Source organism: Taudactylus pleione, unplaced genomic scaffold, assembly GCF_031769625.1.
Source record: "Taudactylus pleione unplaced genomic scaffold, aTauple2 ptg000017l, whole genome shotgun sequence".
Classification (NCBI taxonomy): domain Eukaryota; kingdom Metazoa; phylum Chordata; class Amphibia; order Anura; family Myobatrachidae; genus Taudactylus; species Taudactylus pleione.
In genome coordinates this window covers 5,886,904-6,175,261 of record NW_028284419.1, presented here as the reverse complement: position 1 = coordinate 6,175,261, position 288,358 = coordinate 5,886,904, and the positions used below count along the sequence as shown (strand labels likewise).

Sequence of the window (288,358 nt, the reverse complement as noted above, 5' to 3'; positions counted from 1 at the left end):
AGTCTCCAACAAAAATAAAAAATTATTTTCTGTGTTTGTGTGCGCCTTAGCAGCAGGTATATATCAATATAACATAAATGGAGGACCAAACTTTCTCCGATAAAAATAAAATAGGGAAAGATCAAGAACCACTTCCTCCTAGTGCTGTTGCTGCTGCTGGTAGTTGTTCATCATCCCAGAGAGGAAGTAGGAACACCACTACTTTTAAACAATTGACCCTCCAACAGTCCTTAGCGAGGAGGATGAAGTACGACAGCAGTCATCCTGAAGCAAAACGTATAACTGAGGCCTTGACTGCTATGTTGGTGTTAGACGTGCATCCGGTATCCGCCATTAGTGCAGTGGGATTTAGACAATTGATGGAGGTAGTGTGTCCCTGGTTCCAAATCCCATCTAGATTCCACTTCATTAGGCAGGCGATACCGAGACTGTACAGAAACGTCAGAAAAAGTGTCCTCAGTGTCCTGAAAAATGCGGTTGTACCCAATGTCCACTTAACCACGGACATGTGGACAAGTGGAACAGGGCAGACTAAGGACTATATGACTGTGACAGCCCACTGGGTTAATGTATCACCTTACGCAGCAACAAAAGCAGCGTCACCAGTAGCAGCATCTCAGAAACGCCAGCTCGTTCCAAGGCAGGCTACACTGTGTATCACCAGTTTCAGTAAGAGGTACACCGCCGACAACCTCTTAGAGAAACTGAGGGAAATCATCGCCCAGTGGCTTACCCCACTTAGACTCTCCTGGGGATTTGTGATATCTGACAACACCACCAATATTGTGCGGGCATTACATCTGGGCAAATTGCAGCATGTCCCATGTTTTGCTCACACAATAAACTTGGTGGTACAGAATTTTCTGTAAAACGACAGGGGCATGCAGGAGACGCTTTGGGTGGCACGAAAAATTTCTGGCCACTTTTGCCATTCAGCGACTGCGTGCGCCTGTGTCATAAGTAAAGGGCCAGCTGGCTTGTCCGTTAAGGGGTGCTGTAACCCCCAAAGTGCACTCCAAACAAAATAAAACATTCTTTTTTTTTCTGTCTTTGTGAATTGTGTGGGCTGTAGCCACACCAGCATCCTCAAAGCAGCAGCGACAAGCGTGCATCTGTCTGTTAAAGGGTGGTGAAACCCTCAAAGTGCGCCCCACAAACAATAAAAAAATTCTTCTTTTTTTTCTGTCTTTGTGAATTGTGTGGGCTGTAGCTGCACCTGCATCCTCTTCACAGCAGCGACAAGTGTGCATCTGTCTGTTAAAGGATTACATCGGTGACAAGTAGGCATGTCAGACAGTCCGTACCTGTACTGGCAGGAAAAAGAGGCAATTTGGAGGCCTCTGTACAAACTGGCTTTATTTTACCTGAGTTGCCCCCCTCCAGTGTGTACTCCGAAAGAGTGTTTAGTGCAGCCGGGAACCTTGTCTGCGAAAGGCGTAGGAGGTTGCTTCCACAAACTGTGGAGAAGATGATGTTCATAAAAATGAATTATCAACTCTTCCAGGGAGACCAGCCTCCAGAACGTACAGAGGGACCTGTGGTGGTGGATTCCAGCGGGGATGAATTAATACTCTGTGAGGATGAGGATGTACACAACACTGAAGAGGGTGAGGAATCGGTGGATGAGGAGGATGAGGACGACATCTTGCCTCCGTAGAGCCAGTTTGTGCAGGGACAGATTAATTTCCAGCTTGTTTTGTGGGGGCCCAAACGAACCAATCATTTCAGCCACAGTCGTGTGGCAGACCCTGGTGCTGAAATGATTGGTTTGTTAAAGTGTGCATGTCCTGTTTATACAACATAAGGGTGGGTGGGAGGGCCCAAGGACAATTCCATTCTTGCACCTCTTTTTTTTCTTTGCATTATGTACTGTTTGGGGCCTAGTTTTTCAAACTGCCATCCTGTCTGCCACTGCAGTGTCACTTCTAGATGGGCCACGTGTTTGTGCCGGCCACTCGTGTCACTTAGCATAGTCATCCAGCTACCTTGGTGCAACCTTTTGGACATAAAAACACTATTGTGAGGTGTGAGGTGTTCAGAATAGACTGGAATTGAGTGGAAATTAAGGTTATTGAGGTTAATAATAGCATAGGAGCAGAAAAACCCACAAATTCTGTGATTTTAGCTGTTTTTATGCTTTTTTTAAAAAAAAAATACAGATTCAAAACACAAAACCCAGAACCCAAAATACCGAAGGGTGGTTTTGGCAAAACCAATCCAGATCCAAAACACGAAGAAAGATCCAGATCCAAAACCAAAACACAAAACACGAAAAGTGGCCGGTGCACACCCCTATATGGAACGCAGCGTCACTCGGCATCGCGTTCCAAGCCTCTATTTCAATATACAACTCCGTCTCACAAAAGAATATAGGTTCGGAGATAGTACCGGGAATATCACGTGATGGACCACATCACGTGTCTCGATCTCCATAAGCTAAGCAATTACATGATGGAAAGCATTTGATTAGCACTGTGTTGCTTAGCAACTAATATACATATAAAGCCTAACTCAATAACCAGAAATAATAATTCATGTTTCAACAAGCAATAATCCATTTTGTAACCTAATTAAAAAGTATACATATAAAGATTATGAGTATAGAATTAGGGATTCCTCATTCTGCCCAATAGTGGCCACATGTGATCGAAAGCATAACTCTAAGGTACATCTCCTACTCAATCTAATAGGGTTCTAGACTATATATTTGAAATCCTTTATACTGTAAAAAATGTAGAAACAAAGGCCCTCATTCAGAGCCACTCGCAAACAGCAGTACGCTCGTTGCGTTCCGATGTTGACTAACCACGCATGCGTCGGTGTTACACTGCGCATGTGCGTACGGCAGATTGCGAGCTTTTTTTCTCTCGTTCCTAAAATAGCGTACAGGAAGTGACATGTCAAATGTGATTGAAAGAACAGGGCGTTTTTGGGTGTTGACGGGGGTGGATATGGAAAAACGCAGGCGTGGCGAGGCGTTTTTGGGGCGTACATACATTAGCAGATGCGAACGTCAAATGTGTTCGGACCGTCACATACGTCACTGGAACATCCTCTTTCCCTTCAAAATGCTCGCACAGTTTAGGGTCTGGATTACTCGACCACATTGGCGATGGCCTTCTCCTCCGTCCCGGGACTCCATGATGTTGCAGCGATTAATCGCGGGTGGTCACAAAAGCAATTAGTGTTGTATTGAAAACCGGCTTGGTATGTGTTTGGAAAGCAGTTTATTGGGATAGCACAAAACCGTACGCAGGTGGAAATCATACCTGCTAATGTCAGGATTACACAATCAATTGGCGTACATTTTTTGGGGGTTTTTTTGGCCTCAATTTGTTGGTATGGCCTATTGTGACAATAATGTCATCATGTTTTAATTAGCTCCCCTTTTTTTTTTTAATGTGCAATTTGCATCGTTTTGTGATTTTTTAAACGTTCCTTCAAGAGGCCTTTTTTTTATACAAATGAAATGGTTTTTTGTGTCCTTTTTTGCCTTTAGGGCCAGGATTAAATGTAACCCATTTGTACAATAATGTCACAATACAATGTCAGATTTTTTTCATAAATTTATTGTTTAAACACAAACCAATTGGCATAATATTTTTTTTTTTTTTTTTCTGCCAAAGATACTTTTTTTCAAAAATAAATAATCAATAACTGATAACATAAACGTACAAAAATAACTTAAAAACATTTCACAAGAAAGGAGAGGGAAGTTTTGACCAGAAAGGAATATGAGCCAAGCACAGAAGGAGTGTGGGAAAAGTCGCCATTGCTGTCACCGTTTTTTCGCCCGTTTGGATGGGGGAGGGTGGGCGCCAGACCGGGTCCGGGATGCCATCGGGCTGGCCTGTCCAGAGGCAGATGTTGTGGCCTCTGGACTAGGCACAGGGCTAGGCACATTTGGAGGATTGGCTGATGTTGTGCCAGAGGTGGAGGATCCTGATGTTCCGGCAGGAAGGGAGGTCGGCTCCACCATGTGCTGGCGAACGAGCTGCTCCAGGGCATCGGCGATGCGGATGTTGGCCCTGGTATTTTCCGCCAGGGCCTGACCAATGGTCACGTTGGCCGCAGCATTTTGCTCCAGGGCCTCAGCCACCCGTATCAGACTGGCGTCCATCCTCTGCAGAATCTCCGTATGGAAATCCGATTTGAAATTGAGTTCTGTGAGGAGGCCGACTGCCTGCGAGGGGGCACGCCCTGGACTGGCTTCTGCAGGGTCCTCAGCCGGATGTACTGGTTCCTCCCCTGCAGAGCCAGCAGAAATTCTGCGGCCAAGGCTTCCCTCTGGAGCAGACTCATCCGCCTGTGTCTCTGTTGGAAAAATGAGAAAAGAGTCACATTAGAATCTACATATTGGCACAATAGCATTTCAGAGTTGGTGACATCACAATACTTACCTGGGCCAACATGAGGAGCCGCAAAGTCTGGCATGTCCGTATCCATGTTGGACACGCCAAACACCTCCACAGGCTGCACACACCCCTGTGCCAGCTCTTCTAAATCCGTCAACTCCAATGACACAGGGGTGGGACCCCCACCTGTCCCCCTTGCATGCCTAGCCCTGTCCGCCAGTTTTTGCTTTAGGCGATATTTGAAGTCGCCCCATCTGTGGGGAAAAATGGAAGCCATTATCCTTTGGTTTAAAATGGGGTTTGTTTTTAGGGGGGGCAAGGGTTTACTTACCGCCGTTTGACATCCCGGGCTAGACGGACATAATCACCCACCCTATTGACAGCAACGGCTACCTCTTCCCACATTCTCCACTTCTGGCTTAGACTCATATTCCTGTCTGCCTGTGGCAGGATGTCCACACACTTCTGGATCAAAACCTCCATCTCCTTTCTTGTGAAATGTGGCTGCCTTTTTTTTTTTGGCCGCTTTGGCCGGAATACTGGGCCCAGCAGCCTCTTCCATGTCATCCTCCTCACCGATTTGTGTAAATTTACAGAATTCACAAAATCACAACTTGCCTAATCTTATGTTTCAAATTATTCGTTGATCGAAAATGCATGAAAGACTTACCGCCTGACTCTTGTGCATTTTTTCCCTGGTCTGTCGCCATGTCTGAGGTCCAAACAAGAAATACACCAGAATTTGAATGTGTTTTCGTGACGTATTTATACATGCGTCCTTATTTTGCGGCCGCATCATTGATTGTGCGGCCCTATGAACCCTCCTTAATTTGTGCGGGAAACGAAACACTATTTATGGCTTGGTGTGTCTCAAGTCGAGGTGGCGTTTTTGGATTGTTGGAGGTTATCTTGGCTGGAGTTTATTGATTGCGTAGAAAGGAGTTGGAGGTTGGAGATTCGTTTGTTGGTTAGATTTGCGTTTTTTTTTCCGTTATCTTTGTTGGTTTATATTTTTGGGACCTCGTTTGTTGATTTGGTAAGTTTTGTGAAGTCTAACTTTTGTTCAATTGTTGTTTCATTGTGTTTCGTATATTTTGTAATTTTTGGATACCTAATTTATTCTATTTTAGATTTTGTTTATTTTCGACCCCAAAGACCTTTTGATTTTGCATCTTAGATATTTGCTCTTGGTAAGTCCATTTTTTATCTTGTATTAGCGAACTAATTAGCGCATTTTTAGTAGTTACTCTTGTGACTTGTATTAGCGAACTAATTAGCGCATTTTTAGTAGTTACTCTTGTGACTTGTATTAGCGAACTAATTAGCGCATTTTTAGTAGTTACTCTTGTGACTTGTATTAGCGAACTAATTAGCGCATTTTAAACAGCTTAATAATCATTCTAACTTTTTGATGGTTTAGCTTTCGCTTTTTGAGCCAACATTTCGACCCGTTTTGATGTACTGTGTTAAATGTCGCTTTGCGGTTTTGCTAAATGGGTGTTTGGCATATTTGAACTTTGGTCTAGCACAAAATGTATCAACAAAAATGCACAGAGTGAAATGTGTCAAGTAATTTTGTTGTTTATTTTCAGTTTGGACGTATCATGACAATACCCCGGCATGTAAGCAGCAATGGATGGTATCATCAAGCTAAGTTCTTTTAATATAGTTTTGGGGTGGGTCAAAAGCCTTACTTTGAAATTTTTGAATTTCAGGTTGATCTGGGGCGGATTGTTCTGGCCATGCTCCCGGAAGCCGACCAACCTCAATCTCATCCCAGGCGTAGGCATCGTAGGCATGCAAGGCCCCAGATATTTCGAACACGTGTCACCCTTTTTGGAATGCCCGATGATGAGGTTTTAAGACGCTACCGTCTACCTCCCAAAATCATCATAGACACTCTCTCATTAATAGAAAGTGATCTTGAGCGGCAAATTGACAGTCCAACAGCAATACCACCACTGACGCAATTTATGGTGGTGTTACATTTCTGTGCCTCAGGATCGTTTCAAACAACGGTGGGAATAGTGGCGGGCATCTCCCAATCCTCCTTTTCCCGGATCCTGAGGGCAGTGATGGAGGCACTTTTCAAGCACCTCCATCATTTTATTCAAATGCCTTTGGATATGGGTGCCCTTAGTGTGGCCAAGGCCAATTTTTACCAAATAGCTGGCTTCCCACACATCATAGGGGTTGTGGATGGTACTCACATACCACTTCAGCCTCCAGCACAGCTGGAGGCAATATTTAGAAACAGGAAACACTATCACTCCCTGAATGTAATGGTGGTATGTGATGCCTCCCTCCAGATCCTGTCCCTGAATGCTAAGTTACCAGGAAGTGCACATGACTCCTTCGTCATCCGGCAATCAGGGATATGGCAGAAATTAAACAACCTACAAGCTGGTGATGCGTGGCTTCTGGGTAAGTGGAGAGCTTTAGTACATAACAATGTTAAGCTTGATACACAGTGTTCCTGATGTTGTCTCTTATTTTTCACAGGAGACAGTGGATACCCTTGCATGTCCTGGCTGCTCACTCCTTATTTGGCTCCCACACCAGGCCCACAAAGTGAGTATAATTCCGCACTTACAGCCACCAGGCAAGTGGTGGAGCGCTGTATCGGCCTTTTAAAAGGCCGATTCAGATGCCTCCACCGCTCTGGTGGCGAGCTCATGTATTTGCCGGATATGGTGTCGAAAATTGTGGTCCTGTGTGGGATATTTCACAACATCGCCATAAGGAGTGGTGTCCCAATGCAGCCAGAGGATGCCTTACCTGAGGATGGCCCCCCCAAGGTTGGTCGGAGGTCAGTATGTGGGGGGGCCATACGCGATGATGTGGTGGCCAGATTTTTTAGGTAAGTTTGACCCAAACTACAGTGTTTATACCTAATGTGTTTGTGTTTGTTTGCGAACATCTAATTTATTTTATTTTTTTCACCATCTTCTGTTTGTTCACATAATCTTTGCCACTCCAACGCTCACTACTTCCTGCTACCCTTACCAAACCTGGATCTGGTGATTTTGTCCATATATTCTGGAACCCATATCGCAACGCCATGTTTGTGGAATCATGTTGGCATGGTCCTTCGTCAACCAGTTCTTGATTGTTTTTTTAAATTAAATATTTTATTTGTATGTGTTGTATTTGAGATTATCACTGTTTTTTTTTTTTGGGACTGACCACTTTGATTTCTCATTTATGTTGTGAATAAATGTTTGGAGAGTGAAATGGTCTTCCTTTTTTTGGACGTTAACAGCAAGTGTAACCAGGTTAACACACCTTACATTTGACTAAGGGGTAATCCAGTACTGACACCAGTTGATGTAAACTGAAATATGTTTGCAGGTTCCCAACCCACACCAAAAGGAAGCCTGTCCAAACCTTTGGATTTTGAAGATTGGCCTAAGCAGCTTGCACACCAACTAGGAACCTGTAAAATGGCGAAAGATCTAATTGACACTACACCCAAAAAGGGAAATGACATTGTTACTGTTATGTGTTTCTTGTGGCTGTTTAACATACAAATACAAAATACAATCTAACTTTTAAAAAAGGGAAATCCTTGCAGGAACAGTCTACTTATGTCAGGGAAAACTATTTTTGTTTTTGAAAAAAAGAATGAGCCAGAACGTATATTAGAACTACAAAATTTATTTACAAAACTAAAATAATAAAAAAAAACTACTGGCGAAGGATGCCAGACAGCCGGTCAAGGGCCACAAGAATGCCAATGACATGTTGGCGCATCTGGCCAACACAATCGTCCACCTCTTGTCGACGCCTCTGTTCCTCTGTGGGTGAGAAAAGTGTGTGGATTAATAAAACAATAGGGAATCCACATTAAAAAAACAAAAACACAACGAAATCACTCCTAAACCGAAAAAAGAAAAACCAAACCAAAAAGGGGGAGCTGCCAAAAATACAAGGCCTATGTACAAATTCACACAGGTGTGATATGTGTATGTTGAAATCAGCAGGATGAGGTAAAGGCAAACTGCTAAATCACCAAAAGTAAACCAAACAAGCACGAATAAAGGCACGACACATGATTACATACAAACAGTTTGTGGTTAAAAAAAATGAGAAAGAAAAACATACCGGGAGCCAAAACGGGAGCTCCGGAAGTCCCTCCATGTTCCTCCTCGGAGGAGCCTTCATTCCCCAAAGAACGGGGAGGGGTAATGATGGACTCCGGGGAGGGGGTAATTGGAAGAGGGGTGGGTGGAGGAGAGGGGGAAGTGGGACGGAGGGGAAGGAGGCCCGACAGTTCCGGGAGAGGGTCTGGGAAGGCTGGGGAGGAGTGGGGTATAGGGGAAATATTTGGGGTGGAGTGTTGGCTGGGGGTTGGGGATAGTGGCCGGGAACGCCGTCTGGCCGGACGGTGACGGCGTAGTCTTGGCTGTCCTCCTAAAATATGTCAAACAAATTGAGGTTAGTTTCTGGGCAAATCCGGGGCCCAAATAAAAAAAAAAAAACCAGCAACAAAAAACATGCAAAAAGGAGTCGAATGAAAAAACAGAAATAGAGGGAAAACAAGCACACGCTGATATGAGGACAAATAATTCATAGGACAGACAGGAAAACATGCACACGCAGATATGAGGACAAATAATTAATAGGACAGACAGGAAAACATGCACACGCAGATATGAGGACAAATAATTAATAGGACAGACAGGAAAACATGCACACGCAGATATGAGGACAAATAATTAATAGGACAGACAGGAAAACATGCACACGCAGTTTGCCCCACAAACACAAACATGAAAACCACTATACATAACACTTACTTTCAAGGATCTGCATGCGAAAGCATGCCAGCAAGCGGGGCGTTCGCCGTTGCAGGTCTGACCACCTGCGCTCAAGCTGCCCGATGTTGCGGCGTGAACCCAACGACCGCAGGCGGGACCGTGCCTCCGCATACGCGGAGCGCTTCTGCCGGTTGGTGATGGGTGGAGGCTGGCTGGTGATCCGCCTATCCATCACCTCCGTAAGCACCAGCAGCTCGCGCCTGGTGAATGCGGAGGCTCTCATGATGGCAATGGAGTTTTTCATACAAAACATTTTTGATAAAGTGTGGCAAAAATTTCTGATTGGCTAATGTATTTTGGAAATTAACAGGAGCAATTTTATTGGTTAGTGTATGAGTCATGTGTTCAACAGGGCCAGAAATCTCTGGAGAGTTATGATAGGCTTGATGCAGTGACATGCGTTTGCAAATTTAAATAAAGAAATGAACCCCGGAAAATATGCGGGGATCCACAGCAATAGAACAATTGTTTAATTGTGGTTCACATGTTTTTTGAACAATAAAAGCGAATGTTCCATCCGTACGTATTCTGCGGGTAAACACAAACACGGACAAGAGTAAAGTTTCTTGCATTGTGTTGAAAAAAAAAAACAATTAAGCTAATTGATACATTGATTGGCATGATACGATTGAGGGAGGTAGGCAGAATAAAGGAGCAGGTAATCGACATCTGACAAGGCCACTTCCGGTTTCACTTGTGCGTGCGTTCCCTTCAAGCCATTTCGGGGATGTACGCTCGCTATTTCGTATGCTCGTTAGTTAGAGGAGGGGTCGCCTGAGTTTAGGGAGGAATTTTAGATGCGAACGAAAATACGAGCGAGCCATTGAATTTAAATAATTTTGTACGTACGCCTAACGTACGTGCGCCCGCTTGCGAGTGGGTCTGAATGAGGGCCAAACTTAGTAATATCCATAATAACAGTTATACCAATAATCGTACAATATGATACTAATGTTTTTTAGGAGAGTTGATAAAAATCCAGGGCTTTAGAGGACTAACATCTATTAAGTTCAACTTTCATCATCTATTTAAAAACATACTAAACTACCCTTATATAGAGAGAATATAATAAGTAGATCATATATTGAGAGAAACCTTTTTCCTCTTTACTATATATGTCAAGGAATGAACTACCTAAATGTATTTATTAAGCATCAATATAAATCTATGATAAAACAATGAAAAAGGAATAATAACTTATAGCGATCCTCTAGTGAAGAACATTGAAATAGAGACTGGTAGAACGTATAATTATCCCTAGAAATGGAATAGGAAGGACACGTATTTGGCTACCTAATAGGATGTAATCCCAATGATTCGTTCAATCCACTAGGGAATTCAGTTGAAATGTCCAATATATCTCTTGTTGGCACAATTTCCTGAATCTGTCCCTCCACGTGGTGTTGGGGGATAAATTCTAGGCCAGTCACCATCAGAGAGCTAGGGTCACCTATATGATCTTCTATGAAATGTTTAGGTATACTATGATTATGGACCTTGTTCAAGATATTTCTATGGTGCTCCATGAACCGCACTTTTAGAGGTCTTGTTGTTCACCCTACATATTTTAGATGGCAACTGCATTGTAATAATCATATTACCCAGCTAGTATTACAAATAATAAAGTTGGACATTTTCTGTACTCTATCTCCCACCATAGTTGGTATCACCAGGGTTTTATTCGTGGCATGTTAGCATGTGGTGCATTTTGCACCGCCACATATATAAAAACCTATCAGTTTAGAGGGTAGAGAAAGAAAAAAAGAGAACTCTCATCTATCTGGGGGCACACTTACACACGTTAGTGAGATATAACTTTTATTAGCACATTAAAATAGTTTTATAAAGATGGATGTGTACTAGTGATATGTCTGTGAACGACGTAATTCGCAGACATATCGCGTCGGCTGTGCAGCACAGCCGATGGCCGAAGTATCTGCAGCAATATCGGTACATTGTGCTGTGAGTACGGGCGCTTTGCCGACCTCCTGTACTCTTGCTACAGAGGCCGCCAGTGACTGACATCACAACTGGGTGGGCACATTTAAATTAGGGGTGTGCACCGGCCCCTTTTCGTGTTTTGTGTTTTGGTTTTGGATCTGGATCTTTCTTCGTGTTTTGGATCTGGATTAGTTTTGCCAAAACCACCCTTCCGTGTTTTGGGTTCTGGGTTTTGTGTTTTGGATCTGTATTTATTTAAAAAAAAGCATAAAAACAGCTAAAATCACAGAATGTGTTGGTTTTTCTGCTCCTATGCTATTATTAACCTCAATAACCTTAATTTCCACTAATTTCCAGTCTATTCTGAACACCTCACACCTCACAATAGTGTTTTTATGTCCAAAAGGTTGCATCGAGGTAGATGGATGACTATACTAAGCGACACGAGTGGGCGGCACAAACACGTGACCCATCTAGGAGTGACACTGCAGTGACAGACAGGATGGCAGTTTGAAAAACTAGGCCCCAAACTGTACGTAATGCAAAGAAAAAAAAGAGGTGCAAGATGGAATTGTCCTTGTTCCCTCCCACCCACCCTTATGTTGTATAAACAGGACATGCACACTTTAACAAACCAATCATTTCAGCACCAGGGTCTGCCACACGACTGTGGCTGAAATGATTGGTTCGTTTGGGCCCCCACAAAACAAGCTGGCAATTAATCTGTCCCTGCACAAACTGGCTCTACGGAGTCATCCTCATCCTCCTCATCCACCGATTCCTCACCCTCTTCAGTGTGGACATCCTCATCCTCACAAAGTATTAACTCGTCCCTACTTGAATCCACCACCACAGGTCCCTCTGTACGTTCTGGAGGCTGGTCTCCCTGGAAGAGCTGATAATTCATTTTGATGAACATCATCTTCTCCACATTCTGTGGAAGCAACCTCCTACGCCTTTCGCTGACAAGGTTCCCGGCTGCACTAAACACTCTTTCGGAGTACACACTGGAGGGGGGGCAAATCAGGTAAAATAGAGCCAGTTTGTACAGGAGCCTCCAAATTGCCTCTTTTTCCTGCCAGTACAGGTATGGACTGTCTGACATGCCTACTTGGATGCTGTCACCGATGTAATCCTCCACCATTCTGTCAATGGTGACAGTATCATATGCAGTGACAGTAGACATGTCAGAAATTGTTGCCAGGTCCTTCAGTCCGGACCAGATGTCCAAACTTGGTCCTGCCTGCCCTGCATCACCGCCAGCGGGTTGCTTAGGATACCTAAGTTTTTTCCTGGCAGCTCCAGTTGCGGGAGAAAATGAAGAAGGAGCTGTTGACATGTCACGTTCCGCTTCAGCTGACAGTGTGTTCACCAGCAGGTCTTTGCACCTCTGCAGGCTTGTGTCGGCCGGATAGAGAGACACCACATAGGCTTTAAACCTAGGATCGAGCACGGTGGCCAAAATGTAGTGGTCTGATTTCAACAGATTGACCACCCTGGAATCCTGGCAAAGCGAATGAAGGGTTCATCCACAAGTCCCACATGCCGAGCGGAATCGCTCCATCTTAGCTCCTCCTTCACTTTCTCCAGCTGCTTCTGCAAAAGCCTGATGAGGGGAATGACCTGACTCAAGCTGGCAGTGTCTGAACTGACTTCATGTGTGGCAAGTTCGAAGGGCTGGAGAACCTTGCACAACACGGAAATCATTCTCCACTGCGCTTGAGTCAGGTGCATACCCCCTCCTTTGCCTATGTCATAGGTGGATGTATAGGCTTGAATGGCCTTTTGCTGCTCCTCCATCCTCTGAAGCATATAGAGGGTTGAGTTCCACTGCGTCACCACCTCTTGCTTCAGGTGATGGCGGGGCAGGTTCAAGAGTGTTTGCTGGCGCTCCAGTCTTCGGCACGCAGTCGCTGAATGGCGAAAGTGGCCAGAAATTTTTCGGGCCACCCAAAGCGTCTCCTGCATGCCCCTGTCGCTTTTCAGAATATTCTGCACCACCAAGTTTATTGTGTGAGCAAAACATGGGACGTGCTGGAATTTGCCCAGATGTAATGCCCGCACAATATTGGTGGCGTTGTCAGATATCACAAATCCCCAGGAGAGTCTAAGTGGGGTAAGCCACTGGGAGATGATTTCCCTCAGTTTCTCTAAGAGGTTGTCGGCGGTGTGCCTCTTACTGAAACCGGTGATACACAGCGTAGCCTGCCTTGGAACGAGCTGGCGTTCCTGAGATGCTGCGACTGGTGACGCTGCTGCTGTTGCTGCGTAAGGTGATACATCTACCCAGTGGGCTGTCACAGTCAAATAGTCCTTAGTCTGCCCTGTTCCACTTGTCATGTCCGTGGTTAAGTGGACATTGGGTACAACGGCATTTTTCAGGACACTGAGGACACTTTTTCTGATGTTTCTGTACAGTCTCGGTATCGCCTGCCTAGTGAAGTGGAATCTAGACGGGATTTGGAACCGGGGACACACTACCTCCATCAATTGTCTAAATCCCACTGCACTAATGGCGGAGACCGGACGCACGTCTAACACCAACATAGCAGTCAAGGCCTCAGTTATACGTTTTGCTTCAGGATGACTGCTGTCGTACTTCATCCTCCTCGCTAAGGACTGTTGGAGGGTCAATTGTTTAGTAAAAGTAGTGGTGTTCCTACTTCCTCTCTGGGATGATGAACGACTCCCAGCAGCAGCAACAGCAGCAGCGGCAGCAGGAGGCATAGCAATGCAGGATCCTCCGGAGGAATCCCCGATAGGAGAGTCAGTCATGCCAGTGACATGGCCTGCAGGACTACTTCCGGTCCTGACTAAGGAGGAAATTGACGAGGAGGGAGTTGACGGTGTGGTTTGCAGGCACTTGGATACAACAGGACAACGGGATTTAGGTGTCCCTGGACTGCTTACGGTCTTAGCCAAAGTTTCTGAACTTGACAGTAACTTATTATGAACGCGCTGCAGGTGCCGTATAAGGGAGGATGTTCCTAGGTGGTTAACGTCCCTACCCCTACTTATTCCACCTTTACATAAGGTACATATGGCAAGACAGTTGTTGTCCGGATTTGGATAGAAATATTGCCAGACCAAAGAGGTGGAATGTTTGGTCTTCTGCCCAGGCATGACCGTGATGGGCTTTTTCATCCCACGGACAACAACTGTCTCCCCCGAAGCCTGATTTAAACAAACCACATCACCATCAGAATCCTCCTCGCCAACTTCCTCCCCAGCGCCAGCTACACCAGTATCCTCATCCTGTTGTACTTCAACAGTGACATCTTCAATTTGCATATCAGCAAGTGGACTGTGGGTGCTCCTTTCAGCACTTGCAGGGGGCGTGCAAATGGTGGAAAGAGCCACCTCTTCCCGTCCAGTGCTGGGAAGGTCAGGCATCGCAACCACCACCACACTTGGACTCTCCTTGGGGATTTGTGATATCTTCTTAGAAAGCACAGTTCTTCGCTGTGCTTTTGCCAGCTTAACTCTTTTGTTTTTTTTAGTGGGAGGAGGGCTTCCATCGTCATGTGAAGCTGAACCACTAGTCATGAACATACTAGGGATCGACCTTAGCCGTTCCTTGCCACTCCGTGTCGTAAATGGCATATTGGCAAGTTTACATTTCTCTTCAGCTGATTTAAATGTTTTTTTCAAGGTCATTTTCCTGAACTTTGTCATTTGGGATTGCATGTGCCCTCTATTATGACATTGGGCATCGGCCTTGGCAGACGACGTTGATGGCATGTTAACGTCTATGTCATGACTTGTGGCAGCAGCTTCAGCACTAGGAGGAAGTGGTTCTTGATCTTTCTCTATTTTATTTTTATCGGAGAAAGTCTGGTCCTCCATTTATGTTATATCGATTTAATATATACGCGCGGCTAAACACAGAAAATATTTTTTTATTTTTGCTGGAGAGTAGTGCACTTTGTGGGTTACACCAGCCTTTAAGAATTGAGCCAGCCGGCTCTTTACTTATGGGACACAGGCGCACGCTTGGCGCTGCTCCTTTGTTGATGCACGTGCGGCTACTGCGCACACAATTCACAAACTCAGAAAATAATTTTTTTTTTGGTTTGGACTGGAGTGTACTTTGGGGGTTACAGCACCCTTTAACGGTCAAGCCAGCCGGCCCTTTACTTATGACACAGGCGCACGCTTGGCACTACTTTGTTGATGCACGTGCGGCTACTGCGCACACAATTCACAAACACAGAAAATTATTTTTTTTTTGGTTTGGACTGGAGTGTACTTTAGGGGTTACAGCACCCTTTAACGGTCAAGCCAGCCGGCCCTTTACTTATGACACAGGTGCACGCTTGGCACTTCCCAAACGCCATCCTCACAGCTCCCCAACAGTTAATATTTGACCACAGGTGACTTAATTAGTACCTCAGTTAATTTGATTTAGCCACCTGTGCTCAACCATAGATCTCTCTAAAACCTGAACTGTTGGGGAGCCTTAAGGACCATATTTGGGTATATCTGTTGATTTCTTAGGCTTTGAGAGCAATTCTACACATTATATTTAAAATAAATATAATATAATATAAAACATTCCCCCCTCCCCATTCATGCTTTACATTGATGAGCAATCAGTTTAAAATTACAGTTGAAAAAAATGAGCCTGTCCTGGAAAATATGAGACATATAGGAACAGTGAATGAAAATAAATAGGTAATACAGATTTTCACCCTCTTCTAAAGCAACAGCCTGGCATGCTGATTGGCCAGATGACATGCAGGAGCATCCGGGCCTGTTAGTGGGAAGATGACAGCGAACACAGACCTATATCGGTTATCTGCATCATTCTCCTCCCTGCATTTATCAGCCTGCCCGATAATCGATTTTGATTGATAATTAGGATTGTAGCCTCATTTGGGCCACACTGCTATAAAATAACCTGCAATATCACAGCAGGGGAAATGTAAGGAAGAGCGATTTGTGAAAACCCCAGATTTTCTGCGATTTTTGCTGTATGATTTAAAGCAGTAATGCTATAAGGTATTATTAATCTTATTATAAAACTAGGTAAGAAAAACTGGAGATAGTACTGTAAATATATATTACTGTATGATTCAGGAAATGTTTACTATAAAGCAGAGAAAATAACCTACTATTTTCTTTGTTCGTTACAAAGGGGTGTATTTACTAAGCAGTGTTAGGAGACAAAGTGAAATGAGATAAGGTGCCAGCTAAGCAGCTCCTAACTGCCATGTCACAGGCTGTATTTGAAAAATTATAGTTGGGAGCTGATTCACTGGTACCTTATCTCTTTTCACTTTGTCTCCTAACACTGCTTAGTAAATAGACCACAAAGTTTGCTGCTTATCTTCTGTAAATCTGTGTATGTAATTATTGCCACTTTGATAAAGGAATAACGAAGCTGCAATGCAATTGCCAACCTGCATAATTTTTATTCTCTACCCTCTTGCAGGTAGGCACGGTTCCAGCAATGGGAGATAGAATATTCCCTGGTGGCGTTACTTATGCTGTTGCCTTTCATCAAGTCATTCCACCAAAACATCCAAAAGGCAGCAAATGTTTGAGCAAAACATCACAACTGCTACAGACATGGTCACTCTCAGCACCTGGGACATCCTTAGGGTGTCTGCCTATATGGTGCCAAAGGGGAATGGATATGGCTGTGCTGCCTGCTGTCAGCAATTCCCTACCCTCCCATCCCTAGTGCAGCACAACCACACTGGCCGTACACAGGGCTACAGCTGCAATCTATTCCACCGAAAGTTTAAGACCTTGTGGGAGAACTCTGAAGAGGTATCCAGCCATGGTACAACTAGGGCACTGGTCAGAGGAGAGAAGAAGCAGCGTGACACAGGAGAAAGCAAGACACCAATGCAGTATACAATACTGACCATAACCATTTATCTCAGTACAGTATACATGGAAAAATAAAATAATTTACTGTTTTTACACAATATTGATCTGGCAGGAGTGGTATATGTATTATACTGTATATAGTATATGATATAGCATATTTTCATAGGTACATTTATATATAACTGGGTGTACAGCATGTATATACCAGCCAAGTGAATGAGAGTAATAAATGTGACAGGTTCAGAAGGAGAGAAGACAAATGGTCTTGTATATATTATAAAAGGGCACTGAAGCTTCAGATCATTGATACCATCTTTATGCTCTCAATCCATGTACATTATTAGTACATATCACAGCTTGTACACTGTCCATACACTGGTATATCTAGTCACTTGGCTTGAGAGCTGAACATAATCAGATTTTTTATTCACACATATACATAAAGTCATTTGGGCCCAGATGACAAAAACTAGCGTGAAGTCTGTTTTTTAAGGAGGAAACTGCTCACTGCCCGTTTTTGTAAACAGACAAATGCGCCCTGCCCTTATTTGGAGCGCCACACTGACCTCCGTACATAAGCCGAAATTGGAGGCGGTCATTTGTATACTGTTTTGAAGAACAGAGCACCAAATTATCTTATTAGAAATTCCAGGAAGGACGTCCGGTTGACGAGGAGAGAGACCATACTTTAATGTGCTGGCCCTGGATAGGGTGAGTGAATCCCCAATTGTATGAAAAGGGGAGAAAGCGCAGATTAAGAACTGGCATTAAAAGAGCAGTGATGAAGGTGTCCTCCTTCATAGGTTTATATAGTAAGTGGTGAAGCAAGCGGATATACCTTAAATAAAAAACAAACTTATATACATCAGAAACAGAAGGAAACAAAGTTGCGGTCACCTTGACATCTACAAATCTGTAAATGCAAATTAAGAATCTTGTGCAATGAAGCAAAACAAAGATGGTGATGCTTTTAAACAGTAGAATAGTTTTCTTATTATAAAGGAAAAGTACATATTTTAAGACATTGGCATCCATCCAAAAAATAACCACTGTTTTTAATAACATATAGGAAATCTATATTTAAATATGGACTTACACAGTCGATTCACATCAGTGATCGCGGTCAGCTAAAAAAAATTGTGGGTTCCAGGGACCTCTCACTTTAAAAAAATTGGGTCCTACTCCACTGTTTCTGGGTCCCATTACATATTATGCTTTTGAGCTCCTCATATAGCATAAGACCACCCCACATGCACTACACGTACACCATGTGACATCACACTCATATATTACAGTATGGAATGCTTATAATTGCTTGTACATTGCTTTGATCTCATGTAGCCAACAGGTGCAGTGCTGGGGGCAGGTAGCAGTTGGGGTAGAGGGGGTTACTTGCAAGAACAGTTGGGGTGGAGCTGGGGCTAGAGGGGGTTAAGGTTAAGGCAGTGCTGGGGTAAAGAGTGGGTAAGTGCAGGCAGCAGTTGGGACAGTGCTAGGAGCAGGTAACATTTGGGGTAGAGGAGTGTAAGGGCAGCAGCAGTTGGGTTAGAGATGGGGGTTGAGGCAGGGAGCAGATGGTGCAGGGATGGGTAGAGGGGTATAAGGGTATGTGGAAGTTGGGATTGGAAGGGGGGATAAGAGTAGGTAGCAGTTGTGACAGTACTGGGGGCAAGGAGGGGGTTAGAGGAAGACAGTGCTGGGGTAGAGAGGGGATAAGGGTAGAAAGCAGCTGGAGCAGTACTGGGGATAGGAAGGAGGGAGTTATGGGCATGCAGTGCTGGGGATAGGGTAGGGATAAGGGTAGATAGTGGCTAGGGCAGTACTGGGGATAGGAAGGAGTGAGTTATGGGCACACAGTGCTGGGGATACAGCGGGGATAAGGGTAGATAGTAGCTGGGGCAGTACTGGATGGCAAGGAGGGGTTAAGGGCAGGTAGCAGTTGGTGTAAAAGGGGATAGGTGCAAGAAGCAGTTGGGGTGGAGTTGGGGCTAGAGGGGGGAAGGGCAGGCAGTGCTGGAGGTAGGGACTGGGTAAGTGCAGACAGCAGTTGGGACAGTGTTAGGAGCAGGTAACAGTTGGCGTAGTAGGGGGTAAGGGCATGCTGCATTTTGGTTAGAGATGGGAGTTGAAGCAGGGAGCAGTTGTTGCAGGGAAGGGGTACAGGGGTATAAGGGCATGTGGAAGTTGGGTTAGGAAGGGGGGATAAGTGGGGATGTAACTATGAGGTCTCAATACCAACATCGGAATCCCGGCAAGGCACTTAAGATAAGTGTTGAAATACTGATGCCTATCTTAATCCCGATGCCAGAATGCAAAGGACACCAGCCCAAATGAGGCAAGTCCAGGGTGCTCTTAGCGTTAGCTGTGGGGATGGGTAGGGTTAGGTTTAGGAAGTCTAGTGGGGTTAAGTTTTGGGGGGGTGGGATTAGGGTTAGGCACCCCTAGAGGGAGGGTTAGGCACCACCAGGGAGAGTTTAATGTTAGGCACCCCCCTGGGAGGGTTAGGTTTAGGGTGCGGAATGTGGGTGGGGTTAGGCACACTTGGGGGAGGGTTAGCCACGAGAAGGAGCAGTTATGGTTAGGCACCACGAAGGGAGGGTTAAGGGGGGGAGAGGCATAGGGACTTCATACCCATTCCAGTACATATAGATAGCATTTGGGACAGTACTGGGGGGCAAAGAGGGGGAAAGTGGTAGGGAGGGAGAGCAGTTGGAGCAGTACTGCGGGGCATGGAGGGGGTTAATGTAGGCAGTGCTGGGTATGGGGATAAGGGTGTCTAGCTAGGGCAGTACTGGGGGCAAGGAGGGGGCTAGAGGCAGGTAAAGCTGGGGGTAGGGCAGGGATAAGGGTAGATAGCACCTAGGGCAGAACTGAGGGGTAAGGAGGGGGTTAGAGGCACGCAGTGCTGGGGATATGGTGGGGATAAGGGTAGGTAGCTGGTGTGTAAGGAGGGGGTTAGAAGCAGGCAACTGCTGAGGGTAGGAAGGAGGTAAGGTACTGAATGATTATGAATGCTAAATGACAGTCCTGTGGGACTACCTTTCCGGACCCCCTGCGTGCCTGCCACACTGATTGCAGTGTTAGCATTCGCAGCCCCCCCAGTCCTTACCCTGTTTGCATTATTAGCTGAACCCGCACCAAAAGACACCCCGCCCGCCTTCCCTCCCGCACACCACCCGCTTATTATACACTTACTTTGCTCCAGGTCAGAGAACGCAGGAATGTGCACCGTCTTCTTCTACACAGCTCCTCATACTGCCGCGCCGCGCCTGTATTATGTCAGAGCCATCTTCATGGCGGGTGCCAGGTCTGCCAGCCTTCTATGCTGCCACGGTGCTTGGGCCAAACTCCGTGCAGGACCGCCTGTCCAGGGTGCGGGGCTGCCTTCCGTGCACTACTCTGAAGCTGCTTGTCCCTGTGTAGCACTAAGTGCGGGAAGGGTCCTGCAGCTGCTGCATTTAGGAAGAGCGCCAAAGGGCTGGCTCCTCCTCCATTTTAATAGTCCTCCCTGACACTGGGCCATTGAGATATCAATAATTTAACAAGCAGCCAATCCCAGCGGAGCGCGTCTCCAGGGACCCACTCATTATGAAAAAGTGAGTCCCCGGTCCTCATTTTCGGGTAAAATACGCGCTATAGCACGTATTTGCAAACACTGCACATTGTTATGACCACCAGCTAATAACCAGAGTAACTGCAGTGTGCAGCACGGACAGGAGCTAGACGGGCTGGGAGTAACTCAATAAAGTGCTTGTGAGGTCGGCAATGGTATCTGGAGCCAAGCTGACTGCAGTGCATCCCACAGCTGCTGGAGGGTGCGTGGTGGAGTAGCCATAGAGCGAACACAACAGTCGAGGTGGTCCCATAGATGCTCAATTGGGTTCAAGTCTGGGGAATTAGACGGCCGGGGAAGTACTTGAAAGTCTTGGTTATGCTCATCCAACCAATGTCAGAGATTTGTAGCTGTGTGAAATGTCTCATTGTCTTGCTGGAAGATCCCATCCGCCAATCACCATGTATGGGTATATGTGTTCTGCAAGGATGGATTCATAACCAAATCAGTTGAGGGTGCCTTCCACATGGATGAGTGGGCCCAGTGAATGCCATGAAAACATTCCCCAGACCATAACGCTGCCACCATTAGCTTGTGTTCTTCCAGCAAAGGTTGCAGGGTGTTTGTTCTCCGCCTGAGACACCAACATCCATCCACTCGATGAAGCAGAAAATGTGACTCATTGGAGAAGGCAACCCTTCACCAGTTAGCTGAGGTCCAATTCCGATACATGCGCGAAAATGTAAGTCTTTTCCGCCGATGCACCTTAGGTGAAGTGATGTTCCATTTGCTTCGATGCCCCATATGCAACAGGGTTCGCTGAACTGTCGTTTTAGACACACATCTAGGTTCATTTTGACAGTGAGCTGCTCCACTGTAGCATGTTGGTCGGCACCTCACGCACCTTCGTAGCCGATGTTCACCTCTCACATCAATGGCATGCGGTGCTCTGCAGTTTCCACGTCGGTCATTCACAATGGTGCCATTTGTCCAGTCTCGACACACCTTCACCACAGCAGGACCCAAACAGACAAACTGCGCTGTTTCAGAAATACTGCCATCCTTGGCCCGAAAGCCAATAATCATCCCTTTTTGCGACTCTGATAAATTGCCCCTTTTACCCATGACATCAATGAGTGATATGTGTGCAGATGGCCTATCGCACACCTTATATACCCACCAAGCCAGCGCATGGCCTATAACGTACTTCATGGGCTACGCGCAGCCGACGTCAAATGTAGAAAGTGGTCATGATAATGTGACTCAACTGTGTATTATTAAGGACAATATTAACAGCCAGAATAGTTAGCATATAAAGTCAGGACTGTGTTATTAAAAAAAATATATAGTATATTGAAATCTCTTCACTTAGTATGTGCCATATTACAGAAAAGGGCAATATAAAAATTAAGGTAAAAGTAAATAATGTATTGAATGAGATCTAATATGGTGAAAAAAATATACCGTATTGTCTGGTGTACATAGAAAAATAGTTCTTGGGAAAAATAAATGAGAATAGAAATCTATATTTGAACACTAGAGAAAGCTATGGTGACGTGGGGAGGTGGTACACCGTGTATCACCTGCACCCTGAGAGACCTCTGCTGTGCACCGGGAACACAGGTAACATTCCACACAAATGATAGAATGTTAATAATTGATGTGATTAAAAGAAAGAAACTAAATGATCTACAGATCAAAATCAACATAAAATATGTTTATTTTTAACTGTCCAGGTTTTAAGGATATCTATGCTTGACCACAGGTGATGTAATTAGTATCTCTGTCAATTTAATTTAACCACCTGTGCTCAACCATGGATATCTCTAAAACCTGTTCTGTTGGGGAGCCTTGAGCACATTGTTTGAAACCTCGGTCTTAAGTGCATTTCTTTGATGCTCCAGAAACCTATCCTTTAGTCTACGTGTGGTGCGACCAGTGTATTGGACACCACACTTATATTGCAGCATGATATTCCTGGTCTGAGTGAGCCGCCATGTCCCGTGCAACACTGCTTGTGTCGGGCAGCTTTTTTGGTGAATATGCAACTAGGAGGTAGCAGAAGACTGTCCTGATTAATTTGATATGTGACACTTGTATATCTGTGTGCGACTGAGTCTGTAAGCGGAACTTGGCGTGGAAAAAAGCTGTGGCCACTGTATCATTGCAATGTGCATGCTGATTCAGAGACTCATCTACAAGTGTTGCACATCAAATTAATCAGCACATCCTCCTGGTGCATCCTAGTCACATCGCGACTTAGACGCATTTTCAGCATTAAAAGACAGAGAAAAAGATGCCTGGCGCAAGGTTTCTGGGTGCCATAGGCAATATTTTGACCACCGCCCCTGCTTCCACAAATTCATAATATGCTACACATTAGTGACTCCAATTTATAATATGCCACACAGCAGTTTCCCAAATTCATAATATGCTACACATTAGTGACTCCAATTTATAATATGCCACACAGCAGTTTCAAAAATTCATAATATACTATATAGAAATGTCCCAAATAATATGCAACACCGCAGATTCCCCAAATCATACTGGGCCTCATAAAACAGCCCCCAAATCATAATATACCACACATCTGTGCCACAAATCATTATATGCCACACAGCTGTATCCCCACTTCATAATTGTGCTACACATCAATGGGCCACTGCTGCTATCTCTACCGTACAACAAGTGAGAGTGCAGTTTCGGGGGCTGGGGGAATTCCTACGTCAGCCTTGGTCATCAGTAGTTCCACCAAGTACTGATAGAGACAACCTTCATTTTTTTTGTGGACTCGAAGGCTGGTGCCCCTCGGCAACTGCCTAAAGCCGCCTAACGGCCATGACGGCGCTGCAAGGGTCTCACAGGACCAGACACACCGAAAGGTGCTGTTTGGCATGACTGCAGCAAAGATGAGTGTGGACACATCTGTACTTGTACAACAGCATATCCACAGTGGCGTAACTTCATCCCAGGTGCCCGGAGGCAAGATAAATTTTGGTACCCCCCCAAATTAAAATGTACCACCCCTCCAGCACCTATGCCAGCCCCATCTGCTGCCCCCCTATGCAGTTCCCCCAGTAGTGGTCTCCCTGTGCAGTGCCAACTATGTAGAGCCCCCCAGTAATGGTCCGCCTATGCAGTACCCCCAGGAATGGTCCCCCTATGCAGTACCTAGAGTAGTGGTCCCCCTTTGCAGTGCCTCAGTAGTAAGCCACCTGTAGTGATCCCAGTAGTAAGCCCCCTGTAGTAAGCCCCCAGTAGTAAACTACCTGTAGTGCCCCCAGTAGTAAGCCCCCAGTACTGCCCCCTGTAGAAATCCCCCAGTAATGCCCCCAGCTAGATCCCCTTCCGTAGATTGATCATAACGCCATCAGCAGTGTCCAACGCCATTCCCTACAATCCAAGTGGCCATAGAGGGGGAATATAACCATGTGGCAAGCGGTTAACTTTCTTTTTTTGGTGCACTGTGTGGGCAGGAAACTACACTTCCGCCCTCAGTGCATGTCACTTACAGATACAATAACTGAAGTGGAACTAGTGTTTACCCTTTCCATCCCCGGCGCCCGATCCTCGGAACAATGGGAGTGATGTCATGACGTCACTTCCATAGGGCATTGCGGGACCCGGAAGCGGAGCTCAGGAGTGAGCTCCATTCCTCCAGCTACCACCAGGGGGAAAGCAGAAGCCGGGCGTCCGCTGGTAACACACTCAGTGGGCGCCCAGCAAATAGGGGGTGCGACCGCACCCCCCGTATTGACACCGCTGGAGGTGGAGCGCCGATCAGCGGCGCTCCATCTCCATAGCAGTGCCCGGAACGGCCCGGTGGACAATGGACCCAGGTGCCCCCTTAAGGACTGGAGCCCAGCGGCAAATGACTCCATTGTCTCTGGAAGTTCCGCCACTGCATCTCCATCTTTGGCATGCACAGTATATCATTAGGTTTGAACTGAATTGTGTACACAGCATTACATGTTACTCAGTATTCAAAAGCTTATCAATAATGATATTGATTGAAGTAGTGTAAGGCCTTGTGAGATAGGGAAGACTTTGGTGCAGCTGATCGTGTATTGCACCATATGGAACTAATTTATGTGCTTTCAAGATTAAATGCATAGCTCAACATGTCTTATTACATATATTGCTAAAGGTTATTGCAAAAGGGATGGATTTGCTCCAGTCACAATAACGGCCCGTAATACTAAAATGTCAACTTGAACTGATTCAGTTACATTTTCTACACTACAAAATCCAAGCAGATATCTGAAATAAACAAAATCACCAAGTTTATTTATATATCTTTATATTTTTCAGTTTATATATAAGATTATACAGTAAAACCATACTATAAAATAAAAATAGAGCATGTACGAGGGGGCGTGGCCTGGAGGGCAAGCAGAGTGGACGTGCCAACACGCAGCTCCTGTGATTCTACGGAAAAAAGGCTTATATTTGCCGTTTTTACGGTAACCCTGAGGGTGAATTCGCGGTGGGAGACAGCCGGTGACTCGGTGGTCCCCTTGCCTGGCTTCCCGGGAGAGGATCGGAGAAGAGAATCTACTGAGGCCTTCTTGACTGCTGACATCCCCGACCTCGGGTGCTGCACCTGGCCTGGAGAGACGCTGAGCACTGCTGGATCACGGCGCGTCCTCGCCACGCTACATAGATATCGCCTACCTTGCGGGGTCTCTGGAGCTGGTGATCCCTGAAGTTGTGGCTCATACTGACCGCTCCCAGCTATGCGGCGTCCACAGATTTCCGCGCGAGTCCTGGAGTCGATGAGGCGGCCAGGCCTCCTACACATCACTGGAGCTGCGAACTTTATCTGCAGGCGTGGGGCCGAATAACCCTGCACCCTGACTAGTGGTGTGTGGATCTCCGGCTGCGCGGCTTAACAGCAAGCTGACTTCTAATAGCTCCGGAGTAATTGCCCCTTCTGCAGTGTGTGTCACTGCCTGGTGGCTCTGAAAAGGCACATAACATCTGAAGCGTGCTTGCCTGCACTCTCTGCCACAGGTACTGACATCACCCAGCCCCCATAAGCCAAGTTTTCTGGCCCTTGTTGATAGGTGAGGCTCTGCAGGTCAGGCCTCCTTATATAAGGGCTCATTCTACATTTGGCTGTAATTACATATTTTTTAATTTTGCTTTTTCTTTTTTCCTTTTTCATTTGTAATTTTCTCATTCACCACTAGATGGTGGTATAACCCACCTCTTTGAAAAGTTGCTGAATATCATTATGTGAACCTTCGTGACGAGCGTTGTCACAGCCATCCTACTACGATATTGACTACCAAACACGTGTCATTTTAGCTCTTTCTACCCATAACATTCCAACTGCATTATGGATAAATTTGTAGCTCCAAATACCCCTAAAACACAAAGAGCTAGGGGCGGTGGCAGAAAGGGTGATCAAGCTATGGAATCCATAGATGACTCATCTATCTCCTCAATTAACACTACCGACCGTAATGCCAGTTCTACCTTCGTGACTCCTTCACTATCCTATGCTGAGATTGTCAGAGCTATAAAGGAGACAGTGGAACCTTTACTTCAAAAACAGGCAGACAAATTCATGGGAGCTATAGCCGATCTAAAATCACAATTATCCTCAATAACACATCAAGTATCTGTGAATGAAAATAGAATCGGGACTAATTTCCATGAGATTTCTGAACTAAAGCAACAGGTCTCGTCCCTGACGTCTAATCAAACTCATTTATTAGCCAAGGTCGACGACCTAGAAAATAGATCTCGTCGCAGTAATCTTAGACTCGTAGGCCTGAAGGAGTCTGTAAAGGGTCCGGACCTTACCAAATTTTTGATGTCAGACCTCCCTGGTTTGCTGGGCCTGTCCTCGGAATTGTGCTCATTGGAGATTGAGAGGGCCCACCGTCTGGGACCTTTCAGAGACTCTAATAACTCCAGACCCAGAGCTGTAATCTTTAAATGCCTAAACTTCAAACATAAGGAACTTATCTGGATGTCGGCAAAACAGAAGGGTCCTTTGCAATATGAGGGCCAACGTCTCTTGATCTTTCAGGACTACTCAGCCGAGGTCTCAAGGGCATGTAGAAGTATGTCACCTATATGTTCCCAACTGATCAAAACGGGAATTAAATTTACTCTTATGTACCCAGCCAGGCTTCGTATTTTTGCACCCGAAGGCATAAAAGACTTTACGGCGGTATCGGATGCTCAAGCCTACCTAAGGGAAATGGAACAGGAAACCGGCTCGCCTAGCATGGATCAAGCTGACTGATAGGACTCTGGCCCTTCAAGATTCAGATTGACCCTAAGCACAATTTCACTTAAGTAATCATTTAATGTCGACATTTGTTTAACTAATTTTCTCCTGCTTACAGATAATTTGAGGTTTATTCTTATAACTGTTACATATGGCTCTTTTGATCTATTTGAAGGGGCCTGTTGGTAGATAATTCCCAGTATTAGATAATTCCTAGTACTCTTTGGTTATTCTGATGGGAACTCTCTTATTTAGTTAGTTCCTCTACACTGGTTTTGATCTAGTAAATTTTAACTTTTTGATAGTTATTATGTTTGGCTGTGACTGTGCTGTTATGGCAAATTCACCCTCTCTCTACCATGTTTCTACTTTATTTTGGTGTTATTTTTATTTTAGTTTCTGTGTTTTTCTGAATGCGATATTTTTAAATGTGTTTTCCAGCAGTGGTAAATTAATAGAGCTTGTGAGACTTGAGAGGATTATTTTCCGAAGTTTTGAGTTCCTTTGCTACCCATGTCATTCCTGCTGTTTATGCTGCCTCCCTGGTAACCCCCAAAACTTAAATCTCTCTCATAGGAGGTTATATAGAAAAGGGTATATGATCCGATTTTGCTTACTGAACCATAGATTAATCCATGCTCGTGTTTCACTATGACTTCCAAACTTAGATTCTGCACTTGGAACGTCAGGGAGATTCATTCCCCGGTGAAGCGGAAGCGAATACTAACCTATTTAAATAAATTGAAAGCGGATATCACATACCTCCAAGAAACCCACCTCTCCCCCTCTGAGCATGACAAGTTAAACATGTTACATCAAAAAGTACTGGCTTCTTCCTCATACTCTTCCAAGGCACGTGGTGTGGCTATATTAATTAGAAAAGGGATTTCTCATACTATACATTCGACTATCATAGACCCCAATGGTCGATATATCATAGCAGATGCCACCTTAGATGGCACAAGATACACATTGTGCAATGTTTATGGTCCTAATAGTTATGACAAGAAATTTGTTTTGAATTTAATAAATATCTTGTACCCTTTCGCTGATACCCAAATTATATTGGGCGGGGATTTCAATTTAGTTGTTTCTCCAATTCTGGATAGAAAATTTACGTTGGGGGATGCTTGGACTGAGTATGAGATTAATAATCAAGGCCACAAAAATGATACTAGTCTTTTTTGGCAAACTGTTAAGGCAGTTCTACGTGGTGATATTGTATCTTTTATGAAAAAATATAGAATTGACCAGGAAGCCATGTACAAATCTGCTCAATCTTCCCTGACTAAAGCGTTCCAAACATTTAAAGCGTCTCCCTCTTCGGCTAATAAAACAGCTTATTATGAATGCAGGCAACATTTTAGCCAAGTTCTTACCCAGATTGATGACCGTTACCATCGGTCTGGTAAATCTATTTTTTTTCAACATGGAAACAGGTCTAGCCGCTTACTATCGAATATGTTAAAAGGAGAAAGGGGTCATACTAATATAGCAGCACTTAGAGATGAACACTCAATTCAAGGGAGATAAAATAGCAGATATCTTTTTTCAATATTATCAGAAGCTATACTCTCAGGAACCTATATATCTTCCGCAATTATCACGAACACAAATGGAGCATTTAACTAATAATTTCACTACTGATGAAGTCGATCAAGCTATAAAAATGCTTAAACCCATGAAGTCACCGGGCCCGGACGGTTTGAGTGGGGAGTTTTACAAAATACTCCGTCCGCATATCGTACAACCGTTAACTGACTTTTAGAATTCTTTACTAGCCGGGGACCCCCTTCCGCAACACTTTAATTCAGCTACAGTGAAAGTGCTACCAAAACCTGGTAGAGACTTACTCCTCCCTTCATCCTATAGGCCCATATCTCTACTTAATGTAGATTACAAAATCTTTACTAAACTATTGGCAGATAGACTAAAAATTATACTCCCCTCTATTATACACCCGGATCAGACCGGTTTCATATGGGGCCGTAGCTCAGCTACTAATATCAGGAAAGTTCTTGCTGTTTTGCAGTTCCTTCGCGACTCTCCGACGGATGATCCCAGATTTCTTCTCTCATTAGACGCTGAAAAAGCTTTTGACTTGGTGACGTGGGATCATCTGTTCGAGACTCTTAAGAGGTTCGGCATGCCCCCCGCTTTTATCCACTTAATTTCCTCTCTATACTCATCCCCTAGAACGCAAATCTTAACCAATAAATATCTATCCCCTTCCTTTGTCATACAAAGAGGTACGAGACAGGGGTGTCCCCTTTCCCCTCTTTCATTTGCAGCTGCCCTCGAGCCATTGGCCATAGCATTGCGACAAAGTCAAGACTTCACCGGCATAAGAATTAGACACCAGGAATGCAAGTTGTCCTTATTTGCGGACGATATGTTGCTTTTTATTTCAAGACCATTACATTCTATCCCAGCCATACTAAAAATTGTTGATATGTTTGGTTCCTTTGCAGGCTACCGTATTAACATAGATAAGTCAGAACTGCTTCCAATTAGTGCACCCTCCTTCTTGATTTCTCATCCTCATGTTGCTTCATTATTTGCAGTTGTACCGCATAAACTTAAATATTTGGGTATCTTTATACCAACAACACTTTCATCATTATATAGTTTTAATTTCTCACTTGTTATTCAAAAAATCCGGTCCCAATTACTACACTGGAAAGACCTTAAATTATCCTTATTAGGCCGAGTAGTAGTTGTTAAAAATATAATATTTCCCAAGTTGGCGTATCTGCTACAAATGCTACCTATTATGATCACGAAGGCTGATGCTCTATTATGCACGCAGGTCTTTTCTAAATTTATTTGGCACTATCGTAAATCTAGGATGTGTCGATCCCGCACTTATCTACACAAAACTAGAGGTGGACTCGGTGTGCCACATATTGAGGGGTTTGCCAGATCTGCCCTCTTTCGTTATATAACAGATTGGCTGTTACACACTAGTAACTTCACTGACCCTGGTCTAGAAGAAGCCCTTTTCCATCCGTATGCACCAGCAGCTCTACTTCACACCCCTATTACACAAATTCCCTCAGGGTTTAAATCTAATATATTGTTTTGGGACACCTATAGAGCATGGATTAACATAAATAAAAGCCTAAAGAGGTGCCCTTTCTCATCTCCCTATATACCCTTCTGGGGTAACCCATCTTTCACCTCCTCCCTCGCTAACTTGAATTTTCGAATCTGGTATCAGAAGGGCATAATGTCTATTAAAGAAGTATTTGACCCAGGTGCTCATCTCCTTTCTTTTTCAGATTTGCGGAAAAAATATGATATTCCCCAAACGCACTTTTTCATGTTTTTACAAATTCGCCATTACATTCAATCCTTGGATCCTCCTCTGATTACCTTCGGCTCCCCAGATGTATTGTTATCAATATTATCTTAATGTAAACTAATTAAATTTCGTATTAGACACCTGTACTCCCATCTGGTTGAAGCATCTCCTCATACGTGGTCGTCCACCATCCAGGCATGGCAATTAGAATTGACCGATTTATCAGATTTCGAATCCATTCTCAATTGTTTAGACAAGATTTTACCAGCCCTTAAATCTGCTCGTTTACAGGAAGTGCACATCCGTACTTTAAACCGTACTTATATAGCTCCTATCCAAAGAAAGTATTTTGTTCCCTCTGATTCGGGCAATTGCATTAAATGTGGTCAGTCTGAAGCTTCGCTAACGCACAATTTCTGGCAATGTGGTAAAGTCGCTAAATTTTGGAACAAACTATTAGAATACATAAATTCCATGTTACATGCACGATTACCCAAAACAGCTGCGCCATTCATATTCACGGAATTCTCCTCTTGGGAGAATATCCATTCTTTGCAACCTTGGAAACCCCTGTTGACTGTTGTGGTCACAGTGGCTAAACATTTGATCCTCAAACATTGGATCTCCAGTTCGGCACCTACATTAGCTGAGTGGAAGTCTGCTATGCTGGAAGTGTTATATCACGAGAGGCGGATGGCCACGTATGATATAGAAAGAGGTGTTCTGATCTTCTCCAAAAAGTGGGAAATATATATTGCCTAGTTACCTGATCATTTACAAGATAACATCTGGAAGGTATTCGAACATGCGGAATGGTTCTTACAAAGACAAATTGTTTAGATACCTCTTTAATTACACTTTCATCACTTCTTCCTCTCTACCTCTTATATGATTAGGTGCCTGGTTTAGGAGTTTGGGTGCTTAGACTTGTAAATGTACTTTCTGATATTATAACTTTTGATCCGAGTATGGCATGGGAATTTTTCGGGAAACCCTGCTGAAAACACTTAACTCTCACAGGAATGTATACCTTGTTGTATCAACTGACATACCATTGTGTGATGCACATGTCGTTTTATTATATTTTATTGATTTTATTTTACTTTATTTTTCTTTTATTTTATTATCTTATTTTCTGGTTACTTTTATGTTTTTTTTTTTCTTATCTCTATTTCCATTCCATTGTAAAAAAAAAAAAAAAAGGGGGACAGTAATCATTGTATTTGTCTTTTAAACTAACATTGTTTGTATGTGTTTATGTAAAATTTCGATTGATTGAAATGTACATTCATACGCTATGTGACATTTCTCTTTTGCTGTCCAATAAACAGTTTTCAAAAAAAAAAATAGAGCATGTACATTTCTAGTTACAAATCAGTAGATACATATTATAATGTAAGTTTGATAAACATGACAAAATACATTTGTAAAAATTAAAACCCTTCATTTTTCACAGTATTCCACAAATATATTTCTTGTCACATGGTCCTGCCAATGTGCCACGTGTCCAGTGCTAGGTATCACCTTGCCCAACTGCAGGGTAGAATTCTAAAAAAAAAAAAATAGGACGTTTTTTAGGGAAGGTGATGAGGAAGAGTTCCTGCCATAATCAGGAATGAACTAAAGGGCATTGGATCATATTTTAGCACTTGCAAGTCTACACAGTAATAAAAATGTGAAATTGCTTGGTTATAGTTCAGGACACAAAATGATACAAAGCACAGTGTTTATGCACATACATTTACTGCAAGTAGGTATCAGTACGGTGTGAAATGCATACACAACTGATCTCCGCTACCAGATTACTGCACCAGGGATAAAAAATGGTGCAATAAAGGTTGCAGACACAATTTAGCAATGGAGGTCAGAGACAATTAAAACCCTATGGGGCACCCTAGGCAAGATACTAGTATGCCCCCATGCCAAAATTACTTTCCAAGGCATTCTCTGGAGGCTTTATTTACATACAGCCACATTTTCCTCCTCATAGCCAACATTATGACTCATATACACCTATACACGTATAGTCCTCCAGACAGCCGGCACTGAGCACAATCATGTCTCTCCGCATATACATAATCAAACAACTCTGTTACTCTTAACAAACCCACACACACACACACACACGCACACAAAATTCCTCCCACAGACAAATCAGAAATGGCCCCATAACTAACATTCCGACATTAGATTTAAAAGGGGAAAGCACCTTGCCCAGTACGCACTAGCAGCAGGAGAACTAGAAGCCCTGGAATACTAGGCTTGCAGCAGCTTGTAGTTTCACATCAAATTGAGGGAATCAGATTTCATAATACTGACAGACTACAAATTACTTCACTATGAATGGCAGGGAAGGAATGGATGCATGCAATGCCCCCTTCACAAGCAGTGCAGCATGAGGTGTGACATACCGCCTAACTGTTTGCAGACTGTCCTGCTCTCTACCACCTGTTCTTGCAGCTTTGACTACTGTACCTGTTGCTGCTGTGTCTTATGTTCAGTAGCTGCTTATCTGGATCCTGGAATGTTTGGTCCCTGTTTGAAATGTGATAGGCACTATTCACCACCTGGGATCTAAGCAATGAGTTACCACTCTAGTCCACCCTCTTCCAAACCAGACTTGACATTTAACCAATCGCACCCACATTTAATAGTTATGTCTTTCCTTCTAACAAGAACAAGCCCTGACATTGTCGATCTAATAATCAGGCTCAGCCTCTATGTCATACTTGCCTATATTTGAAAAAGCTTTTCAGGGAGATTGTGAAAGCAACACCTACTGTAAGAGCGTGGTGGTAAAGTGGGCATGTATTGCTACATCTGAGAGGCGTGCCATAATAATGACTTACATGCAAATGTAAATGAGCCCTGTAAGCAGTTAATTAGATCTACTTGTTGGTAAAAATACACTGATACTTTTCAGAAAATGCAAGTAGCCATAGGGATCATTGTGCCTTATAGTCAATGCAGGGAAATGATCCCATTTCAATGTATTTATCTCTGGGTTTTTTATATAACCACTTCATAATGGGGGTAAAGTGCAATAAGGGAGATTTGGCAAGTATGCTCTATGTCATGTAGTTCTTTCTATATAGAAAGACACAAATTAAGAACAAAATCAATTACAGGTCGAGTCTCCCATATCTAAAATGCTTGGGACCAAGGGTATTTTGGATATCGGAATATTCTGTATTTTGGAATATTTGCATATCATAATGAATGTTTTAGGAATATGGCCCAAATCTAAACACAGAATGCATTTATGTTCTATATACACTAGGGGTGTGCACCGGCCACTTTTCGTGTTTTGTGTTTTGGATCTGGATCTTTCTTCGTGTTTTGGATCTGGATTGGTTTTGCCAAAACCACCCTTCCGTGTTTTGGGTTCTGGGTTTTGTGTTTTGGATCTGTATTTTTTTTTAAAAAAGCATAAAAACAGCTAAAATCACAGAATTTGTAGGTTTTTCTGCTCCTATGCTATTATTAACCTCAATAACCTTAATTTCCACTCATTTCCAGTCTATTCTGAACACCTCACAACTCACAATAGTGTTTTTATGTCCAAAAGGTTGCACCGAGCTAGCTGGATGACTATGCTAAGCGACACGAGTGGGCGGCACAAACACGTGACCCATCTAGGCGTGAAACTGCAGTGGCAGACAGGATGGCAGTTTGAAAAACTAGGCCCCAAACTGTACATAATGCAAAGAAAAAAAAGAGGTGCAAGATGGAATTGTCCTTGGGCCCTCCCACGCACCCTTATGTTGTATAAACAGGACATGCACACTTTAACAAACCAATCATTTCAGCGCCAGGGTCTGCCACACAACTGTGGCTGAAATGATTGGTTCGTTTGGGCCCCCACAAAACAAGCTGGCAATTAATCTGTCCCTGCACAAACTGGCTCTACGGAGGCAAGATGTCATCCTCATCCTCCTCATCCACCGATTCCTCACCCTCTTCAGTGTGTACATCCTCATCCTCACAGAGTATTAATTCATCCCTGCTGGAACCACAGGTCCCTCTGTACGTTCTGGAGGCTGGTCTCCCTGGAAGAGTTGATAATTCATTTTATGAACATCATCTTCTCCACATTTTGTGGAAGCAACCTCCTATGCCTTTCGCTGACAAGGTTCCCGGCTGCACTAAACACTCTTTCGGAGTACACACTGGAGGGGGGGCAACTCAGGTAAAATAGAGCCAGTTTGTACAGGGACCTCCAAATTGCTTCTTTTTCCTGCCAGTACAGGTACGGACTGTCTGACATGCCTACTTGGATGCTGTCACCGATGTAATCCTTTAACAGACAGACGCACGCTTGGCGCTGCTGCTTTGAGGATGCAAGTGCGGCTACAGCCCACACAATTCACAAAGACAGAAAAAAGAAGAATATGTTTATTGTTTGTGTAGCACACTTTGAGGGTGTCACCACCCTTTAACAGACAGACGCACGCTTGTCGCTGCTGCTTTAAGGATGCAGGTGCGGCTACAGCCCACACATTTCACAAAGACCGAAAAAAAAAGAACAATATTTTAATTGTTTGTGTAGCACACTTTGAGGGTGTCACCACCCTTTAACAGACAGACGCACGCTTGTTGCTGCTGCTTTAAGGATGCAGGTGCGGCTACAGCCCACACAATTCACAAAGACAGAAAAAAGAAGAATATTTTTATTGTTTGTGTAGCACACTTTGAGGGTGTCACCACCCTTTAACAGACAGACGCACGCTTGTTGCTGCTGCTTTGAGGATGCAAGTGCGGCTACATCGCACACAAGTCACAAACACATTAAAAAAATAGTTTTTTATTTTTTGGAGCACTTTGAGAGTTACACCACCCTTTAACAGACAGACGCACGCTTGTCGCTGCTGCTTTGAGGATGCAGGTGGAATCTAGACGGGATTTGGAACCGAGGACACACTACCTCCATCAATTGTCTAAATCCCACTGCACTAATGGCGGATACCGGACGCACGTCTAACACCAACATAGCAGTCAAGGCCTCAGTTATACGTTTTGCTTCAGGATGACTGCTGTCGTACTTCATCCTCATCGCTAGGGACTGTTGGAGGGTCAATTGTTTAGTAAAAGTAGTGATGTTCCTACTTCCTCTCTGGGATGATGAACAACTCCCAGCAGCAGCAACAGTACTAGGAGGAAGTGGTTCTTGATCTTTCCCTATTTTATTTTTATCGGAGAAAGTTTGGTCCTCCATTTATGTTATATTGATATATACGTGCGGCTAAAGCGCACACAAACACAGAAAATATATATTTTTTTGGTTTGGAGTGTACTTTGGGGGTTACAGAACCCTTTAACGGTCAAGCCAGCCGGCCCTTTACTTATGACACAGGCGCACGCTTGGCACTACTTTGTTGATGCACGTGCGGCTACTGCGCACACAATTCACAAACACAGAAAATAATTTTTTTTTTGGTTTGGACTGGAGTGTACTTTCGGGGGTTACAGCACCCTTTAACGGTCAAGCCAGCCGGGCCTTTACTTATGACACAGGCGCACGCTTGGCACTACTTTGCTGATGCACGTGCGTCTACTGCGCACACAATTCACAAACACAGAAAATTATTTTTTTTTTGGTTTGGACTGGAGTGTACTTTCGGGGGTTACAGCACCCTTTAACGGTCAAGCCAGCCGGCCCTTTACTTATGACACAGGCGCACGCTTGGCCCTACTTTGTTGATGCACGTGCGGCTACTGCGCACACAATTCACAAACACAGAAAATTATTTTTTTTTTGGTTTGGACTGGAGTGTACTTTCGGGGGTTACAGCACCCTTTAACGGTCAAGCCAGCCGGCCCTTTACTTATGACACAGGCGCACGCTTGGCACTACTTTGTTGATGCACGTGCGGCTACTGCGCACACAATTCACAAACACAGAAAATAATTTTTTTTTTGGTTTGGACTGGAGTGTACTTTCGGGGGTTACAGCACCCTTTAACGGTCAAGCCAGCCAGCCCTTTACTTATGACACAGGCGCACGCTTGGCACTACTTTGTTGATGCACGTGCGGCTACTGCGCACACAATTCACAAACACAGAAAATAATTTTCTTTTTGGTTTGGACTGGAGTGTACTTTCGGGGGTTACAGCACCCTTTAACGGTCAAGCCAGCCGGCCCTTTACTTATGACACAGGCGCACGCTTGGCACTACTTTGTTGATGCACGTGCGGCTACTGCGCACACAATTCACAAACACAGAAAATATATTATTTTTTTAGCACTTGGGGGGAGCACCCCTGATGGACAGAGCACCCCCTGGACAACACTACGGCACCCCTTTAGGACTGGGACACTGCACAGGACTTTGGAGTGGACACAGCCCCTATGGAGAACTGACTGCACAACACAGTCCAGCCAGCCCCTATGGACTTTGAAGTAGTGGACACAGCCCCTATTAACAACAGCAGCACAGCACAACACAGCCAGCCCCTATGGACTTTGAAGTAGTGGACAACAGCAGCACTACGCTACACTACACTACACAGCCCTAACTCCCACCCTCCCTCTTCACTGTCCACAGCCGAGTGAGAAAATGGCGCCGACGCGAGTACCTTATATAGGATCCAAAACCCACGAGACTCGGAAGGCGGGATGATGACGTTTTGCCTCGATTTCAGATCCGAGTCAGGCGGGAAAAGTCGAGCCTGACTCGGATCGGACTCGGATCGGGGGGGCTCGGGGGGGTTCGGATTTCAGAAATCCGAACCCGCTCACCCCTAATATACACCTAATACACACAGCCTGCAGGTCATTTTGTACAATATTTTCAGTAATGTTGTGGGTCAAACAAAGATTGTGTACATATATGAAATTTATTAGTTTCATATACACCTTATACATACAGCCTATAGGTCATTTTATACTTTATTTTTTAATAATTTGAGCCTTAAATGTATATTGAACCATCAAAAATCAAAGGTTTCACTATCTCAGTAATGCTAAAAATATTCCGTATTTTTCGGAATATTTGGATATGGGAGACTCAAGCTGTACCTGCAAAATAAAAAGGAAATCAGAAAAAAAAAAAATACTATTTTCCCAAGGTGTATTAAAAAGTAGTACACACATACTGGGCAGTTTTATTTTTACACTGCAATTTAGAGTAGGACTAACACATGTACTTTTCCCTATTTTAATAATTTCATTATGGGTACACACTAAATGATGTGTACCCAGCCCGACATCGACAGCAACGGGACTCAGCGGGGGAGCCGGCATTGGCAAGTGCATATGCAGGGAGCGACGGCGGGGGCCATTCTGCATGTAGGGCTGGCAGAGATTGTCGCTGACGACCAGAGTGAGCGCACATAGGCCCTGATTCAGAGCCGCTCGCAAGCGGCCCGATGTTTCTGCACTACGCTTGCACCACATCCGGCGTGCCCCGCTGAGCGAATGAAGTTTAGTCGCTACGGGGCTCGCAACAATACGGGGTGGCTGTCGATGGTGAGTGACAGCTCGCCCCGTTTTGTGGACGGTCGGAGGGGTGGCTGGACAAATGCGGGTGTTCCCTTAGGAACGCCCGGCGTTTGTAAGGATGTCAGTAGTAGACTTCCTGCTCCATTAGAGCAGGTAGTCCACTCGGCCTTGCGGCAGCCTAGACCCTTCTGTAAGGTCTCGTCTCAAGGCTGATGGTCGCAATTATTGCGATGGTCTCCTTGGCCGCTCGCACAAGCTGTGGGTGGTCTCCCACAGCTTTGCGAGCAGCCGGAGACCAAAAAAAAACCGCCCACAATCCCTGCAAGCGGGCAGCGACAGCGAGCGGCTCTGAATCAGGGCCATAGTCAGTGACATAGTGGGTACACATTAGTTGATTGGACGATATTTTGTCTAGTGTGTACCCAGACTTATTCTGTCTACACAATTTCAATTTGCTTCTCCTGCAGCTCAACACAGTTTTCCCAAGGTGTAAAACTTCACCTTCTAGCTGGATTTACTCACCTCTCTAACAGGACCCCAAATGTCCACTTGTTGCTTTTCAGAAGAGAACTGCTAAAATAATTTAGGACACCAAGAACCGCACTTTTAGAGGTCTTGTTGTTCACCCTACATATTTTAGACGGCAACTGCATTGTAATAAACATATTACCTAGCTAGTATTACAATTAATAAAGTTGGTACATTTTCTGTACTCTATCTCCCACCATAGTTGGTATTACCAGGGTTTTATTCGTGGCATGTTAGCATGTGGTGCATTTTGCGCCGCCACATTTATAAAAACCTATCAGTTTAGAGGGTAGAGAAAGAAAAAAAAGAGAACTCTCATCTTTCTGGGGGCACACTTACACACGTTAGTGAGATATAACTTTTATTAGTACATTAAAATAGTTTTAGAAAGATGGGTGTCTACCAGCGATATGTCTGTGAATGACGTCATTCACAGACATAACGCATCGGCTGTGCAGCACAGCCGATGGCCAAAGTATCTGCAGATATATCGGTACATTGTGCTGTGAGTACGGGGACTTTGCCAACCACCTGTACTCTTGCTACAGAGGCCGCCAGTGACTGACATCACAACTGGGTGGGCACATGTAAATACCTGCCCAGTTGTGACATTGGTAAGTGTGTATGCACTAACCAATCATCCTAGTGTGTACCCAGCTTAAGTATGAGGATTGGGAAATGGAAAAAGTGACCTGTCAATGGCTCTCTTAAGAAATAAACTTTCCAAATTTTATACAGAGCCTATTATACAGTACTTCTGCATATCTTATTATTACTGATGTAAATGCCTTTTATTTCAGTGGTTGTGATTTAGTTACAGATTTTACACACATCACGGTTCTGACCTAAACTCTTCTCATTTGCCAGGCTGCACCTCTAACTCATTTAACTCCTTGAGTGCAGATGATGAGTGGGATTCGTCCTCCAAAAATGGGGCCTCCTCATTTGATGTGGTAGGTCTTATTTTGTTTTGTATTCTTGTTGTGTTATAATATCATTCCTACACATTGGGGGTAAGTTACTAAACTGCGGGTTATTAGAAGTGGAGATGTTGCATATAGCTACTTTACATTTACCTGGCACATTCTAGAAGATAATAGTTAGAATCTGATTGATTGCTATGGGAAACATCTCCACATCTAAAAACCCACACTTTTATAAACATACCCCATTGTATGCGTTTATAGTTTAAGATGGCTAAAACTATCAAACAAATGTAAGTGATCATCAATTTCAAGTGCAGATTTTATGAACACCTACATGTAGAATCCTGCTCTTTGCTGTTTTGGAAAGTAGATTAAGGTCAAAGCAACAACCACAAAGAATATTGCTGTGTGTTTAGTTTTTTATTTAAAAAAAAAAAAAAAGATAAAAAATGTTTATATATATATAGAAAATAAAATCTAAATAAAACAAAACGCTATTGCTAATTAACACTTTTGTCATAACAATCTTGCCACTAGATGGTAGGGCCCTGTATAGTATGGATGGAGTGATGATGACACAATGCAATTGGTGATGTCATAGTGCTGTATGACTAAGGAAAACAACAATCCGTGTAGTGCTCAGTCACAGAAAGTTTATCGGCTGATAAGCAGTGACACAAAGCGATGGACAAATTTACTTTGTTTTCCAAAGCGTTCCCTCGGACTCCGAGGACTGTCACCCCAAAGCAAGGAACTGGCGCTCTGCCTGTGGTGCCAGCACCTACTGACCAGCTCAAAGGTAAACTATGCAACCATCCATTATATATATATATATATATATAGCGGTTATTTGCTTCATTCTTCACCCTGCATTTTCTAGCCTGCCGATTTTGATAGATAATTCGGATTGTAGCCTCATTTGGGCCACACTGCTATAAAATAACCTGCAATATTACAGTAGGGGAAATGTAATGAGTAGTGATTTGTGAAAACCCCAGATTTTCTGCGATTATTGCTGTATGATTTAAAGCAGCAATGCTATAAGGTATTATTATTCTTAATATAAAACCAGATAAGCAAAACTGGAGATAGAACTGTAAATATATATTACTGTATGATTCAGGAAATGTTTACGATAAAGCAGAGAAAATAACCTACTATTTTCTTTGTTAGTTACAAAGGGGTCTATTTACTAAGCAGTGTTAGGAGACAAAGTGAAATAAGATAAGGTGCCAGCCAATCAGCTCCTAACTGCCATGTCAAAAGCTGTTTGAAAAATGACAGTTAGGAGCTGATTCACTGGTACCTTATCTCTTTTCATTTTGTCTCCTAACAGCTTAGTAAATAGACCACAAAGTTTGCTGCTTATGTTCTGTAAATCTGTGTATGTAATTATTGCCACTTTGATAAAGGAATAATGAAGCTGCAATGCAATTGCCAACCTGCATAATATTTATTCTCTACCCTCTTACAGGTAGGCACGGATCCAGCAATGGGAGACAGAATATTCCCTGGTGGCGTTACTTATGCTGTTGCCTTTCTTCAAGTCATTCCACCAAATCAGGCTCCAGCATAGAGACTCTGTCTAATAATACAAAGAACAAGAAGAGTTCTTGGTCTGACAGACAGTTAGTGATAAAAAGACTATTAGAGGAGGAAACATCCAAAAGGCAGCAAATGTTTGAACAAAACATCACAACTGCTACAGACATGGTCACTCTCAGCACCTGGGACATCCTTAGGGTGTCTGCCTATATGGTGCCAAAGGGGAATGGATATGGCTGTGCTGCCTGCTGTCAGCAATTCCCTACCCTCCCATCCCTAGTGCAGCACATCCACACTGGCCGTACACAGGGCTACAGCTGCAATCTATTCCACCGAAAGTTTAAGACCTTCTGGAAGAACTCTGAAGAGGTATCCAGCCATGGTACAACTAGGGCACTGGTCAGAGGAGAGAAGAAGCAGCGTGACACAGGAGAAAGCAAGACACCAATGCAGTATACAATACTGACCATAACCATTTATCTCAGTACAGTATAAATGGGAAAATAAAATAATTTACTGTATTTATACAATATTGATCTGGCAGGAGTGGTATATGTATTATACTGTATATAGTATATGATATAGCATATTTTCACAGGTACATTTATATATAACTGGGTGTACAGCATGTATATACCAGCCAAGTGAATGAAAGTAACAAATGTGACAGGTTCAGAAGGAAAGAAGACAAATGGTCTTGTATATATTATAAAAGGGCACTGAGGCTTCAGATCATTGATACCATCTTTATGCTCTCAATCCATGTACATTATTATTACATATCACAGCTTGTACACTGTCCATACACTGGTATATCTAGTCACTTGGCTTGAGAGCTGAACATAATCAGATTTTTTATTCACACATATACACAAAGTCATTTGGGGCCAGATGACAGAAAGGTTAGCGTGAAGTCTGTTTTTTAAAGCAGGGAACTGCGCACTGCCCTTATTTGGAGCACCACACTGACCTCCGGACCTAAGCCAAAATTGGAGGCGGCCATTTGTATACTGTCTTGAAGAACAGAGAACCAGATTATCCGATTAGAAATTCCAAGAAGGACGTCCGGTTGGCGAGGAGAGAGACCATACTTTAATGTGCTGGCCCTGGATAGGGTGAGTGAATCCCCCATTGTATGAAAAGGGGAGAAAGCGCAGATTAAGAACTGGCATTAAAAGAGCAGTGTGAAGGTGTCCTCCTTCATAGGTTTATATAGTAAGTGGTGAAGCAGGCGGATATACCTTAAATAAAAAACAAACTTATATGTATGAGAAACAGAAGGAAACAAAGTTGCTGTCACCTTGACATTATCTACAAATCTGTAAAAGCAAATTAAGAATCTTGTGCAATGAAGCAAAGCAAAGATGGTGATGCTTTTAAACATTAGAATAGTTTTCTTATTATAAAGGAAAAGTACATATTTTAAGACATTGCCATCCATCCAATAAATAACCACTATTTTTAATAACACATAGGAAATCTATATTTAAATATGGACTTATTAAGGATAATATTAACAGCCAGAATAATTAGCATATAAAGTCAGTACTATATTATAAGAAATATATAGTATTTTGAAACCTCTTCACTTAGTATGTGCCATATTACATGTAAAGGGCAATATAAAAATTAAGATAAAAGTAAATAATATATTGAATGAGACTTAATATGGTGAAAAAAAATATACAATATTGTCTGGTGTACAAAGAAACTTAGTTTTTTGGGGGAAAAAAGCTGAGAATACTTTATCTTGAAATCTATATCTGAACACTAGAGAAAGCTATTGTGACGTGGGGAGGTGGTACACCCTGAGAGACCTCTACTGTGCATCGGGAACACAGGTAAATTTCCACACAAATAAATGATCGATTATTAACATTCTATGTGATTTACAAGAAAAATGAACTAAATGATAAACATATCAAAATTAACATAAAAGATTTAAATAAGACACTCTGGTTTTAACATCTGCAACTTGTGGATCCAAAAGGATTATCAGGCATGGTTTATTGTATCCCCCCCCATTTGTTTTGTAACAGTCCAGGTTTTAAATGATATCTATGCTTGACCACAGGTAACTTAATTAGTACCTCTGTCAATTTAATCATCTGTGCGCATCCATAGATATCTCGAAGACCTGAACTGTTGGGGAGCCTTGAGGACCACATTTGAGAACCTCTGTCTTAAGGGCATTTCTTAGATGTTCCAGAAACCTATCTTTTAGTCTACGTGTGGTGTGACCAGTGTGTTGGACACCACACTTACATTCCAGCACAATATGCCTGGTGTGAGTGAGCTGCCTGGTGCTGCGCGGCTTTGTTTGCCTTATATGCATCTAAGTCACAACGTAATGCGACTAGGATGCACCAGGAGACTGGATTAATATGATATGTGACACTTGTATATCTGTGTGCAACTGAATCTGTAAATGGAACTTGGCGTAGAAAAAAAGCTGTGGCCGCTGCATCGTTGCACTGTGCATGCTGATTCCGAGACTCATCTACAAGTGTCACATATCACATTAATCAACACATCCTCCTGGTGCATCCTAGTTACATCGCTTTGCGACTTAGATTAATTTTCGACATTAAAAGACCCAGAAAAAGATGCCCGCGCTAGAAGAGTCTCACGGAACCAGGGGCGGTGAAAGGGGCTGTTTGGCATGACTGCAGCAAAGATGTGTGGACACATCTGTACTTGTACAACAGCATCTCCATCTTTGGCATGTACAGTATATCACTGGGTTTGAGCTGAATTGTGTACACAGCAGTATACGTTACACTAACTCAATCAGAACCAGCCAACATCATTAGTGATAAGCTGTTGAATACTGAGTAAGGCCTGGTCAGATAGGGAAGAGTTTGGGGCAGCTTAACATGTATTGCCCCACATGGAACTAATATTTCCTGTTTTTATGCGCTTTCAAGATAAGCTGCATAGCCTAAAATGTCTTATTTAATATATTGCTAAAGGTTATTGCAAAAGGGATGGATTTGCTCCCAGTCACAATAACGGCCCTTAATCTGTATTTAAATATGAACTTATTATTAAGGACAATATTAACCGCCAGAATAATTAGCATATAAAGTCAGGACTGTATTATAAGAAATATATAGTAAATTGAAACCTCTTCACTTAGTATGTGCCATATTACATGTAAAGGGCAATATAAAAATTAAGATAAAAGTAAATAATATATTGAATGAGACTTAATATGATAAAAAAAAATATACAATATTGTCTGGTGTACATAAAATATTCTCAGCTTCTTTTTTCCAAGAACTAATTTTCTATCTAGAAATCTATATCTGAACACTAGAAAAAGCTATAGTGACGTGGGGAGGTGGTACACCATGTACCACCTGCACCCTGAGACCTCTACTGTGCATCGGGTACACAGGTAAAATTCCACACAAATAAATGATTGATTATTAACATTCTATGTGATTTACAAGAAAGATGAAATAAATGATCTAAATTTCAAAATTAACATAAAATATCTCATTAAGACACTCTGGTTTTAACATCTGCAACTTGTGGATCCAAAAGGATGATCTCAGGCACGGTTTATTGTATCTATCGCCCCCCCCCCCCCCCGTTTGTTTTTAACAGTCCAGGTTTTAAGGATATCTATGCTTGACCACAGGTAACTTAATTAGTACCTCTGTAAATTTCATTTAACTATTTGTGCTCATCCATGGATAGCTCTCTAAGACCTGAACTGTTGGGGAGCCTTGAGGACCACATTTGAGAACCTCTGTCTTAAGGGCATTTCTTAGATGTTCCAGAAACCTATATTTTAGTCTACAGTACATGTGGTGTGACTAGTGTGTTGGACACCACACTTACATTCCAGCACAATATGCCTGGTGTGAGTGAGCTGCCAGGTCCTGTGCAAATCTGCTGGTGCCGGGCATTTTTTGCCTTATATGCATCTAAGTCTCAACGCGATGCGACTAGGATGCACCAGGAGACTGGATTAATTTGATATGTGACACTTCTATATATCTGTGGGCAACTGAATCTGTAAACGGAACTTGGCGTAGAAAAAAGCTGTGGCTGCTGCATCGTTGCACTGTGCATGCTGATTCCGAGACTCATCTACAAGTGTCACATAGAAAGTTAATCAACACATCCTCCTGGTGCATCCTAGTTACATCGCATTGCGACTTAGATTAATTTTCGACATTAAAAGACCCAAAAAAGATGCCCGCGCTAGAAGAGTCTCACAGAGCCAGGAGCTGTGAAAGGGGCTGTTTAGCACGACTGCAGCATAGTTGTGTGTGGACACATCTGTACTTGTACAACAGCATTTCCATCTTTGGCATGCACAGTATATCACTGGGTTTGAGCTGAATTGTGTACACAGCAGTATACGTTACACTAACTCAATCAGAACCAGCCAACATCATTAGTGATAAGCTGTTGAATACTGAGTAAGGCCTGGTCAGATAGGGAAGAGTTTGGGGCAGCTTAACATGTATTGCCCCACATGGAACTAATATTTCCTGTTTTTATGCGCTTTCAAGATTAGCTGCATAGCCTAAAATGTCTTATTAATATATTGCTAAAGGTTATTGCAAAAGGGATGGATTTGCTCCAAGTCACAATAACGGCCCTTAATACTGAAATAGAGATGTGTATGACTAGCGCCAAATTCCCTGTAAGATCCAATAGATCCAGACGTGCAGCTGGGAACAACAAGGGCCTTTCAACAGTGTCCCCACAGAGTAATTGTGAAGAAATGGAATGGTTCCAGCACTATCTTGAGATCTGTGTTGTAGATAGATTTCATTTTGTTCCCGGTGTATTCCGAAATATGTAAAAAAAAAAAATGTAAAACTAATATTGTGTGATATTGTTAAATGGAATATATTATATTCAATGAAACTGAAAATGTACTCACCATTTGTAGGTGGTATACGAGCATTGGACCAATTTCCACCGTGGTCCTGCGGTGGTTGCAAGATACAACGTTGATCCAATGTGTTCTTGGATCACTCAGGAACAGTGTCAGTCATTCGGAATAAACAAACCACCTGAGGAAGCAGACAGAGGCTCTGTGAAATGCGTTGCTAGGTTACCATTCATTGGTTCTCCTCACTCCTTCATTAATTCTTTTAGTACATTTTTTCTTTTTGAATTTTTTTTTTTTTAATATATAATTTTTTATCGTGTATCTTATATGTCTTTTTAGATTATTGATGTCAATTAGGTTTCACCAATTATGGACCAATAAAAGTATTTTGAATTAAAAGTACAGCAATTTGATTTTTCATAAATCAGTCTTTTGGACCCAAGAACCATAAATCTCATATAACTGACGGACATCGATTGTTAAAAATAAATGTCCAAGGCTTATATCATACACCACAGAAGGTGAGTACACTATCGAATTTTGTAGGAGTTCTTTTGAGTTTACTGATTTGCACTATGGAGGCATGTTACATTTGTTTCTTCCTAATGACTGACACCGTTCCTGAGTGATCCAAGAACACATCAAATCAACGTTGTATCTCGCAACCACAGTAGGACCACGGTGGAAATTGGTCCAACGCTCATATACCACCTACAAATGGTGAGTGCATTTTCAATTTAATTGAATATAAAATATTCCATTTAAAAATATCACACGATAATTGTTTTATATATATTTTTTTACATATTTCGGAATACACCGGGAACAAGTTAAAATCTATCCACAACACAGATCTCAAGATAGCGCTGGAACCATTCCATTTCTTCTTAATACTAAAATGTCAACTTGAACTGATTCAGTTACATTTTCTACACTACAAAATCCAAGCAGATATCTGAAATAAACACAATCACCAAGTTTATTTATATATCTTTATATTTTTCAGTTTATATATGAAAGATTTTACAGTAAAGCCTTATTATAAAATAAAAATAGAGCATGTACATTTCTAGTTACATATCAGTAGATACATATTATAGTGTAAGTTTGATAAACATGACAAAATACATTTGTAAAAATGAAAACCCTTTATTTTTCACAGTATTCCACAAATATATTTCTTGTCACATGGTCCTGCCAATGTGCCACGTGTCCAGTGCTAGGTATCACCCTGCCCAACTGCAAGGTACAATTCTAAAATAAATAGGATGCCTTTTAGGTAAGGTGATGAGGAAGAGTTCCTGGCATAATCAGGAATGAACTAAAGGGCATTGGATGATATTTTAGCACTTGCAAGCCTACACAGTAATAAAAATGTGAAATTGCTTGGTTATAGGTAAGGACACAAAATGATACAAGCTCCATGTTTATGCAAACACATTTACTGCAAGTAGGTATCAGTACGGTGTGAAATGCATACACAACTGATCTCCGCCCAGTGGCGGGCTGGGCCGGGGGGCAGAGTGCCATGTGCTCCCCGGACCACAGCATCATGCAGGCCACGGGCCGTCTGTGCCATTGTGACACAGACGGCACCGCCTGTGTAGCGCTGACTGGACGGAGTTCGGTCAGCGCTGCACAAGTGACAAACTCACAGCCGCCGGCACCGGCAGCTGTGTGTTTGTTTTGATCAGCAGCCAATGAGAGTCTGACAGACTCTCATTAGCTGCTGCTGTGCCCACTGCAGGAGCCGCTCCATCTTCCGGCTCCCGCAGTGGGCAATAGGAGAGGCGTCATGATGTCATGACGCCTCTTCCATAAAGCAGAGCGGCCCGGCCTGGGCAGGACAGTCGGCGGGAGCGGGGATTGAGGTAAGTGGTTTTTTTTTGTAATACTTGTGTCTACTGGGGGGGGCTGGCACTACAAGGGGGGAACCACTACTGGGGGCTCTACAAGGGGGGAACTACTACTACTGGGGGCACTACAAGGGGAAAACTACTACTACTGGGGGCAATATAAGGGGGGACTCCTACTACTGGGGGCACTACAAGGATGGGGACTCCTACTACTGGGGGCACTACAAAGGGGGAACCACTACTGGGGGCACTACAAGAGGGAGGGACTACTACTGGGGGCACTACAAGAGGGAGACCACTACTGGGGGCACTACAAGGGGAGACCACTACTGGGGGCACTACAAGGGGGAGATCACTACTGGGGGCACTACAAGGGGGAGAACACAACTGGGGGCACTACAAGGGGGGACCACTACTGTGGATTGTTACTGGGGTACTTCAAGAGGGGGACTACTACTGGGGGCTCTACAAGGGGGGACTACTACTGGGGGCACTACAAGGGGGGACTACTACTACTAGGGGCTCTACAAGGGGGGACTACTACTACTAGGGGCACTACAAGGGGAGGGGACAACTACTAGAGGCACTGCATAGGGGGAGGAAACTACTACTAGGGGCACTACATAGGGGGAGGGGACTACCACTGGGGGCACTGCATCAAGGAACCACTGCTGGGGGCTCTATAAAAAGGGAAATACTGGGGGTACTGCATAGGGGGAGACTACAACTGGTGCCACTATTTAATGGGCACAAGGGTTACCACTATTGGGGGCACTGCATGAGGGGTGGACTGCTACTGGGGCACTATATAAGGGGCACTGCATAGGGGTACCACCACTGGGGGCACTATATAAGGGGCTTACTACTGGGGGCACAAGGGGCACTGCACAGGGGGGACCACTACTGGGGGCACTACTGGAGGCTTGCATAAGGGGGTCCTCTCCTGGGGAACAGGGGGGCACTGCATATGGGCACGACGGGGCTGCCCCATATCTTTATTTTTACTTTACATTAATTCCATATGGACCTGCCTCCTCCCTGGAACACTTGAGGGGGGGTGCTGTAGCATGCACGTTCGGGCACCCTGGCTACACGCTACTCCTTTGCCAGGGCCGCCTGCATGCATTTGCCCCCCAGGCTAAAAGTTTTCAGCCAGCCCCTGTCTCCACCACCAGATTACTGCACCAGGGATAAAAAATGGTGCAGACACAATTTAGCAATGGAGGTCAGAGACGATTAATACCCTATGGTGTGCCCTAGGCAAGATACTATGCCCCCCCATGCCAAAATTACATTCCATGGCATTCTATTGAGGCTTTATTACATAGTCACATTTTCCTCCTCATAGCCAACATTATGACTCATATACACCTATACACGTATAGTCCTCCATACAGCCAGCACTGCGCACAATCATGTCTCTCCACATATACATAATCATACAACTCTGTTACTCTTAACAGCTCACACACACACACACAATTCCTCCCACAGACAACTCAGAAATGGCCCCATAACTAACAGTCCAACATTAGATATAAAGGGGAGAAAACACCCTTCCCAGCATGCACTAGCAGCAGGAACACTAGAAGCCCTGGAATACCAGGCATGCAGAAGCTTGTAGTTTCACATCAAATGGAGAGAATCAGATTTCATAATACTGACAGACTACAAATTGCTTCCTTATGAATCGCAGGGAATGAATGAATGCATGCAATGCCCCCTTCACAAGCAGTGCAGCATGAGGTGTGACATACCGCCTAACTGTTTGCAGACTGTCCTGCTCTCTACCACCTGTTCTTGCAGCTTTGACCTGTTGCTGTTGTGTCTTATGTTCAGTAGCTACTTATCTGCTGTACCTGTTGCTGCTGTGTCTTATGTTCAGTAGCTACTTATCTGGATCCTGGAATGTTGGGTCCGTTTGAAATGTGATAGGCACTATTCACCACATGGTATCTAAGCAACGAGTTAACACTCTAGTCAGGGCTGGCGCTAGGGTTTGAAGCGCCCAGTGCCGTTCCGTGTTGCCGCCCCTTCCCTCCTCCACTCCCTCCCACTGTGCGTATATCATCAACCTAGCACCAACATAGTCCACTCGGCCTTGCGGAAGCCTAGACCCTACCGTAGGGTCTTGTTGCAAGGCTGATGGTCGCGATTATCGCAATGGTGTGTGGTCTCCCACAGCTTTGCGAGCGGCCGGAGGCCAAAAAAAGACCGCCCAAATCCCTGCGAGTGGCTCTGAATCAGGGCCATAGTCAGTGACATAGTGGGTACACATTAGATGATCGGACGATATATTGTCTAGTGTGTACTCAGCCTTATTCTGTCTGCACAATTTCAATTTGCTTCTCCTGCAGCTCAACACAGTTTTCCCAAGGTGTAAAACTTCACCTTCTAGCTGGATTTACTCACCTCTCTAACAGGATATCCACTTGTTGCTTTTCAGAAGAGAACTGCTAAAATAATTTAGGACCCCATGAACCGCACTTTTAGAGGTCTTGTTGTTCACCCTACATATTTTAGATGTCAACTGCAGTGTAATAATCATATTACCCAGCTAGTATTACAAATAATAAAGTTGGACATTTTCTGTACTCTATCTCCCACCATAGTTGGTATTACCAGGGTTTTATTCGTGGCATGTTAGCATGTGGTGCATTTTGCACCGCCACATTTATAAAAACCTATCAGTTTAGAGGGTAGAGAAAGAAAAAAAAAGAGAACTCTCATCTTTCTGGGGGCACACTTACACACATTAGTGAGATATAACTTTTATTAGTACATTAAAATAGTTTTAGAAAGATTGGTGTCTACAACATCATTCACAGACATATCGTGTCGGCTGTGCAGCACAGCCGATGGCCGAAGTATCTGCAGATATATCGGTACATTGTGCTGTGAGTACGGGCGCTTTGTCGACCACCTGTACTCTTACTACAGAGGCCGCCGGTGACTGACATCACAACTGGGTGGGCACATGTAAATACCTGCCCAGTTGTGACATTGGTAAGTGTGTATGCACTAACCAATCATCCTAGTGTGTACCCAGCTTAAGTATGAGGTTTGGGAAATGGAAAAAGTGACCTGTCAATGGCTCTCTTAAGAAATAAACTTTCCAAATTGTACACAGAGCCTATTATACAGTACTTCTGCATATCTTATTATTAACCTGATGTAAATGCCTTTTATTTCAGTGGTTGTTATTTAGTTACAGATTTTACATACATATCATGGTTGTGACCTAAACTCTTCCCATTTGCCAGGCTGCACCTCTGACTCATTTAACTCCTTTACTAAGTTTACTAAAGTGCGGGTTATTAGAAGTGGAGATGTTGCCTATAACTACTTTACATTTACCTGGCACCTTCTAGAAGATAATAGTTAGAATCTGATTGATTGCTATGGGCAACACCTCCACTTCTAAAAACCCACACTATTATAAATATACCCCATTGTATGTGTTTATAGTTTAAGATGGCTAAAACTATCAAACAAATGTAAGTGATCATCAATTTCAAGTGCAGATTTTTTGAACACCTACATGTAGAATTTTGCTCTTTGCTGTTTTGGAAAGTAGATTAAGGTCAAAGCAAAAACCACAAAGAATATTGCTGTGTTTTTTTTTTTAAATAAAAAACTAAACAAAGATAAAAAATGTTTGTATATAGAAAATAAAATCTAAATAAAACAAAACGTTATTGCTAATTAATACTTTTGTCATAACAATCTTGCCACTAGATGGTAGGGCCCTGTATAGTATGGATGGAGCGATGATGACACAATGCAATTGGTGATGTCATAGTGCTGTATGACTAAGGAAAACAACAACCCATGTAGTGCTCAGTCACAGAAAGTTTATCGGCTGATAAGCAGTGACACAAAGCGATGGACAAATTTACTTTGTTTTCCAAAGCGTTCCCTCGGACTCCGAGGACTATCACCCCAAAGCAAGGAACTGGCGCTCTGCCTGTGGTGCTACCACCCACTGACCAGCTCAAAGGTAAGCTATGCTGCCATCCATGATTATTATTTATATATATATATATATATATTATATATACACACACACATATACATACATACACACTTTATCTAAAATCTGTCTTCAAAGGGTTCAAAAAGATTAAGCAGAGGTTCCCAAACGTGGTCCTTAAAGCTCCCCAACAGTTAATGTTTGACCACAGTTGACTTAATTAGTACCTCAGTTAATTTGATTTAGCCACCTGTGCTCAACCATGGATCTCTCTAAAACCTAAACTGTTGGGGAGCCTTGAGGACCACATTTGGGTACCTCTGGATTAAAGGATAAGGATGGGTCTTCTGTTGTTTTTGGGGAGAACAAAACAAAAAAAAGAAAATCTGTTGATTTCTTAGGCATTGAGAGCAATACTGCACTTTATATTAAATTATATTTTATTTTAAATATAAAACATTCCCCCCCTCCCCATTCATACATTACATTGGTGAGCAATCAGTTCAAAATTACGGTTAAAAAAAATTAGCCAGTCTCCTAACACTGCTTAGTAAATAGACCACAAAGTTTGCTGCTTATGTTCTGTAAATCTGTGTATGTAATTATTGCCACTTTGATAAAGGAATAACGAAGCTGCAATGCAATTGCCATCCTACATAATTTTTATTCTTTACCCTCTTACAGGTAGCCACGGTTCCAGCAATGGGAGACAGAATATTCCATGGTGGCATTACTTATGCTGTTGCCTTTCTTCAAGTCATTCCACCAAATCAGGCTCCAGCATAGAGACTCTGTCTAATAATACAAAGAACAAGAAACGTTCTCGGTCTGACAGACAGTTGGTGATAAAAAGACTATTAGAGGAGGAAACATCCAAAAGGCAGCAAATGTTTGAGCAAAACATCACAACTGCTACAGACATGGTCACTCTCAGCACCTGGGACATCCTTAGGGTGTCTGCCTATATGGTGCCAAAGGGGAATGGATATGGCTGTGCTGCCTGCTGTCAGCAATTCCCTACCCTCCCATCCCTAGTGCAGCACATCCACACTGGCCGTACACAGGGCTACAGCTGCAATCTATTCCACCGAAAGTTTAAGACCTTCTGGGAGAACTCTGAAGAGGTATCCAGCCATGGTACATCTAGGGCACTGGTCAGAGGAGAGAAGAAGCAGCGTGACACAGGAGAAAGCAAGACGCCAATGCAGTATACAATACTGACCATAACCATTTATCTCAGTACAGTATACATGGGAAAATAATATATAATTTACTGTATTTACACAATATTGATCTGGCAGGAGTGGTATATGTATTATACTGTATATAGTATAGGATATAGCATATTTTCACAGGTACATTTATATATAACTGGGTGTACAGCATGTATATACCAGCCAAGTGAATGAAAGTAACAAATGTGACAGGTTCAGAAGGAATAAAGACAAATGGTCTTGTATACATTATAAAAGGGCACTGAGGCTTCAGATCATTGATACCATCTTTATGCTCTCAATCCATGTACATTATTATTACATATCACAGCTTGTACACTGTCCATACACTGGTATATCTAGTCACTTGGCTTGAGAGCTGAACATAATCAGATTTTTTATTCACACATATACACAAAGTCATTTGGGGCCAGATGACAGAAAGTCTAGCATGAAATCTGTTTTAAGCAGGGAACTGCCCATTTTTTAAACAGACAAATGTGCCCTGCCCTTATTTGGAGCGCCACACTGACCTCTGGACATAAACCAAAATTGGAGGCGGCCATTTGTATAATGTCTTGAAGAACAGAGAACCAGATTATCCTATTAGAAATTCCAGGAAGGACGTCCGGTTGGCGAGGAGAGAGACCATACTTTAATGTGCTGGCCCTGGATAGGGTGAGTGAATCCCCAATTGTATGAAAAGGGGAGAAAGTGCAGATTAAGAACTGGCATTAAAAGAGCAGTGATGAAGGTGTCCTCCTTCATAGGTTTATATAGTAAGTGGTGAAGCTGGCGGATATACCTTAAATAAAAAACAAACTTATATGTATCAGAAACAGAAGGAAACAAAGTTGCTGTCACCTTGACATTATCTACAAATCTGTAAACGCAAATTAAGAATCTTGTGCAATGAAGCAAAGCAAAGATGGTGATGCTTTTAAACATTAGAATAGTTTTCTTATTATAAAGGAAAAGTACATATTTTAAGACATTGCCATCCATACAATAAATAACCATTGTTTTTAATAACACATAGGAAATCTGTATTTAAATATGAACTTATTATTAAGGACAATATTAACAGCCAGAATAATTAGCATATAAAGTCAGGACTGTATTATAAGAAATATATAGTAAATTGAAACCTCTTCACTTAGTATGTGCCATATTACATGTAAAGGGCAATATAAAAATTAAGATAAAAGTAAATAATATATTGAATGAGACTTAATATGGTCAAAAAAATATACAATATTGTCTGGTGTACATAGAAAATTAGTTCTTGGAAAAAAGAAGCTGAGAATATTTTATCTAGAAATCTATATCTGAACACTAGAAAAAGCTATAGTGACGTGGGGAGGTGGTACACCATGTACCACCTGCACCCTGAGACCTCTACTGTGCATCGGGTACACAGGTAAAATTCCACACAAATAAATGATTGATTATTAACATTCTATGTGATTTACAAGAAAGATGAACTAAATGATCTAAATTTCAAAATTAATATAAAATACTTCATTAAGACACTCTGGTTTTAACATCTGCAACTTGTGGATCCAAAAGGATAATCTCAGGCACGGTTTATTGTATCTATCGCCCCCCCCCCGTTTGTTTTTAACAGTCCAGGTCTTAAGGATATCTATGCTTGACCACAGGTAACTTAATTAGTACCTCTGTAAATTTAATTTAACCATTTGTGCTCATCCATGGATATCTCTCTAAGACCTGACCTGTTGGGGAGCCTTGAGGACCACATTTGAGAACCTCTGTCTTAAGGGCATTTCTTAGATGTTCCAGAAACCTATATTTTAGTCTACAGTACGTGTGGTGTGACTAGTGTGTTGGACACCACACTTACATTCCAGCACAATATGCCTGTGTGAGTGAGCTGCCAGGTCCTGTGCAAATCTGCTGGTGCCGGGCATTTTTTGCCTTATATGCATCTAAGTCTCAACGTGATGCGACTAGGATGCACCAGGAGACTGGATTAATTTGATATGTGACCTGAATCTGTTAACGGAACTAGGCGTGGAAAAAAGCTGTGGCTGCTGCATCGTTGCACTGTGCATGCTGATTCCGAGACTCATCTACAAGTGTCACATATCAAGGTAATCAACACATCCTCCTGGAGCATCCTAGTTACATCGCATTGCGACTTAGATTCATTTTCGACATTAAAAGACCCAGATAAAGATGCCCACGCTAGAAGAGTCTCACAGAACCAGGAGCTGTGAAAGGGGCTGTTTGGCGCGACTGCAGCAAAGTTGTGTGTGGACACATCTGTACTTGTACAAAAGCATATCCATCTTTGGCATGCACAATATATCACTGGGTTTGAGCTGAATTGTGTACACAGCAGTATACGTTACACTAACTCAATCAGAACCAGCCAACATCATTAGTGATAAGCTGTTGAATACTGAGTAAGGCCTGGTCAGATAGGGAAGAGTTTGGGGCAGCTTAACATGTATTGCCCCACATGGAACTAATAATTCCTGTTTTTATGCACTTTCAAGATTAGCTGTATAGCCTAAAATGTCTTATTTAATATATTGCTAAAGGTTATTGCAAAAGGGATGGATTTGCTCCAAGTCACAATAACGGCCCTTAATACTAAAATAGAGATGTGTATGACTAGCGCCAAATTCCCTGTAAGATCCAATAGATCAAGATGTGCAGCTGGGAACGACAGGGACCTTTCAACAGTGCCCCCAGAGAGTAATTGTGAAGAAATTGAATGGTTCCAGCACTATCTTGAGATCTGTGTTGTAGATGGATTTTAACTTGTTCCCGAAATATGTAAAAAAAAAAAAATATGAAACTAATATTGTGTGATATTGTTAAATGGAATATTTTATATTCAATGAAATTGAAAATGTACTCACCATTTGTAGGTGGTATATGAGCATTGGACCAATTTCCACAGTGATCCTACAGTGGTTGCAAAATACAACGTTGATCAAATGTGTTCTTGGATCACTCAGGAACAGTGTCAGTCATTCGGAATAAACAAACCATCTGAGGAAGCAGACAAAGGCTCTGTGAAACGCGTTGCTAGGTAACCATTCATTGGTTCTCTTCACTCCTTCATTAATTCTTTTAGTATATTTTATTTATTTTTATTTTTTTAATATAGAATTTTTAATTATGTATCTTATATGTCCTTTTAGATCTTTGATGTAAATTAGGTTACACCAATTATGGACCAATAAAAGTTTTTTTTATAAAAAGTACAGCAATTTGATTTTTCATAAATCAGTCTTTTGGATCCAAGGACCATAAATCTCATATAACCGACGGACATCCGTTGTTAAAAATAAATGTCCAAGACTTATATCATACCCCACTGAAAGTGAGTACACTACAGAATTTTGGAGGACTTCTTTTGCGTTTACTGATTTGCACTATAGAGGCATGTTACGTTTTTTTTCTTCCTAATGACTGACACCGTTCCTGAGTGATCCAAGAACACATCGAATCAATGTATATCGCAACTACCGTAGTACCATGGTGGAAATTGGTCCAACGCTCACATACCACCTACAAATGGTGAGTGCATTTTCAATTTCATTGAATACAAAATATTCCATTGAAAAATATCACACAATATTAATTTTATATTTTTTTACATATTTCGGAATACACCGGGAACAAGATAAAATCTATCCACAACACAGATCTCAAGATAGCGCTGGAACCATTCCATTTCTTCTTAATATTAAAATGTCAACTTGAACTGATTCAGTTACATTTTCTACACTACAAAATCTAAGCAGATATCTGAAAAAAAACACATCACCAAGTTTATTTATATATCTTTATATTTTTCAGTTTATATATGAAAGATTATACAGTAAAACCTTACTATACAATAAAAATAGAGCATGTACATTTCTAGTTACAAATCAGTAGATACATTTTATATTGTTTGATAAACATGACAAAATACATTTGTAAAAATTAAAACCCTTCATTTTTCACAGTATTCCACAAATATATTTCTTGTCACATGGTCCTGCCAATGTGCCACGTGTCCAGTGCTAGGCATCACCCTGCCCAACTGCAAGGTACAATTCTAAAAAAATAGGACGTCTTTTAGGGAAGGTGATGAGGAAGAGTTCCTGGCATAATCAGGAATGAACTAAAGGGCATTGGATCATATTTTAGCACTTGCAAGTCTACACAGTAATAAAAATGTGAAATTGCTTGGTTATAGTCCAGGACACAAAATGATACAAAGCACCGTGTTTATGCACACACATTTACTGCAAGTAGGTATCAGTACGGTGTGAAATGCATACACAACTGATCTCCGCCACTAGATTACTGCACCAGGGATACAAAATGGTGCAATAAAGGTTGCCGACACAATTTAGCAATGGAGGTCAGAGACTATTAATACCCTATTGGGGCCCTAGGCAAGATACTATGTCCCCCCATGCCAAAATTACTTTCCATTGCATTCTCTGGAGGCTTTATTTACATACAGTCACATTTTCCTCCTCATAGCCAACATTATGACTCATATACACCTATACACGTATAGTCCTCCAGACAGCCGGCACTGCGCACAATCATGTCTCTCCACATACACATAATCATACAATTCTGTTACTCTTAACAGCCCACACACACACAATTCCTCCCACAGACAAATCAGAAATGGCCCCATAACTAATATTCCGACATTAGATATAAAGGGGAGAACACCCTTCCCAGCATGCACTAGCAGCAGAAGAACTAAAAGCCCTGGAATACCAGGCATGCAGAAGCTTGTAGTTTCACATCATATTGAGGGAACCAGATTTCATAATACTGACAAACTACTAATTGTTTCCCTATGAATGGCAGGGAAGGAATGGATGCATGCAATGCCCCCTTCACAAGCAGTGCAGTATGAGGTGGGACATACCGCCTAAGTGTTTGCAGACTGTCCTGCTCTCTACCACCTGTTCTTGCAGCTTTGACTACTGTACCTGTTGCTGCTGTGTCTTATGTTCAGTAGCTACTTATCTGGATCCTGGAATGTTGGGTCCTTGTTTGAAATGTGATAGGCACTATTCACCACTAGGGATCTATGCAACAAGCTACCACTCTAGTGCACCCTCTTCCAAACCAGACTTGACATTAAACCAATAGCACACACTTTTAATAATTATGTATGTTCTCCTAACAAGAACAAACCTTGACATGGTCAATGTAATAACCAGGCTCAGCCTCTATGTCATGTAGTACTTCCGATATAGCAAGACACAAAGCAAGAACAAATCAATTACCTGCAAAAAAATGAAATCATGCACAAAATGTATTTTAAAACAAATAATCAATTAACATATAGCTACTGCGTATGTGTAAGGATCTACTAATCCACAAATAAAACAGATAAACCTGAGAAAGAGAATACGATGGCTCTGGCTATATGTGTTACCTTTAAGGAAAAAATAAATACTCTTTTCCCAAAGAGTTTTAAAAATGAGTGCACACATACTGGGCTGTTTTATTTTTATACTGTAATTTAGAGCAGGATAAGCACATGCTCTCCTCCCAATTTTAGTCTGTCTGCACAATTTCAATTTGCTTCCCCTGCAACATAACAGTTTTTCCACCTTCCAGCTGGGATTTACTCACCTCTCTAAACAGGACCCCAAATGCCCACTTGTGGCTTTTCTGCAGAGAACTGCAAGAAAAAGACAATTTAGGACCCCTCACCAAATGACACTGTGCTAGTTTTCTCTAGTGCTGCACTAATTCCTCTATTCCTGGCTGGCTGAATACAGAAAGGCCAACAGGAACCTATTAGTCAGGGTCATGTCACCCCAAGCATAGCTGGTGCAGCTTTCATACGCCTAAGCACTTCAGCATTTTCAGATTAAGGGGTCTATTTACTAAGCAGTGTTAGGAGACAGAGTGAAAAGTGATAAGGTGCCAGCCAATCAGCTCCTAACTGTCATTTTTCAAACACAGTCTGTGAGATGGCAGTTAGGAGCTGATTGGCTGGTACCTTATCACTCTGTCTCCTAACACTGCTTAATAAATAGACCCCTCAATCCTGTGACATCACCAAGGTCCTTCTTGTTTGCCAGTACTAATACAGGGGCTATGGCCCTGATGCAGAGTTGTGCACTATGTCGGTGTTTTCGCAGATGAGCAATTATCGTCCGCATGGGTCAAGGTACATTACTGTAGTCACTGGCAGCGAATATTTGTAGTGTGACTGACAGGGAGCAATTGGGGGAGATAACAGGGCGTGTCAGCTAAAAATGTGGGCGTATTGTAACAGTCTCGCAGTAAACAAGGCTTGGGCGACTCAGTTCCCTCCGCCATTCTGCACGAACATACAGTTACGCAGGACGATAACATCAAATGATCTGCAACCGATGCTGCGTCTTTGTTCGCAGATGCTTGGATTTGCAAAGATGCCAGTGGGCGTATCAATATATATCCTGCTGGCTGCGACATTGGCATATTTTCACACAGCAGCTGCGTACAGGATCTCAGCTGCGGTAGCAGTAGCGTACAACTCTGAATCAGGCCATATAACAAGTATGCACCACTCCTTTGGCACTGACCCACAAAAATACTCTGTAATAAAATAAAAGGACTAAAACCACTCTAAAAGCATTTTCTTAATTACACATATACAGACAATAATGGATTAATTCCCCTTTTACTTAAATAACCTAAATAAATTGATGTGAAATTGGCTATCTCCAAAGCTGAAGTGACATTCACTCATTTATAATTAAATGCTTTCAGGTCATTTCACAATACATACACCTGTTTGTAAGAGGTCCCACGGTTGGTTAGTGCATTAAGAAACAAAAGCTTCATCATGAAGCTCAAAGAAAAAACGTTAAAAGGAAATCCAAGAGAAGAGATAATTGACAAAAAACGAAACTAGAGGAAGGATATAAAAACATTTCAGAGGCTTTGTATCCCCTGGAGAATGGCTAATGCCGCGCATCCACTACCCGACCCAGGCAAGACAGTACGATTACGACATCGTAATCGTACAGTTGTTCCCCATCCTACACTGAACGATCAGTCGTTCAGTGTAGGCACCCTCCATCATCCCCGAACATGGTCAATCTGTCGTTATCGGCAGACTGACCAGCATGTTCAGGCGATGATTGATGAGCACGCATCGCTGGTCGTTTACAACATTTGCATGCCCGATTAACGAGCGATTGAACGATAATGATGTCGTTATCGTTAAATCGCTCTGTTTAATCGGGTAGTGGAAACCCGCCTTAAGTCTATCATAAAGAAACAGTTTATTGCATGACTGCAAATTTGAATGGGAGAAACTGTACAATGGTCAGCAAAACGGCCAAACACCTGACAAATCTGTGATATGTGCGACTGGTGCAAAGCAAAAAGCATTCATACTTCTTATATTGCCAAACTCATAGCTAGGAAATGTATTTGGTGCAAGCCTAACGCTGCAAATCACCCATGCATGATGCATTGTGGCAGGAGCATAATACTATGGGGACTCTTCGTCACTATAGAGAGCAAAATGGATGGAGCAAGATGAGGACAAATGTTGAGGGGAAAACCTGCTGCAGCCTGCATTGCATCTAAGCCTTGGGAGAAGACCTAAACCCCCACAGGACAATAACTGGGACCATACAGCAAAAGCCGCAGGAGTACCGTGCACACCCCATTGAGAATCTGTGGAAGAACAGCTAAAAGTGCTTTTAGCAAGTATTACAATAAAGGGCGCTAATAGAAGAAAAAGATTTAGAGCTTTGTTTTATATTCCAGGGTATTTTGTGTCATCATCGGTCAGAAGTCCAGAACAACTCCATTTGGATTCTATAATGTAAGTGAATAAAATGTGCAAACTGCCAAAGGGGATAAATACTTTTTTCTTACAGTCACATTAGGTCATATGAACTGAGGGCCTGATTCAGAGCCGGACGCTCTGACAAGAGAGCTCGCTCTGAATCAGGGCCCTCCTACCTCTTATTGGAGCGGCCTCCTGGCCACTCGTATAGCTGTGGGTGACCACCCACAGCTTATGCGAGCGGCCAAAAAGATGGTCGCGAGTAGATAGAGCCAAAATCACTCCCACTGACATCACTAGTGATGTCAGTGGGGCCGGACCCAGACGGTAGGCGTTCCAATGGGAACGCCTCCGTCTGGGCAGCAATGCCCCCGGCACGCCCACCAAAGGGGGCGTGCTGTCTCTCACCATCGACAGCACGCCCCCTTTGGTGCGAGACCCATATTCGGATCGCATCCGTCGTGCGCATGCGCACTAGGGCACCATCGACCCCCTTGCAAGCGCTCAGCGCTCGCGAGCTTGTCTAAATCAGGCCCTGAGTCTAACAGAAGCAGCTCTTTTAGATCCAGTTTACTCTGAATCAATTATACCCTTTTCAGACTTAAGATCTGGGTATTATACTATATATATATATATATATATATATATCCAGTATCATGGCCAGCGCTCCAAAACAATAGGCATACAGCCAGGGTGCACTTCCAGAGGCCCTCTGCAGACTCCTCTCCTCCAATGTATACAAAGGAATGGCAGCTCTCCGTGTTACCAGACGATGTGCTGTGATCTTTTCTAAGTCCACAGAGTGCTGCCATTCTTTTGTGTATATATAGTGCAGATAGGCTGGCACTCCACATCAATGCAGTAAATTGCTTGCCTTTTGCCCTCCTACATGTTTACTCGGAACATCCATACATATAGCACAGAAAAAGAGAGGCGGCACTCACAGGTCTTGTAGATAAAAGAATCAGGGGTCTATGTACTAAGCAGTGATAAGTGACAGAGTGAAAAGTGATAAGTCTGTGATAAGGTGCCGGCCAATCAGCTCCCAACTGTCATTTTTCAAACACAGCTTGTGAGATGACAGTTGGGAGCTGATTGGCTGGCACTTATCACAGACATCACTTTTCACTGCTTAGTACATAGACCCGAGTCTGAAACGTTGAACAAGGCAGACAAAGTTGTCAGACTGATTCTTTCATCTACAAGACCTGTGAGTGCCGGCTCTCTTTTTCTGTGATTATATATAAACTACTCACAGCACTATCACTCCTTAATATAAAAAAAAGTACACATATTTAGCATTTCTGTAATCAGAAGCTAGCCAATCACATTTTGGGGGTCACATAGGGCCGAATTCAATTACCTGCTGTACTTAAAGCGGGCTTGTAGCTCGTGGGTTGAGTGACCAAGGCTATTCAATTACAGCCTGTGGTAAATAGGACTTTCGGGTCTTAACGCGGCTGCTTGCGAGCCGTTAACCCACAATTCTTAGCACTTAACCAGGAATCTATGGGTTACCGCTCAAGAAACAAGGCTGCTGAATGAATAGCTCTGGGCTGCAACTGTGCAGCAAGTCCCGTGGCTAATTGGTAACTTACCCCTTAGAGATAACATGTACTAAGCCTTGGAAAGAGAAAAGGTAGAGAGAGAGAGATAAAGTACCAACCAATCAGCTCATGTCATTTCTCAAACACAGCCTGTAAACTGACAGTTAGGAGCTGATTGGTTGGTACTTCATTTCTCTACACTTAATATGACTCCAAGGCTTAGTACATCTACCCAATTTGTAATGATACTACTACAGTAATTGAATACAAATTTAGCAGAATTAGAATAAACACAAAAGTGCTATTTTTCTCTATTTATCCTCTTTACCGGACTTAGGGCCATATTCAATTTGAGACGAAAAGTCAGAGGTCAGACTTTTCGCCATCATCACCGTTTTAGGGCGTGTGCCCGCTTATCCCCGTATTCAATTAGGAATCAGCGAAAACGGGACCAGGTGGAAAGGTAAGTATCGAAAAGTCCTGTCAGTTTTTGGGGAAATCATGCCGTCACCCCCAAAAGATGATCTGACATTGGGGATCACTATGGATACCCCCGATTTGGCCTGCTGAAGGTAGTCAGGGTTTTTAAATAGCCCAATGTAGAAAGAAATGAGGCCTTCAGTCTCACCAGAGAGCACTGTTCGATTGATTGAGATTCAATTAATATATTAACAATTTTATTAAAAATAATTCATATATCCACATCCAAAAATTGCCGGCAATAATATATACAAACAGTAAAAACAATATGGTATCTATCCCACATTTAAAACCTACATTGATCTGTGTGATTGAATATACTCTATTCCAATAATAGACATTTACAGAAACCTTAGTTTTTCAACAACGACCTGGAACAAATAGTATCCCAATAAGCGCCTAGATAGCCTGCAGTTTAGTAGGCAAGATTTGTTAGAGCCAACAGCTGACAATATTCCTTTTGGAGCTGATTAGTATCCACAACACAGAATAACCAAGTGGCTTTTAATATATAGACAATTAATTGGTTTAAATAGTCCAAACACAAAAAAATTATATATCATGCAGTTCAACTTCTCTTATTGGTTAGTGTGGTTAGTAAGCGCTTATGAAGTAATATTAGTATTCAAGTTCATGCATGCTATAATAAGCAGCTATTTGCAATCTCATGCAGTTCACCATATGCCTGGTTAAAATCCCCTCCGATTTCACTTCACAAACAATATAACCGGTTATATCTCATGCTAACTAACCGCATGAGATATATGTATTATTGCCGGCAATTTTTGGATGTGGATATATGAATTATTTTTAATAAAATTTAATATATTAATTGAATCTATTAATTGAATCTCAATCAATCGAACAGCACTCTCTGGTGAGGCTGAAGGCCTCATTTCTTTCTACATTGTGTTATTAAAGGGCACAACACTCTTTTGAGAGCGGAAGTTCTATTGTAGTTATACTGTCACCTAGTAGATTAGCGCCCTTAGTTCTCTTTTTTCTTTTTAAATAGCCGCGGCAGGTGCATAAATGCGCCTGTGAAGAAGTGGGGAAGAATAGCATTTATCTTTTTTTTTTTTTTAAATAACTAGTCCACTCAAATTTGGGGTACATGAAAATGGGTGCAAGCATATTTTTAAGTCCCTTAATTGATTTTTTAAAAAAATTCTTCAAAAATCGACCTGCCGCAACCACCCGCATTCTAGAAAACACCTTCCGCATACTTGGGGACCCCCACTGAGGCTATTTCACCAGTTTTTAAGTTTGTTCCCCAACATTTTTTTTTTTTTACCCCAAAATTAAAGTACCTTTTTTGGGGTGTCGTAATGAATATTTTTACACAGATTACATTAAGGGGACATTCAAAGGCTGCAGGCTATTTTTTTTATTCTGCACCCCAAAACCCCAATTCTGCACTTTTTTTTGCCACCTAAACAGTGGTGAAAACTTATCCCCGTTTTTTTACAAAGACTTTTCGCAACTGTGAAAAGTCTTTGAAATTGAATATGGGGATAAGTGAAAATGGCGAAAATTACATTATCGCCGATAACGCACTTTTCGCTCCAAATTGAATATGGCCCTTAAATAGAAAACTAGGTGTTTCAATATGCCATGAATGGAAGCCATATTTGTTTCTTTGCCTCAATTGTGTTTTCAATTTACTAAAACAGGGTGGGGAATTGTTTCAGCTGGGGGTCCACTTAGTAGGTTGTGATAATCTGTAAAGTGCTCCACAGGCAGTATTCTGCCCACCTCACTTTTAGTACCGGTTCTCACTGTCCAGCCAGATCTCTTCCACTTCCATGTAATTAACACTAATCTCTACAATTCAAGACCAAGCTGTATGCACTTAAATTCCTTTCACATCAGCCATTATAATGACAGGACAGTTGTTTCAACCCCTTTATCCCCCAACAGACACACACCAGTAATTGTCCCTTTATAACGGGAAACTCAAACGTTCTCCCACATTGCTGTACAAGTCGCTGCACCTCTCAATCCCATTACCCCACTCATTTATGCACTAGTTACTGTGCTAACTCAGAAAAGCTCATCAAAATCCTAAAGCAGTAGGACAAAACACTACAAATATGGTCAACAGAACTAAGCTTATTGGCTCTATTGTACCTACAGTACATTTTCCACATTGGGGGCTATTGCCGAGAACACACCACTATTACTTGATTCCCGTTTGGTGGATTGCATGGGTAGAAAAATGAGGAAAGAGAAGGAGCTTTCATTTATGCCACTTACAACTATTGCCAGAAGGGGATAAGAACTGAATGTATTTGATTGGTGCATTTCCCAGCTCATCTTCCCAAACTTGCCATTCCGGGGCAGTGCATGGAGGAGGAGTCTGGAGCTCGCAGCTCAGTTGTGGTGGGGGAGTTCTGTGGCGGTGAAGTCTTGGGCGGCCCTTTCCATCCAATTGTTGGTGCCCACCACTGTACTAAAGCAATTTATTTCAAGGTGTCAAACAAATACAACCCAAACCTGAAAATTGGCCAAATGAGGTAAGAATGAAAGAAGATTTGAAGTAATGTTAACATGAATTACACTAGTGAAAGGGTAGTAGGTGCTTTGACTGTATGTAGAGTCACAGAAAATAATTTAAACATTTTTGACATAAGGCAATATTAAAAGGCAATTATAATAATCAAGAACATTAAATGGGCAAACCAAATGGACCTGATAGTACGTCTATTTTTGAACTTCATTCCACTAAGAGTGTAAGCTGTATTACTGCTTGCAGTAACTAGATAAGATGAAATATCTGTAGATTAAAATGAAAAAAAAAAAAGTGTCCTGTAACCAAGTTATTATAAAATGGCAGAATATTTGCTTAATGTAACCAAAAACAAACTTTTAAATAAAACACGTTTCAGTCATTCAGAATGTATAAATGCAGTGGAATATATACACATTAGACACATGAAAGTCCCCAAATGACTAACATTATATTCTGCATTTACTTTACTCTGTGTATAATATATACATGTTCTTGCATAGCTTGTTTCTTCATAAAGGACCATACAAAAAAATTATACAAGCCGATACAGCACGAAAAGGAGCAGAAGTCTATGTTTGAATCTATGATATGTAAAATTGTATGTGTCTGTAACATAGCAAAACATTTTTCTCAGTTAACCACCATGTTCGGCTCTAAAAGACCAGACTGTATATTTCATTAATGGCACTCAAACACTTGTTTGCCTTTGTGAAATATAAATAATAAAGGGATGAATGTATAAAGATGTTCTAACTACCGGACTGTACTGTATGGTATGTTCTGCAACCTTGCTAGAGTCATCACAGAAATAACACGGAGGTTTTTCCATATAACCCCTCTATAATACACAAATTATACATGTGTAAGCAGTGAGTTCTGATGTCATTGCTTATAATTGGGAAGTTCTGATGTCATCACTACTACTCATGTTCACCAGGAAGGAAAGATGCATCCCATGTAATCTTGCGAGCAGGTCCCTCTTACCATTTTATCGGTCTGTCTTGTTATATTACAATGCTTGTCCCCAGTTGTAAAGAGCTACGGCGTATGCTAGTGCTATATAAATAAATAATCACCAGTGTACTATTAGAAATCACATTAAATGTCCATGACATTTGTAAATACTCGGCCCACGAGTAGCTCTATGGTCATAGCATGCTAATCACAACTATGCCAAAGTGGGTGACATGACGGACAATCATTGTAGTAGAAAAATACAAATTTACTTAAACCGGTCAACTGTAGAAAGACACACTTGGTTTTTGGACCTGAAATGTTTGGTGTTTTACATCCTTTCCAACAATCTACATGTCCTATTTGTTCCTCTAAGAGATGGGAAACGGTCATGGACAAAGGGTTGGCTGTGAGCGATGATTGAGGTGTTGCCCATCACTGGTGTAACACATGGATAGACTGATGTATTGCCCATCACTGTAACACATGGATAAGGGTAATACAATGCAAGGCTACAAGGAGATGCTAGTGATGTGGTTGAACAACAAAACATATATAGCCCATGTTGACATAATTACTTACATTCTCTATACAACATTTTGGACAGTGCAGATCACACAGACCAGCTTTAATTACATGTTCCAGTGATGAGACAATGTTTATTTTACCAAGTATGAGTTCTATTCGAAGGATAAAAGGTCAGGATGGGGACCCTCATTATCGAAGGTAGAGTTTTTTGGCCAAGAACTCCAGTCAGCATTATTAGCATCCCCTTCTATTAGGTCTTCCTGGCTGAGGCAGGCCCTCCCCACCCTTTTATCAGGATAGTGAGAAGGTTCTCTGAGGTTTGTGTCTGACATCTCCTTGTGGATAAGGTCAGGGACAGAGAGAGAAAGCTCAGAAAAGACCTCGGTTTGGTTCTCGGCATGTTCAGAAACGTGAGCCTCTGCTTTCCCATTGGGTAATGAATCTGCAGGATTTTGGAAAGTATTTTCTTCAACAGCAATTTCAGCAGCGGTATCGTTTGCCCGATCTAAGCCAGCTTCGGTGGAAATGGCTTGCTTTTCTGGACTACTCAATACAGGGTTGGGAGAGATCATCATATCTTGGGTGGTGGTAAGAGCTCGGGAGATGCGTTTTTTCACCACTGGTGGAGGAGGTTCAATACGGGGGAAACTCTCAAACTTTGATCTACAATAAATAATACAAAATCATTTATTATAGAGACTCGTAAAATTCCACTTAAATAGCCAACAATCAATCTGGTACTAAAGCATTCCCATTACAGTTACAATGTTTACCAACAGTTAGACCTCCCATGTAAAATAGCTTATTTGTCTTCCAGGCAATTTAAGAAAGCCAAGTCTGCTGAGCAGCTTGCGTATAATTGCTACTGGTTTCAACTAATATACTGATTTGATTTCATATGCTTGGCTCTAGTATGCTGCAGAAGGTTACAGGTCACTTAGCTATACTGGGCTTGTAACCCAGGAAACCAATGAGGATTTCAAAACATTAATTAGATGATATATCTTTAAGATTTAGCAGTGAGTAGGGTGTAGCAGTGAGTAAGATGTAGCAATAATATATAGCATTGAGTAAAGTGTAGCAGTAAGATGTAGCAGTGAGTAAGGTGTACTAGTAATGTGTAGCAGTTAGATGCAGCAGTGAGTAAGATGTAGCAGTGAGTAAGGTGCAGAAGTGAGGTGTACTAGTAAGATATAGCAATGAGTAAGGTGTAGTAGTGAATAAGGTGTAGTAGTAAGGTGTAGGTAGTCAGTAAAGTGTAGCAGTAAGCTGTAGTAGTGAGTAAGATGTAGCAGTGAGTAAGGTAAAGCAGGAAGATGTAGCAGTGAGTAATGTGTACTAGTAAGATATAGCAATGAGTAAGGAGTAGAAGATGTAGCAGTGAGTAAGATGTAGCAGTGAGTAAGGGGTAGAAGTAAGATGTAGCAGTAATAAGGTGTAGCAGTAAGATACAGTAGTCAGTAAATAAACAGATAACACATGTTAAATGGTGTAACCAGATGCTACAAAGGCCTTCCACTCTGTTGAGTGGAATTATCTTTGGGAGATCCTGGTGAGATTTGGCATATTCATATAATTGCAAAAATGCAAAGAAGAAAAAAGGGGAATCAGTTTTAAATGGTTGCACTCATGTCCCCAATAGAGATTAATAATTATTTTAAAATCACTTTTTTATTATTAGGTATACATTAAAAATATGAGATATGGTAAGAACTTACCCTTGTTATCTCTATTTCTACGAAGTCCATAGGGTTCCACAGGATACCTTGGGGTATAGGTGTGACGTCAGTCGCAGGGCACCAAAGAGTTAAGCTTTCAGCCTCCCAGGATGCACTAGGTCCCCCTCCTATACCCCGCCCCCGGGCCAAGGCACCTCAGTTAGTTACCAAGCCATAGGCCGGAGGAGGAGAAGGAAGAGAGAGAACAAAGATCTGGACACATACAAGAATCACATTCTCACCAGAGGGAGACGGAAAACCGGTGACCAGAGCAAAGCCCATCTGCAGCACAGGTGCGACAGGGCGGGAGTCCTGTGGAACCCTATGGACTTCGTAGAAATAGAGATAACAAGGGTAAGTTCTTACCATATCTCATATTTTCTACTTCAGGGTCCATAGGGTATCCACAGGATACCTTGGGGATGTCCCAAAGGAGTATCCTTTAAGGGTGGGGACGCTCCTGTGCAGAAAGGAGAATCCGCCGCCCAAAGGAAGCATCCTGAGAGGCGAAGGTGTCAAACCTGTAATACCTCACGAAGGTATGGACAGAAGACCACGTAGCAGCCTTGCAGATCTGAACTGCCGAGGCACCACGTCGAGCTGCCCACGAAGGACCCACAGACCTAGTGGAATGAGCCTTCAGAGAAGGAGGGACCGGTAGGCCTTCATGAAGATAAGCTTCAGAAATAGCCATACGGATCCAGGCTGCCAAAGTTTGCTTTGAAGCAGGCCAACCCTTTTTACAGAAGCCATAGAGGACAACAAAGCGTCCGACTTCCTAAACGAAGAAGTGCGGTCAACATAAGTCCTTAAGGCCCGCACAACATCCAAAGAGGCCTCACCCACGGAAAGACCCGGTGAGTTAAAGGCCGGAACAACTATTTCCTCGTTAACATGAAACTGGGAAACAACTTTGGGAAGAAACTCGGGCCGAGTGCGGAGCACTGCCCTGTTCCCATGAAAAACCAAGAAAGGGGGTCTACAAGAAAGAGCCCCTAACTCAGAAACACGTCTGGCCGAAGCAACGGCCAGAAGGAAAACAGTCTTAGCTGTTAGCCATTTAATATCCACTGAGCCCAGTGGTGCAAACGGCGGTCCTTGGAGAGCCCTCAGGACCACAGCCAAATCCCAAGGCGCCACAGGTGGAACAAAGGGCGGCTGAATACGGAGAACACCTTGCATAAAGGTGCGCACATCCGGGATTGTAGCAATCCTACGGTGAAACCAGACAGATAGGGCCGAAACCTGTACCTTCAAAGAAGCAAGGCGAAGCCCATGATCTAGTCCCGCTTGCAGGAAGGAGACAGACGAAACTCCCGAGGTGCATAACCTCTCGGTCGACACCACTGGAAGAACGTATGCCACACGCGATGGTATATCCTCGCGGAAGACGGTTTCCGAGCTCGTAACATGGTACGCACCACAGAGCTGGAAAACCCCCGGGACCTCAGCATGGCCGTCTCAACAGCCACGCCGCCAAAGACAGCTGAGTCAGGTCCGGGTGAAGACAAGGACCCTGAGACAGAAGGTCCGGTCGTAGCGGCAACCGCAGAGGACTGTCCATGGACAGACCCTGAAGGTCTGAGAACCAGTGCCGTCTGGGCCAAGCGGGAGCTATCAACAGGAGCGTCCCTCCTTCCTGTTTGAATTTCCGGATTACCCGTGGAAGAAGGGAGACCGGAGGGAACAGGTATGCGAACCTGAACGTCCACCGGACGGACAGAGCATCCACCAGAGACGCCCCTTCGTCTCTTGTGCGAGACCCGTACACCGGCAACTTGTTGTTATGCCGGGACGCCATGAGGTCGATTTCTGGAAGACCCCACCTGTCCACCAGTAGTTGAAAAACGTCCGGGTGCAGGGACCATTCCCCTGGATGAACGTCCTGGCGACTTAGAAAGTCCGCCTCCCAATTTAGCACTCCCGGGATGAAGACCGCTGATATGGCCGGAAGATTGCGCTCCGCCCAAACCAGGATCTGAGAGACCTCTACAAGAGCCGCCCGACTGCGAGTTCCTCCTTGCCTGTTTATGTAGGCCATGGTGGTAGCATGGTCCGACTGGACCTGCACCGGGTGACCCTGGAGAAACCGCTGTGCCTGCAGGAGAGCATTGAAGACCGCACGGAGTTCCAAGATATTTATTGGAAGCTCCGCTTCTGTCGGCGTCCACCTGCCCTGGAACAAGTGTGGACCCGAAACTGCTCCCCAGCCCCGAAGACTGGCGTCCGTTGTCAACAGGACCCAATTTGGAACCCAGAACGGACGTCCCTTGTTGAGGTGGGTCGTCTTTAACCACCACGCAAGGGACAGGTGAACCTCCGGGGTGAGCACAATCGTCTGGAACTTCAGAGACTGAGGCAGCCCGTTCCACTTGGGACAGGATCAGGTGCTGCAGAGGTCTGGAGTGAAACAGGGCGTATTCCACCCTGTCGAACACCGACACCATGGAGCCCAGTAACCTCATCGCCGAGTGTAAGGACACCCGGCGGCTGTGCAGACAACTGCGCAACCTTGACTGTAAAGCAGAGATCTTGTCCTCCGTCACGAAGATCCTTTGCTGTCCCGAGTCCAATAAGGCTCCAAGATGCAGAATCCTCCGAGACGGGATTAGAGTGGACTTCTGCCAGTTGATTAGCCAGCCGTGCCGTTGCAGCAGTGCAATGGTCAGGTCCAAGTGGTGTAGCAGGAGCTCTGGAGATCCTGCCACCAATAACAGGTCGTCCAAGTACGGCAACATGCGGACTCCTTGCAGCCGCAGAGAAGCCGCCATGACCGCCATCACCTTGGTGAAAACACGTGGTGCTGTCGCCAGGCCAAAAGGTAACGCCCAAACTGGAAGTGGTCGCTGCGGATTGCAAACCGAAGGAACTCTTGATGGCGCAAAAGAATAGGGACATGCAGGTAAGCGTCCTGTATGTCCAATGACACCATGTAGTCCCCAGGTTCCAGCGCCAGAATGATGGACCGTAGGGTCTCCATCCGAAACTTCGGGACCCGCAAAGACTTGTTGAGTGCTTTGAGGTTGAGAATCGGACGATATGACCCATTGGGTTTCTGTACCAAAAATAGATTTGAATAGAAACCCTGGCCCCTCTGGGAGAATGGAACAGGCACTATAACTCCAGCCTGGAGCATAGTGTGCAATACCTTCCGCAGCTCCGTAGCCTTGTTCCGGTCTGATGGTAGACCCGTGGTGAAGAATCGAGCCGGGGGTCTGTGCCGGAAGGAGAGGGCATACCCGTGGGAGACCACCTCCAGAACCCAAGTGTCTGTCGTAGTGAACGACCAACACCGGGAGAACTGCAGCAGGCGGCCTCCCACCCTGGGATCCCCCAAGGGGAGACCCGGACCGTCAGGCCGCAGGCTTGTCATCTGGCTTGGGGGCCGGACGTCTGGTACTCCATGCCTGTTTCCGGGGCTTGACCGATTTCTTAGGGCCAGCCTGTCGAGGAAACGACTGTGGTTTGGTCCTGCCCTGGGCCCTAGATGACCGAAAGGACGATGGTCCAGAACCAGAAGGAGCAGCGGCCGACGGGAGACAAGCAGATTTGGCTGCCGCCAGCGTGGCCACAATCTTATCCAGATCCGGACCGAAGAGAACTTCTCCGGTAAACGGCAACGCTTCCAGACCTTTCTTGGAATCTGCGTCCGCCTTCCAGGATCGCAGCCACAAGGTGCGACGAGCAGCTACCGCTGCTGAAGAAATTCTAGACACCAGAGTACTAATGTCTAGAGCCGCCTCGTTGATGTAGGGGGCCGAATCACGGAGATTGCCAATCAACTCCGCCTGTTCGGCCGGACAGTCGGATTCAAAAGAAGCCTCTAATGAATCCGCCCAGCGCTCCATCGCTCTGGCAACCCAGCAAATGGCCATAGCCGGCCGTGCTGCCCCCCCTGCAAGGGAATAAGCGGACTTCAGGCAGATTTCTACCTTGCGGTCCGTAGCATCCTTAAGGGAGGACATGGATGGCATCGGCAATATGGCACTACGGACAAGACGGGTCACGTGAGAATCCACCTGTGGAGGGGATTCCCACTTAGCAAAATAATTATCCGCGAACGGATAAGCCACCGCCAGGCGTCTCTGCGGCTGGTATCTTTTGCCAGGTTGTTTCCACGCCTCCTCTAAATGGTCCACCAACTGACCCGAAAGAGGAAAGACTGTGGCATCGCCCTTCACATCTTTGAAAAAGGCATACTTAGATTTAGCCGCTGGGGGAACTTCGTCCTCAATCACCAAGGCTGTGCGGACCGCCCGAATAAGTCCAGGAATATATACTTTGGACTTAGCATCAGCGTCCTTAGTATGGAGAGGTTCCTGATCGTAAGGATCCAGAATCTCCCCATCATCAGACGTCCCTTCGTCATCCTCATAAGGAGCGGACAGAGACGCCACCGGCCTTTTATGAGGCCGCATCACAGACTCCCCTTGCAACACATCCGACAAGTGCTGTACAGAACTCGTCAGGGAGTTAACCCACGCTGGCTCCTGAGAACCCGGGAGCGGGGAAATAGGGAGAGTGTGGGGTACCACCAATTGTCGTGGGAACCCCTGCATGGGTGACGACACCACAGACTGCTGGGACAAACCCATCGGAGTAAACGCGGGCTGCGGAGCTAACTGGCCCACTAAAGCTGTTAACGCCTGAGCGAAACAAGCCCAGGGCGGCTCCTGTACCGGTGCTGTAACCGTAATAGGCCGCGCCATGTACAAACACTGCCGGCAAAGGCCCTCCGCGCTACCCTCCCCCTCCGCTAACGGTACTTTGCACGTGGTACACTGTAGCCGGAGGGGAAAATCACTTTCAGACATGATGGCACCACGTATGTGACATCTCTCACCAATTAAGTATTAAATAGGCGAGAGACCACCCTGCAGCACCGCACCGCAAGGGCTTTAGCAGAAAGAACAGGGACAGTAATAAAGCTGACAGTTTAGAGAAGAAAAGTTACAGGCAGCGCTAGCACAGTCACATACAATGCAGAGAAATAACAATTCCTGCACTAACAGCGCTGATCACTCAACTACACAGACACAGGGCCTGGTAGGACACAGCGCTGCATACACAGACCTGAGCCACAGCGGAGGAGAGGTATGCGGGGGGACCCAGACCACGATGCTTCCTTCCAGACTTCCAGCAGCGTTCACCATGCGTTGCAGAGAAGATGGCCGCCGAGGAGCAGAGAGAAGCTGGCCTGGGGGAGGAGCGCTGACACAGGACCAGTCAGCACAGTGCAGAGAGGGCTGTGTGCAGCGGGGGAGGCGCCGGCTGTGAGACAGGGAAGGCGCGCTCCCCTGGCATGCATTTAACCCCTGGGACGCCGCAGCGCTACCGCTCTGCTGCGGTCCGCTGTCCCAGGGGGTAGTGGAAGCGCAGGTTGGTCGCCTGGCTCCACGCTGCAGCCAGTCCCCAGGGAGCCCCCTGCCTGGGGACTTAGGACCATGTGATCAGCGGGGACCCACCGCGGGACCCCGCTGCTTACCTCTGTCCCCCTTGAATCCGGCCATGGTCCGGAGCATCTGGGGTCACCGCTAGCTGTGACCCCAGACGCCCACCAGCATCCCCGGATCAGTACCGGCGTTCTGGTACCGGCGGGGTGTAGGGAAGACAGCATGGACGTCAGGACTGACTGTCCATGCTGTTCATCCAGATGTGCAGCCACAGCTGCATGAAGAAAAAGCTTCAGGGGCTCTTCTAGCCCCCACTCCAACAGGTGCACCCGACTCCGGCCGGGCACCAAACTAAACTGAGGTGCCTTGGCCCGGGGGCGGGGTATAGGAGGGGGACCTAGTGCATCCTGGGAGGCTGAAAGCTTAACTCTTTGGTGCCCTGCGACTGACGTCACACCTATACCCCAAGGTATCCTGTGGATACCCTATGGACCCTGAAGTAGAAATACAAATATCTTAAAACCCATGTTATAATGAAAATGCTGGTTATTGCTTAATATTCCAGATTTTGATATCAATGATTTCTATATACCCTTAAATTGGGTCAGATGTAGCGAAATATAAAAGCAACGGATAGTATGAAAATAAATAGTGATGAGTAGAAAGAAAATTGAGGAGAAAGAAAATTTCTATAAAGAAATATAAAAACAAGGCTGTGCGCTGTCCCTCTTTTTTTAATGTATAATAAAACCATTTGGGGTGTGTGTTCGGTTTTAACTAAGTGTAACACCAGAGGTAGACTGGTACTAAACTTCTAAAGGGATATCACTTCTTCATCTTACTATACTGAGTATGGTGACCCGCAGCTTTTGCAAATACTGTACTACAGGTGTGTCCTCAAACAATTGCGCCAAACAACCTTTCTTGGCGCACCATGTCCTGTAAAACATGGCTTGCGCCGGGCGTCTTTTTCGCCCAAATGTGCATCTTAGTCACAACATAATGCGACAGAACCGCTTCACAAGACTGCTCTGAGTAATCTGATATGCGACACTTGTTTATCTGTATGTGACGGAGTCTGAATCTGTATACGAAGTGCTACAATGCAGAGGCTGCGGCTTTTATTCATGCCAAGTTTCGCTGTACAGATACAGACTCGGGCACACAGATATACAAGTGTTGCTTATTAAATTAATCAGAACAGTTTTGTGATGTGGTTTTGTCAAATCACATCGCTGCTAAGACGCACATTCGATTAAAATCAAAAAGGCTACATTGCTCGGCGCAGCTCACTTGCGTCGCACAGCGTATTGAGGCTAGGAGTATGAGGACACATCTGTATTCTCTTTTTATAAAAACAAGTACCACATCCCTGGATGCATTCTGCAGCAAATCACAACAGTTGTACATGTTCTGGAGTCTCAAAAACAATTTGGAAAAAACTAATTATCTTTAAAAACTTTCTGATGAAAGACTCACATTTCCTCCTCCCCATGACTGAATGTCTGCTCTTTACTGGATAGCACAGATGCTACAGTCTTGTTGACTTCTGTGAGACCAATGTCCCCTCGGTCAGTGTCTCTTCTACGTAAGAAATCGTTCACCTTGGCTCCAACAGCCTTTCCTAGGTTCTTCAAGTGCTGAGTGCTACCTGCCAAAATGCTGACCCCTGGCAGGTCTGCATTGCTCTGAGCAGGCTTTGTCAGCTGGGTGAGTGAACAGCTTAATTGTTGCTTTGGCATTTTTGCTACATTGGAGTTCTGGAACATGCTTTGGTCAACTACAAAATAAACAAAGTATTAAGGACAGAATAAGAACAGAGAGATCAAAACTGAAACACAGCTACACGTATGTTGGGATGTACATTAATGTGCCCGCTGCAGAATGGACGCAGGTATCAGGGGCTGACATCAACACTTGGCACAGGTCAAGATGCCATGACTTTACATGTTATACACGTCTTCCTTGTGACTTACAGCTCACACAAAACGTAAGGCCTTTATCTACTAAGCCATGGTGCACAGTAATACGAGTGTAACCTACTGTGCAGTACTCATCCAACCTACTGTGCAGTACTCACCCGTCCTCTATCCCTCCAGATTTGTTACTAGTGAATGTCCTCTGATGAGAAAGTGACTTTCCATTGACCATCAGAAGGCATCATTCTAACATGGGAGGTTATAGAGCAGGGGTGGGGAACCTTTTTTCTGCCGTGGGCCATCTTGATATATATAACATTATTTGCGGGCCCAGTGCAGGCCAGGCACCTTCCGTGTGACAACACACAGGGACGGGGTCACAATCGCCGGTGATTACAGCAATGCCCAGAGCATCCTGAGGATGCTCCAGGGAGCTGTAAGGGCAGCGGTGTGACCATCTGAAGCATCCTAAGAATACTCCAGGTGGAACTACTGCATAGATTCTGGCTGCAGGGTGCCATTCTAGGAACCTTCAAGCCAGATGAGGCTAGCAGAAAAAAGCTCAGAGGGCCAGACCAAATGATTCCGGGGGCCTTATACAGCACCCGGCCCTGAGGTTCCCCATCACTGTTATAGAGGAGGAGAAAATGTGCAATGTACTTTGTACAATCATTCATCCACATATAAAAAGGGTTAGAGATCCCCAAGCTGGAAGAAGACCAGGATGTGTTGTATGGTGGACTTTTACTTACATGTAAATGATGTAAAGTAAATGTTCCAAAATATAAACCCACTGCTTACTTCTACTGTATTTATGTCTCCAGTCTAGCCACCTGTCATAGCTGACAATTTACTTAGTGAATTAAAAGAAACATGGAACAAGATCTACACATCATTTTGCTATCAAGCTGCTGTTTTTCAGTTGTAAACCACATAACTGCCGATTTACACAAAGTCCCCTTTCTGGCCAGCACAAAGGAAAGATAACCACATCACGTCACTCATCACATGGCTATATCGGCTTCCAGTATAGCACAATGACACTCAGAGATGAAATGTGCATACACCAGAATCATTGTATGAATGAGACAATCACTAAAACGAGATGACATGTGAACAACGTCTGAGCCATAGAAGGGCTTTGTTTCACAAACCGACACAAATTAAAAAATAAAATAAAATACAATTTGCCACAGCTGTTTAAAACCACCAGGGGGAGACATGAAAGTCTTACCTTACTGAGAAAACTCGGACAGCAAATGTTAAGAGGGAGACATAAAAAGCATTTGAAACCAAATGATTTATATATTAGGCATAATCTGCTATAACAGCATTCGGAGCACATGTGAATAGCTGTGTCCCCAGTTTAGTGGACAGCCATCTCTAAAAAAATCAAATGCTATGTTATTATACTTATCTATTCTATGCATATTAAATCCTAAAACAAGTACCTATAATTTCCTGAATAAATAGCCTTATGGCAGTAACACATATCCTATATGTTTCTTAAAAAAAGAAGTACAAAACAAACAAAAAACACAATAATGGACCTCCCAGAGCTACAACTTCTTTTGTTCTTCAAGTGGACATTATAGTGAAAAATGTTTAGCATTATACAATGTATACGCCTTTATTTGGTGAATAACAGATCTTTAAATAAAGGGATTTTCTAAATAAGAACTGCTACATATTAATTTGACCTTCAGAAGCAGACTTTCATAAGCTAGGATGCCTGATTATTACATTCTCACCTGGCCTAGACCTTTCATATAGCTTCAGGGAGAGAAAGGATTTTCCTGACAAGTGGATTGTATGGAATTAAAGTATGATGGGAAACATAAATGCAGCCAGACCAGTACTTCTTCCACAGCTTTCCCCAGAGCAGAGCATATCAGAGTTCCATCAGCAATTCCATTAGTTATCACACTTTCTATGCGACTCCACAAAAACAGCAGAATGAAGCCATATATTATAATGAGAAAGTGATAACAGGGAGGATGTTACTCTCCTTACCTGAGGAAATACTTTCAGGCTGTACAGCTGAGTACTAGTCTGGTGACCCAGAGAAACACTGCAGTACACAGCCCACATTGGGGCTCTGAGATATCATTTAAATTGGTTTCCAACCAACAGATATTTTAGCTAAATACAATTTATATCCAAATTTGACGACATAACCCACTGCACGTTGTATGAGACGTGAGGAACTTTAGGTGGCCTATTAGAGGATCCAATCACATCCGTTGAAAAAAATGGTTAAAAACAGGCAGACTGACCACACTTATACGTCTGCATATCTTATTATTAACCTGATGTAAATGTCTTTTATTGCAGTGGTTGTGATTTAGTTTAGTTTCACATTGCTAATGGCGGGTCGCACCTGGGATCTGTGCACATATCGATCCTGGGTTCGACCCGCCCGAGACACCCTTTCAGGCTGGCGGCACAACCCAGCACTAATGTCAGGTCGATGATATCACCGCCATCGCTTGGAAATTATCTCATTTCAAAGCGCAGACTCTCCCTATGCAGTGAACAGGATCGGGGTCGCCTCGACTCGGAATACCCATTACACAATGCAGTTGGTGATGTCATAGTGCTGTATCACTAAAGGTGCATACACACGGGACAATATGCTGTATGAACGATATTGGTGAAAGATTTCCCTTGAACTTTCTGTAGCGCAGGACAAATGATATTGGGTGAACACACTTAACCAGCATGGCTACCACAGCATTCTGCAGCGCCATGCCATCCCATCTGGATTGCGATTACTGGGACCATCATTTGTTTTTCAACAAGACAATGACCCCAAACACACCTCCAGGCAGTGACGGTTCTAGGTGCGGGCTAATAGGGCCGTCGCCCAGAGCACCGACACCTAGAGGGCACCACTGAGCCCCCCCCCGAAAAAAAAACCTAGAAGGAAAAAAAAAATACGCTGGTCCTAACCCCCCCCTCCCCCCAGCAGCTGCCGCCGGGAGGCTGCATTTGCCGGGCGCCCGCTGATATTTGTTATCAGCAGGCACCTGGCTCCCTCCCTGCAGCGGCAGCCGAGAGCCGGAGCTCACTCCTGAGCTCCGGCTTCCGGCAGAGAGAGTACTATGGGAGGGACGTCATGATGTCATGACGTTTCTCCCATAGATCCGAGGAGCCGCGGTCGGAACGGACCACAGCGGCAGCGGGGCTAAAGGTAAGTATTGTGTTTTTTTTTTTTCAGTCGGAAGCACTGGGGGCGCGATTATAGGGGCATTACTACTGGGGACATTACTACAGTGGGCACTACTATAGGGGGCATTACTTATGAGGGGATTACTACTGGGGAGCATTACTAATGGGGGATCTACTAATGGGGGCTCTACTAATGGGGAGCATTACTACTGGGGAGCATTACTACTGGGGAGCATTACTACTGGGGGAACTACTACTGGGGGAACTACTATAAGGGACAATACTAGTGTGGGCACTACTGATGGGGGCATTACTACTGGGGAGCATTACTAATGGAGGCACTACTATAGGGGGCATTACTAATTGGGGGATTACTACTGTGGAGCTTTACTACTGGGGGAACTACTATGAGGAGCATTACTACTAGGGGCATTACCACTGGGGGTACTACTACTGGGGCCATTGTGTAAGGGGCACCACTGCTGTGGGCATTGTATAAGGGGCACTACTACTGTGGGCATTGTATTAGGGGCACTACTACTGTGGGCATTGTATTAGGGGCACTACTACTGCAGGCTTGTGTATAAGGTACACTAATTTTGGTATTATGTAAAAGGAGTACCACTTTGTGTCATAACATAAGGGACTACTGTGTGGTGTAATTTGAATTGGGGACAATGTATTATAAAGGTAATTACTGTGTGTGGCACAATGTATTATACAGGGCATTACTGCATGTGGCATAATGTGTTGTAAAGGGCATTACTGCATGTGGAACAGTGTGTTATAAAGGGCATTACTGCGTGTGGCATAGTGTGTTATAAAGGGCATTACTGCGTGTGGCATAGTGTGTTATAAAGGGCATTACTGCGTGTGGCATAATGTTATGTTATCTAAAAAAAACTAAGTTCTTTTTTTTTCTCTCTCTGGGGGGGGGGGGGGGTTGCAACTGGGAACTTTCGCCCTGAGCTCCACAATGTCTAGAACCGGCCCTGCCTCCAGGCTATGTAAGGGCTACTTTACTTTAAGTAGGAAAGTGATGGAGTGCTGCGTCAGATGACCTGGTCTCCACAATTACCCGACCTAAACCCAATTGAGCTGGTTTGGGATGAGTTGGACTGACTGGAGAATGAAAGAAAAGCAGCCAACAAGTGCTCAGCACGACTGGGAGCTCCTTCAAGACTGTTGGAAAACCATTCCAGGAGATACCTCATGGTGCTGACTGAGAGAATGCCAAGAGTGTGCAAAACTGTCAACCAAGCAAAAGGGGGCTACTTTGAGGAATCTAAAACATATTTTGATTTGTTTAACAGTTTTTTGTTTACAACATAATTCCATGTGTGTTCTTTCATAGTTTTGAGGTCTTCAGTATTAATCTACTATGTTGAAAATAACTTTACAAAAAATAAAAACATTGAATGAGAAGGTGTGTCCAAACTTTTGATTGGTACTGTATGTATGTATGTATGTATGTATGTATGTATGTATGTAAGTAATAAAAAAAAAAAAAATAAAATATATATATATATATATATATATATAAAATTCACAGATCTAAAGTCTGAAAAGGGTATAATTGATTCAGAGTAAACTAGATCTAAAAGAGCAGACTGGTACTGTATATACACACACTAAAGGAGGGTTAGGGCAGGGGGAGGAGGAGGGTTAGCATACCGACCAAGTGTCGGTATGTTAACCCGTTCGGAATCCTGGCGTCGGGATTCCGACTGCCGGGAACCCAACCCGGTAGGACGTAGTTAATGCTTCTTCAGGCATGTCTGCTCAATGTTGGCTGTGCTAGATTCTGAAGTGGCTGCTCAGGTAAGTCCTGCTCAAGTTCTTTGGTGAGGACTAATCTCAGGTTCATTGAGAAATTAAGTAATTTGGACATTTCTTTACATTTTTCTGTCAGAAATGTGTCTGTCAGTGAGGCAGTGATGTGTGAGACACTGATGTGCTGCTTTTCTGTGAGCAGTGTCCATCTTAGAGTCAATATTGTTTATACTTGTGGAGTGATACAGCTGTGGCTTCGTGATGAGGCTCAGATTACAGTTGGAAGTAGACCAAGCCGAAGGTCGTTGGAAATAATGTACGGTCATGTGATCAAGTGTATACAAATCCTGTTGCTTTTCTCTCCCTCAGTATACCACACCATTATATGTGTGTATATATATATATATATATATATATATATATATATATATATATATTGAAAACAGTCACCCATTCATGCTTTGTATTGGTGAGCAGTATGGGAAAAATAAGCAATTCGTTCAAAATTACGGTTGAAAAAATGAGCCTGTCCTGGAAAATATGAGACATATAGGAGCAGTAGATGAAAATAAGTAGGTAAGAATAAAGATTTTCACCCTCTCTTAAAGGGGTTTAATATAAAATATCTTAAAGGAAGAGACAAATTTCTAGACAGACGTTAGACAGGCAATAGGTCGACAGGGACAAAAGGTCAACACAATAAAGGCTAACAGGATGAAACAGTCGACAAAAAATGGTTGACAATTTTTTTTTTAAATCCTAGCGATTTGTGAAAACCCCAGATTTTCTGCGATTTTTGCTGTATGATTTAAAGCAGCAATGTTAGAAGGTATTATTATTCTTAATATAAAACCAGGTCAGCAAAACTGGAGATAGAAAAGTAAATATATATTACTGTATGATTCAGGAAATGTTTACAATAAAGCAGAGAAAATAACCTACTATTTTCTGTTAGTTACAAAGTTTGCTGCTTATGTTCTGTAAATCAGTGTTTGTAGTTATTGCCAATTTAACAAAGGGATAGAGAAGCTGCAATGCAATTGCCAACCTGCATAATTTTTATTCTCTACCCTCTTACAGGTAGGCACGGTTCCAGCAATGGGAGACAGAATATTCCCTGGTGGCGTTACTTATGCTGTTGCCTTTCTTCAAGTCATTCCACCAAATCAGGCTCCAGCATAGAGACTCTGTCTAATAATACAAAGAACAAGAAGAGTTCTCGGTCTGACAGACAGTTATGGTGCGTACACACTGGGCGATTAAAGTGGACGACTGAACGATAACGATATCGTTATCGTTCAGTCGTCCACTTTATCGTCCATTTTTAACACAAAAAAGATGAACGATGACGACGACGCGCGTTCCCGCGGGTCGTTCGTCATCCTCGTTCATCGGGCTGACATGCAGGCCAACCTGACGACCTCGTCAGGTTGCTGCATGTCAGGGAATGGGTGAGAGAGCCCGGCGCTGAACGATATCGCTAATGATATCGTTCAGCGGCTGTGCTCAATGTCATGAACGACATTGAGCACAGCCTGCCGGGGACACACTAGACGATATCGCTCAGGGAGCATATCGTCTAGTGTGTATGCACCATTAGTGATAAAAAGACTATTAGAGGAGGAAACATCCAAAAGGCAGCAAATGTTTGAGCAAATCATCACAACTGCTACAGAAATGGTCACTCTCAGCACCTGGGACATCCTTAGGGTATCTGCCTATATGGTGCCAAAGGGGAATGGATATGGCTGTGCTGCCTGCTGTCAGCAATTCCCTACCCTCCCATCCCTAGTGCAGCACATCCACAATGACCGTACACAGGGCTACAGCTGCAATCTATTCCACCGAAAGTTTAAGACCTTCTGGGAGAACTCTGAAGAGGTATCCAGCCATGGTACATCTAGGGCACTGGTCAGAGGAGAGAAGAAGCAGCGTGACACAGGAGAAAGCAAGACGCCAATGCAGTATACAATACTGACCATAACCATTTATCTCAGTACAGTATACATGGGAAAATAAAATAATTTACTGTATTTACACAATATTGATCTGGCAGGAGTGGTATATGTATTATACTGTATATAGTATATGATATAGCATATTTTCACAGGTACATTTATATATAACTGGGTGTACAGCATTTATATACCAGCCAAGTGAATGAAAGTAACAAATGTGATAGGTTCAGAAGGAATAAAGACAAATAGTCTTGTATACATTATAAAAGGGCACTGAGGCTTCAGATCATTGATACCATCTTTATGCTCTCAAACCATGTATAGTAAAGTACGGAACCAGTATGAATGACTGGCAGTTCAAGTCCCGACTGCCACAGCCCGATGGTTTAAAATACCAACTGCTAAGGTAAGTCTACTATCCCTACTCCACCCCCCCCTAACCCTCCCTTAGGGGTGCCTAACCCTAACCTACCCCCCCAGTGCTTAAATCTAGCCCCCCCCCGTGCACCCTAAACATAACCCTCTGGAGGGGGGTGCCTAACCCTAACCTCCTCCCCCTAGTGCCTAAACGTAACCCCCCCTTCCCCTAGCCTAACCCTAACCTTCCCCGTGGCGGGTGCCTAACCCTAACTCCTCCCGGGCGGTCCCTAAACCTAACCCCCCCCATCCCCGGCTAAGTGCACACACTTATACCGGCTGAGGACGATTAGTCTGGTGTCCTCTCGGGGTTCCGGTGTAGGGATTAACATAGGCATCGGTATTTGGACGTCTATGTTAAATCCCTTGCCAAGATTTTTGTGTCTGGATTGAGACCAATAACTATATCCCGTATAGTACATTATTATTATTACATGACACAACCCGTACGCTTTTCTTACACTGGTATATCTGGTCACTTGGCTTGAGAGCTGAACATAATCAGATTTTTTTATTCACAGAAGTCATGTGGGACAAGATGCCTTAGATTTCACGCTATTCTTTTTGAGCAGGGAGCTGCGCACTGCCTGTTTTTTAAACAGACAAATGCACCCTGCCCTTACTTGGAGCGCCACACTGACCTCTGGACAAAAGCCGGGATTGGAGGGAATGAGAAGAGCCGTCATAGGATAAGGTAACACCTTTTTTACTCTCTGGGGAGAGACAGGGGACAGGGTTTGCCTGTTTCCCAGGTTTTCTCCCTATGAATTGGGGGCACTGCTGATAGGCATATTATAGATTTATGGGGGCACTTTTGTGTGGCATATTATGAATTACAGAATTGAATACAAATGGGTTTAAATAGCATGCAGTGGTTCCATGTACACATTTAAATGTGTATCGATAATTATATGTTTCAGTTTTGGCAATGTATCACGTCCAAAATTTTGCCCTTCAAAATTAATATGCGCCCTACTCGGTGGTCAGCACCTTGCCCAAAAAATACTAGCGTAAACACTGGGAACCTCACAGAAAATATTACATTTTATATACAGATGTGTCCTCAAACGCATCGCAGACGCAGTGAAACACCACTCAGAGGACCTCATTCAGAGCCTGTCGCAAGCGCTGAGCGCTCGCAAGAGACTCAATGTTTTGGTCCTGACGGAACGTTTGCCGTTTTGTGGGCGGCCAAACTGACATCAGCAGCGATGTCAGTGGGGAGTTTCCTGCTCGATCAGAGCAGGAAACTCCCTGGGACTTGCGGGTGACAAGACCCAACCTTAGGGTCTCGTCGCAAGCCCCGATGGTCACGATGGTCTTGACCATCGCGATCATCACCCTGGTCGGGCGCTAAGCTGTGGGTGGTAACCCACAGCTTAGCTAGCGACCAGGAGGCCGCACAAAAAAAAAAAAAAAAAAAGCAGAGCCCACCCTCATTCAGAGAGCGATCGCTTCTTGCGACTGCCTCTGAATGAGGGCCAGAGTGTACTAGACATGTCGAGCTGCAACTTGAACCGTACTGGAATTAGTTTCAAACACGCAACTTGGTGTGAGAAAAAAAACATGTCCGTCCGCATCAGAGCCTTTCGTTTCACACAGAAATACAAATGTTGCTCATCAAATTGATCAGTGCCAGCCAGCAATGCAGTTTTGTGTCTGCTCCTCCTAGTGCGAATAAGAAGCACGTTTTAAGGGTATTTGAGTGTATGAGGTCACATCTGTAGTCAAACACAGATGTTATTTGCGCTAACACAAATCATTACTATTCAGCATACATACTATACATTTTTAAATTGTAATAAAATCAATCTAACTAAGAAATGTAATCTATTTATGGAAAAGATGAACCTGGACTAATATTTTTGATGCAATTAAATTACTGTGATTAATTCCTTTCTAGTCACATCATTTCTATACTCAACTATTTACATATGTAGTACACATGGAAAAATAGACAGAATAAAAGAAAATTAAAGTGTTGCCATATCACTAGCACAGATATGTCATAGCAAATAGCAGAATGATTTTATGCAGACAGACTGAACTGGTGGGGAATCTTACAAAGCACATAGGACAAACATTACACGCTTCTGGCACCAGCAAAACAATGAACATGAATAGCCCTGCTACTTATTTAGCTAGTGGGAATGTTTCATTGCTTATGGTAGAGGTTCCCAAAGGCGCCCCACCAGTTCAGGTTTTAGAGATATCCATGGCTGAGCACAGGTGACATAATTAGTACCTCAGACAATTTGATGTAACCACCTGTGCTCAACCATTGGCTATGCCTTGAGGAATGTGTTTGGGAACCTCTGGTGTATGGTATAAAATATATGTTGTACGTGTCTGTATTACAGGAGTATGTAAAAGAGAATATTAAAGGGTTTAATAAACATGTCATAATAAACTGTAATTTATGAATACTTAGGGGCATGTGTATCAAAGCTTGATGTGAGATAAAATTGTGAGATATATATCACCAACCAATCAGCTTCTAACTTATGGGGGGCATCCACTAGACGATTTTATCCCTGTCCAACCTCTTAACGATTTTCCCTTGAAGTTTCCCTTGAAATATGACCTTCCACTCTGAACAATATGCAAAAGATTTGCAAAAGATTTGCAAACTATTTGCAAAAGATCTAACAATAAACTATGTTGTTTTAATCTGTAATTGGGAGCTTTCAGCTATAGTGGGCAGACAGTGGTTCATCGTTTGATCGTTCAGCGTGAACGATGTGTAAACGATTTGTAAGCAATCAAGTGAAATTGACCTGCATGTTCAGTCGATGGAGGAGACGATCAAACGACCAGCGGGAGCGCGCATCGTACATCGTTAGAAACAATTACTGCACGATTTGCAAACGATGTTCAAACGATGTTTGAACGATTATCGAACGATTTTATCATTATCGTTCAACTTTATCGTCTAGTGGATACCCCCCTTTACATTTTGCAGGCTGTATTTAAGAAATGATAGTTTGGAGCTGTCAATTTTATCTCACATCAAGCTTTGATACATATGCCCCTATGTGTGCCAGGATTCTACACATATAAAGAGCATGATTCAACAAAGTTATGATATGCATTTCATATACACCCAGATAACATGGATCCCAGATAACAAAAATATACTGGGTGCGGACCTCAACCTATGTTTGTGACCGTGAGGGTTTGATTAGTAACTGCCCCTCCCTTAAATGGTACCCCAAAACCGTTCTTCAAAATACAAGTGATGTCAACAAAAATTTGTATGTAAAGATCTGCACATGCTCAGTATTTCAGTAGTAATTAGTGATGTCATGCTCAGTATATATCAGTAGTAATTAGTGATGTCATGCTCAGTATATCAGTAGTAATTAGTGATGTCATGCTCAGTATATCAGTAGTAATTAGTGATGTCAGTAAGCATTAGTAAGTCTTGGCCACAACGGTAATAATAAAACACCCTGGATAAACCCTCGGTTGTTAATTTTTTTGTTAGGATAATGGAAGAACATGGTAACTACAAAGCCAATACCAAACACTAGGGTGTACATTACCAATATATGATCATGTACTCCTCTGCATGTTCTGCAGCACAAATATTTCTGCAGTAAGTCAAATATTACTATCTATATTCAGAGACACACATAAGGGGCCCAAATACTAAATAGGGTGGCATACCAGGTATAAGCAGACCTCGACCTGCTTTAATACATAGACTAATATATACACAGTGATCATACTCCATTAAAGGTTTTTTCATGAAAATAAAAAGTTTGGATTTAAAGAGACAGAGAAAAAATAGTACAAAGAACAGAGGGAATGTTAGAAATATAAGGTTTATTATTATTAAACAAAGAAGATTATAAGTGCACTTGATACAGACAACAAATTTAATCTTTTCTCCAAGACTTTATCAGCAGATTCTACATTGCATCAGTCTCTTCACCACTAGAGAGAATTAAGGAGTAAACAACGGAGATTAGGGGCCATAAGGAATGGAAAGCTTATTGTGTAATGTCTGTGTGAGAAGCCACTTCTGTACAGCATTCTAAGGGGGAAGATTCATTTCTTTGCGATATGCATGAACAAGAATTACGGTAGAACAACAAGTTTCTGTACAGGTCTATGGGCTGAGAAGAAAAAGCTGTGATATTTGTTGCCGTGAGTTGCCAGGGAACCAGTCCAAACGCTGGCAACTCACAGCCATTGCAAACAATTAGGCAATACTACAACTTCCCAAAGAAAACTATGGGGCCGATTCATGAGATTTGTGGCCTGTGCTAATAGATTAGCACTACAAGCATTTCGCATTGCGCTCCCGATTCCCTTGCAGTTCAATTAGAAACAAAGTCACAGATGTTGTGCGCTATTTCCGTAGTGTGCAACCTATGTAAAGGGCAGACTAGATGGGCCAAGTGGTTCTTATCTGCTTTCAAATTCTATGTTTCTATGTTACATATCCCAGGGGTACTGCACTGTTCCAATATTTTTTCCTTAAAATAAGGATGTTTGTCTACTTAGAAGCTGCAACCCAAAATCTGTTAAAATTTATAATTGAATAGCAAAAAGCCACGTACATGGGTTTTAACCCGTGTTAAGGAATTTTTGGCCAACTTGTGACTAAGATTGATGTCTTCTGATATCAGTTACAGAAAAAGCAGCTTGAAGTAATCAATTTAAAAACAAAAAAAATATGAAAAAAAATAATAATAATTATATATATAAAATCATGAGAAGAACAAAACTACATCTGACAAAAAAAGGAAAAAAGAAAAAAACAACAAGCAAAAGCTCCACAAATAAGGCAGAACAGGTCATCCCATTTTCTATACCACTCAACTTCTAAAACAGGAAACTAAAACCCTGTGTATATGACAATGACATTGTTGAAGCAACATCCAAAATAAAAATGGTATCCATATGACTAATTAAATATTCAGAAATTTAAGTAATGAGGTAAAAGGAAGCATTACTTCAGGTAAATTATTTCTGGCAGTGAAGGAGAGTCAAGTTAAATATAAAAAAATGGTAAAATAAAATTAATAAAAGGAGTCATCATATTAACAAACTACTGGCCACAATGTACCACACAGTAAATAATCTGTTCATTCACTTTCTGATTCTACATTATTCTAAACATCCAGAGCAGATAATGCTGCCCCCTGCTGGTGATATAGCTAAATTCCACCAGAAACACAGCACAAGTGTACACTCATCGCTTTTACTGATACATACTATAAAATCCTGGTACAGTCTAAATAAACACAAGTTACATTACTGACTGTATGCTGAGAGAGAAAACAGAGTGTTACAAATGAAACAATTTAAGAAGAAACATAGTAAGTGAGGAATGGGTGATTTAGCTGTTGCTCTCTTCCACACACCACAGACAGTGCCTAGATTACATGCTAGTAACCCTGGTGTTGTGTCCAAGAGCAAATATATCATGTACAGAATATACAACAAAACAGATGGTCTTCATATGAGACACAGGTGAACATTACCCAGCTGCATCCCATGCAATTACTTGTGTTTCAAGGCTTTGGTGTCAGCTATAGTAGTAGAGTTATGTAATATGGAGGTGTAACGTGTGTTAACATTATAGAACAAAACTTTCTGGAGACTGCAGCTCAGAAGTAATATATCCAAATGGTCCTCTGCTGTACTATGCAGCACGACAGCCTGAGTATTTGGAGAGATGTGGCTGGTAAGAACAAATAATGGGAGACAGCAATTTTGTAAGTAAAAACGGGTGGCCTCCAATGACGGACACGCATAGGTGCACTGCACGGCATAATCACATAGCATATTATACACTGCATTTCCCCCGCTATTAAAACTCCATACATATCTCAAAGAATAACTGTCTTGAGGGAGATCGTATATGTAATTACTTGCTCAATGGAACAATCCCACACCACCACACTCCACTCTCCGCTTGGCCTGTTTGAAAGATAGAAAATAAGAAGGTCCGAGTGCATGAAGGTACGGACACCTATATAACTTATTTCACCCACAAGATAGCAAGGTAACGCAAGAGTGGAGAGCTGCATGGCACCTATAAACACATAAGTGACCCTGCAGATACAGTGAAAAGAGAGACGGAAGATTTACTGACAATACTGTAAATGAATAGGAATATATTACTGAAAAAAAACTGCCCTGTCTTCCCAGGTAATTTATACAATCCTCACTTTGTTCAGCATGCAGAGAAAAAACTGGGTACTTACGGATGCAATGGGAATTTGTTCCGACAACAGAACAAATGCCCTTGAACAGGGATTGCCCATCCACACTTGAACGAGTTAATGAACAACAGAACGTTGACTGTTCCATCCTTCATTAACTTATTATAGGTTCCTAGCGATCTAGACAGGTTTGATGTGCAGCACATCAAACCTAGTGGTCGTTATAGCGACCGTGGGAGTGCGCAATCGCCCGTACACACTGAGCGATGTAGGCGATTTGTCATTAACACACAGTAAAATCGGCCCGACATGGCTCCACTGTGTACCCAGCTCTAGATCCTGTGGGATCAGCATAATACTCACATCACTACGTACTCAGTGCAGCTAATAGCAGACTTAAAGTTTATGTTTTGCATTTAAACCAACTCCCATGTTTATTTGTTTAGGTTCTTTTCCTCCATTTTGCACAGTTGTCATACTATGTAGTGCTCTATTAATATACTATAAGACTCTTAAAAAGTCACACTCCCCTAATGTAGTTTGCAATCCTGTTAACATATACAATATTAAAAAAATAAAAAGGAAAAGAAAAGTGGTTAATATATGATCCATATATTGCTACTGGCAGGGTACTATAATTTACTCACTTCAACCCTGTGATCTAAATGGTTATGAAAAAATAGCTAAACATTTAAGTACAGGTTGAGTCTTCCATATCCAAAATGTTTGGGACCAGGGGTATTTTGGATATCGGAATATTCTGTATTTTGGAATATTTGCATACCATATTGAAATGTTTTAGGAATAGGGCCCAAATCTAAACACAGTATGCATTTATGTGTTATAGAACCTAATACACTCAGCCTGAAGGTAAGTGTATACAATATTTTTAATAATTTTGTGCCTGAAACAAAGTTTGTGTACATTGAACCATCAAAAAGCAAAGGTTTCACTATCTCAGTCATGCTAAAAATATTCAGTATTTCGGAATATTCCGTATTTCGGAATATTTGGATATGGGAGACTCAACCTGTATTTAAATTGTGTTCACTTTCTGCAACATACTGTACTTTTATGACATGTAAAAACAGGTTACGTTGCAATTCCAGTGGTGTAATCCTTTCTAAATAACATCATGTACAGAAGGAGCAGTGTGGGAAGTTTACACGGAATGATTACATAGAAACCGTTGTGAAGAAGTGGATTCAATGTAGCTATTACAGTGGTTCCACATGTGTACAGTGGAGAGAAAACATAGCTCTCATGCTGGTGTATGCACAGTAGTCCCATGAGGTCTATGTGGAATGAAGGTTTATTAATTTTGTGTTACACAGTACAGACACAAAGTGCCACAACTGTGTGCAGAAATGACTAACACAATCTATATTTTACTGTTACATAACTTTGGTTTCTCTATAGGATGAAATTGTTCTAGTCGGCCACTTAGATGTGTGTGGTCTATTTAATGGATATTTAAACACCAGTGTATGCTACCGTATTTAGGCGATGTTATTTCAGTTTGTGCAATGTACAGTAGTGTTCCTTGGTTCTGTCATATATGATGGCGTTAGTGTGTGTGTGTGAGAGAGTGAGAGAGAGTGTGCGCGCATGGGGGGGGTGGGTCCCCAAGACCCTACAGTCACACCTGCACGATTATATTTGTCAACTTTAAAGGTGAAATTTGTTTAATGTAAAGTTATTTTACAACTGCCATATTCCTTCCAGCAATACTGGCTACAATGGTTAGGGGTGGGCAATAAGAGGCCCCCCAGCTGTTGGAGAACTACACATTCCAGTATGTTTTGCCATAGTTTTGCCATGCTAAAAGTGGTGCAAGGTATACTGGGATTTGTAGTACAACAGCAGCTGAAAGGCCACTTATTTCCCACCCCTGCCGCTACATGGTGCCCTTCTAGGCACTCTGCTAGCCAAATCTTTTGTCTTGTATACAAAAGATATGTCTCGCTTTGTAGTTTTACCCCCTATATAACATACCCAACCGCTCTACAATTGTTCCCTGGAAACACTCTATATTTCAGTGTATGCAAGATTACCCGGGTTAATAATAAAATTTGTAACAGATTCAGGAGCATGCCCTGTATTGGGATGAAAAGTACAGTACTCTTTTCAATAAAAATATAGTTCCTTATTAACCTGTAGAAAATTATAATGCAAGTATCAAAATGAGTGCTTTATATCCTGTTGGTAGCAGGGAGAGTGACGAAATGGGCAGGGTTTGTGTTTTATAATGTAGATTATGTAAGCAGAGTAAAGATTTCCATAAGCAGCGTGATCATCTAGACACCGGCTCTCTGTCAGTTTCGGCCATGTGTACATACAGGTGTGTCCAAAGTCTGTTCCTCTGGCACTACCCCCATCATACAGGGCACAGTTACCGGCCTCTGTTCTGCAGTAAACAATGTTAATCAGAAGTGGATAGAAATCAGCAATTAGTTGGACCATATATGCCGCAATCTGTGCCAAATGCAGACTAAAATCTAATACAGATAAAGTTGCAGTGTGTATGGTCACTTAGAGGGGTGACAGGAATGACATTTCAGTCCTCATGTCAGCAGTGGAGTTAAACTTAAAATGTTATAGGCTAAGTGTCAAATCTAATTGCATTACATGACAAATTTACAGTCTACTGTATCTTCTGCCCATACAATACTATACAGACAATAGCCTAAACCAGATATTTCCTACAGAACTGACACCATGTAGCGAAAACTTCTATCTGCCACAATATCATCAATATGTACAAATCCAGTTGCCCTGGTAAAACACACATGGCACAAAAGTATAACCAACAGTGCGGATATTACAAAACACAGCATATACTCCGGATATCACAAATACATGATTTAGTCCACAAATTTCCAGGTGTTCCTATTCCCTCCCCATGTCTATGTTCACACAGCAATCTCATCCTCCAGGCTGTCCCCCAGCATGTCTCTATGCAAGACATGGGCCAGCCTGCCACCCTCATCCTGCCAGGACTCCCTCTCCTCGCTGTCATCAGTATTGGATTCATATTCGGATGCAATGCCAGATTCTCTAAACCTATAAAGCTCCAGGCTGCCCAGCAGTTCACCTGACCCTTCCCCCTCGCCTGGAATAAAGCGATAACATTGCACCTTCACCAGGCAGTCTGTCCTACCTATAGGGCTGCCCAGCTGGAAGGAAGAGTCAGGTTCAGTCAATAAGGGTAGATTTTCTGGTTGTGGTGTTGAAGGGTCACAAAGCACTGGAAGGACACTGGAACGGAATGTGATTTCCAAGAGGCTGTCTTGAGATCCCACTACAAAGTTGCAGAAATATGTCAGTAAGAAATGCCCACCACACACACAGCCAATATGCCATGCAGTTTCTCAGTACCCATGAGCAGCACTCAAACAAGCATAAAGACGTAGTAGTAATAGGTCAAATATTGTACCGGTAATCATTATTGGTGTTTTTAACTTATAGGTCATCAGCAACTTCCCAACAAGAATCTTAGTAGATAATACAAATATTAATCTTAACTGGATCCTGCCCAGCTCGCAATATAATCTTACTGGTGTTCTTTCCAGACAACTTGAATTCCAGCTCCTGCACCTGTTTGACCAGTAGGGAAATGTGCTGTAGTAAGTCCTTGTTCTGCAAGAGCAGCTGGTGGACTCTGGCTTGAGACTCTAGCCTGGCAGCAGCTTCTGCAGATAACTGGTCCTTAAGCAGATGGACCTGCGGTAAATGGGACATATATAATCAAGCAGGCTGATAAATACACAGGTCTAGTGGCAAGTAAGAGACACCAATACCCCTCCCTTACATTACCTGAGCCACAGCCACTTGTGTTTGCTGCTGTTGCTGCTGCAGTTGCTGTTGAAGGAGCTGTATTTGGTGGTGAATGGATAATGGTGTTCCAGGGGATAACTGGCTACCAGAGGGGAGCAACATCTTGGGTGAGGCAGAAAGAACTTGTTCCTGGAGAAAAAAAAAAACACTAAGTAGTGGTAGTACATACAGAAGGTACATAACCTGGAACACAAACTATTCATAAGAATATTGGGAGCGTTGACTGGATTGACATTCAGAGCTGAAGAGTGTGCGTGTGTTAAAATTTGAAAGTGCAGCACAAAAATATGAGAGATGGTAAGAACTTACCCTTGTTATCTCTATTTCTACGAAGTCCATAGGGTTCCACAGAATACCTTGGGGTATAGGTGATGACGTCAGTCTTCAGGCACCACAGAGTTAAAGTTTTTCAGCCTCCCAGGATGCATCTGGGTCCCTCTCCTATACCTCGCCCCCGGGCCAAGGCATCTCAGTTACGTCACAAGCCATAGGCCGGAGGAGGAGAAGAAAGAGAGAGAAGAAAAAATCTGGACACTCACAAGAATCACATTCTCACCATAGGGAGACGGAAAAACCGGTGACCAGAATAAAGCCCATCTGCAGTACAGGTGCGACAGGGCGGGAGTCCTGTGGAACCCTATGGACTTCGTAGAAATAGAGATAATAAGGGTAAGTTCTTACCATATCTCATATTTTCTACGTCAGGGTCCATAGGGTATCCACAGGATACCTTGGGGATGTCCCAAAGCAGTATCCTTTAAGGGTGGGGATGCTCCTGTGCTGAGAGGAGAATCCGCCGCCCGAAGGAAGCATCCTGAGAGGCAAAGGTGTCAAAAGCGTAATACCTCACAAAGGTATGGACAGAAGACTACGTAGCAGCCTTGCAGATCTGAACTGCAGAGGCACCACGTCTAGGTGCCCACAAAGGACCCACAGACCTAGTGGAATGAGCCCTCACCAAGGAGGGAACTGGAAGACCTTCATGAAGATAAGCTTCTGAAATTGCCATACGAATCCAGCCTGCCAAAGTCTACTTTGAAGAAGGCCAACCCTTTTTACGGAAGCCATAGAGGACAAACAAGGCGTCTGACGTCCTAAAAGAAGAAGTGCGGTCAACATAAATTCTCAATGCCCGCACAATATCACAAGTGGCGTCACCCACTGAAAGTCCAGGTGAATTGAAAGCCGGCACAACAATTTCTTCATTGATGTGAAAACTGGATACCACTTCGGGAAGGAATCCCGGACGAGTGCGAAACACCGCCCTATTCCTATGAAAAATCAGAAAAGGGGGTCTACAAGAGAGAACCCCTAAATCCGAAACCCTTCTGGCCGAGGCAATGGCCAGAAGGAATATGGTTTTAGCTGTAAGCCATTTAAAGTCCACTGAGTCCAGTGGTTCAAACGGCGGTCCCTGGAGAATTCTCAGGACCACAGCCCAATTCCAAGGCGCCACCGGTGGAACAAAAGGTGGCTGAATGCGAAGAACACCTCGCATAAAGGTGTGCACATCAGAGAGCGCAGCAATCCTACAATGAAACCAGACTGACAAGGCAGACACCTGCACTTTCAGAGAAGCCAGGCGAAGCCCATGATCCAGTCCAGCCTGTAGGAAAGCACTAGACAGGCGGAACTCCCTAAGGGAATACCCTCTATGTCTACACCACCGGAAGAAAGTATGCCACACACGATGGTAGATTCTTGCCGAGGAAGGTTTACGAGCTCTTAGTATGGTTTGCACCACGGAGCTAGAAAAACCCTCTGGACCTTAGCATGACCGTTTCAACAGCCACACCGAGTCAGGTCCGGGTGAAGACAAGGACCCTGTGACAGCAGATTCAGTCGTAATGGTAACCTCAGAGGAACGTCTACTGACAGACTCTGGAGGTCGGAGAACCAGTGCCGTCTGGGCCACTCGGGAGCTATCAACAGTAGCGTACCTCCTTCTTGATTTGAATTTCCGTATTACCCGCGGAAGAAGGGAAAACGGAGGGAAAAGGTAGGCAAACTGGAACGTCTACTGGACGGACAGGGCATACACCAGAGACGCCTTTTCATCTCTTGTTCGAGACCCGTACACCGGCAACTTGTTGTTGTGCCGGGACGCCATGAGGTCTATCTCTGGAAGACCCCACTTGTCCACCAGACTCTGAAAGACGTCCTGGGGTAAAGACCACTGGCCCGGATGCACGTCCTGCCTGCTGAGAAAATCCGCTTCCCAGTTGAGGACTCCCGGGATGAACACTGCCGATAATGCTGGGAGATTGCGCTCCGCCCAGACCAGAATACGGAACACTTCTGCGAGTGCTGCTCGACTTTGGGTTCCTCCTTGCTGGTTTAAATAGGCCACCGTGGTGGCGTTGTCCGACGGGACCTGCACAGGGTGACCCTGGAGAACCGGTTGTGCCAGCTGGAGAGCTCTTGACACCGCATGGAGCTCCAAAATGCTTATTGGAAGCTCCACTTCTGCCCGAGTCCACCTGCCCTGAAACAAGTGTGGACCCGTGACAGCTCCCCAGCCCCGGAGACTGGCGTCCGTTGTTAACAGGACCCAGTTCGCCACCCAGAACGGGCGACCCTTGTTGAGGTGGGTCGTCTGCAAACACCAGGTTAGAGACAGGCGAACGTCCGGAGTGAGCCCCATCGTCTGGGACTTGAGACACTTAGGCAATCCATTCCATCTGGACCGGATCAATAGCAGCAGAGGTCTGGAGTGAAATGTGGGCGTACTCCGCCATGTCGAATACCGACACCACTGAGCCCAAGAACCTCATTGCCGAGTGTATCGACACTCGACGACACTGCAGACAACTGCGCACCCTCAACTACAAAGCAAGGATCTTTTCCTCCGTCACAAAGATCCACTGCTGCCTGGAGTCCAATAAGGCCCCGAGGTGCAGGATCCTCTGAGATGGGGTGAGAGTGGACCTCTGCCAGTTTGTCAACCAGCCGTGACGTTGCAGTACCGCAATCGTCAGATCCAGATGGTGTAAAAGAAGCTCTGGAGATCCCACTATCAACAGGAGGTCGTCCAGATAAGGCAACAGTCGGACTCCCTGCGTCCGCAGTAGAGCCGCCATGACCGCCATGACCTTGGTGAATACCCGTGGAGCAGTAACCAGGCCAAAAGGCAGTGCCCGGAACTGGAAATGTTCGTTGCAGATTGCCAATCTGAGGAACTGCTGATGGCGCAAAAGAATAGGGACATGCAGGTAAGCATCCTGGATGTCCAATGACACCATGTAGTCCCCAGGTTCCAGTGCCAGAATAATGGACTGCAGGTTCTCCATCCGAAACAGAGGCACCCTCAAGGACTTGTTGAGGGCCTAACATGCACTGAAACTCCAGCCTGGAGCATAGTGTGCAAAACCTTCCGCAGTTCCGAGGCTTTGCTCCGGTCTAGCGGAAGGCCTGTGGTAAAGAACCGGGATGGAGGCCTGTGCCGAAAGGAGAGGGCATACCCGTGAGAGACCACCTCCTGAACCCAAGTGTCTGTCGTAGTCCTCGACCAGCAGTGGGCGAACTGAAGCAGGCGCCCCCCACTTTGGGGTCCCCCAAAGGGAGGCCTGGACCGTCAGGCCGCAGGTTTGTTATCTGACCTAGGAGCCGGACGTCTGGTACTCCAGACCTGTTTCTTGGGTTTGGACAATTACTTGGTCCCAGCCTGCCGTGGAAAGGACTGTACTTTAGGCCTCCCTTGGGCCCTATGAAGCCAAAAGGACGACCCACCAGCACTAGGAGGAATCGTAGCAGACGTAAGACATGCAGATTTTGCTGCTGCCAACGCAGCTACTATTTTGTCCAGATCTGGACCAAATAGTACCTGTCCAGACCTGCTAATCCCTTTTTGGAATCCGCGTCCGCTTTCCAAGAATGCAACCATAAGGTGGGACGAGCAGCCACGGCTGCAGAGGAGATCCTAGAGGTGAGCATACAAATATATAAGGCCGCTTCATTAATGTAAGTGGCCGAGTCTCGGAGATTGCCCACCAACTCGGTCTGTTCAGCCGACAAGTCAGAGTCCAAAGACGCCTCCAAATTATCCGCCCAGCGCTCCATAGCTCTGGCTACCCAACACACGGCCAGAGCCGGTCTGGATGCTTCCCTGCAAGGGAATAAACGGATTTGAGGCAGATCTCCACCTTGCGGTCAGTGACATCCTTCAAGGATGACATCGAAGGCATAGGCAACGTGGCACTTTTGACTAGGCGTGTGACATGTGAATCCACTTGCGTAGGGGATTCCCACTTAGAAAAATAATTGACCGCAAACGGATAAGCCACGGCTAAGCGCCTCTGGGGCTGAAACCGTTTACCTGGATTTTTCCACGCCTCCTCTAAATGATCCACTAATTGATCAGAAAGAGGGAACACCGTAGCCTCACCCTTAATATCCTTAAAAAGGCATATATGAATGTGGCCACCAAAGGATCAATATCCTCAATAACTAAAGCCGAGCGGACCGCTTGAATAAGACCAGGGATATACACCTTGGACTTAGCGTCCGGCTCTTTGGTACAGAGAGGTTCTTGGTCAAATAGATCCAGAATCTCCCCATCATCTGACGTCTCATCGTCATCCCCATAAGGAGCAGATAAAGACGCCACCGGCCGTTTATGAGGCCGCAACACAGACTCCCCCTGTAAAACATCGGAGAAATGCTGAACCGATGTAGTTAGAGTATTAACCCACGCAGGCTCCGGAGAAACCTGGGAAGGGACAGGGAGACTGTGGGGTACCATCAATTGTCTCGGGAACTCCCGCATGGGTGACGACACCACTGACTGCTGGGACAAACCCGTCTGGGTAAACGCAGGTGGCGGAGCTAGCTGGCCCAGAAGGGTTGTAAGCGCCTTAGCGAAACAAGCCGAGGGAGGTTCCTGTACCGGGACCATAATCAGCCGTGACAGTGCCAGGCACTGGGGACATAACCCCTCCGCGTTACCCTCCCCCTCCGCTATTGGTACCTTACATTTAGTACACATGAGCTGGAGAGGAAAGTCAGTCTCAGACATGATGGTAAGTATGTGACACTCACACCTATACGTATTGGTATAGTGTGAATAACGCCCTGCACACCGCGCACCACAAGGGCTTTGAGCAGAGCAAGATCAGGGACAGTAATAAGGCTCACAGTAGAAAGTGAAAGTACAGACAGCAGGCTAGCAGATTAGTCACATACAATGCAGAAGAAACAAATCCCTGCACTATTAGCGCTGGTTCTCAACTACTCAGACCCTCAGGCTGGTAGGACTCAGCGCTGCAAACACTGACCTGTGACAAACAGAGGAGAGGAATGCTGGGGGACCCAGACCGCAATGCCAGCGCTCACAGGCTTCCAGCAGCGTTCACCATGCTTCAAAGATGGCCACCGATGAGCAGAGGATGATGGAGGCCGGCCTGGGGGAGGAGCGCTGACACACTATGGCCAATCAGATAGAGCAGAGAGGCTGTGTGCAGCAGGGGAGGCGCCGGCTGTGAGACAGGGAAAGCGCGCTCCCCTGGCACGCATTTAAACCCTGGGACGCCGCAGCGCATGCCGCTCAGCAGCGGCCCGCTGTCCCAGGGGGTAGTGGAAGCGAAGGTTGGTCGCCTGGCTCCACGCTGCAGCCAGTCCCCAGGGAGCCCCCTGCCTGGGGACTCAGGACCATGTGATCAGCGGGGACCCACCGCGGGACCCCGCTGCTTACCTGCTATCCCCTGGGATCCGGCCATGGTCCAAGACATCTGGGGTGACCCAGATGTCTACCAGCATCCCCGGATCAGTACCGGCGGGGTGTACGGGAGACGGCATGGACGTCAGTACTGACTGTCCATGCTGTACTCCCAGATGTGCAGCCAGCGCTGCCTTTAAAAGAAACTTCAGGGGCTCTTCATAGCCCCCCTCTGCACAGTGCCTCCGACTCCGGCCAGGCACCGACGAAACTGAGATGCCTTGGCCCGGGGCGGGGTATAGGAGAGGGACCCAGATGCACCCTGGGAGGCTGAAAAACTTTAACTCTGTGGTGCCTGAAGACTGACGTCATCACCTATACCCCAAGGTATCCTGTGGATACCCTATGGACCCTGACGTAGAAAGTATATTTTGTGTCTGTCTTTCAACTTCAAAGTGGCCACATCGCACATGAAGATGACAACCTAGAATTTGCTATACTTTGAGGGTCCAGCTTTTACGTTTCTCCGACTGTCCGGAACTCGCAGTTCAAAAGGTCTCCACTGTAGAAACCTTGAAATAAACAGGGTGAATCCTTACATGCTTACTCAAGTATTTCACCAATGCCCCTCTGTTTTCTAGAAAAAAACAAATGCTTAGCTCGGTTTGTTAATACGCAAGTGTACTTGTTTATTATGTGTTTATTAATCTGCAAATGTAAAGCTTTGAGACTTATTGGGAGGAAAACGCTATACAGGTTGAGTCTCCCATATCCAAATATGCCGAAATACATAATATTTTTTGCTTGACTGAGATAATTAAACCTTTGATTTATAATAGTTCAATGTACACAAACTTTGTCTAAGGCACAAATTATTAAAAATATTGTATAAAATTACCTTCAGGCTGTGTGTATAAGGTGTATGTGAAACATAACTGAAATTTATGTACCGTATATACTCGAGTATAAGCCGAGTTTTTCAGCACAAAAAATGTGCTGAAAAAGTAGCCCCGCCGGAGCTGGCAGCTGCGTGTTTGGTGTAATCAGCAGCCGCTGAGAGTCTGTCAGACTCTCAGCGGCTGCTGCTGCTCCGACTGCGGGAGCCATCTTCCGGCTCCCGCAGTGGGTGATGGGAGACACGTCGTCATGACGACGTCTCTCCCATGCAAAGCGGCCGGAGGAGCGGACAGCGGCGGGACCAGGAGCGGGAGTTCAGGTAAGTGATTTTTTTTTTTAAATCTTTTCACGTCTCTCTCTACTAGGGGGGGGGGGGGGGGACTACAGGGGGCATTATCAGGGGGCGATTACTACAGGGGGCACTACAAGGGGGGAATACCACTGGGGGAACTACAAGGGGGGGATTACTACAGGGGGCACTACCAGGGGGGGGGATTACTATAGGGGGCACTGAAAGGGGGGATTACCACTGGGGGAACTACCAGGGGAGGATTACAACAGGGGGCACTACCAGTGGGGGATTACTACAGGGGGCACTAAAAGGTGGGATTACTACAGGGGGCACTAAAAGGGGGGATTACCACTGGGGGAACTACCAGGGGAGGATTACTACAGGGGGCACTACCAGTGGGGGATTACTACAGGGGGCACTAAAAGGGGGAATTACCACTGGGGGCACTACCAGGAGGGATTAATACTGGGGGCACAACCAGGGGGAATTACTACTGGGGGCACTACCAGCTGCTGCCATTTCCCACACTAGGCTTATACTCGAGTCAGCAAGTTTTCCCAGTTTTTATGGGTAAAAGTAGGTACCTCGGCTTATATTCCGGTCGACTTATACTCGAGTATATACGGTATGTATACAAACTTTGTTTGAGCCACAAAATTATTGAAACTATTGTATAAGTTACCTGCAGGCTGTGTGTATAAGGTGTATATAACACATGAATGCATTCTGTGTGTATATTTGGGTCCCATTCCCAAGATATTTCATTATGATATGCAATTATTCCAAAATACGGAATATTCCGTTATCCAAAATACCCCTAGTCCCAAGCATTTTGGATATTGGAGACTCATCCTGTATAAAGTATTATTATTAACAGAGTTTTAGACAAATAGGGAAACAAAGCAGAAGACTACAAAACAAAATTAGTGGTTCTGTGGGGTGTGCTAAGTTTTGTTGACAATGTCGATATCCATTAGGTCAACATGTGATTGTCAACGTGGTCATAGAGTCAACATTGACCATGTCAAAATGTTCCTAACGGGCATGCACCATCTTTACAAATATAGATGGAAAGATGGCGGTGCCAACCGAGAGCACTTATAGTCGGTTCTGCTGCATGCACACTGACCGCAGGGCTACGGCACAGGTATGGGGAGCTGCTGCATGCACACTGACCACAGGGCTACGGCACAGGAATGGGGAGCTGCTGCATGCACACTGACCGCAGGGCTACGGCACAGGTATGGGGAGCTGCTGCATGCACACTGACCGCAGGGCTACGGCACAGGTATGGGGAGCTGCTGCATGCACACTGACCGCAGGGCTACGGCACAGGTATGGGGAGCTGCTGCATGCACACTGACCGCAGGGCTACGGCACAGGTATGTGGAGCTGCTGCATGCACATTGACCGCAGAGCTACGGCACAGGAATGGGGAGCTGCTGCATGCACACTGACCGCAGGGCTATGGCACAGGTATGGGGAGCTGCTGCATGCACACTGACCGCAGGGTTATGGCAGAAGTATGGGGATCTTCTGCATGCACACTGACCGCAGGCTACGCCACTAGTAGGGGGAGCTGCTGCATGCACACTGGCCGCAGGGTTATGGCAGAAGTATGGGGAGCTGCTGCATGCACACTGACCGCAGGCTACGCCACTATTATGGGGAGCTGCTGCATGCACACTGACCGCAGGCTACGCCACTAGTATGGGGAGCTGCTGCATGATCTGCTAAAACACCCCTGAAAAGATTGACTTGTCCAACTCGGAGGTGCGCCACTCATTTTGTATTTTTTGAATGGAGAACTGTACACACCCTTAGCATTAAGAAAGTGTGCAGGGGTAATGTAGTTCATGGAGCCAAAGGCATGTGGTCGTAAACGACTACCGGATGCTTGAACAGAGAATGGGCACACTTGTTCTGTCCCACAGGTGGGCAACAGTGCAGCAAATTACGGATACTCTGAATCTCGGACCAATTCAGATGGCCTCTCAATGAACAGTATGCCACACATTACTTTACATTGTATGGGCTACAGAAGTATAAGGTCTGTCCATTGCTATCTGAAACACCTCAAGTTTGCTCAGAAATGTAGGAATTGGACAGTAAATGATTGGAAATAGGTCAAGTGGTTTGACCAATCAGTTTTCAATTACACCATGCAGATGGCAGGATGAGGAGGACAATAACACGAAAGCATGAATCCTTCTTGCAACTCTTCAGACTGCAGATTCATCAAATTTGGACTAATATTTCCCATGAAAGATAAGTTAGTTGAATCCATGCCTAGAAGAATTCAAATTGTATTAAGGGCAAAAGGTGGCCCAACAAAGTACTAACTCAGGGGCCATACTGTGGTACTCTAGATGAGCGCGTTATCTTAAAATGGTGTATATTTTCTTAAACCATGTATTCACTTTGCATACTTTAATTCAGAATTGACATATTTTATTAATTTTATTGGTTAAAAGTGCTGTTTTTTTCATCCTAGTCCTCTTTTTAAAGATAGTTTAACCTTCTTTCTGGGACAGCTGTTGTTTCTAGTTTCACCAAATGTCTCTTCTACATAACCAGCGCCAACAGAGGTAATTTTTTAAGTGCACTTACCTTCTTTTCATCAGAGTGGTCACTCTCTCGATTCACAGCATCCAGATCTGTAACTCCACGGCTAAAGATAGGACCCTGGTCTCCTGGTAGAGGACTATCCAGAGCATCAATATCTGTCTCATCAGCATTGTGGTCCACACTGGCAACTATGTGTGTCACTGGTGGACAGGGATAAGAGTATGGGACATATAACTAAGAAATGGTTAAAAAAAATGAAAATAACAGAAGTGTCATGTTTATCAAGCCACAAGGACAAAGATCTGAGTCACATGACACGCAATGACCAACAACAAATTAGTTAGTGATGTACAGATGTGTCCTCATACATCTAGCCTCCTTGCACGTTAGACATCCCTTCTAGTCATGCAATGCTGTGGCATGACTCAGTAGCACAGAGCGTATTTCGTGCAACTTTTTACCTTCAAATGCGTCCTATTCGCATCATTTTGCGAATAAGACGCATTTGAAGGCAAAAAGTTGCAAGAAAAGATGCTCCATGCTACCGAATCACACAGCACTCACACGTTATGTGTAACGTGACTTGTAACACACGTAGGATATATGTATGTGGATACATATGTACACCTAGCCTCAATACACTATGTGGCGTGAGACACCTGGTGCGAGTGAGCCACCAGGTCACTATTGCTGCAATTGTGCCACACAGCCTCCTCTCGGTGCACAAGTCACGTGCGACTCGGCTTGCACTGAGCGACTTTTTCACCCGAAAATGCGTCTTTGTTGCAATCACATGCGACAAACCACTTTCCAAGTTTGCACTGATTAAATCGATACGTGACACTTGTATCTCGGTGTGCGCGAGTCTGTATATGAAGCACAACGGAATTTGGCGTGAAGAAAAGCCGCGGTCGTTGCATTGTAGCACTGCGCATACAGATTTAGGCTTTCGCATATCAAATTAATCAGTGCAGTCTCGGGAAGCGGTTTGTCACATCTCATTGCGACTCAGAAACATATTTGGGGCAAAAAAGAAGCTCGGTGCACGCAGAGTTGCACAGAACCCGGAGTGCCAAGATGGGGCTGTATGGCGCCACTACAGCAATAATGTATGAGGAAACATCTGTATCGACAGTTATATTACAGCGTGTTTAGGGTGAGTGACCAATTTATAACCCATCACATACCTGGGACACCAGAGTCATCATTGCTCTTCTCACTCTCATCATCCTCTCGCCCATCCCCACCCTGCTCCGTATGCTGCAAGCTCAGCTTGTGACACACCTCAAATGCTTGGCCCACAGTCCGCACCACACGCATGGCTTGGCTCTATGTTAAAGAATGAGAAAGTATATACCTTACCATAATGCAGTTTACCACAATGAAACACAACCATTTTATGCTTTGTGATAATTGAGGCTACACCTTGAACAAGTGCACAAGGAACCAGGTTTGTCATTTTCGTAAATATTGCCAAAACGTTAATTTGTTCTGAAAAGAGCGTAGCCAAACCAATGACACAGTTTGGGTATGCATTATCAGTTTGTGAGTGAGGTGATTAACATTTGTATGGATAAAGATAATAAAGCATGCAAGCACCTCTGCAATACTGATCTGCTGCTGCTTGTAACTGAACTACTATTCATGAGCAAAACCAAACAAGGCTTTACATTCCAGGCAATTGCCTAAAACATGCATTTATTTTAACCAAAAGCACTGGGCTTGACACAGGTAGGAAGAAAAGCAGAAAACATTGGGCCTGATTCAGACCCGCTCGCAAGCGGGTCGATGGCCGGGCAGTGTGCACGCAAGCCCCGGAGTGAGCGAGAAATCACTCGCTCCGGCGCTCGCATTCAATAGAGCTGGAAGCTCACTGGGGCTTGGGACAGACGAGATCTTACCACAAGGGTCTCCTCGTAAGCCCGATGGTCGCGACCATCACCTGGCCGCTCGCAAAAGCTGTGGGTGGTCACCCACAGATATGCGAGCGGCCAGGAGGCCGGTCAAATAAAAAAAGGCGGCCGCCCTGATTCAGAGCAAGTGCTCGCTTTTTGCGAGCGCCTCCGAATCAGGCCCTCTGTCCCTTGTGGCAAGTTTCTTTAAATAGCAGTCATTTATTTTTGTTTGCATTTATTTCATGTTTAGCCTATATTAAAAATTTAACTACTTTAAGAAGTCTGTAATAACTGTATTAATATTCTATAATGCTACACTGTCATAATTATGGCTTAAATCAATAGTTAAGAAAAATAATATAGGAATGTGGTCATGATTCTTATCAGAGATAGGAGTTATTTTAGATAACATAATATCATTGCGTGTAAGTAATTAAGTGGTTCATGTGCGTCAGAGGCCTGGCTTTGGTCACCTCACCTAGCTTGGTCTATTAACTTGTATGAAGTGTAATAGATACAAAAAGTAGCATTAGCAAGTAATTTATTGTTTATTGCACAGCCCATATATGCTTTGATGACAATGGAATAGATGTGGCCCCTCCAAAGATAAAACTATTCTTTATAGACAAAATACATCAAAACAATGCTTTTCATAACCCATGTTTGGAGAGACTTCTGTAAAATTGTGTAATCAATGATCACAGCCACAAGACACATAGATAAAAGTCATCCCATAATGAATCTATATAAACAGATGTATCTTCCTATAGAAATTCATGTTACCTATGCATGTGTGCATAAGAAAAAAATATATAATGTACATGGCTTATTGGACTGCCAGCTGACACATACGGTCTCTGATGGCACCTCGTGACTATTATACTGGAGACGGCACACAGATCTCGGCAGGTCATTATATGCCAGAAGGTACCTTCTAAGTAATGTTTCCGATCTTATGAAGCAGGCTGTGACCCTCGAAAGAAGTCATTATGGAAACTATTGAATGATAGATATGAAGTGTCACCCGCTTTTTTCTTAGAGAAATAAATGAAAAAATATAGATGAAATTATTCATCACACAACTGGAAAATATGTTTTGATATTTCCGGTCCACTTGTATGAGATACCACACGTCTGCTATTTCTACCCTAAAGGGGTACTGGGATTCCCCTCCATCTCACTGAGGTTGCAAACTTCACAGGTAACCTCTATGTTGATTAGTGACACTGATCCCACATGTTTACCTTTCTATTAAAAATCTATGCAAGTTTTAGTCTTGTAGGGCTTAATAACATCACTGCTTCCCAAAGCTCAAAGTCGCCATCAAACCCCATCCCATCCTTGATCGAACAAACAGCAATTTAGATAGGGAGACTTCTAAGCAAGATCCCCCATCACCAACCCATATGACCCCTGCAGTGCTTAGGAAGAGTCCCCACTTATCTTTAGCACTGAAGGGGTTAATGAGCTTGTAAACAGCCTAGACTGTAAGATGTTCATATTTTCTGATGATGCAAAGTTGTTTAGGGATATTAAAACAAAATAGATTAACTTGCAACATAACTCTTGACAAAATAGTGAGCTGGGCCATAATTGCATATTGCTAAGGGAAGTGTTACTTGCCTATACTGTGGTAACTATACTGCTTACACTGCAATAGAATACAATTGTGAATAACCAAGATGACAAAGGACTTCAGAATATTAGTTTACAGAAAACTGGATAGTGGCGTCTAGTGACAGACAGCAGCTGCAAATGTGAGTCAAATATGCAAATCGATAAAATTGGTGTTATATTGTTATATGCATGTGATGCAAACATCGTATAACCTGGGGTAGAGAATTAGGCACCTGTAGGAAAAAAATAGAAACGTTTGCTGGTGTTTAATGCAAGCAATCCAATAGTACAGGGAAGAGTTCAATTATAAAAGTGAGGGGAAAAAAAAAGGAGGACGTTTTCTCCTTACAGGAATATATTAGTTTTTGTACCAAGGCTCATCCAGAAGAAAGTATCACAATGCGCGCAGCAAGAGGTTCATGTATCCTCACACAGCGGGGACAAGGCCTGATGTGATTTGTGTTATCATGGCCCCACCCACTTCACAAGACAGAGAAACTGCACCTAAAAGTGTGGCTTAAGCTGCATACACAGGGAACGATAATATGAGATATGGTAAGAAATTACCTTTGTTATCTCTATTTCTACGAAGTCCATAGGGTTCCACAGGATACCTTGGGGTATAGTTGTGACGTCAGTCATCGGGCACCATAGAGTTAAGCTTTCAGCCTCCCAGGATGCACTAGGGTCCCCCCTCCTATACCCCGCCCCCGAGCCAAGGCACCTCAGTTAGTTACCAAGCCATAGGCCGGAGGAGGAGAAGGAAGAGAGAGAAAGAAGATCTGGATACACACAAGAATCACACTCTCACCAGAGGGAGACGGGAAAACCGGTGACCAGACCAAAGCCCATCTGCAGCACAGGTGCGACAGGGCGGGAGTCCTGTGGAACCCTATGGACTTCGTAGAAATAGAGATAACAAAGGTAAGTTCTTACCATATCTCATATTTTCTACTTCAGGATCCATAGGGTATCCACAGGATACCTTGGGGATGTCCCAAAGCAGTATCCATTAAGGGTGGGGACGCTCCTGTACTGAAAGGAGAATCCGCTGCCCAAAGGAAGCATCCTGAGAGTGGACGGTGTCAAACCTGTAATACCTCACGAAGGTATGGACACAGGACCACGTAGCAGCCTTGCAGATCTGGACTGCAGAGGCACCACGTCGAGCTGCCCACGAAGGACCCACAGACCTAGTGGAATGAGCCTTCACAGAAGGAGGAACCGGCAGTCCTTCATGAAGATAAGCTTCAGAAATAGCCATACGGATCCAGGCTGCCAAAGTCTACTTTGAAGCAGGCCAACCCTTTTTACGGAAGCCATAGAGGACAAACAAGGCGTCCGACTTCCTAAACGAAGAAGTGCGGTCAACATAAGTCCTTAAGGCCCGCACAACATCCAAAGTGGCCTCACCCACTGCAAGACCAGGTGAGTTAAAGGCCGGGACAACTATTTCCTCGTTAACATGAAACTGGGAAACAACTTTGGGTAGAAATTCAGGCCGAGTGCGGAGCACTGCCCTGTTCCCATGAAAAATCAAGAAAGGGGGTCTACAAGAGAGAGCCCCTAAATTAGAAACACGTCTGGTCGAAGCTATGGCCAGAAGGAAAACAGTCTTAGCTGTTAGCCATTTAAGATCCACTGAGCCCAGTGGTTCAAACGGCGGTCCCTGGAGAGCCCTCAGGACCACAGCCAAATCCCAAGGCGCCACAGGTGGAACAAAGGGCGGCTGAATGCGGAGAACACCTTGCATAAAGGTGCGCACATCCGGGATTGTAGCAATCCTACGGTGAAACCAGACAGACAGGGCTGAAACCTGTACCTTCAAAGAAGCAAGGCGAAGCCCATGATCTAGTCCCGCTTGTAGGAAGGCAAGTATCCTAGACAGACGAAACTCCCGCGGTGCATAACCTCTCGGTCGACACCATTGGAAGAACGTATGCCACACGCGATGGTATATCCTCGCGGACGGCGGTTTCCGAGCTCGCAACATGGTACGCACCACAGAGCTGGAAAACCCCCTGGACCTCAACATGCTGATATGGCCGGAAGATTGCGCTCCGCCCATACCAGGATCCGAGACACCTCTACAAGAGCCGCCCGACTTCGGGTTCCTCCTTGCCTGTTTATGTAGGCCATGGTGGTAGCGTTGTCCGACTGGACCTGCACCGGGCGACCCTGGAGAACCTGATGTGCCTGCTGGAGAGCACTGAAGACCGCACGGAGTTCCAAGATATTTATTGGAAGCTCCGCTTCTGTCGGCGTCCACCTGCCCTGGAACAAGTGCGGACCCGAAACTGCTCCCCAGCCCCGAAGACTGGCGTCCGTTGTCAACAGGACCCAATTTGGAACCCAGAACGGACGTCCCTTGCTGAGATGGGTCGTCTGCAACCACCAGGCAAGGGACAGGCGAACCTCCGGGGTGAGCACTATCGTCTGGGACTTTAGAGACTGAGGCAGCCCGTTCCACTTGGACAGGATCAGGTGCTGCAGAGGTCTGGAATGAAACTGGGCATATTCCACCATGTCGAACACCGACACCATGGAGCCCAGTAACCTCATCGCCGAGTGTAGAGACACCCGGCGGCTGTGCAGACAACTGCGCACCCTCGCTTGTAAAGCAGAGATCTTTTCCTCCGTCACAAAGATCCTTTGCTGTCCCGAGTCCAATAAGGCTCCGAGGTGCAGAATCCGCCGAGACGGGATTAGAGTGGACTTCTGCCAGTTGATTAACCAGCCATGCCGTTGCAGTAGCGCAATGGTCAGGTCCAAGTGGCGTAGAAAGAGCTCTGGAGATCCTGCCACTAATAACAGGTCGTCCAAGTACGGCAACATGCGGACTCCCTGCAGCCGCAGAGAAGCCGCCATGACCGCCATCACCTTGGTGAACACACGCAGTGCTGTCGCCAGGCCAAAAGGTAACGCCCGAAACTGAAAGTGGTCGCTGCGGATTGCAAACCTGAGGAACTGTTGATGGCGCAAAAGAATAGGGACATGCAGGTAAGCGTCCTGTATGTCCAATGACACCATTTAGTCCCCAGGTTCCAGCGCCAGAATGATGGACCGTAGGGTCTCCATCCGAAACTTCGGCACCCGCAAAGACTTGTTGAGAGCTTTGAGGTTGAGATTCGGACGATACGACCCATTGGGTTTCTGCACCAAAAAAAGATTTGAACAGAAACCCTGGCCCCTCTGGGAGAATGGAACAGGCACTATAACTCCAGCCTGGAGCATAGTGTGCAAGACCTTCCGCAGCTCCGTGGCCTTGTTCCGGTCTGATGGTAGACCCGTGGTGAAGAATCGAGCCGGGGGTCTGTGCCGGAAAGAGAGGGCGTACCCGTGGGAGACCACCTCGAGAACCCAAGTGTCTGTCGTGGTGACCGACCAACACCGGGCGAACTGCAGCAGGCGGCCTCCCACTCTGGGATCCCCCAAAGGGAGGCCCGGACCGTCAGGCCGCAGGCTTGTCATCAGGCTTAGGGGCCGGACGTCTGGTACTCCATGCCTGCTTCCGGGGCTTGGCCGATTTTTTTGGGACCAGCCTGTCGGGGAAAAGACTGTGGTTTGGGCCTGCCCTGGGCCCTATAAGACCGAAAGGACGATGGTCCTGAACCAGAAGGAACCGCGGCCGACGGGAGACATGCCGATTTGGATGCCGCCAGCGTGGCCACAATCTTGTCCAGATCTGGACCGAAGAGAACTTCTCCGTTAAAGGGCAACGCCTCCAAACCCTTTTTGGAGTCAGCGTCCGCCTTCCAGGATCGCAACCACAAGGTGCGACGAGCAGCCACCGCTGCTGAAGAAATTCGAGACACCAGTGTACTAATGTCTAAGGCCGCCTCGTTGATATAAGTGGCCGAATCACGGAGATTACCAATCAACTCCGTTTGTTCAGCCGGACAGTCGGAATCAAAGGACACCTCCGATGAATCCGCCCAGCGCTCCATCGCTCTGGCAACCCAGCAAATGGCCATAGCCGGCCGCGCTGCACCCCCCCCCCCGCAAGGGAATAAGCTGACTTCAGGCAGATCTCCACCTTGCGGTCCGTAGCATCCTTAAGGGAGGACATGGATGGCATCGGTAATGTGGCACTACGGACAAGACGTGTCACATGAGAATCCACCTGTGGAGGGGATTCCCACTTAGCAAAATAATTATCCGCGAACGGATAAGCCACTGCTAGGCGCCTCTGCGGCTGGTATCGCTTGCCAGGCTGTTTCCACACCTCCTCTAAATGGTCCATTAACTGACCCGAAAGAGGAAAGATTGTGGCGTCACCCTTCACATCCTTAAAAAAGGCATACTTGGATTTAGCAGCTGGGGGAACTTCGTCCTCAATCACCAAGGCTGTGCGGACTGCCCGAATAAGTCCAGGAATATATACCTTAGACCTAATGTCAGCGTCCTTAGTATGGAGAGGTTCCTGATTGTAAGGATCCAGAATCTCCCCATCATCAGACGTCCCTTCGTCATCCTCATAAGGAGCCGACAGAGACGCCACCGGCCGTTTATGTGGCCACATCACAGTCTCCCCCTGCAACACATCCGACAAGTGCTGTACAGAACTCGTCAGGGAGTTAACCCATGCCGGCTCCTGAGAAACCGGGAGAGGGGAAACAGGGAGACTGCGGGGTACCACCAATTGTCTTGGGAAACCCTGCATGGGTGACGACACCACTGACTGCTGGGACAAACCCATCTGTGTAAACGCGGGCTGCGGAGCTAACTGGCCCACTAAGGTTGTAAGCGCCTGAGCGAAACAAGCCCAGGGCGGCTCCTGTACCGGTGCTGTAACCGTAATAGGCCGCGCCATTGACAAACACTGCCGGCAGAGGCCCTCCGCGCTACCCTCCCCCTCCGCTAAAGGTACTTTACGCGTAGTACACTGTAGCCGGAGAGGAAAATCACTTTCTGACATGATGGTACTAAGTATGTGACCCCTCTCACCAATTGTATTTTAAAGAGGTGAGAGACCACCCTGCAGCACCGCACCGCAAGGGCTTAGCAGAAAGAACAGGGACAGTAATAAAGCTGACAGTCAGAATAGAAGATACAGGCAGCAGCGCTAGCACAGTCACATACAATGCAAAGAAAATCAATTCCTGCACCAACCAGCGCTGATCACTCAACTACGCAGACACAGGGTCTGGTAGGACACAGCGCTGCATACACAGACCTAACCACAGCGGAGGAGAGGTATGCGGGGGGACCCAGACCAAGATGCTTCCTTCCAGGCTTCCAGCAGCGTTCACCATGCGTTCAGGAAGATGGCCGCCGAGGAGCAGAGAGGAGGCTGGCCTGGGGGAGGAGCGCTGCCACAGGGCCAGTCAGCAGAGTGCAGAGAGGGCTGTGTGCAGCGGGGGAGGCGCCGGCTGTGAGACAGGGAAGGCGCGCTCCCCTGGCATGCATTTAACCCCCGGGACGCCGCAGCGCTACCGCTCTGCTGCGGTCCGCTGTCCCAGGGGGGTAGTGGAAGCGCAGGTTCTTACCTGGCTCCACGCTGCAGCCAGTCCCCAGGGAGCCCCCTGCCTGGGGACTCTGGACCATGTAACAGCGGGGACCCACCGCGGGATCCCGCTGCTTACCTTGCTGTCCCCCTTGAATCCGGCCATGGTCCGGAACATCTGGGGTCACCGCTAGCTGTGACCCCAGATGCTCACCAGCATCCCTGGATCGGTACCAGCGTTCTGGTACCGGCGGGGGTGTAGGGAAGACAGCATGGACGTCAGGACTGACTGTCCATGCTGTACATCCAGATGTGCAGCCACAGCTGCATGCAGGAAAGCGTAAGGGGCTCTTCTTAGCCCTCACTCCAACAGGTGCACCCGACTCCGGCCGGGCACCAAACTAAACTGAGGTGCCTTGGCTCGGGGGCGGGGTATAGGAGGGGGACCCTAGTGCATCCTGGGAGGCTGAAAGCTTAACTCTATGGTGCCCGATGACTGACGTCACACCTATACCCAGAGGCATCCTGTGGATACCCTATGGATCCTGAAGTAGAAATTGTGAATGATATGAATGATAACGAGATCGTTATCGTTCATACCGGTCAGTGTGCATGCAAGACATCGTTAACAATGTGCGCTCCCGCAGATAGTTAACGATATCTTTCATCGCCCGTACTTGCAGGCCAAGCTGATGATATCGTTAGATCCTGCAAGTTCAGGGATGCAGCCGGTGACCTCACTGAACGATATCGTTCAGTGTGTATGCTCAATGTCGGGAATGACATTGAGCCCAGCAGGTGAGGGGACAACACTGAACGATATCGCTCATGGAGCATATTGTTCCGCTTTTACCCGGCTTTACTCTCCCCAAACTTACAGACACACACACGAAGCAGTTTCTCGGACAATCCAGGAGAGTAGGCAACTTTGAGGGGTATTCAATATGGGAGCGAAAAGTCCAGAATCTGAGCTTTTCCTGGGATAAAGTACCGGGCACGCGCCCGCTTTATACCCGCATTCAATTAAAAAGCTACGAAAATGGGAGCCGGCGATATAGGATCGGCGAAAAAAAACCCAAGATTAACCTGGAATAAACTGTAGGACCCCCCCTAAAGCTGTCAAAACATGGGGGATCACTATGGGAACCCCCGTTTTAGCCGGCAAATGAAAGTCGGGGTTTTAAATAGCCGCGACAGGTGTTTTTTTCGAGACATTGAAGAAGTGATGCAGAAGAGCACTTAGCTTTTTTTTCGTTTTTAAAAGTAGTCCCATCAAATTTGGGGTATATGAAAATGGGTACTAGCATATTTTATGTCCCTAAAGTAAGTTAAAAAAAATTCTGCAAAAATGCACCTGCCGCTAATAGCCTATTCTAGAAAACACCTGCCGCATACTTGCAGAATAGCCCTGAATCTACAGTCAGGTGCATAAATATTGGGACATTGACAGAATTTTCACATTTTGGCATCTATTCACCACCACAATGGCTTTGAAATGAAACAAACAAGATGTGCTTTAACTGCAGACTTTCAGATTTAATTTGAGGGTAATTACATCCAAATCAGGTGAACGGTGTAGGAATTACAAGGGTTTCTATATGTGCCTCCCACTTTTTAAGGGGCCAAAAGTAATGGGACTATCAACTCAAAAGCTTTTTCATGGACAGGTGTGAGCTATTCCCTCGTTATTTAATTATCAATTAAGCAGGTAAAAGGTCTGAAGTTGATTCTAGGTGTGACATCTGCATTTGGAATCAGTTGCTGTCGACTCTCAATATGAGATCCAAAGAGCTGTCACTATCAGTGAAGCAAGCCATCATTAGGCTGAAAAATCAAAACAAACCCATCAGAGACATAGCAAAAACATTAGGTGTGGCCAAATCAATTGTTTGGAACATTCTTAAAAAGAAAGAACGCACCGGAGAGCTCAGCAACACCAAAAGACCCAGAAGACCACAGAAAACAACTGTGGTGGATGACAGAAGAATTATTTCCCTGGTGAAGAAAAAACCCCTTCACAACAGTTGGCCAAATCAAGAACACTCTCCAGGAGGTAGATGTATATGTGTCATAGTCAACAATCAAGAGAAGACTTCACAAGAGTGAATATAGAGGGTTCACCACAAGATGTAAACTATTGGTGAGCCACAAAAACAGGAAGACCAGATTAGAGTTTGCCAAACAACATCTAAAAAAGCCATTACAGTTCTGGAACAACATCCTATGGACAGATGAGACAAAGATCAACTTGTACCAGAGTGATGGGAAGAGAAGAGTATGGAGAAGGAAAGGAACTGCTCATGATCCAAACCATACCACTTCATCAGTGAAGCATGGTGGTGGTAGTGTCATGGCGTGGGCATGTATGGCTGCCAATGGAACTGGTTCCCTTGTATTTATTGATGATGTGTCTGCTGCCAAAAGCAGCAGAATGAATTCGGAAGTGTTTCGGGCAATATTATATGCTCATATTCAGTCAAATGCTTCAGAACTCATTGGACGGCGCTTCACAGTGCAGATGGACAATGACCCGAAGCATACTGCAAAAGCAACCAAAGAGTTTTGTAAGGCTGAAAAGTGGAATGTTATGCAATTGCCAAGTCAATCCCCTGACCTGAATCCGATTGAGCATGCATTTCACTTGATGAAGACAAAACTGAAGGGAAAATGCCCCAAGAACAAGCAGGAACTGAAGACATTTGCAGTAGAGGCCTGGCAGAGCATCACCAGGGATGTAACCCAGCGTCTGGTGATGTCTATGCGTTCCAGACTTCAGGCTGTAATTGCCTGCAAAGGATTTGCAACAAAGTATTAAAAAGTGAAAGTTAGATTTAGGATTGTTTAGTTTGTCCCATTACTTTTGGCCCCTTAAAAAGTGGGAGGTACATATAGCAACCGTTGTAATTCCTACACCGTTCACCTGATTTGGATGTAATTACCCTCAAATTAAATCTGAAAGTCTGCAGTTAAAGCACATCTTACTTGTTTCATTTCAAAGCCATTGTGGTGGTGAATAGAGGCCAAAATATGAAAATTCTGTCAATGTCCCAATATTTATACACCTGACTGTATTTCTCTATTTTTTTTTAAAAATGTTTCCTTTTTTTCACCCCAATTTTTAAATAAATTTTTTGGGGTGTCCCTATTTTTTTTGTAAACTTTTTTTTACACAGTTATTTTTAAAATGTCATTCCCAGGGGTGCAGGCTAGTTTTTTTGAAGCCTGCACCCTTAAACCCCAATTCTGCACTTTTTTTCGCCACCTATTCAGTGGTGAAAAGTTATCCCCGTTTTGTTTTTTTCAAAGACTTTTCGAACCTGGGAAAAGCCTTTGAAATTGAATACGACAGCGATAATTTATCGCCGATTTCGAAATTTTCGCTCCAAATTGAACACCCCTGTATGTCTTTAGCCCATGAGTGGTGAGAGCAAATCCTTTCACGGAAATTATAAATGGACTGGCTTCCATTCTAACTGAAGATGTTTGAAAATGTATTTTTATTTTACAATAAATGGCATCTGTAGATATATTTAGTACAGGACATAATGGTGGTGAAGCATAAATTCCCCAGATCAGATTGCCATTTTGAGGTTAAAAAAGCAATCCCATCATCCTGGTGTTTTTGTTTGGACTTCTAGCCCGTCGCTAACGAGGTCGGTATACATACATTGCCAGGTGTATACCGGCCTTAAGATCGGAGACAAGGCTTTCATTGTGGGGAAACATTTATCTTACACACATCACATATCCCTTAAGAAAGGCTGCTAAGTATCCTATAGTCACAAAGCAAGATCTAATATAATGGTAAATGTTTATCTATACATACAGTGCCTTGCTATATAAAAAGTCACCACATGAAAGGGCAAACTCATCTGGACAGGAGCACTCATATGGTAAGGTATGCCTGCTATGCTGATGTAATCGCTCATACTGTCTGACATTGCATGAAGGTCGTGTAGAGTACTCACATACCAGAGGGAAACTGAAACCAAATAATACAATCAAAAATGTATTTTCTATTTTACCACCTGACATTTTATTAACTAGCAAATGTGTCTGCCGGTCATCAAGTTTATGGCATTGGTTGTGCAAAGTAAGAATTCAAGTAAAACCATTGTGCCGTGTATTTCTACCAGAATACTACAATGGAGATTCCAGACCCTCCAACATGACCCGTTCAATTAGGTACAAAATGCTCTGCTCCTGGACTTCCCAACTTATTGATGATTGCAGTCACCTGTGTGAAACACCTGTCTCATCAATTACCTAGTTCAACATAAGTGACTGCAATCATACATTAGGTGGGAAGTCCAGGAGCAGAGCATTTTGTACCGGGTGGAAGGGGTCATGTTGGAGGGTAGGAGATTCCTTATAAAAAATCAACCACTGTCACGCTGACTGCAAATACAATAGCAAACATGCAGGTGTACGGGGCAGACAGGTTCATTTGCACAAAATGATATACGGAAGACTCTTACTGTATGGATCAGAGACATAAATATATATATATATATATATATATATATATATATACATACATATATATATATATATACATACATATATACATACACACACATTACACATGTACTGTATATGTGCAGATTGCTTGCAGCTTGTAAGGAAACTAAGGGCCTGATTCAGACCCGCTCGCGGGCGCTATGCGCTCGGAAGTGGGTCGATGGTGGCCCAGTGCGCATGATGGAGCCGGCTCCGTCGTGCGCATGCGCGAGACCCGGATAGCGACGGGCAACCTGTCGCTCCAGGTCTTGTACCAAAGGGGGTGTGCTGTCGATGTTGAGTGACAGCACGCCCCCTTTGGTGGGCGGGCCGGGGGGCGTGGCTGCCCAGACGGAGGCGTTCCCATGGGAACGCCTACCGTCTGGGGCCGGCCCCACTGACATCACAAGAGCCGAAAGCACTCTAGGGCTTGCGGCAACGAGACCCTACCACAAGGGTCTCGTCGCAAGCCCGATGGACGCGATGGTCTCGCGACCATCTTCCTGGCCGCTCGCTATAGCTGTGGGAGGCCGCTCTGAAACACGAGAAGGACGGCCCTGATTCAGAGCGAGCGCTCTGTCAGAGAGTCCGGCTCTGAATCAGGCCCTAAGTACATAACATACCATAATGAACAGAGTTGGCTTTTATTGCCATGTCAGTGACCAAGAACAATACAGTGCCAGAAATTTTCTTTTGTTATTTTATTACTAATACACGAACACTGGCGGCTACAGCCGAACACCTGCACACATAGGAAAGCATGAATCCGGCAATGTGAAAAACAAACTTCTTCGAACACAGATTTATTTTAACTGCTTCCCTGGGGTCTTTAGATATTAATTCTCCATGGAAACAGACAATAAGGAAATAGAGGACCACAGTTTTCTCCTTTTAATAATCTGGCTCTCATAGATACCGTACTGTAAACATCAGGAAACCGCAGCGGAAAGCTATGGGTGAGTGGTTGGCAACTTATAAAGTAAAAATGTTGAGGAGAACAGCTGGAGGCCAGTGCTTTGTATCAGTAGTCAGGGGAAGCAGAAACTATTGAGGTCATTAAAGGAAAGTTGGCTGTGGTATTAATGAGCCACTGAAGACCAAAGTAAGAAGTTTACATATACACCATAACCACAGATAATGCAGATGTATAGTAGTCTGTAGGGTAACAAAACAGCTAGGTACTAATTAATGTACTCCATTACTGTACTCCATTACTATATTCAAGATACAAATATATAATATAAATATATTTTAAATGCGTTTTTGCCATAGAAAAAGATTCAGGTAACACATACTTTTTTAATGTTTAGAAACTTTACATATAAATCAACTTTACAGTTCATTGACCAGGAGAGAATGTAGCTTTGTATTTCATTTTACCTGCACCAGATTTGAACCCTCCTCAGTTTATTCACATGCGCTGTGCAGACAATTGTGCCTGCAGCCTGGTCCAGACTGCAGCTAAATGTTCATTTTCAAGGTGAACCTCACCCAATCTGCTGGGAAGCCGGAAATACTTACAGGTTTATCGGGTACAGGTGAACATCATAAGTGTTCAACAACTTTTTAGCCTGGAGATATCGCTGATGCAATGGTTATATCGGTGTTTGATTCAGTGGGAACAGCTCCACAGCTGCTCCACCAAGGGAGTTAATTCTCAGTGCTGGGACTAGAGAAACATTGTTTTGAACGCTATTAAAAATGTTGTGAAATGTTTTAATGCATTTTAGCATGTTCTATATAAAGCGTTGTGTGTATGTTTAAACGTATGGACTGTGCACTAATAGAAATATATTTCTAAAGGTATTTGTTTTATAAGATAATACAGTTTAAGAATAAGATTTGTTTGTGGAAAATATGGTAATTATCCTGGCCTTAGCAAAAGGTTTACTGCTAATTTGACCATCAGCTTCTCTAGCTTGAATGCACACCAGGGGATATCCTTTGTGGAGAATGTAAAAGTGAGAACTGTATCATTAATAGACCACAGGGGAAGAGGAGGCTGCTGGGGTTTTATTTTTTTCATTTTTTAGAATTTCTAGTAGATTTCAGGAAGCGTGGTTTGGTGATTGTATTACTCTTTTAATGAGTTCCTGATCAGTATTCAAAGGATGAATGCAATTGACAAATTGGTGTCAATTTGTTTGAACTCCAGATTGGCAAGGCTTCATTTTCAGATCATAAATGTAAATATTTGTAAAAACATTTAGATTTGGGAAATAAACATACATTGGGCAGGGATACCCTGCTATATTCTGTGACAGAATTGCATAAAAATAGGGCTATGCAAGCTCAGAAATGTCTCCTGACCATATTGAGAGGAGTGTACTTCTGTATCATCTTGCAAGCTATGGGGCAACTGTGTTTGTAAATACATATCCTTTGAGCAATAACATTTCCTTTTTTCAGGAAAATACCTGGTTGTGTTGTGACCACCAGAATAGCGCAAAATATTATCCTGATCCCCGACTGCTCTGGGTTGGGCTCAGTGTCTCCAAGCTCAATCCCTCTGCCAGCTACCCAGTGCAGGCTGGTCCATAGTGAGAGATCAGTGGGTTTGTCCAGGAGGTGTTTCAGCAATGTGACGACACATACCCAGAAGTATGCGGTTTCAGGTGCTGGTAGTATGAACCCTGGGAGAAGCGGTTACAGGTGCCGGTGTAGTAGCCTGGGTGGAACATGCGGACGCAGACGTGCCAGTGTTTCAACGCCGTTTCAGAGGCGTGCATAATTACCATGCAGCGTCATAGTATACGTCACCTGCTTGAATTTTACACTGAACTGCTCGCAATGCTTGCGGTAGGGTACGGTCAACCGCAAGCGCTGCGGTCAGATTCGATGGAAGCTGATGTACCGATGGTTGTAGATACTTCCTGGAGATGATGTTCGCAAGTTGGCGGCTAAAGACAGGCTGGTGGGCGTCTGTAAACACAAACTGATTGCTCGCCAAGACATAGTGGGCGTGCTAACGCCTTGCCGTGTGAGCGTCTGCCTTGACGTCACTTAGCTGAATTTCCATACGCTGGGAGCGAGCGGCCCCATCTAGCAAGTGGGTCTGAATCAGGCCTTATGTATATGAGCTGGATGTGGCCCTGGTAATGTGCACAGCGTACCCACTAGGCTTCTTACGCGGGGCACTGCACCCCTTTTTAAAAAAATCAAAATGCGCCCTGCCGGGATCGCCAGCATTGAAGGCTGCAGAGCTGTCTCAGCTCACTCCGGCTTTCATCTCATCCCGAGTGCTTGGCGCACCTGGTTAGTGAATAGATGCCGTGCGCAAGGCATCTATTCACAATGTGGGAGAGTTTGGGGCAGCCCAGCATTTTTGTGATTGCTGGGCACGTCCGCTACAGTGATGAAAAGGATCTCAAAGGCATGCCCCCTTTTTTGGACATGCGCACACAGCAAAATTCCCCTGAGAGCCGCCTGGCCCCCAAGCCACCCTAGAAGGAACACTGTGCATATATATATAAAAAAAGAGACACTTTACAGGAAATCACAGTGTACAATATCCCACCAAAACACAACACAAGGATTTGTTGCAGACTTACCTTTTTCTTGGATTTGAAGACGTTGCAGCGGAAAACATTACTGGACCCGTCTCTGGCTATGTAGCTGAAGATCTTGAGATCTTGGGAGTCATGAGACACATAAAATATTCTTTATCCAGATACAAGAGATGGATAATGGGAGAGAAAGAGAAACACAACTTTAAGGAAAAAACAGATCAATGGAAGCAAGAAATGGGATAAATGTACTATAGGCAGAGCGTAAACGTCACATTGAATGCAGTGTATGAAGACTTGCATGCAGGATTGCTTTAAATAATTTTTCTACTTTCAAACACGTTGCTTTCATTAAAAGTATATGTATTTGGTAATGCAAAGTGGAAACTGTGAGCTTCAGGTTAGAACATACAGCAATACCAGGAATAATGGTCAGTTAGGCTCCTCTGGACGAGAGACTCTTCTATGCAGCTTTACAGCTCTCACAAAACCATGAAGAAGTCAATAAAATACACACTCAGGCTTATTCCCTATATGTATATTGATTCCTTTAAGTTTACCCCTTTCTTGAGTACCTTAAATAAAGTCATCTTTACAGATGTGTCTTCATACACCTATCCCTTTTGCACCATATAGGGTGAGACACATGGTACAACTTACCCGCTCCACAACGGGTAGCTATTCCCAGACTTATTTCTGAATTTAGCCTCTCATTCGTGTAGTAACTGCCTCAAAAGTCGCTTATAGTATCCTAGGCATTTAGGAATAGTACTTTTGTCGCAAAAGAATTAGTATGAATGCGCAGATTAAGCACAACCATTGCAAGAATCACTTGTGTCGGTCCTCAGTCTTTTACTTTTTAACCCAGGTTAGCATCTGCATGAAAGGCCAGTGTCCAGGGCACCCATGCACTGTACTTTTGTTGCATTAGTGATGTGACTTAGACACATATTTTGTACATAGTGTGTGGTGTGACTTATTCACAATGTCTGTGGCACGCCAAATGGGGCTATTTGGTGTGATTTAAGGAAAGGTGTTTGTGGACACTGAAACAGAAGTAGAATGCTCTGCACTGACACACATCTCTCTATTTAGGGTAACGCTGCTGTCTCAGCATGGGACGTGGATAATTTCCCAAAAGACACGGGGAGGAGATCAGCAAAACAGTGCGGAACGCATATGTTTCACTACAAATAAAATACACTTAACTTGAAACAAATTTCATCAAAAATGTATTCTTTACTAGGAATCATCCTCCTGATGCTTAGGAGGTACAGCTGCTAATACTGAGGGCTGTGCCACAGAAAGTTCTAAATATAGAACCTTCGGAAGAATGCGAGATCAAGAACTCCCTTAGTACACGATAATCAACATGATACTATATTGTGCAAAATTGCTATTGAAGTCTATGAACTATGGGGGTCATTAAGACCCACTCGCGAGCAGCAGTACGCTCGCAAGTGGGTCGATGGTCCCCACTGCGCATGCGCACGACGGAGGGAGCTCCGTCATGCGCATGCGCGAGCCCCGGCGAGCGAAGGACTTTCCATCGCTCTGGGTCTCGCACCAAAGGGGGCGTGCTGTCGATGTTGATTGACAGCACGCCCACCTTTGGTGGTCGTGCCTGCCAGACGGAGGCGTTCCCATGGAACGCCTACCGTCTGAAGCCGGCCCCACTGACATCACTAGTGATGTCAGTGGGAGTGATTTTGGCTCTGATCGAGCCAAAATCACTCCTGGCCTTGCGGCTGGGAAACCCGATCGTGGGTTTCCCTCGCAAGTCCGATGGTCGCGATGGTCAAGACCATCGCGACCATCTTTTTGCATGCTCATATATGCTGTGGGTGGTGACCCACAGCTATACGAGCGTCCAGGAGGCAGCTCCATATTAATGGAGGAGGGCCCTGATTCAGAGCGAGCGCTCTGGTCAGAGCATCCGGCTCTGAATCAGGGCCTATACTCATTATTTATATAGAATTTGAGACATAAAACTTACATTGAATGAGACATTTATTCTAATTTCCTGGTGATTATCAGACTATAGTGCACTTTAATATTATATCCCGTTACAATTTGCTTGCATTAAGATAACCTGGTTGTTACTGCATCCCATGTTTTTTTATATAACTTTGTGTTGTTTACATGTTTCTAGGTTGACAAATCTGGGCATTTGTTTCTTATAAAGCAACATTTGATACCACAATATTCCTGCACCAGGGTGACAGGAGACCTACATCACTACTCCGTGCTGTTCAAGGACCCTGTTCCTTCCATTATCTAATGCTCAATTGAAAATTCAGTAAAGTCTGAGGCCCCATGCAATGCGGATGGCACTCATCCCGACAATTAAGGGAGAGCTGCCTTCGCTTATTTCTTTTGACACCTCGTAAAGCCGTAAGCAAAATTAAGTGAAGAAACAATTTTTTAAGTCCCAGCCTTGGACTGCACAGATGTGAAATGAATGGCTTTTGGCTCTTAAGCCACATTAGTACACAAGCTAATTGAATCGGCCCCTCTGAGGTTTCTGGCTTGCCACTATTCCTTTTCCCATGTCTTGATACTGTCACAGACAGTTCAGCCCCATAACATTAGCACATGAGTAATCAATGTGCTAATGTGGGAATGCTGATAATCTGATTGACTTTGGTCTATTCCCACTTCAAAATATAGGTGTATTCAGACAGGAAATGAAATAAATGAAAAGAAGCGATACTTTGACCATCGTTAAATGGATCTAAAAGTAAATCTCTCATTGTCGGCCAAGGCTTACAGCACCTTATTGCAGTTAACATTTGAAAAGATTTCATAAATGTCCCCAAATGTGTTATAATTTATTATTAAAAGTAAAATAAAGTACAAGAGTTATATAACATTAAAGAACAGCATTCTACTATAAAAAGCAATATAATTATCTACCAGCTAAGAAATGCCTCTCTTCCCACTAGGCCAAAACATTGTTTATTCATTGGGTTATTTGGAATACATTTTCATTTTGGATTACAGTATCTTGAAAAATCTAATGCAGTCACAGTATGAATCACATTAATTACAGACTTTAGTAACAAACCCAGCTGGTAGCAATTATACTTTCCTGCTTTCTTCCAGGACCAAATTACCAAGTATAACTAAGTAGTGACAGTTTGTAATAACAGAATGTATGTATGGACACTAACCTGTAAATAGGATCTTGCATGATAAGCATCTTGCTCTGATCCCAGGCCCACTCCTTTTTCTGCAACAAGAAGATTTAAACATTTATGCACAGCCCACGTTCTTTCTTACTAGGGATCACCAAACAAAATATAATTTGTTTAGAAAATTATAGTTTGTACAGTCATTTAAAAAAATCAGATGTTCAACCTCGTCACACCATTATACATGGATTCTAATAACATCCCAGAATGATGTTTGCAAATACAATTAAAATTATACTACCACCCTTTGTAACCAATTGTACAGCTGCATGAAGGTCTGGCTCAGAGATCAGGCCCTGATGCTAGGGAGTGGCGCTATGCCCCATCAGATTAATTCTGCAGACCTCCCAGCTGTCCTACTTTTCGGTCATTGTCCTGCAGTGTCCAGTGAAGGGGGGGGGGGGGGACAAGTTTGGTTGGGAGTTCTCCCATCCCATCTCTGGCATAGCATAGAAGAGGTGAATGGGATGCACTATGCATCCAAACACTAAACAGTGCGACTGGGAGCAGCCCAGCAGCTCGGAAAGCGCTGGGCATGGCCCCAACATCACAAACAAGGGAATGTGATGCACGGCCAAGCCCCATACCACAAAGCCAATCACCTTTTAATGCTTGCGCAGAAAGAATGAGCACAATGTCCCGCACCCCTCCACCCTAATATTGGGAGGTATGGTTTCTGTATACTCAATTCATGGCATCTTGGGAGGCGTGGTTACACCTCTTCTTCAAGCAAAGTCCCAGAGTGGCCCAAGTACTTTGAAAACAGTGTATATCAAAGTATATGGTGGTGCAATTAATAGAGTTCCAAGGGCATCTATATCAGCGGTGGCCAACTCGCGACCCCTAGGGGACCACTTAGATGGGTTTGAAACTTTCCAAGTTAGGATACAATGGTCTTGATAAAGGTCCGTTGAGAAACCGAAATGTCAACATTTTGCACAAGATAATGCTGTTTTGGTGACTAAAGATTTATGCCTGTGATATGTTGAGAAGTCTGGTGAGTGCTCTCTATAAACACGCTTAGTTACTGACAACACACACCAGCAACATTCCCAAGTGAAATTATGTGAGTGCAGATCTTTTCTGGTTTATTTTATTTTATGAAAGAACACATATGGAATTATGTTGTAAACAAAAAAAAGTGTTAAACAAATCAAAATATGTTTTTTATTTTAGATTCCTCAAAGTAGCCCCCTTTTGCTTGGATGACAGCTTTGCACACTCTTGGCATTCTCTCAATCAGCTTCATGAGGTAGTCTCCTGGAATGGTTTTCCAACAGTCTTGAAGGAGTTCCCAGAGGCGCTGAGCACTTGTTGGCTGCTTTTCCTTCACTCTGCGGTCCAACTCATCCAAAACTAGCTCAATTATGTTTAGGTCGGGTGATTGTGGAGGTCAGGTCATCTGACGCAGCACTCCATCACTTTCCTTCTTGGTCAAGTAGCACTTACATAGCCTGGAGGTGTGTTTGGGGTCATTGTCTTGTTGAAAAACAAATGATGGTCCCAGTAAGCGCAAACCAGATGGGATGGCATGGCGCTGCAGAATGCTGTGGTAGCCATGCTGGTTAAGTGTGCAGAATGCTGTGGTAGCCATGCTGGTTAAGTGTGCCTTGAATTTTGAATAAATCACAGTGTCACCAGCAAAGCACCCCCACACCATCACACTTCCTCATCCATGATTCACAGTAGGAACCACACATGCAGAAACCATCCACTCACCTTCTCTGCGTTTCACAAAGACACGGCGGTTGGAACCAAAAATCTAAAATTTGGACTCATCAGACCAAAGTACAGATTTCCACTGGTCTAATGTCCATTCCTTGTGTTTCTTGGTTCAAACAATTCTCTTCTTCTTGTTGTTCATCCTCAGTAGTGGCTTCTTCGCAGCAATATGACCATGAAGGCCTGATTCACAGTCTCCTCTGAACAGTTGATGTTGAGATTTGTCTGCTACTTGAACTATGTGAAAACTTTATGTGGTTTCTAATCTGAGGGGCTGTTAAGTAGCGGTTTCTGAGGCTGGTAACTCTAATGAACTTATCCTCTGCAGCTGAGGTTACTCTTTGTCTTCCTTTCCTGGGGCGGTCCTCATAAGAGCCAGTTTCTTCATAGCATTTGATGGATTTTGCAACTGCACTTGAGGATACATTCAAAGTTCTTGAAATTCCGTATCGACTGACCTTCATGTCTTAAAATAATGATGGACTATCGTTTCTCTTTACTGAGTTGAGTGGTTGGTGCCATAATATGGATTACAACAGTAGTCAAATAGTGGTGTCCACTGTGTACTAACCCTACCTCTGCACAACACAACTGATGGTCTCAAACACATTAAGAAGGCAAGTAATTCCACAGATTGACTCTTGACAAGGCACACCTGTTAATTCAAAACCATTTTAGGAGACTACCTCATGAAGCTGATTGAGAGAATGCCAAGAGTGTGCAAAGCTGTCATCCAAGCAAAAGTGGGCTACTGAGGAATCTAAAATATAAAACATTTCGATTTGTTCAACACTTTCTTTACATCATAATTCCATGAATGTTCTTTCCTAGTTTTGATGTCTTCAATATTAATCTACTATGTTGAAAATAATTAAAATAAACAGAAACCATTGAATGAGAAGGGTCTCCAAACTTTTGACTGGAGAATATATATATAGATATATATATATATATATATATATATATATATATATATATATATCTCTATCTATCTATCTATCTATCTATCTATATATATATATATATATATATATATAGAGACAAATTATATCACCCCCCCCCCCAAAAAAAAAGAAAAAAGTTTTGTTATTTGTTTTACAGATAATTTTAACATTATAAAAATACTTTTGCTGATACCACTTCAACATGCACTCCAATATTTTTGTCATAACTGAATTTCCTGTAGTTACATAATCTGTTCACATTTTAGTGAAGTTTCAGGTTATTAATCTAACATGGCATGTAACATACATTTACATTACTTTTAATAACACCAGAAATTATAACAGAAAAAGGATCCCACTAGTGTCATGACCCAAATAGAGAGATTAATCTGATCAAAAAGGAGAACGTGTCAGTCACCTTCTTTTTCTTCTTTAGGACGACTTTCACTCCATCAACAGACACGAAGAGGTTCACTTTCTTCTTCTTGATGTTCTTTGCTTTGAATTCATACTGTTGAAAAGAGATTTAGGATTATTACAAGGGCTAGAGACAGTCAGATGGTCAGAAATGGGTCACAATATGCATTTGTAAAGAGGGACCTAGTGAAAAGGGGGCAATCAATTCATCTAGGGCCAGGCTGGAGACATACAAAGTGACATATAGGCAGAAATTACGATCCTACAAAAGAGACCAAGGGCCGAAGTCAATGAGCCGCGATAACCCATTATTGCATATTAAATAGCAAAACAGGTGTTAAAAAATAATTCACCCAATTCAATAAGCATCCAGTTAATGAGTGTTAATTCTTTATTGGTGTTAACGTGCCTTTTCTAACAGGACCCCTTGAGTAGGTGGCAAGTTTTGCAGAACCACTAGGACACGCTCCTTAATAAATACTTATTCAAAATTAATTTTAACAGACATCTATATTGTAAGCCAATATTATTTGACCTTTTGGGGTACAGGAGATTTACCCCTTTTTAATCTGTACTTAACGCCTGTCTTCACTGCAAGAATTAACGGGTGAATGCCCGCAGACCACTTATCGACTTGAATTGCCGATAAACGGGAGCATGCATACAGGCAATAATATGAGATATGGTAAGAAATTACCTTTGTTATCTCTATTTCTACGAAGTCCATAGGGTTCCACAGGATACCTTGGGGTATAGGTGATGACGTCAGGCATCGGGCACCATAGAGTTAACTTTTCAGCCTCCCAGGATGCACTAGGGTCCCCCTCCTATACCCCGGCCCTGAGCCAAGGCATCTCAGTTACGTACCAAGCCATAGGCCGGAGGAGAAGGAAGAGAGAAAAAAGATCTGGACACACACAAGAATCACATTCTCACCAGAGGGAGACGGAAAAACCGGTGACCAGAGTAAAGCCCATCTGCAGCACAGGTGCGACAGGGCGGGAGTCCTGTGGAACCCTATGGACTTCGTAGAAATAGAGATAACAAAGGTAAGTTCTTATCATATCTCATATTTTCTACATCAGGGTCGATAGGGTATCCACAGGATACCTTGGGGATGTCCCAAAGCAGTATCCTTCAAGGGTGGGGACGCTCCTGTGCTGAAAGGAGAATCCGCCGCCCGAAGGAAGCATCCTGAGAGGCAAAGTTGTAAAACGCATAATACCTCACAAAGGTATGAACAGAGAACCACGTGGCAGCCTTGCAGATCTGGACCGCGGAGGCACCACGTCGAGCTGCCCTCGAAGGACCCACAGACCTAGTGGAATTCACAGAGGAAGGAACCGGAAGGCCTTCATGAAGATAAGCTTCTGAAATGGCCATACGAATCCAACCTGCCAAAGTCTGCTTTGAAGCAGGCCAACCCTTTTTACGGAAGCCATAGAGGACAAACAAGGCGTCCGACTTCCTAAACGAAGAAGTGCGGTCAACATAAATCCTTAAGGCCCGCACAACGTCCAAAGTGGCCTCACCCACTGACAGGTCAGGTGAGTTAAAAGCCAGCACAACGATTTCCTCGTTGATATGAAAAGGAGAAACAACTTTGGGAAGAAATTCAGGACGAGTGCGCAGCACTGCCCTGTTCCCATGAAAAATCAGGAAAGGGGGTCTACAGGATAGAGCCCCTAAGTCTGAAACACGTCTGGCCAAAGCAATGGCCAGAAGGATAATTGTTTTAGCTGTCAGCCATTTAAGGTCCACTGAGCCCAGTGGTTCAAACGGCGGTCCCGGAGAGCCCTCAGAACCACAGCTAAATCCCAAAGGCGCCACCGGTGGAACAAATGGCTGCTGAATTCGAAGAACACCTTGCATAAAGGTGCACACATCAGGGATCGTAGCAATCCTACGATGGAACCAGACAGGGCAGACACCTGCACCTTCAAAGAAGCAAGGCGAAGCCCATGGTCTAGTCCCGCCTGTAGGAAAGCCAACACTAGACAGACGGAACTCCCGAGGTGCATAACCTCTCGGCCGACACCACTGGAAGAATGTATGCCACACACGATGGAATATTCTTGCAGAAGATGGCTTCTGAGCTCTTAGCATAGTTCGTACTACAGAGCTTGAAAACCCCCTGGACCTTAACATGGCCGTCTCAACAGCCACGGCGTCAAAGACAGCCGACAGGTCCGGGTGAAGACAAGGACCCGGTGACAGTAGGTCCGGTCGTAACGGCAACCGCAGAGGAATGTTCACGGACAGACCCTGAAGGTCTGAGAACCAGTGCTGCCTGGGCCACGCGGGAGCTATCAGCAGGAGCGTCCCTCCTTCCTGTTTGAATTTCCGGATTACCCGTGGAAGAAGGGAAAATGGAGGAAAGAGATAAGCAAACCGGAATGTCCACTGGACGGACAGAGCATCCACCAGAGATGCCTTTTCGTCTCTTGTGCGAGACCCGTAGACGGGCAACTTGTTGTTGTGCCGTGACGCCATGAGGTAGATCTCTGGAAGACCCCACCTGTCCACCAGAAGTTGAAAGACGTCCTGGTGCAGAGATCACTCCCCCGGATGAACGTCCTGGCGACTGAGAAAGTCCGCCTCCCAGTTGAGGACTCCCGGGATGAATACTGCTGATATGGCCGGGAGATTGCGTTCCTCCTAGACCAGGATGCGGGACACATCTACGAGTGCCGCCCGACTTCGGGTTCCTCCTTGCCGATTTATGGAGGCCACGGTGGTGGCATTGTCCGACTGGACCTGCACGGGGTGACCCTGGAGAACCCGATGTGCCTGCTGGAGAGCATTGAAAACGGCGCGGAGTTCCAAGATGTTTATTGGAAGCTCCTTTTCCGCCTGAGTCCATCTGCCCTGGAACAAGTGTGGACCCGTGACCGCTCCCCAGCCCCGAAGGCTGGCGTCCGTTGTCAATAGGACCCAGTTCGCCACCCAAAACGGACGACCCTTGTTGAGATGGGTCGTCTGCAACCACCAGGCAAGGGACAGGCGAACCTCCGGAGTGAGCACCATCATCTGGGATTTGAGACTCTGAGGCAGTCCATTCCATTTGGACAGGATCAATTGCTGCAGAGGTCTGGAGTGAAACTGGGCATATTCCACCATGTTGTATACTGACACCATGGAGCCCAGTAACCTCATCGCCGAGTGTAGAGACACACGGCGACTCTGCAGACAACTGCGCACCGTCGACTGCAAGGCAGACATCTTTTCCCCCCGTCACAAAGATCCTCTGCTGACCGGAGTCCAATAAGGCTCCAAGGTGCAGAATCCTCTGAGACGGGATCAGGGTGGACTTTTGCCAGTTTATCAACCAGCCGTGCCGTTGCAGAACTGCAATCATCAGATCCAAGTGGCGTAGAAGGAGCTCTGGAGACCCTGCTACCAACAAAAGGTCGTCTACGTACGGCAACATGCGGACTCCCTGCAGCCGCAGGAACGCCGCCATGACCGCCATAACTTTGGTGAACACACGTGGTGCTGTCACCAGGCCAAAAAGGTAACGCCCGGAACAGAAAGTGATCATTGCGGATTGCAAACCTGAGGAACTGTTGGTGACGCAAAAGAATACGGACATGCAGGTAAGCGTCCTGTATGTCCAACGACACCATGTAATTCCCAGGTTCCAGCGCCAGAATGATGGACTGTAGGGTCTCCATCCAAAACCACGGCACCCGCAAGGACTTGTTGAGGGCCTTGAGGTTGAGAATCGGGCGGTACAACCCATTGGGTTTCTGCACCAAAAATAGATTGGAATAGAAACCCTGGCCCCTCTAGGAGAATGGAACAGGCACTATAACTCCAGCCTGGAGCATAGTGTGCAAAACCTTCCGCAGTTCCATGGCTTTGTTCTGGTCTAAGGGAAGACCCGTGGTGAAGAATCGGTATGGGGGCATGTGCCGAAAGGAGAGGGCATACCCGTGAGAAACCACCTCGTGAACCCAGCGTCCGCCTTCCAGGATCGCCATAAGGTGCAACGAGCAGCAACCACTGCCGAAGAAATCTGAGATGTGAGGGTACTAATATCCAAGGCCGCTTCATTGATGTAAGTGGCCGAATCCCGGAGATTGCCTACCAACACGGCCTGTTCAGCCAAACAGTCGGAATCCAAAGATACCTCCAAACTATCAGCCCAGCGCTCCATAGCTCTGGCTACCCAAAATACGGCCTTAGCCGGTCTGGATGCCCCCCCCCACGAGGGAATAAATGGAGTTTAGGCAGACCTCCACCTTACGGTCCGTAGCATCCTTCAAGGAGGACATGGAGGGCATGGGCAATGTGGCACTTCGGACTAGGCGTGTCACCTGAGAATCCACCTGAGGAGGGGATTCCCACTTAGAAAAATAATTGTCCGCAAACGGCTAAGCCACCGCTAAGCGTCTTTGAGGCGGATACCGTTTACCAGGGTGCTTCCACGTCCCCTCTAAATGGTCTACTAACTGACCCGAAAGAAGAAACACTGTGGCGTCACCCTTAATATCCTTGAAAAAGGCATATTTGGACTTGGACACCGGAGGATAATCATCCTCAATAACTAAAGCTGTGCGGACTGCACGAATAAAACCAGGAATATAAATCTTAGACTTAGTGTCTGACTCTTTAGTGCGGAGAGGTTCTTGGTCAGAAAGATCCAGAATCTACCCATCATCGGTCGTCACGTCATCATCTTCATAAGGAGCGGACAGAGACGCCACCGGCCGCTCCTGAGAGACCTGGGGAGGGGAAAATAGGGAGACTGTGGGGTAACATCAGTTGTCTCGGGAACCCCTGCATGGGTGACGACACCACTGACTGCTGGGACAATCCCATCTGTGAGAACGCAGGTTGCGGAGCTAACTGGCCCACTAGGGTTGTAAGCGCTTTGGAGAAACAAGCCTAGGGCGGTTACTGTACCGAAGCCGTGACAGTAATTGGTCGCGCAAATAAATAACACTGCCGACACAGCCTCTCCGCGTTACCCTCCCCCTCCGCTACGGGTACCTAGCAGAAGTCACACACAATACAAAGAAATTAATCCCTGCACTATCAGCGCTGATCCTCAACTACGCAGACTCAGAGCCGTGTAGGACACAGCGCTGCATACACAGACCTGTTCCAACGCAGGAGAGGTATGCTGGGGGACCCAGACCACGATGCCACCGATCAGCAGCTTCCAGCAGCGTTCACCATGCTTCTGCAAAGATGGCCACCGAGGAGCAGAGAGGAGGCCGGCCTGGGGGAAGAGCGCTGCCACAGGGCCAATCGGCAGGTGCAGAGAGTGCTGTGTGCAGCGGGGGATCAGTACCGGCGTTCTGGTACCGGCGGGGGGTGTAGGGAAGACAGCATGGACGTCAGTAGTGACTGTCCATGCTGTACTTCCAGATGGGCAGCCACAGCTGCTTTGAAGAAAACTTCAGGGGCTATCCTTAGCCCCCCTCTAAACAGGGGCTCCGACTCCGAGCCGGGCACCAGCGAAACTGAGATGCCTTGGCTTGGGGCGGGGTATAGGAGGGGGACCCTAGTGCATCCTGGGAGGCTGAAAACTTAACTCTATGGTGCCCGATGCCTGACGTCATCACCTATACCCCAAGGTATCCTGTGGATACCCTATGGACCCTGATGTAGAAAAGTGTATTTAATGGGCAGTAGGCTCATTTAGTTAACACCCGTTAACTTTACGATTTATTGTCTCTATTTGAATTCCCCCTCCCCAAGTGTCACATATAAATGAGTTCATCATTAGATTGATTACAACTGGAATTTATTAAAGTATAAAAACTTTTAGTACACATTTAAAATGTTTTTTTTTTCCTTCAGAATTCTACAGAATTCCGTATCTGTATTAGACATCAAATAGAAAACGGACAGCTTTGGACAAATGCTCTTTCCATTCTGACAACTTAGAAACATGCTCCATCTCCCATATAACTAGCAAGCATTGGGTTTCTTTAATTTCCATATGTTAGCTACAAAATAGACTTCTGCCGAAACCATGCCAACCACCACCCAAACACTGCAACCTACAAATAGTGCCTGTTTAAAGCAAACACAAATCGTGGTCATATTATACGGATAAATTTAGCTTTTAGCAAAAAAAATAAAATAAATCTAAATCCACTGATGAGTACCAAGACCCCTCAGTTCTAAGTGCTCATTACATGCATGAATCCCACCGAAAACGGTAATGTGAAAATGTGCTCATCAAAAGTGAAAGCACAAATGTGCTAGATAAAATAGAGGTGAAACGAAGGTGCCAATTGCAGGAGCCTCTCGCATGCAATTGCTACTGACCTGGTTATTGTCCACAGCATTAATATTCCACCAATGAGAGCTCAGAGAAAAGGAATCAGGCGGACATAAATCAACACTATACAATGTTCAGTAGATTTCTCCTAGATACCAATATTAAACATAACTTTTGTTGCTTGTATCCAGGAGATCGATATCATCCTTTGTGTGGATATGCCGTTTAATGGATTCCCTAAACTTGAGTTGAGCAAATGTAGTTCACTACAAACCATGAAGCATCCACATCCAAATTGGTGTCCAATTATTCATATTCAAGTTTGTAAGATACTTTGTTGTGTAAAGAGCTGTTCTAACTATAGTTACATATTGTCACGGCCAGGGTATTTCAGCATGGCGCTAGGCGGGTGTTACCTGTGAGGTCGTTGTGGCGCGGGCTGTCTGGTGGCGGAGCTGGTGTCTGGCGGGGGGCTTTGGCTGCGCGCGTTGTTGCGCGTCCCTGTTGGCACTCTGCGCTGGTGAGGCCTGGCGGTGTCTCCGTTCCGTTTGGCATGGGCGCCGCCATCTTGCCTTCTGGCCATGTGATGAGGCTGGCCAATCCTTGTGAGTCACATGTTCCCTCCGGCCAGTAACAGCACGGCATGGGGTATTTAGGAAGGGTCAGTGCCTTCCTTCTTTGCCAGTGCAACGTGTATCTCAGCCTAGCTGAGAGGGAGTTCTCTGTGCTTTCCTGTTCCTGTGAATTCGCTGTCTGCCAGTCTGCCTGTCAGCTCCTAGTTCCCACTGGATTACCCCGCTACCTCCATCACCCTTGCCCATACCTGAGTGCCTGAGCCTGCTGACATCCTGCGCTTCTGTTCACTATCTGCAAATCTGGCTTGATTATTTTCAGTTTCACTACCTGCACACCTGGACTGCTCTAATTGTTTCTACCTGGACATTAACCCTTTTGCTCCCACCACAGAACTCTTGTGCACATTTATATTTTCCTGGAATTTTGTTTACTGCCATTATATGTCTACTCAAGCACTTATTAAAAATCCTAGTTTTATTTTCAAATCTGCTTCTGTGATCGCTCCTGCTATCACCCCGGGCCCACAAGCAACCCAGAACATAACACATATGTCTTACTGGAAAAGCACTGCCTCACAAAACCCAAATATAATGGATTAAACCCTAACTGAAGTAATTGCTTTTGTAAATTATAGTACCTCTCACAAGTCCTACACCAGAAAAGCCACTGTCCCATGCCATCCACTGTAAAAGAGCTACTAGAAAACAACCATATACAAAGTGGCAATAGGGCTCTGCATCTACGTGAAAGAACAAAAATAATTCCAGCGCATCACTTATATAATGGGTATAAAATATAAACTTCCAAACCGATTAATATAGTTTTATTCAAGATAATTAAAACAACAATCTTAGCAGCCTATATAATCTTAAGCGGAAGGAAAATTATCTCCTGGCCACATGTGACATCAAGTCACTATATACTAGCAAAGAAGACCAAGAAGGTTGTGAATATGTGAAGAAAAATATAGAAGAAGAATCAGGTCTGCAAGGAGCACACATAGATTTCCTTATGGAAGGAATATATTTTATACTCATTCATAATTATTTATATTTCAAAGACAGTTTTTATATACAAAGCACAGCGACTGCAATGGGGACTAAATTTGTGCCATCATATGCCCTGTTTAAAGCCCAGTGGGAAAAAGAGAAAATATAGACCAATAACAAATATTATGTACGGGTCATTACATGCCAAATCATCACATAAAAAAAAAGTAACTTTTCAACCTGACAGTCTCAGATTTTCGTGAAATTTGGTAGGATGATGGATGGCATAAAGTAACTTTCATATGTAAAATTGTAGCCCTCAGTGATACACGGTGTTCATGCTACAGGATTGCAAACATGACAACAAAAATTTAAAATTTATGCTTGCAAGGTCAACTAAAACGAATCATAACTTAGCGTCAAAACAAGACCAACATGAAAGTTCTACCACAATTCGAAACAAAGGGATCAGAATTTTAATAAAAAATATTTTTATACTCAAATATTGACTTTTACATTTCAAGGTCACATGATGTAACCTTTGACCTTGAATACCTAAAAAGTGTATGTTTAATTTTTTTGCACAAAAAGTATGTTATACACTTAAATACAATCTCTCTTTGATATAAATTTAATTTTCGGAAGCCTTTGGGAGTAAAAAATAAGTACGGCAGTTGAACCCTACTTGCACTAACCATGCAACTGGCCAGTTCAGACTTGTCTTGTAGTGTCTCTCTGTGTTTTAGGGATAACAATAGGTGGGTTTCCATTGATGGTGCCATTGGTGATAACCATCAATGGTACAATAACAATCTATGGTGAACCATCGATTGTTTGCACCACTAAGTCTTGCTGCAGCTTCTGCATTGAGAACTAGATACAAGACATGCTTGCACTAGAATCAATGAACATCTCATCAACATCAAAAACATGAAAGAAAACCATAGTATTGAAGTCCATTTTAAAGAAACCCATTCTAGTGTCCCGTCATCCATACAGTTCATAGGGCTCAAATATGTCAAAAAATTGTGGAGAGGAGGCAGTTATGAAGAAGTGCTATCAAGAGAGTAGTCAAAATTAATCTATGAATTTGACACCCTAAATCCCAAAGGACTAAATATAGTTTATCTATGATCGGAAGGGCCGTGACGCAGGAGCCCGGACAAACTACTACTTTTCATAATACATTTAATGGGCTATTGTAAATTGGCTATGTTACGCAAAGAAAAGTTTTAAGAATTCTTCTAAGTCTAGCACAGTGGTCCCCAAACAGGGTGCCACGGCACCCCTGCAAGAGCCCCAGGACCATGGTTTAAGGTTTATATGATTTTCAGTCACCAGTACTGGTTTTGCCTATCCTAAAATATGTGAACAGAAGAAAAAAACACTGTATACCAGCACATAACGGAGCCTAAGGATGACAGATAAACACACTTTAACTTACAATTAATGATTGCAGACTTTCTAAAAAAAAAAAAAATTATTTTATCCGATGGGTGCCATGAAAAAAATGCTGAGAAAGTTTGGGAACCACTGGTCTAGCGGCCCCCACTGGCATTAGAAAAAACTAGTTACACTGCATGGCAAATGCAACACTGTTTGGCAAGACATAATAACCAGCTCTTGTAGTCAAGGGGCCAGTAGAGTAGAGTACTCCCCACTGAACCTGTGTGAGTTTACTCGTAGACTGAGAGTAAATAGAGAAGGCATTGCTACCACTGTTCCTGACCACAGCCATAAGTACAAATGTGTAGGGGGTCACTGAAGCTAAGAGGTTCCATCATAATACTAGTTTGTATACAAGTGCCAAAAGTCATGGGACAGCAGTATGTAAAGATAATGGTAGGTGGTGCCACTGTACTGTTACGTCTTTGAAATGCCCAGACCTGAAATCAGTTGTAATCTGACAACTTGTGAGTCAATATGAACAACGGTTAGGCTACTCATGGCAAAGCAATGTGCGTTATCAGAGTTCGAACGGGGCATGACATTCCATTTCTGAAGTTGTGTAGACATTCAACATTCCTCGATCTATGGTGTCACATGTATACCGGTATGCCTAATGGAAGGCATTATTACCCGCCGCGGACAGTGCAGCGGCCAACAATAGGTGCTTTATAATCGTGACCAGCGGCGTCTGGCCAGAATTGTTCGTGATAGAAGACAAGCGACACTGGCTCAAATCACATCCACTAGACGCATATCCAGCAGGAGCATAGGACCCACCAAAGTGCCCCTGTTAACACGATGACACCAGACCCAGCGTCACACCAGGGCTTGAGCCGATGAGTCACGGTCCAGTTGTTTCGGCTGATGGTAGGGGTTCAGGAGTGGCGCAGACCCAGTGAGGCCATTGACCCCAGTTATCAACAAGACACTGTGTAGGCTGGTGGTGGTTCAATGGTGTTGGGTGTGTTCACATGGCATGGATTGGGTTCGCTGGTACACCTGAACACATCATTTACTGGTAACCGCTACATTGCATTGCTTGACGGCCATTTGCAGCCCATCATGGACTTAACGTACCCCCATAACGATGGAATATTCCAGCAGTATAATGCACCAGGTCATCGGTCCCAAGTTGTCCAGAACTGGTTTGAGGAGCATTCTGGGGAGTTCCGACAAATAGTGTGGCCACACCGTTCGCCTGACATAAACCCAATAGGGCATTTATGGGAAGTGGTGAAGAGGTTCATTCGCACCCAAGATACTGCACCTTCAAATATCAGGGAGCTGTGGGAAGCTTCCCAGATGGCATCGGTCAACATCTCTCAAGGAGTTCTTCCGTCCACTTGTGGAATCGATGCTTTGTCGAGTTGCTGAACTTCGTCACCCTAGAGGCATGATACAAGACACCTAATCTCATTACTTTTGTCACTTCAGTGTATGATTTTACTAGTCTTGATGCCTCTATTTCATCTGTGTTTTCAACTGCAAGCTATAGCATAGAAGCAAGCAGTACAAAATGATCAATGCCTAGTTAACAAATAAAAGCATTGTAATCGTAATGTTATAGCTTTGTATTATGTTAGGATGTAGTCAAGTTTGCAGGGTCCAGATTGCCGGCCGCCAGACGGGGAAAATATGAGATATGGTAAGAACTTACCCTTGTTATCTCTATTTCTACGAAGTCCATAGGGTTCCACAGGATACCTTGGGGTATAGGTGTGACGTCAGTCGCAGGGCACCAAAGAGTTAAGCTTTCAGCCTCCCAGGATGCACTAGGTCCCCCTCCTATACCCCGCCCCCGGGCCAAGGCACCTCAGTTAGTTACCAAGCCATAGGCCGGAGGAGGAGAAGGAAGAGAGAGAACAAAGATCTGGACACATACAAGAATCACATTCTCACCAGAGGGAGACGGAAAACCGGTGACCAGAGCAAAGCCCATCTGCAGCACAGGTGCGACAGGGCGGGAGTCCTGTGGAACCCTATGGACTTCGTAGAAATAGAGATAACAAGGGTAAGTTCTTACCATATCTCATATTTTCTACTTCAGGGTCCATAGGGTATCCACAGGATACCTTGGGGATGTCCCAAAGCAGTATCCTTTAAGGGTGGGGACGCTCCTGTGCAGAAAGGAGAATCCGCCGCCCGAAGGAAGCATCCTGAGAGGCGAAGGTGTCAAACCTGTAATACCTCACGAAGGTATGGACAGAAGACCACGTAGCAGCCTTGCAGATCTGAACTGCCGAGGCACCACGTCGAGCTGCCCACGAAGGACCCACAGACCTAGTGGAATGAGCCTTCAGAGAAGGAGGGACCGGTAGGCCTTCATGAAGATAAGCTTCAGAAATAGCCATACGGATCCAGGCTGCCAAAGTTTGCTTTGAAGCAGGCCAACCCTTTTTACGGAAGCCAAAGAGGACAAACAAAGCGTCCGACTTCCTAAACGAAGAAGTGCGGTCAACATAAGTCCTTAAGGCCCGCACAACATCCAAAGAGGCCTCACCCACGGAAAGACCCGGTGAGTTAAAGGCCGGAACAACTATTTCCTCGTTAATATGAAACTGGGAAACAACTTTGGGAAGAAACTCGGGCCGAGTGCGGAGCACTGCCCTGTTCCCATAAAAAACCAAGAAAGGGGGTCTACAAGAAAGAGCCCCTAACTCAGAAACACGTCTGGCCGAAGCAATGGCCAGAAGTAAAACAGTCTTAGCTGTTAGCCATTTAAGATCCACTGAGCCCAGTGGTTCAAACGGCGGTCCTTGGAGAGCCCTCAGGACCACAGCCAAATCCCAAGGCGCCACAGGTGGAACAAAGGGCGGCTGAATGCGGAGAACACCCTGCATAAAGGTGCGCACATCCGGGATTGTAGCAATCCTACGGTGAAACCAGACAGATAGGGCCGAAACCTGTACCTTCAAAGAAGCAAGGCGAAGCCCATGATCTAGTCCCGCTTGCAGGAAGGCGAGAATCCGAGACAGACGAAACTCCCGCGGTGCATAACCTCTCGGTCGACACCACTGGAAGAACGTATGCCACACGCGATGGTATATCCTCGCGGAAGACGGTTTCCGAGCTCGCAACATGGTACGCACCACAGAGCTGGAAAACCCCCGGGACCTCAGCATGGCCGTCTCAACAGCCACGCCGTCAAAGACAGCCGAGTCAGGTCCGGGTGAAGGCAAGGACCCTGAGACAGAAGGTCCGGTCGTAGCGGCAACCGCAGAGGAATGTCCACGGACAGACCCTGAAGGTCTGAGAACCAGTGCCGTCTGGGCCACGCGGGAGATATCAACAGGAGCGTCCCTCCTTCCTGTTTGAATTTCCGGATTACCCGTGGAAGAAGGGAGACCGGAGGGAACAGGTATGCGAACCGGAACGTCCACCGGACGGACAGAGCATCCACCAGAGACGCCCCTTCGTCTCTTGTGCGAGACCCGTACACCGGCAACTTGTTGTTGTGCCGGGACGCCATGAGGTCGATTTCTGGAAGACCCCACCTGTCCACCAGTAGTTGAAAAACGTCCGGGTGCAGGGACCATTCCCCCGGATGAACGTCCTGGCGACTTAGAAAGTCCGCCTCCCAATTGAGCACTCCCGGGATGAAGACCGCTGATATGGCCGGAAGATTGCGCTCCGCCCAAACCAGGATCCGAGAGACCTCTACGAGAGCCGCCCGACTGCGAGTTCCTCCTTGCCTGTTTATGTAGGCCACGGTGGTAGCGTTGTCCGACTGGACCTGCACCGGGCGACCCTGGAGAAACCGCTGTGCCTGCTGGAGAGCATTGAAGACCGCACGGAGTTCCAAGATATTTATTGGAAGCTCCGCTTCTGTCGGCGTCCACCTGCCCTGGAACAAGTGTGGACCCGAAACTGCTCCCCAGCCCCGAAGACTGGCGTCCGTTGTCAACAGGACCCAATTTGGAACCCAGAACGGACGTCCCTTGTTGAGGTGGGTCGTCTGTAACCACCACGTAAGGGACAGGCGAACCTCCTGGGTGAGCACAATCGTCTGGGACTTCAGAGACTGAGTCAGCCCGTTCCACTTGGACAGGATCAGGTGCTGCAGAGGTCTGGAGTGAAACTGGGCGTATTCCACCATGTCGAACACCGACACCATGGAGCCCAGTAACCTCATCGCCGAGTGTAAGGACACCCGGCGGCTGTGCAGACAACTGCGCACCCTTGACTGTAAAGCAGAGATCTTGTCCTCCGTCACGAAGATCCTTTGCTGTCCAGAGTCCAATAAGGCTCCAAGATGCAGAATCCTCCGAGACGGGATTAGAGTGGACTTCTGCCAGTTGATTAGCCAGCCGTGCCGTTGCAGCAGTGCAATGGTCAGGTCCAAGTGGCGTAACAGGAGCTCTGGAGATCCTGCCACCAATAACAGGTCATCCAAATACGGCAACATGCGGACTCCCTGCAGCCGCAGAGAAGCCGCCATGACCGCCATCACCTTGGTGAAAACACGTGGTGCTGTTGCCAGGCCAAAAGGTAACGCCCGAAACTGGAAGTGGTCGCTGCTGATTGCGAACCTGAGGAACTGTTGATGGCGCCAAAGAATAGGGACATGCAGGTAAGCGTCCTGTATGTCCAATGACACCAAGTAGTCCCCAGGTTCCAGCGCCAGAATGATGGACCGTAGGGTCTCCATCCGAAACTTCGGGACCCGCAAAGACTTGTTGAGTGCTTTGAGGTTGAGAATCGGACGATATGACCCATTGGGTTTCTGTACCAAAAATAGATTTGAATAGAAACCCTGGCCCCTCTGGGAGAATGGAACCGCCACTATAACTCCAGCCTGGAGCATAGTGTGCAATATCTTCCGCAGCTCCGTAGCCTTGTTCCGGTCTGATGGGAGACCCGTGGTGAAGAAGCGAGCCGGGGGTCTGTGCCGGAAGGAGAGGGCGTATCCGTGAGAAACCACCTCCAGAACCCAAGTGTCTGTCGTAGTGGTCGACCAACACTGGGCGAACTGTAGCAGGCGGCCTCCCACCCTGGGATCCCCCAAAGGGAGGCCCGGACCGTCAGGCCGCAGGCTTGTCATCTGGCTTGGGGGCCGGACGTCTGGTACTCCATGCCTGCTTCCGGGGCTTGACCGATTTCTTAGGGCCAGCCTGTCGAGGAAACGACTGTGGTTTGGGCCTGCCCTGGGCCCTAGATGACCGAAAGGACGATGGTCCCGAACCAGAAGGAGCAGCGGCCGACGGGAGACAGGCAGATTTGGCTGCCGCCAGCGTGGCCACAATCTTATCCAGATCCGGACCGAAGAGAACTTCTCCGGTAAACGGCAACGCTTCCAGACCTTTCTTGGAATCTGCGTCTGCCTTCCAGGATCGCAGCCACAAGGTGCGACGAGCAGCTACCGCTGCTGAAGAAATTCTAGACACCAGAGTACTAATGTCTAGAGCCGCCTCGTTGATGTAGGTGGCCGAATCACGGAGATTGCCAATCAACTCCGCCTGATCGGCCGGACAGTCGGATTCAAAAGAAGCCTCTAATGAATCCGCCCAGCGCTCCATCGCTCTGGCAACCCAGCAAATGGCCATAGCCGGCCGTGCTGCCCCCCCTGCAAGGGAATAAGCGGACTTCAGGCAGATTTCTACCTTGCGGTCCGTAGCATCCTTAAGGGAGGACATGGATGGCATCGGCAATGTGGCACTACGGACAAGACGGGTCACGTGAGAATCCACCTGTGGAGGGGATTCCCACTTCGCAAAATAATTATCCGCGAACGGATAAGCCACCGCCAGGCGTCTCTGCGGCTGGTATCTTTTGCCAGGTTGTTTCCACGCCTCCTCTAAATGGTCCACCAACTGACCCGAAAGAGGAAAGACTGTGGCATCGCCCTTCACATCTTTGAAAAAGGCATACTTAGATTTAGCCGCTGGGGGAACTTCGTCCTCAATCACCAAGGCTGTGCGGACCGCCCGAATAAGTCCAGGAATATATACTTTGGACTTAGCATCAGCGTCCTTAGTATGGAGAGGTTCCTGATCGTAAGGATCTAGAATCTCCCCATCATCAGACGTCCCTTCGTCATCCTCATAAGGAGCGGACAGAGACGCCACCGGCCTTTTATGAGACCGCATCACAGACTCCCCTTGCAACACATCCGACAAGTGCTGTACAGAACTCGTCAGGGAGTTAACCCACGCTGGCTCCTGAGAACCCGGGAGCGGGGAAATAGGGAGACTGTGGGGTACCACCAATTGTCGTGGGAACCCCTGCATGGGTGACGACACCACAGACTGCTGGGACAAACCCATCGGAGTAAACGCGGGCTGCGGAGCTAACTGGCCCACTAAAGCTGTTAACGCCTGAGCGAAACAAGCCCAAGGCGGCTCCTGTACCGGTGCTGTAACCGTAATAGGCCGCGCCATGGACAAACACTGCCGGCAAAGGCCCTCCGCGCTACCCTCCCCCTCCGCTAACGGTACTTTGCACGTGGTACACTGTAGCCGGAGGGGAAAATCACTTTCAGACATGATGGCACCACGTATGTGACCTCTCTCACCAATTAAGTATTAAATAGGCGAGAGACCACCCTGCAGCACCGCACCGCAAGGGCTTTAGCAGAAAGAACAGGGACAGTAATAAAGCTGACAGTTTAGATGAAGAAAAGATTACAGGCAGCAGCGCTAGCACAGTCACATACAATGCAGAGAAATAACAATTCCTGCACTAACAGCGCTGATCACTCAACTACACAGACACAGGGCCTGGTAGGACACAGCGCTGCATACACAGACCTGACCACAGCGGAGGAGAGGTATGCGGGGGGACCCAGACCACGATGCTTCCGTCCAGCGCTTCCAGCAGCGTTCACCATGCGTTCTGGAGAAGATGGCCGCCGAGGAGCAGAGAGGAGGCTGGCCTGGGGGAGGAGCGCTGCCACAGGACCAGTCGGCAGCATGCAGAGAGGGCTGTGTGCAGCGGGGGAGGCGCCGGCTGTGAGACAGGGAAGGCGCGCTCCCCTGGCATGCATTTAACCCCTGGGACGCCGCAGCGCTACCGCTCTGCTGCGGTCCGCTGTCCCAGGGGGTAGTGGAAGCGCAGGTTGGTCGCCTGGCTCCACGCTGCAGCCAGTCCCCAGGGAGCCCCCTGCCTGGGGACTAAGGACCATGTGATCAGCGGGGACCCACCGCGGGACCCCGCTGCTTACCTCTGTCCCCCTTGAATCCGGCCATGGTCCGGAGCATCTGGGGTCACCGCTAGCTGTGACCCCAGACGCCCACCAGCATCCCCGGATCAGTACCGGCGTTCTGGTACCGGCGGGGTGTAGGGAAGACAGCATGGACGTCAGGACTGACTGTCCATGCTGTACATCCAGTTGTGCAGCCACAGCTGCATGAAGAATAAGCTTCAGGGGCTCTTCTAGCCCCCACTCCAACAGGTGCACCCGACTCCGGCCGGGCACCAAACTAAACTGAGGTGCCTTGGCCCGGGGGCGGGGTATAGGAGGGGGACCTAGTGCATCCTGGGAGGCTGAAAGCTTAACTCTTTGGTGCCCTGCGACTGACGTCACACCTATACCCCAAGGTATCCTGTGGATACCCTATGGACCCTGAAGTAGAAAGCCCGATTTGGGAATAAAGATAGGAGTCGAAATACCGACGCCCATTTCTATCCCGACGCCGAGATCCCGATAGCCGGCATCCCGAACAAAGGTAAGCGGATCCCGCTTACTTTTAGGTTTAGGCCGCTTACCTTTAGGTTTAGGCCGCTTACCTTTAGGGGGTTAGGTTTAGGGACCCCCGGGGGGAGATTAGGGTTAGGCACCCTCTTGGGATTGCTAAATTTAGGGGATGGGGGTTAGGGACCACCGGGGGGAGGTTAGGGTTAGGTACCGCTAAGGGAGGGTTAGGGGGGGGTGGACAGAGCAGGGTTAGGCTACTTACCAGCCATAGTCGGGATGGAGAGCCTTCGGTCTTCTGGTGACTATTTGATCAGGCAGCTGATCAGCCGCCAGCATTGCATACAGATTCCATTAGGTTATGTAGAATGCTTTTCAAGTCAAAGTAAAATGTTTTATTATACAGATTATGTAGGAAAATTGACACATACAAAATATTGCTATTGAACTTACTAATCTTTATACCCACGACACCTGTCTTAATGCCTGCAGCTAAAAGTTTATATACTGTATGAACTATGAAGGTGAAATATATTCACTGCAGCTTTGTTAAAATGTAAACGCCACACTTCATCAATAAAACATGTAAATTAATGGGATGACAATCAGGTAAGAGTTTGGGTGACCCAGACCTATTTATGAAACAAACCAGAGTCTTCACTAGCAAAATCTGGCCCTCACACAGAGGTTCTCCAGGGTAATGTGAAAGGATCTGCAGACCTCTATTACACTGCCTAAGGTCATTGTTTAAGACTCCATCAGGGAAACACTGAACACGAATAATGTAGGAGGACAGCAAAGAGAAAGCCAATGCTTTCCAAGAAGTACATTGATGAATATGAATAGTTTGTTAAAGAGAAGGTGGATGAGCCAGAAAACTATTGGAAGAATGTTATGTGGATAGAGGAGTCTAAACCAGAATACAAAAAATGGTAGGGACAGTAAAAAAAAAAAAAAATGGTTTATTTTGGAGAGGCCCAGCCAATGTCCAATAACATTTTGTGGCAGGACATGAGGAAGGGTGTCCATGCAAGAAAGTCCACCAACATGAATCAGTTAAGGAGCGTACACACTAGACGATATGCTCCCTGAGCGATATCGTCTAGTGTGTCCCTGGCAGGACGATAAAGTGGACGACTGAACGATAATGATATCGTTATCGTTCAGTCGTTCATCTTTAATCGCCCAGTGTGTACGCACCTTTAAAGTCATTCTGTAAAGTCTAAATTCCACAAACCTGATGTTCGGTATTGAGCAACAATTAAAAATGTTTGATACTCAAACACCAGGATGTAGTTATGAGACCGGCGGTCGCGATGCCCATCTTAATTCCGATGTTGGAATCCAGAAGGATGCCAACCCGAATAAGGTAAGTCCGCCCTTAGCGGTTAGCTGCGGGGAGGGGGTTAGGTTAAGGTCGCATAGTGGGGTTAGCGTTAGGTTTTTTTGGGAGGGAGGTTAGGGTTAGGCACCCGTAGGGGGCAGGGTTAGGGTTCGGCACCACTTGGGGGGTTAAGCACTAAGGGGGAAGATAAGGTTTAGGCATAAAGGGGGGAGACTTAGGCTAGTTTCACACCTGCCGATTTTGACCGGCCGGGCAAGAACCTGGCAGTAGCTGTCCGGGTTTTTTCAGGCACTCAGTGCCTTTCACAAGCAGCATGTTTTTTTATTTTTTGGGCATGCACAGCAGCAGCAGTTGCTGCTGCACAAGCCCGGCCGACACAAGCCAGTGTGTGTGAAAGGAAACATTGTTTCCTATACACCACTGGCTTGCAGGGATGGCACGGGCATGGCAGCCGTCCTGCACAGTGGATACTCACGGCTGTACACGGCAACCGTGCCGTGCCCGGCCCGTATGAAAGGATCTCAATGCTTCCCTGTTATCAAAACCGGCAAGTGTGAAAACTAGCCTCAGGTTTAGGCACTAGCAGTTAGGGTTAGGCTACAAGAAGGGAGGGTAAGTATACTTACCCGCTCCCTGACGGAATACCAACCATCGGGATGCCGCTGTCGGTATTTTGACAGGAGGCATCCCAACAGCCGGCATTACACCAATTGAAGTACAAGATCACATTTTTTACGAAAAGAAATGTAAAGTTAGGTCAGTTGGATAAATAAATGAATGACCGTAAATCCTTGCGTGTAATTTCATTTATTGGCTTTTCTTTACGTGTTTTTATAACTTAGAGCAGTGGTTCCCAAACTGTGCTCCGCAGCACCCTGGGGTGCCTCGGGTCACTTGCAGGGGTGCTTCAGGTTGGTGATCCAGCTCCAAATCAAATCATATATGGTCAATGTAATGTAAATATATGGAAAAACAGAAGCACAAACCTGTCCACCACCACATAACTGATTACTACATTGTTTTCTGAATTTCTCAATAACAAACTTTTGGCTTAGGGGTGCCGTGAAAACAATTTGGATGCACTAGGGCACCATAATTCAAAAAGTTTGGGAACCACTGACTTAGAAGAAGATCTGAACACATTTAAGGTTGTATATATGCAGAAATGTAGAACATTCTAAAAGGATTTACAAACTTTCTAGCAACACTGTTTTAATGTCAAATGGTGGCTGTAAAGGCCCCTACACTCTAGACTATTTTGTTAACGATTTGGCCGATTCCGACGCATCAGAAGGACAAATCGTCCAGTGTGTATGCACAACATTGTGCAGTGAGCGCTCCCGTGCTTTCATCAGTCGCATCGCCTGATCTTTTGTACATGCATTCCAATCAGGTGATGTGGCTGACGATCCCATGCAGCGCTATGCGGTGGGGGCCAGCATATCGGGCACTAGATCACCCAGTGTGTACGGGCCGCCCAATATGTCGGCCCATCGGCAGTGGAGTCGTGTGTTGCATCGCTGGGTACACACGTCATTTAGTGTGTAACCAGCTTTATAGTTCCTTAAGAACAAGTAAATCTACATTGTTAATATATGCCAAAGTTTCTATATTCTTGAGTTTCCAAAAGTTGGTCAATGTAGTTTATATTCTTATACAAATTCAGTTTAGATACAGATCATTGTAGGGCAGTGGCATTAATTAATGGCAGTTATTAAAGATACTTATGAAGATCTGAACTGTTTGACTACCTCCACATAGAGCCGTGATGTTCTGGGTTGTTTGTGGACCCGCGGTGGTAGCAGGAGCGATCACAGAAGCAGATTTGAAAATAAAACTAGAATTTTTAATAAGTGCTTGAGTAGACATATAATGGCAGTAAATAAAAGTCCAGGAATATATAAATGTGCACAAGAGTTCTGTGGTGGGAGTAAAAGGGTTAATGTCCAAGTAGAAACAATTAGAGCTGTCCAGGTGTGCAGGTAGTGAAACTGAAAATAATCAAACCAGGTATGCAGGTAGTGAACTGAAAATAAACAAGCCAGGTATACAGGTAGTGAACTGAAGCGCAGGATGTCAGCAGGCTCAGGCACTCAGGTATGGGCAAGGGTGATGGAGGAAGCGGGGTAGTCCAGTGGGAACTAGGAGCTGACAGGCAGACTGGCAGACAGCGAATTCACAGGAACAGGAAAGCACAGAGAACTCCCTCTCAGCTAGGCTGAGATACACGTTGCACTGGCAAAGAAGGAAGGCACTGACCCTTCCTAAATACCCCATGCCGTGCTGTTACTGGCCGGAGGGAACATGTGACTCACCAGGATTGGCCAGCCGCATCACATGGCCAGAAGGCAAGATGGCGGCGCCCATGCCAAATGGAACGGAGACGCCGCCAGGCCTCACCAGTGCAGAGTGACAACAGGGCCGCACAACAACGCGCGTAGCCAAAGCCCCCCGCCAGACACCAGCTCCGCCACCAGACAGCCCGCGCCACAACGACCTCACAGGTAACACCCGCCTAGCGCCATGCTGAAATACCCTGGCCGTGACAAGAGCTATATGAGGGATCATTTACTCTCTCTCTCCTGTTTTCTGCTTTTTCAGATTTAAAGCAGAGAGACTAAAAATTCTTTGTGTATGATACTTAGGAGATAAGTCACACTGGTTTTTCAGCATCCATTATTATTCCATCATTTTTAAAGACACCTTTTATTCTCAACTGATCCAAATGTCATTTTAAATAAAAGGTTCCAACTAAGTAATGGGATACAAGGATTTCCATAATAACTTACAGTATATATTAAGAATACAAATCTTAAACACTCCAAAGTGAGAATGACTTCATGTACGCTGCCAGCATACTGAGTTGTGTTAGCTGAATACAGTAGTAGGTATCACATAATAGGGCTTTAATGGCTTTATGAAAATGCTACAAAAAAGGAAAGCTGGGTTTTCTGTAAGCAGCTCTGGACCACTAAGCAATCTGCACCAAGCAGTGACTCATTAAAATAATTAAACCTGTATAAAGAAAGACAGGGAGACTTGTCAAGTAGAGGTAACCCAGTTTCCAGCGTTTGTGCAGAAAATATGAGTTTTACCTCTTCTCATTATTTAACAAAAGGCATTCTGTGGGGAAATTAAAGACTTCTCCAGAAATGTCTAAGAAATTTTGTAATATCACCACTGCCATAGTCGACTATGAAGGAGAACTACTTTATCAACTTAACAAGTGATGAAAAGCTGAGCTACCAGAGAGACACTGGAACACACTGCAAGAGCACTACCCGGACGGCCGCCCAAGCCCGCTATTACAACTGACCACAGGGGATCTGCAGAAGGACACTGGAGTTTGGGACAGTTATTTTTTCTTAGCACTATACACTTTTGTGAGGTCACCTATTTATTCATCAAAAGAGCTATAAACAATTCTAATGTGTTGTCTATGTCCAGATGCCATTGTTTTATAGGTAATCTGCGTCCCAACAGATCATATAGAATACATGCTTTTTTTATATAAAGAAGTGCCGTCATGGATTACCTTTGAATCATGAATTATAAATTGAAACTGAGCTATTCACTTACAGAGGAAGAGCGTAGTGATTTATAAATAAGAAAAGTCTAACTTTAATTAGTCTTGCTATTCAGCAGCTGAGCTACTCACACTGCCGATTTATGTATAGTACATTCTTTTATATTATACATTTTAGGGGGCGATTCAATTGTTTTAAACGTGGGTATTTCTTTTGGGCGACTGACGGAGCAACTGAATTGTTGCTCTGTTCGGGCGCCAATCGCAGCGATTGTACTGTACACATTTCTGCTCACAGCCTCCTGAGGTGGCGATCAGAAATGTGCGGTAAGTCGGCACTTTGGGTACTTTAGACGGGTTTGTGTGGCTAAACCCGATGCTTCTGTCTGGAGCGGAACCTGAATCACAGATGCTGTGATAGATTCTGAAGCTTCAGGAATTGGAAGGCTTGCAATCTAATATGCCGGGATTGTGTAATATGTGTAATGCTCTGTTGATTCTTATTTTATGTAGTGTAGATCAGCTTAAAACATAGGAGATATGTGAACCAAGATGAATTGCCAAAAAAAACTGATATAGCTAGTTTAAATTATAGACAATTTATGAAGAGTACAAAGGACTGGTTACAAATGACGGAATTTGTTGCACTATATAAGAAACTGTTAATAAATAAATGATATATATATATATATATATATATATATATATATATATACACACACACACACACACACACACACACACACACACCATCCAAAAATTAAAAAGTGGATAAAAACAGAGCAATTCTTTATCTTTCAAAACATGAGGTCAATAACAAAGTCACATGTGCAAACATTCCATTGTATTTAGAACTGTCTCCTTTGACGACAATGAAACAAAGGCACTTGCAGTCCCAGAACAGAGGCACTGATATTTGGGTTACCAACTGAGAAAAAGTTGAGCACCTACTGAACTAGAAGCTATCACCATAAACTTGAGAATGATGCCCATATAAGATAGCACAGTCTAAAGCTGCCCATCCACTTAACGATGTGGGAGACGACGGCACGATTACGACGCCGTCATCTCCCGCGGGGTGAACTGCATACACTGAACGTTCAGACATATGCAGATCATTCATCCCCGAACATGGCAACCTGACGGCGGTCGTCAGGTTGACCGTCATGTTCGGGCGATGATTGATGTTAAAAACGACCAGCAGGCGCGCGCATCGCTGGTCGTTTTTAACCTTTTGCTGCCCGATTTGCGGGCTATTACCAAGCAATGAAGCAATAGTGATGGTCATTATCGCTCCATCGCTAGGTTTAATCGCCCAGTGGATGGGCAGCATTAGTCTTGATAAGCAGGGATTACTTCTCACCGTACTTTTCTATCTCTCCATGAGTCCCTTGCCACAAATGCACCCTCTCATACAGAGCTGTAGCTGCCTCATCTCCTTATACCTTTAAGGGTTTCCAGGTAATAAAGCAAACATGTCAAACGAACATAACAGAGGCCCAAACCTGCTACATAGAACTGAACAATGGTTGCATTTGTTCTAGAAAAAAAAATAAAAAAATACCAGCATAAATTCCTGAAAATAGATGTAATATTATTTTACCCAAAAAAAGCTTGTTATACTCCTTAGAGTCACTACAATGTTATGTTACATTGAAAGAAACTATATGTCTCTTGATAACCTCCTAGTTTAACAGCTACATGTCCACACTTTAGGTGAGCTAAATATAGAAACTCAATAAAACAACAGACAGACAGGACTGCGCTCTAGATACCCAAATTGTGAGATGACAGAAATATTATATAGCAGTCAGGATTTACCAAAAAACTTTGGTTTTAATCACATGTGAAAAGTCACAGAAATATACATATTAATAAAACAATGAAAATACATAGCATGCTAATTTAATGATAAACTGCTAATTGATAGGTATCTGGATATCAATCCAGGCTATCATTCAAATAATCTATATAAAATATTGTCCCGCAAGAATATATCATACTAAGGAAAGTGTATAGTGGATCTCCTTAAGATGCATATAAGTTCATTGATTGCTGTTTAAAACTTTCAATTGAAGAAATGGAAGAATCCGTGATAGATGGTGTGCACACAGATTTAATATCTCATTGAGTAATGTCCGTCTCAACAGGATAAGAGACTGATGTTTTGATTAAGTGAAGTCTCCTGCAGTGTCACGGCAGACAGCCGCGTTATAAGTACCTGATCAGCTGAATGGTTCCAAGTGGCAGCCCGAGTCAGGGAGCCCTGCACTGGCAGTATCAATTGGCTCCCGCAGTTTCCCGATGGTTCGGCTGTATAATGTGACCAAGACTGACAGTGCATGTGGCTGTGTGCGGCATAAGAGCTGTATTGCGAATAGATGAACCGAAATTACACACCAGTGTCTAAATCACAGATTTTTGGTGCTTGTTATCTAGAAGTCCACTGACGCATTTCGCCCTTGCATATGAGAGCTTTATCAAAGAGTAATGATGGTTTGACTTCTTCCTTCTTATAGCGTTCCCACTAGGCTGTTTTAGCGAGGCGCGGCGCCCTGCCCTTCTTCTGGAGGGCAAAAAGCGCCCTGCCCTCACAGCCTGCGGGTGCCGTTCTCACCCGCGGGACGCAGTGTCCCGTGGGTGGAGAAACATGCGGTGACCCGGTCACCGCCGGAGAATAGACGCCGGGTGCATGCGCCCGAAATCTATTCTCCCTTTCTGCAGCGCTTGGGGGCTGCCCGGCATGTCCGTAAGCGCCGGGCACGCCCCCAAGTATGACGAAAAGGGGACGCGTCTTATAGACACACACCCTTTTCATGGCCACGCCTCCTTTTCGGGCGCGCGCGCACAAAGTTGCCCTCTCTAGCTCCGGCGCCCTGCCTGCCGCCGGAGCTAGAGTGAACACTATTCTTATATACCCACACCAGGGCAAAAATAATTAAAACAGATGATCACAATTGATTAATTGCTCAGGTGCAATCCACCTGTTGTGCTTAATTGTTCTAAGATTCCATACATGGAACAATACCATTTAAAATCATTAGCACTATACTGATGCTTATTGGTGCATATATCCATATATGTGTGTGCATCCTCCATCAGAATGGAATAAATACTTATTGAATAACACACATACATAAACATATGAACCTGTATTAAAAAACAATCCGACTGCTATAATCAAAATGATTAAATGAGTAACCTTAGAAAAAAAAAAAAAAAAAAAAAAAAATATATATATATATATATATATATATATATATATATATATATATATATATATATATATACATGCATATACACACATACACGCACACTCTTAAATCACCTATCTGGGAACCGAACCCCTGACCTTATGCACACCGAACAGTCAGCTTTATCCCTATGTATCACCATATAGCATATATTTAATCCATGTATTTAGACACATCTAGGTCAAAAATACTTGCTAGAAACAAAGATGTGACTCAACACCTGAGGGAAAGGAGACGCCCTCAGTCTGGATTAGCAGCCCTACCTTATTGGTTTAAAAGCATGGAGTCTGGTAATAGATATGCACACTGGTATTAGGCATAATTCTAGGTAAGTCCTACATGTTTTATATACTGTAGTGCAACTTTGGTTCATTTTTGGGGCGTGGGTCCCCCTGGATTGCCTTGGTTGATCTGTTTCAGGGCTCCGCACTATAACACATTTTTCTTTTATAACACATTTTAACCCTTCACTGTTTGTTTATTATACATGTACCTCACTTTTTTATTTTCATTCTTTACATGCAGCTGTGGCTGCTCTTAATTATCTCTTTTACACTGCACTTTTTTTACTATGGCGGTGCCCTGGGGCGGCTTAGCTGGGCCAGTTTGGGGGTGTCCTGCGCTCTGGATTTGAATCCTAGTATGTTAGGGACCTACCATAAAGAGGTTACCTGAATGTGGTGGGTAGACCCATAACCTTGGCCAAGATTATGCTAAAAACCTCTATTGATTGCAAAATTCTATTGCATTTATATATTATTAATAATTTGGAGTTGTGCAACTGAGATTTGTCTGTTTTTGTCCTTACAATGGTTTGATGTCACTTGATCTACTCTATTGGCCATACATTTGCAGGTGAGATATCTATTCCTGCCACATTTGAAATAACCTTTGATGATATTGGCGTTGTTGAGCCAGGTACCTCGTCCCAAACCAGAGTGTGGAACGTCTCCCAATCCACTTAGGGCAAAGTTCGACTTGAGATTTCTGTTCTTCCTAAACACTATGGACCTCATTCAGAGGCGGTCGCACGGAGCGATTGGATGTAGTGAGCTATGTTTTTTTCAACTGCGCATGCGTGTACCTGGCAGTGCGTGTGCACAAGCCTGTCTTCCCAACTGCAATCCTCTTGCTTGCTAGTCACTACGAGGTCGTAGCTGTGATTGACATTTCGTGCCGTTTGTGGGTGGTTACAGGGGAAGGTGCTTGTGAACGGGGGTGTGGTGGTGTGCACGCAGGCGTGGTTGACCTTAAAAAGGGTGTTTTAAGGGCGTGCATATATTACTGAGCGAGTCATCACACACGTCATCTCGTTGCAATAACGACGCTACTGGTCGCAGAGCTAAGGGTAGCCCAGGGTCTACCTTAAGCATTGCGAGTGCTGGCGATGGTTACTGCCTCAACCGATGTTTGTAGGCAATTAATGTAACAGGTGTTAATCGTGCTGACGTAGGTTGCCGCCTGCGACCGACTCTGAATTAGGCCGTAGAGATAGGAGGTGTGCTTTCATTGTTGTGGGTGTTTCCGCGCTATGTGCTTTGTGACTGAGCACTCGTTTTGCATATTCTCGGTCACTTTGGGTGCGACCGATCGCTCCCGAGCGACCGCCTCTGAATGAGGGCCTATGTTAGGTTCAGTCTTCATTATATCATTCAAAATAACATCTTGTTTCAAGATATTCAAATTGTTGACAAGGGTTTTTCTAATTTGAGAAGATTTGTTTTTATATTTGGAAATGAAGCAAATCTTGGCTACTGAAAGATGTTCACTAATATTAACAGTATTATCTTTTTTCGGAACGAAGATCATTCCATTCTCTATTCAGGCTGTTATTGAATGCCTTCTCTACTACTTCTAAAAGGATAACCCCTGGTCACAAAGTCATTATGCATAATTTGCGCTCGTTCCCTAAAGTTTGCAATAGAGTAACAATTGCATCGAATTCTATTGAATTGACTTTGAGGTATATTCCTAACCCATGGCTTGTAATGGCCACTTGAACAGTGCAGAAAATTATTTGTATCTACAGTCTTTTTGAAATTTTTAGGGGAAATTTTAGAGCCCTCCGAGAAGATAGTCAGGTCCAAGAAGTCTACAGATGTGTGATTAATATGTTAAAATATTAAGTTATAAGTATTATTAAGACTACAACAAATTCTAGTGCTTTGTGCTCATCCCCATTCCAAATGATAAATAGATCGTCTATATAACGGCCATAGAACACTAGGTTCGCACCGAACGGGTCATTCCGGATGAATGCTTCTTCAAGCCTCCCCATATATATAAACTGGCAAAGCTGGGAGCGAACCTGGTGCCCATGGTCGTACCCACCACCTGTAACTAAAACACCTCCTCAAAAATAAAATAATTGTGTTTCAAAATAAATGTGATAGTCTACAATAAATTGTCTTAAGCCCTGAGAGATTTCTACATCTATCTCTAAATAATAAGCTGACGCCTGTACACCCAAATCATGCGGGATGTGTGTACAGGGCTTGTACATCCAATGTCAAAAATAAATACTCTTTCTTCCAACATATATCCTTAATAATATTCAAAATATGCATGGTATCCCGAATATGTGATTTAAGGGCTGTGACATATTTCTGTAGAAAAAAAATCAATAAACTGTGATAAATTAGACGTGAGGGACCCAATTCCAGAAATAATAGGCCTACCAGGGGGTGCTGTGAGTGACTTGTGAATTTTGGGAATGTGATAGAAAATAGGTATAACAGGATATTCGTTAAAAAGAATACTCATCCTTGAATATTATATCTTCTCGGAGGGCTCCCATTAATATCGTTTTAAATTCTGTTTGAAAAGTCAAAGTGGGATCTCCCAATAATATATGATAAAAGGATGGGTTGTTTAATTGATTTAATGTGTCTTTAACAAAGTAGTCTCTTGTCATCAGAACTACCCCCCCACCCTTATCTGCACTACGTATAACCAAAGAAAGGTCTCTTTCTAGAAATTCTTTCATCTTTTGTAAGATTAGACCAATGTGTTTTTTAGAGCAGATCTGTTTAAAGTCACTCAAAGTTTTTTTGTAGAAAAAAAAAAAAAAAAAACAGTATTGTACTAGATTTATGGTTCTGTGGAATTTTTTTTTACTTATTTCTAAACTTGATCCTTCTCTATTCGTTAAAATTGTTTATTGATATCAAAAATAAGTTCATTAGGGGTCAATGTTGAATCATCTGCAGTACTTTATTGTCTTAATTCCTCTAGCATGTCCATCATGGCTCTATCATCCATATCTAGTAGAATCGGGGACTCATGAAGTCTCACTCTGTCCATTATTTTGGAGGCAAAATACCTTTTTCGATAGAGTATTCTTACAAATTGATTTAGATCTACAAATAATTCAAATAGATTAGGGACTTTACTTGGGGCATAGTTTAATCCCTTTTTTAAAAGTTTAATCTGAGTCTCATTAAGGGTTTTACCAATTAAATTAAAGATTCCTTGTGATGTAGTCAGTTCTATTTGAACAGAGGTCTTCTTGTGTAGTTTTCTCCCCACACTATTTCCTCTTCTTCTCTGGATCTTTTGGGGGTATTTTGCATAAGAGGAGCATACGGATTGGGGTAGGTAAAATTCCGTGCTCTTGGACTTGGGTCTAAGAAAAAAATTATTCTCTGAGATGTTTCTCTGTCTAAATTTTGATTGCCATCTCCCATCATGATACACTGGATGGTGAATGGATTTCTTATTAGACCAATTCAACCTGGTTAAAATTGTGAGCGTCTCTTTTAGGAACAGTGGCCCTGATTCAGAGGCGGACGCTCTGACAGAGCGCTTGCTCTGAATCAGGACGTCTCTTTTTTTTTTTCATGGAGCGGCCTCCTGGCCACTTGATTGCTGTGGGTTGCCACCCACAGCTAATGCGAGCGACCAGGATGATGTTCATCCGGTCATCATATAGAAACCGTTGTAATTCCTACACTGTTCACCTGATTTGGATGTAATTACCCTCAAATTAAATCTGAAAGTCTGCAGTTAAAACACATCTTGTTTGTTTAATTTCAAAACCATTGTGGTGGTGAATAGAGGCCAAAATATGAAAATTCTGTCAATGTCCCAATATTTATGCACCTGACTGTATGCCCCCAAGTGGGAGATTTATGAAATCTGAGAGGGAGAGAGAATTTGCCAATAGCATCCAATCAACATCTTCACTTCACTTCATCTCTCCAAGATTTGATAAATCTCCCTCCTACCTGATCACAAATTATCAGAACTGCGAACCCAATAAATTTAAAAACATTATTGTCCTTTAGTATAAACAGTAGTCGACATATACTGTAATAAAACTGCACAAAAATAGAGGGCATTTTTAGTTAGTGAAAAGTCACATTAAAACCCATTGGTTAAAGCAGGCGGTTTCAAATCCAATCCTCAAGTACCCCCAACGGGTTATGTTTTCTGGATTTCTTTAATCATGCATAGGTGAGTTAATCAGCAATTATCCCACCTATTTTACCAAAAACAGAATTCCTAAAAACATGGCCTGATTGGAGGACTTGAGGACAGGAGTTGAAAACCCCAAGGTAACAATATAGTGAGAGCTTGGCAAATCAAGTCCAAAACAATCAGGAATATAGGTATTTCAAGGAGTCAAAATAATCCCACAGTTTTATTATCAGGTCACAAAGCATTCACCTCACCATCTGTTATGGATCTGAATAGAATTACAAAACTCTTCTTTTCATAAAACTGATAGATCAGCAACATTTTTCTGTCAATTATATTAATAAATTGAACGGCAAAAAGTAAAAAAACTGTTATGGCAAAGCTGTGACCTCCCCAGACCTACCTCACCTATCAATCATATCAGTCACAAAATGAAGATTCCACCAAAAGGAAAAAAACAAACCTTCTTTCCAGCACTATTGTGACCACCGGTTCCGATTTCAATAAATTTAAGCTAGAACAGATTTTAAGGAATACATATATGACATACAAAATAGGAGACAGAAACGGAGTATGTGACTAAGCAGCCATTGTGGACGGCATTACAGCACTGTGGGCCTGATTCTGACCCGGTCGCAAGCGCTGTGCGCTCGCAACCGGGTCAATGGTGGGCCAGTGCGCATGCGCGAGACCCGGATAGCGAAGGGCAATCTGTCACTCCGGGTCTCTTACCAAAGGGGGCATGCTGTCGACGTTGAGTGACAGCACGCCCCCTTTGGTGGGCGGGCCGGGAGGGTGGCTGCCCAGACGGAGGCGTTCCAAAATGAACGCCTCCGTTTGGGGGCGTCCCCACTGACATCACAAATGATGTCAGTGGGAGAGCTTTCGGCTCAGTTTGAGCAGAAAGCTCTCTGGGGCTTTGCGGCAACGAGACCCTACCACAAGGGTCTCGTCGCAAGCCAGATGGTCTTGACCATCGCGACCATCTTCCTGGCCGCTCGCTATAGCTGTGGGTGGTCACCCACAGCTATGCGAGCGGCCGGGAGGCCGTTTAAAAAAAAAAATAGCCCGGCCCTGATTCAGAGTGAGCGCTCTGTCAGAGCGTCCGGCTCTGAATCAGGGCCTGTGTTCAGTATCTCCTACCAGAGCTGTGGCTGTTCGCCAGTCTCTGACAAAGCAACCGGCTTGTCTCTCCTTGTGGAGCCAGTCTTCCCTCAGGGACCCGAGAGCACTCAAACCTACCAGGCTACCTTGAGCTACAGTACACCCTCGATGGGACTAAGAGATGCTTCCATGTCTCCATCTGCCTGCGGCTTACAGCTGAAATGATAAGGCTCTGGATGGTTAGAATGCTTGTGTTAGTGTTACAATTTACCAACTGTGCTCTTCGGCAGCTCTGCAATGCATGTTGACAGACTTTTTCCATCAAGATGGACTGTTCCCTGTGACTTTTGCATATATAGTGCTACTGCTTCTCTGCACCCAGTGGGAACCCCCGTTTTCATGCTACAAGCCTCAGCTGGCTGCCTATGTGACTGGAGTGTTTGAAGCTCTACCATTCCTTATAGCAGATTTATGGGCCGCGACATGCTGCTCTCTAAGTGATACCAAAACCATGCAGTTCTTTAATATATATATATATATATCTCTATAAGCTGCAACTGTACATCTTGGCTCTGTTACCCCCCAGCTTCCAATACCACACATTACATCTGATTTCAAAGACTTCCTCCATTGTAATGCGCCAAAGAACAAACTATCTTAGCTGCCTCCCCCCCATCCAATTTCCTCCCACCATAGGGTCCAAGACTGGATTCCCCAATACTGCCACCAAATCAAACTCCCTCCCTGTGGTTCATACCACCCAAATATATCTTACCCCTGCAGATTTGGATCTCAGCATTCCTCTTACTAAGCAGTCTATGTTCCAGATGTTTACCAGATCTTTTATGAGAAATTAAAGACATCTGTTCATGTTCTGCGCACTGAGATCACGGTGATTGGTGACCTTACGGATTACTTGGATTTAAAATCATAGGAAATTATACAGTATCATCTCACAATGATTTACAGTTAATGTGGCTCTCCAATTCAAGGTGACCTCATCATGGATAAAAGTAGCAATTTTACAAGACTGCTCCAGTAGGGGTTACTTGAAAATCAGAGGGATCCCCGATTCTGTGTTCAACCGCCGAACTGCCAAACTATATATCTACGCTAGTTTACAAGTCCCCCCCTCTGCCTCTGATCATAATCTCTTAATTAACCGTGTTCATGGACTCCTGAAACACCAGCTTGGGGTAGCTTACAATGTTAGGATCACTTTGTTGCATGTTCATTTCTTCCACATTACAGAAAATATCCTGAGGGCCTCCAGGCAAGCAGAAGATACAGACATTATTGGTGGATTACAAATTTTTCCTGATTTCTCGGATGCTACATTGGGAAAATGGATATCCTTTCTCTCACTAACCTCTGAAATGAGAGCAAACAACATTTTCTTACCAATTGTGAGGTCACTAGGATGCCTGGACCTGTGTAATGCCACTGTGGAGGCAGTGGCATTACACAGGTCCAGGGACATCTGTTTTTCCCACTTTTTCCCAGCCCAAAACTCTGGTTCAGCAGGACTACTCTCAAACCACGTGATACCTGACCAGTGTCTCACTTTGTATTTCTCCCTCCACAGGAAAACCCTGGACTACATTCTTGCTGTGGCAGTCCCAAGCCTCTATTTTCTCTGAGTTGCTGGACTGGGCTTCCCATGGGCTCTCTAGAGTTGTGACTGAGTTTCCTGTTTATGACTGTACATGTTTTTCTTTTGCGTACTTTTACATGTTTCTGGGTTTCTAATTTGATACTTTATAGAGTTACTTAATTTTAACTTGCACAAGAATTGTTATAGTGGGTCAGCTTCAGGTTTGCCTCCCCTTTCCTCTGCGTTTTAATTCCCAACTGTATTCTGGCCTCCTATATCAGTTTATTCTCATATGCCTGTTTTATTTCTTTACTGGGTGGTTATTTTGCTAGCCATGCAACACATATTCTCAATATAGGAAACATTTGGATACTTATCAACGGAATAGATTTTATAAAAGGATAAACTCCATGCAATATTCTCCAGGGAACTACCCCATTATCAATGCCGCAAAGAGACAACAGTGTGTTAGCTTGTTCCAGCCTCTCCCATAAAGGACAATAAAGCATGTAAGTTGGAATTTATGTGTGAGACACTGAACTGACTCCTAGAAGCTCACAGTGTGAAACTTTAAATAATCATGCAGATTACAAACTGTTGACATTTCAAACCTGGTTTGGAAAGAGCTGACCGCATACGGAACAGAACCCAGGAAAAAATGAAAATTCTAGATGTAAAAGCCATTTAATAACACCTACATTAAATAGAAAGGATTTATACAACTAAAGGTAATACAAACCTATGGATCTTTAAAGTAATTTAATAGTTAGAAAAACATTTAGAAGTCTATATTTTAAATATAATCAACATAAAAGCAATAGTTTGGCAGAAAGACCAGCAATGAACAATGCACCGATTACTCTGAATTGAAGGAAGTGTGATAATTGACTGTATCTCCTATGACTCATTGCTTACAATCACAGGATCTCCCTCAGGTGACAGACTAGGATCAACTGTATTCCAAAAAACACATTTTCAGAATATATGAAAAAATGTGTGATAGATATATATTTTATATAAATTGTAAGCTTGCAAGCAGGGCCCTCTTACCCTTATGTATGTCATGTATATATGTCTGTCTTTTACAACCCAGTATAATGTTAATTCAAATTGTGAAGCGCAACGTAATTTGCTGCGCTATATAAGAAACGGTTAATAAATAAATAAATTTATATATATATATTAGGGATGTGCAGGCTCGGATAGGTTCGAGTTTGCACGTTGAGTTCGGATTTTTCCCTCCAAAAAAACGGAACTCAGAAAGAGGCTAAACGTCATCTTACATGGACGAACATCATCATTCCTGGACTTTTGTCCAGGCTGCGGCAGGTCTGATATGCCCCAAGGGCAAGATGGCCGCCGATGTGACCGATATTTGCACTGGTATGAGTCCTCGCACAGAGGTAAGAAGGTAGCAGTGGGCATCTTTATGCTCGGGTGAGCTTGGCAAATATTAGCATATTTTCGCTGCTGCGTACGAAATCTCAGCTGCAAACGCATTAGCATCTGCCTCTGAATCAGGCCCTATATCCCTTCACTACCTCCCGACAAGTCATCACTATGCTACCTACTCACACTACATCCCCACACTAGGGGCCTGATTCAGAGCAGTACTCAAATCTGGTGGGTTGTGTGGAGGGGGAAACCCGGGTAATGTGATCCAGGTCCAGTACTCTGGTCATGCCCAGTGTTTTTCCCGGGTCTGAGCATGGATACGATGTGGTCTGAAATTGTGTACCCGGGTTATAATCAAGAAGCCTTCATTGGTGGATTAGAAGCTTTTAATGACGTAGCAACGTGATGACCCTGTTCTGCAGGACAGACACAGGTCCAGTGTAAAAGGCGACAACCCGTGATTTACCCAGGACCAAAGTGTGGTGTGAATAAATGCAAATGGGTATTAGAGTTGGAAGTGAGCCAAACTAGGAGGTGCACTGCAGTCTTGCACCTTGGCAAAACAATAGAGAGGGGGAATCCCTTCCATCAGTAGTGTTCATTCTAGCACCCTGCACCTGTCACAACCTGTGCAGTTTCTCTTTCCTACCTGGGGTGTCGCTCGCTGCTCTTTTTCTTCTAGCACACTCTGGTCTGCATCTCATCAGTTTTTTGCATTAGCCGACTGTGCTAGAAGCACCAGAGCAGAGAGCGACACCTCAGGCACGAAAGAGGAACTGCACGGGTTGTGACAGGTGCAGGGTGCTAGAATGAACATTACATCAGGACATGGACTGCTCATGTGCACATTTACACATGCTATCTGGATTTCCTCTAAATGAGGTACGCATTTTGCTCACTTCGTATACAGTATTATGCATAACCATCAATAACATACTGAAATCTGTCTGTCTACAGGACCAGGTACCCTGTGTGGTGTTCAACATTTACTTTTTATTATTACTTATTTGAGATTCTTTGGGGCGGGCGGATTAAATTCAAAGTGATGTACACATATCAGCCATTTACAGTAGTGCTGGAATCGCGAGTTTTCCTTCGCACTTCTATGAGGTAAAACGTGATGACAGCAGACGCAATGTGCCGTTCAAGAACGGCACAATGCGTCCATTGCTTTAATTTGAATTCCCTTTTTATGCATTTTGCAATCTCTCTAATCTGAAGATAGGAGATTGTAAGAGTTACTGAAGGGTCAATGTACCACTCTCAGTATACACTGTTGAATGCCAAGTAGCGTGCTTTGCACTATGCAATGGGAATAAGTGTAGATCTTCATATGACTTTCCAGCTGCGAGGTTGTTAGTTAGCTATATAAACATATAGCTTAGTTTGGCAATCCTGATGATGGCGCTTTAATGTAAAAAACATCAACATTTAACAGAAGATTTTCATTTTACTAAGGTGTACAGTACATTTACGTATCATAAGTAACAATTATGGCCACAGTTGTTCAACCAGTAATAAAACACATGGTTCCTAACAATTCAAGCAGGTGCCCTAAATATTAGCATAAACACAGTGGGTCGCACTAAAACACATGTTTTACAATTTCAACCTATTCCAGCACTTAATAGAACCTGCTCCTTATGCTGGGCACACACAGACAGATATATATCGCCCGTTCCATTGAACAGGCGATATATCTGTAGTGCATCAGCGAATGTGTAAAGACTATGGGCAGAATTTACAACGCAGCGGCTTCTGTAAGCAGCTGCTTCCCGGCGGGTTGCAGGGGAATATTTTAAAATGGCCCTTGGAGACGTTGTAAAGCACGGCATGCGGGGAGGTTAGGGTTAGGCACCCCCTGGGAGGGTTAGGCTTAGGGTGCGGAGATGGGGGAGGTTAGGTTTAGACCCAGCCGCCGGGACTTCCGTATGCATTTACAAATTGTTAGGTAGGTCAGCCAAATGGGTCTACCCAGCCTTAGGGTCATTTGCGGGCTGCCAAAGTACCAGAAAGTAGTGTATACTTTATGATGTCACACCTGCGTTTTCTTTATACACATGCAAAGAACAAGATTCTGTTTTGCAGGACAAGACTATTTATATGAGAACAAGTAATGGTGTAATAACATTTACAGGGTCTCTTCCTGCCCTGTTAGTGTGCTGTTTCTCTCCCCCTGCAAAAGCCCTTTAATAGTAGGCATGTCCAACATCTGCAAACAAGTGCATTTCTAAGTGCACTTTAGCTAACTCAATTACAAAAACATTTGTAATAAAGACTATGGGCCTGATTCAGAGCCGGATCGCTCTGACAGAGCGCTCGCTCTGAATCAGGGCCGGCCTTCTGGGTTTTTTTTTAGAGCGGCCTCCTGGCCGCTCGCATAGCTGTGGGTGATGGCCAGGAAGATGGTCGCGATGGTCAAGACCATCGCGACCATCGGGCTTGCAACGAGTCCCTTGTGGTAGGGTCTCGTTACCGCAAGCCCAAGAGTGCTTTCGGCTCAAACAGAGCCGAAAGCACTCCCACTGACATCACTTGTGATGTCAGTGGGGCAGGCCCCAGACGGTAGGCGTTCCATGGGAACGTCTCCATCTGGACAGCCACTCCCCGGCCCGCCCACCAAAGGGGGCGTGCTGTCACTCAACAACGACAGCACGCCCCCTTTGGTACGAGACCCGGAGCAACGGTTTGCCCGTCGCTATCTGGGTCTCGCGCATGCGCACGACGGAGCTGGCTCAATCGTGCGCATGCGCACTGGGCCACCATCGACCCGCTTGCGAGCGGGTCTGAATCAGGCCCTATGTTCCCTCACTATTAAAACAAAGTTAAACCAACGAGCATTTTAGGAGAATACTGAATCACCCTAAAATGATGAAGTGACACTTACTTTTACCAGAGTACGTGTACTTTAGGGATTATCTACAAACCCACAGATATTTTCTGGGGCAGTTCTGGGCAGCAATTAAGAATTTTAGGCCTGCACTTTTGCTGTACTTAAAAAACTGTTTGGTTTAAATATCAAATAAATACGTTTTATGTCAAATAGAAAAACCATGCCAACAGTTTTGGGATCATATTACAGTTTATGTTCATTTAATTTTACACAATAAACTAAAAAAGGAGAGAAGAGTAAGAGATACGGACAGGAGGATTTGGGTCCATAACAGAGACAGTCTCTCTGAAAAAGGATATAAAAGGCAGAGATAAAACACTGCTGAATTTACAGTATGTGTCCAAAGTGAACCAGATATGCACAAATAATAGGTCTTCTCAAACACACTTCATCAAACAATGGATATTTCCCTTTGGCTCAATCTCTTTGTGTGTCAGATTAGAAAAATGTACAGTGGAGGGGGTCCCTTTGAGTGAACACAGATTACCGTTTTGTCATGGATGATTTAAAGGCTGTATAGAAAACTTTCATGGAGTAATTGCCAATCAGAGCCGTAACTAGATTTTTTGGTGCCCTGTGCCAGAGAGAGCATTGGCGACCTCCCCACCCATTTTTCACATAGGAACATAAGACGCGCATCCGAAAAAGGGCCATGGCCTCATGGGGAAGGGCCAGGGAGAGATAGGGGAGACCAGGAGATGCTGGGGATAAAATAAGAAGAAGCTGCAAATGAGAATGATAATAAACAGGAAAATTGGCAGGCACAAAACAGCGCCCCCTGCCCTGCGGTGCCCTCTGCCACGGTACTGGTCACACTACCCTAGTTACAGCCCTGTTGCTAATAATAGTAATAATAAGGTTGTCTAGGCATATGAAGCCTCAGAACAAAGCAGCTGTAATAGGATGCCAGAGTATCAGGGGAAGCTAGAAAATGATAAGTCTTTATCATGGCAGCTGGACAGCCATTTCCTTACAAGCGTAAAATCATGTCCCCAGCACGTCAGATCTGGTGTAGATTGGGATGAAGCACTATATATAGACTAAGTACACAGGAGGCAGTACAGTAAGCTTGCAATGGTTTAGCATTTTGTCAGAAGTACAGCTCTCAAGATACATTTACTGAGAGAAGATGGTAAAGGGTGAGAAATGAAAGGTGTATGATGGCAGTATAACAGACACGCGAGATAACATGGAAGATTCAATGTACTATATGTTCTTGAGAATTATACAATGAAAGTAGGAAATTGTTAGCAATGTTTTCCTGCAGTTTAACCATTGGTAGACAGCAGAGATATTCAAGTTATAGTGGATTACTTTGATAATTGAAGTTGTAACACAATGTATTTTACATACTGTAACTATGAAGATAGATGGTGGGAAAAGCACGAGGCTTAACTTCTTTATCATGCGGTGGTGCTAAAAGCACAACAGTCCACGGATACATTGTTCTGTTTCTATATGATCATGGCACTATGTTCTCGGTTAGTGCTGCTATGTACATAACTGTCAGCAGCTCCATGAAAGCAAAACAAACTATGACAATGAATAGTGTTTACAGAGCAATCCACAGAAGGGTTAAATACACCAAAGTAAAGGACAGAAAAGCTCCCTGACTCTGGAGCTACATACAGGAGGGCGCTGCACAGGTTGTCATGGAAACCACTGTATATTAGATGTACAGAAAATGCAATCTCTCTACACGCATATCCCTCACTACAATAGACAACACCCTTTAAAATACAAGAAAGAAAATAATAGATTGGGAAGAACACAATTTCCCTCACTATAAAGCCCCAGACATATACAATACATGGCCTTAAGTATATGGACACCCTTCTCATTCATGTGTTTGGCCTTTTCATACAGACCCATTGCTTACAGATGCATACATCTCCATAGTCACACATCAGCAGTAGAGTGGGTCATACTGAAGAGCTTAGTAACTTCCATTGTTTCCATTTATGCCATATAAATGAATGCAAGTTTACCTCAGCAGCAGGCCTTATAGATCTATGAAAAGTATATTAAATTGCAATAGGAATGGTACATCGTTGCTACGCCTGCAGCAGCTTCAAAGACAATCGTGGTTGATGATGTAACCAGTTCACTGTACCTTTAAGATCTCATTTTAAGTACTAGGGTGTCTGATTTTCAAGAGCTGAAGTAGAAAAGCATATGACCTTTACAAGCTGCCAAGGGCTTTCATTCATTCATTCACTGGATTCAGTTATTTGAATCAATCAGCGTCATTTTTTCTCCCCTGGCATATAGCCCTCCGCAGACCCTGTAATGCAAGATTTTTCGAACAAGCAAATACATTAACTGGAGGAGTACTACCATGTTTTAATTCAGTTCCTCACCCATTGACCCTCTCCCCCCTAATGAACCCTGGTCAGTGAATTCCATGGCTTGCCCTCCCACACTAACAAAATTCCTCAGATTCCTTTATAATACTGAAGCTTGGTACAAGACTTTAACCTCCCACCTCAACTCCTAACCTCACTTCTCTGCCCTCTTTCTCCCCTTCCTACAATAGCTCCAGCAACAAGTTTTTCCGCCATTCTTTCTAAAATGTCAGGACATTAAGCAAGGAACAAGTAATTAAAACAATGACATAAAGCACACAGCAGAAAGGAAAAGATGTAAGACCTTTCATGAATTATACATAGGAGGCCTGCACTCTCCGATTTCTAAAGTCTAAAGACCCAGTGGTAAACGACTGTCTGCAAGTGTCTGTCCTGAACATAGCCGGTCAGGTTTTTCTGTTGATTTACTTAAATACAGACCATCTGCATAATACAACATATTATACACAATTCCTAGCTCCAGGGTGGTTTAGTACACTATTTGTACCAGACATAAAACTCAAAGGGCTGATTAAATTAGAAGGGAGTTTTATTTGGGCAAACTTGTACATTACTAATCCATGCACATCATGTGGTATTTGAACAAGTAATAAAACAATACGTCTCACGCAATTCAATAAGAAGATTCCGCCTAACACACATTAGACTTAATCCAATTAAGTTGCCCCCACATGCGAAGGGGGCAAATTGCCGTTGCAACACCGTGTAAATGCTGATAGCGGCATAGAAACTCGCCCCCTCGATGTCCTATCTCCCCCAGATCTGTGAACTTTTGTACATGGCCCTATGGGGCTGCATACAGATGCATCCTCGCTCGTCTTTGCTGCAGTCATACCAAACAGCCCCCTCTTGGCGCGCCTGGTCCCAAGAGACTCTGCTAGCGCCAGGTGTCTTTTTTAGCATCTTTTTTTGCAGAAAGTGTGTCTATGTCGTAAAGCGATGCGTATGGGACATACCAGAAGATTGTGCCGAGTATTTTGATATGTGACACTTGTATATCTGTGTGCGACTTAATCAGCATGCAAAGTGCTACGATGCAGCGTCCACAGCTTTTTCCATGCCAAGTTCTGTTTTCAGTCTCAGATGCACACATATATACAAGTGTCACATATCAAATTAATCAGCACGGTCTCTTGATCCTCCTAGTCGCATCGTCACTATAGACGCAATTTCATAAATAACAATAAAGACGTCTGACGCTAACAGAGTTGCGCGGGACCTGGCGGCGTGATTTGCCTGGCACATCGAGGCTAGATGAGTAAGGACACATCTGTACAAAAATCTACGAGTCCAGCAGTACTGTAAGCACACTTCCATGCAACTGCAAGTAACTAGATTGAGCCCACTGTCTGCTAAATCATGCAGAGTGTGAGCTGTGTGAAGTACAGGGAACAGTGGTAAAATCATATCAAATCAATCACTATAGCCAGAGGTCATAGGGAAAGCACTGCATGCTGGTATCAATGTCTGTGGGTCGCTTTTACAGCGGTTAATAACAAACGCACTTTTCGCTCATGATTATCTATTCATTATATACATTTGTGTCTAAAGTTTACCTGGTATGAAAGATGCAGAATACAGACAGCGGCATCCTAACAGTCACAATCCAGATGGCCAAAGGTAAGAACCCCTACACTAACCACTAACCCACCTTTCCAACAGCCTAACCCTAATAATCCCGTAGCCTTACCCTAACCCTCCCCCTAGTGCCTAAACTCTAACCATCATACTTACCCGCCAGAATTGCAGGTGTTGGGATGCTGGTGCCAGCATTCTAACCCCTGCCTGGATTACGGTGCCAGGATGCTGCACACCGGAATTATGTGCGCCTGGATCCCACCAACATCCCACTTAGCATACTAGACTTTTCATGGAGAATTTGTATGGAGAGAGGCTGAAGAATACACCTGCTACCCAGCCAATCATTTAACTCATTAACAAATCAACTATTTAAAAAGCACTAAGTATGCAGTCATACTGTCCCCAGATGATTTTAGGGTTAGGCTGCCACATTAAAAAGTGATTGGGTAATTACTCCCATTGTTCACAATATGTCAGCATTGTACATGTCAACATTCTCAATGTCCTATATTTCACTCAAAGACCCAAGTAACTCCCTGTCTGCAGCGCTTGGGGGCTGCCTGGTGTGTCCGTAAGTGCCGGGCACGGCCCCAAGAGTGACGAAAAGGGGATGCGTCTTATAGACATGCCCCCTTTCAATGGCCACGCCCACTTTTCAGGCACGCGCACAAAAGTGCCCTCTCTAGCTCAGGCGCCCTGCCTGCCACCGGAGCTGGAATTAACACTACACAGGCTAATATTAAACAGGATAGGCAGTAGTCGCACTTACGCGTTATAGTACATCCTTCAGGGGCAAATGCAGGATTTCTAGAGGGAGGTTTCCAAATGCTTGATTTTACAGTGAGTGAGGCCAGTCCATGTAGAGGGCATAATTAGCACTTAACAAGCTTTAATACGAGTCATACAAGTATACTGTGTGTCATTTTCCAGCATATACAGGAACAGTGATCACAGTTAAGGTGCCCATACATCTGCGACGGATCGTCACGATGCGATCGGAAATGCCGACCGGCCACCATCGAAGTTCAGCGATCCGTCGCAGGATCGCTGAAATTTTACATGTGAAATGTCCCCGATTTGACGGTCACGATAATTTTTTGATCGCAATCATCATATCGGGGAAATCCAACATGTTGGATTTCTGCGATCCTGCGATACCGGTTTGCAGTATCGCAGGATCACGGCAACCCGTCGCTGATGTATGGGGCCCATAAGCCATTAGATGCGGCAGTAAGGCCATTACAGATGTGGGCTTGTCTGGGGGAGCAGCAGAAGAACCAAGCACTGCCCTGGACATATATGTACATATTGGGCTCCTTATGCACTGGATAGTGTATTATTAAACTGTATTAATAATTAACCCTATAGATGGTCTATAGCAGTGCACCCTTAACAGTGCATGTTTTCCAGCTTTCCTACTGCAGTTTGTGCACAGGTGTAGTCATTACTGGCTGGCATGTTAAAATATTTACAGGTGGTCTAATTATTTCATTTGTGATACTGAGGAGAACATGCAGCACTAATAAAATGCTATTATATACAATTTCTATTGTGGTCAAGGTGTGGGCTGGGGAGGAGGGTTTCCAGGCAACCAAAAAACACTGCGTTTGCCTATTATCCTTTATGTGCTATAGGCAAGAAGAGACTCAGTTTTGAAAGATGAGCAGGTCATATGGGACCCGCTCCTGCAAATAACTTCTGGCTGTGCGCGCTGCAGCCAGTAGTGATTTTGCAGCATCTCCCCTTCTGCTTGCCCTCTCCTCACAGTGACAGTCTCAGCATCATCATGGCCTAGGCTGGCGCTGCCTCCATAAAGAACCACCTTGCCCACCTGCAACAAGCCGGGAGTAGCGGGGAATGCAGGTGGGATCAGATTCCATCTCCGGAGGGTGGAAAACCCAATGTAACAGAACCAAGTATCATCAGACCCTGCTCCAGCTGTGCCCACCCCTCCACCACCAGGCCCACTAAACCGCCCAGACCCATCCCAGGTCAGACATCTAGGAGAGGAGCCCCACTTAGAAATGTAAATTATCAGGACTTCTTCCAAGAGCCACTTATTGCGGCAATTGCTAGCATTCCCTGGACAGCTGTGACCTGATTGGCTCCAACCAGACACCTGACCAGAATCCAAGATGGCCGCGCCCAGCAGTCTCCAGCACAGAAGTGCTGTCAGTCACTCCTGCTCACACCTCTCTCCAGATGGGCCCCCTCAGTCTGTGGAGACCCCCTGTGCCCAGCGCCGCTCTCCAGGACCCAGCTCCACCGCCGGAAGGACCGCGCCAGAGCGCCCGGCAAGGTAAGAGCCGCGACCCTGGCAGCCTGACAGCCCGGATCGTGACAAAGGGGCTCTAATAGAAGCCCATCCCTGTGCTGTGTAAAAGTAAAGTGATCGCTAACACGATCACTTTACTTCCAGGTTCAGGACCTGGCCATGGTACTGCGCATGCATGATCGTCAGACTGCACATGTGCCAGCTGGCTCCCTCACCCAGTAAATGTTGTGTGACCCATAGGCTATAATGGATAACGCCATTTAAAGATGGCAGTAGCTACTGGGGTCAAGCGCTGGAATTTAATTCAGCATTTTAGCAGCCCTGGCTTTTGAGATTGAACATGGGGGATTGCAGCATATATCTCCAATATCTGCTGTGGTCCCCGTACATACATCCATACATATGTGTGGTGGGATATAGGGAGGTCTAAAGCATAAATTATGACGGGACAGAGGGGTCCCTGTGACCCACATTTTTTTCGCTGAGCGCGATCATTTGATATGGGGAATTCAATTCAACAATGCCGATATGTGCCTCTGAAAAGTACTTTATGACCAGTATCTTCATAAACATTCCCTCACACCCCAAAGAGGTGCACAGGAAAATTAGCACAGATTTTCTACCGGAATAGATTATAAAGTGCGATGACACCGCAGTATGAATATATCCCCCCCAAAAAAAACATAAAACCTCTCACAGCATCATATTATTAACCTCTATGTCAGTGGTTCCCAAACTGGGTACTGCAAGGCACTGGCAAGAGTTCCACGGGATATGGCCAATGTGATGGGTAAAACCAGGTGGCTGCCAATCATAAAATACGTGGAGAAACAGGCACAACCCTGTTCACCAGCACATAGCTGAACCTATGGATGACAGTTAAGCACAATTTACTTAATTTAATAATTTTTGCTGAATTTCTCAATATAAAACGTTTGTCCTTGGGGTGCCGAGAAAAATACTGACACTCTAGGGCCCCACGATTCAAGAAAGCTTGGGAACCTATATTCTATGTATATAGTGACTATTAGGTTAAGTTACATAGAAAATGTTTACTCTGTTGCTGCCTCACTGGAGTTTCTCTATAACACTAACACACACTGGACCGTATTCAAAGTTGCATGAAAATCTGCCCAACTGTGTGCTCAAAAATAAATGCAGATCTTTGCCTGTATTAGCTGCACCTACGTTAGCGTTCCCACCAAATTGTCTTAGCGGAGCGCCGTGTCCTGCCCGATTTCAAAAGACCAGACTGCGCCCTGCCCTTTTGACAGAGTCTGAAATCAGACCGCTCTTCAAGTGCACTCCCATATGAATAGTCCACAATTTGGCCTACGAGATTCCTCTTACATGCCATCGACCAGTTGACGACCCATTACATCCACTCAGCGACAAGGGGAGATGCAACTATGAATCACCTATTATTGCTTAAAGTTGTATAGGCTTGGCTACAGACTATGCGCAATGCGAAAACTCGCAAAAGCCGTCTGCAAATCAGACTTGTGTTCAGCGCTGAATCATGCCCAAGTTCAATTTTGTCCAAAGGTAGCAAATATATTATAGTACATACAAACAAAATGGCACCCTGGAAGCAGCTAAGCCATGACTCCAACATACGTACATACCCCCCAAAAGCTCAGTAAAGTTGAAATTCAGCTCTAGCATTATTCATTTATTCCACATCCCTGGAAAAATTCTCACATTAGTTTTTTTTTTTTTTTTTTAACAACAAAGGAAACAGTGACCAGATGTGACACAGATGAAGTACAAGCAGAAATTCACTCTTAATTAAGAGGATTACAAGGCTTAAATTTCCTCTTTATACATATTTTCCTTTTATACAGCATGCAGTGGTAAGGGTACATTCACAGTCTCTTCCAGCACTGGTGAAGCTCGATTACAGAATGATGGAGGATTAGTATCCACAGTCTGTGCTGTAATCTTTGTGCTACAAGCACATTTATCCCTATTTCATCCTCCTATATCTGCGTCTGACATATAATGTAAAACATACATGAGACTATTTGAAGCTGCCGGGTAATGGACTCAGCAAGCGAGATTAGTAGCAAATACAGCCCCCAGAGACAGTGTCAGCAACTTGCGATGTTGGTTGCAGACAGCCGAGAGCACAGTATCTCTTACTACTGTACTTGTATCCCCAGGAGGACTTGAACATTAAAAAGCAAACCTTAAATAAATACAAGTTTCAGTTGAGTTGGCAAAAACAGTTCTAACTCACTTTTGCTATAATTATCTGTACTTTGAAATACTAAGAAACATTATCAAACACTACACTAAAACATTTCTCTTGCAGAAGACCAATAAAGGAGGATACTCTTTAGTCTTGTTACTGACACATGTATGATTTCCCCATGCTTTACAACCAATCTAAATAAGAGGTGGTAAGAACACATTAGGGCAAATGTTCCCAAACTCTGACCTCAAGGCACCATAACAGTCCAGGTTTTAAGGATATCCATGCTTGACCATAGGTGACTAATTAGTACCTCAGTCATTTGATTTAACCACCTGTGCTCAACCATTGATATCTCTAAATTCTGAACTGTTGCCTTGAGGGCCTCTGAACTGTTGCCTTGAGGGCCGCGTTTAGGAACCTCTGCATTAGGTTCCTGTAATTGCTACCTGTAAAAGGAGCAATTCGCCATTCCAATGGTACCTCGTCTCACAGCCCGATCTCTCGCGGAAACGTCGACAATGACACCTCACCTTGCCCTGCCCACTCACTGCTCAGTCTCTCCCCGGACTCCCAGATTTTAGTAGGCATCTCTGTGGGGCTGCAAACAAAAATCAGTCAGCCCAGATCTACCTGCCTCACTGAATTGACCCCTTGGTGTTGGGGGATTCTGATTTTGGGAGGCTAAACTGAGCTGTATTTAAAAGAAAATACGGAAGAGACTGGTCTTAAAGTATGAGTAGACTGGACTTTATACTGTTGCATCATGTGCTTTTTCCGGATGCATCGGCAGACCCAGAATCATTGGAGCCAGTTCTGTGGGTGCTCAAGCACCCCCAATATTTGTGCTGGTCGTAGTTATGTGTATGCATTGCATTATTGGGTCATATGGTGGATGTAATGTGAGCACACAATCAGTTTACAAAGTTGAATCCGTTGGCCAGGATTACATTGATTCTCTTGGGGCTGGACAGTAATGACTGTACAGTTAGCATACCCCTTGCAATGTGCAGGGTAGGTAAGTAGGTGCACTTGCATATTTAAAGAAGCATTATTGGTCTGGAAATTACTTCTAATGTGTTTAATGTAGAGGTCACTACAGGATCCCAATTTTTAAATACTGTCACTTATTCTTAATGTGATCAGGGCATTACTAGAACACTGTAGAAATGTCACCTTCTTTACCTTGGGGCCATGTCAGCATTAGTTTGGCTTTCTGCTGGGGATCATTGTACTGCTGCTTACCCCAAACATTTTACAGCTGTTACTGCTGCATTAGGTGGCTCTACAATATATTTTAGGGTAGGGATTAAATTTGTATGTACAGGTTGAGTCTCCCATATCCAAAATGCTTGGGACCATTGGTATTTTGGATAACAGAATATTCCGTATTTTGGAATAATTGCATACCATATAGAGATATCTTGGGAATGGGACTCCAATATACACACACAATGCATATATGTGTTATATACACCTTATACACACAGCCTGCAGGTAATTTTATACAATATTTTCAATAATTTTGTGGCTGAATCAAAGTTTGTGTACAGAAATGAAATTCATTTATGTTTCATATACACCTTATACACACAGCCTGAAGGTAATTTTATACAATATTTTTAATAATTTCTGCCTTAAACAAAGTTTGTGTATATTGAACCATCAAAAATCAAAGGTTTAATTATCTCAGTCATGCCAAAATTATTCCGTATTTTGGAATATTTGGATATGGGAGACTCAACCTGTATACAGCATATTATGGTTTGTTTGTTTTTCTAACATAAAACAATAGCACATTAAAACCTAATTTGGAATTTGATTTTAAAACAAAATGGTCAGTGTACAATGTATTATTCAGTAAAACGAGAGAATTCAGTTTGTACCAAATCCTCCTCCCTGTGTGACCAAGCCCTTATCTAATGTCGCAGCACAGATTATGCGGAGGCTCACTCACCTGGGGTTCAGCGGAAAAAAACAAAATCAGACTGAACGTTCAAATAGTAGCAAAAATAAGCTTCAGGTAACCACATGGGGGTAATTCAATTAGCCGAGAGGTGGTTTGCTCCGCATGTAAGTGCGACTATATGTACTGCCACTTGCGGTAGTTCCAAACTTGTGGCTTTTTCTTAGCAGCCCCTTAGGACCGCGTACCAAAAAAAGTAAGCTCGGGGTGGGATTAGGCTGCGAGTTCAGCTAAGTGGGGGAGCTTTTCCATCTTAATAAAGATATGAAAACTCTTTTTTCTTTTGTCATTTATTTCAGCAGATTCAGCAATTTTCTCTACACATCAGGACTTATAAATGTCTAAAATGATAGAGGTTTGGTTCTCTTCCATTAATATTACCTATCATTTCAAAAAGTTTGCAAATGCCTACCACTCTTTTAGTCCCAATATACCATAAACCTCACTTAATGTGAATATACATAATTATTAGCCAAGACAGGACAAATTCCAAGTACAATGCGCCCCCCAAAAAAAGGAGAAGAGCCAAGGGTATAATTGGAGTATATTATAAAATAAGGGTTGAAGGATCAAACCAACAAAGAAAGAAAAAAAAAAGGTTCTGATTTCATACCACTTTGCTTTTGGTTTCATCACTTGTTTACCAACCTTGCAAAACAAACATTTTCTCTTGCCAATGAACATGGCATGGTTTGTAGAGCATATATCAGATCACAGCTTTTGTTCCTGGGAAGTTTTTAAAAGAATACCGACTAGAATACAGACTAAATAGATCTCCATGAATATTTTTAATTCATCATGTTACCATCATTTAAAAGGCTGCCATGTAGACTGTGTAATTAATCCTTCATAGGCATAGACACATTTCACAAGCCTAATGATTTTATATTGCATAGCAGTGAGGTACAGGTTGAGTCTCCCATATCCAAATATTCCGAAATACGGAATATTCCGAATTACGGAATAATTTTGGCATGACTGAGATAATAAAACCTTTGATTTTTGATGGCTCAATGTACACAAACTTTGTCTAAGGCACAAATTGTTAAAAATATGGTATAAAATTACCTTCAGGCTGTGTGTATAGGGTGTAAATGAAACAAATTTATTTCATGTATGTACACAAACTTTGCTTGAGCCACAAAATTATTGAAAATATTGTATAAAATGAGCTGCAGGCTATGTGTATAAGGTGCATATAGCACATATATGCATTCTGTGTGTATATTGGGGTCCCATTCCCAAGATATTTCAATATGATATGCAATTATTCCAAAATACGGAATATTCCGTTATCCAAAATACCCCTGGTCCCAAGCATTTTGGATATGGGAGACTCAACCTGTAGTAAGAGGTGCCCTCCCCCCTCCACTATGAATAGCGATACACGAGGTAGACTGCAAAAACATTAAACATACCCGTATTCTTCTCATGGCTGCCACAATCTCCACTCTGCTGTTAGGACGTGGAACATCCAAGCTCCCAATATACTGCAAGACAAAGGCAGACTTTATTTTACTCTTAATATGAGAGTGGGACACTATACAGTATTAACAAGCAAACGTCTGTTTCTCTAATGATATGGACACACACTGACTTTCCTATTGTTCGCAAAACTAGTGATGTGTTTACAGTTAACTTGGCTCATAGAGCAGAAATACAAGAAATATCAGTAGCCAATAATCCCAATAGGGGCACAATACTGCTCTGGATAATGCTGCATTAGTCAGTTCTACTAAATAACAGCAGTAGTACAAGGACACTACCCATAAAATAAATAATACAAGGTCATACAAGTGAACAGTTCTGTGCATTGCATGGTAATAAAGGTCCTACCCTGGTTGATACAATTTCAGAGACAAAGGCTATGATGAGAGAACACAAATCGGCATACACGCTCCCGAACTACGTGCATGGAAAGGTGCATCTTCGCCCGTATGCATACTCTTGCAGTCCGGCTGCCCCTACACGTACTATTGGTTTGCTACCAGTCATTCCAATAAGACTGCATTTGCACAATACATCTAGACACAGGTGAACTCACGCTAATGTCCAAATCTAGATTGGCACGCACTCTGTGAACTTTGCCTACATGAGAACATCCCGGTACGTCTCTTCAGTCACACAAGGAGATGTGCTTGAAATGCATAAGACTCTGCATTGCCCATAGTTTCAACTCAACACCAGGTCCAAAATGTGGGTCTCCGTTGATTTATACAGGAAACAGTTATTGGAGTCTAAGAAAGTCAGCAGCTTCATTGAATGATCAATTTTGATTGCCTATGGGTCCACTTCTAACTATGAGAAGTCAATCTAAAAACATCAACGCAAGTTACCATCCTGAATGGCACACTGTGGGCGATTCAATAGTTTGCGCCCACAGCTATTTCTTTTGGGTGCCAGACGGAGCAATTCAATTGTTGCTTTATTCGGGCACAAATAGCTGTGGGAGCGCACATTTCTGCTTGCCGCCTCAGGTGGCGAGCAGAAAAGTGCGATAAGTCAGGAGTTTTGGTGCCCAAAGCAGTACTTTAGATAGGTTTAGCCACTTTGCGCTGCTAATTGAAGGCCTTCTGGGCGCACACAAGCGGCACTTGTGCCCTATGGAAGGGGGGGGGGGGGGGACAATTGAACTGCTCCGATGGGTGCCCATTACGCTTGAATGCCACAAAACAATTAAACTCCCCATTGCGCCCACTATCAGTACAAGTTTCCCCTCGCAATCCATAATATTGTGAGGAAAAACTTGTCAGCGCCCCCGTAACTGCCCAGTATGTGTGGAGCCAGACATCACAGCAATGCTTGGCGGCACATACCATAAACAGACTCTCCCCGCCCCCCCCCCCCGCCACCACATCCACCTGAACCAATTTTCCAAGAAAAATAGCCCTGTCTGCCCTTTTATTCTAAGGACATTGTATTATAAGAAGACATAATAAATGTCTGATTATTTGGGAGCATTTAAATCTATGTTTAAAGTTACGTTTTGAGTTATCCTGATCTAGGGAACTTTCTGTTCTGGAATCACTAGCTAAGTAAGCATTCTTGCTAGGCTGTTTAAGCAGGGCGCCGGGCCCTGCCCCATTTCTAAAGGGCAAAAAGCACCCTGCCCTCCGGCGCGGCGCCCCGTTGTAACAACCTGCAAGTGCAGTTCCCACCCGCGGGTTGCAGTGTCCTACATGTGGGGAAAACGGCAGTGTAGCGGTCACCCACCGCGCGCCCGGCATCCATTCACACTGATAGTAGTTCTTGGGGGCAGCCTGGCATGTCCATAAGTGCCAGCTATGCCCCCAAGAGTGACGAAAAGGGGCATAGCTTAGTCTTAAAGACACTGCCCTTTTCGGGCGCGCACACACAGATGTGCCCTTTCTCTAGGTCTGGTGCCGGACCTAGAGTGAACACTATGGGGGGTATTCAATTAGGCTGCGAAAAGTCGAAATCGGTGATAAATTATCACAGATGATGTCATTTTCGCATGTTTCAATTATCCCCGTATTCAATTTAAAAGACTTTTCGCCGGTTCGAAAAGTTTTTTTTCAAAAACGGGGATAAGTTTTCACCAGCCTTTAGCTGGCGAAAAAAAGTGCAGAATTGGGGTTAAGGGGTTCAGGCTATAAAAAAAAAAATAGCCCGCACCCTTGGAAATGACCCCAAAAAACATTGTGTTAAAAAAAAAAAAAAAAATTGGGACACCCCTAAAAAGTTTTTTATTTTTTGGGGTAAAAATAGAAAAAAAAAAAAAAAAGTGGGAAGACATCCTAAAGTACACTAATAGATTCCAGAGGGGTTCAGAAGCATGCGGCAGGTGTTTTCTTCATTGCAGGTACTAGCGGCAGGTGCATTTTTGCAGAATTTTTAATAACTTTAACTTTATATGCTTACCCCCATTTTCATTTTAACCAAAAATAAAAACGAAGTGCTATTTTTCACCCCTTCTTCATAGCCGCAAATATGCACCTGCCGCGGCTATTACAAACCCCGATTTCCATCAGCAGGCAAAAATGGGGGCACCCATAGTGATCCCCCATGTCTGGACATCTTTAGGGGGGTCCCAGGCACATTTCCCAAAAATTCCCATTTTTTACCGTAGAGTGCAGTGCAGAATTGGGGTTTAGGGGTGCAGGCTTTAAAAAATTAGCCTGCACCCTTCGGAATGACCCCTTAAAACGAAATGTAAAAAAAAAAAAAAAAATCGGGACACCCTAAAAAAATGAATTTAAATTTTGGGGTGAAAAGAAAAAAAAAAATTAGGGGAACAGTGTCTAAAAATAGCCAAATTAGTTCAGGGGTATTCCGCAAGTATGTGGCAGGTGTTTTCTAGAATAGGCTATTAGCGGCAGGTGTTTTTTTTGCAGAATTTTAAAAAAATTACTTTAGGGACTAAAAAATATGCTAGTAACCATTTTCATGTAGCCCAAATTTGATGGAACCACTTTTAAAAACGAAAAAAAAACTAAGTGCTTTTCTGCATCACTTCTTCAATGTCTCGTAAAAAAACCACCTGGCGCGGCTATTTAAAAAACAGCCTTTGGCAGGCAAAAACGGGGGTACCCATAATGATTCCCCAGGTCTGGACATCTTTAGGGGGGGGGGTCCTACAATTATTTCCCGAAAATTCCCGTATTTATTCGCCGATCAAAGTTTCGCATGTTCCCGATTTCGCCTACTTTGGAATTGAATACGGGGAATAGTAGGCACGCGCGCGATACTTTTCCACCTGGAAAAAAGGCAAAGAGTCTAGCAGGCGAAAAGTCTGGACTTTTCGCCTTAAATTGAATACGGGCCTATAAAGGAATTTATATTTTGATACTAGTGTTTGTGATATACATATGTGTTTAGTCCAGATGCAGACACTCTTAGATTTCATTAACAAAAGTTAAGTTTTAACTCATACTTGGACATCGGGCCTGATTCAGCATAGATCGCTATTGCGATCGCAGCTCCGTAATTGCATGGTCTGCTGAGAAAAGACGCAAATTAAAAAATCGCAGAGCGGTCGCACAGTCAGCATAGAGACGCGCACTACCGCTATCTCACATCCGTAATACCTTGCAGTCCTGCGTATACATCGAGAACATAGAGTAACATCAGCCCATCACGCACCTTTACAGCAGTTCTGACCTGACGCAGGAACTGCAAGTCTTGTTGCACGCAGTGAGTACTCAAGCTGCTTATGCCGTCTCGGTGGCTAATTTATGCATATCCATGCAACGGCGTTCAAAAAGACAGACACGCCTGCGTTTCTCCGACCACTCCCCGTCACCACCCCCTAACGCTCACAGCCTGTCACTCACTCTGTGATGGCTTTTTTTCTGCTTGATTGCAATGCTAACTCACGCACACACACTGCGCTGCATACGCTGCTGCAATTGCGATCCATGTTGAATCAGGCCCATAGTTAGAGTGCTCATAATGCTGAAGATAATAGGGTCCCATGTATAATTGCCTTTGATAAAGCTGTCAGGTACAGAGAAACGCGTCAGCCTGAGAGCAGAGGTTTCCCCACATTATACATTGGATATACTGAATGTCTTTTTGCTGAACATCCATATCGGTACCGGATTAAAGAAGTTTATGCCATCTGCATCCACGAGGTACAGAACAATACAGGTCACGGACAGTGCCATTTGGACACCTCCCTTCCTGTGTAGGATATTGGAGACCAAGATAAAAGGGACTGCACGGGCTGCAGGATATTCCTAACCCACCTTGGACACTATCCACACTGTCTGCACTGGAGAGCAACATTGTGCCATCCGGAACCCTTGTGTTACAGGAGAACTATCCAAAAGGTCTGCACGTATTGCAGGACATTACATACTCTTGGGACACTACTTGCAGTGTTTGCACTTGAGAGCGGCATCGGTAATTATACATGGGACCCTATTATCTTCAGCATTATGAGTATTAATGTGGGAGATATACCTCAGAATAAGATTTTACACCACACTCTATATGTTTACATATATACATTGATACCCATTTGTGTATATATATTTCAGATTATTTTAGCTATTGTTCTAGACTTAATGTTCCAAATAAATGTGTAACTTCTGAATATTTCCACACGACTCTGTTTTTATGCAATTGCATTTGTATATATGCACAATTTAATTATCTGATATTTTAATATATACATAATTCACACTTGCGCCGTAGTGTTTATATATTTACTTATATTCTTGTTTTTGGTTTTTTTTCTCCCAGGGAGATTACTCTGGTATACGGCAGCAATTATTAAGTGTGATATTATCTATTTTTGAATGTTAAACGGATTTATTATAAATTACGGTTCTTTTATGTGATTGGTGAGACACATCCAGAGTGACTCTTTTAGCGCCTTGTATATACACTGTAAATACCCATAGTTAGAGTGCACCTGAACTGGAGAGTACTTTTTCTCCTTGTTGTTCCGATGCTCAAAGGGCCAATGGCTTACCAATGGTGATCCGATGCTGCATCTTCAGACGAAGTGTGGATCTGCATGGCCAGCAGTGGGAGTCTTTTGCCTTCAGATGGCTCCTGCAGCATTACATTTTTTTGCATAGCTGCTGCTTCAAAAGATGCAGCAGCAATGTGAATAGCGTACAACTCTGAAACAGGCCCATAGCCCCTGTAGGGCCTTGCGATGTGTTGCCATATGATTGTACTAGAGACTAAAGTATTCTCAGCAATGTTCTCCCCAACGTCAATTTCACGGGCCCTCTACCCAGCTTTTATTTACAAGTCGTCTCCCCTCCCCCCGGAACTATACTGCTCCAGTGGTATGACTACAAAATCAGAGATGGCTACTTCTTAATGCCATCCTGCTGGCAACATTTTCTGGGAAGAAAAATGCACGGGGAGATGTGCCATACAATATACCCTTGTCAGTCAGGGCAGTTCAGAAATGACAGTTAACTATACATATGTCTCCATTAGGACAAATGAGGGGGGATTCAATTGTCTTCACCACCGGCAGCAGTATTGCGTGTCAGACGGCAGCTATTCCATTGTTCCTGCCAACAGGCGTGATAGTATGATTTCTGTTTGCAGAAGTCGTCGAAAAGTCCTGGTTTTGGGCACCCAAACTGCTTTATGCGGCTAAACTTGGTCTATATGGGCGATACATGCGTGGAAAAAAAACAAAAAACAATTGAATATCTCCCCGTCAGTTTAGATAGGAGAAAAGGCGCGATCGGGCGTGCAAAAACAAGTGGATTCCCCCCATGGATTTACTTTGAGATGATGGTATAAAAAGGCCTGAAGGGCAGTTAAAGAGTGATCAAACAAATCAAGGTTACAGGAGAGAGTGTGGGAACACTAAAACCCCACCTTGATCACAAGCTTTATAATTGTTCTAAAGATATTTTATTCAGATGAACAAATCCATCATTCACTTAGGAACCAGACCATGAAGGATTTAAAACAAAGTCTCCTGCTGCCACTATAAGATGAGAATAAGACACGATCCCAGCCACCAACAAACTAATAAAAAATAACACAGCCTCCGGACTTACTGCATACTAAACAGAGAATACAGCCAACACTAGCCAAAGCAGGATCTTTCTTACAAGCAAGACAGTTTTATTTTGCCCAGGTTAAACACCCAATGAGGAGAACAAAGCTCAACAGAAATGCTATCCTGGTGTATTGCTGGCATTTTACAGGATCTGACCACCAAAAACCAACAACCTTCAGTTATATTAAACTTATTTTATCCCCTAAAACCCTGCTCGTCACTTCAGGAACCAATCAGGCTGTAATTACTACTGGAGAGAACAGTGAATGCTAAACATGCAGTGCCACATCTATGACAAGGTATAACAGCAGATCAGTAGTAAAAATGCAATAAGCAGAACCAGTTGATCGTCTGTCCTCTTCTTTTCCTAGAATAAAAGCTTGGCTGTTTTAGCAGGACGCCGCGCACTGCCTGATTTTAAAGGGGCAAAATGCGCCCTGTCCTTTTAGCGATGCCCCGCTGAAGCAGCCTGCCCTGTGCCGTCTCCACCCGCAGGCCACAGTGTCCCGTAGGTGAATAAAATGCAAGTATCTGAGATCCGTCAGGACGACAGGGAGAGCACAGCACAGGGGGGGGGGAAACATTTTATATAGTATTATGCTATGCAATATATATCATTTGGAGCCAAAAAAAAAAAAAAACTTAGGAAGTGTTTGAAGACTCCTCACTGACCAAACCAGGTAAATACCAAGGTCCATATTCAATTAGGCTGTGAAAAGTCGGATAATACGTAATTTGCGCATGTTTCAATTATCCCCGTATTCAATTTGAAAGACTTTTCGCAGGTTCGTAAAGTCTTTGAAAAAAAACGGGAATAACTTTTCACCATGTTTTACATGGCGAAAAAAAGTGCAGAATTGGGGTTTAGAGGTGCAGGCTTAAAAAAAAAAAAAAAAAATAGCCTGCACCCCTGGGAATGACATCTAAAAATAAAACGTGGTAAAAAAAGTTAAAAAAAAAAAAAATAGGTACAGCCCAAAAAAATAAATTAAAAATTTGGGGTGGAAAAAAAAAAAAAGGGAAAACAGTGTTTAAAAATAGGGAAATAGGTTCAGGGCTATTCTGCAAGTATTTGGTGGGGTGTTTTCTAGAATAGGCTATTAGCGGCAGGTGCATTTTTGCTGAATTTTTAAAAAATGACTTGAGGGACTTAAAAATATGCTAGTACCCATTTTCATGTACCCCAAATTTGATGGGACCACCTAAAAAAAACAAAAAAAATAACCTAAGTGCTCTTCTGCATTGCTTCTTCAATGTCGGGAAAAAACACCTGCTGCGGCTATTTGAAAATCCGACTTTCTTTTGCTGGCAAAAACAGGGGTGCCCATAGTGATCCCCCATGTCTGGACAGCTTTAGGGGGGGTCCTACAATTATTCCCCGAAAATTCCAGTTTTTTTCATAGATACCAATTCGCCAGGTCCCATTTTCGTTGATTTTAAATTGAAAACGGGGATAAAGCGGGCACGCGCCCGATACTTTATCCCAGGAAAAGCTCCAATGTGGAGCGAAAAGTCCAGCACGGACTTTTCGCTCCCAAATTGAATACTGGCCTAAGTATCCTAAATGTAAACTCTGATAAAGCATAACATTTTATTTTTGGTACGTGGCTTGAAACATAACAACTTTTGTTTTTACACTTGGTGCAAGCTAAAAAAAAAAAAAAAATTTACTTTACTGTTGAGCGCTACCATTGTTTTTTCTTTTCCACAGAAATGTATGCCATCATAATGGTAATCCACAGAGCAGCAGTCTGCCATGAATAAAAGATGTTTATGATGCAAGTGTGAGTGGCTGGCACTATGGAGCTGATTCAGAGCCGCTCACTAGATGTGATCGCTCGCATGATGTGTATGCAAATTGCGTAGGCAGTGCAATCGCACAGCAATGCATTAGCACGCCCAGTATTTCTTAGAGAGTGATCACATAGTGTATGCAGACACCTACCGGCCTGTCTTAAGACGCCCACGTATGCATGTCATTTCCAGGAAGTGTATGCAACCATCAGTACATCAGGTAACATCTGATGCAATCGCAGCACTTGACCATACCCTGCCGGAAGCGCTTCAGTGTAAAACAAGCCAGGTGATGTGTACTATGATCCGGCTTTTAATTATGCACACCTCTAAAACGCCGTTGAGATGCTCAGGCACGCCTGCGTTTGCACCTCCACTCCCCCATTTTTAATGGCCAGCCCGTTACCACCTACAAACGGCTTCCCCTGTCACTTATTTTGCTGGGCTGTCTATGCACAGCAAGCGAACGCATTGTGAACTTTCGCTAAGGCATGCGCACTGTGATCATGCGCACAATGCATACCACCGGCAGCAGAGAGTGTTTGCATCTTAGCGAGCGGGTCTGAATAAGCTCCTATGTTCCTTGTGAGATCTGATATTAGACTCTCAATGCAGAATGCAGCCAGGAACAGCAGAAGCTTTCAAAAGGGCCCCTCAAAAAGATTGCTTGTGTTGTGAGGTGGTTCTGGCGCTTCCTTGGTCTAATGAAGGTCTATATCTTTTTGATATTTTTTTAAAAAACATGTAAAAGAAACAATATATAGTGTAATACCGGAAAAAATCTTATTCTTGAGAGATCGATGTACACTCACCCTTCAGAAGTGAGTTAAAGACATTGGATTCAAATTTCACTGTGGCCCTGCGGTGGTTGCTAAATACAACGCTGGTCTTTAAAGTGAGGTAGTCAGTTCCTCCCACACGTCATGTGATGGAGAAATAAATATGACAAGCCTCCATAGTACAGGTCAATTTACCCAATCCAAGATGTTGCACAATATACAGTGTACTCACCTTGAGTAAGGGATGTTATACGTCTTGGACATTCATTTTATCATCCCGATGTCCGTCGGTGTGTAGTGTTGGTTTTTTTTACCCAGCCCAAAAACAATTATGGATAAGGACTTGTATAAAACAGTTATTTTATGTCTCAATTTGTATAAAAAAAAAGGTCAATGAAATGTGTTCTTAATTGCACAACACCACATGATACATATATTAAAATCTGTTTTTTTATAAAAAAAATTATAGTCAAAATATAAAAAATTTTATAAAAAAAAATAAAAATACAAAAACAAGAAATAGAAACACAAAAATAAAAGAAAAAAAAAATCTTAAATATTAAGAAATGAATGAGTGGAGAATTCAAGTGTTGAATACTTAGCAACGCATTTCTCAGATCCTATGTCTGCTTCTGGTAACTTAGAAATGAACAACCTGGCCCTTAAGTAGGGAGCTAAGGGCATGTTTAATGATGATAGACATGAATAAAAGATGTTAGAATTTTAACTAAATCAGTTTCAGAACGTAACTGGAATACCTCTTCAATTAAAGTACAAACTACTTGCAATAAAAACCCAAAAATAGATGAGTGTTCAATTATGTATATGGGAAGGGGATGGGTTAAGGAAACGATGTTAGGCATTAATGCAAAAAATTGAGATCGCAGCAATGAAGAGACTTGAAAAGGGGGAGATCTCTAACCAGGAACAGTCTTCGTGGGGAAGCCCGATCAACGCTGCGGCATTAAGTCCGTCAGTGTGATCGGTTACCATGGTGACTCGCCCCAGTGACGTTGTCCCGACATCACTGTAAACAATGGACTAGGAGGTTTAGAATGAAAAATAAATAAAATATAAATAAAAGATGGCTTGCTTTATTGAAATGGTATTAGTACATTAAAGTCTACCGACACATTACATACACTAATTATATATATACACACACACACACATAGATTTTCATACATACAGTATACACACACACACATATATATATATATATGTATATTCTATTTTATTTCTCCTTCTGTGGAGTATAAGAAAGGTGTGAGTTTGGGCATGTACTGCAGCTTTACTGGGTCCAAGGTCTGACAGCGTGTCATGATTAAGACATTCATTGCCATTTCAGGCTAATACAATACCACGAAAAGGATCCCCAGCCTTTATCTAGCTGGTATGCTGAATAAAGATAATTAGGTGCGACAACAGCACACATGTAAAGCACCATGTGCAAGTAAAGGCCCCCATACATTAGCAATTGATTGCAGCAATCGTGCAATTTGCAATCGATTGTGTATAAAAATCTTTCCCTTTTTCAATCGATTGCAGAGATGCCACAATCGTTTGAAAAAGGGAGAGATTTTTATACACAATCGATTGCAAATTGCACGATTGCTGCAATCAATTGCTAATGTATGGGGGCCTTTAGGTTAAAGAACAATGAGATCGGCAGCAAGCTAAACTGCAGTATATAATACGTCAGGCAGGACATGAGAGACTTCCAATGACTCATGATCTTAACTACTAGAACAATCAATTAAATAGCAATCAATTATTAAAACCAAATAAGTGAATTATATTTGACATTTTACTTATTTGAAATTTGTAAATTTAAAACCCATGAAGGAATATTTGCACTCAAATGGACAAATGTCAATAATTTAAATTGAATGATTTTCACCATGTAGCAGCTTGGCTAAAGGCCCCCATACATCAGCAATTGATTGCAGCAATCGTGCAATCGATTGAAAAAGGGAAAGATTTTTATACACAATCGATTGCAAATTGCACTATTGCTGATGTATGAGGGCCTTAACATAATGAGAATACAGCTCCCTGCTACAAAATGGAATATGTAAATTTTCAGTAATCTACAACACTATTGCAAATAATTAGATTAACCATCTAGCTATATTGCAGACTGCAATAATAATAAACTTTGTATCATCCAAATAAAATAAAATGGTTATTTAAAAAGAAAACAAAATTCACAAGGAAAAAGAAGGACTAAAAGGGCAACTTGAAAAAATATAATGAAAAAAATTGGACTAAGGGCCTGATTCAGCAAGGATCGCTGATGTGATTGCGAACGCAGATGGCCGATTGTTGCGTACTCCGCATGCATCGCAGTGCCTCACTGTTAACACACTGCGATCATGGAGGCCACGCAGATCAATCGCAGAATGACTGACAGGAAGTGGGCGTTTGGGGGGTATGATCGGAGAAACAGGCGTGTCAGTACGTTTGAACGCCGTTACAGGGGCGTGTATAAATTATCCACTGCGATGGCATACGCAGCTTGAGTGCTCACTGCATACAGGAAAGTTAGCAATTTATAAGTGAGCTCTGACCTGCTGTAAATGTGCGAGTGGCTGCGATGTTACTGATGTTTTGGCTGGATTGCAAGGTATTACAGATGTGCGAACGGGGAAGTGAGCGTCTGCATGTTGTCTATGCGAGTGCTTTGCGACTGCACATATTAGCATACTTTCGCAGCCGCAATCACATCAGCGATCCTTGCTGAATTAGGCCCTAATATCCTAATAAATTAGGCCAGAGGTTCCCAAATGCGGTCTTCAAGGCACCTCAACAGTTCAGGTTTTAGAGATATCTATGGTTAAGCACAGGTGGTTAAATCAAATTGACTGAGGTACTAATTAACTCACCTGCGGTCAAGCATGGATATCTCTAAAACATGAACTGTTGGGGAGCCTTGAGGACCGAATTTGGGAACCTCTGGATTAGGCTAATGCATTTTGTGGAACAAAGCATACCACAAGTTCCTTGATTATAGGGCATGTTGCATAAAGTCTGCAAACACCTAAAGCTGGGTACACACTATGCGATATGTCGTTTATACAGCTGACGGCTAAGTGCATCGGCGGGTGAGCACAGATGATATGTCTATGAACGACATCGTTCATAGACATATCAGGATGGCCCTGCGGCACAATCTGTACATCTGTCTTTGTGTATGTGCGACCCACAGACCACACGTATACTTACCGCAGGAAGCGCTGACACTGAAATCACTACTACAGGGGGCGTGAATATTGAAATTCCCGTCCAGTTGTGATATCTAGCCAGGCATATCAAGGGGCAGATTATTAAGTGTGTATAACTTACCAAATCGGCTGGCGGGATGGCCGCTGTGTCAACCACATGCACACCCAGCAAAAGTCATAAACAGTGTACACACTTGACTATTAGGAAACACTGTACGATTACGACATCATAATTGTACAGTCGTTCCTGATCCCCTGTAGTGCCTACACTGAACTATATGTCGTTCAGTGTACGCTCCCTCCCTCATCCCTGAACATGGCCAATCTGTTGTTATCGGCAGACTGACCTGCATGTTCAGGGGATGATAGATGTCGGAAACGACTAGCGGGAGCGCGCATCGCTGGTCATTTCCGACAAAGTGCACGATTAATGAGCGATGGAATGATTACGATGTCATAATCGTTCAAATGCTCATTAATATTGCCAAGTGTGTGCGCTGTTTTAGACTTTGGTAAGGCTCACTCCAACTATTGTCCAACTAGATGGCCACATGAAAAAAAGTTGTAGCTCAGCTATAAAGAAAACATGAATTTGCAGCACTCAACTCATTATGACATATCAAATGAATGACTTATAAGTAGATTGAGGATTTTGCCTTAAATGGGTTGGGTACGGGATGCCAGCGGACAAAATCCCAAAGCCGGCATCCCGACAGGGTTATGATACCGACCAACAGGGTTAGAATACCCCTCTCCCTACCTGGTGCCTGAACCTAACCTCCTCCCCTAATGCCTAAACCTAAGCTTCCCCTCCTCACACCCTAAACATAACCCTCCCCCCTAGTGCCTAACCCTAACCCTCCCCTTAACTGCACCTACTTACTTTAGAAATTCCGGTGGTCGGGATGCCAGCACTGGTATTCTGACAAGTGTCGGGACTCCGGCGTCTGCATTTTGCATACCGGAATCCCCGCATCCCACCTTACATGCCTATTCTTTTCTTTAAGCCAGTGGTTCCCAGTACAATTTTTAAGGATATTCAAGCTTAAGCACAGACTATTAATTAGCCCCTCAATCAGTTTTATTCACAAGCTTGGATATCCTTAAACCCTGGACTGTTAAGAGTACCTTGATGACAGAGCGCCTGATTCATCAAGGATTGCAACTGTGATTATGCACGCAACCGGACGATTGCTGCGTTCTGCGAATGCATCACAGTGCACATGCGCAAACCAGCCACTGCAGTGACTATGCAGACCCATCACAGAGTGATCTGTGCTGGGAGGCAAGGGGGCTGCTGGGAAATGTACTTCTCCCTGCTGCTGCCTCAGGAGGGGCTCACACACATGGGGGGTGTCACACAGACTCTCACAGACAGTGTTCACTCTAGAACCCAGAGAAAAGACCCGAAAAGGTGTAGTGGCCAAAATAAAAGGGGGCATTTCTTTAAGACGCGTCCCATTTTCATCACTTTTGGGGGCGTGCTCGGCACTTACGGATATGCCGGGCTGCCCCCAAGCTCTCCCTTCTCTGTGAACAGATGCCGGGCGCATGCACCCGGCATCTATTCACCAGTGGCGATCGCTACATAGCGTTCCCGCTAGGCTGTTTTAGCGGGGCGCGGCGCGGCGCCCTGCCCTCTTTCTGGAAGGCAAAAAGCACCCTGCCCTCCAGAAGGAGGGCAAAAAGCGCCCAGCCCTAACAGCCTGCGGGAACTGTCTTCATCCGCGGGTCGCAGCATCCCGCGGGTGAAGAAATGTGCGGTGACCCGGTCACCGCCGGAGAATAAACGCCGAGCGCATGCGCCCGGCATCTATTCTCCATGTCTGCAGGACTTGGGGGCTGCCCGGCGTGTCCGTAAGTGCCGGGCAAGCCCCCAAGAGTGACGAAAAGGGTATGCGTCTTATAGACACGCCCCCTTTTTGATGACCACGCCCCCTTCTCGGTCGCGCGTGCGCCGCACGGACGTGCCCTCTCTTGTTCCGGCGCCCTGCCTCGCGCCGGAGCTAGAGTGAACACTAGCTACACTGCAGTTTTCCGCAGCCGCGGGACACTGTTGCCTGCGGGTGGGAACGGCAACCTGCAGGCTGTTTTAGTGGGGCGCCACCAAAAGGGGCAGGGCACATTCTGCCCTTTTGAAATCTGGCAGGGCGCGGCACCCTGCTAAAACAGCCTACCAAGAGCGCTACACACACTCACACTGCAGAAGACCAGATCCTGGCACTGGAGGAAGAAGACACCTCTTCGGAAGGTAGCGTTCCCGCTAGGCTGTTTTAGCGGGGCGCGGCGCCCTGCCCTCCTTTTGGAGGGCAAAATGCACCCTGCCCTTCAGAAGGAGGGCAAAAAGCGCCCTGCCCTCACAGCCTGCAAGTGCCATCTTCACCTGCGTGTTGCAGTGTCCCGCGGGTGGAGAAATGTGCGGTAACCCGGTCACCGCCGGAGAATAGATGCCGGGCATCTGTTCTCCCTGTCTGCAGCACTTGGGGGCTTCCCGGGGGGGAAGGGGGGGTGCCGCCGAGGTCCAAGAACAATTCACAACCATTTTTAATAAAAATATAGATTTTAGAAAAAGTTTCTGTGTTCTGGGGCTGCGAGAAAACCCGCACCTAAATGAATAGCAAAAATTCTGCACCTGCGGGCAAAGCATTTTTGCTATTCTCGCACTTAAGTGAATAAGCCCCCATCCATGACATCATGTTCTTCACAGTCCAATGGACATCATTTAGTCATATGTACACTCCAATGCAATGTGTCTACTGTAACATATACCTACCTACTACATAAAGCACTGTAATATATACATCTCTGCACGCCATGTACAACCCTATTGCCAACATAATTTTCTGATACCTTATTTCCATCATTGACAGCCCTATGCCCAAGTGCTCTGTACTTTCCAGGGAGGGGACCCTAGTTGGAAAAGAAGAGGTGTGAAGACCAATATAATGATCTGAATAAGTAATGCAGTGGTAGGTATCGTTTTTTCTCTCTTGGTACCAGACATTCAATATTACAAGCCAAAATCATTTCCAGAGTGATACATTACAACATAAACAACCCCTTCCTGATGTACGATGGGTACTAAAGATGTTAGCGGCTTCCTGTCCTTCCATTTTTAAAGCTATTTTGCTTTACAATTTTGTACCGCTAGTAGACTGTGAGCAGGACTAAAGCTGGCCACACATCTAAATATTATCTGTCCAACCAGCCAACTAGTTGATTGGTTGGAATGAAAATCTGGTATGGTATAAAACAAATGACAATCTGCAATTTGCTCCCAAACGCCGGAAAATGGACAAAAACTGTTGTTTCAACAAATTGTTTAGATCAAACATTTAACAAAACTTGTCTAACAACCATTTTCATCTGTTTTCTGGCAGTTAGGAGAAAATTGCTGATCATCATTTACTCCCATACATTACCAGATTTTCATTCCAACCAATCAACTATTTGGACAGATAATCTTTAGATGTGTGGCCAGCTTTACTGTGGTAGGGTCGACTCATGCAGGCCACGCATGGGTTCTCTGAATTCTGGTGGGTCCAGAGAGTCAGAAACTTCTTTTATATCATGTTCGAACTCCTTTCAGATCACATAAGCTGCTATCACTTTAGGGAACAAGAATCCCTGTCACAGTCTGTTCTACCTGTTTGACTGCCTGTCAAAAAAACCTTAAACGTGGCCGATAATAATTGCCCCCCGTGCACAGGACAATAAAGTATGAGTATGTAAGTAAACGTATATATGAACATAATTAATGTGGCACGTATAATGAAGAAGTTGCTCAATAGAGGAGCATTTGGGTAACACAGGTGATCACCGAGCGTGAGAAGGAGCAGACACTAGATGAGTGACTGGTGGAATGAGGAAGAGAATTATGTGAGCCAGGTGCTGCATATGATAAAACAGCTGTGTGAGGCAGTATGAGAATAAACAGGGGTTATTGCTGAGCAGACATGATATTGGGTGGTGGAGGAGGATTTTTAAATGAAGTATAATATGCAGAGATTTGAAGCACTGAAGAACTTTGAATATTATACTATAAGGAATTCATAGTGAAAGTAGAGACTGAGATGGATAAACTCAGCATTCTATATTGATTTCAGTGGCATTGTGTGCTCATGTCAGGCAGCCAGGTAACACCATCAATACAATAGTCTCTGTACATGCAGTAATGTAACTGTGGGCCTCAATTATCAACGAGTTTTATCATTCACAACGAGTGTTAAACTTGTTGCGTATGATAAATAGTGTTCCAGCCAATCAGCTCCCTACTGTCATTTTTCAAACCGATAACAGTTGGGAGCTGATTGGCTGGAGCTCCATTATCATAGGCAACAAGTTTTATCATTCGTTGTGAATGATAAACTCCGTTGATAAATGAGGCCTTCTGAAAGGTAGTCCATTGGCTGGCACGGTGCTACTGAAGAGAATGGACATGATACTATAACGGTTTTGTCATTTTACTAACACTAAAGAATCCCTGACTGTAAGTGGAATAAGTTTTCCCTTAAATCCATGAAAACCATGGACTAAAAGGTAATATTTTGGTTCTCAACAAGTCACAATTTTAATCCCCAGTTTTGAGCATATTTAATCTAGAGACAACAGAATATATTGTTATGCTACCTAATGCTTATCGTGTTTAACCACTTGCTTGGTGTGGTCGCAATCTTTGCAAAGAGGAGCAGCTTCTGGGAAAATGTTGCGATGTTCCGATAATCAATATTTCAATAGTTTGCCGGTTGGTAATTTTTTCTAAACATTTATATATGAGGGAGATTCAGTTCGAAGCGAGGTGAATAGCGCCGGGAAGATGGACCTGGAGCCATTCAATTCACCGTACAGTTTAGTCTGACCAAAATCACTTAAGTCGGAGAATGCCGGTTCTCGTGCCTTAACCAGGGTCTTTAGATACGAGAACCGGCATTTTCCGACTAAAGTGCCACCTGCGAGGCTATCCGCACCACGCTAAGCCAGCAAACAGCCTCGCGTCCGGCACTTTAGATGGATTTCTCCTCGCACTCTCAGGAGTAAATGTGTGGAGTTTGTACATTCTCCCATAATCCAAAAATATACTGGTAGGTTAAATGGCTCAGCCTTGGGGGCGGGGTCGAGGCCAAGGCCTGACTTTATGGCCTTGTCTACGGAGCTGCGAGAGCCAATCTGAATAACCTCAGGGTCACTCAGATGGCCAATGGTCTTGCAGTTTATCTGAGGCTGCCTCTAAGGACACAGCACTCAAACTTGTAAGGGGGCATCTTTTTCCCTCAGACGCTTCCTGCGTCATTAGCATATTAGTTGTACAGGATGGCACAGCCGCCTTCCTGTGTACAACTCTGAATCAAGCCCATAAATTGTAAACACCACTGTGGCAGGAACTGTTATGAATGGCCAATACATTTCTATAAAGAGCGGCAGCATATGTATACGTAATAATATGTATACGTACTAGAAATTACTTAATAATATATTGGGGGACATTTATTAAATCTTGGATAGAGATAAAGTGGAGAGGATGACTATGCCATCCAATCAACTATCATTTTACAGGCGGTGCTAGAAAAATGACAGAAGCTAATTGGTTGCTATGAACAACTTCTCCACTTTATCTCTCTCCAGGATTTGATAAATCTCCTGTCTTCTATGTACATCTCTGTTTTGTTTGTCCTGTTTTTCCCATGGTCCAGCCTTACAAGTCAAGTATTATGATAATAATAGAGCACCCAGCATTCTGCTTTAGAACACACTGGAGAGGGGTACCTCTTGCCACAGACACGCACACTAGTGGTGCGTACACACTGGGCGATTAAAGTGGACGACTGAACGATAACGATATCGTTATCGTTCAGTCGTCCACTTTATCGTCCATTTTTAACACAAAAAAGATGAACGATGACGACGACGCGCGTTCCCGCGGGTCGTTCGTCATCCTCGTTCATCGGGCTGACATGCAGGCCAACCTGACGACCTCGTCAGGTTGCTGCATGTCAGGGAATGGGTGAGAGAGCCCGGCGCTGAACGATATCGCTAATGATATCGTTCAGCGGCTGTGCTCAATGTCATGAACGACATTGAGCACAGCCTGCCGGGGACACACTAGACGATATCGCTCAGGGAGCATATCGTCTAGTGTGTATGCACCTTAGGACGGGGGTCTCTCTCTCCCCCAGACACGCACACCAGGACAGGGGTTCCTCTCGCCACCATACACGCACACCAGGACAGGGGTTCCTCTCGCCGTATACACCGCACGATCTGGTGTACGAAGGAGCAATGTGACGTCACATTATTCACGTAACAGCTCCTTGTCATTCAATGCATAGTCCCATCTGATATGCAGAACAACAGATGGGACGATGTGATGAAGGACAGTCAGGAACAACAGATTGGGCATTCACACTATACAATGTATAAAATATATTGTTCCGATCCACATGTGTAACCAGCTTAACTCTCGCCCCGAAACGTGCACACCAGGACAGGTTACCTCAACCCCCCTCCCAGACGTGCACACCGGGACAGGTTACCTCAACCCCCCTCCCAGACGAGCACACCGGGACAGGCTACCTCAACCTCCCTCCCAGACGGCACACCGGGACAGGCTACCTCAACCTCCCTCCCAGACGTGCACACCGGGACAGGCTACCTCAACCTCCCTCCCAGACGTGCACACCGGGACAGGCTACCTCAACCTCCCTCCCAGACGTGCACACCCGGACAGGCTACCTCAACCCCCCTCCCAGACGTGCACACCCGGACAGGCTACCTCAACCCCCCTCCCAGACGTGCACACCCGGACAGGCTACCTCAACCCCCCTCCCAGACGTGCACACCCAGACAGGCTACCTCAACCCCCCTCCCAGACGTGCACACCCGGACAGGCTACCTCAACCCTCCTCCCAGACGTGCACACCGAGACATGCAACATCAACCGCCCTCCCAGACGTGCACAGATGTCGCCGGGACAGGCAACATAAACCCCCCTTACGTGCACACCAGGACAGGGTACCCCAACCCCCCCAGACGTGCACAACAGGACAGGGTACCTCAACCCCCCCAGACGTGCACACCAGGACAGGGTACCTCAACCCCCCCCCTCCAGATGCGCACACCAGGACAGGGTACCTCAAACCCCCCCCCTACAGACGTGCACACCAGGACAGGGTACCTCAACCCCCCCCCCGCACCCCGACGTGCACACCAGGACAGGGTACCTCAAACCCCCCTCCAGACGTGCACACCAGGACAGGGTACCTAAACCCCCCCCCCCAGGCATGCACACCAGGACAGGGTACCTCAACTCCCCCCGCCCATTCCCCCAGGGCGTGCATACCAGGACAGGGTACCTCAAACCCCCCAGACACATGCACACCAGGACAGGGTACCTCAACCCCCCCCCCCTCCAGATGTGCGCACCAAGACAGGGTACCTCAACCCCCCCTCCAGATGTGCACACCAGGACAGGGTACCTCAACCTCGCCCCCCCAGACGTGCACACCAGGACAGGGAACCTAAACCCTCCCAGATGTGCACACCAGGACAGGGTACCTCAACCCCCCCAGACACATGCACACCAGGACAGGGTACCTCAACCCCCCCAGACACATGCACACCAGGACAGGGTACCTCAACCCCCCTCCCCCCCCAGATGTGCACACCAGGACAGAGTACCTCAACCCCCCCCCAGATGTTCACACCAGGACAGGGTAGCTCACCTACAGATGTGCACACCAGGAAAGGGTACCTCAACCAACCCCCCCCCAGATGTGCACACCAGGACAGGGTACCTCAACCCCCCCCCCCCCCAGATGTGCACACCAGGACAGAGTACCTCAAACCCCCCCCCAGATGTGCACACCAGGACAGGGTAGCTCCCTCCCCCAGATGTGTACCTCTTGCCCCCAGATGCACACATCAAGACAAGGTACCTCTCACCCCTAGAAGTGCAGGATGGGATAACTCTTGCCTCAAGACGTACACTCAAGGAAAGAGCACATCGCAACCTCCAAACGAAAACAAATATGAGGCACTTATTTGGCATTTCTATTCCCAACATACAAAAGTATTGTCCATCTCTGCCCCCAACAGACAGGAGTGACTAGCTCCCATTCCCCCATACACAGTAGAGGGCATATGTGGAGTCTATCACCCTGCATGGCTCACGATGAGAGGTCTGCCCTGCCATAGAAGTTGGGGATAATGCCCAGCACATAACGTCGGCTGCCGTTGGAAGCAAATCTCACCTTGGCCTCAAAACAGATCCCGTGCTGGAAAGCCTCCTCATTGTGCAGCGGGATCCGCAGGTCCTGCCCGTCATCCACCAGGTTGTACCTGCTCTTAACCGGCATTTTGTGCAGCCCGAGATTCCCTGACAGGATCCCATCCAGGGAACGCAGAGTCTGTTACAGGCAACAGCGCTGATCCCAGGACTGGGGAGGGGGCGGCTCCGGGGGAAGAGGAAGCACAATCCTGCTGCTTTGCTGGGAGGACGCGTTCCCAACGCTGCTGCTGGGCTGGGGAGAGTGTAAGTGGAAACTCCTCACAGTGGGCTGGCGGCGTGGAGAGACTGGATGGAATACAGTGACTGTTACCCTCAGCCGGGCGGGACTGAGCCCCAACTCCCGCCCTAGCTCCTTCTGGAGTAGGAGTGGCGAGCCGGCCCATCTGCTGTGTATGACATTACGGAATAGATCAGTATTTATCCAGTTACAATGGATTAGTATTGGCAAGTACAGTAACTCGTAATCAGAAGTCATGTGGAGATTCCAATCTCAAATGGTGATCACAAAACAGCTTTCAGGTCCCAGTGGTACATTCATGGGCATATAGCAGTAACAGCTTTGCCCTGTTGTGCTTGCGACCATTGTTTTAACTCCGCTATTGCATTGTAACAATTTAGGGACCCATTTATCAATAATCGCATGTGATATGGGCACGATATTAGCGACCATGATCGCATTGCAGTATGCAATATTAAGGTACACATAGCGATTTTTACCCGATTTGAACGATTATGACAAATCGTGTAAAATATGGGCAAATCGTGAGTTTCCACTCACGATCACGATGCCAATGTGCGTCCCCGCTCGTCGTACATCGCATCTTCAGATCTGCCGTACTGTAGGGCAGATTTGCCAATCTGGGACACGATGTGGTGCCAATCGGGAGTACTTTTTTATTCACGATGTATCTCATGATTCATCGTACGTCACGGAATTTGACAGACAATAGCCTGTACGCGCCCATCCTCCATCTTCGTGCAGCATCGTGGATAGAAGGAGAAGGACGCACGATTGGGAACCCTCACAGTGAAGTCTGGATTGCAGAACTTTGGTGAGTATTGGTACTGTATTAATGCAACCCCACTGGCCACCAATGTGTGCCACCCACCTATAAATGAATGACCCAGCCACCGCCCGCCTGAATGAGGCAGGCGGTGGCTGGGTCATGCATTAACCTCCCATGCCCACCAATGTGTGCCACCCATCTACCCTCCCACTGGCCATCAATGTCACGGGCTACCTAATAACTAGAAAACACTCCAAATATATGAAAATTTTAAAAACAAATATATTACAACAAGATAAACAAAAACATTACAACAACATAATATATTTGATTATGCTGTTGAAATATATTTTATCTTTGTTTATGTTGCTGTAATATATTTGTTTATAATATTGTAATATAACATCATAAACAAATGTATTGCAGCAACATAAACAAATCTATTACATAAACAGAAATATATTAAAAACCTGTAAACAAAAATTAAAATACTAATAAAAATACACTACATTTCTATAACATAAAACATTACAATACAAATAAAAACATTACACTCCTGTATAAAAAAAAATGACAATACAAATAAACACATTACATTCCTGTAAAAAAAAAACATCACAATACCATAACAAACATATTTAAATCCTGTAAAAAAAAATTAAAACATTTAACATTAACAACATTAAAAATAACAAAACTATTTACAATAATACATAAATATTTATATGTCCTTATTTTTTATTCTTCTTAGGAATGTCAATGGATAGTGAGCGCGAGTTTGTGACTGGACTCCTCGAGATCCTACAGTCAAAAGAGTGTCAGCTTTAGAGATGTTGTTGGACTACACGAAAAAGATCATTGCAGATGCTGACCTGAAAACAGTCCGCCACAAAATCCAGAACCTGCGTACGGTCTACATCAAGGAGAAGAAGAATGTGGATGATTCAAAAAGGTCCAGAGCAGGCATCGACGACGTGTATCATCCAACGCTGTGGTACTATCAGTTGATAAGCTTCATCAGCGATTAGGAGCCACAACGCCAGTCTGATGGCCGAGCGAGAGGGAGAAGAGGAGGCGGCAGAAGTGAGTGGACCGTCTAAGGAGATTTCGGTGAGTTGCAAAACAGTTCATAAACCAAAATCTTTTTTTTTTTTTTAGAATAATCCCAAATGTCCACTGTAGTCAGTTAGTTCACAGACAGTCCTCCAGCCATGGCACCGCACCTGGTCTGAAATAGGCCATATACTCCTCCCTCACTTCTTTGGTACGTGCGGTTGATGTTGTTGAAATTGGTGGTGCAGACACTGATGTAAACTGGGCAATCTCCTCTGGATGTCCTGCATCTTCAGGTCTAGCTGTGACTGGTCCCCGTTGTGTGGTTTTCCTTCGCAGAAAGTTATGCAGCACACAGCATGCCATCACGACCCAGTCCATCTTGTCCACACGTAGGTTTATGGTGGTGTGGAAAATGCGGAACCAGTTGCTGAGTATTCCAAATGCATTTTCCACAATGCATCATGCATGGGATAGACTATAGTTGTAGATCCTCTTCTGTCTGGTCAGGCCCCTCTGCGCAAATGGCTTCATTACATGTTCATGTAAAGCAAAAGCCTCATCTGCAACAAAAACATAATTTAGGCCGTGCTGAGTCTCGTCCAGTGACGGCAAGTTGAGGGTTTTGTTGGTGAGTCTCTGGTAGAATGCCGTCTGTTTGAAGGACCCTCCATCCGAAGCACGGCCATTCTTGCCAACATCCACAAACAAAAATTGTTAGTTGGCATTCACCACTGCCATGAAAATGATGCTGAACAAGCCTTTGTAGTTGCAGTAATATGATCCGGTGTTGGCAGGAGGGTTGGTGCGGATGTGTTTTCCATCGATGGCTCCACCACAGATAGGGAAATTCCAACGTTGTTCATATTCTTCAGCGATGCTCTTCCACTCCTCCACGGTGATTGGAAGCTAGAAAAATAGTAAAAAATGGGTTAAAACATGACTATAATATTGTTTCTCCATTTTTATTCCTATATAGCCTCCCACCCGAGAGGCTGATATGTCCTCCATGCTGGACCTATGTTTGATCAGGGACAGCGAGGTGGAAAATTCTTCCTCAGTGCCAACAAGCATTCAACACCCCCCATCATGTTCTGCACCTCCCCAACGAAAAAAAAAAAACGGGAAAAGAGCAGCAGGAGTACTCTGAACAGGAGGACATATTTCTCCAACAAGCAGAATGCATCATTCAGAAACCGCCGGATGATCTCTACGATTTCACAGTGCATATTAACAGCAGAATACGAAAAATGGATGAACCAACTAAGATAAATTTCCACAGGCTTGTGTATGAGCTATTAATTAGGTCACTCAAAAGCAATTTACATGACTCTACTTACATTGCAGACCCACTTCTATATTTGCCTGCCCCAAGTGCATATGTGAGGCCCCCCCCCATCCCAGTTGGAGGTTACTCCCCCACCCAGTACCCCACCCACAAGCCAGTCCATTTATAGTGCTCTGCTGGAGTCAGAGGAAGATTTGCCCCGTTATTTTTAATTTTAATTTTTTATTATTGTTGCCTGTACTATCAACAAATTTTATCACTCCCAATAGGTGCTGCTGTATGGTATACGGTGGTGATGACGCTATTTGGACATGGTCACTACAAACATGGCGCAAGTACAGATTGATAGAAGCTGGGGCCACAATCTGTACTTGTGCCATGTGTGTATTGGCCTGTTCAAACTGGCATCTGACCCACCGTATAAAATACAGCAGCCTACCTATAGGGATTAATAAATTTGGTGATAATGCTGTTTTCTACATTTTATATACATAATGTGAAATTGATATATTAAAAAAAACACCAAAATTTTTATTTAGTACTGTGAGGTGTTGGCTTAGTCTTGTTTATGCAGCCTTACTGGCTGACAACACAGAGTTAGAAAAAAAAAATACAGAAATAAAATGTTATTTAATACTGTGCAGTGTTGTTGGCACAGTCTTGTTAATGCAGCCTTATTGGCTGTCACAGTTCTATAAAGAGTTAAAAAAAAAATTAAAACTTTTTTCTTTTACAAGAAACAAATGTATAGTTTTTTTTTTTTTTTTTTTCTTACCTTGCAATATTGGTTCTGCAGCACTTTAACGATAGCCTTGCAGGTCTCTGTAATGATGACGCCCAAGGACTGAGGGTCCCAAACTTCAGGTCTTCCAGTGACCTTCCTGTAGCCAGGTACCTCAGGGTAGCCACCAGTCTCTCTTCAGCAGGGATTGCCCTCCGCCACTTTGTGTCCTGCCTCCGGATGTGGGGGGTAATCATACTCAACAATTCCTGGAAAGTGGAGTCATCCATGGGCAGGTAGTTGCTTTAGTCGTTCGGGTTGTTTTCCTTGATCTCCATTGAGCGCAAGGTATCCCTTTGCTGCATGCACTCCTTGGTCCAGCATGCTCTTCTACTCCTTCGCTGGGCCCTCTCCTGGAATACTTTGACCCCAGTTCAGGGTAAATGGTACACGATGTCGGATCGTGAGCACATCACTTTGTGTGTAGGCACCATTAGAGATGGAATGTATTAAATTTCTTATGCAGGGAAAGGGGCTCCGAGAGGAGCCCGTCCCTGCGAAGTGCTCACAGTGAAGTGACCGCATTAGCATTCTCTTAACTACTTTGCCGAAACATCTGCGCATGCACGATCTACTGACCACACAATGCGCGGCGGCCATTGTGAACCCTCTCCCTGGTTGGGTTTGCAGAGTGTAGCCCATAGGTTTTAGCATAGTTGCCGACCTTTTGGCCAGGTTGGCACTGCAAGGAGTGGGGTTCAATGAAAGTGGGGGGTCTGTGAGCAGTGATGGGCAGGGCTAGATGGAGGTGGGCGAGTCTGTGGCATGATGATAGATGGAGGTGGGCGAGTCTGTGGCATGATGACACAATTGCGTCATTGTAGCTCTGGCTCCCGCTATACAGTGCAGAGATTACTGGCATTATGGAACGGGGGGCAGAGACATGATCAGACGCGAATCGTGTCATCTGCCACCCACTTCCCTTGGGAGTGCCAGGAGACTTGTCCATCTTTGCGGGTGGCTTGGAGTGCCACCCGATTTTCAGGAGCCCGGCCATTCCAGGAGGATAGGCATGTATGGGCTTTAGATGGCGTTGGCTGCGGGAACCAAACTCCAGAGCGCTTCACATTCCGGAGCTTGGTAAATCTGACAGCATTGCATCCCCCAAAGAAACTTATGGGGGTTGCGGTTGCTGTTGGAAATGGAGGTACTGATCTGCTGCGATCCCTCAATAGTTAATTTAGTGGATGCTTAATATTTGCCGCTTTCCCTCAAAAAAACCTGTTGATGCAAATATTTCATGATAAATAGGCCCCTTAGGCTGCTAGTTCTATGTGACATAGAATGAAAGAATACCACCAGTACCCTATGTAGACTTCATAAGAGACATAGAGGTCCATTCATGAACTAGCTACTGAAACTTATCACTATATATTACATCACATCAATACAATCTATAGTAATGTATTGTAGCCATTCATATACACTTAAGCTGGGTACACATTAGATGTGACCAATTGATATAACGATCTGGTGTACGACCGCCCGATATGTCGTTCCCCCGATGCATACACGAGCATGGCGTCGTTCCTCATATCTTCAGATTGGCCTGCACTGCACTCCACTCATTTGACAATGTGGACGATTGTCTTTGCCTAACCCTAAGTCCCCCCGGGAGCTCTAAAACCTAACCCTCCCCCACCGTGGCTGTCCATGGCCGGCGCCCGGCTTACCTTCGTTCGGTATGCTGGGCTCCCAGCGTAGGTCTAATGACAGGCGTCAGGATTTCGATGCCTATCATTAGTACCTTGCCCGGATTAGACAGGAAGCCGGCGGTCGGTATTTAGACAGTCAGCTTCCTGACTACATCCCACATCGTCTAATGTGTACCCAGCTTTACCTGTTCGGCCACGTCCTTTGATAAGTGAGCCCTCCGCAATCCTTTGAAGCAGAGCTATTGGGAGCCCGATATGTCTTCTTATCGGTTCAATGTGATATATAGCTGTGTGAAGTAGCAATTCACATATGATTACCTTTGAGGCGATCAAAACAAGGGGCCAGAACGGGGCGGAACTGCGTTCCGTCACTTCTATTTGTAGACGGATCCAGTTCCTCCTCCGGCCCACCTCAGCCCAATGCCACAGAGAGGAGGCTCTATTTGCCGGGCGTCAGCTGAGATTTTGTTATCAGCGGGTGCCCGGCTCCTTCCCCACAATGCCAGTGGCAGCCAAAGGCTGGAGTTCACTCCTGAGCTTTTGCTTCTGGCTCCTACAGTGTGCACTTGTCAAGGTTGGTGTCTGAGAGTTACCTGACTCAGGAGATGAACTGGATTCAGCGGAGACCGGCATGACTGGAACCATAGATGAGGTAAATAGCTCTATTGCATAAGGCTTATGTGGCAGTGAGAACTGCCTTTGATGATAAATGACAGTAACTTGGAACCAGTAGAAAACTTTGAGGAACCAGACTGGGACCGGCAGGAAGACTTGCTGAATTGAACTGGTGATCTTGGAACTTGACTCTGGGCTGGAATAACGTGGATTGAACTGAAGAACTTTTGCTTTGACTCCGGACTGGAGTAATGTGAATTGAACTGATGAACTTGGAACTTGACTCCGGACTGGAGTAGTGGAGTAGAATTCACTTGGAATATCACTCCGGACTGGAGTATCGTGGAATGAACTTGGACTTGGCTCCGGACTGGAGCAATATTGAATGATCTTGGAGTTGGACCTGACTACGGACTTTAGTAGAGCGGAATGGGTAACTTGTAACTTGGATCTGACTCCGGACTGGAGTAGAGCGGAATGACCTTGTAACTTGGAACTGACTCCGCACTGGAGTAGCGTGGAATGAACTTGTAACTTGGAACTGACTCCGCACTGGAGTAGCATGGAATGAACTTGTAACTTGGAACTGACTCCACACTGGAGTAGCGTGGAATGACCTTGAAACTTGGAACTGACTCCGCACTGGAGTAGCGTGGAATTAACTTGTAACTGACTCCGCACTGGAGTACCGTTCGCTGTGCTGGGTAGCACTGGTAACATACAGGGAACTCGGGGTCTGATTCAGAGCCGGACGCTATTTGCGCTCGCTCGTTCAGAAAAAGGGGCTGGCTATTTAAATTGACCGTACGCTCTTTGCGGTCTGTTGACGCCTCTATGTCTGAACGAGCGAACAAAACATGCGGTAGTTATTTTGAAAAAAAGCCCCCTGGCCGCTCGCATCATACGTCATCTCCGCTATTTATTTGATTAATTGAGTACATCGAATGGCGTATGAACTGCTCGCTATTCTTGTGGTAGCATTTTCCTACCACAATCATGCGAGCAGTTCTGGCTAAAAGACACCCAACTGACGTGGGCGATGATGCTGCTTTGTTAATTATGCACACCCTTAAAACGCCCGTTTTGACCTTTTGGCACGCCTGCGTTCTGATCTCCACTCCCCATTTTCAAGCATCTTCTCCTGTTACCACCCACAAACGCCTCTCTCTGTCACTCAAATTAGCAGGCATTCGCTATTTTGCGAGTACACGATTTTCGACCGCACTGACTGATTCGCGCATGCGTACTAAAACCCATATGCATGCGCAGTTATGCGAACATCGCTCGGAGCAAACGAGCAGCCGCTTACGAGTGGCTCTGAATCAGGCCCTCAGAACCATAAGTCATGCAACAGCAATGGACATTATGCACTGGCCTGGGAACTAGTAGGACTTCTGGATGGTCCAGGTATATTTGTGTAGCAGGATTACTGACAGAACCAGTCTGGGAACCAGCAGGATTTCCGGATGCGCCAGGTATAGCAATCAGCAGGAGCCTGGAATACACTAGTACATGGACGAAGCACAAACATTACAACACGAGAAGTAACGAGATGTTCAGGCACTGAGTGCTATCAGAGGATCTTTATACTCTGGGTCTATCAGGAATTGGTGGCTACATTCAGGTGTACTGGCAGTAGCATTCAGAGTAGTGGAGGGCAAACTTATCTGCAGCACTGAGTCAAAACTACACCTGCAATTCCAATCAAGCCTAGCAGTGTTCACAGACAGAGGAGAGCCCAGGTGAATAATCAATGTGGAAAGGAGCTCAGTCCAAATGCAATCACAGAAGTTTCACAGCCAGCATGATCTAGAGCAGATCTCCCAGGCGAAATTTGCGCACACAGATCCATGGGACAGCTGACAGGGCTAAGTCTCAAGTCAAAAGGTGAAAAAGTAGCCAGGGTTGTGACAGCACTATGGGAGAAATGTCATGACGTCTTTTCCATAGTTCCAAGGAGCAGCCTGTTGGACGGCCGCAGATGCATGTGGGCACTGCATAAGGGGCACTACCACTGTGGGCACTGGGGCACCACTATTGGGGGCATTGCATAAGGGACACCACTACAGTGGGCATTGCATAAGGGGCACTACTGCTGTGGGCATTGTATAAGGGTCACTACTACTATGGGTATTGTGTATAAGGGGCACTATTGTGTGTCATAACATGAATAAGGGACACTTCTATGTGGTGTAATCTTATTTGGGCACTATTGTTATGAATCCCACTGCCTGCTCCATGTGAGACCCCTAGAACACGGCTAGCGAGATCTTCACAAATAACTGCCCATTGTTCCCTTAAAACTATGATATGTTCACCGGTACTTAGGCAGCCACCTGGACTTACGCTCGGGGTAGTAGAGGCTCACATGGAGGTACAAGGGAATTCAAGAGATGAAGTGTACAGTTAGAGCTGATACAGGTAATGGTTCTGAGGAGTTGACCATTGCATCGATGATATGGCAATGATACCGATGGTGTGGCAAGTGTGCCGAAGGTGTGGCAATTGTGCTGATGTTGTGGCAATAGCCGTAGATAAATACTCTAGGGTTAGCAAATGGCTTTGAGAGCTGATGGTGCGGCAAGTGTGCCGATGTTGCAGCGAAGGTGCCGATGTTGTGGCAATTGCCGTAGATAAACAGTCTAGGGTATGAAAATGGCTTTGAGAGCTGATTGTACGGCAAGTGTGCCAATGTTGTGGCGATGGTGCCGATGTTGCGGCACGGGGGCTGCTTGGAGCGACTAAGAAGCCGAATGAAGAATAATGGTAGCACGGGAGCTACTTGGTGCGGCTAGGAAGCCATTTGGAGATTGGTGGTAGCAAGGGAGCTAATTGGTGCGACTAGGAAGCTGTATGGTGAACGTTGGCAGCACGGTAGCTGCTATAAAGGCAGCTAGGAAGCCGTTTGGAGATTGGTGGCAGCACGGGAGTTGCTTGGAAGCCGTTTGGAGGACGATGGCAGCTTGGTGTCGGCTGGGAAACCGAATGGAAGCAATAACATGGAAAGAACAAAAGCTGCCCATGAAGCTAAGCTGATGAAATCCACAGACACGCTATAGTAGGCACAGGTGCAATAGTTCAGTGAGTATAAATAGGCTGCTGCATTAATCAAGCTGCACCTGTGGATGAGACATCACTTCCTGAGGTGTGCCAATTGCCTAGCAACAGGAGTAACCCCGTCCTGCCTGGGAAAGCTGTCAGAAAGGGTCAAGTCGTGACCACGACTTATAACAGTACCTCCCCTTGACGCGGGGTTGAAGAACCCCCAGAACCTGGTTTATCCGGAAAATCCTGAAAGAAACATCTTCTCAACCTGAGAGCATGTAATGCAGTATCAGGAACCCAGGAACGTTCCTCCGGTCCATAGGCCTTCCAGTGGACTAAGAATTGCAGACGACCCCTTGATAATCTAAACTCCAAAATTTTCTCCACAATGAATTCATGTTGACCACGGACCATAACTGAATCAGGCCTGGGCGAGAACCTAGTGCCTGATTCAGAGCCGCTCGTAAGTGGCCACTCGTTCGCTCCAAGCGATGTTTGCCCAACTGCGCATGCGCACGGATCGTTATATGCATGCGCGAACCAGTCAGTGCGGTCGAAATTCATGTGCTCGCAAAATAGCGAATGCCTGATAATTTGAGTGACAGAAAGAGGCATATGTGGGTGGTAACGGGGGAAGGTGCTTGAAAGCGGGGAGTGGAGATCCGAACGCAGGCGTGCTTAAAGGTCAAAACGGGCGTTTTATGGGTGTGCATAATTAAAACAGCAGCATCATTGACCACGTCACTGGGTTATTTTACAGTCAGAACTGCTCGCAAAATTGTGGTAGGAAAAACCAACCCCAAGAATAGCGAGCAGTACATACCCTGGTCGATGTACTCGATTAATCTAATAAATAGCGGACATGACGTAGGATGCGAGCGGCCAGGGGGCGTATTTTTTAAAAAAACGACCGCAAGTTTGGTTCGCTCGTTCAGACCTAGAGGCGTGAACAGACCGCAAAGAGCGAACGGTTGATTTGAATAGCCACCCCTATTTTCTGGACGAGCGAGCGCTAATTGCGTCCGGCTCTGAATCAGGCCCCTAGTTTTGAACTTGGCTGACGAGAAGACCAGTTTAAGCAAAGAACAATGAAAAGTATTATTAATACGGGGAGAGTTGGGCAATTGAAGTTTGAAGGCTACTGGATTCACCTGTGAAATAATTCAGAATGGACCAATAAATCTGGGACCCAACTTCTGTGTAGGCTGACGGAGCTTGATGTTTTTGGTGGAGAGCCAAACCAAATCACCTTTCTTAAAACAACATGACCTCCAATGTTTGTCAACAGATTCTTTGGAGCGGAGAGATACCTTCCGAAGGCTTTGATGAACCTTGCCCCAAATATGTCGGAGCCGAGAGACGGAAGAAGCTGGTGATACGGAGTCGAAGGCATTTGACCTCGGATGTAGCCCGGTAACACAGAGGAATGGGGATACTGAAGATGCAGAGTGACATGAATGATTAAAAGCGAACTCAGCAAGCAGCAGATGTGATACCCAATCATTATGACACTTTGAAACATAACAGCATAGATACTGTTCCAGACACTGATTAAAACGCTCAGGGCCTGATTCAGACCCGATCGCACTGAGCGCTCACTCACAGAGTGACGCATCAGGGAGCGCTCGTTCGCTGTAGCGTACACACACCCACCATGTCATTGCGTGCGGGCAAGTTATCTGATCGTACGCCCAATCGCACAGGCAGCGCCACCCACCAGCAATACGTCATCTCCAGGAAGTGTTTTAAATCATTGGTACATCGAGGACTATCGGAAGCAATCGCAGCGCTTGTGAGGCATGCGTTCTCATTAGCGCTATCGATGTACTCTTTAATTGCTTATACTGCAATAGCAAACAGTGTAAAAGGGCACTTTTTTTTTTAAACTTATAATTTACATTGCATATGCAGCAGTTAGTGAATTGCACTTCCACCAACTTTGTTAGTCTAATTATATTTTCAAGCTATCAAAATATATATGTATATATATATAATTTTTTTATCATCATATATATATATATGATATATCTACAAACCTTGATTTGTAAACAGATACATTTCATTACCCCTACGTGTGTGTATATATATATATATATATGTATTATTTTTTTTTGTTAATGTACACATTAAAAATTACATACGCCAACATTGAATGCGTTTGTTTGTTTTTTTAACGTATAGAATATTTTACCTTTTTAAAAAATCACAACACATTTTGCTAAACAATTATTTATTTATTTTTACATTTTCTGGAAAAATTAAATAGCATCTTGGATGCGGCGAACAACCTCCAAAATTTGTGCCACCGCAGAGCCAATTGTGGCCACCTCCCGCCTTAGAAGCTGCCAAAGTGGATCCTCTTGTTCCACTGAAATGTAAAGGAAAAACAAAATTATTTATTAAGTTTTTGATATTAAATCATAACAGTTTGCTATGAAACCCACCCACCATAGCCATGAAAAATGTGTGCGTCTCCCTTCGCAATATAGTACTGCACAGTGTTTAACATTGCCTACTGAGCTTAATGCTGCATTCACATTGCATTTTTTTCTTGTTCCTAAATTGGATATACATTGCATAATGGCATCTGTGACATATGTACCTTCATCGCCTTGGCCTGGCACTTCTGGGGCACAAGCAGTCCAATTCGAACTTCTCGAAGATTGGGTGGGGGAAGCAGGTTCTTGGATGGGTGAGGGGGATTGGGTGGGGGATGCATCTGGGATGGGTGAGGCAAATTGGGTGGGGGAGGCATCTTCTGGGGTGGGTGAGGCGGATTGGGTGGGGGAGGCATCTTCTGGGGAGGATTGGGTGGGGAAGGCACCTTCTGGGGAGGATTGGGTGGGGGAGGCATCTTCTGTGGTGGATGGGGAGGATTGGGTGGGGGAGGCATCTTCTGGGGTGGATGGTGATTCTGCCTGCCGAGGCCTTTGTCTTCTTTGACTTAATCCTAAGATTTTAAAATAAATTTAAAAAAAAACTGTATACATGTGTGAATGTGTTTGAATTTTAAAAGTGCTTTTTTTTTACAGTTAACCATCAAAATCCAGACTCCAGGTTTGCAGAATTAAACATGTTTATTAAGCCATCATATCCAGATATCCCTGGTTTAGCAGAGCAAATGGTTGAGGGCTGTTTTTTTTAGAAAATGCAAATTTCATTCCCCAGAGGATTACATACAGACACCTGCATCACCCATGTTACAAAAACCCAGAGACAATGCATAAAATGTCGCCTGATTATCCAATTGACAGACATCTGATAGTTTAAAAAATAAATGGCATTACCCATGTGGATTGTCAAATATTCCTACATACACACAAACTCACACACACCAGTACACACACACCTAATGACTGCAACAGTTCTGAAAAATTAACATACACATTATTTAAAATATGACTTTAAAACTTGTTGGCAGCCATTTTAACTAAAAAACAAAATGATGCAGACCTTAAAAAGAAACAAACAAACAGTCCTTAAAATTCATTAAATAAAACACACACACACGCAGAAAGGCATATACAACACAAAGCATACACGACGCAATGCCAATAAAACGCATAACTTACTTTGGCGGTTATCCACCCGCAATTGGTCAAGGAGGTCCGGGGTTCACCTCCGGAGATCTGACCACCTCCGCTCAAGCTGCACTACAGTGCGGGGAAACCCCATGCGGGGGAGCCTCCTCCTAACATGCGGGCCCACGGTCCCCAGACGCTAGTCCATTACTGTGGTAAGGACGCGGAGCTCCCGCCTACTGAAACTAGCGGATCTCATGATGGCAATGACAATTATTACAGTGTGCAAACTTTATATTAACTAGGGTGCAGTCTTATTGGTTGGCCATTCCAAAATGGTGGATAAACACAAGACTTTTGTTGTATTAATACATCTATAACAACACAACACCTATCATACATCATGTGACTCACCTCATTCCATAGCTAGGATATGCCTGTGCGGCCAGTAGTACACTCCCAACCCTCCACAGCTCTTTGTGAAAGTGTGGAATTGTGAAGTGCATTTTTAAATGGTGTGGTGGTCGCTTGTGCATTGCATAGTGCACTGTGTGGGAGTGGCACACAGTCACTGCCACGTACGCATTTTGCTATAAATAGCAACTCCATGTTTGTTAACATTTACAGTCATGGATTTTCAGGAGGCCAATGTTTAGGACTGCATGGTAGATATACATGATTTTCTGGACTAATTTGGTTTGGGAATAGCAGCAGACATAGAAGTATTCGACACATTTCCAGATGTGTTTGAGAAAATTGTGCCAGAGGCCACACCGGATGATCCTCCTTCAACAAATACAAACACATCACCTCCAAATGTGGCTGGGTCATCACATGGAACGATACAAGATCAAGATAATCCTTGTCTGGTAACCGCTACACTCATCCAGGTGACACTAACCAGATTTAATTTTGGACATAACATCTCTAAGAAAAAGACGGGAAAAGACTGGGTGAAATTAGCAAAGATCATCAATCAGAAGCACTGCACTAAATTGGACCCAGGTTTTCTGAGAAAAAAGTAATTTTATTATTTTTGTTTTAAAATTTTTGGTTACTACCGTAATTTTTTGTATCATTTACTCTTGTTTACCATTAAAAAATTGAAAAATGATAATAATTGTTTGCCAAATGGTCAATATATCTAGATAAGTCATAACAAGATGATTTTTGTGGAAAAATTAATGATGCAAATTTATCCTAACGGTGGAGTGACCTTTGCAGCCGACTAAAAAAGAAGCTGGATTTATGGAGAAAACACTTTCAGGGGCCAGGAGGTCGTCTCCCTGGCACCTTGGCTTTAACCAAAAGGCAACATCAACTTTTGGGGGCCTTAGATTGGAGGTTAGTGGAGGAGGCAAACATCAACTATCAAAACCCTCCACAAGATGACCCACATGCTGAGTCTGGTAATAATTTGCATACACCTGTCTCTCTATCGGTCTTTTATGGTTTTTGTTTAAAAAAATAAAATATTTTTCTTCCTTTTTTTAGGAAGTGACATGGCTGAAAGCCTACAAATGGATGTGGTAACGGCACACGCTGCATCAATTGTGCCTCCCCCATCCTCCACTGCCACCCTTACCATAGTCCTGGATGGGCTTAGGGTGGCAGTGGAAAGGAAAGCAGCAGCCATGGAGGCTATCCAGGCCAGCATGTTGGAGCAAACCTCCTTTCTAAGGGTCCATAAGCCAAGATGTCAGGGAGATAAAAGAACATATGACTGGCCCAATCAAAGGTGAGGGAGAGCAGTGCCCTGCTGTGGCTGGACAGAGGGCCTGATTCAGAGCCGCTCGCAAGCGGCCGCTCGTTCACTCTGAGTGATGTTTGCACAACTGCGCATGCATATGGGTCGTAATGCGCATGCGCAAAACAGTCATTGCCGTCGGAAATCGTGCGCTCGCAAAACAGCGAGGGGCTGCTAATTTGATTGACAGAATGTACCGTTTGTGGGTGGTAACAGGGGAAGGTGCTTGAAAACGAGGGAGTGGAGATCCAAATGCAGGCGTGCCTAACGGTCAAAAGGGCGTTTAATGGGAGTGCATAATTAGTAAAGGAGCGTCATCGACCACGTCACTTGGTTGTCTTTTAGCCTGAACTGCTCGCAGTGATAGCGGTAAAAAAAAACGACCACAAGCACTGCGAGCAGTTCAGATGCCTTTCGATGTACCCGATTAATCTAATAAATACCGGAGATGACGTGTGATGCGAACGGCAAAGGGGCATCTTTACAAAATAGCGAGCGCATTTTTCGTTCGCTCGTTCAGACATAGAGGCGTCAACAAACCGCAAAGAGCGAGCGCTCAATTTAAATAGCCGGCCCCTTTTTTGGAACGACCGTCCGCAAATAGCGTCCGGCTCTGAATCAGGCCCAGAGCTCCCAGCAGGGTATGCGACATTCCCTGCGGATCCGTAAATTCAGCTTCCCGCAGTTGGCTGCGAAGAAATAAACTTCGATTGATGATTTTTCATTTATTTCACCGAGAACTTTCCTTATGTATGTCCAATATTTAAAGCTGGTTAGTGCCCCTGGGAGGCCCACAAGGTCTATCTTGATTATTTATCGTTCCATGTGATGGGCCTGCCACATTTTGAGGTGATGTGTTTGTAGGAGGCACATCTGGTGGCGGCACAGGCCCACTTTCCTCAACCACATCTGCAAGTGTGTTCACATCTTCATTGTCTGATGGTAATCCTAAACCAAATTTACCCTGAAAATCATGTATTTTTAATGTTTGCAATTGTTTAATTTTGTTCTTCAAAAAGTTATGAAATATGTAATGATGCTTTTATGCAAAATTTTATTTTTTTATTATGGATTTGGAATGTGCATAAATCCAAACCAAAAATAAAAAAAATATTTCATTTTCAATGAAAAAATGTGTTTTGATCCTTCTTCAAACATGATTTTAATTTTTAAACATATGTTACAACAAATCACGCCCTGGCCTGCAACAGTATTGCTAAAAAGCCATGTATTTTCTCTGGAAAGGCATTCTGGGATGTGCAGTTCCACAACCCAAAAACACTATCACTTTAAAAACCACAAAAAACAAAATAACATGTATTTGTGAACTTTACAAATATATGGTCTATTGGTTGATAATTCCAAGTTGTTTGGCACTTGTATCTTTCTCAATATACAAAAAAAAAAAGCTAATTTACGCATCCACTTTGCAATTATACAATACAATGAGTAGCACCTGCTACTCTGTTAATTGACTGCATACATCGGCACAAGCAAAACCATCGGCTGCATACGCGGTACTTGTGGTAGACCCTAGGCTCCCGCAAGCACTGCGAGGCTATCAGTGTAAAAAAACTGCAAGTGATGTGTACAATGACGCTGCATGTTAATTATGCATGCCTCTGAAATGGCGTTAGAACACTTAAGCACGCCTGCGTTCGCAAATCCAACCCCCCATTTTTACTGGACTGCCCCTGTCACCACCCACAAATGGCCTCTGTTGTCACTCACTCTGCTGGGCTGGCTGGGCGAGCGAGCGGTCTATGATCGCATTGTGTAGTTTACGCATGCACACTGCGATGCATGCGCGGATTAGCAAACATCGGCAATAGCGAACGCACTGCTGATAGCAACCAGGTCTGAATCAGGCCCTCAGTCTGTCCATTGGACTGCGGATGGTAACCTGAAGAAAGACTAAGATCAATGCCCAGAGAAGTACAGAACACTCGCCAAAACTGTGCCACAAATTGTGATCCTCGATCCGACACATTATCCATTGGTAAACCGTGTACCCAAAAAATGTGTTGGAAAAACAGGCTGGAAAGTTCCTTAGCAGAAGGAAGTTTTTGCAATGGTATGAAGTGTGCCATTTTACTAAATCGGTCAACCACCGTCCAGATAACAGAACATCGAGCAAATATTGGGAGATCAATGATGAAATCCATGGCGATGTGAGTACAGGGTCTCCTGGGTATGGAAAGTGGAAGTAACAGACCTGAAAAGCTCTCCGAGGTGTCTTATACCGGGCACATACCTCACATGCCAAGACAAATTCATCTTTAGTCAATGACGGCCACCAAACAGAACGGGAGAGTAACTCCCAAGTCTTACTGATACCTGGATAACCAGAAACTCAACTAGCGTGAAAATCCAGCTGAGCTTCTCTTCTAAACTTCTCTGGCACAAACAAACGACCAGAAGGCTTCTCCGGAGGTGACTCTGATTGAGATGCCCGAATCAGATCTGCCAGATTACGAGTGAGGGCACAATGGAAGAAAGAGTCTGGGATGATAGCTTCGTCTGACCTGGACGTCTGTTGTGCTGGTTCAAAACTCCTAGATAGGGCGTCAGCCTTGATGTTCTTGGAACCAGGACAGAAGGAGATGAGGAAGTTGAGCCAGGTAAAAAATAATGCCCAACGTGCTTGCTGGGAATTCAACCTTTTAGCAGACTGAATATAGGATAGGTTCTTGTGGTCAGTAAGAACCAAAATCTGGTGTTTGGCCCCTTACAGCCAGTGTCTCCAGTCCTTGAAAGCCCATTTAATAGCTAGCAACTCTCGATTTCCTACATTATAATTGCATTCAGCAGAGGAAAATTTTCGAGAAAAGAATGCACATGGGTGCAACTTACTATCTGTCCGGTCTGTGACAAAATGGCTCCTGCTCCTACTTCTGAGACATCTACCTCTACAATAAAAGGAAGGTCAGGATCAGTATGTCGAAGAACAGGTGCTTGAGTGAAAGCAACTTTGAGAGTTTTAATAGACTGGATCGCCTCGATTGGCCTGTTAAAGGTATCCGCTCCTTTCTTGGTCAAATTTACAGTGGGTGCCACTATGCTGGAAAAAGATTTTATGAGTCGGCGATAATAATTACAAAAGCCGAGAAACCGCTGGATGGCTTTAAGGGAAGTTGGTTGGTCCCACTTAAGTATAGCCTCGACTTTCCCTTGAGCCATTGAAAATCCCTGGGACGAGATGGTATATTCCAGAAAAGAAACCTGAGTGATGTCAGTCACATTTTTCCAACTTGGCGTACAGATGGTTCTCCCGCAATTTTTTGAAGAACCTGACATACAGTCAGGTGCATATGGGAAAGATACAGTCAGGTGCATAAATATTGGGACATTGACTGACAGAATTTTCATATTTTGGCCTCTATTCACCACCACAATGGCTTTGAAATGAAACAAACAAGATGTGCTTTAACTGCAGACTTTCAGATTTAATTTCAGGGTAATTACATCCAAATCAGGTGAATGGTGTAGGAATTACAATGGTTTCTATATGTGCCTCCCACTTTTTAAGGGGCCAAAAGTAATGGGACAAACTAAACAATCCTAAATCTAACTTTCACTTTTTAATACTTTGTTGCAAATCCTTTGCAGGCATATACAACCTGAAGTCTGGAACGCATAGACATCACCAGACACTGGGTTTCATCCCTGGTGATGTTCTGCCAGGCCTCTACTGCAAATGTCTTCAGTTCCTGCTTGTTCTTTTGGCATTTTCCCTTCAGTTTTGTCTTCAGTAAGTGAAATGCATCGGATTCAGGTCAGGGGATTGACTTGGCCATTGCATAACATTCCAGGTATGGTATGGTGGTGGTATGTTTTGGATCATGAGCAGTTCCTTTCCTTCTCCATACTCTCTGGTACAAGTTGATCTTTGTCTCATCTCTCCATAGGATGTTGTTCCAGAACTGTAATGGCTTTTTTAGATGTTGTTTGGCAAACTCTAATCTGGTCTTCCTGTTTTTGAGGCTCACCAATGATTAAATATTGTGGTAAACCCTCTATATTCACTCTTGTGAAGTCTTCTCTTGATTGTTGACTTTGACACATATACACCTACCTCCTGGAGAGTGTTCTTGATTTGGCCAACTGTTGTGAAAGGGGTTTTTCTTCACCAGGGAAATAATTATTCTGTCATCCACCACAGTTGTTTCTGTGGTCTTCCGGGTCTTTTGGTGTTGCTGAGCTAACCGGTGCATTCTTTCTTTTTAAGAATGTTCCAAACAGTTGATTTGGCCACACCTAATGTTTTTGCTATCTCTCTGATGGTTTGTTTTGATTTTTCAGCCTAATGATGGCTTGCTTTACTGATAGTGACAGCTCTTTGAATCTCATATTGAGAGTTGACAGCAACTGATTCCAAATGCAAATGTCACACCTAGAATCAACTCCAGACCTTTTACCTTCTTAATTGATAATGAAATAATGAGGGAATAGCAGACAACTGTCCATGCAATCGCTTTTGAGTTGCTAGTACCATTACTTTTGGCCCCTTAAAAAGTGGTAGGCACATATAGAAACCGTTGTAATTCCTACACCGTTCACCTGATTTGGATGTAATTACCCTCAAATTAAATCTGAAAGTCTGCAGTTAAAGCACATCTTGTTTGTTTCACTTCAAATCCATTGTGGTGGTGAATAGAGGCCAAAATATGAAAATTCTGTCAATGTCCCAATATTTATGCACCTGACTGTAGCTGCTAATGATGTTGGTCCAATGACTTGGAGAAAAAGAGAATGTCATCTAGGTATACGATCACGATTACCCCCAAAAAGTCACGAAGAACATCATCAGGTCCTGGAAAACCGCTGGAGCGTTAGAAAAGCCAAAAAGGCATGACTAGATACTCATAATGTCCGGAGTGAGTACTGAAGGCAGTTTTCCACTCATCTCCACTTTTGATACGAATCAGTTTATATGCCCCTCGGAGTTCAATCTTGGAAAAGATATTAGCCTGACGCAGCTGATCGAACAATACTGGAATGAGAGGTAACGGGTATGAAATCTTTACCGTAATGTTGAGTCCCCTGTAATCAATACAGGGATGAAGAGACCCATCCGTCTTCCCCACGAAGAAAAAAAACAGCTCCCAACGGTGATTTAGAGGGACGGATGAATCCTTTTAGTCAAGGCATCTTTGATGTACTATGTCATAGCTTTTTCCTCTGGTATTGAGAAGGAATACAAGCGGCCTTTGGGTAATTTGGCATTGGGTATCAAATTGATAGCACAGTTGTAAGACCTATGTGGAGGAAGAACATCCGCAAGTTTTTTGGAGAAAACATCAGCGTAATCCCTGTACTGAAGCGGAATGGCCAAAGATGTCTCAGAAATCGTAGGAAGTACGGACTAAATAGGCATAGTCAAGCAATGATTCTGACAAGTCTGACTCCATTTGATTATTTCACCAGATTGCTAATTAATCACAGGATTGTGATCCCTAAGCCATGGAAGACCTAGAGCAACTGGAGCCAAAGGACAATTTAAGAGGTAAAAGAACAAAGTCTCTGAGTGTAAAGATCCTACCAAAAACATAGAGGAGTCTTAAACTTCACTTGTCCTGAACAAATCAAACCTCCGTCCAGACCACAGATCGAAATTTTCTGTTCCAAGGAGACAGCTGGAAATCTCAGAGTGCAAAAGAAATTAAAATCCATAAAATTGCCTGCTGCCCCACTATCAAGGAAGGCTGAAGTAGACAAAGTGGAATTAGCGAGTTGGATGACTGCTGGGACTAAAACAGAATTCTTGGAAGTAATAGATGCCAGACCCAAGTGTAAATCCTCCCGAACACTTAGGCCCTGTCTTTTTACCGGTCTGAGTGGACAATTATTCACAGTATGTCCCTTGGCACCACAATACATAGAGAGACCAAGGGACCCTCTTCTGCGTCTCTCTTCTGATGATACGCGAGAGGACCCAATCTGCATTTGTTCCCCTGTGACCAAAGATGGAAGCCAATCCAGAGAACGAGGTGATTTGATGGGAGGATTTTGTTCTCGTTTACGTTCCCGTAGCCGCCGATCTATCCTAATGGCCTGTTGCATAAGATCATCCAAGGACACAGGAGGTGAATGTTGAACAATGATGTCCTTGATGGCCTCAGAAAGACCAAGATGATTTTGGCTACTTTGGGCCGGATCATTCAAACTAGAGTCAGTTGCCCATCTGCAGAACGCTGATGAGTAATCCTCCACTACCTTCTGACCCTGTTTGAGGGTACGCAATTTGCACTCAACCAAAGCAGCACGGTCTGGGTCGTTATACAAAAGGCCCAAGGCTGTAAAGAATGCCTCGACGGTCTGTAATGCCGCATGGGTTGAAGGCAGTCCGAAGGCCCATGTCTGTGGATCCCCCTGAAGGAGAGAGATTACCAGTCCCACTTGCTGCAACTGAGCCCCTGAAGAGATCGGACGATGTCGGAAATAAAGCTTTCAACTTTCCTGAAAGTTTAAAAACTGTCGGCGATCCCCAGAAAACTGATCTGGCAAATTTACCTTTGGTTCAAGATAAGGAGCAGCATGTACCAGAGAACGGTTTTCCTCAACTTGTATAGTGAGTTCCTGGACTTTCTGGGTGTTTGGATCTGGGCTGCAAGCACCTGGGCAGGTCTTTGTCCCTGCTCCATGATGCAGAAGCTATAACTCCGATATGACTCTTTCTATATCTAATTCCAAGTGTACCTGTGTTTTGGGCCGACTATAATGTTATGAATCCCACTGCCTGCTCCATGTGAGACCCCTAGAACCCGGCTAGCGAGATCTTCACCAATAGCAACCGCCCCGTTGTTCCCTTAGAACTATTATACATTCACCAGTACTAAGGCGGCCGCCTGGACTTATGCTCGGGGTAGTAGAGGCTCACACAGAGGTACAAGGGAATTCAGGAGATGAAGTGTACAGTTAGAGCTGATACAGGTAATGGTTCTGATGAGTTGGCAATTGCATCGATGATATGGCAATGATACCGATGGTGTGGCAAGTGTGCCGATGGTGCCGATGTTGCGGCAATAGCTGTAGATAAACAGTCTAGGGTGTGAAAATGGTTTTGAGAGCCGATGTTGCGGCAAGTGTGCCAATGTTGCAATGATGGTGCCGATGTTGCAGCAATAGCCATAGATAAACAGTCTAGGATATGAAAATGGCTTTGAGAGCCAATGGTGCTGATGTTGCGGCACGGTAGCTACTTGGAGCGGCAAAGAAGCCGAATGAAGAATGTTGGTAGCAGAGGAGCTACTTGGTGCGGCTAGGAAGCCGTACGGTGAAAGTTGGCAGGACGGGAGCGGCTAGGAAGCCGTTTGGAGGTCGATGGCAGCCCGGGAACTACTTGGTGTCGGCTGGGAAGCCGAATGGAAGCAATATCATGGAGAGAACAAAAGCTGCCCATGCAGCTAAGCTGATTAAATCCACAGACACGCTATAGTCGGCACAAGTGCAATAGTTCATTGAGTATAAATAGGCTGCTGCATTAATCAAGCTGCACCTGTGGATGAGACATCACTTCCTGAGGCATGCCGATCTCCTGGCAACAGGAGTAACTCCGTCCTGACTGGGAAAGCTGTCAGAAAGGGTCAAGTTGTGACCGCGACTTGTAACAACTTTGTGCGGTGTAATGTGACTAAGATCGTGCTACTGTGTGGCATAATTTGAATTGGGAATACTATTGTATTCTTTCGATACCACACCCCTTTTTACGTCACTCATGCTCTCCCTTTTATGATAAAGCACCGAGTTGGGGGGGTTGAGTTTCACCACTTCTCTAGGACCGCTGTAAGCACTGGACTCCGGGAATCCTGTCTTCTGCTGCAGTCCTCTGAATTAATGTGCAGTCGAAAAGGAGGTCTTGTGTGCGCATGTGTCTGTTAGCAGGTCCTTTCTCCCCGTCACCTGACATCTGGTCCTGTGTGCAAATACGCCGATGCCTGAGACAAGTCATGTCAGACCTGCTGCAAAAGACTCTGGTCAAGAAAGGGGGCAAGGGAAGTGGCGGACAGAGTGCAGGTATTCAACTTCCCTGCTGTTTTCGTTTCGATTATGGTTTTCTTTAATGGCAAGGCCTACAGCAGTGGCAATTTTTTTGGTTAAGCTACTATTTATGCTGCTCCAAACATGCACTATATCAGTGTTTTTGGGAATTCCAAATCTCAAGGCCCTTTGTTTTCTAGATTACACATAATGGGGCTGATTCTGAGTCAGACGCAAATTGACTGTGTTTGCATGCTGCCATGGAAGCCTGTTTTAGTACCTTATGGCTAATGCAAGTTTTTCCACTTATGTCAGGATCTGTATTGCAGGAAGAAAGCTCTGCCCACTGATTTTCCGTCTACAGCCACAATCATCATCATTAGTATTTGCACCAGCCCCATGCTAGGTGCAAGGGATCCATCTGAAATAGACTTCCCTTCTCTGTACGCATGACTCAGAATAAAACAGAATTCCAGCCCCACCCCCATGACACTCCCATAGAAAAGAACAGTTCCATGTCTGAAACACACATTTCGTGCAAAGTGAGATCCTTTCGAAGATCCGTCTGACAGAGATATGAAAAAACAATGGTTTTGTTATGGATGTACCCAGTAAGCACACAAAGTTTACCTGGAGTAATGGCAGCAGGCAAGGTAGGGGTTAATAGCTGATTCAGGCGTGTGCTGGAGACTGCTGCTGGAAGTAATCAAATGGCACAGGTGGATATGCACAAAATCAGTTAGGATGCAGATCTGGACTGTAGCAGGCCAACTTTACAAGATGCAGACTGGAACAATGTCAAAGCAGCAATGCAGGATTTGGGCTTGGTTGTGCTACTCAGGATGCAGGTAGGAATAATTTGTACTTGCAATTCTGTAAATGAACTTGGTTGTGGCAGGCCAGCTACTCAGGATGCAGGTGTGAATATTGTTATACTTGCAATGTTGGATATGGCCTTGATTGTGGCAGGCCAGCTATTCAGGATGCAGGTGGGAATACTGTGAAACCTGCAATGCTGGAAATGGATTTGATCATGGCCGGCCAGCTACTCAGGATGCAGGTGGGAAAACTGTGAAACCTGCAATGCTGGAAATGGATTTAATTGTGGAAGACCAGCTACTCAGGATGCAGGTGGGAGCTTGTAACAGAACCAGTACTTGATATAGTTGACCTGACAGGTGAATGCAGGTTGAAGCTTGTAACAGAATCAGTACTTGAAATGGTTGAACTGGCAGGCAGATGCAGGTTTAGAGTTTGTAGCAGAACCAATACTTGATATAGTTGAACTGGCAGGCAGATGCAGGTACACGCTAGGACTAGACACAAACTGGAGGAGACACAGAAGGTAAGCTGGAGCTAGGATGGACACGGAAACAGGACAGAATCCAGCAGGACACAGGAGTAAGACTGGCAGTGACAGGACACTGAGGACTGAGTCTGGGAACAAAGGTTTACAACAGCAGGATACTGGACACAGGAACAAAGGTTAGGGAGTGAGGAACTGCACAGCATGCAGCGACCACGTGAACATCCACTAGGTACAAGAACTTAGCAATATCACCGGCAGGCAGGAACTGACTTGAATCCCTAATGAAGGGAGAGGTTTCCTTTGATTGATCCATCAGGCAGAGGTCAGGTAACGAGACTGCCAACAGGTAAGTTTCTGCACATAGCTTCCAGAGTCCAGGTAGCTAGGATAGCAACTGAGAGCCAATCAGCCAGAGAACCGCAGCGGCACATGTAACAGGTTTGGGTTTGATATCCCAATCGTCAAATCCAGGCAGTCAAATTACCAGCACCAGAATCCAGACCAGGTCTAAATTCTAGTAACCATAATCCTCTCATGGACTAAATACCAACAAACAACATACCGACAGTCAAAATGCCAAAAGCGACATAAGCTAGTAATGGACAAAGTCCCAAAAATCAAAATACCGCCATGGACAAAATATGAACAGGTCACCTTACAGAAAGACAAAATGCCAACAGGACACTATACCGACAGGTCACTATCCCGTCATGGACAAAATACAGACAGGTCACTATCCCGTCATGGACAAAATCCCAACAGGTGACCATACCGACATGGACAAATCCTGACACATTATAATTCCGACAATGTATTTACATTCCATATAGGTGCCAATTGAGCAACAAAATAAATAAAAATACCTACAGATGTAGATGCTGTCAATTACTGTGGGTTTGTGACTTGATAGCAGATAGCGTCAATTACTGTGAATTAGAGATGAGCAGTTAGGTTTTGACCAGGTTCTTTTTGCCAAATTAGCTCAAGGGTTTGGCTATTCAAAACACGTGAGAGCTGGATAGCCAATATGATGCAGTTTTTGAGATCCGAACACAACCAAGTAGAGGTTGCCATGGTGTTGGGGTACTTCTATCGTCTGGTCACTCCCAAGAACTCCTACCTGCTAAACTCTCAATTTCATTCTTTCCATTCAATGCTCATGATGTTCGCCTCTTCCAACTTCTTCGAGTAGCTGACTTTCTTCGTCCCCCTGGCCTTAGCTCAAAATTCCTTGATAACTTTGCTCCCTGGCTCTTAATCTTCAAATGAGCTCTCAAGACCCCTTTCTTCCTCAAAGCTTTCCAGCGTTCATCCTAACCCACTACTCCATGTTCCTTCTTCACAATCCAACACATCTGTGTAACCCCTGTTTGTCTGCCGCTCCCCTTTACAATGTATTCTCTCACAAGCAGAGCTCTTTTCGCTTACATACTTCTCCTTCCCTTATATTTTAATGTACAACAGCACCTAACAATTTGGTTGCTGACACCCTGCTGCTTATACAAGTGCTATGCAGCAATGTTTGTAAATCATGTATTTGTCCTGCATTGTTTGCACTGTTAATAACTTTTTCTTGTGTGCTCATTTGTTTATGTACTTTGTAAGGAGCTGCGGAACCCTTGTGGCTCCATATAAATAAAGGATAATAGTAATAATAAAACTGAACCGCTCATCTCTACTGTGAATATAGGTTTATGAGGACACTCCTGTAACTATTTTTATTTATTTTGTTGCACAATTGCCACACATATGGGACACTATACCAACACGGACAAAATCCTGACACATCAAAATCCCAACAATCTATTTACACTCCATGAGTGGCAATTGTGCAACAAAAGAAAATAAAAATACCTAAAGACTGGCCACATAAACCCATATTTTAGCAGATAGCATAAATTACTGCAGATCGGCGACTTGATAGCAGATGCCATCAATTACTGTGAATATTGGTTTATGAGGATACATCTCTAGGTATTTTTATTTCTTTTGTTGCACAATTGCCATCCATTTTGGGCTACAAGTCTCAGCATGGGAACACCTCTTATTAGTAAATACTGGGTGTGCGACTTTTTAGCAGATAGCGTCAATTACTGTGCCACTCATATGGAGTGTAAATATATTGTTGGGATTTTGATGTGTCTGTATTTTGTCCTTGCCGGTATTTTGGTGTGTCAGGATTTTGATTGCGGGAATTTGTGGATTTTAACTGTTCCAAGATTTTGAACGAGTTGGGATTTCATGTGTCTGTATTTTGTCCATGTTGGCATTGTGGCTGTCAGTATTCTGGGTGTCAGGAATTTGATGTTGGGATTATATCTGCCAGGATTTAGGACCTGATTCAGCACGGATCACATGGCTGCATTCGCACACTCCCGCTAGCTGTGAAAATATGCTAATGAATGCAGTTGCATGGCAACCTCAGCACTATACTAAGACACCACATGCATCCGCAAGTCAGCGAAAAGATTGGTAACATAGGAACCATTCGCACAGTTGTGGTTGACCTGACCCTACCTCACAAACTGCTAAACTTCCTGTTGCCATCTAGACCTCTGCCAGCCGATACAATCGCATGGGCTTAATTATGCACGCCCCTGTAATGGCGTTCAAATGCACAGATATGCCTGCGTTCCACCGACCACCCCCCTCTACCCCCAAATGGTCACTTCATGTCAATCACTATGTGATTGGACTGCATGCTCAGTGGCGTAACTTCATCCCAGGTGCCCGGAGGCAAGATAAATGTTGGTGCCCCCCCAAATTAAAATGTACCACCCCCCCAGCACCTATGCCAGCCCCAGCTGCCGGGCCCCTATGCAGTTCCCCCAGTAGTGGTCCCACTGTGCAGTGTCCGCAGTGCCGCCTATGTAGTGCCCCCCAGTAATGGTCCCCCTATGCAGTACCTCCAGTAGTGGTCCCCCTTTGCAGTGCCCAAGTAGTAATGGCCACGGTAGTGCTCCCAGTAGTAAGCCCCCAGTAGTAAACTCTGTGTAATGCCCCCAGTAGTAAGCCCCCGTAATGCCCCCTGTAGTAAGCCCCCATAAATGTCCCCTGTAGTAAGTCCCCTGTAAAAAGCCCCCAGTAATGCCCCCTGTAGTAAGCCCCCATAATGCCCCCTGTAGTGCTCCCAGTACTGCCCCCTGTAGTGAGCCCCCAGTACTGCCCCCTGTAGTGAGCCCCCGGTAATGCCCCCTGTAGTGAGCCCCCCCCCCGCGAGCGCACACACATACAAAAAAAACCAAACAAACAATACTTACCTGAAACCCCGCTCCAGTGCTGCTGCCTTCCGTCCCCGGCGCCCGCTCCTCGGAACTATGGGAGTGACGTCATGACGTCACTCCCATAGTGCATTGCGGAGCTCAGGAGTGATCTCCGTTCCTGTGGCTACCGCCGGGGAGACAGAAGGAGCCGGGCGTCCGCTGGTAACACACTCAGCGGGCGCCCGGCAAATAGGGGGTGCGACCGCACTCCCCGTATTGACGCCGCTGGAGGTGGAGCACCGATCAGCAGCGCTCCATCTCGGCGCTCCATCTTCATAGCAGTGCCCAGAATGGCCGTGGGACAATGGAGCCAGGTTCCCCCTTAAGGGCTGGAGCCTGGCAGCAAATGACTCCATTGTCTGCGGGAGTTCCGCCACTGTGCATGCTCACTGCGATCCCTACATCGCAAATATCACTGAGCCTGAAGAAGTCAGGGTGAAACATGTTGGACTCTATAAGCCAGACACTGAAATAGTTATATGGACATACGCCTACCTTCACAACACAAGGTATTTTCAGGAACAAAGAGCCAGCAGGGCAATTTGGGCCGAGTCTGGCACACAAACTCATGGTAACAGTTTGTGTGCCACAGCAGCCATCTTGAATCTGGAGTTAAACAGAGATCAGCTTCATGGAGTAACACTTAAGCTTTATTCCAAACGCAAACAAGCCAAAATGTAATTATAAAAGCAACTGAGCTAACAGTATCAATCTCTTTACCTTAATCCTTCTTCGCCACAAGCATCTTTACTTTCCTTCTATCTCCCCCATACATCAATAAAATGAAGGTCTGTTACACAAATCAGGTTCCCATGGCCAGTAACAAATCATGGGGCCCAGTACACCCATTTTTTTAGGGCCCCCTCATCCCAGGGTCTCTGCATATGCACATGCTATGCCAAAATATGCAAATGTTGCAGTCGTCTGGAGATGTGCTGATACACTCACCTGCGGCTTTGCAAATCCAAGCATCTGCGTACACAGACGCAGAATCAGTTGCAGATCACTAAATTGTTGCAGTTCTGTGGTCCCGCAGAATGGCAGTGGGAAGTAAGATGCCTGTGTACAGGATCGCAGACGCAGGCAATGTCACACCCCGAAAACGGGCACACCGTGCCTGTGTTTTTGCTGCCACTCCCCATTACCTCCCCCAAATGCTGACAGCCTGTCAATCACACTGTGAGTAAAAAGTCACAGCGAGCAACTGCAGTAAAGTACTTTGATGCATGCACAGTGTGACTCAGGTGCATGCATGCGCAGTTTACCAATAATTGCCCAACTGCAAAAACACCAGCCTAGCTTACAACTCTGAATCAGGCCCTATGTCTCCCCCAGATCTGCTTCCCATGCCAATTAGTAAGGGTCCTTACTTTTTCAAGTTCCATGTGAAATTGGGCCCAATGTCCCTTCATGAGGCCTTCTTTGCTATTGAGGTTTTTCATTTGTAGAGATTAATATAAATTCTGGTCCTTACATGCAGGTGAGAGAGGAATCCAGTTATGCTCAGATTATTTTGTACTATTATGATGTTATATAGGCAATATGAGGCTATATAGTAGTGTTATGGGCTTTTATAGCTGACCATAAGTATGTTCAGGACCAGGGCCGTAACTACTGTAGGGTGGTGTGGTGTTGCTGCCACACAGAGCGCAACAGCCCTGAGGGCGGAACACTAGCCGCCCACCACAATCTCTCTACCGGGCACCCGCTGCTTAATAATAGTGCGATGCGCGGCGCACAGCTCTACACTGACTTAAAGGTCAGCAGCCGGCAGCCTCCCCCTTCATGTCACTCCGCCTCCTGACAACTTTTAAGTCCTGCATAGTCTTTTGGGAGCATCATTACGTCATGACGCCTCTCCTCCCAGGCTCCCACAGTTCCTAGGATGAGCTGTTGGGTGGGTCAGGTGCGCCGCGCAGTAGACAGAACCGTGTCCAGCAGGAGCAGTACCTGCCAGTCCAGTGAGAGAGAATGACAGCGGCGGCATCCTACAGCAGGCCCCAGTGCTGTGCCACTCCCAGTGTGACTGACAGGGCAGCTCTCTTACTAGCCTCTTTAGATTGGATGTAGTTAGAATAGCGATGCACGGGAAACCGAATGATGGAATCCCGTCTACAAAATCCCGATTTTGTGCTAAAAATAGGCGTCTAAATACTGACGACTATCTTTAGCCTGATGAGGGAATCCCGACAGACAGCTTAGCGAACGAAGGTAAGCGGGGAGGGGTAGGTTTAGGCAGCCCCGGGGGGGACTTAGGGTTGGTCAGAGAGAGATGAGGGGACAAGGTGCCAAGGCTGTAGTAAGGCATCCCTGAAGAATATAAGGAGAGGGAACAGCCAGGCAGGTAGGAGGGCTCTTAGGAAAAGGGGACAAGGTGTCAGGGCTGAGAGGAGGGGTCCCAGGAGAGAGAGAGGAGAGGGGACAAGGCACAAGGACAGAGAGCAGGGATTACAGGATATTAGTACTTTACTGTTGCCAGAGTAAATATAATTTTAATTTACTTGCCAGGTGACAGCTGCATGATCTCAGAGAGGCAGGGTGGGGATGGGGAGAGCAATATCCTAAAGCATGGCAGCCATTTGTGAGAGGGGCACCAATACTCTTTCTCACACGACACCAAAAGTCTAGTTTTGGCTATATTCTGTACATTTGTCTGTTTATGAAAGACAACAGGGCTATTATTATGTGTATGTTATATTTCACAGGTTTTCATTAAACATTACAACACGGCCTTTTAGCTTATTTGCTAGTCTGAGCCTGCAACATAGCTGAATACACCTGTTGTCTGTGTTTTTCTTAGAACTCCATTTTTTTACAAAGCTGTTTAAGTTAAAACATACATATATGTATTTTAGGGCTGATACAGAGTTGAGAAAAAAGTCGCACATCTGCCCGTTGACAAAACAGAGTTCCAGTCAATAGATTTACAGTACATTAAAAAGGTTGACAATATCTAGATAGACACCACATGGTAGACAGTCAATAAGTAGGCAAAAGGTCAACACACAAAAGGTCAATATGGATGAAGATAGACCGGTACAATAGATTGACAGGGTCAAAATGTTGACATTGAAATGGTCGACGCGTTTTTTGTTTTTAGGGTTAAGCACTTACCTGAGGGTTAGGTTTAGGCTTTAGGAGGGATGGTTAGAGTTAAGCTCTTACCCTAATGGTTATGGTTAAGCACTAGGAGGGACATTTAGAGCTAGGCACTTACCCGTACAGTTACGGTTAGGCACCAGGAGGGAGGGTTACGGCTAGGCACCAAGGGGAGGATTAGGGTGAAGATTAGGATTAGAAAACAAAAAAACATGTAGACCATTTTTGTGTCAACCTTTTGACCCTGTCAACCTTTTGTACCTGTCTATCTTCATCCATGTCAACCTTTTGTGTGTCGACCTTTTGTCCCTTTCTACCTATTGACTGCCTACCATTGTAGATCTTTTATACCAAAACCATGTTGTACTGCAGTTGGCACAGATTTAAAATGTACAGAGAGATTTAGGGTCTGGTTCAATTAGCAGCGTTCTGGCTACTCAACAGCAACAGCATATGTCTTCAGAGGCTGAACTGCAGTTAAAAAAACAACAACTGTCCAGTGTTTGTGGTCTAGATGCAAAAGCAGGGAGTAGTTACGCTGCATGCAAAAATAAATGTATTTGCATCCCTTGTCCAGATACAAAGTTGCTCCATGGCCTCAAATCTAAATCAGCTCCTTTATGTTTGCTGAATAAACATCTTTTATCCCATAGAATTCTGTTGCGTGAGAAATGTCTCTCAGCGATTAATCTAAATATAAATTATATTGAGGGCTGTTGTCAAAATGTAGAGATTTTGAGATAAACATATCCTTAGGCATATGGATTCAGCCCTTTGGTAAAACCTTAATCTGGTATAAAAGCTTGACATACTGTAAACTGTTCACATGCAACAAATATTACTATATTCCTATGTAGCACAATCACTGTACTGCAAAATAAGAGAATTATTCTTTATATTTTATTTTACTTTATAGCAAAGTGTATAAAAACACAAAAAATAAACCAGCCCTTAGGGATAATATGTATTACAATAGAAAAAATTTTTATTTTATTGAAAAGTGCTCAGAGACACATATGTTATACCACCCTATATCTATATACAGTGCATCCGGAAAGTATTCACAGTGCTTCACTTTTTCCACATTTTGTTATGTTACAGCCTTATTCAAAAATGGAATAAATTCATTTTTCCCTCAAAATTCTACACACAATACCCCATAATGACAATGTGTAAAAAGTTTTTTGAAGATTTTTGCAAATTTAATAATAAAACAAAATAAAACTAAGAAATCACATGTACATAAGTATTCACAGCCTTTGCTCAATACTTTGTTGATGCACCTTTGGCAGATGCCACAAGCTTGGCCCACCTATTGGGAAGTTTCGCCCATTCCTCTTTGCAGCACCTCTCAAGCTCCATCAGGTTGGATGGGAAGCGTCGGTGCACAGCCAGAGATGTTCAATCGGATTCAAGTGTGGGTTCTTGATGGGCCGGTCAAGTACATTCAGAGTTGTCCTGAAGCTACTTCTTTGATATCTTGGCTGTGTGCTTAGGGTCGTTGTCCTACTGAAAGATGAACCGTCGCCCCAGTCTGAGGTCAAGAGCGCTCTGGAGCAGGTTTTCATCCAGGATGTCTCTGTACATTGCTGCATTCATCTTTCCCTCTATCCTGAATAGTCTCCCAGTTCCTGCTGCTGAAAAACATCCCCACAGCATGATGCTGCCACCACCATGCTTCACTGTAGGGATGGTATTGGCCTGGTGATGAATGGTGCCTGGTTTCTTCCAAATATAACACCTGGCATTCAAGCCAAAGAGTTCAATCTTTGTCTCATCTTACCATAGAATCTTGTTTCTCATGGTCTGAGAGTCCTTCAGGTGCATTTTGGCAAACTCCGGGCGGGCTGCCATGTGCTTTTTACTAAGGAGTGGCTTCCGTCTGGCCACTCTACCATACAAGCCTGATTGGTGGATTGCTGCAGAGATGGTTGTCCTTCTGGAAGGTTCTCCTCTCTCCACAGAGGAATTCTGTAGAGTAACCATCAGGTTCTTGGTCACCTCCCTGACTAGGGCCCTTCTCCCCTGATCGTTCAGTTTAGATGGCTGGCCAACTCTAGGAATCCTGGTGGTTCCGAACTTCTTCCATTTATGGATGATGGAGGCCACTGTGCTAATTGGGACCTTCAAAGCAGTAGATATTTTTCTGTACCCTTCCCCAGATTTGTGCCTCGAGACAATCCTGTCTTGGAGGTCTACAGACAGTTCCTTGGACTTCATGCTTGGTTTGTGCTCTGACATGCACTGTCAAGTGTGGGACTTTATATAGACAGATGTATGCCTTTCAAAGTCATGTCAAATCAACTGAATTTACCACAGGTGGACTCCAATTAAGTTGTAGGGACATCTCAAGGATGATCAGTGGAAACAGGATGCACCTGAGCTCAATTTTGATCTTCATGGCAAAGGCTGTGAATACTTATGTACATGTGATTTTTTTTTTTTTTTACTAAATTTGCAAAAATCTAAAAAATAAACTTTTTACACATTGTCATTATGGAGTATTGTGTGTAGAAATTTGAGGACAAAAATGAATTTATTCCATTTTGGAATAAGGCTGTAACATAACAAAATATGGAAAAAGTGAAGCGCTTTGAATACTTTCCGGATGCACTGTATATATATACTGAATGATCCAGTGCAGAGAGCAGAAGATTTGTACTACCAACTGCTAAAGTTGAAACGCAGAGAGATTGATTATCTCCTACACGGTATCTCTTTATCAGAATACTGTAGAGAACATAAAATTCCATACGGCTTTAGAGTGCGTAACGCGCCAACCATCGGGTGCAGTTATCCTGAGTTTGTACAAAAATAAATTGTAATATTAAATAAGTGCGCTTATGACTTAATGATAGGGGTGGTCGAAGAGGCCAATCGTGAACTCATATTACTAAAGAAAAAAATTCTGATTTTTGAAGGGGCACATCTTAATACCTTCAAGGAGGAAACTAGCCATGACTGGCTTAGTAAACTGGAAGATTAGTATGAGACTTACAAAAGGAACTTGATCAAATTTAAGAAAAATAAGAAACATGCTGTTGATAGAGATTATGAGGAGAACCACGTCTGCAAATGGCTAATGTGTGGTGATTCCTCTAGGAACTATAAAGAGTGTACTCAAAAATGCAGACCCTGGCAAAAAAGGAAACCAGGTAGACAAGGAGGTAAATACTCCTCAATTAGCAACAGCAATAGTGAGTTCCAGGTATCAGAGCCTGAGTATGAAAGTAGATCCCAAAATGTCTCTTTAGAACAGGCCCCCAGAGGTCCAGAAGAAACCCTGCTAGACTTGCCACCCACAGGGGCAGGCAAAACAAGAGGAAGAAGAAGGGCCACTACGAAGACAAGAAACTTAATTTTCAATCTGTTCAAGAGAAGTTTTAGTGCATTGGAAACCCTGATCCTTGATAAGGGACTTAGCTTCGTACCCACCAATAGGTACAATGAGTTCAATTGGAAATGTGACTCGCACAGATTTGCGAGGAAACTGAGACTTAAAAAATGGTTTCAGAACGAAGCTCCTTCTTTAGAGCCTTCGGCGATTGATGTTTTTCTGAGGAAATCATCCCGATCGAAGTATGATCCGGTATCCACCAATGCGTCTCTAAGGACTTTTGGTAGATTACTTGATGAATCGGTCACTACATTTATTTCTGCGCCTGGTAGAGTACACTTTAATTTATCTAAAGCAGATACCAAAGCATTACAAAATTTGGAATCATATGAGGACATCGTGATTAGGCCCGCTGATAAAGGCGGTGCCATTGTTATCCAGGACATAGAAGATTATAGGGCTGAAATTCAATCACAACTTGCTGATGGAGCAGTATATAAAAATTTACGGAGAGACCCCACCATAGAACATCAGCTTGAATTGGAAAATATATTGGATTCACAGAAGATTAATCAAAATACCATTTAAAGCTCTCAGAGTACAATTTCCAAGGGTCACATTTTTATATACCTTGCCCAAACTGCATAAAAATAGCAGTAAGCCTCCTGGACGTCCGACAATCTCGCCTAGGGATTCTCTCTTACAGCTCACAGTCACTGGACTGTATATTGCAATCACTAATTTATCCACAAGAAACCTTCCTTAAGGACACTACTACCTTTCTGCAAAAATGATCTGCTTTTCAAGACATCCCTCCCAATACCTTGATGGATTGTTTAGATGTTTGTAGTTTATACACATTTATTCCTCATCAGGAAGCCAGACGCCCCCTGGGATTTTATTACCAACGGGCGCCCGGCTCCTTTCCTGCAGCGCAGCGGTAGTCGGAGGCTGGAGTTCTCTCCTGAACTCCAGCTTCCGGCTTCCCCCACAGGCACTATGGGAGAGATGTCATGACGTCTCTCCCATAGTTCCGATGAGCATCCGGACAGCAGCAGACACAGGATCGGGGTTTAAGGTAAGTATTGTTTTTATTTCCTGTGTACGTGGCACTACAGGGAGCATTACTATTGTGGCATTACCTCAGGGGGCATTACTATAGGGGCACTGCTGAAGGGGACATTACTATGGGGCACTGCTGCAGGGGGCATTACTATGGGGGCATTACTATAGGGACACTGCTGAAGGGGGCATTACTATAGGAGTACTGCTGCAGGGGGCATTATTATAGGGGTACTGCTGCAAGGGGCATTACTAAAGGGGCACTACTAAAAGGAGTCATTACTATAGGGGCACTGCTGCAGGGGGCATTACTATAGGGGCCAGGGGTGTCTTAAGAGAGGAGGGGGCCCATGTGCACTTCCTGTGCAAGGCCTCCTCCTCTCTCCCTGGTGGCCCGCAGCTGACTGATGCTGCTAGCCATCCACCAGAGCCTTAGTAGACTCCGGGCACTAGAGCGTGCATGGACTCTACTGCGCATGCGCAAAATGGCGGAAAATGGCCGTGGTGGCCATTTTTCCGGCATTCTGTGCATGCGCAGTAGAGTCTGGGCACACTCTAGTGCCCGGAGTCTACTGTGCATGCGCAGAACACTGGAAAAATGGCCGCGGTGGCCATTTTCCGGTGTTCTGTGCATCGCAGACACCCGACGTGGGACCACGGACAGGTAAGTCTAAAATAATATGGGTGCAGTGTGTGTGGTGCGGGGCCCCCTTGGACCCGTTATAGATATGCCTGTTATAGGGGCACTACTACAGGGGCCATTACTATAGGGGCATTGCTGCAGGGGGGCATTATGTGTAAATGGCATTATAATCGGGCGTATCTATAATGGGTGCAGGGTGTGTGGGGCACATGAGCCCCTGGGTCCATGGGGGTCCCGCACACCCTGCACCCATAGTATTACTTACCTCTCCGGAGTCCCACATTGGCACGGGGGTCTGGCGCTGTAAAGACGACTGGAAAATGGTTGCCACAGCCATTTTCCCGTCATATGCGCAGTACAGGGAAAATGGCCACCACAGACATTTTCCCAGTGACCTGCGCATACGCTATAAACTCTGGGCGCACTCTAGTGCCCAGAGTCTATAACTTCGGTGCTGGCCACGCACAGCTCAGTGCGCTGCCAGCCACTGGACAGAAAGCAGGGGCCCGTGTCGGAGACTGCACATGGGCCCCCTCCTCTCTAGAAATGCCCTGATTATAATATGTGGCATTATGTGTAGCATACTTGAGGCACTATATAAGGGACCTCACTGGGGCACTATATAAGGGGCACTGAATAGTGAGGACTACTACTGGGGGGCACTATATAAGGGGCACTGCATAGGGGGGAACACTACTGGAGGTAACACTAATGCAGGCCCGTTTCTAGGGGTGGGCAACCCATGCAGTTGCATGGGGTGCTCTGTCCTGCCCCTAGCTGTCAGTCACATAGACGAGTCACAGTGGCAGCAGTGACCACTGCCCTGTGCTCATCGCTCCCACCTCAGGTCTCTCCCAGAGATCAACCTACGTAAGGAACACCTGGATGCCATGGAGCCTGGGCGGGCGTAATTTTTGGACTTGGGACTGGGCTAACACGGGAGAATGGAGAGACACCACCACTGGGCGCGGAGCACTGCACCCAGCAGGCAGCCAGTCTCTCTCCCTCCAGAGAGACGGAGAAAGGAAAGTATGCAAGGAGAAAAAATTAGATACTGGCTACTGCGCTCAAAAACCCTTAGGTCTGTGACTTTCCATCATATTGAGCCATTTTGTAATAAACATGTCTGGAGACCTGTAGGGACAAATGACAGACATCCAAACTCGGCCCCTATTGGTAACATAACAATACTCATATTACATACTTGTACATGCATATTTTTATTTGCTCTTTGTAATGCTCTATTCCTGTACAATAATATGCTGCTGTAGAACAGCACATACCAGTATGCTGTGACATAGATTGCACTGAGTACAAATGTAGGAATGTATCGATTCCTACCTGTCTATACCTTCTAAAATTGTCGCTATTTAGCGTTATGAGTCGCACAAGAAATAAATGCTTTCAGACTTTGAGTGTGGTTCCAAAGCACAAAAAGTTATTATTCAATATAAAAACAGATGGTTACACGCTGTGATCTAAATACAATTAGCGCAAATAAATTATACAGACCCAAGGTATAGTCGTTACATACGCAGGCACTCTGGACCCAGATCGCGGCATCAAAGATGAAACCTCCGTCAACAGCAAAGCAAGAAGACTGGCTTCCAGGTTTAGAGAGCCCACATATATACTCTAGCAGAGATAGGCAATACAATAGAACAGTTTGGCATGATTCCATTGGTTCTTCTTCCTGGTTCTGCTACAGTGCAGTTCATAGGTCAATTTGTATGGACACAATCCAGCCTCCAACAGCTGTTTGTGTCCTGTTTCCCGCTGCATAATAAATCTAAGCTGGCTACATTACAGAGTACATTTTAATGTTTAACTCTCTATGGTCCATAGTTTGCAGACACATGTTGCGATCTCCTCACCGATGGTACCGGAAATCTTCAAAGACACCGTGGATAAGAACGACACCAAACACTGTCTGCTTACCATGTACTAAACTTTAGATCTCAAATTACATTTATTTCACAACATTAATAATACTGAATAAACCTTGAATATTACACTTTAATGCTAGGGAACCTTTTTATGTAAGTGTGCAGTGTGTAAGTAATGGGGTATTGAGAAAAGACGCTAGTTAGCGTTGTTCGAGTACGTGTTTGTGGAGTACACCATGGTACGTGTTATGCAGGGTTGATCATTTTATGCGTTTTAGTGACGGTCTGTATTTATATAATGAGGACTTTTAACATCTTTCTATTGTGTGGGAATCGCACGACGCTAAATAATAGCTTCGCCGTATGTACTTATAATGGGCGAGATTCACTAAAATGGCGCTGGGTGGCCATTTGCAAATTGGTGTCTCATTGCCATTCGCAAAATGGCATCGTGCAGATTTAATTTTAAACTGATCCTGTCTCAGCTAATTATCCGGCTTCGACAGTCCACCCTTTGATAGCAAACAACATGCTATCATACTCTGATTTTAAAATTATTTTTTTTAGGCTTACATTATGACCTAAAACTACCCTTAAACGCACACCGCGGATCTTGGGAGATCATGGGAAAGATGTTGGGATGCACCAATCCTATAAAGCAAGTCTTGAGGAGGAATAGGGACTTACATTATTTAAGATGTTTTAAAATAACATTTTAATAACACATTTTATGCATGTCTAAATCTTATACATCATATGATGGTACCTTCTAGTTCAGGGTTGTAATGCAGTCCTACGTTTACCTCAGTATTCATATTGTTACTACTGACCATCATCATAATTTAATTCCTTTGATTCACCTAATCTTTACATTTTCCACATTTCAACACAGTAGGAACACACCTGACACATAAGCCAATTACTATGATGACAACCAGCATGAGGATCAGGAGTTTACCTATACTTACAATCATTTCCTGGACCCACTCTCCTAGACCTGAGAACCATTTCACTGGGTTCAACCATGAAACCCATTCCTCTACCTTCTCCTCATTGTCAGCCACTGAAGCATTATGGTTCTTCAGAAATTCCTATTTTAGCTGCAGAATTTCATCCATCTTCCGGTCTATCACCTCCTTGGGGTCACTTGTATCGTTTGTAATGTAAGTGCAACACTTTACTCCAAATTGGGTGGCCAAGGTTACGCAATACCCTCCAGTGACAGCTGTTAAATAATTTAAGACTAATCTGTGTTGCACCAGTTCTTTCTTGTAGGCCTGCAACTCCCTCCCTGTATACCTGAATGTGTCATCATACATCTCAGTGATATTATTTATTAATTTAGCAAGATCTTGGATATATCTAAAATTTAGTGTACCCCGAGCAATCCTGGTGGGATCCAATGGTACCAAAACTTGAAAGCCAGTTGTCTCACTAATTAACTGTGTGGCTTTATGCACGTCACCAGGTATCATATTTCTTTTGTCTCTGTGTTCATACTGTGTGTGAAGATATGGTGATGGTGTGTTTTTATGAATACCAAGTATTTCACCATGTGTAAGGGTCATAACCTCTGGAAGTATTCTTCCCAGATAACACAAACCTTCGGAACTCGGAGAGAGCCATTTATACGCTTTCCTTCCACATATAAAATATACATCATCAGGGAGGACATATAGTAAACATCATTATCGTCGCACACATTTCCCTAGCAAGTGATCCTACTTCAGGTTCTCCCATTTGACTCATACAAGTTTCTCGTTGTAATATCTTGGCACAATACCCTTCTGGTACCCTACCAATCATTTCTTTGGTGGAACTTAGTGTATATTTATACCGGAAGTGTCTTCCACCTGACCTAATTGTGCGTAACAGTTCATAATTCATAGGTTCACGATCAGCTCTTAGTGAGAAGGTCATCATCTGGTTATTCCCAGTCACCTCCCAACTTCCTGGTTCATTGGAGTTGGTAATGTTTAAACATAAAAGTGTTTTATCTACTTGGTACTGGTGGAGTTTAAAATAAGATGTAAATCATCTAACCTTTACACATGTATCTCATGTCGCCACAATCAGAACTTTATTCTGGAGCAAAAAAGCTGTGTAACCCCCCAAAAAAAGAATTTCAAACAGTAAAATAATAATCCTTACGTTTTTTTTTAGGTCCATCATGTCCACATCTACCAACTCCTCAATGACATCGTCTGCAAGAAGATGATGCTCATGAAATTGTATTAGTCACAGTAGATCCTGTCATGGTTGTGGATGAAAATACAGAAGTGGTTAAAACCAACAACCAGCAAATGACCCATACAACAACAGAGCCTACATATAAACCTCCAAACTGCCCTTCTGTTGATGAGATAGCTTTGTCCCTTCACAGTTTTAGAACAAAGCAGGTTTACTTTATGGACAGACAAACAGAATAAATGGAAACCATTAAATATGTTGTTAATAAAATTTCTAGTGCTAACAGAGTAGCAGAGGGCACACGCATTAGAATGGCTAACAATATTGATTTAAGGCTGCTTGACCTTACTCAGGCTATTCGGTCATAGACTGAGGCATTAAGAAACCTTTACACAGAATGAGTAGCACAGAGGGCCCTAATAAAGCCTACATCAGGTTCCACTATTAGTAATGTGTGTACAACTTCACTAAGTCCATCACCTACCACTCTACCCAGGTGGGGTCTATGCACACGTGGTGGTGTAGTTAAGGCAAATTTATAGGTGCATTTGGTTCAGTGGACAAAATGTAAATTTCACTTATGTTGTAGTATATTTCCATATCCTATATTGCAAGTTTTGCAAAAAATTACAAAGTTGTTTTTTTTCAAAACAGATAGACATATATACATATATTTGTAGAAATTGATGAAAATGTAAATGTTCACAGTGAACCAAGTTTAACCATATTATTGCAATGTTGCAATATTGTTGTATTTGCAAATAAAAACATGTTACACTGCACTAACTGTGACAAAGGCTACGTTTTTGAATTTCCTAATCATTTAATCCTAAGCAAATGAATACAATATTAATTGAAATGGTGTTTGTTAATTTTAAAACACAAAACACTTACCAGACACTCTTGGGAAAAAAATAAGGTATGTCATACAGCTTTTCCACCGGTTCCAGCTCAGACCCCTGTGTCATGCACATACATTTGAATTAATGTGTTTGTAGACATACAACTTTAACACATCTATACAAACACACATTCTCTTACATTGTATCCTGAAAAACTTATGTGAAAAATACTGCTGTATGATCCTCTGTTGAACCTCATTCCAGGCCCTCTGTATTGACCATGCCCTCTGATGTTAAAGGGTCTGGCTCCTCAACAACTGCTGCAATGTCCCCAAGGTCATCATGGCCTTGCCCAAGGGCCATGTTATGGAGCATGCAGCATGACTGGATGATGTCACACACTTTACGCACATCATAAAGGAGTATGCCAGCCAACCGGTCCAAACATCGAAACCTGCTTTTCTACACCCCAAAGGTCTATTACTGACCTTGTAGCAATGTGTGCCTTGTTGTACTGGTGCTGTGAAGAGCCTCGTGGTCGCAACAGAGGTGTCATGAGCCAAGTCTGACACTCATCTCCTGAGTCACCTAAATGATGAAAGAGGGAGTAAAATTACTTAATTTCAACAAAAAAAAAATAGGATTGTAACAAGACAAAGACTTTGAATACATATAAAGGAAAACACAGTACTAATTGCATTACTGTATTGTTTGGAAACCAAAAACCATGCTAACACATACACATACTATGAGTACAGCAATAGAGAGAAACACACAGCAATTCCAAATTTAGTGTAAAGTAATTGTAACTTGACAAATAACATACCAAGTTGCCAGCCCTCCGGCATGTGTCCTTGTTGATACCTCTCAGGGCTGACTGGGGCAAGATATAGGCATCATGGCAAGACCCAGGGTAACCTGCAACCACACTGAGAATCTTGAGGTTAACATCATAGACATACCCCCTCAAGTGCGGCGATTTGATCCCAATGTGGGTGCAGTCTATGCACATCCGTCCGGTCAGCGCTACACTTGACTCGAGTATAAGCCGAGGGGGTACTTTTTCAGACCATTTTTTGTGCTGAAAAACTCGGCTTATACTCGAGTATATACGGTATATATATATATATATAAATATATATATATTGTGATAGGATCATTGGTAAAGTGGTCTGTGGCAGGTACATTTGTCCCAGATTCCTGTCTTATGTGTTTTAAACCTCCAGGAGAAAGTCTGCAGTGTAGCAGGCTTGAGTCTCGGCTTTTTGAAAAGCCGGTTTGGGACCTGGGGGTTGTGGGTGAGAGGAGAGGGAGGGCTCCACCCACGGCCACTCCAGGTTTTGCTTCTCTTAGCCTGGTAACAGGCTTGTTAGGGTTTCCACCTGAGAGTGGCCAATATAAGCCTAGTGTGTTGGGGGCTGATGGTCTCACCTGGGAGAGCAGACGGAGTTTGCTCAGAGACACTTGAAAACCTAACTGTAAGTGTTGTGCTGTGCTTTTGTTGCTGGTGAGGGCATTAGGCCCTGCCAAGTTCTGGTAGTGAGGGAACTACCTGTGAAGTTAGTGCCCCGACAGGGCTAGGATTTACGTTTATGTTTTCTTTGTGTTATTTCTGACATTGCACAATAAAGACTGGCGCTGACCAGCTTGTACTTGCATCCAGTCTGGCGTACTGTTTCCCAGCTGCTGTGTGTGAAAGGAAGGAGTCCTCTACCCAGGAGAGGGACCCCCTAACCTAAATGTGTCACAATATGGTGGAGAATGCGGGCAACCACACACACTGAAGTTGCAGCAAGAGGAAAACTTTCCGTTTAAAAATTAAAGGGACAGACACCCAATTTGTGAGTGTGAAAATAACACTGTGTCCTTGGAGTCCCATAGAGGAGGCGTCAGCCAATGCTCAGAGAGGCAAGGTTCAGCTTCCAACCTATACCCCAGGACAAAATGGAGGTCATGATTAAGGCCTTGCTCCAAGCTACAGCAGCTCAGCAGGAATCTACCAGAGCTCAGCAGGAATCTACCAGGGCTCTGCAGGAATCCACCAGGGTGCAACTGTCGGCCTTGGAGACAGCCCAGGGGCAACAACAGGTTGCCATCGAGGAAACCCGCCGGGCCTTAGCGGAAAACAGCCAGGCCATAAAAGAGGTGGTACAGCACCTAATCGCCCGGCCCAGAGATGTTGCTACTGGTCCTCCCACCACCACTCACTCCGTACGAGCCAGTCACTTCCTCCAAAAGATGACTTCGGGCGATGATGTGGAGGCCTATCTCGCTGCATTTGAAAGAACGGCCGAAAGGGAGAGTTGGCCCAAGGAGCAGTGGGCAAGTCTGGTGGCCCCTTTTTTGTCTGGGGAGCCACAAAAGGCCTATTTCAACTTATGCCTGGCTGATGCCAAGGACTATAAAAAACTAAAACAGGAGATCCTAACTCACTTGGGAGTCACCACCTTTGTTCGTGCCCAATGGGTCCACCGCTGGGAGTTCCATATGGACAAGCCTCCACATTCGCAGATGCAAGACCTCGTCCATCTGTCCTCAAAATGGCTACAGCCCGAGACGCTGACGGGACCACAGATCGTGGAAAGGGTCATGATGGACCGGTACCTGCGATCGTTACCTGCAACTCTGCGCAAGTGGGTGAGCCATGCAGACCCTAAGTCCGCGGACCAGTTGGTCGAGCTGGTGGAGAGGTACGTGGCAGCTGAGGAGCTGATGAGTATGCCCCACCGAGCCCCGATGGCGCACCGGCAAACTCCCACAGACACTGGTAAGACTGTTCCAGGGGAGAAGGGTGCTGGGCGGTGGAATGTACCTAAGACTGAAGGTGTAGAACCTGGAGACAGGCCTGCCAGGCCAGGAAGGTTCTTGCCCCGTAAACGACTAGACATTAATATGACTCAGTGTTTCCGATGTGGTGGCTTCGGCCATATTGCCGCTAATTGTTCACTTACAACTGAACCTATGCAATGTGATACTGCTCATGTCTACCGCAGGGGGTCTTTCTTTGCACAGACAGCCTGTATGGCTGACCGGTAGGCTGAGACTGATAAGCACATGTGTGTACTCACTGTAGATGGCAACTGAGTAGAGGCACTGTTAGACTCTGGTAGCTTGGTGACACTTATAAAAGCTGAGCTGGTGAACCCCTTGAGGCATACAGAGAAAACTGTTGGTGTGACCTGCATACATGGGGATACTCGATATTATGTTACGGCCGAGGTGAACATCGAGACACCATGTGGCTCTGCTATAGTTTCTGTGGGTTTGGTGCATGGTCTGCTGTATGATGCAATATTGGGGAGAGACTTTGCTCACTTCTGGAAGTTGTGGGAAAGCCGTTTTGTTCCAGAGGGGAACAACCCCGATCCATTTGAGAAGGTTGTCGATGTAGTGGAGGAGGGAGTTTCTTCTGAGTCAGAGTTATTCCCTTTTTCTACTATGGTTGGCGAACTAGAGAATGCGGAACGTGACGGTGGCCCGCCAACTGATGTGCCTCCCATTGAGGTGGGAAGTGTTGTTGGGCCAGGTGATCGTCTGCCTGATTTAGAGGTCAGAAGAGAGGTCTTTGCCGTGGAGCAGTTGAATGACCCTACTTTGGTAAAAGCCAGGGAGAATGTAAAAGTAGTTGATGGTAAACCCGTAGACCCTGATAGTCCTTTGTCCTATCCCCACATGGCAATGTGTCAGGATTTGTTATATCAGGTGACTAAGAAGGGGGAAGATATTGTGGAACAACTAATAGTTCCCAAAGCCTACAGAAGAACAGTGTTGGATCTGGCCCATGGTCATATAACGGCAGGCCATCTAGGGGTAGAGAAAACCACTGAGCGAATAATGCAGAGGTTTTTCTGGCCCGGGCTTCATAAAGAGGTGTCTGACTTTTGCGCATCCTGCCCTGAGTGTCAGTATCATGCTCCCAGGCCACATTTTAAGGGTCCACTAGTTTCATTGCCTATTATAGAGGTGCCGTTTGAAAGAATAGCGATGGATTTGGTTGGACCCTTAATGAAGTCTGCCAGGGGACACCAGTATATTCTGGTCATAATGGATTACGCTACCAGGTACCCGGAAGCGATCCCGTTGCGCAACACGTCAACCAAAACCATTGCCAGAGAGCTAGTTCATGTCTTTAGCAGGCTGGGTATACCCAAGGAGATACTAACTGACCAGGGTACACCGTATATGTCAAAAGTCATGAAAGAGTTATGTCGCCTGTTCAAAATTGAACAGTTAAGAACTTCGGTTTATCACCCCCAAACTGATGGGCTGGTCGAGAGGTTTAACAAGACGTTAAAACACATGCTTAGGAAAGTGGTCGACAAGGATGGAAGGGATTGGGATTACTTATTGCCGTATTTATTGTTGGCCATAAGAGAAGTTCCCCAGTCCTCCTCCGGGTTTTCACCCTTCGACTTGTTGTATGGGAGACACCCAAGGGGGTTACTAGACATTGCCAAAGAGACATGGGAGGGGCAGTCTAGTCCTTACAAAACCGTGATTGAGTGTGTTTCTCAAATGCAGGAGAGAATTGCTGCGGTAGTGCCGATAGTGAGAGAGCACCTGGAACAGGCTCAACAGGCACAGCAGAGGGTATACAACCGCAATGCTCGGTTACGCAGCTTTGCTCCTGGGGACAGAGTGTTAGTATTGGTTCCCACTGTGGAAAATAAACTTTTGGCTAAATGGCAAGGGCCCTTTGAAATCTTAGAAAGAGTGGGGCAGGTCAATTACAAAGTTTACCAGCCGGGGAAAAGAAAGCCGGAACAGATATACCATATAAATCTGTTAAAGCCCTGGAAAGATAGAATGGCACTGTCGGCCGTCCGAGCCCCTCCAGTAAATCCAGGGCCCTTAGTTCCCGAAGTGACAGTGGCAAAAACTCTGTCGGCAATTCAACAACAAGAGGTCAAGGAGTTTCTGATCAGAAATAGGGTGCTGTTCTCTGACGTACCTGGGAAAACCTCGGTCATTAAACATGACATCATCACTGACCCAGGGGTTAAAGTTAATCTAAAGCCCTATAGGTTGCCAGAAGCACAAAGAGAATCGGTGTCGAAAGAAATTAAAAATATGCTAGAGTTAGGGGTTATTGAAGAATCACATAGTGAATGGTCAAGTCCCGTTGTGTTGATTCCAAAACCCGACAGGAGTGTGCGTTTCTGCAATGACTTCCGAAAGTTGAACAGTGTTTCAAAATTCGATGCCTACCCGATGCCAAGAGTGGATGAATTGATTGAGAGACTAGGGACGGCAAGGTATTTAACCACTCTTGACCTAACCAAAGGGTATTGGCAAGTACCGTTAACCGAGAGCGCCAAACAAAAGACAGCTTTTTCAGTGCCAGAGGGCTTGTTTCAGTACAAGATGTTGCCCTTCGGGCTACATGGGGCACCTGCTACCTTCCAAAGAATGATGGACAGGATTCTAAGGCCCCATAGACGGTATGCGGCTGCTTATCTGGATGACGTGGTCATTCATAGTCCTGAATGGCAGTCTCACTTACCCAGGGTACAAGCAGTTTTGGACTCCATCTATAAGGCAGGTTTGACAGCCAACCCAAAAAAGTGTTGTCTAGGCATGGAGGAAGTAAAATATCTGGGATACACCATTGGCAGAGGCCTGATAAAGCCTCAGCTCAATAAAGTTGATGCCATACAAAACTGGCCACGGCCTCTGAATAAGAAGCAGGTGAGAGCCTTCTTGGGAATTATGGGGTACTACAGGAGGTTTATACCCAACTTTGCCACCATGGCAGTCCCACTGACTGACCTGACCAAAGGCAACAAAAAGTCATGGTAGAATGGAGTCCTGAGGCGGAGAAAGCTTTTCAGGAGTTGAAAGTAGCGTTGTGTTCCCAACCAGTCCTGATGACTCCTAATTTTGACAGGGAATTCATAGTACAAACCGATGCATCAGAAGTAGGTATAGGAGCGGTCCTGTCCCAGAACAAGGAGGGTGAGGAACACCCTATTTTCTATCTAAGCAGAAAGTTGAATGTACATGAGAGAAACTATGCCACAGTGGAGAAGGAGGCGTTGGCCATAAAGTGGGCGTTAGAGGTTCTCAGGTACTACTTGGTTGGAAGAAAGTTCAAATTGATCACTGACCATGCCCCTTTGAAGTGGATGTCCGAAAATAAAGACAGTAATGCGAGAATTACGAGATGGTTCTTGGCGTTACAAACTTTTAAATTTTCAGTGGAACACAGGCCACGAAGCCAGCTGGCCAATGCTGACGCGTTGTCACGCGTTCATTGTTTGGGGGCTTCAGTTGTTCCGCCCCACAGGTCAAAACAAAGGGGGGGGATATGTGATAGGATCATTGGTAAAGTGGTCTGTGGCAGGTACATTTGTCCCAGATTCCTGTCTTATGTGTTTTAAACTTCCAGGAGAAAGTCTGCAGTGTAGCAGGCTTGAGTCTCGGCTTTTTGAAAAGCCGGTTTGGGACCTGGGGGTTGTGGGTGAGAGGAGAGGGAGGGCTCCACCCACGGCCACTCCAGGTTTTGCTTCTCTTAGCCTGGTAACAGGCTTGTTAGGGTTTCCACCTGAGAGTGGCCAATATAAGCCTAGTGTGTTGGGGGCTGATGGTCTCACCTGGGAGAGCAGACAGGGAGTTTGCTCAGAGACACTTGAAAACCTAACTGTAAGTGTTGTGCTGTGCTTTTGTTGCTGGTGAGGGCATTAGGCCCTGCCAGGTTCTGGTAGTGAGGGAACTACCTGTGAAGTTAGTGCCCCGACAGGGCTAGGATTTACGTTTATGTTTTCTTTGTGTTATTTCTGACATTGCACAATAAAGACTGGCGCCGACCAGCTTGTACTTGCATCCAGTCTGGCGTACTGTTTCCCAGCTGCTGTGTGTGAAAGGAAGGAGTCCTCTACCCAGGAGAGGGACCCCATAACCTAAATGTGTCACAATATGGTGGAGAATGCGGGCAACCACACACACTGAAGTTACAGCAAGAGGAAAACTTTCCGTTTAAAAATTAAAGGGACAGACACCCAATTTGTGAGTGTGGAAATAACACTGTGTCCTTGGAGTCCCATAGAGGAGGCGTCAGCCAATGCTCAGAGAGGCAAGGTTCAGCTTCCAACCTACACCCCAGGACAAAATGGAGGTCATGATTAAGGCCTTGCTCCAAGCTACAGCAGCTCAGCAGGAATCTACCAGAGCTCAGCAGGAATCTACCAGGGCTCTGCAGGAATGCACCAGGGTGCAACTGTCGGCCTTGGAGACAGCCCAGGGGCAACAACAGGTTGCCATCGAGGAAACCCGCCGGGCCTTAGCGGAAAACAGCCAGGCCATTAAAAGAGGTGGTACAGCACCTAATCGCCCGGCCCAGAGATGTTGCTACTGGTCCTCCCACCACCACTCACTCCGTACGAGCCAGTCACTTCCTCCAAAAGATGACTTCGGGCGATGATGTGGAGGCCTATCTCGCCGCATTTGAAAGAACGGCCGAAAGGGAGAGTTGGCCCAAGGAGCAGTGGGCAAGTCTGGTGGCCCCTTTTTTGTCTGGGGAGCCACAAAAGGCCTATTTCAACTTATGCCTGGCTGATGCCAAGGACTATAAAAAACTAAAACAGGAGATCCTAACTCGCTTGGGAGTCACCACCTTTGTTCGTGCCCAACGGGTCCACCGCTGGGAGTTCCATATGGACAAGCCTCCACGTCCGCAGATGCAAGACCTCGTCCATCTGTCCTCAAAATGGCTACAGCCCGAGACGCTGATGGGACCACAGATTGTGGAAAGGGTTATGATGGACCGGTACCTGCGATCGTTACCTGTGACTCTGCGCAAGTGGGTGAGCCATGCAGACCCTAAGTCCGCGGACCAGTTGGTCGAGCTGGTGGAGAGGTACGTGGCGGCTGAGGAGCTGATGAGTATGCCCCACCGAGCCCCGATGGCGCACCGGCGAACTCCCACAGACACTGGTAAGACTGTTCCAGGGGAGAAGGGTGCTGGGCGGTGGAATGTACCTAAGACTGAGGGTGTAGAACCTGGAGACAGGCCTGCCAGGCCAGGAAGGTTCTTGCCCCGTAAACGACTAGACATTAATATGACTCAGTGTTTCCGATGTGGTGGCTTCGGCCATATTGCCGCTAATTGTTCACTTACAACTGAACCTATGCAATGTGATACTGCTCATGTCTACCGCAGGGGGTCTTTCTTTGCACAGACAGCCTGTACGGCTGACCGGCAGGCTGAGACTGATAAGCACATGTGTGTACTCACTGTAGATGGCAACCGAGTACTCCAGGTTTTGGTTCTCTTAGCCTGGTAACAGGCTTGTTAGGGTTTCCACCTGAGAGTGGCCAATATAAGCCTAGTGTGTTGAGGGCTGATGGTCTCACCTGGGAGAGCAGACAGGGAGTTTGCTCAGAGACACTTGAAAACCTAACTGTAAGTGTTGTGCTGTGCTTTTGTTGCTGGTGAGGACATTAGGCCCTGCCAGGTTCTGGTAGTGAGGGAACTACCTGTGAAGTTAGTGCCCCGACAGGGCTAGGATTTACGTTTATGTTTTCTTTGTGTTATTTCTGACATTGCACAATAAAGACTGGCGCTGACCAGCTTGTACTTGCATCCAGTCTGGCGTACTGTTTCCCAGCTGCTGTGTGTGAAAGGAAGGAGTCCTCTACCCAGGAGAGGGACCCCCTAACCTAACTGTGTCACAATATATATATATATATATATAAAAGCACAAAATCTGCAGCTAGCAGCCCCCTGAGCCGTCGGCCCACCGGGAAATCCGCCCCTGTTCATTCTTATATAAGTTGATTGATAAGGAAAGTGGAAACTACTTTAGGTAAAAAGCAGGATTAGTTCTTAATACCACCTTAATACTTTGCCTGTATAAATGTCGAGAAAAGGCTCTTTGTGTTGCACCCACAATGCATTTAGTTCACAAACTCTGCAGGCAGATGAGATTGCTACAAGAGTTAGTACTTTTATGGACCAGTGGCGTAACTAGGGTATTTGGAGCCCAAGGGAAATCTAATAATGGAGCGCCCCCCCCTTTGTGCGTGCATGGCAGAAAAATTGGCGTGGTCAAAAGGGGCATGACCACTTAAAATGGGGCGTGTCAACATGACACACACCCCTTTCTCGTCACTCTGAACATCCTTTCCATTCCAGATGCATCTTAATGCAGTGCCCCTTATACAGTCCCCCCTATGCAGTGCCCCCAGCAATGGTACCCCTTATGCAGTTATGCAGGCCCCCAGTAGTGCCCCTTATACAGTACCCCCAGTAGTTTTCCCCCTTATGCAGTCCCCCATTAGTTCCCTTATACAGTGCCCCTGGTAGTGGTCCCCCTTATGCAGGCCTCCAATAGTGCCCCTTATAGAGTGCCCCCAGTGGTGGTCCCCCTTATGCAGGTCCCCAGTAGTGATCCCCCTTATGCAGTGCCCCATGTAGTGGTCCCCCCTATGCAGTGCCCCTTATACAGTGCCCCCTGTAGTTGTCCTCCCTATTCAGTGCCCCAGTAGTGGTCCAGTACAGTGCCCCTTGTGCCCCCAGTAGTAAGCCCCTTATATAGTGCACCCCAGTAGTAGTCTCCCCATGCCGTACCACAGTAGTGGTCACCCCTATACAGTGCCCCTTATATAGTGACCCCAGTAGTGACCCCTTATATAGTGCCCCCAGTAGTAGCAGAACACCTGTACACCACACCCTCCTTCACAAAACAAGGCATGTATAACCTAATCTTTGCCTGCATACCCAGACACAATGCTTTCCTGTTAGGTACCCAATTTTCCCCCTTTATTAAAGGGGTTTTCTATTGGCAAATCCTATAGGTGATAAGTAGATCACTTAACCAGGTCTTATGGTAGCCATACACGGTGCGATTCAAAGTTGGTAAGATGTGATGTATGTTTACCCTTGAAATTCTTCATACGATGTGGTCAAATGGTATATGATTGATCATTACGATCATAGGATAAGATGCATAGAAGTGTATCACATTCTACTCAAAAGATCGTAGATCTCCCTGCAAAACCATCTGATCTGCGACCCAACTAGAGGATGGTGGGGACGCGCATCGGGGTTGCAGAACACACAAAAAACACCCATTTTCATACGATTGGTCTGTACAACCCATTGAAACTGTCCATATCGGGTAAAAAATCGTATGGGCACATTTAGGTTATTAACCAGGCAGAACATGTTTACATTATGACACAGGGTTAATGCAGCAAGTAAATAAGAGGTATACATGCAACATATAATGTGTGCACCACATTAAACATATAGGTGGAGGTGATACAGAATGCTTCAGATGGGAGTACACACCTGTGTCAGTAAATGCAGTGCTGGCAGTGGAGTATGGAGGCTGGTTGTGTAAGTGCAGTGGTACAATGGTGGTGGTGCACTGGAGCTATTAGGAGTCTGTGGCTTATGTAATGCTGTATCTATGGTAAGTGTAGTCTGGAGATTCTCAGCGACACATCCTTCCAGCATGGAGGATGGAGCTGAAGATGTGCGGACATGCTGCTCATGCGCAGTAGTGTACAAGGGTTGGAGGTCATACAGAGAGATAGCTCATACAGAGAGACAGCACCGGGCACAGTCTCCTAATACTCCACCACCACCTCGCTCAACACTGTCACTATTTACAGTTACAATACAAGACATACCATATTTTGGATGCTCCATATGTAACCAAACACATAAGAGTATGAACAAACATAATACATCAACATTTCAAATGCATTCCAACCTATATTTACAGAGAAAGGCATTATATACATGTGACATCAAACCTGCGGTTAACATGTCAACAAGATTCTCCTCACTAAGTACATATCTCACACTGATCAAAGTGCTGTCTGCCAACTCTCTAAGGAAGTGGTGTCTTATAGCAATATGCTTAGAGCGACCATTAGGAAAGCCAATCCCAGGTTCAGCAAGATCCAGGATTTAGCTAACAAACACTGGGATTTGAATACTGGGATTGGTTCCTCCAAACCCGGCATTTTCAGGATTAAACTGCAGCAGGCTGTGCATATTTCTTCAGCCTGGGCCGCACTGAGCACTAGTTCTATCAGTTCAGACACTGCCCCCAGGACTCCTACGGCTGTGCTGTGCAGCTGCGTGTGATGTCATAGGGGACACGCTGCACAGCTGCATGCCAGCTTGCCCCTTATACAGTCGCGTCCACCCACACTGTGGAGTCTGCTGCGAGCAGTCGGCTATTGCTAAATGGAGGCTGACTGCTGAGTGCTGACACTCTTACTCTCAGATCAGGGACCATCACCATTCTGTTGATACTTGAATAATTTACTTAAATTTGCCTTTTAAAGGCTACTTGTATTTTGAAAATGTTAATAAAAGCAAGTAATTTTCACACTTTTATTTGTACTAGTCACTTATTCTTTAAACCTCCCATCGTCTGAGGATTGACCCGCACGTGAATCAGTGACAATAAAACATACTCCATTGAAATAACACTATAAACACTCTAACCACAACACATACACTCAAGCCTTCTACCTTGACTACCCACCTGGTAAGGCGATGATGCTGCCCCCGGCAGGGTGGTCCAGCAGACTTTAACAGTCAACGAAGGTGAGCGAAACAAAGAGTAAACCAATATTAACAGCGCTAATAGGTAACCTGCCGTTCTTTCCCGCCAAAAGCAAGGTTCTGCTAAAAGAAACCTTGCACCGCCACCATAGAACTAACGCACAGAAGCCACAATCTCAAACAGATCCTCAAGAAAAAGAAACAAACCTTCCTTAGATAAATGCACCCTGTCAGACCGAAAAACTTAAGTATACCTGAATTTAATCCTAGGATGTCTGACCACAGCCCCACCATTTCTCAAAACATATTTGGAAACAGCCAAGTTCACCTTTTTCCGGGCTTCATCAATGGCTCTGCCATCAACCACACCAACAATCTAGGGACCATGAAAGACCAGACTATTTTGCAAGATGGCCAAGCCATCATACTCTGACCCAAATCATCCAACACGGCATGCCTTAACTCCAGAGATGTCCTCTTGCCCAGATCATTCCCGCCTAGATGTATCACCAAGACTCTCGATAAGCCATACCGCTGAACCTGCTACAAGAGTTTAGGCTTAAGGCTCTCCCACAACATACCTCTGACACCTAGCCATCTAACTCCACTAGATCCTTGACAAAATGGCGCCTCATGCGCGTTCATGAACTTAGCCGCCCAAAAACCAAATGAATGGACAACTATCTATACAGTACAATCATCGATAGCCATAACTATAAATGAGGGAAAAAACAAAGAAAAAATTTAAGTTTATTGTAAAATTCTTAGCATATTTAATAATGTATATCTAATGGGGAACATATTAGTGAGGATCTGCCAAAAAGAAAAATTTTGATTTGAATCTTTAAAGATCAACAAGCTTCTGTGCCAATTTGAAGCGACATAAAGACACAAGAGGATAAGTTAAAATAATAAAAGGTGGGGGGGGGGAAAGGAGTTTTAGGATAACACAAATGAACTCGACCGGAGAGAAAATGTAAAACCTGCTAATTGACTTATAATTATTAACTAACTAGCCGAATTAAGTCTGTCAGATCAGGCAAAAAAAAAATAAAAAATCGTCAAAACTCTGCAGACTCCCACTGAAATCAATGGCGAGTAGCTAATCCCCGAATAGGAAAGACAGGGGGGAGAAAAAAACAAGACCAAGACCATTAACACTTCGTAAACAACAACAAACCATATATGTAGCATGCATGCCCAACTTTAAACTTCAACGATTTGGCCAAATGTAAAGCTTATAACTGGCCGATTTCCACCGGCCCAGAGCTTGAATCTCTGACCCTGGAAATCCCGCAGTGGCGGTGGAAGTGGTAGCACCTATTCGAGACGAATGCGTGCCAAACTCCCCTGGTGAGAGGCCCGCGCTGCAAAGAAATCGTCGCAGCATCCAGCTAAACTGAAATTTTGTTAGAGGAAGCCCATCGCAGTGCATCAGCCATGAGCCCTCCGCTGAGGGTCTAACCGATGCATAACAAGTGGCCAAGCCGACCAGACAAATTCGACCATCCGCCGAGGGGACCAATGTTATCCAGCGACCCTTGCCAAGCTGATCGGTCTTAGAACGACGCAATTTGCACAGCAAGGACCTCTCACCCACCTTCACATCCGAACAAAGCATAGTTGAATCCCTCCACTTGGAGGGAGCAACCAAATCTGACACCTGGAAAGCACCATGAAAAGCCATGGAAAAAGCTAACTCAAACATAAGCATTTCAAAACCGGAAACCGCCACCTGAGCAACCACTCCCAGTATAGACGGTAACAAGGAAATGTCTATGGGATGTCTTTTATCAGGGGGAACCGGCTCAGCGCGTGCCCAGCCTTTCAAGGCCTTTGTGATGACAAAGCTCCTCGTAAGGTCAGGGATTCCCTTCAATTTGGAGAAAAACAAAATACCTGCCAGTTACCGTGAGACTACTGCTCTCGATCTGCCAGATACGTACAGCTGCCAAATAAAAGAAAGCATCAATTGATGCTGACCCTTTGCTCCAAGCCCTTGTCCACGGGAAAAAACTTCCCATTCTTCCCAAGATGAACGGTAAGCCCTGAGGGTGCCTGGGGGCAATAGACAGTTCTGCTAACCCCTCCAAGCCGGCTTGATAACCTGCCAAACATAAGAGGGGCACAGCACACCATCATCATCTGCATCAGGAGCGAATGTACGAAACCTACCCCATTGACATCTGGACAGCGCATCGGCAATCCCGTTGTCAACCCCGGGTACATGTTGAGCTCGAAACTGCACATTGTGACGTTAACAGGCAAGCACCAGCTGCACTAGCACACGCAAAACCTTCAACGACTTTGCTCTCTGACTGTTTATCGCATGCACCACGCCCAGATTGTCACATCTGAACAAAATTGCAGATGCGCTCGCCCCATACCTCCAAGGCTACCATTATTGGGAACAACTCCAAGAGCAGCATATCCCTTCTCAAACCTGCATGAACCCACTCCTCCGGCCAAGTTGCAACGCACCAGGATCCCCTCAGGTAGCAACCGAACCCCGAAGATCCTGCTGTGTTGCACTACAGTATATAACTTGTAGGACTTAACTAGAATTGTGCCTAATACATGGTGGTGCCCTGGGGCAGCCTGGCTGGGCCAGTTTTGGGGGGTCCTGCGCTCTGAATTTGAACCCTAGTATGTTAGGGACCTACCCGAAAGAGGTTACCTGGATATGGCGGGTAGGCCCATAACCTTAGCCATGATTATGCTAAAAACCTCTATTGATTGCAAAATTGTATTGCATTTATATATATTATTAATAATTTGGAGTTGTGCACCAGAGATTTGTCTGTTTCTGTGCCTGCAATTAGTCTCATCAGCATCATTAACCGAGGACCCCGGTGGATAAGACAGATGCTGGATCAGCCAAAATTTTCCTGGAGTTTTCTTGGGCACCACCCCCACCGGGGAAATAATTAGATTCCCCACTGGAGGATGTACAAAGGGACCCACCATCCGCCCAACTGAACCTCTTTCTCGATCTTTGACTGAAGGACTTCAGGGAAAATTCGAGCAGATTGTAAATTTTTAGGGGAACCAACTCGAACTTTGCCTATAATGGGTAAACGAAAACCCGACTTGAACCCGAAAAAAAAATTCAGCGTCTTGTCTATTAGGGTACCACCCTAGCCACTTGGACATAGCATCCAAATGGATAGGGGTTGGGGCCCTATTTAGTGCCTGTGCTACCTCTGGCTTAGGGAATAGCTCCTCCTCCCAACCTGGATCCCTGTTGGGCAGACAACCAGAAGCAATTAGAGGCAGGGTGCAATCCATTACAACGCAAGCAAAGGTGTCGAAAATGACACCGCTGACCATGGGGACAGGTTGCATTATTAAATGCGAAACATTTACCTTTAGAAGGCATCTGCGCGGAAACCCACCGGGGGCCCGCCTGCTGGCGCCCCAGGGAGGGATCAGAACCTGGGCGCCACGCAGCAGACCCCCCCTTATTAGTATCCCCACCTACCCAAGATTCCTCTGCTCCACCTTTAGGTGGTTGTGTGACATCAAGCCACACTTCCACATCCTTGCACCCAAAATCTAAGCGTTTAGATCTGTCCTGTTTGCGCCTAAACTCTTCGTTGCAGGCCCTCCAGGCATTGCCCCTGGATTTACGCTGCATCCCGTGAATCAGGTGGATATACCGTATAACATTAAGGTGCTCACCAGGGCTGTCTTTCAGGTAGCATGCTGCAAATACACAAAACCCAGCAAGCCAGTTATCATAAGAGCGAAAAGCTTCTACCCCCACACCGCCTTTTACTTTAGCTGCTTTAAATTCTTTTTTTGCTTGCTCGGTTAAGATAAACATGTCCACATAATCGCCCTTCTTGATTTTCTTCCTGCAACAATCACGCAAACCCCGCAATACTGCTGTATTGTCGCAATGCACTAAGCCAGGCTGACGTTGACGTTTCTTGGATTTCCACCAACTACTCCCCCGACACCACTGCTTAGCCCACTTATCGCGCCTAGAAGCCTCCCGGCGCACATATTTAGCAGCCCTTTTCCGTGCCCTTGTCACACTGCTGGCAGCAGAAGCCACAGAGGAGTAGGACGATGACAAGTCCGAGACAGAGGAAGAAGAGGAGACAGAATCAGCGCCATCAACATCTTCTGAAGTCTCACCTGACCACCCAGACTGCTCACTCCCGGAAACGGCCAATGATGAAGCCTCCTCGATGCCGAAATCCTGCTCCATATGCTCACCCTCACCAGCATCTAACAAAGACAATAAAGCCGCCTCCTGAGTTGAAACCCTGGGCACGGCCGACACAGCAGGAGAAGACACAGCAGCAGTAGCCCCAGATGCCTCTGGCCTTGCTGCGAACTGAGCTGCAGCAGAGCCCATAGCCCTGCAAGCCTCCATGAACTGATCTACTGCAGGCCCCATAGTAGCTGAAAACGAATGCTGCCTCTGTTCCATATCTTCATTAGTTGCATGGCTAGGAGCCAGCGCGGCAACCATGGGAGCAATGGCAGATACCATTGATGACATCATGGCCGCAAAAGCTGCAGGGTCAAAGGACTGACTGACACTCCCACTGAGGACCTGAGTATCCGCATATCCAGAAACTGCTGCCCCAGAAGTGACCCTGCCTGCTGATGGCTGACTAGCAGTAATAGCATTTGGCTGGACAATGCTACTTGTCAGCCCATTGTCCACAGAATTGACCATGGCCTGCCAATCATCCTCCATATTAAGTGTAGGCTCCGCCCCCCTTAAAATCAGCTCTACCATTCACAAAATGGCCGCCCGCATTCCTGCCAGATGGAGCCCTTAAACTGTTAACAGGGCCATCCATCTCCCATTCCTCATCTCCTACACTGTGGGGAAAGTCTCCCCTGCCTCTCCGGCTACCACCAGGTCTATTAATAGCCCCAACCACGGTGCGCGTGCACCCCTGTGACATATGCACCCACAGGGGGCGAGCATCCACCGGCCTCTTCACGGCAGCTCTGCCCGCTGTCAGGCTCACCCTGTGCTGCTCGCAGCTGCTCCATGAAGCTGCACCTGCACTCCATTCATGGCTGCTCACAGCAGCCATGTGACCGCTCTGCTGACGGCCGCCCAGCACAGCCACGCTTGGCTGACCATAACGCCGCTGGCTACCTCTGCCCCTTCTTGGGAGGCAGGAGCCTCCCGAAGACTCCCTACTCCTGCACCCAGTAACGGGCGGAGGTATGCAATGCGCGATGAGGGCGGGGCATGTCTACAAATGGTGGGGGGAGAGGGTCCAGTATCCTGCACTCAATTGGGGGCCCTGCTAATTTTGTACACAGCGCAACTGGGGCGGGGTAGGATGGGGGAACAATGAAGACAAAATGAAAGATAGAATAGAAAAAGGAACAAAGAAGGACAAGAGAGAAGAAAGGAAATAAAAGAAATAGAGCTATGGAAAGAAAACTGCCACGTACCACAGAGCTCAGGTAAGAGCACTTACCCACTTCCAAGAAAGTAACAAAAGAGACTGACTCCGCCTCCAACAATCTCTAATATCCCTGCTACTACCTACAACCCTAAAAACCCATAGGCCATAATTATCACATGATTCCCCACACTAGGTCCGTCCCCAGCCTAGGAGACTTAACCCTCTCCACTCCTATACAGTCATTTCATTTATCATCTTACAATAATAAAATTTTCATCAATGCAATCTCAGGTATCCTGGGAATCCGGGGATTGAGACTTTTTCAAACCTGAATCCCGGGATTAAAAAATGAGGTGGGATTGGCTTCCCTAGCGACCATGGTGTTTGGTGCTGTAAAACAGGTCAGTAACACCTATATTGTCACATGCAGTGCTGATGGTATTATCTGGACCTAAAAGACTCGGGGTGAATCTTTACTGGATGGAATTGCAAAGCTGCACACAAGCAGCTTTGCAATTCCATCCTTACAAACATACAAATGCAACAGTGGGTATATGATACCCTCTGCTGCATTTACATTTCCAGCACTGTGACAATAAATAAATTGCAGGAACCCTATCATCCTCATCTCAACCCCAGTCATCGTCACAGAAAGCTTGTCCCTACATGTCCTGTTTTTCACATACTTTCCCACTTCCTGGCTGCCTCCTTTGGGAGAGAGCAGCCAGGTCAGCACTGCAGGGTTCGTGGCAGCGGCATAAGTGGACGGTGTGGTAGGATAATCACATAATTTTGGCCTCGCCCTTCACTATACAGCGCCAAGATCACAGGCATTGTAAAGTGAGGGGCGGGACTACAAGAGCGAATTGCATCATCCCCCCTGGACCACCCTCTTGTGCTCAGTAAGTGGGCAACTTCGGGCGACTGCAGGCAAGTGACAGCCAATTTCGGGAGACTTGTCCACTATTTCTCAGGTGGTCGGTAGAGTACGCGGGTATGGTTTTCTCAAACTTTAGTTTCAGGGAACTTGTGCTTTTCAGGTATCTCAGTATATGTTTAATAGCAATCCAATGCTGTTTGCGAGGATTGATAGTGAGTTGGCTGACACAACTGTCTGCATGCATGATGTTTGGACATGTACCAATGATAGCATACATTAAAGTTCCAATGGCCCTTTGAAAAGGAATTCCTTTCATTTTCTCCATCTCTGTATCTGAAGTTGGACATATAGCTTTAGATATTTTGTACTTTTGTCAAGTGATGTGCTGACTGGTTTAGCATCTGCCATGCCAAATTTGTTGAGCATCGCCTCAACATACCCTTGTTGGTCAATAGTAACAGTCCCTGCATTCAAATGTTGCTTAATTCTCAGACCTAGTAGTTGGTATGCTGGTTCAAGATCTTTCAGTTTGAACTTGTTACCTTGCAACAATTTGACTTTCCTGCCCTGCAAGCAACAAATCATCTATGTACACAACTATAATGAACAAATATTTTTCTATAAGCAGTGGTCAGTTTTAAAATATACAAAGTGAATCTCTAACAATACACTGTCAAGTTTAATGTACCAGCAGCAGGTACTTTGTTTTAGCCCATACATAGGTTTTGTCATGATTACTTTCAGTACTATTCTCCTACTAGTGGGACTGCTCTATTCTTTGATACCTGTGCAGCACATTCCATCCAGTCTAGTCCCTTGATCCATCTGCAATCCTGCAGTCTGTGATAACCTAATTAGGCACCTGTGGATTGCATTTGTGACTGTCTTATATTATACTGCTCCACAGTGCTTGCCAGTTCCTCGTGTCAGAAGCATCATGTCAGATCACAGTGTCAGACACATAGAGCAGTATGTTGGCATCTGGCTGCATCTGCATTTGCAAGTGCATCTGACCCCGCCTCAGCATTCTGCATTCCCATGTGCATATGGCCCTGCCTCAGCCTTCTGCATTAACAAGTGCATCTGACTCTGCTACACAAGGCAGGTTTCTATATCAGTATTTGCATTTCCTGTTGTCTGTATTTACCAGTGCACTCCTGGACAGTATCATTATTTGCATTTCTTGTTTATCAGCATTTACCACTGCACTCCTGGACAGTATCATTATTTGCATTTCCTGTTGTCTGCATTTACCACTGCACTCATGGACAGTATCATTATTTGCATTTCTTGTTTATCAGCATTTACCACTGCACTCATGGACAAGATCATTATTTGCATTTCCCATTTATCAGCATTTACCAGTGCACTCCTGGACAGTATCATTATTTGCATTTCCCGTTTATCAGCATATACTAGCGCACTCCTGGACAGTATCATTATTTGCATTTCCCATTTATCAGCATTTACCACTGCACTCCTGGACAATATCATTATTTGCATTTCCCGTTTATCAGCATTTACCAGTGCACTCCTGGACAGTATCATTATTTGCATTTCTTGTTTATCAGTATTTATCAGTGCACTCATGGACAATATCATTATTTGCATTTCCCATTTATCAGCATTTACCACTGCACTCCTGGACAATATCATTATTTGCATTTCCCATTTATCAGCATTTACCAGTGCATTCCTGGACAGTATAATTATTTGCATTTCCCATTTATCAGCATTTACCAGTGCATTCCTGGACAGTATCATTATTTGCATTTCCCATTTATCAGCATTTACCACTGCACTCCTGGACAATATCATTATTTGCATTTCCCATTTATCAGCATTTACCAGTGCACTCCTGGACAGTATCATTATTTGCATTTCCCATTTATCAGCATTCACCAGTGCACTCCTGGACAATATCATTATTTGCATTTCCGGTTTATCAGCATTTACCAGCGCACTCCTGGACAGTATCATTATTTGCATTTCTTGTTTGTCAGTATTTACCAGTGTACTCCTGGACAGTATCATTATTTGCATTTCCTGTTGTCTGCATTTACCACTGCACTCATGGACAGTATCATTATTTGCATTTCTTGTTTATCAGCATTTACCACTGCACTCATGGACAAGATCATTATTTGCATTTCCCATTTATCAACATTTACCAGTGCACTCCTGGACAAAATCATTATTTGCATTTCCCATTTATCAGCATTTACCAGTGCACTCCTGGACAGTATCATTATTTGCATTTCTTGTTTATCAGCATTTATCAGTGCACTCATGGACAATATCATTATTTGCAATTATCAGCATTTACTAGCGCACTCCTGGATAATATCATTATTTGCATTTCCCATTTATCAGCATTTACCAGTGCACTCCTGGACAGTATCATTATTTGCATTTCTTGTTTATCAGCATTTATCAGTGCACTCATGGACAATATCATTATTTGCATTTCCCATTTATCAGCATTTACCACTGCACTCCTGGACAATATCATTATTTGCATTTCCTGTTGTCTGCATTTACCACTGCACTCATGGACAGTGGGCCTGATTCAGACCCACTCGCGAGCGGCTGTCCGCTCGCAAGTGGGTCGATGTTATGCACTGAGCATGCGCACGACGGAGGGAGCTCCGTCGTGCGCATGCGCCAGACGCGACGAGCGAAGGAAAGTCCTTCACTCGTTGTGTCCGATCAAAGGGGGCATGCTGTCAATGTTGATTGACAGCACGCCCCCTTTGGTGGGCGTGCCGGGGGCGTGCCTCCCTGACGGGGGCGTTCCCACGGGAACGCCTCCCGTCAGAAGCCGGCCCACTAGTGATGTCAGTGGGAGTGATTTTGGCTCTGATAGAGCCAAAATCACTCCGGAGCTTGCGGTTGAAAACCTCAACCGCAGGCTCCGGCTCGTAATTTTGATGGTCGCGATGGTCTCGACCATCGCGGGCATCACAAAGCACGCTCGTATAGCCTGTGGGTGGTGACCCACAGCTATATGAGCGTCCAGGAGGACGCTCCATGAAAATGGAGCCCCGCCATCATTCAGAGCGTGCGCTCTGCTCAGAGCGTATGGCTCTGAATGAGGGCCAGTATCATTATTTGCATTTCCCATTTATCAGCATTTACCAGTGCACTCCTGGACAGTATCATTATTTGCATTTCCCGTTTATCAGCATTTACTAGCTCACTCCTGGACAGTATCATTATTTGCATTTCCCATTTATCAGCATTTACCACTGCACTCCTGGACAATATCATTATTTGCATTTCCTGTTTATCAGCATTTACCAGTGCACTCCTGGACAGTATCATTATTTGCATTTCTTGTTTATCAGTATTTATCAGTGCACTCATGGACAATATCATTATTTGCATTTCCTGTTGTCTGCATTTACCATTGCACTCATGGACAATGGGCCTGATTCAGACCCACTCGCGAGCGGCTGTCCGCTCGCAAGTGGGTCGATGTTATGCACTGAGCATGCGCACGACGGAGGGAGCTCCGTCGTGCGCATGCGCCAGACGCGATGAGCGAAGGAAAGTCCTTCGCTCGTTGTGTCCGATCAAAGGGGGCGTGCTGTCAATGTTGATTGACAGCACGCCCCCTTTGGTGGGCGTGCCGGGGGCGTGCCTCCCTGACGGGGGCGTTCCCACGGGAAAGCCTCCCGTCAGAAGCCGGCCCACTGACATCACTAGTGATGTCAGTGGGAGTGATTTTGGCTCTGATAGAGCCAAAATCACTCCGGAGCTTGAGGTTGAAAACCGCAACCGCAGGCTCCGGCTCGCAATTTCGATGGTCGCAATGGTCTCGACCATCGCGGCCATCACAAAGCACGCTCGTATAGCCTGTGGGTGGTGACCCACAGCTATAAGAGCGTCCAGGAGGACGCTCCATGAAAATGGAGCCCGGCCCTCATTCAGAGCGTGCGCTCTGCTCAGAGCGTTCGGCTCTGAAAGAGGGCCAGTATCATTATTTGCATTTCCCATTTATCAGCATTTACCAGTGCACTCCTGGACAGTATCATTATTTGCATTTCCCGTTTATCAGCATTTACTAGCTCACTCCTGGACAGTATCATTATTTGCATTTCCCATTTATCAGCATTTACCACTGCACTCCAGGACAAAATCATTATTTGCATTTCCCATTTATCAGCATTTACCAGTGCATTCCTGCACAGTATCATTATTTGCATTTCCCATTTATCAGCATTTACCAGTGCATTCCTGGACAGTATCATTATTTGCATTTCCCATTTATCAGCATTTACCACTGCACTCCTGGACAATATCATTATTTGCATTTCCCATTTATCAGCATTTACCAGTGCACTCCTGGACAGTATCATTATTTGCATTTCCCATTTATCAGCATTCACCAGTGCACTCCTGGACAATATCATTATTTGCATTTCCTGTTTATCAGCATTTACCAGTGCACTCCTGGACAGTATCATTATTTGCATTTCTTGTTTGTCAGTATTTACCAGTGCACTCCTGGACAGTATCATTATTTGCATTTCCTGTTGTCTGCATTTACCACTGCACTCCTGGACAGTATCATTATTTGCATTTCCCATTTATCAGCATTCACCAGTGCACTCCTGGACAATATCATTATTTGCATATCCTGTTGTCTGCATTTACCACTGCACTCATTCACAGTATCATTATTTGCATTTCCCATTTATCAGCATTTACCAGTGCACTCCTTGACAGTATCATTATTTGCATTTCTTGTTTATCAGCATTTACCACTGCACATGGACAAGATCATTATTTGTATTTCCCATTTATCAACATTTACCAGTGCACTCCTGGACAAAATCATTATTTGCATTTCCCATTTATCAGCTTTTACCAGTGCATTCCTGGACAGTATCATTATTTGCATTTCCCATTTTTCAGCATTTACCACTGCATTCCAGGACAATATCATTATTTGCATTTCCCATTTATCAGCATTTACCAGTGCACTCCTGGACAGTATCATTATTTGCATTTCTTGTTTATCAGCATTCACCAGTGCACTCCTGGACAATATCATTATTTGCATTTCCTGTTGTCTGCATTTACCACTGCACTCCTGGACAGTATCATTATTTGCATTTCCCATTTATCAGCATTCACCAATGCACTCCTGGACAATATCATTATTTGCATTTCCTGTTTTCTGCATTTACCACTGCACTCATGGACAGTATCATTATTTGCATTTCCCATTTATCAGCATTTTCCAGTGCACTCCTGGACAGTATCATTATTTGCATTTCCCGTTTATCAGTATTTACTAGCTCACTCCTGGACAGTATCATTATTTGCATTTCCCATTTATCAGCATTTACCACTGCACTCCTGGACAATATCATTATTTGCATTTCCCGTTTATCAGCATTTACCAGTCCACTCCTGGACAGTATCATTATTTGCATTTCTTGTTTATCAGTATTTATCAGTGCAATCATGGACAATATCATTATTTGCATTTCCCTTTTATCAGCATTTACCACTGCACTCCTGGACAGTATCATTATTTGCATTTCCCATTCATCAGCATTCTCCAGTGCACTCCTGGACAATATCATTATTTGCATTTCCTGTTGTCTGTATTTACCACTGCACTCATTCACAGTATCATTATTTGCATTTCCCATTTATCAACATTTACCAGTGCTCTCCTGGACAGTATCATTATTTGCATTTCCCATTTATCAGCATTTACCACTGATCTCCTGGACAATATCATTATTTGCATTTCCCGTTTATCAGCATTTACCAGTGCACTCCTGGACAGTATCATTATTTGCATTTCTTGTTTATCAGTATTTATCAGTGCACACATGGACAATATTATTATTTGCATTTCCAATTTATCAGCATTTACCATTGCACTCCAGGACAATATCATTATTTGCATTTTCCATTTATCAGCATTTACTAGTGCATTCCTGGACGGTATCATTATTTGCATTTCCCATTTATCAGTATTTACCACTGCACTCCTGGACAATATCATTATTTGCATTTCCCATTTATCAGCATTTACCAGTGCACTCCTGGACAGTATCATCATTTGCATTTCCCATTTATCAGCATTCACCAGTGCACTCCTGGACAATATCATTATTTGCATTTCCTGTTTATCAGCATTTACCACTGCACTCTTGGACAGTATCATTATTTGCATTTCTTGTTTATCAGCATTTACCACTGCACTCATGGACAAGATCATTATTTGCATTTCCCATTTATCAACATTTACCAGTGCACTCCTGTACAAAATCATTATTTGCATTTCCCATTTATCAGCATTTACCAGTGCACTCCTGCACAGTATCATTATTTGCATTTATCAGCATTTACTAGCGCACTCCTGGATAATATCATTATTTGCATTTCCCATTTATCAGCACTTACCACTGCACTCCTGGACAATATCATTATTTGCATTTCCTGTTGTCTGCATTTACCACTGCACTCATGGACAGTATCATTATTTGCATTTCCCATTTATCAGCATTTACCAGTGCACTCCTGGACAGTATCATTATTTGCATTTTCCTTTTATCAGCATTTACTAGCTCACTCCTGGACAGTATCATTATTTGCATTTCCCATTTATCAGCATTTACCGCTGCACTCCTGGACAATATCATTATTTGCATTTCCCGTTTATCAGCATTTACCAGTGCACTCCTGGACAGTATCATTATTTGCATTTCTTGTTTATCAGCATTTACCACTGCACTCCAGGACAATATCATTATTTGCATTTCCCATTTATCAGCATTTACCAGTGCATTCCTGGACAGTATCAATATTTGCATTTCCCATTTATCAGCATTTACCAGTGCACTCCTGGACAACATCATTATTTGCATATCCTGTTGTCTGCATTTACCACTGCACTCATTCACAGTATCATTATTTGCATTTCCCATTTATCAGCATTTACCAGTGCACTCCTGGACAGTATCATTATTTGCATTTCTTGTTTATCAGCATTTACCACTGCACGTGGACAAGATCATTATTTGTATTTCCCATTTATCAACATTTACCAGTGCACTCCTGGACAAAATCATTATTTGCATTTCCCATTTATCAGCATTTACCAGTGCATTCCTGGACAGTATCATTATTTGCATTTCCCATTTTTCAGCATTTACCACTGCATTCCAGGACAATATCATTATTTGCATTTCCCATTTATCAGCATTTACCAGTGCACTCCTGGACAGTATCATTATTTGCATTTCTTGTTTATCAGCATTCACCAGTGCACTCCTGGACAATATCATTATTTGCATTTCCTGTTGTCTGCATTTACCACTGCACTCCTGGACAGTATCATTATTTGCATTTCCCATTTATCAGCATTCACCAATGCACTCCTGGACAATATCATTATTTGCATTTCCTGTTTTCTGCATTTACCACTGCACTCATGGACAGTATCATTATTTGCATTTCCCATTTATCAGCATTTTCCAGTGCACTCCTGGACAGTATCATTATTTGCATTTCCCGTTTATCAGTATTTACTAGCTCACTCCTGGACAGTATCATTATTTGCATTTCCCATTTATCAGCATTTACCACTGCACTCCTGGACAATATCATTATTTGCATTTCCCGTTTATCAGCATTTACCAGTCCACTCCTGGACAGTATCATTATTTGCATTTCCCATTTATCAGCATTTACCAGTGCTCTCCTGGACAGTATCATTATTTGCATTTCCCATTTATCAGCATTTACCACTGATCTCCTGGACAATATCATTATTTGCATTTCCCGTTTATCAGCATTTACCAGTGCACTCCTGGACAGTATCATTATTTGCATTTCTTGTTTATCAGTATTTATCAGTGCACACATGGACAATATTATTATTTGCATTTCCAATTTATCAGCATTTACCATTGCACTCCAGGACAATATCATTATTTGCATTTCCCATTTATCAGCATTTACTAGTGCATTCCTGGACGGTATCATTATTTGCATTTCCCATTTATCAGTATTTACCACTGCACTCCTGGACAATATCATTATTTGCATTTCCCATTTATCAGCATTTACCAGTGCACTCCTGGACAGTATCATCATTTGCATTTCCCATTTATCAGCATTCACCAGTGCACTCCTGGACAATATCATTATTTGCATTTCCTGTTTATCAGCATTTACCACTGCACTCTTGGACAGTATCATTATTTGCATTTCTTGTTTATCAGCATTTACCACTGCACTCATGGACAAGATCATTATTTGCATTTCCCATTTATCAACATTTACCAGTGCACTCCTGTACAAAATCATTATTTGCATTTCCCATTTATCAGCATTTACCAGTGCACTCCTGCACAGTATCATTATTTGCATTTATCAGCATTTACTAGCGCACTCCTGGATAATATCATTATTTGCATTTCCCATTTATCAGCACTTACCACTGCACTCCTGGACAATATCATTATTTGCATTTCCTGTTGTCTGCATTTACCACTGCACTCATGGACAGTATCATTATTTGCATTTCCCATTTATCAGCATTTACCAGTGCACTCCTGGACAGTATCATTATTTGCATTTTCCTTTTATCAGCATTTACTAGCTCACTCCTGGACAGTATCATTATTTGCATTTCCCATTTATCAGCATTTACCGCTGCACTCCTGGACAATATCATTATTTGCATTTCCCGTTTATCAGCATTTACCAGTGCACTCCTGGACAGTATCATTATTTGCATTTCTTGTTTATCAGTATTTATCAGTGCACTCATGGACAATATCATTATTTGCATTTCCCATTTATCAGCATTTACCACTGCACTCCAGGAAAATATCATTATTTGCATTTCCCATTTATCAGCATTTACCAGTGCATTCCTGGACAGTATCAATATTTGCATTTCCCATTTATCAGCATTTACCAGTGATTTCCTGGACAGTATAATTATTTGCATTTCCCATTTATCAGCATTTACCACTGCACTCCTGGACAATATCATTATTTGCATTTCCCATTTATCAGCATTTACCAGTGCTCTCCTGGACAGTATCATTATTTGCATTTCCCATTTATCAGCATTCACCAGTGCACTCCTGGACAATATCATTATTTGCATTTCCTGTTTGTCAGAATTTACCAGCGCACTCCTGGACAATATCATTATTTGCATTTCCTGTTGTCTGCATTTACCACTGCAGTCCTGGACAGTATCATTATTTGTATTTCCCATTTATCAGCATTCACCAGTGCACTCCTGGACAATATCATTATTTGCATTTCCTGTTGTCTGCATTTACCACTGCACTCATGGACAGTATCATTATTTGCATTTCCCATTTATCAGCATTTACCAGTGCACTCCTGGACAGTATCATTATTTGCATTTCCCGTTTATCAGTATTTACTAGCTCACTCCTGGACAGTATCATTATTTGCATTTCCCATTTATCAGCATTTACCACCGCACTCCTGGACAATATCATTATTTGCATTTCCCGTTTATCAGCATTTACCAGTCCACTCCTGGACAGTATCATTATTTGCATTTCTTGTTTATCATTATTTATCAGTGCACTCATGGACAATATCATTATTTGCATTTCCCATTTATCAGCATTTACCACTGCACTCCTGGACAATATCATTATTTGCATTTCCCATTTATCAGCATTTACCAGTGCATTCCTGGACAGTATCATTATTTGCATTTCCCATTTATCAGCATTTACCAGTGCATTCCTGGACAGTATCATTTTTTGCATTTCCCATTTATCAGCATTTACCACTGCACTCCTGGACAATATCATTATTTGCATTTCCCATTTATCAGCATCTACCACTGCACTCCTGGACAGTATCATTATTTGCATTTCCCATTTATCAGCATTCACCAGTGCACTCCTGGACAATATCATTATTTGCATTTCCAGTTTATCAGCATTTACCAGCGCACTCCTCGACAGTATCATTATTTGCATTACTTGTTTGTCAGTATTTACCAGTGCACTCCTGGACAGTATCATTATTTGCATTTCCTGTTGTCTGCATTTACCACTGCACTCCTGGACAGTATCATTATTTGCATTTCCCATTCTTCAGCATTCACCAGTGCACTCCTGGACAATATCATTATTTGCTTTTCCTGTTGTCTGCATTTACCACTGCACTCATTCACAGTATCATTATTTGCATTTCCCATTTATCAGCATTTACCAGTGCTCTCCTGGACAGTATCATTATTTGCATTTCCCATTTATCAGCATTTACCACTGCACTCCTGGACAATATCATTATTTGCATTTCCCGTTTATCAGCATTGACCAGTGCTCTCCTGGACAGTATCATTATTTGCATTTCCCATTTATCAGCATTTACCATTGCACTGGAGGACAATATCATTATTTGCATTTCCCATTTATCAGCATTTACTAGTGCATTCCTGGACGGTATCATTATTTGCATTTCCCATTTATCAGTATTTACCACTGCAGTCCTGGACAATATCATTATTTGCATTTCCCATTTATCAGCATTTACCAGTGCACACCTGGACAGTATCATCATTTGCATTTCCCATTTATCAGCATTCACCAGTGCACTCCTGGACAATATCATTATTTGCATTTCCTGTTTATCAGCATTTACCAGCGCACTCCTGGACAGTATCATTATTTGCATTTCTTGTTTGTCAGTATTTACCAGTGTACTCCTGGACAGTATCATTATTTGCATTTCCTGTTGTCTGCATTTACCACTGCACTCTTGGACAGTATCATTATTTGCATTTCTTGTTAATCAGCATTTACCACTGCACTCATGGACAATATCATTATTTGCATTTCCTGTTGTCTGCATTTACCACTGCACTCATGGACAGTATCATTATTTGCATTTCCCATTTATCAGCAATTACCAGTGCACTCCTGGACAGTATCATTATTTGCATTTCCCATTTATCAACATTTACCAGTGCACTCCTGTACAAAATCATTATTTGCATTTCCCATTTATCAGCATTTACCAGTGCACTCCTGCACAGTATCATTATTTGCATTTATCAGCATTTACTAGCGCACTCCTGGATAATATCATTATTTGCATTTCCCATTTATCAGCACTTACCACTGCACTCCTGGACAATATCATTATTTGCATTTCCTGTTGTCTGCATTTACCACTGCACTCCTGGACAGTATCATTATTTGCATTTCCCATTTATCAGCATTTACCAGTGCACTCCTGGACAGTATCATTATTTGCATTTTCCTTTTATCAGCATTTACTAGCTCACTCCTGGACAGTATCATTATTTGCATTTCCCATTTATCAGCATTTTCCGCTGCACTCCTGGACAATATCATTATTTGCATTTCCCGTTTATCAGCATTTACCAGTGCACTCCTGGACAGTATCATTATTTGCATTTCTTGTTTATCAGTATTTATCAGTGCACTCATGGACAATATCATTATTTGCATTTCCCATTTATCAGCATTTACCACTGCACTCATTCACAGTATCATTATTTGCATTTCCCATTTATCAGCATTTACCAGTGCACTCCTGGACAGTATCATTATTTGCATTTCCCGTTTATCAGCATTTACTAGCTCACTTCTGGACAGTATCATTATTTGCATTTCCCGTTATCAGCATTTACCAGTGCACTCCTGGACAGTATCATTATTTGCATTTCTTGTTTATCAGAATTTATCAGTGCACTCATGGACAATATCATTATTTGCATTTCCCATTTATCAGCATTTACCACTGCACCCCAGGACAATATCATTATTTGCATTTCCCATTTATCAGCATTTACCAGTGCATTCCTGGACAGTATCATTATTTGCATTTCCCATTTATCAGCATTTACCAGTGCATTCCTGGACAGTATCAATATTTGCATTTCCCATTTATCAGCATTTACCACTGCACTCCTGGACAGTATCATCATTTGCATTTCCCATTTATCAGCATTCACCAGTGCACTCCTGGACAATATCATTATTTGCATTTCCTGTTTATCAGCATTTACCACTGCACTCCTGGACAATATCATTATTTGCATTTCCCGTTTATCAGCATTTACCAGTGCACTCCTGGACAGTATCATTATTTGCATTTCTTGTTTATCAGTATTTATCAGTGCACACATGGACAATATCATTATTTGCATTTCCCATTTATCAGCATTTACCATTGCACTCCAGGACAATATCATTATTTGCATTTCCCATTTATCAGCATTTACCAGTGCATTCCTGGACAGTATCATTATTTGCATTTCCCATTTATCAGAATTTGCCACTGCACTCCTGGACAATATCATTATTTGCATTTCCCATTTATCAGCATTTACCAGTGCACACCTGGACAGTATCATCATTTGCATTTCCCATTTATCAGCATTCACCAGTGCACTCCTGGACAATATCATTATTTGCATTTCCTGTTGTCTGCATTTACCACTGCACTCATGGACAGTATCATTATTTGCATTTCCCATTTATCAGCATTTACCAGTGCACTCCTGGACAGTATCATTATTTGCATTTTCCTTTTATCAGCATTTACTAGCTCACTCCTGGACAGTATCATTATTTGCATTTCCCATTTATCAGCATTTTCCGCTGCACTCCTGGACAATATCATTATTTGCATTTCCCGTTTATCAGCATTTACCAGTGCACTCCTGGACAGTATCATTATTTGCATTTCTTGTTTATCAGTATTTATCAGTGCACTCATGGACAATATCATTATTTGCATTTCCCATTTATCAGCATTTACCACTGCACTCATTCACAGTATCATTATTTGCATTTCCCATTTATCAGCATTTACCAGTGCACTCCTGGACAGTATCATTATTTGCATTTCCCGTTTATCAGCATTTACTAGCTCACTTCTGGACAGTATCATTATTTGCATTTCCCGTTATCAGCATTTACCAGTGCACTCCTGGACAGTATCATTATTTGCATTTCTTGTTTATCAGAATTTATCAGTGCACTCATGGACAATATCATTATTTGCATTTCCCATTTATCAGCATTTACCACTGCACCCCAGGACAATATCATTATTTGCATTTCCCATTTATCAGCATTTACCAGTGCATTCCTGGACAGTATCATTATTTGCATTTCCCATTTATCAGCATTTACCAGTGCATTCCTGGACAGTATCAATATTTGTATTTCCCATTTATCAGCATTTACCACTGCACTCCTGGACAGTATCATCATTTGCATTTCCCATTTATCAGCATTCACCAGTGCACTCCTGGACAATATCATTATTTGCATTTCCTGTTTATCAGCATTTACCACTGCACTCCTGGACAATATCATTATTTGCATTTCCCGTTTATCAGCATTTACCAGTGCACTCCTGGACAGTATCATTATTTGCATTTCTTGTTTATCAGTATTTATCAGTGCACACATGGACAATATCATTATTTGCATTTCCCATTTATCAGCATTTACCATTGCACTCCAGGACAATATCATTATTTGCATTTCCCATTTATCAGCATTTACCAGTGCATTCCTGGACAGTATCATTATTTGCATTTCCCATTTATCAGAATTTGCCACTGCACTCCTGGACAATATCATTATTTGCATTTCCCATTTATCAGCATTTACCAGTGCACACCTGGACAGTATCATCATTTGCATTTCCCATTTATCAGCATTCACCAGTGCACTCCTGGACAATATCATTATTTGCATTTCCTGTTTATCAGCATTTACCAGTGCACTCCTCGACAGTATCATTATTTGCATTTCTTGTTTGTCAGTATTTACCAGTGTACTCCTGGACAGTATCATTATTTGCATTTCCTGTTGTCTGCATTTACCACTGCACTCTTGGACAGTATCATTATTTGCATTTCTTGTTTATCAGCATTTACCACTGCACTCATGGACAATATCATTATTTGCATTTCCTGTTGTCTGCATTTACCACTGCACTCATGGACAGTATAATTATTTGCATTTCCCATTTATCAGCAATTACCAGTGCACTCCTGGACAGTATCATTATTTGCATTTCCCATTTATCAACATTTACCAGTGCACTCCTGTACAAAATCATTATTTGCATTTCCCATTTATCAGCATTTACCAGTGCACTCCTGCACAGTATCATTATTTGCATTTATCAGCATTTACTAGCGCACTCCTGGATTATATCAATATTTGCATTTACCATTTATCAGCACTTACAACTGCACTCCTGGACAATATCATTATTTGCAATTCCTGTTGTCTGCATTTACCACTGCACTCATGGACAGTATTCTTATTTGCATTTCCCATTTATCAGCATTTACCAGTGCACTCCTGGACAGTATCATTATTTGCATTTTCCTTTTATCAGCATTTAATAGCTCACTCCTGGACAGTATCATTATTTGCATTTCCCATTTATCAGCATTTTCCGCTGCACTCCTGGACAATATCATTATTTGCATTTCCCGTTTATCAGCATTTACCAGTGCACTCCTGGACAGTATCATTATTTGCATTTCTTGTTTATCAGTATTTATCAGTGCACTCATGGACAATATCATTATTTGCATTTCCCATTTATAAGCATTTACCACTGCACTCATTCACAGTATCATTATTTGCATTTCCCATTTATCAGCATTTACCAGTGCATTCCTGGACAGTATCAATATTTGCATTTCCCATTTATCAGCATTTACCACTGCACTCCTGGACAATATCATTATTTGCATTTCCTGTTTATCAGCATTTACCACTGCACTCCTGGACAATATCATTATTTGCATTTCCTGTTTATCAGCATTTACCACTGCACTCCTGGACAATATCATTATTTGCATTTCCCGTTTATCAGCATTTACCAGTGCACTCCTGGACAGTATCATTATTTGCATTTCTTGTTTATCAGTATTTATCAGTGCACACATGGACAATATCATTATTTGCATTTCCCATTTATCAGCATTTACCATTGCACTCCAGGACAATATCATTATTTGCATTTCCCATTTATCAGCATTTACCAGTGCATTCCTGGACAGTATCATTATTTGCATTTCCCATTTATCAGCATTTACCAGTGCACTCCTGCACAGTATCATTATTTGCATTTATCAGCATTTACTAGCGCACTCCTGGATTATATCAGTATTTGCATTTCCCATTTATCAGCACTTACCACTGCACTCCTGGACAATATCATTATTTGCATTTCCTGTTGTCTGCATTTACCACTGCACTCATAGACAGTATCATTATTTGCATTTCCCATTTATCAGCATTTACCAGTGCACTCCTGGACAGTATCATTATTTGCATTTTCCTTTTATCAGCATTTACTAGCTCACTCCTGGACAGTATCATTATTTGCATTTCCCATTTATCAGCATTTTCCGCTGCACTCCTGGACAATATCATTATTTGCATTTCCCGTTTATCAGCATTTACCAGTGCACTCCTGGACAGTATCATTATTTGCATTTCTTGTTTATCAGTATTTATCAGTGCACTCATGGACAATATCATTATTTGCATTTCCCATTTATCAGCATTTACCAGTGCACTCCTGGACAGTATCATTATTTGCATTTCCCATTTATCAGCATTTACCAGTGCACTCCTGGACAGTATCATTATTTGCATTTCCCGTTTATCAGCATTTACTAGCTCACTTCTGGACAGTATCATTATTTGCATTTCCCTTTATCAGCATTTACCAGTGCACTCCTGGACAGTATCATTATTTGCATTTCTTGTTTATCAGAATTTATCAGTGCACTCATGGACAATATCATTATTTGCATTTCCCATTTATCAGCATTTACCACTGCACCCCAGGACAATATCATTATTTGCATTTCCCATTTATCAGCATTTACCAGTGCATTCCTGGACAGTATCATTATTTGCATTTCCCATTTATCAGAATTTGCCACTGCACTCCTGGACAATATCATTATTTGCATTTCCCATTTATCAGCATTTACCAGTGCACTCCTTGACAGTATCATCATTTGCATTTCCCATTTATCAGCATTCACCAGTGCACTCCTGGACAATATCATTATTTGCATTTCCTGTTTATCAGCATTTACCAGCGCACTCCTGGACAGTATTATTATTTGCATTTCCCGTTTATCAGCATTTACTAGCTCACTCCTGGACAGTATCATTATTTGCATTTCCCATTTATCAGCATTTACCACTGCACTCCTGGACAATATCATTATTTGCATTTCCTGTTTATCAGCATTTACCAGTGCACTCCTGGACAGTATCATTATTTGCATTTCTTGTTTATCAGTATTTATCAGTGCACTCATGGACAATATCATTATTTGCATTTCCTGTTGTCTGCATTTACCATTGCACTCATGGACAGTGGGCCTGATTCAGACCCACTCGCGAGCGGCTGTCCGCTCGCAAGTGGGTCGATGTTATGCACTGAGCATGCGCACGATGGAGGGAGCTCCGTCGTGCGCATGCGCCAGACGCGATGAGCGAAGGAAAGTCCTTCGCTCGTTGTGTCCGATCAAAGGGGGCGTGCTGTCAATGTTGATTGACAGCACGCCCCCTTTGGTGGGCGTGCCGGGGGCGTGCCTCCCTGACGGGGGCGTTCCCACGGGAAAGCCTCCCGTCAGAAGCCGGCCCACTGACATCACTAGTGATGTCAGTGGGAGTGATTTTGGCTCTGATAGAGCCAAAATCACTCCGGAGCTTGAGGTTGAAAACCGCAACCGCAGGCTCCGGCTCGCAATTTCGATGGTCGCAATGGTCTCGACCATCGCGGCCATCACAAAGCACGCTCGTATAGCCTGTGGGTGGTGACCCACAGCTATACGAGCGTCCAGGAGGACGCTCCATGAAAATGGAGCCCGGCCCTCATTCAGAGCGTGCGCTCTGCTCAGAGCGTTCGGCTCTGAAAGAGGGCCAGTATCATTATTTGCATTTCCCATTTATCAGCATTTACCAGTGCACTCCTGGACAGTATCATTATTTGCATTTCCCGTTTATCAGCATTTACTAGCTCACTCCTGGATAGTATCATTATTTGCATTTCCCATTTATCAGCATTTACCACTGCACTCCAGGACAAAATCATTATTTGCATTTCCCATTTATCAGCATTTACCAGTGCATTCCTGCACAGTATCATTATTTGCATTTCCCATTTATCAGCATTTACCAGTGCATTCCTGGACAGTATCATTATTTGCATTTCCCATTTATCAGCATTTACCACTGCACTCCTGGACAATATCATTATTTGCATTTCCCATTTATCAGCATTTACCAGTGCACTCCTGGACAGTATCATTATTTGCATTTCCCATTTATCAGCATTCACCAGTGCACTCCTGGACAATATCATTATTTGCATTTCCTGTTTATCAGCATTTACCAGTGCACTCCTGGACAGTATCATTATTTGCATTTCTTGTTTGTCAGTATTTACCAGTGCACTCCTGGACAGTATCATTATTTGCATTTCCTGTTGTCTGCATTTACCACTGCACTCCTGGACAGTATCATTATTTGCATTTCCCATTTATCAGCATTCACCAGTGCACTCCTGGACAATATCATTATTTGCATATCCTGTTGTCTGCATTTACCACTGCACTCATTCACAGTATCATTATTTGCATTTCCCATTTATCAGCATTTACCAGTGCACTCCTTGACAGTATCATTATTTGCATTTCTTGTTTATCAGCATTTACCACTGCACGTGGACAAGATCATTATTTGTATTTCCCATTTATCAACATTTACCAGTGCACTCCTGGACAAAATCATGATTTGCATTTCCCATTTATCAGCATTTACCAGTGCATTCCTGGACAGTATCATTATTTGCATTTCCCATTTTTCAGCATTTACCACTGCATTCCAGGACAATATCATTATTTGCATTTCCCATTTATCAGCATTTACCAGTGCACTCCTGGACAGTATCATTATTTGCATTTCTTGTTTATCAGCATTCACCAGTGCACTCCTGGACAATATCATTATTTGCATTTCCTGTTGTCTGCATTTACCACTGCACTCCTGGACAGTATCATTATTTGCATTTCCCATTTATCAGCATTCACCAATGCACTCCTGGACAATATCATTATTTGCATTTCCTGTTTTCTGCATTTACCACTGCACTCATGGACAGTATCATTATTTGCATTTCCCATTTATCAGCATTTTCCAGTGCACTCCTGGACAATATCATTATTTGCATTTCCCGTTTATCAGTATTTACTAGCTCACTCCTGGACAGTATCATTATTTGCATTTCCCATTTATCAGCATTTACCACTGCACTCCTGGACAATATCATTATTTGCATTTCCTGTTTATCAGCATTTACCAGTCCACTCCTGGACAGTATCATTATTTGCATTTCTTGTTTATCAGTATTTATCAGTGCAATCATGGACAATATCATTATTTGCATTTCCCATTTATCAGCATTTACCACTGCACTCCTGGACAGTATCATTATTTGCATTTCCCATTCATCAGCATTCTCCAGTGCACTCCTGGACAATATCATTATTTGCATTTCCTGTTGTCTGTATTTACCACTGCACTCATTCACAGTATCATTATTTGCATTTCCCATTTATCAGCATTTACCAGTGCTCTCCTGGACAGTATCATTATTTGCATTTCCCATTTATCAGCATTTACCACTGATCTCCTGGACAATATCATTATTTGCATTTCCCGTTTATCAGCATTTACCAGTGCACTCCTGGACAGTATCATTATTTGCATTTCTTGTTTATCAGTATTTATCAGTGCACACATGGACAATATTATTATTTGCATTTCCAATTTATCAGCATTTACCATTGCACTCCAGGACAATATCATTATTTGCATTTCCCATTTATCAGCATTTACTAGTGCATTCCTGGACGGTATCATTATTTGCATTTCCCATTTATCAGTATTTACCACTGCACTCCTGGACAATATCATTATTTGCATTTCCCATTTATCAGCATTTACCAGTGCACTCCTGGACAGTATCATCATTTGCATTTCCCATTTATCAGCATTCACCAGTGCACTCCTGGACAATATCATTATTTGCATTTCCTGTTTATCAGCATTTACCACTGCACTCTTGGACAGTATCATTATTTGCATTTCTTGTTTATCAGCATTTACCACTGCACTCATGGACAAGATCATTATTTGCATTTCCCATTTATCAACATTTACCAGTGCACTCCTGTACAAAATCATTATTTGCATTTCCCATTTATCAGCATTTACCAGTGCACTCCTGCACAGTATCATTATTTGCATTTATCAGCATTTACTAGCGCACTCCTGGATAATATCATTATTTGCATTTCCCATTTATCAGCACTTACCACTGCACTCCTGGACAATATCATTATTTGCATTTCCTGTTGTCTGCATTTACCACTGCACTCATGGACAGTATCATTATTTGCATTTCCCATTTATCAGCATTTACCAGTGCACTCCTGGACAGTATCATTATTTGCATTTTCCTGTTATCAGCATTTACTAGCTCACTCCTGGACAGTATCATTATTTGCATTTCCCATTTATCAGCATTTACCGCTGCACTCCTGGACAATATCATTATTTGCATTTCCCGTTTATCAGCATTTACCAGTGCACTCCTGGACAGTATCATTATTTGCATTTCTTGTTTATCAGCATTTACCACTGCACGTGGACAAGATCATTATTTGTATTTCCCATTTATCAACATTTACCAGTGCACTCCTGGACAAAATCATTATTTGCATTTCCCATTTATCAGCATTTACCAGTGCATTCCTGGACAGTATCATTATTTGCATTTCCCATTTTTCAGCATTTACCACTGCATTCCAGGACAATATCATTATTTGCATTTCCCATTTATCAGCATTTACCAGTGCACTCCTGGACAGTATCATTATTTGCATTTCTTGTTTATCAGCATTCACCAGTGCACTCCTGGACAATATCATTATTTGCATTTCCTGTTGTCTGCATTTACCACTGCACTCCTGGACAGTATCATTATTTGCATTTCCCATTTATCAGCATTCACCAATGCACTCCTGGACAATATCATTATTTGCATTTCCTGTTTTCTGCATTTACCACTGCACTCATGGACAGTATCATTATTTGCATTTCCCATTTATCAGCATTTTCCAGTGCACTCCTGGACAGTATCATTATTTGCATTTCCCGTTTATCAGTATTTACTAGCTCACTCCTGGACAGTATCATTATTTGCATTTCCCATTTATCAGCATTTACCACTGCACTCCTGGACAATATCATTATTTACATTTCCCGTTTATCAGCATTTACCAGTCCACTCCTGGACAGTATCATTATTTGCATTTCTTGTTTATCAGTATTTATCAGTGCAATCATGGACAATATCATTATTTGCATTTCCCATTTATCAGCATTTACCACTGCACTCCTGGACAGTATCATTATTTGCATTTCCCATTCATCAGCATTCTCCAGTGCACTCCTGGACAATATCATTATTTGCATTTCCTGTTGTCTGTATTTACCACTGCACTCATTCACAGTATCATTATTTGCATTTCCCATTTATCAGCATTTACCAGTGCTCTCCTGGACAGTATCATTATTTGCATTTCCCATTTATCAGCATTTACCACTGATCTCCTGGACAATATCATTATTTGCATTTCCCGTTTATCAGCATTTACCAGTGCACTCCTGGACAGTATCATTATTTGCATTTCTTGTTTATCATTATTTATCAGTGCACACATGGACAATATTATTATTTGCATTTCCAATTTATCAGCATTTACCATTGCACTCCAGGACAATATCATTATTTGCATTTCCCATTTATCAGCATTTACTAGTGCATTCCTGGACGGTATCATTATTTGCATTTCCCATTTATCAGTATTTACCACTGCACTCCTGGACAATATCATTATTTGCATTTCCCATTTATCAGCATTTACCAGTGCACTCCTGGACAGTATCATCATTTGCATTTCCCATTTATCAGCATTCACCAGTGCACTCCTGGACAATATCATTATTTGCATTTCCTGTTTATCAGCATTTACCACTGCACTCTTGGACAGTATCATTATTTGCATTTCTTGTTTATCAGCATTTACCACTGCACTCATGGACAAGATCATTATTTGCATTTCCCATTTATCAACATTTACCAGTGCACTCCTGTACAAAATCATTATTTGCATTTCCCATTTATCAGCATTTACCAGTGCACTCCTGCACAGTATCATTATTTGCATTTATCAGCATTTACTAGCGCACTCCTGGATAATATCATTATTTGCATTTCCCATTTATCAGCACTTACCACTGCACTCCTGGACAATATCATTATTTGCATTTCCTGTTGTCTGCATTTACCACTGCACTCATGGACAGTATCATTATTTGCATTTCCCATTTATCAGCATTTACCAGTGCACTCCTGGACAGTATCATTATTTGCATTTTCCTTTTATCAGCATTTACTAGCTCATTCCTGGACAGTATCATTATTTGCATTTCCCATTTATCAGCATTTACCGCTGCACTCCTGGACAATATCATTATTTGCATTTCCCATTTATCAGCATTTACCAGTGAACTCCTGGACAGTATCATTATTTGCATTTCTTGTTTATCAGTATTTATCAGTGCACTCATGGACAATATCATTATTTGCATTTCCCATTTATCAGCATTTACCACTGCACTCCAGGACAATATCATTATTTGCATTTCCCATTTATCAGCATTTACCAGTGCATTCCTGGACAGTATCAATATTTGCATTTCCCATTTATCAGCATTTACCAGTGATTTCCTGGACAGTATAATTATTTGCATTTCCCATTTATCAGCATTTACCACTGCACTCCTGGACAATATCATTAATTGCATTTCCCATTTATCAGCATTTACCAGTGCTCTCCTGGACAGTATCATTATTTGCATTTCCCATTTATCAGCATTCACCAGTGCACTCCTGGACAATATCATTATTTGCATTTCCTGTTTGTCAGAATTTACCAGCGCACTCCTGGACAATATCATTATTTGCATTTCCTGTTGTCTGCATTTACCACTGCAGTCCTGGACAGTATCATTATTTGTATTTCCCATTTATCAGCATTCACCAGTGCACTCCTGGACAATATCATTATTTGCATTTCCTGTTGTCTGCATTTACCACTGCACTCATGGACAGTATCATTATTTGCATTTCCCATTTATCAGCATTTACCAGTGCACTCCTGGACAGTATCATTATTTGCATTTCCCGTTTATCAGTATTTACTAGCTCACTCCTGGACAGTATCATTATTTGCATTTCCCATTTATCAGCATTTACCACCGCACTCCTGGACAATATCATTATTTGCATTTCCCGTTTATCAGCATTTACCAGTCCACTCCTGGACAGTATCATTATTTGCATTTCTTGTTTATCATTATTTATCAGTGCACTCATGGACAATATCATTATTTGCATTTCCCATTTATCAGCATTTACCACTGCACTCCTGGACAATATCATTATTTGCATTTCCCATTTATCAGCATTTACCAGTGCATTCCTGGACAGTATCATTATTTGCATTTCCCATTTATCAGCATTTACCAGTGCATTCCTGGACAGTATCATTTTTTGCATTTCCCATTTATCAGCATTTACCACTGCACTCCTGGACAATATCATTATTTGCATTTCCCATTTATCAGCATCTACCACTGCACTCCTGGACAGTATCATTATTTGCATTTCCCATTTATCAGCATTCACCAGTGCACTCCTGGACAATATCATTATTTGCATTTCCAGTTTATCAGCATTTACCAGCGCACTCCTCGACAGTATCATTATTTGCATTACTTGTTTGTCAGTATTTACCAGTGCACTCCTGGACAGTATCATTATTTGCATTTCCTGTTGTCTGCATTTACCACTGCACTCCTGGACAGTATCATTATTTGCATTTCCCATTCTTCAGCATTCACCAGTGCACTCCTGGACAATATCATTATTTGCTTTTCCTGTTGTCTGCATTTACCACTGCACTCATTCACAGTATCATTATTTGCATTTCCCATTTATCAGCATTTACCAGTGCTCTCCTGGACAGTATCATTATTTGCATTTCCCATTTATCAGCATTTACCACTGCACTCCTGGACAATATCATTATTTGCATTTCCCGTTTATCAGCATTGACCAGTGCTCTCCTGGACAGTATCATTATTTGCATTTCCCATTTATCAGCATTTACCATTGCACTCCAGAACAATATCATTATTTGCATTTCCCATTTATCAGCATTTACCAGTGCATTCCTGGACGGTATCATTATTTGCATTTCCCATTTATCAGTATTTACCACTGCACTCCTGGACAATATCATTATTTGCATTTCCCATTTATCAGCATTTACCAGTGCACACCTGGACAGTATCATCATTTGCATTTCCCATTTATCAGCATTCACCAGTGCACTCCTGGACAATATCATTATTTGCATTTCCTGTTTATCAGCATTTACCAGCGCACTCCTGGACAGTATCATTATTTGCATTTCTTGTTTGTCAGTATTTACCAGTGTACTCCTGGACAGTATCATTATTTGCATTTCCTGTTGTCTGCATTTACCAATGCACTCTTGGACAGTATCATTATTTGCATTTCTTGTTTATCAGCATTTACCTCTGCACTCATGGACAATATCATTATTTGCATTTCCTGTTGTCTGCATTTACCACTGCACTCATGGACAGTATCATTATTTGCATTTCCCATTTATCAGCAATTACCAGTGCAGTCCTGGACAGTATCATTATTTGCATTTCCCATTTATCAACATTTACCAGTGCACTCCTGTACAAAATCATTATTTGCATTTCCCATTTATCTGCATTTACCAGTGCACTCCTGCACAGTATCATTATTTGCATTTATCAGCATTTACTAGCGCACTCCTGGATAATATCATTATTTGCATTTCCCATTTATCAGCACTTACCACTGCACTCCTGGACAATATCATTATTTGCATTTCCTGTTGTCTGCATTTACCACTGCACTCATGGACAGTATCATTATTTGCATTTCCCATTTATCAGCATTTACCAGTGCACTCCTGGACAGTATCATTATTTGCATTTTCCTTTTATCAGCATTTACTAGCTCACTCCTGGACAGTATCATTATTTGCATTTCCCATTTATCAGCATTTTCCGCTGCACTCCTGGACAATATCATTATTTGCATTTCCCGTTTATCAGCATTTACCAGTGCACTCCTGGACAGTATCATTATTTGCATTTCTTGTTTATCAGTATTTATCAGTGCACTCATGGACAATATCATTATTTGCATTTCCCATTTATCAGCATTTACCACTGCACTCATTCACAGTATCATTATTTGCATTTCCCATTTATCAGCATTTACTAGTGCACTCCTGGACAGTATCATTATTTGCATTTCCCGTTTATCAGCATTTACTAGCTCACTTCTGGACAGTATCATTATTTGCATTTCCCGTTATCAGCATTTACCAGTGCACTCCTGGACAGTATCATTATTTGCATTTCTTGTTTATCAGAATTTATCAGTGCACTCATGGACAATATCATTATTTGCATTTCCCATTTATCAGCATTTACCACTGCACCCCAGGACAATATCATTATTTGCATTTCCCATTTATCAGCATTTACCAGTGCATTCCTGGACAGTATCATTATTTGCATTTCCCATTTATCAGCATTTACCAGTGCATTCCTGGACAGTATCAATATTTGCATTTCCCATTTATCAGCATTTACCACTGCACTGCTGGACAGTATCATCATTTGCATTTCCCATTTATCAGCATTCACCAGTGCACTCCTGGACAATATCATTATTTGCATTTCCTGTTTATCAGCATTTACCACTGCACTGCTGGACAGTATCATCATTTGCATTTCCCATTTATCAGCATTCACCAGTGCACTCCTGGACAATATCATTATTTGCATTTCCCGTTTATCAGCATTTACCAGTGCACTCCTGGACAGTATCATTATTTGCATTTCTTGTTTATCAGTATTTATCAGTGCACTCATGGACAATATCATTATTTGCATTTCCCATTTATCAGCATTTACCACTGCACTCCAGGACAATATCATTATTTGCATTTCCCATTTATCAGCATTTACCAGTGCATTCCTGGACAGTATCAATATTTGCATTTCCCATTTATCAGCATTTACCAGTGATTTCCTGGACAGTATAATTATTTGCATTTCCCATTTATCAGCATTTACCACTGCACTCCTGGACAATATCATTAATTGCATTTCCCATTTATCAGCATTTACCAGTGCTCTCCTGGACAGTATCATTATTTGCATTTCCCATTTATCAGCATTCACCAGTGCACTCCTGGACAATATCATTATTTGCATTTCCTGTTTGTCAGAATTTACCAGCGCACTCCTGGACAATATCATTATTTGCATTTCCTGTTGTCTGCATTTACCACTGCAGTCCTGGACAGTATCATTATTTGTATTTCCCATTTATCAGCATTCACCAGTGCACTCCTGGACAATATCATTATTTGCATTTCCTGTTGTCTGCATTTACCACTGCACTCATGGACAGTATCATTATTTGCATTTCCCATTTATCAGCATTTACCAGTGCACTCCTGGACAGTATCATTATTTGCATTTCCCGTTTATCAGTATTTACTAGCTCACTCCTGGACAGTATCATTATTTGCATTTCCCATTTATCAGCATTTACCACCGCACTCCTGGACAATATCATTATTTGCATTTCCCGTTTATCAGCATTTACCAGTCCACTCCTGGACAGTATCATTATTTGCATTTCTTGTTTATCATTATTTATCAGTGCACTCATGGACAATATCATTATTTGCATTTCCCATTTATCAGCATTTACCACTGCACTCCTGGACAATATCATTATTTGCATTTCCCATTTATCAGCATTTACCAGTGCATTCCTGGACAGTATCATTATTTGCATTTCCCATTTATCAGCATTTACCAGTGCATTCCTGGACAGTATCATTTTTTGCATTTCCCATTTATCAGCATTTACCACTGCACTCCTGGACAATATCATTATTTGCATTTCCCATTTATCAGCATCTACCACTGCACTCCTGGACAGTATCATTATTTGCATTTCCCATTTATCAGCATTCACCAGTGCACTCCTGGACAATATCATTATTTGCATTTCCAGTTTATCAGCATTTACCAGCGCACTCCTCGACAGTATCATTATTTGCATTACTTGTTTGTCAGTATTTACCAGTGCACTCCTGGACAGTATCATTATTTGCATTTCCTGTTGTCTGCATTTACCACTGCACTCCTGGACAGTATCATTATTTGCATTTCCCATTCTTCAGCATTCACCAGTGCACTCCTGGACAATATCATTATTTGCTTTTCCTGTTGTCTGCATTTACCACTGCACTCATTCACAGTATCATTATTTGCATTTCCCATTTATCAGCATTTACCAGTGCTCTCCTGGACAGTATCATTATTTGCATTTCCCATTTATCAGCATTTACCACTGCACTCCTGGACAATATCATTATTTGCATTTCCCGTTTATCAGCATTGACCAGTGCTCTCCTGGACAGTATCATTATTTGCATTTCCCATTTATCAGCATTTACCATTGCACTCCAGAACAATATCATTATTTGCATTTCCCATTTATCAGCATTTACCAGTGCATTCCTGGACGGTATCATTATTTGCATTTCCCATTTATCAGTATTTACCACTGCACTCCTGGACAATATCATTATTTGCATTTCCCATTTATCAGCATTTACCAGTGCACACCTGGACAGTATCATCATTTGCATTTCCCATTTATCAGCATTCACCAGTGCACTCCTGGACAATATCATTATTTGCATTTCCTGTTTATCAGCATTTACCAGCGCACTCCTGGACAGTATCATTATTTGCATTTCTTGTTTGTCAGTATTTACCAGTGTACTCCTGGACAGTATCATTATTTGCATTTCCTGTTGTCTGCATTTACCAATGCACTCTTGGACAGTATCATTATTTGCATTTCTTGTTTATCAGCATTTACCTCTGCACTCATGGACAATATCATTATTTGCATTTCCTGTTGTCTGCATTTACCACTGCACTCATGGACAGTATCATTATTTGCATTTCCCATTTATCAGCAATTACCAGTGCAGTCCTGGACAGTATCATTATTTGCATTTCCCATTTATCAACATTTACCAGTGCACTCCTGTACAAAATCATTATTTGCATTTCCCATTTATCAGCATTTACCAGTGCACTCCTGCACAGTATCATTATTTGCATTTATCAGCATTTACTAGCGCACTCCTGGATAATATCATTATTTGCATTTCCCATTTATCAGCACTTACCACTGCACTCCTGGACAATATCATTATTTGCATTTCCTGTTGTCTGCATTTACCACTGCACTCATGGACAGTATCATTATTTGCATTTCCCATTTATCAGCATTTACCAGTGCACTCCTGGACAGTATCATTATTTGCATTTTCCTTTTATCAGCATTTACTAGCTCACTCCTGGACAGTATCATTATTTGCATTTCCCATTTATCAGCATTTTCCGCTGCACTCCTGGACAATATCATTATTTGCATTTCCCGTTTATCAGCATTTACCAGTGCACTCCTGGACAGTATCATTATTTGCATTTCTTGTTTATCAGTATTTATCAGTGCACTCATGGACAATATCATTATTTGCATTTCCCATTTATCAGCATTTACCACTGCACTCATTCACAGTATCATTATTTGCATTTCCCATTTATCAGCATTTACTAGTGCACTCCTGGACAGTATCATTATTTGCATTTCCCGTTTATCAGCATTTACTAGCTCACTTCTGGACAGTATCATTATTTGCATTTCCCGTTATCAGCATTTACCAGTGCACTCCTGGACAGTATCATTATTTGCATTTCTTGTTTATCAGAATTTATCAGTGCACTCATGGACAATATCATTATTTGCATTTCCCATTTATCAGCATTTACCACTGCACCCCAGGACAATATCATTATTTGCATTTCCCATTTATCAGCATTTACCAGTGCATTCCTGGACAGTATCATTATTTGCATTTCCCATTTATCAGCATTTACCAGTGCATTCCTGGACAGTATCAATATTTGCATTTCCCATTTATCAGCATTTACCACTGCACTGCTGGACAGTATCATCATTTGCATTTCCCATTTATCAGCATTCACCAGTGCACTCCTGGACAATATCATTATTTGCATTTCCTGTTTATCAGCATTTACCACTGCACTCCTGGACAATATCATTATTTGCATTTCCCGTTTATCAGCATTTACCAGTGCACTCCTGGACAGTATCATTATTTGCATTTCTTGTTTATCAGTATTTATCAGTGCACACATGGACAATATCATTATTTGCATTTCCCATTTATCAGCATTTACCATTGCACTCCAGGACAATATCATTATTTGCATTTCCCATTTATCAGCATTTACCAGTGCATTCCTGGACAGTATCATTATTTGCATTTCCCATTTATCAGAATTTGCCACTGCACTCCTGGACAATATCATTATTTGCATTTCCCATTTATCAGCATTTACCAGTGCACACCTGGACAGTATCATCATTTGCATTTCCCATTTATCAGCATTCACCAGTGCACTCCTGGACAATATCATTATTTGCATTTCCTGTTTATCAGCATTTACCAGTGCACTCCTCGACAGTATCATTATTTGCATTTCTTGTTTGTCAGTATTTACCAGTGTACTCCTGGACAGTATCATTATTTGCATTTCCTGTTGTCTGCATTTACCACTGCACTCTTGGACAGTATCATTATTTGCATTTCTTGTTTATCAGCATTTACCACTGCACTCATGGACAATATCATTATTTGCATTTCCTGTTGTCTGCATTTACCACTGCACTCATGGACAGTATCATTATTTGCATTTCCCATTTATCAGCAATTACCAGTGCACTCCTGGACAGTATCATTATTTGCATTTCCCATTTATCAACATTTACCAGTGCACTCCTGTACAAAATCATTATTTGCATTTCCCATTTATCAGCATTTACCAGTGCACTCCTGCACAGTATCATTATTTGCATTTATCAGCATTTACTAGCGCACTCCTGGATTATATCAATATTTGCATTTCCCATTTATCAGCACTTACAACTGCACTCCTGGACAATATCATTATTTGCATTTCCTGTTGTCTGCATTTACCACTGCACTCATGGACAGTATTCTTATTTGCATTTCCCATTTATCAGCATTTACCAGTGCACTCCTGGACAGTATCATTATTTGCATTTTCCTTTTATCAGCATTAATAGCTCACTCCTGGACAGTATCATTATTTGCATTTCCCATTTATCAGCATTTTCCGCTGCACTCCTGGACAATATCATTATTTGCATTTCCCGTATATCAGCATTTACCAGTGCACTCCTGGACAGTATCATTATTTGCATTTCTTGTTTATCAGTATTTATCAGTGCACTCATGGACAATATCATTATTTGCATTTCCCATTTATCAGCATTTACCACTGCACTCATTCACAGTATCATTATTTGCATTTCCCATTTATCAGCATTTACCAGTGCACTCCTGGACAGTATCATTATTTGCATTTCCCGTTTATCAGCATTTACTAGCTCACTTCTGGACAGCATCATTATTTGCATATCCCGTTATCAGCATTTACCAGTGCACTCCTGGACAGTATCATTATTTGCATTTCTTGTTTATCAGAATTTATCAGTGCACTCATGGACAATATCATTATTTGCATTTCCCATTTATCAGCATTTACCACTGCACCCCAGGACAATATCATTATTTGCATTTCCCATTTATCAGCATTTACCAGTGCATTCCTGGACAGTATCATTATTTGCATTTCCCATTTATCAGCATTTACCAGTGCATTCCTGGACAGTATCAATATTTGCATTTCCCATTTATCAGCATTTACCACTGCACTCCTGGACAATATCATTATTTGCATTTCCTGTTTATCAGCATTTACCACTGCACTCCTGGACAATATCATTATTTGCATTTCCCGTTTATCAGCATTTACCAGTGCACTCCTGGACAGTATCATTATTTGCATTTCTTGTTTATCAGTATTTATCAGTGCACACATGGACAATATCATTATTTGCATTTCCCATTTATCAGCATTTACCATTGCACTCCAGGACAATATCATTATTTGCATTTCCCATTTATCAGCATTTACCAGTGCATTCCTGGACAGTATCATTATTTGCATTTCCCATTTATCAGCATTTACCAGTGCACTCCTGCACAGTATCATTATTTGCATTTATCAGCATTTACTAGCGCACTCCTGGATTATATCATTATTTGCATTTCCCATTTATCAGCACTTACCACTGCACTCCTGGACAATATCATTATTTGCATTTCCTGTTGTCTGCATTTACCACTGCACTCATAGACAGTATCATTATTTGCATTTCCCATTTATCAGCATTTACCAGTGCACTCCTGGACAGTATCATTATTTGCATTTTCCTTTTATCAGCATTTACTAGCTCACTCCTGGACAGTATCATTATTTGCATTTCCCATTTATCAGCATTTTCCACTGCACTACTGGACAATATCATTATTTGCATTTCCCGTTTATCAGCATTTACCAGTGCACTCCTGGACAGTATCATTATTTGCATTTCTTGTTTATCAGCATTTACCACTGCACTCCTGGACAATATCATTATTTGCATTTCCCGTTTATCAGCATTTACCAGTGCACTCCTGGACAGTATCATTATTTGCATTTCTTGTTTATCAGTATTTATCAGTGCACACATGGACAATATCATTATTTGCATTTCCCATTTATCAGCATTTACCATTGCACTCCAGGACAATATCATTATTTGCATTTCCCATTTATCAGCATTTACCAGTGCATTCCTGGACAGTATCATTATTTGCATTTCCCATTTATCAGAATTTGCCACTGCACTCCTGGACAATATCATTATTTGCATTTCCCATTTATCAGCATTTACCAGTGCACACCTGGACAGTATCATCATTTGCATTTCCCATTTATCAGCATTCACCAGTGCACTCCTGGACAATATCATTATTTGCATTTCCTGTTTATCAGCATTTACCAGTGCACTCCTCGACAGTATCATTATTTGCATTTCTTGTTTGTCAGTATTTACCAGTGTACTCCTGGACAGTATCATTATTTGCATTTCCTGTTGTCTGCATTTACCACTGCACTCTTGGACAGTATCATTATTTGCATTTCTTGTTTATCAGCATTTACCACTGCACTCATGGACAATATCATTATTTGCATTTCCTGTTGTCTGCATTTACCACTGCACTCATGGACAGTATCATTATTTGCATTTCCCATTTATCAGCAATTACCAGTGCACTCCTGGACAGTATCATTATTTGCATTTCCCATTTATCAACATTTACCAGTGCACTCCTGTACAAAATCATTATTTGCATTTCCCATTTATCAGCATTTACCAGTGCACTCCTGCACAGTATCATTATTTGCATTTATCAGCATTTACTAGCGCACTCCTGGATTATATCAATATTTGCATTTCCCATTTATCAGCACTTACAACTGCACTCCTGGACAATATCATTATTTGCATTTCCTGTTGTCTGCATTTACCACTGCACTCATGGACAGTATTCTTATTTGCATTTCCCATTTATCAGCATTTACCAGTGCACTCCTGGACAGTATCATTATTTGCATTTTCCTTTTATCAGCATTAATAGCTCACTCCTGGACAGTATCATTATTTGCATTTCCCATTTATCAGCATTTTCCGCTGCACTCCTGGACAATATCATTATTTGCATTTCCCGTATATCAGCATTTACCAGTGCACTCCTGGACAGTATCATTATTTGCATTTCTTGTTTATCAGTATTTATCAGTGCACTCATGGACAATATCATTATTTGCATTTCCCATTTATCAGCATTTACCACTGCACTCATTCACAGTATCATTATTTGCATTTCCCATTTATCAGCATTTACCAGTGCACTCCTGGACAGTATCATTATTTGCATTTCCCGTTTATCAGCATTTACTAGCTCACTTCTGGACAGCATCATTATTTGCATATCCCGTTATCAGCATTTACCAGTGCACTCCTGGACAGTATCATTATTTGCATTTCTTGTTTATCAGAATTTATCAGTGCACTCATGGACAATATCATTATTTGCATTTCCCATTTATCAGCATTTACCACTGCACCCCAGGACAATATCATTATTTGCATTTCCCATTTATCAGCATTTACCAGTGCATTCCTGGACAGTATCATTATTTGCATTTCCCATTTATCAGCATTTACCAGTGCATTCCTGGACAGTATCAATATTTGCATTTCCCATTTATCAGCATTTACCACTGCACTCCTGGACAATATCATTATTTGCATTTCCTGTTTATCAGCATTTACCACTGCACTCCTGGACAATATCATTATTTGCATTTCCCGTTTATCAGCATTTACCAGTGCACTCCTGGACAGTATCATTATTTGCATTTCTTGTTTATCAGTATTTATCAGTGCACACATGGACAATATCATTATTTGCATTTCCCATTTATCAGCATTTACCATTGCACTCCAGGACAATATCATTATTTGCATTTCCCATTTATCAGCATTTACCAGTGCATTCCTGGACAGTATCATTATTTGCATTTCCCATTTATCAGCATTTACCAGTGCACTCCTGCACAGTATCATTATTTGCATTTATCAGCATTTACTAGCGCACTCCTGGATTATATCATTATTTGCATTTCCCATTTATCAGCACTTACCACTGCACTCCTGGACAATATCATTATTTGCATTTCCTGTTGTCTGCATTTACCACTGCACTCATAGACAGTATCATTATTTGCATTTCCCATTTATCAGCATTTACCAGTGCACTCCTGGACAGTATCATTATTTGCATTTTCCTTTTATCAGCATTTACTAGCTCACTCCTGGACAGTATCATTATTTGCATTTCCCATTTATCAGCATTTTCCACTGCACTACTGGACAATATCATTATTTGCATTTCCCGTTTATCAGCATTTACCAGTGCACTCCTGGACAGTATCATTATTTGCATTTCTTGTTTATCAGTATTTATCAGTGCACTCATTGACAATATCATTATTTGCATTTCCCATTTATCAGCATTTACCACTGCACTCATTCACAGTATCATTATTTGCATTTCCCATTTATCAGCATTTACCAGTGCACTCCTGGACAGTATCATTATTTGCATTTCCCGTTTATCAGCATTTACTAGCTCACTTCTGGACAGTATCATTATTTGCATTTCCCGTTATCAGCATTTACCAGTGCACTCCTGGACAGTATCATTATTTGCATTTCTTGTTTATCAGAATTTATCAGTGCACTCATGGACAATATCATTATTTGCATTTCCCATTTATCAGCATTTACCACTGCACCCCAGGACAATATCATTATTTGCATTTCCCATTTATCAGCATTTACCAGTGCATTCCTGGACAGTATCATTATTTGCATTTCCCATTTATCAGAATTTGCCACTGCACTCCTGGACAATATCATTATTTGCATTTCCCATTTATCAGCATTTACCAGTGCACTCCTTGACAGTATCATCATTTGCATTTCCCATTTATCAGCATTCACCAGTGCACTCCTGGACAATATCATTATTTGCATTTCCTGTTTATCAGCATTTACCAGCGCACTCCTGGGCAGTATCATTATTTGCATTTCTTGTTTGTCAGTATTTACCAGTGTACTCCTGGACAGTATCATTATTTGCATTTCCTGTTGTCTGCATTTACCACTGCACTCTTGGACAGTATCATTATTTGCATTTCTTGTTTATCAGCATTTACCACTGCACTCATGGACAAGATCGTTATTTGCATTTCCCATTTATCAACATTTACCAGTGCACTCCTGGACAAAATCATTATTTGCATTTCCCATTTATCAGCATTTACCAGTGCACTCCTGGACAGTATCATTATTTGCATTTATCAGCATTTACTAGCGCACTCCTGGATAATATCAATATTTGCATTTCCCATTTATCAGCACTTACCACTGCACTGCTGGACAATATCATTATTTGCATTTCCTGTTGTCTGCATTTACCACTGCACTCATGGACAGTATCATTATTTGCATTTCCCATTTATCAGCATTTCCCAGTGCACTCCTGGACAGTATCATTATTTGCATTTTCCTTTTATCAGCATTTATTAGCTCACTCCTGGACAGTATCATTATTTGCATTTCCCATTTATCAGCATTTACCACTGCACTCCTGGACAATATCATTATTTGCATTTCCCGTTTATCAGCATTTACCAGTGCACTCCTGGACAGTATCATTATTTGCATTTCTTGTTTATCAGTATTTATCAGTGCACTCATGGACAATATCATTATTAGCATTTCCCATTTATCAGCATTTACCACTGCACTCCAGGACAATATCATTATTTGCATTTCCCATTTATCAGCATTTACCAGTGCATTCCTGGACAGTATCAATATTTGCATTTCCCATTTATCAGCATTTACCAGTGCTTTCCTGGACAGTATCATTTTTTGCATTTCCCATTTATCAGCATTTACCACTGCACTCCTGGACAATATCATTATTTGCATTTCCCATTTACCAGCATTTACCAGTGCACTCCTGGACAGTATCATTATTTGCATTTCTTGTTTGTCAGAATTTACCAGTGCACTCCTGGACAATATCATTATTTGCATTTCCTGTTGTCTGCATTTACCACTGCACTCCTGGACAGTATCATTATTTGCATTTCCCATTTATCAGCATTCACCAGTGCACTCCTGGACAATATCATTATTTGCATTTCCTGTTGTCTGCATTTACCACTGCACTCATTCACAGTAACATTATTTGCATTTCCTGTTGTCTGCATTTACCACTGCACTCTTGGACAGTATCATTATTTGCATTTCTTGTTTATCAGCATTTACCACTGCACTCATGGACAAGATCATTATTTGCATTTCCCATTTATCAGCATTTACCAGTGCACTCCTGGACAGTATCATTATTTGCATTTATCAGCATTTACTAGCGCACTCCTGGATAATATCATTATTTGCATTTCCCATTTATCAGCACTTACCACTGCACTCCAGGACAATATCATTATTTGCATTTCCTGTTGTCTGCATTTACCACTGCACTCATGGACAGTATCATTATTTGCATTTCCCATTTATCAGCATTTCCCAGTGCACTCCTTGACAGTATCATTATTTGCATTTCCCGTTTATCAGCATTTACCAGTGCACTCCTGGACAGTATCATTATTTGCATTTTCCTTTTATCAGCATTTACTAGCTCACTCCTGGACAGTATCATTATTTGCATTTCCCATTTATCAGCATTTACCACTGCACTCCTGGACAATATCATTATTTGCATTTCCCGTTTATCAGCATTTACCAGTGCACTCCTGGACAGTATCATTATTTGCATTTCTTGTTTATCAGTATTTATCAGTGCACTCATGGACAATATCATTATTTGCATTTCCCATTTATCAGCATTTACCACTGCACTCCTGGACAATATCATTATTTGCATTTCCCATTTATCAGCATTTACCAGTGCACTCCTGGACAGTATCATTATTTGCATTTATCAGCATTTACTAGCGCACTCCTGGATAATATCAATATTTGCATTTCCCATTTATCAGCACTTACCACTGCACTGCTGGACAATATCATTATTTGCATTTCCAGTTGTCTGCATTTACCACTGCACTCATGGACAGTATCATTATTTGCATTTCCCATTTATCAGCATTTCCCAGTGCACTCCTGGACAGTATCATTATTTGCATTTTCCTTTTATCAGCATTTATTAGCTCACTCCTGGACAGTATCATTATTTGCATTTCCCATTTATCAGCATTTACCACTGCACTCCTGGACAATATCATTATTTGCATTTCCCGTTTATCAGCATTTACCAGTGCACTCCTGGACAGTATCATTATTTGCATTTCTTATTTATCAGTATTTATCAGTGCACTCATGGACAATATCATTATTTGCATTTCCCATTTATCAGCATTTACCACTGCACTCCAGGACAATATCATTATTTGTATTTCCCATTTATCAGCATTTACCAGTGCATTCCTGGACAGTATCAATATTTGCATTTCCCATTTATCAGCATTTACCAGTGCTTTCCTGGACAGTATCATTTTTTGCATTTCCCATTTATCAGCATTTACCACTGCACTCCTGGACAATATCATTATTTGCATTTCCCATTTACCAGCATTTACCAGTGCACTCCTGGACAGTATCATTA

General features: G+C 43.9%; 1 protein-coding gene and 1 long non-coding RNA gene across 3 annotated transcripts; one reads left to right on the top strand and one right to left on the bottom strand.

The window, feature by feature from the left end:
• Positions 1-62,445: 62,445 nt before the first annotated feature.
• Positions 62,446-193,921, bottom strand: LOC148540769 (carboxyl-terminal PDZ ligand of neuronal nitric oxide synthase protein-like). 2 transcript variants are annotated; one of them, XM_088482009.1, is made up of 12 exons: positions 193,570-193,921; positions 173,444-173,515; positions 125,233-125,325; positions 122,128-122,186; positions 119,000-119,108; positions 103,178-103,319; positions 102,033-102,190; positions 92,560-92,709; positions 92,301-92,466; positions 91,904-92,044; positions 74,806-75,106; positions 62,446-66,878 (listed from the first exon to the last, which is right to left on the bottom strand). In XM_088482009.1, exons 1-12 carry the CDS (start codon positions 193,672-193,674, stop codon positions 66,368-66,370), a joined length of 2,007 nt encoding a protein of 668 aa, XP_088338135.1. In that variant the 5' UTR covers positions 193,675-193,921; the 3' UTR covers positions 62,446-66,367. The 2 variants fall into 2 exon arrangements, with proteins under 2 accessions (XP_088338135.1, XP_088338136.1); XM_088482010.1 differs by lacking the exons at positions 91,904-92,044; positions 92,301-92,466; positions 92,560-92,709; ... (5 more) ...; positions 173,444-173,515; positions 193,570-193,921 and adding an exon at positions 76,480-77,197.
• Positions 193,922-194,350: 429 nt separating this feature from the next.
• LOC148540768 (uncharacterized) lies at positions 194,351-233,088 on the top strand. Its single transcript, XR_015880168.1, has 3 exons — positions 194,351-194,659; positions 195,366-195,724; positions 233,062-233,088. It is a non-coding gene; the product is annotated as an uncharacterized LOC148540768 (long non-coding RNA).
• Positions 233,089-288,358: the final 55,270 nt, after the last annotated feature.

What these genes read in the sequence shown, in the direction of transcription:
- LOC148540769 (XM_088482009.1), bottom strand. Translation starts at nt 193,674, where the DNA reads ATGCCGGTTAAGAGCAGGTACAACCTGGTGGATGACGGGCAGGACCTG. An exon ending in CAGCCATGAGAAGAATACGG is followed by an intron (nt 125,326 to 173,443) that starts GTATGTTTAATG and finishes TCTTTTCAACAG; the next exon opens with TATGAATTCAAAGCAAAGAA. An exon ending in CACAAGTGGCTGTGGCTCAG is followed by an intron (nt 92,467 to 92,559) that starts GTAATGTAAGGG and finishes CATTTACCGCAG; the next exon opens with GTCCATCTGCTTAAGGACCA.